This window comes from Eriocheir sinensis, chromosome 1, assembly GCF_024679095.1.
Source record: "Eriocheir sinensis breed Jianghai 21 chromosome 1, ASM2467909v1, whole genome shotgun sequence".
Taxonomy (NCBI): Eukaryota; Metazoa; Arthropoda; class Malacostraca; order Decapoda; family Varunidae; genus Eriocheir; species Eriocheir sinensis.
Window position 1 is genome coordinate 9,422,930 of NC_066509.1, and position 217,500 is coordinate 9,640,429.

General features: G+C 44.6%; 5 protein-coding genes and 2 long non-coding RNA genes across 44 annotated transcripts in view; 4 read left to right on the top strand and 3 right to left on the bottom strand.

Moving 5' to 3' along the window:
- Nucleotides 1–31,207: 31,207 nt before the first annotated feature.
- LOC126989403 (uncharacterized) lies at nt 31,208–35,216 on the bottom strand. The gene is made up of 3 exons (XR_007743266.1): nt 33,989–35,216; nt 33,641–33,774; nt 31,208–33,536 (listed from the first exon to the last, which is right to left on the bottom strand). It is a non-coding gene; the product is annotated as an uncharacterized LOC126989403 (long non-coding RNA).
- Nucleotides 35,217–37,443: 2,227 nt separating this feature from the next.
- On the bottom strand, nt 37,444–81,318 carry LOC126990226 (neuronal migration protein doublecortin-like). 3 transcript variants are annotated; one of them, XM_050848804.1, is made up of 2 exons: nt 81,148–81,318; nt 37,444–38,337 (listed from the first exon to the last, which is right to left on the bottom strand). In XM_050848804.1, the coding sequence occupies exons 1-2, from the start codon at nt 81,301–81,303 to the stop codon at nt 37,459–37,461; spliced, it is 1,035 nt and encodes a 344-aa protein (XP_050704761.1). In that variant the 5' UTR covers nt 81,304–81,318; the 3' UTR covers nt 37,444–37,458. The 3 variants fall into 3 exon arrangements, with proteins under 3 accessions (XP_050704761.1, XP_050704890.1, XP_050704831.1); XM_050848933.1 differs by lacking the exon at nt 81,148–81,318 and adding an exon at nt 80,897–81,040; XM_050848874.1 differs by lacking the exon at nt 81,148–81,318 and adding an exon at nt 72,460–72,609.
- A 146-nt stretch (nt 81,319–81,464) lies between these two features.
- Nucleotides 81,465–91,332, top strand: LOC126989465 (uncharacterized). Of its 11 annotated transcripts, none has more exons than XM_050848109.1 (10): nt 81,465–82,044; nt 84,321–84,490; nt 84,721–84,963; nt 85,113–86,258; nt 86,395–86,538; nt 86,963–87,094; nt 87,266–87,448; nt 87,884–88,093; nt 88,898–89,029; nt 90,074–91,332. In XM_050848109.1, exons 3-10 carry the CDS (start codon nt 84,727–84,729, stop codon nt 91,061–91,063), a joined length of 3,174 nt encoding a protein of 1,057 aa, XP_050704066.1. In that variant the 5' UTR covers nt 81,465–82,044; nt 84,321–84,490; nt 84,721–84,726; the 3' UTR covers nt 91,064–91,332. The 11 variants fall into 11 exon arrangements, with proteins under 11 accessions (XP_050704066.1, XP_050704022.1, XP_050704521.1 ...); XM_050848065.1 differs by having other exon boundaries at nt 84,321–84,425; XM_050848564.1 differs by having other exon boundaries at nt 84,321–84,425; nt 85,128–86,258.
- A 2,453-nt stretch (nt 91,333–93,785) lies between these two features.
- On the top strand, nt 93,786–118,833 carry LOC126990047 (uncharacterized). Of its 3 annotated transcripts, XM_050848727.1 has the most exons (5): nt 93,787–93,934; nt 106,612–106,815; nt 115,932–116,122; nt 116,339–116,520; nt 116,798–118,833. In XM_050848727.1, exons 2-5 carry the CDS (start codon nt 106,809–106,811, stop codon nt 117,912–117,914), a joined length of 1,497 nt encoding a protein of 498 aa, XP_050704684.1. In that variant the 5' UTR covers nt 93,787–93,934; nt 106,612–106,808; the 3' UTR covers nt 117,915–118,833. The 3 variants fall into 3 exon arrangements, with proteins under 3 accessions (XP_050704643.1, XP_050704684.1, XP_050704596.1); XM_050848686.1 differs by lacking the exon at nt 106,612–106,815 and having other exon boundaries at nt 93,786–93,934; XM_050848639.1 differs by lacking the exons at nt 93,787–93,934; nt 106,612–106,815 and adding an exon at nt 105,474–105,698.
- LOC126990374 (uncharacterized) lies at nt 108,232–112,910 on the top strand. The gene is made up of 2 exons (XR_007744321.1): nt 108,232–112,598; nt 112,715–112,910. It is a non-coding gene; the product is annotated as an uncharacterized LOC126990374 (long non-coding RNA).
- A 12,446-nt stretch (nt 118,834–131,279) lies between the features above and the next one.
- On the top strand, nt 131,280–171,689 carry LOC126990431 (uncharacterized). Of its 3 annotated transcripts, none has more exons than XM_050849161.1 (4): nt 131,280–131,511; nt 168,010–168,191; nt 168,448–168,629; nt 168,846–171,689. In XM_050849161.1, exons 1-4 carry the CDS (start codon nt 131,430–131,432, stop codon nt 170,191–170,193), a joined length of 1,794 nt encoding a protein of 597 aa, XP_050705118.1. In that variant the 5' UTR covers nt 131,280–131,429; the 3' UTR covers nt 170,194–171,689. The 3 variants fall into 3 exon arrangements, with proteins under 3 accessions (XP_050705118.1, XP_050705065.1, XP_050705023.1); XM_050849108.1 differs by lacking the exon at nt 131,280–131,511 and adding an exon at nt 157,543–158,127; XM_050849066.1 differs by lacking the exon at nt 131,280–131,511 and adding an exon at nt 158,153–158,319.
- Nucleotides 171,690–177,886: 6,197 nt separating this feature from the next.
- LOC126990591 (prominin-1-like) overlaps nt 177,887–217,500 on the bottom strand; it is a 152,406-nt gene continuing 112,792 nt past the window's right edge. For 4 of the 22 annotated variants that reach the window (XM_050849276.1, XM_050849416.1, XM_050849327.1 and 1 more), the window contains exons 4-24: nt 216,451–216,571; nt 211,623–211,689; nt 208,820–208,984; nt 208,245–208,366; nt 207,252–207,278; nt 205,530–205,695; nt 205,162–205,333; nt 203,862–204,005; nt 203,124–203,330; nt 202,897–203,005; nt 202,175–202,309; nt 201,822–201,950; nt 201,419–201,604; nt 198,509–198,667; nt 197,219–197,340; nt 190,081–190,134; nt 189,027–189,059; nt 188,256–188,390; nt 186,657–186,761; nt 179,296–179,538; nt 177,887–178,259 (exon numbers count right to left, since the gene is read on the bottom strand). In XM_050849276.1, the coding sequence (XP_050705233.1) occupies nt 179,325–179,538; nt 186,657–186,761; nt 188,256–188,390; nt 189,027–189,059; nt 190,081–190,134; nt 197,219–197,340; nt 198,509–198,667; nt 201,419–201,604; nt 201,822–201,950; nt 202,175–202,309; nt 202,897–203,005; nt 203,124–203,330; nt 203,862–204,005; nt 205,162–205,333; nt 205,530–205,695; nt 207,252–207,278; nt 208,245–208,366; nt 208,820–208,984; nt 211,623–211,689; nt 216,451–216,571 (2,572 nt within the window). In that variant the 3' untranslated portion in view covers nt 177,887–178,259; nt 179,296–179,324. Of the gene's footprint in view, nt 178,260–178,821; nt 178,873–179,295; nt 179,539–186,652; nt 186,762–188,255; nt 188,391–189,026; nt 189,060–190,080; nt 190,135–192,545; nt 192,597–197,218; nt 197,341–198,508; nt 198,668–201,418; nt 201,605–201,821; nt 201,951–202,174; nt 202,310–202,896; nt 203,006–203,123; nt 203,331–203,861; nt 204,006–205,161; nt 205,334–205,529; nt 205,696–207,251; nt 207,279–208,244; nt 208,367–208,819; nt 208,985–211,622; nt 211,690–216,450; nt 216,572–217,500 lie in introns of those variants that run through there. The other 18 variants (XM_050849501.1, XM_050849455.1, XM_050850079.1 and 15 more) reach the window with 18 other exon arrangements.

A 217,500-nucleotide genomic window follows, 5' to 3' on the forward strand; every position in this document is an offset into this window, starting at 1 on the left:
CGCCTAAAAATCAGAACAGACCATGAACTCACAGAAAACATGTCCAAGATTCCAGACTACAAAAAAGCCAATTTTAACTTCGCTCGTGAGCTGATAACCCAGACAACTTGGGAACCCATGAACCTCACTCCGGTGGACGGCGCGTGGAACGGCTTTAAGAACAAACTCCTGGAGGTAGAGAGAACGACTGTTCCCATGAAGACAAGGAGAACAAATAATGCCACAAGCACACCGTGGATGACTACCCAAGTTCGACGGGCGATTAATTTGAAGAAGAAAATACAACTTGCTAAAGGAAAACAGCACTGACGAGGCACGCGAACAGTACCATCAAAGCCTCAGAGCTTGCAGAACACTCATTCGCCAGAGTAAACGTGACTATGAAAAGCAAATTGCACGCGAAGCCAAGTCCAACCCGAAAAAGTTCTTCACGTATATAAGAACCAAAAAGAAGACAAAAAGCAATATCGGTCCCCTAAAAGATGAAAGTGACGTACTAACACAGGACAGTAGACAAATGGTCGAAATCCTAAACAGGAACTTCGCGTCTGTGTTCACGGTCGAGAATACCCAGTCCGTACCCGCTCGCCCTTCCCCACCGATGGGAATCACTCCCCTAGAAATTGGTACAATCGACGAACGGGATGTGAAAAAGTACCTAGACAAACTCGAGACAAACAAGTCTACCGGACCCGACGACTTGTCACCCAGGCTGCTCAAGGAACTCAAGCAGCAAATCCTCAAGCCACTCACCGCCATCTACAATCTGTCACTACAACAAAACAAAGTCCCGAAAGACTGGAAACAAGCGAACGTAACACCGATCTACAAAAAGGGAGACAAAAGTGTGGCCCTAAACTACAGACCAATCAGCTTGACCTCAGTGGCCGGAAAAATCCTCGAGAAGATCATCAGAGACAAACTCGTTAGGTTCCTTGAAGACAACAACATCATTTCCGATGCTCAGCACGGTTTCAGGAACAAGCGCTCATGCTTAACCAATTTATTGGACTTCTTCCAAGGTATCTATGAAAACTGGGATAATCATATCCCCAGTGATGTTATATATCTAGACTTTCAGAAAGCCTTTGACAAAGTGCCACATGAAAGACTCCTCAAGAAACTTAAGTCGGCGGGATTAGGCGACGATCTGACAGCGTGGATCAAAGACTGGCTCACTGAAAGAAAACAACGAGTTGTACTCAACGGACAGGCCTCCGAGTGGCTCCCGGTCACAAGTGGAGTGCCACAGGGGTCAGTGCTGGGACCCATACTTTTCATCATATATATCAACGACCTAGAACTAGGATTAAAATCCAATCTTTCAAAATTTGCCGACGACACAAAGGTGGGTGGGAAGGCCCTCACGACAACAGACTGCGAAATTATCCAGAGAGACCTGGACCAGATCACTCGGTGGTCAGAAAAATGGCAGATGTCCTTCAACACTACCAAATGTAAAGTAATGCATATCGGATCCAGAAACAGCAACCACATATACCACATGGGTGGCGAACCACTACATGTTGTGCAAGAGGAAAGAGACCTCGGGGTCACCATCAGCAGTGACTTGAAACAAACAAAACACTGCAAGTCCGCCTGTAAGAAAGCCAATACAATGCTTGGGTTCATATCGAGGAACTTCGAATACAAGACGCCGGGAGTTATGTTATCCTTGTATAATTCGCTGGTAAGGCCCCACCTGGAATACGCCGTGCAATTCTGGTCTCCTAATTACAGGAAAGACATTGAATTACTTGAGAGAGTACAGCGCCGCGCCACGAAGATGATACCATCACTGAGGACGAAACCCTATGAAGAACGACTCGAGCGACTCAACCTCTTCACGTTGGAAAAGAGACGACTGCGGGGAGACATGATACAAGTCTTTAAGTACCTGAACAAGCTCAGCAACGTTGATCACTCCAAACTCTTCACGCTACAAACTAACCTGAGAACAAGAAACAACGGAAAAACAATTCAAGCAAAGCGATGCAATACCGACATCGGCAGGAGTTACTTCTCGAATAGAGTTGTTCGCCACTGGAACAGCCTTCCTGCAGAAGTGGTTAGCGCAGAGACCATCAACTCCTTCAAGAAACGCATTGATCGCCACTTTGCTGCAACAGGAGTGAACTGAACGTTCCCAAGAGTAGGTACACAAGTGCTTTAATCCTTCCCTGCAAGCCACTTCTGTGGCAAACGGATTGATTAAATCACTGAACGCAGGCAGCCTAGTAATGAGCCAACAGGCTTTCTGCTGCCTGCTAGTCCATGTTTCCATGTTTCCTCCTCCCCGCCGCCATCCTCGCCACTCTCCGTTACGAGGCGTGTAAAGTAGGCGTGAATACCCTTCTAAGTGGTATTCATGGTACTTATAAGCGTCGGGACACTCACTCCACGGACATGTCTTCACACCCACATGCCCGCCAGCCACTCCACCTCCACCTCCACCTCCGCCACCACCACCAACGCCACCACCACGAGGATGTGATGTGTTGTTTTGTTTGTCTATTTTGGCTTTGTGTTGTGTTGTTTTTATGTTGTTGTTTTTTGTTGTTGTTGTTTTTGTTGTGTGTGTGTGTGTGTGTGTGTGTGTGTGTGTGTGTGTGTGTAAATAAAAACCCACACTGGCAGATGATAGAGTTATGTGTGTGTGTGTGTGTGTGTGTGTGTGTGTGTGTGTGTGTGTGTGTGTGTGTGTGTGTGTGTGCCTAATTAGATTACTACAAACACACATATCATCAAACAAACACACACCAGACAGACAGACAGACACCCAGACACATATATACCCGGGCTTTGAGGAAGTTAACACTGAATAATTACGACTAATATATAACATAAAACTCGATTCATGACAAACGAAATAAAACATAAACGAAATAATAAAAAAAAAACATCAGTCCTCCACACCAACATGACAAGTAAGCAAAGACGAAAGATAAATAAATAAATAACCAAGAAAAACAAAACAAATTAAAACAAACAATGAGATAACAAGCTCCCTCCCTCCCTCTACCCTTACTATCTATTTATCTTTATCATGATTATTACTATTATTACTATTTTTATCATTATTAGTACTTATCACTTTCAGACCTCCTCCCCTCTTCCTCTTCCTCCTCCTCTTCCTTCCTTCTTCCCCTCTTCCTCTCCCCTTACATTCTCCTTTTCCCCTCACCTCCCCTCATCAAATTCCCTCTTCACTCTCCCCTTCTTCCCCTCTTTCTCCATTTCTCGTAATAGCAGTTTGTATCAAAAGGTATATCAAAGGTAAGAAGAGGATGAGTAGGAAAAATAAAGGGGAAGGATGGGGGAGGGGGAGAAGAAAGACAATATATATGGAGCAAACAAGAAGTAAGAAGGAAGAAACACGACAAAGCATGAAGAGGCAGCTGATTAATAAGGAAGGTACGGTGGCCGGGGGAAGGGGAGGTAGGACGACAAAAGGGGTTTAGAGTCGTATCGTGTAGGTTCATATTTAAAAGAGTCGTACTGTAAGACATTTCGCCGCCCAAGACCAAATATTTGAGTTGTGGGTATTTCCAGGAGTAGTGGTATGACCCTGGTATTAGTTTGACCCTTCTTATGTACCGTGAACCTAAGGAAACACTCATTATAACATATTTGACAAGGCTTTCGTAGTTGTGGGCATTTCCAAGAGTAGTTTTATGACCCTGGTGTTAGTTTGACCCTTCATCTGTACCGTGAACCTAAGGAAACACTCATTATAACATATCTGACAAGGCTTTCGTAGGAGTTGTGGGCATTTCCAGTAGTTTTATGACCCTGGTATTAGTTTGACCTTTCTTCTGTACCGTGAACCTAAGGAAACACTCATTATAACATATTTGACAAGGCTTTCGTAGTTGTGGGCATTTCCAGGAGTAGTTTTATGGCCCTGGTGTTAGTTTGACCCTTCATCTGCACCGTGAACCTAAGGAAACACTCATTATAACATATCTGACAAGGCTTTCGTAGTTGTGGGCATTTCCAGGAGTAGTGGTATGACCCTGGTATTAGTTTGACCTTTCTTCCGTACCGTGAACCTAAGGAAACACTCATTATAACATCTGACAAGGCTTTCGTAGTTGTGGGCATTTCCAGGAGTAGTGGTATGACCCTGGTGTTAGTTTGACCCTTCTTCTGTACAGTGAACCTAAGGAAACACTCATTATAACATATCTGACAAGGCTTTCGTAGTTGTGGGCATTTCCAAGAGTAGTTTTATGACCCTGGTGTTGGTTTGACCTTTCTTCCGTACCGTGAACCTAAGGAAACACTCATTATAACATATTTGACAAGGCTTTCGTAGGAGTTGTGGGCATTTCCAGGAGTAGTTTTATGACCCTGGTGTTAGTCTGACCTTTCTTCTGTACCGTGAACCTAAGGAAACACTCATTATAACATATTTGACAAGGCTTTCGTAGGAGTTGTGGGCATTTCCAGGAGTAGTGGTATGACCCTGGTGTTAGTTTGACCCTTCTTCTGTACCGTGAACCTAAGGAAACACTCATTATAACATATTTGACAAGGCTTTCGTAGGAGTTGTGGGCATTTCCAGGAGTAGTGGTATGACCCTGGTATTAGTTTGACCTTCCGTACCGTGAACCTAAGGAAACACTCATTATAACATATTTGACAAGGCTTTCGTAGGAGTTGTGGGCATTTCCAGGAATAGTGGTATGACCCTGGTATTAGTTTGACCTTTCTTCTGTATCGTGAACCTAAGGAAACACTCATTATAACATATTTGACAAGGCTTTCGTAGTTGTGGGCATTTCCAAGAGTAGTTTTATGACCCTGGTGTTGGTTTGACCCTTCTTCTGTACCGTGAACCTAAGGAAACACTCATTATCACATATTTGACAAGGCTTTCGTAGGAGTTGTGGGCATTTCCAAGAGTAGTTTTATGACCCTGGTGTTGGTTTGACCCTTCTTCTGTGCCGTGAACCTAAGGAAACACTCATTAGAACCCGACTGACCCGCTCTTTAACCTTTAGAAATTGTTAATGTGAGAAGCGAAAGTGTCTTATAATACCAAGTGTTTTAAAATACGAGTTCTCTACAGGGCGCCTATGTGTGGGGTTGGTGCTAGAATACAAAGGTGGTCGAAACGGTTGGCTCTGGTCTTGGATTTGGTTGGGAGTTTTTTGTACAGCGAAGGAGGCAGCTCAAAAAGAAATAGAACACAAAAATATGTCTGCTATGTCGTTGTTCCCCCAAAAGCGAGAGGTAAAAGAGGGAGTACGTGAGGTTGGGTCGTTAGGTCAGGTATGTGCGTCTACAGTACACACATACCTAAGCTAACAACCGAACCATTCTTTGTGAGCCTTCCTTTTCCCTTTCCCCTTCCCTTCCTTTCCCCCCTCCTTCCCTTACATTTTACATCTCCTTCCCCTTCTCCTCCCCTTTCTCTTAAACATCCCCTTCCCCCTTCAACTTCCCATTCTCCTCCCTTTCCCCTCCCTCTTCAACTTCCCCTTTCCCTCTCTTCCCTTCTCCCTCCCCCTTTGCCTTGCCCTTCCCCTCCCCTATGACCTTCCCCTCACCCTCTGCCTTCCCCTTTCCCTCCTCTATCCCCTTCTCCTCCCCTCCCTCTCCCCCTCCCCTTCCCCTTCCCATTCCCTCCCTCCCCTCCCCGCTACGGTTGCCACGCGTCACCCGGCGGGGCAGCAACTAACATCCATGCAATAGGATCGATCTAATTACCAGGTCAAGGCTAAGCGAACCCGCCGACACGGACTGGGCTCGCCTAATACGTCCCCCATGCCTCTTTTTATGGTTGTTTGTGCTCTGCTTCTTTCTTTTTGTTCCTCCGTCCTTTTTTTTCTTATTTTTAGGGGGGTTGCTCTTTCACTTTCTTCTATGTTCCTCCGACTCGTTATTTTTTTGTATCTTTCTTTCCTTCTCTGTTTGTCGTCCTCTTTTTTTGTTTTGTTTTGTTTTGTTTTGTTTCTTTCCGCCCTTTTTGTTTGTCGTCTTTACTGTTTTGTTTTGTTTCTTTCTTTCTTCTCCATTGCTTATACGCCTTTCTTCTAGTCTTCATTTTTTCTCTCCTTTTCCTTCAGTCTTCGTCCCATTCGTCCTCCTTCCCGTTATTTTTTTAACATGATCCTTCTCCTCAAATTCCTGTCTTTTTTATCATAATTATTCTCTTCTTCCTCCCCCGTTTTGGTTCCACTTGTTTCACTTCTCTCTCAACCTTTCCCACTGCTCATCTCCCTCCCTCTCCATCACTATCTTCCCTGTTCCCTTCCCGTAATGACTTATCTTCTCTCTCTCACATCCACCTACACATCATGCTCTCCCTTCTCTCCCTTCTCACTCTCTCTACCCACGCCTTTCCCTCTTCCTTGCGTTACATTCACCGATACACTCTTACTCATTCATTAATCTTATTGCCATTCTCTCATCTACAAAGGGTCAAAAGGAGAGATGGAGGCAGCAGGGGGAAGGGGACTGGTTGGAGGTAGTAGGGGAGAAGGTGGGGTGGCATAGGGGTGATGTGTATATATATAGTTGGGGGTATGGGGGTAAAGGGGGCGTGTGTACCTTGTGGGAGGAGTGTTAGGGAATCGATAGGTGTGGGAGGGGAGGCAATTAGGAAAGGTCGATTGATTGGCAGGTTAGATTATTATGGTTAAGAGGTACACTGAGGTTAGTTTACGAACGCGAGCCGAATAATACAACAGAAAAACTTTTATTATTTTGTAGTGTACGAGATTTATCATTCAGGAAGGAAATTAGTGATGTTTATAATAAGGAGAATGAAACAAAAATAATACAACACAAAACTCGAAGTCAGAATGAAATAAAAGAAAGCGAGTCGAAATATACAGCAAGAAAAGTTAAATCGTTTGTATTGTACGAGATTTATCATTCAGGAAAGAAATTAGAGGTTTTAAATAAGGTCAATGAAACAAAAATAATACAACACAAAATTCAAAGTCAGAATGATATAAAAGAGAAAGCGAGTCGAAATATACAGCAAGAAAAGTTAAATCATTTGTATTGTACGAGATTTATCATTCAGGAAGGAAATTAGTGATGTTTATAATAAAGACAATGAAACAAAAATAATACAACACAAAACTCGAAGTCAGAATGATATGAAAGAAAGCGAGTCGAAATATACAGCAAGAAAAGTTAAATCATTTGTATTGAACGAGATTTATTATTCAGGAACAAAGTTGGTGCTGTGTCAAACAAAGTCACCGAATGAAAAATAATAAGTAAATAATTCGAAGACAATAATATGAAAAAAAAATAAGGTGACAGTCGATTTGATACCAAAAACAAGGGAGGAAAAGTCAACGAAATAAAAATAAAACAGTAAAAAATTTGAAGCCAGAAAAATATGATAAGAAAAACAGACTGACCCTCAAATCCATAACAAGAACAAGAGCGCAAAAGTTAACGAACGAAAGAATAATACAGTAAAAAAATGAAATTCAGAATAATATCGTCATGAAACGGAGGAAAAGTTAACGAAATAAAAATAAACCCGTAAAAAATTTGAAGCCAGAAAAATATGATAAGAAAAAAATACTGGCACTCATTCCATAACAAGAACAAGAGCGCAAAAGTTAACGAACCAAAGAATAATACAGTAAAAAAATGAAATTCAGAATAATATCGTCATGAAACGGAGGAAAAGTTAACGAAATAAAAATAAAACCATAAAAACTTTGAAGCCAAAAAAATATGATAAGAAAAATACTGACACTCAATTCCATAACAAGAACAAGGGCGCAAAAGTTAACGAACGAAAGAATAATACAGTAAAAAAAATTGAAGCCAGAAAAATATGATAAGAAAAAAATACTGACACTCATTCCATAACAAGAACAAGAGCGCAAAAGTCAACGAACGAAAGAATAGTTCAGTAAAAAATTGAAAGTCAAAATAATATCGTCATTAAACAGAGCTGGCAGTCAATTTGATAAGCACGAGTGGAGATGTCATTCACTGGTAACGTTCCTCGGGTCATCAGCTAGGCCACAACGCTCGAGGTTATATTTGGCGCGCCTGCGATAGCCCCAACAGCAGGACAAGTGAAGCTAATGGGGCAACAGGACGGCAAAAGGCTACCTGTGGAGAGCCGCGGGTTAATTCGACAGCCAGGCAGGTGGGCAGATATGGTTAAGAGCAGGTGTGTTAGGCTTACGCGAAGAGCACAACCCACCCACCATCTTGACGCCACGCAACCCCGGCGTAACCCAAACAACCACAACTCCCTTCTCGACCTAACCACAACCCCCCTCATCCCCTCCCTCATCTGATTTTTTTTTGTTTGTTTTTTTGCGGAGGATTAAAGAGAAACTGGATCTCTCTCTCTCTCTCTCTCTCTCTCTCTCTCTCTCTCTCTCTCTCTCTCTCTCTCTCTCTCTCTCTCTCAGTTGATCTCTTACTGGGGTTTAAAAAGAGAAACTGGACCCCTCTCTCTCTCTCTCTCTCTCTCTCTCTCTCTCTCTCTCTCTCTCTCTCTCTCTCTCTCTCTCTCTCTCTCTCTCTCTCTCTCTCTCTCTCTCTCTCTCTCGTCCACAGATCTGAGGCAAGCTTTTCTGAGGGGAAGAAAGGATCAAACAGATAAAGAAAGAACCTTCAGAGGCTTACGGAAAAAGAGAGAGAGAGAGAGAGAGAGAGAGAGAGAGAGAGAAACAAAAAAATATATAACGTGACAGCTGAGTGGCGTCTGCTCCACCCCCTCACTCGAGACAGCAGGCAGGCAGAGGAGAGGGTTGTATGTGGAGGGGAGGATGTGGAGGCGGGCAGGGTGGATGCAGTGTGGGCGGGGTGCAAATTGGCGGATGGAAGGGTGAAAGAGGCGTGGATGGGTGGAGGGGAGGGTGGATGGAGTGTGGATGAATGGTGGGAAAAGTAATAAAGATGTGGATGAGTCGAGGGAAAGGTGTAGATGGGTGGATGAGGGTGGGCAATGGTACAGGTGTGGGGATGTGGATGCATGGGCAGGTATATGCAAAAGACTGGACACATTTGAGAAACGGCAATAACGCGAAGTGGTTCAGTTGGTAGGCTGACCTGACTTCTAATTTCTAACTCGGAAGGCCTAAGTTCGATCCCCGGAGCTCAGTTGTGTAAAAATTCGGGACAAGACTCGATGAAGGATAATGACTGTGGATGAAGATGTGGATAATAAAGTGTAACATAAGAGGTGAGGAAGGGAAAACAAACGACTGTCACAAAGGAAGGGAAGGGAAGGGAAGGGAAAGAAGGAAGGTAAAGGAAAGGAGAGGAAAGCAAAGGGAAGGGACGAGAAGTTAAAGAAAAGAAAAATAACAGAATAGGAAAGGACACTGGCAAGGTTCGTATAATAAGACATTTCGCCGCCCAAGAACACATATTTGACAAGGCTTTCGTAGGAGTGGTGGGCATTTCCAGGACCAGTTTTACGACCCTGGTGGTAGTGTGATCCTTCTTCTGTACCATGAACCTAAAGAAACACTCATTAGAATCTGACTGACCCCCTCTTTGACCTTTAGAAATAGCTGATGTGAGAAGCGAAAGTGTCTTATAATACCAACCTGTGTGTGTGTTGTTGGTGGTGGTGGTGGTGTTGTTGGTGGTGGTGGTGGTAATGGAGTTGTGAGTGAGTGTGTTAGATTGGCAACAAGCTGGATACAGAATAAATAGAGCCAGATGGAGGTGATTCAAGGGGTGTGGAGGTGAGAGGAGGAGAGGGATATGGTTAAGCTAGAGAGGAAACACGCTGGACACAGTATAAATAGAGACAGGTTAATGTAATGATATGGGTGACAGGTGAGGAGGATGCATCAATGAAATAGGTGATTCAAGGGGTGTGGAGGTGAGAGGAGGAGAGGGATATGGGTGTGCTAGAGATAAAACACGCTGGACACAGTATAAATAGAGACAGGTTAATGTAATGATATGGGTGACAGGTGAGGAGGATGCATCAATGAAATAGGTGATTCAAGGGGTGTGGAGGTGAGGGATGTGGGTATGGGGATGTGGAGGGAGATGGGTACAAACAGCGGCGCCATAGGGAACAGGATATGACCCCCTACAGCATCCCACCATGTCCCGCGCCACATATCCTTGCGTGTCCTATCGTGCTGTTACATACCCCGTCGTTTCATGCCCTATTTCCAACCTGTCCTTATCTCGTTTTGCTACCTGAGACATCCTAATGAATCCTATCCTTCCATGGCCAAGTTTACTGTTTTGATATCCTACCCTGTCAAACCCAGCAGTTAGTTGTCCTTATCTGGTTCAGCTCCTTAAGACATCCTAACGAACCCTATCCTCCCATATCCTATCGTGTCAAGGTTTAGTTTAATATCCTACCATGTCATACCCTGCAGTTCCGTGTCCTTATCTGGTTCTGCTCCTTAAGACATCCTAACGAACCCTATCCTTCCATATCCTATCGTGTCCAGGTTAAGTTTAATATCCTACCATGTCATACCCAACAGTTACGTGTCCTGTCTCTCATGTCCTACCGGTCCTTATCTCGTTCTGCTCCTTAAGACATCCTAAAGAATCCTACTCTCCCATGTCCACGTTTACTGTTTAATATGCTAACATGTCATATCCTAGCAGTTACGTGTCCTGTCTCTTATGTCCAAACTGCCCCCCCCCCCCCGCCTCACCTGGGCTCTAATCACCTGCTTCCTTATAATTGAAGCCGTGCAGGTGTAATGAGTCCACCTTAATTAGCAGCCAGGTATACGTGATACAGGTGAGTTCACGGTCCACCTGGCCTGATTATGACCCGTATCAACGGAGGGGTGACGGAGGACGCATGGGGGAGAGTGAGGTGGGAGGAGGTAGAGGAGGAGGAGAGGGGTGAGGAAAGGGGGATATTATGGTGATGGAAGGGTGATAACTGGGGCTGAAAGTGTAGGTGTAAGGGGGTAGGAGGGGGAGGTGAGGGTAGACACAGTGGGGGTTTGGATGAGGGAAGAATATTGGCTGTTGCTTTTTCCTTTCCTTTCCTTTCCTTTATTTTCCTTTCCTTTCCTTTCCCTTCTTTTCGTTTCCTTTCCTTTCCCTTCTTTTCGTTTCCTTTCCTTTCCCTTCTTTTCGTTTCCTTTCCTTTCCCTTCTTTTCGTTTCCTTTCCTTTCCTTTCCATCCCTTCCCTTTCCTTCCCTTGCCTTGCCTTGCCTTGCCTTGCTTTGCCTTTCCTTTCCTATCCTTTCCTTTCTTTTCTTTTCCTTATCTACGTCGTTCTATTATGAAGCTTCCACTATCACCATAACCCTTTCACGACACTATCACTGCCCCTTCTATACCATTACATCACCACGGACACGAATCCATATCAAATTTTCCTTATCCAAAACACAAACTAAAACAAGATAACAAAACCCTAAGAATAAACCTCCAAATATCCTTCCAAATAGTAAAAAAAAATCTACAAGGTCAGGATCGATGCAGAAGAGTCCTCCACCTTTCCCTCCATCCTACTCACTCTCCCTTATTCCCTGCCTCCCACTCCTCCACTTTCCTCCCTCCCTCCCTCCCTCCACAAGGACTGTCTGTCGCCTAAAAACCCTTTCAAAATACTGCAAACCCAACCCAGAGCCTCAGAGGGTTGCTAACTAGCGATCATTGGACCCATACGACGAAGGAAATGGTGTGAATGGCTGGATAAGGGGATGAATTACGTGAATAGAAGATGGGGGATGGGTGGGGGAGGGAGAAAAGACCCCTTCCCCAGCCTCCTTCCCCTCCCCTTCCCCAACAACCTTCACTTCCCCCTTCCCCAGCCTCCTTCCATTCCCTTCCCCAGCAACCTTCACTTCCTCCTTCTCCAGCCTTCTTCCCTTCCCTTCCCCAGCAACCTCCCCCAGCAACCTTCACTTCCCCCTTCCCCAGCCTCCTTCCATTCCCTTCCCCAGCAACCTCCCCCAGCAACCTTCACTTCCCCCTTCCCCAGCCTCCTTCCCCTCCCCTTCCCCAGCAACCTTCACTTCCTCCTTCTCCAGCCTTCTTCCCTTCCCTTCCCCAGCATCCTTCCCCAGACTCCTTCCCCTTCCCTTCCCCAGCCTCCTTTCTCTCCCCTTTCCCAGCAACCTCCCCCAGCAAACTTCACTTCCCCCTTCCCCAGCCTCCCTCCCTTCCCTCCCCCAGCAACCTTCACTTCCCCCTTCCCCAGCCTCCTTCCCTTCCCTCCCCCAGTAACCTTCACTTCCCCTTCCCCAGCCTCCTTCCCCTCCCCTTCCCCAGCCTCCTTCCTCTCCCCTTCCCCAGTCTCCTTCCCCTCCCCTTCCCCAGTCTCCTTCCCCTCCCTTTCCCCAGTCTCCTTCCCCTCCCCTCCCCCAGCAACCTTCACCTCCCCACTCCCTTCAGCCCACACGGGAAGCCCAAGCCGTCATCACAGGGTTAATGCATCTTTTATTGCTTTACTAGGAAGGTGAGACACGCAGTAACGAGATAACAAGACTCCTCCTCTCCTCCTCCGTCGCCTTCTCCTTCCCCTCTTCCTCCTCCGTCTCCTTATCTTAGTTATCTTTATATCTTCTTCCTCCTTCTCACTTTTCTTTATATTATTCTCTTTCTTGTCCATTTCCTCTCACTGCCCTTGTGTTTTTTCATCTTTCATTTCCTCTTCTTTTTTTCCTTTTCCTCTTCCTTTTCGATTCCTCCTTCCCCCTTTAACTTTTCTTATTTAACTTTTTGTCCATTTCCTTACATTGCTCTTGCTTTTTTTCCCTTCATTTGCTTCTCTCTTTTCTTGCCTTTCCTTCCTTCCATCTAGACTCATCATCCTCCCCTTCATCATCTTCCTTCTCCACACACCTTTTTTTTCTAGCTTTTCCTTCTATCTTTTTCAACTTCTCCTCCTCCACCTTTTTTTTTCCTTGCTCTTCTTTTCTTCCCTCCCTTTAGACTCCTCCTCTTCCACACACTTTTTTTTTCTAGCTCTTCCTTCTTTCCTTTTCAACTTCTCCTCCTCCACCTTTTTTTTTCCTTGCTCTTCTCTTCTTCCATCCCCTTACTTCTCCTCTTCCACGCACTTTTTTTCTTGCTTTTCCTTCTTTCTTTTTCAACTTCTCTACCTTTTTCTCCTTGCTCTTCTTCCCTCCCCTTAGACTTCTCCTCCTCCACACATTTTTTTCTTGCCTTCTTCCTTACTTTTAGACTCCTTCTCCTCCTCCTCCACTCCCAAGAAACTCGTTAACTATAATGGCAAAAGTCCACTGGCTTCAGAAAATAAGGGCTATGGGAGGGCCACTCGTTAGGGACACGCGCTCCTTCACTTACTCACTCGCTCAACTTGCATACTTATCTAACATTACTCTCCCAACCCTCTGACTCAGCTTATTACTCACTCCGCTGCTTACTTATTCACTTACACGCTCACCCACTCGAGCATTAAGTCATTCATTCATTCATCCATGCACTCACGTATTTCTTCACGCTACTCTCTACTTTCTCTACTCTATTCAGGAGCAGTAAGTAGCGGGCTTTTTTTTTTTCATTATTGTTTTCTTTTTTTGCGCCCTTGAACTGTCTCCTCTGCTGTTATAAAGAAAACACCCTAAAGTTTCAGACATTTACTAACTTAATCGTTACTCATATCCTGTTACACTCCCTAATATGGGCAATAACCCACCTACTCACTTACTCACCTATTGTCATTCATTCATTCATCCATTAACGTATTTCCCCAACATACCCTATAACCCAAAGTTTCAGCCATTTATCATCTAACAAAAGCATTCATTCTTTACTCACGGTATTCAGTTACACTCCCTGATTAGAGCCTTAAGACCCACTGACTCACCCACGCATCACTCACTGACTCAATCTCTCTCCCTCACCTACACTGACTCAATCTCTCTCCCTCACCTGCACTGACTCACTCCGCCTGACTGATGCTGAGGAAATGGGAGCGCGTGATTTTGATTTTTGTGTCCTCTTTTTTTAAGTGGCATTCATGGCTCAACTATTTCCGGAGTGGCGATGGTCGTGGCGGTGGTGGTGGCGATGGTCGTGATGGTGGTGGCGATGGTCGTGGTGGTGGTGACGGTAGTGGTGGTAATGATGATGATGATGATGATGATGATGATGATGGTAGTAATAAATAATAATAATAATAATAATAATAATAATAATAATAATAATAATAATAATAATAATAATAATAATAATAATAATAATAATAATAATAATAAGAAGAAGAAGAAGAAGAAGAAGAAGAAGAAGAAGAAGAAGAAGAGGAGGAAGAAGAAAAAGAAGAAAAGAAAACGAAAAACAACAAGAAAAAAACATCAAGAACAACAACAAAATGGACAAGAAGGAAAAAAGATGGAGGAGAAGGAGACGACAAAAAAAATGAAGAAGCAAAGAGCAAAAAATAAAATAAATAAAAAATAAAAATCCACAAGGTCAGGATCGAAGCAGAAGATTCCTCCTCCTTTCCTCCCCGTCCCTCCTCTTCACACTCCCTCCTCCTTCTCTTCCTCCCACCCCCCACTTCCCCCATTCCCTCCTTCCCTCCCTCCCTCCACAAGGACTGTCTGTCGCCCCGGCGCCACACGTTCACACGACAGCCGAGTGACAGCCCACCACCACCACCACCACAACCACCACCACCACCACAACCACCACCACTAACACCAACCATCACCACAACCACCACTAACACCAACCATCACCACCACCAACCATTTCCACCTACCACTGCTATAACACCACCCATCACCACCACCACTAACCATCTCCACCCACCACCGCTATAACACCACCCATCACCACAACCACTAACACCACTAACCATCTCCACCCACCACCGCTATAATACCACCCATCACCACCCATCACCACAACCACTGACACCACTAACCACCTCTACCAAATACAACCACCAATATCACAACCGGCCACCACAACCTCTATCCACCACCACTACTGACTATCACCACCACCACCAGTACCTTTTGCCCATCACCTCCACAAAAAAAAAAAAACAGTATAAACTCCATTAGGTCAATTCATCCATCATCTCCACTTCCAGCAAGACCACGAACTCCACCGCTACAACCAGGAATTTCCTCAACGCTGCTGCCCCTCCACTCCAACAACAACAACAACAACATCATTAACTCCAACCGCATGACCCTTCCTTGACAATACCACCCATCACCATCACAACCACTACCACCACCACCATAAAACCACCAACACATACGACTTCCCCCTTCCACCCCAACCTTTTCTCCCCCCCCCCCCTGTCCTCCACCTCCTCCTGCTCCAGACGGATTTATTGCCTCGCCACATCGCCCCCTGATCAATATATCGACAAGGTCCATTCACAGCGCCAAGGTTTTGCGTAGGTGGGTCTTCTCAGGGTCTTTCAGCGGTCTGTGTACGAAGAATGGGGAGGGGAGGGGTGGGGAGGCATGGGGAGGGGTGGGGAGTGGGATGGCGTGGAGGTAGTGGAATACTTGATAGAAGCGAGTGTGGGGGTATTGAGGACGAGGGAAAGGGATTGGATGGGTTGAGGAATAGGAAAGGGAGGGGTGGGGAGGCATGGGGAAGAGTGGGGAGGACTGGGGGAGTGGGGTGACGTGGGTTGATGTGGCGTGAGGGGAGTACTTGATAGGGAAGAGTGAGGGGAGGAAGGGTAAGGGATGACTAGGGCTGAGGAATAGGAAGGGGAGGGGTGGGGAGGAAAGGGGAATAGGTGGAGAGGGGCGTGGAAGGGTGGAGCATTGGGGGGTTAGGGCGAGGTTCGGACAAGCTCAAAATTGATAAATTATTGCAGAAGAAAAACAAAAGTACAGCAAAATATTATTCAAGTTAGATATTTTGCCGTTGATATCAATAATTCAAGGGGAGAATACTTATCATTATCATTATTATTATTATTATTATTATTATTATTATTAATTCGAAAGGACATTGACCTCTCTCTCTCTCTCTCCCTCTTCATGGAATCAGACAGCCCGAGGAGAGAGTGGAGTGTGGGTGTTTGGTGGTGGTGGTGGTGGTGATGGTGGTGGTGGTGGTGGTGGTGATGGTGGTGGTGGTGATGGTGGTGGTGGTGGTGGTGGTGATGGTGGTGGTGGTGGTGGTGGAGGGTGCACCTGATGTGTCACAAAACAGGTGTAGAAAGTGTATAGCTTATCGTGTGTCTGTGTGTGTGTGTGTGTGTGTGTGTGTGTGTGTGTGTGTGTGTGTGTGTGTGTGTGTGTGCGTGCGTGTGTGTGTGTGTGTGTGTACCAGGTGTTTGGGGGCGGCAGGTGTGTTCATATGTGGGGTCAACGACAGGTGTGGGGGGAGACGAGGAAACAGGTGTGGAAAGTATGTCGTTGGGAAAAGGAGGAGGAGGAGGAGGAGGACGGGTCAAGTAAAGGGCAGTGGCGTTAGGTTGGGGTAAAGAGTGGGCAGCTGTTGTGGTGTTGACAGTGATAGTGGTGTTGATAGTGGTGGTGGTGGTGGTGGTGATGGTGGTGGTGGTGGTGGTGGTGATGATGGTAGTCTTACTGGGGCGTTGAAGTGTACTAACGAACATCACACACACACACACACACACACACACACACACACACACACACACACACACACAGTTTACAATCCTTACATTTGGTATTTCCTTTTAAAACGTTTTGTATTATCAAGAGTTCAAGATTGAGGGAAGAGGAGGGAGAGGAGAAAAATAAAAGGGGGGAGGCGAGGAGGAGGAGGAGGAGGAGGAGGAGGAAGAGCAGTACTGGGAAACCACCACATGTCACACACGCACACACACACACACACACACACACACCAACATAAACAACTCGGGAAGAAGTAGTCAACCCCGCGTGCCATCTTTCCTCCTCCTCCTCCTCCTCCTCCTTCTTCTCCTCTTCTTCCTCCTCCTCCTCCTCCATGCCACGTCTGTGTTTATTTTCGTTCTGTAAGACTCGTCATTTACAAGTTGTGTGCCTCATCCTCCTCCTCCTCCTCCTCCCTCGGGTTCATCTCTTACATACCGAGATGCCCGTGACCTCTTCCCTCCTCTCCTCCTCTCCCCCTTCCCTCCGCCCGTCCCTTCGGCATTCCTGTTCCTTACACGCCCCATACTTTCTCCCCCGGCGGCATGGGATGGGAGGGGAGGGGGGGCTACGAAAAAAAAAGAAGGGGGGATGGGGAGGGGGCTACACAGGGAAGAGAAAGAGGGGAGGGTGGGGAGGGGGTTATAGAGAAAGAGAAAGAGGGGAGGGGGAGAGGGGGTTAATGAGGAGCTAGGAGGAAGGGGGAAGAGACAGTATACAGACGAAGGAGAGGAGGAGGAGGAGGAGGAGGAAAAGAAGAGAGTGCAGGAGAATGTTTGAGGGGCACAGATATAGCCCACGTGGGGAGGCTGGGAACGGGGGGGCGGGGGAGCTGTGGAGGGAAAGAGGAGAAGATTGGGAGGGTTGGAGTTAAGGGAGGGGAGGAAGGGAGGTGTTTATGAATATGGTCATAAGTGAGAAAGTCCCCCCCCCCGCGCACACACACACACACACACACACACACACACACACACACACACACACACACACACACACACACACACACACACACACACATCTTTAGGCTTCCCCCGACATGTCATATTCAAACGAGGAAAGATGAACGACCCAAATAAAAAAAATATAAAAAAAGCTACTGACGCCAAGAAAAAAAAAGTAAAAAAAAAGGGGAGTTAAAAAAAAGCCTAAATCAGTCCCTTTAGAAGTAGTTCCTCGCCTTACGTGGGTGAAAAAGGGGTTAATGTGGGCGTAAAGCCGCTCAAAGATCCTCCCACCATGTAAAAAGTGGTCGGCGTGGGTGAGGCAGGTGGAGTCCTCGTAAAGAGTACCTGACGTGGGTGGGCAGTGATGGGGCGACAGGTAGATTTAACGAGGTAACATCCGCGGCCCGCCCGTTACATACACACACACCTGAGCTACCTTCAGTTCTAGTCACCTTACTCCTCCTCCTCCTTTTACGGTAGCATTTCCCTCCTTCTGGTCTCTTAGTATCCTTCATTGAGTTCATTCCCTTCCTCCTTTCTTTTTGTTCTAGTTACCTTCCTCCTCCTCCTCCTCCTCCTTCTCCTCCTCCTTTTAGCATTTTCCTCCTCCTGGTCTCTTTGGGTCGTATTATAAAACATTTCGCCGCCCAAGAACACATATTTGACAAGGCTTTCGTAGGAGTTGTGGGCATTTCCAGAGGCAGTTTTATGACCCTGGTGGTAGTCTGACCCTTCCTCTGTACCGTGAACCTAAAGAAACACTCATTAGAACACGACTGACCCCCTCTTTGGCCTTTTAGAAATAGGTGATGTGAGACGCGAGTGTCTTATAATACCAACCCTAGTATTCTTCATTCCCTTCCTCCTTTCTTTTAGTTCCTTTTAATTAATATTCCCTCCAATTTCTTATTTACTCTGTCTCGTTGATCATTCTAAATTCTTTCCGTTACAAACCAACACACTATTAATGGCAGCCTACCACTTCAAGCGAGGCGATGCAGTAGAGTCTTCCTGCAAAAGTAGTTAGTGCGAACACCATCAACTCCTTTAAAAATAGAATCGACCTTTATTTCGTTGCGTCAGGAGTAAAATTGAAGACGAAGTGCTTTCATCTGCTCTACATCGTAACAGGCCAATACCGTAGGATTTCTGTTGCCTGTATTTCTATGTTTCCATGTTTCTCCCCTTCCTCGTTCAAGTTTAGCTTCCTCCTCCAGCTCCTCCTCCGCACCTCCGACTCCTTCTCTTCTTTCTCCTCCTCCTCCTCCGCACCTCCGCCTGCTCCTCCTCCTTATCCTCCTCCTCCTCCTGCAGGTGGGCGGCTTACAGGACAACGCCTCTGCAATCCAATCAGGTGAACGTTATTTAATTGGCCAGGTGGACGCGGCAGCCTCGGCCAGCCATAAACAGTCACGAGCCGCCTTTATGGGCACGTTAGGGCAGTGCCGGGGTCCAGGTGAGGGCGGTGGCAGTCCAGGTGAGCCGCGCGTCAGTGTCAAGGTGAGCCGGGCACCATTGCTCCTCATACATAATACAGCCACTTGAATTATGCCGCTCACAGCCCTGCGTCACCCCTCCACCTCCTCCACTACCGCACTGCCTCGTCCCTTTTCCCCCCTTCCCCACTCCACCGTTCCCCGTAGTCTCCCCCTCCCCCTCTTCCCACCCCTGTTATTTATACCTCCGCCCTTCCTATCCCTCTCCTTCACCCCTCCACTTCTTCCCATCTTTCCTCCGCACCTCTCCAACCCCGACATCTCTTCCCACCCCCTCTTTCCTTCATTTCTCTCCACCCCCGTCATCCCGTACCCCCCTTTCCTCTAGATCTCCCCAACTTCTCTCTCCGCCATCTACCTGACCCCCTCCCCCCCCTCCCCGTCCGCCGCCGCGCAGCATACACGTGTTAGCTAATTAGACTACCTGTCCGCAGACACATCTGAGCCAAGCTTCATAACCTTAAGTGCTCCTGAGGGGAAGAGGGATGCAGAGGCGACACTGGTGGGAGGTGGAAACATGGAAACATGGAAACATGGAAATGCAGGCAACAGAAAGCCTATTGGCTCATTACGAGGTCGCCCGCTTGGGTGATTTAATCTGCTCGACCGCCACTTGGGGCTTGGTGAGCAGATGAAAGCTTACCTCGATATTGAGCAGATGGAAGCCCTCGTTATTCAGTTTACTCCTGACGCAGCGAAATGACGGTCGATTCTATATTTGAAGGAGTTGATGGTATTCGCATTTACTACTTCTGAGGGAAGATTGTTCCAGTGGCGGATGACTCGGTTTGAAAAGAAACTCCTTCCAATGTCTGTGTTACATCGACTCGACTGAATGGGTAAACCGTTATTTCTAGTTCTTGAGTTGGTTTGCAGTTCAAAGAATTTGGAGTAATCGACGTTATTGAACTTTTTTAGATACTTGAAGACTTGAATCATGTCCCCTCGTAGGCGTCTTTTCTCCAATGTAAAGAGATTGAGTCGCTTGAGTCGTTCCTCGTACGGTTGAGCCCTGAAAGTTGGAATCATCTTTGTGGCGCGTCGTTGAATCCTTTCCAGTAAAGCAATGTCCTTTCTGTAATTGGGAGACCAGAACTGCACTGCATACTCGAGGTGCGGTCTTACCATGGAATTATACAAGGATAGCATCACGTCTGGTGTTTTACACTCGAAGTTCCTCGCTATGAACCCGAGCATAATGTTGGCCTTGTTGTATGCTTTCTTACAGTGATTCGCGTGTTTCAGGTCACTGCTGATAGTGACTCCAAGATCCTTTTCCTCCTGCATCGCTTGCAGAGGTCTCCCATTCATGATGTATGTGTGGTTACTATTTTGGGACCCAATGTGCATGACTTTGCATTTGTCAACATTAAAAGACATTTGCCATTTTTCCGACCATTCGATAATGTGATTGAGGTCTTTCTGAATGATTTCGCAGTCGGTCTTTGTGATCTCCACCCACCTTGGTGTCATCTGCAAATTTCGATATTGTGGATTTCAGTCCTGATTCTAGGTCATTGATATATATGATAAAGAGGATGGGTCCCAGCACTGACCCTTGAGGCACTCCACTAGTGACTGGTAGCCAATCGGAAGGCTGTCCGTTGAGTAGTACTCGTTGTTTTCTGTCGGTGAGCCAATCTCTTATCCACGCGATCAGATTGGCTCCGATGCCCGCAGAGTGCAGTTTCTTAAGGAGTCGCTCGTGCGGTACCTTGTCGAAGGCTTTCTGAAAGTCCAGGTATATAACATCACTGGGGATGTGGGCATCCCAGTTCTTATATATACCTTGGAAGAAGTCTAATAAATTCGTTAGGCAGGAGCGCTTGTTTCTGAAGCCATGCTGGGTGTCGGAGATTACATTATTGTTTTCTAGAAACTTAACAAGTTTATCTCTAATAATCTTTTCGAGTTTTTTCCTGCCACTGACGTCAAACTTATGGGCCTGTAGTTTAATGCAACGCTTTTGTCTCCTTTTTTGAAAATCGGTGTTACGTTCGCCATCTTCCAGTCTTCCGGGACCTTGTTTAGTTGAACTGACCGGTTGAATATGGTAGTGAGTGGTTGAAGTATTTGTTGTTTAAGCTCTTTTAATAACCGCGGGGACAAACTGTCGGGTCCCGTTGACTTGTTCGTGTCGAGTTTGTCCAAGTACTTTTTTACTTCTTGGTCGCATATTGAGTCAATTTCCAGCGGCGTGATCTCACTCGGCGGGGCAGGGCTCTCGGGAATGGTTTCGATGTCCTCGACTGTGAATACGGATGCGAAGTTACTGTTGAGGATTCTGGCCATCTGTTTACTGTCCTGAGTTACAGATCCAGTCTCGTCTGTCAGGGGACCAATATTGGATTTTACTTTCTTTTTCGATCTTATGTACGTGAAGAATTTCTTGGAGTTAGTTTTGATTTCGCGCGCTATTTGCTTTTCATAGTTGCGTTTGCTACTCGAATAAGGCTGCGACAAGCTCTGAGGCTGTTGTGGTACTGTGTGCTGGCTTCGGCCGTAGCATTCTCTTTCATCAAATTATAATTCCTTTTTTTTAGGTTTACTGCCCTTTTTATTTCTCTGGTCATCCACGGTGGATCTACGGCCCCATTTACTCGCCTGGATTTCGTAGGCACTGTAGCCTTCTCTACTTGCAACAGCTTATCTTTGAAGACGTTCCACGCGTTGTCGATTGTATTGTCGGTGATGCCAAGTTGGTCCCAGGTCGTAGGGGAAGCAGTGCACGGGCTAAGTTGAAATTTCCTTTTTTGTAATCTGGTATCACTGATGGATTATCTACGAGTTTGTGACATATGTTGATATTAAAACGGATTAAGTGGTGATCGCACCCATTAAGTTTCTCACCAACTGTACAGTCGCGAATGAGGTCGGGGTCGCTTACTAATACCAGATCCAGCAGATTGTTTTCTCTTGTTGGTTGAGTTACAACTTGAGTGAGGAACGAATCCTCCACCATTTCTAAAAGCCTGTTACCCTCTTGATCTCCAGTCATCAGTCCCCAGTCAATGTTAGGGCAATTAAAGTCCCCAATTATAATTGCTTCCTTGCTTTGTGTTAGAGTGAATCTCTTCGTACAGGCAGTGTCATCGGCTGCCTGTTGTTTCGGAGGCCTGTATACGGTTGCAAGTGTTAGTTTCTTGTTATTTGCGGTTATTTCCACATAGACAGAATCGTATTTCTCTGCGTCCTGTTTGTCTATTTTATGGCAGGAGTGTACTTTTTACGTAGCAAACTACTCCTCCTCCTTTCTTGTGCTTTCGACTTTTGTGGAAGCTTTCGTACCCAGGGAATGACATTTCGGATTCTAGATGGGTAGAGTTGGCTCAAAGTCTCTGTGATGGCTACCACATCTGGTTTCTCTGTTGCAATATACGCCCTAATTTCGTCCTTTTTGGGTATTAAACTACGTGCATTTGTGTACATGATAGAAATGTGGCCGTGACGAGTTGTACCAGTTCGCTTGTCGGAGGCGTGGTTAGTTACACAGTTTCTTGTGAGTCGCACTGACGCTACGGGTTGGTTGATCAAGGGCTGCCTTTGACACGTCCTCGCCCGCCGTTTTTTGAAAGGCTTTTCGAAAAGCTTTTCACTGCCTCGTCCAGAAGCCTCCCGAAACGCGCCGATCCAACCTCATTCAGATGTAGTCCATCGTTCCAAAACAAGTCTGGGCGCTCAAGGAAGTGGTGCCAGGCGTTTGTAAACGCCACGCCTTCGTCGTCACAAATTTCCTTCAGACTAGTATTGATGTTGCTCGCTTTGCTGTTGAAGCCGGCGTAAGCGTTGATTCTGGGTAGAATTCCAGAGACAATGACGTGAGGGGACTTGGTCTTGTAACGCCGAATGACCTGACGGTATTTTGATAGTAGGGCCTGAGTTTGAGTAGACTGAACGTCATTTGTCCCCGCGTGAATCAAATAAACTGTGTCTTCCTTCGCGAGTTCCGTGACAGCATCGACAGCTGAAGTAATGTCGTCCAGTTTGGCTCCCGGAATACAATAACGCCTCCGCGTCTCTGTATTCCTGCCGCAGAATTCCGTTAATTGACCTCTAACCAGCGAGTCCCTCACAAGTCTAACAGATGTTTTCAGCGTGTCTGTGCTGAAACTGTGTCTGATCTACGCAGACCACAGCAGGAAGAATGGTCTTGTGGCGTCTAATGGATGAGTAGTGAGGTGTGGTGGCGACTGGACGTGGAGGCGTTAGGAGGGCTGGTAGAGGAGAGGGACAAGGGGAGCCAAGGGAAGATGAGGAAGAGGCGGAAGGGTTGACTGCAGGGGAGCGGAGGAGGAGGAGGTTGCGGTTGGGGAGGCGGGGGCAGGGGCGGTGGAGGAGGAAGGGGAGGAAGGGGTTGACTGGGGAGGAGTAGAGGAGGAGGATGTTGAGGATGTGGAGGAGGGACAGAGGCGGAGGAGGAGGAAGGGGCAGTAGGGGTTGACTGGGGAGGAGTAGAGGAGGAGGATGTGGAGGAGGGAGAAGAAATGTGAGGAGGCGTCAGAGGCGGAGGAGGAGGAAGAAGGGTTGGCTGGGAGTAGGAGGAGGATGTTGATGATGTGGAGGAGGGGGCAGAGTTGGAGGAGGAGGAAGGGGCGGAAGAGAAGAGTGAGGAAGAGGAAGGGGAGGAGGAAGAGTAGGTGGTGGTGATGGTAGGATGGGTGGGGAGGGGCGGGGGGTGATGGCGGTGCTGGAGGTGAAGAGGGAGAAGAAGAAGACGAAGAAGAAGAAGAAGAAGAAGAAGAAGAAGAAGAAGAAGGGAGTTGAGGGTGTGACGTCACGATGTCCCAGAGTAACGCATTGGAGCGTTGTAGATCCTCGTTGGTTGTTTGTAGTGCCTGAATACGTAAGTCTAAGACACAGTACCTACACATCGCGTCGCTGGCTTGGTAATGAATCGCAGCATATTTCTTTGAACAATTACAGCAATTGAAATAGTTGGACGGCATGATTACTTCTTCTTTTATTTTTATTTTTTATTTTTTTATTTACTGTTGCAAGACGATATATCGGTGAGCTTTATAGTTAAGGGGGAAATGCATACGGGAAATAGATACGAGGGAGGCAGAGGGGTCACTAGGAGGTGCTGGGGACTTAGAATGGAGACTGGAAATGGGGAGAGAAGGATGAAGAGGGGATACTAAGAGGAGGTGGTGGGGAAATAAGGGGGAAATGCAGACGAGAAATGGATATGAGGGGATGCAGACGGGACACTGGGAGGAGGTGGTGGGGGCTTTAGGGGAGGCGGCGTGGGGGGGGGGGGGGGAGGCAGACTTGGAATTGAGATACTATGAGGGGACACAGAGGGGAGATTAGGAGGAGGTGGAGTGATTAGTGGGGGAAATGGAGAATTTGAATGGAGGAGGAGGGGAGGTGAAGGTGGAGGGAAAAGTAAACGTAGGGATCTGAGGGGAAACGGTGACTGGAAAGGGGGGAAATCGGTGACTGGAAATGGGGGGAAATCGGTGACTGGAAATGGGGGGAAATCGGTGACTGGAAATGGGGGAAATCGGTGACTGGAAATGGGGGAAATCGGTGACTGGAAATGGGGGGAAATCGGTGACTGGAAATGGATTAATGAAGGGATGCGAAGGTTAAGGGTGACAGGGGAAGAAAATAATAGGGAGGGAGAAAGGGATAAAAGGGGTAAAGGGTCAAAGGGACAGTCAAGGGAATAGCCTAACCCTCCTCCCCTACTTTTCTTCCTCCTCTCCTACTGCCCTCCCTCCTCCCTACTTTCCTCCCTTACTCCTTCGTCTTTTCCTCTCTGCTTTGTTTCCCTTCATACTCCCTCTTTCCCAACATCCCTCCCTCTTATCCTCCCTATCCTTTTTTTTCCCTATCTACAGAGGGTCAAAACACACACGGGGTTACTTACTCACCTCCCTATAAGCTACCCAAAACCACCCTTCAGACAACTCACTCCCCTCCCTTTAAGCTATCCACTCCCCTCCCTTTCCCTTCAAGCTTCTCCCTCCCCTTCCCTTTTTGCTGTCCTTCATCTTCCACCTTTTATTAGAAAGTTAGTGTAGCTTGTCACAAACAGCCTCGTCAGGACCAGTAGATATGCTGTTGTTTGTTCTTCCTTTGTGTTTCTTTGTGCTACCCTCTCCCCTTCCTTCAAACTTCTCCCTCCCCTTCCTTCAGGCTACTCCTCCTCTTCCCTTCTAAGCGATGATGAAATTTCCACCAAAACAAAACAAAAATTCCCTCCACACAAACTCGTTAGCCTGCCAAAGACAACATCAATTACCTTACCTCCAACACAGGAAGGGGGGGTTGGGGTGGGGAGAGAGAGAGAGAGAGAAGGGGGGTGGGGGGCAAAAAGAGAGGCATCACGCGCCCGGCTCGCCTCCTTACCCTCGTCCCCCGCGGCCACAAAAACACGAAGACTTGCAAAAAGTGGAGGGAAGAGGGTGTGTCTTACTCCTTCCCTCCCTCTTTCCTCCCTCCTTCTTTCCCTACTTTCCTCCCTCCTTACCCTACTTTCCTCCCTCCTTCTTTCCCTACTTTCCTCCCTCCTTCTTTCCCTACTTTCCTCCCTCCTTTCCCTACTTTCCTCCCTCCTTTCCCTACTTTCCTCCCTCCTTTCCCTACTTTCCTCCCTCCTTTCCCTACTTTCCTCCCTCCTTTCCCTACTTTCCTCCCTCTCTCCTCCTTTCCTTCCATCTCTCATTTCCTCGTATATTCCTTTCTCCTTCCCTTTATGGCCACTTTTCCTTCTTTTTCCATATTTTTCCTCCTTTCCTCCGTCTTTTCCTTTCTTTTTCCTCCTTCCCACCCTCTTTTCTTGTTTTCCTCCTTCGCTCCCCGTTTTCCTTCCTTTTTTTCTTTTTTTTCCTTCCTGACTCCCTCATTTCCTTCCCTTTTTCTTCTTGTCCTCCCACTCTCCCTTTTTTCCTTCCATTTTTTCTTTCCCTCTCTCTCTCTCTCTCTCTCTCTCTCTCTCTCTCTCTCTCTCTCTCTCTCTCTCTCTCTCTCTCTCTCTCTCTCTCTCTCTCTCTCTCTCTCTCTCTCTTCCTTCCTTCTTTTTCCTTCCTCCATATTTATCTCTTTTCCTCCTCCTCCTCCATTACTTTCCTCTCCTCAGTTCTCCTACCCTCCCTCTTCCCTCCCTCGGTCCAACCTTACTTCCCTCTTTCCCTTCCTCCCTTCTTCCCTCCTCCTCCTCCTCCTCCTCCTCGCCCGCCTGCACTTTTCGCCCATCAGGAAAGACAAACAATGCAAGCTGGGCAAGGAGGGAGGGGGGAGGAAAGGAGGGAGAGGAAGGGACAGGGGAGGAAGGTAAAACGGGGTGGGAGAGAGAGGGGGAGAAGGAGAGGAGGCAAAAAGAACGGTACTGCACATTTATTTTCCTCTCTCTCTCTCTCTCTCTCTCTCTCTCTCTCTCTCTCTCTCTCTCTCTCTCTCTCTCTCTCTCTCTCTCTCTCTCTCTCTCCCTCCCTCCCTCCCTGTTCTTCTCTCCATCCCTCCTCCTCCTCCTCCTCCTCCTCCTCCCAACAATTAGCTTACCAAACACGGAGCAGGAGCAACACCCCAAATAGACATGTCCTTCAATCAAACGCCCCCTCCCCCCCTTCTCTCTCTCTCTCTCTCTCTCTCTCTCTCTCTCTCTCTCTCTCTCTCTCTCTCTCTCTCTCTCTCTCTCTCTCTCTCTCATTACGGTAAGCACCTCCACCACCACCACAACACCGCTCCTCTCTCACCACCACTTATGAACCCCCCACCCACCCACCCCCCTAAACTCTTCAGACACCCAAGAACCTCCTCCTCCTCCTCCTCCTCTAACTGTTACTATTATCCTCACAAAATGATCCACAGGGTCTTCAGTTATCTGCACCCTTTGCCCTCTCTCCCATCTTTAGCATCCCCTTGTCTGTCCATTAGTCTCGTCTGTATCTCTCTTCCTCTGTAAGTAGCTCATAAATCACACTCTCCTTCCTCTCTCTGATTCTCACCCTGGTATACAGACACGTACACACACACATACACACATACATACATCTCTCCTCCCGAAATTGACTTCTCTTTTGGCAACTCATCTATACTTCATTTTTTTTTATATAGGAGCAGTGATTAGCGGGCTTTTTCTTTCTTTCTCTTTTTTGAACTGCTTCCTTTGGTGTAGAAAAACTCTCTAGATTATATTGCTACATATTCATTCATTACTCGCACCGGTCCATTAGTATTTCCTCCCTTCTCAATATACTTCTTCAATATATTCATTTCCTCTCTTTTAATTTCTCCTCCAGCACTCCGCCGAAGCCCACAACATTCCTTTCCTCGGTTCCTCCTTCCTTCATATCTGATCTTCCTGCCCTACCTTCCTTCCTTCCTCGTTCTTCTTCATCCCCACTGACCTCTTCCTATCTGATATCTCTTTCTCGTCCTCCTCTTCCTTCCCTTCCTCCCTCGTTTTTCTTCATCCCACTGACCTCTTCCTACCTGGTATCTCCTTCTCGTCCTCCTCTTCCTTTCCTTCCTTCCTTCCTCGTTCTTCTTCATCCCACTGACCTCTTCCTACCTGGTATCTCCTTCTCTTCCTTCTCTTCCTTCCCTTCCTTCCTCGTTCTTCTTCATCCCACTGACCTCTTCCTACCTGGTATCTCCTTCTCCTCCTCCTCTTCCTTCCCTTCCTTCCTTCCTCGTTTTTCTTCATCCCACTGACCTCTTCCTACCTGGTATCTCCTTCTCCTCCTCCTCTTCCTTCCCTTCCTTCCTCGTTCTTCTTCATCCCCACTGACCTCTTCCTATCTGGTATCTCTCTCTCGTCCTCCTCTTCCTTCCCTTCCTCCCTCGTTTTTCTTCATCCCACTGACCTCTACCTACCTGGTATCTCCTTCTCCTCCTCCTCTTCCTTCCCTTCCTTCCTCGTTCTTCTTCATCCCACTGACCTCTTCCTACCTGGTATCTCCTTCTCATCCTCTTCCTTCCCTTCCTTCCTCGTTCTTCTTCATCCCCACTGACCTCTTCCTACCTGGTATCTCCTTCTCATCCTCTTCCTTCCCTTCCTTCCTCGTTCTTCTTCATCCCCACTGACCTCTTCCTACCTGGTATCTCCTTCTCATCCTCTTCCTTCCCTTCCTTCCTCGTTCTTCTTCATCCCCACTGACCTCTTCCTACCTGGTATCTCCTTCTCGTCCTCCTCCTCTTCTTCATTTTCATCTGAGCATTCCTTCCCTCACCTCTTTCCACCTGGTATGTCCCCTTCCCTTCCTCCTATTCCTCTTCATTTCCACCTTAGCCTTCCTTCCCTCATTCCTACTTGACCTTCCTGTGACTTTCCTCCTTATTCCTCCTCCTCCTCCTCCTCCTTGATGTGATTTGCCGTCCCTTCCCGCCGGTCTGTCGCACACAATCATCATCAGGTGAAGACCCAACGCCTACCTGCCTGACCACCTGCCTACGTGCTCTGGATTCCGCCGTCACCTTGTCTCACCAACCCTCTCCTCTCTCCTTGCCTTCCCTTCTTTCCTCCTCTCTCTCTTTTCCTTTATTCCTCTTTCCTTTCCTCTCCTCTCTCCTTCTCCTTGCCTTCCCTTCTCTCCTCCTCTCTCTCTTTTCCTTTATTCCTCTTTCCTTTCCTCTCCTCTCCTCTCTCCTTGCCTTCCCTTCTTTCCTCCTCTCTCTTTTTTTTCTTTTATTCCTCTTTCCTTTCCTCTCCTCTCCTCTCCTCTCTCCTTGCCTTCCCTTCCTTCCTCCTCTCTCTTTTTTTCTTTTATTCCTCTTTCCTTTCCTCTCCTCTCCTCTCTCCTTCTCCTTGCCTTCCCTTCTTTCCTCCTCTCTCTTTTTTCCTTTATTCTTCTTTCCCTGTCTTCCTCCCTCTTTTTGCTATATTTTTTCCCATTTTCCCTTCTTGGTTTTCTATTTTCCTCCCCTCCTCCCATTTTTTCCTTCATCTTTCTTTTCTTCCCAGCTTTCCTCTCCTCTTCTCCGTCCTCCTATACCCTCCCTCTTTCCCTTCCTCCTTTCCTTCCTTTTCCTCCACCTCTCTCTCTCTCTCTCTCTCTCTCTCTCTCTCTCTCTCTCTCTCTCTCTCTCTCTCTCTCTCTCTCTCTCTCTCTCTCTCTCTCTCTCTCTCTCTCTCTCTCTCTCTCCTCCCTTACCTTTCCTTCTTGCCTAAAACTGTGTCTCCCTCCGAGGCTGAAAAATGCATTAAGCTATTTCTTTTACGCCTATCTAGTGGTGCCGGTGCCAGTCTCTCTCTCTCTCTCTCTCTCTCTCTCTCTCTCTCTCTCTCTCTCTCTCTCTCTCTCTCTCTCTCTCTCTCATTTGCTCTAAAAATCATGCGCTTCTCTGCCCGTTCTTGTGTTATAAGTGTAAGTGGAGGAGGAGGAGGAGGAGGAGGAGGAGGAGGAGGAGGAAGAGGAGATGGAGGAGGTTGAGAATTAGGTACTGTCCGATTCGAATTTTGACCAGCAACGTCTCTCTCTCTCTCTCTCTCTCTCTCTCTCTCTCTCTCTCTCTCTCTCTCTCTCTCTCTCTCTCTCTCTCTCTCTCTCTCTCTCTCTCTCTCTCTCTCTCTCTCTCTCTCTCTCTCATTTGCTCTAAAAATCATGCGTTTTCTCTGCCCGTTCTTGTGTTATAAGTGTAAGTGGAGGAGGAGGAGGAGCAGGAGGAGGAGGAGGAGGAGGAGGAGATGGAGGAGGTTGAGAATTATGTACTGTCCGATTCGAATTCTGACCAGCAACGTCTCTCTCTCTCTCTCTCTCTCTCTCTCTCTCTCTCTCTCTCTCTCTCTCTCTCTCTCTCTCTCTCTCTCTCTCTCTCTCTCTCTCTCTCTCTCTCTCTCTCTCTCTCTCTCTCTCTCTCATTTGCTCTAAAAATCATGCGTTTTCTCTGCCCGTTCTTGTGTTATAAGTGTAAGTGGAGGAGCAGGCGGAGGCGGAGGAGGAGGAGGAGGAGGAGGAGGAGGAAGACGAGGAGATGGAGGAGGAGAATAAGGTAATGTCCGATTCGAATTCTGACCAGCAACGTTCTCTCTCTCTCTCTCTCTCTCTCTCTCTCTCTCTCTCTCTCTCTCTCTCTCTCTCTCTCTCTCTCTCTCTCTCTCTCTCTGAAAAGGTGACCATTACCGAGTGATATGCGCGCCTCCCCTTCTCGTCACTCACGCAAAGCAAACAGACAAACAAAAAGTCATCCCGCTTGCAATACCTTTCCATTTTATCACCCTTCCACCCCACTCCACTTCGTCACTCCACCACTCCAATAACATCCCACTCCCTCCCCATTTCCTTTCCTATATTGGTCCTCTCTACGTTTACTCATTTCCTTTCCTCTTACGTAACCTTTACACACACACACACACACACACACACACACACACACACACACACACACACACACACACACACATCTATCATACACCCAATACCCACCAACCCACATCCATTTAAGTCCACAAAACTAATGTACACCCCATTTCACACACACACACACACACACACACACACACACACACACACACACACACATGCAGTCTCCCCTTCCCCCTTCCTCCCCAAACACATCCCATTCACCCACTCAGTCAACCCCAATCCACTTCATGCCAAATTGCACGCACCCCATCCCCAAGGACCCCAACCCTTCCCCACATCCCCCCACTCCCCATCCTCCCCCCCCCCAGTAACCCCAATATACTCCAACTAGTGACCAAAATTAATTACTTAGGTCCTAACTCATTCCTTCCTCCTCCTCCTCCTCTTCCTCCTCTGCCACTCAGGGTTATCAGGCCACACACCACCTCTTTCCACTATCAGACCGCCTGCCACCACCCTCATCCCTCACGACCTCCACCTCCACCACCACCACCACCACCACCCATATCCTTATCGGTCACCTCCTCCTCCTCCTCCTTCTATACATCTACAATTACACTTTATATCAATCCAACTAACTTCACCTCTACTTTCATCATCATCAGCAGCAGCAGCCCTTCTTCCCACGCTAGAACTGTAACTATGAATCATGTATACCGTCACTTCTGTCACCTCTAACCTCTAACACCACCTTCACCACTATCAGCATTCATCACCTGCACAACCGCTACCAATACCGTCAGTTCCCTTGCCTTTCAATCCACAACCATCATCACCACTTCCACCACCACCACCACCATCACCATTCAGGAGCAGTGAGTAGCGGGGTTTTTTTTTTATATATATTTTTTTTCTTTACGCCCTTGGACTGTCTCCTTAGCTGTAATAAAATAAAATAAATAAAAATAAAAAAAACACTAAAGGGAAGGATATAGAAGGGGAGGGAAAGGGAGGAGAAGGAAGGGGAGTGAAAGGGAAGGAAAGAGGAAAATAAAAAATAGGTTTAGACATTGTGGAAGGAAGTAGAAGGGAGGGAAACGAGGGAGAAGAAAGAGGAGAGAAACGCAAGGAAAAGGGGAATGAAAAAACAGGGTTAGACAGTATGGAAGGGATGGAGGTAGAAGGGAGGGAAAGGGAGAAGGAAGGGGAGGGAAAGGGAAGGAAAGGGGTGATGAAAAAATACGGTTAGACAGTGTGGAAGGGAAGGAGATAGAAGGGAGGGAAAGGGGGGAGAAGGAAGGGGAGAGGAAGGGAAGGGAAAGGGAAAAAAATAGGGACAGTGTGGAAGGGAAGGAGATAGAAGGGAGGGAAACGGAGGAGAGGGAAGGGAAGACAAGGCAAGGAAAAGGGGAATGAAAAAATAGGAGGTAGAAAGGGAGGGAAAAGGAGGAGAGGGAAGGGAAGACATGGGAAGAAAACAGATGATAACCACAACCACAACCATCGCCACCACCACAGACTCACCTTTAAATCAACCTCACTCTCTTGCTCTTTAACCACGTCACCACCACATGCATCACCCCTCCTCCTCCTCCTCCTCCTCAAGGGCAGAAGTGAAGGCTGGATGCAACACAGGTGGCCGGCAGCGATCTCCTTTATAAATCAGTTCAGTGTTTATGGGGTGGAAAGTAGGCTGCAGGATAAGGGATAAAAATAGTGATGAGAATATTGCGTGACTATTTTTCTCCTTCCTTCCTGTTAGTTAGAGCGAGTCACCAGCACCCAACGTTGCTTCCCACTCTCTCTTTCTTTCTCCATCCTCATTATCTGCTTCACTAATAAAATACTCCCGCCCACACCTCACTCCCTCCTTTCTCCACCATCATTATTGGCTTCACTAACATTTTGCTCCCGACCACACCACATCCTTCTCTTTCTTCAACGTCATAATTATTTTTTTTTTTTTACTAGTTTAATGCTTGTGACCACACCTTATTTTTCACTTTCTCAATTTCGTTTTTCTCTTTCTCTCTTTTATTACAGGCATTTCATTTCCCTTTTTCGTATCTACGTTGGGTTTTCTTTCTCTTTGTAATACTCTTTCTGTTTTGCTTCTTATCCTTTCCTTTCTCTCCCTATTGTTCCTATTTATACTCTTTTCTATTCCTCATCCTTCCCTTTCTCTTCCATTAACAAGCATTTCATCTACGTCTGGTAATTCTCATCTTTTGCCGGGTCTTCCTTTCATCTCTTAATACTCTTTCTTTGTCCCTCATCCTTAACTTTCTCTCCCTATTGTTCCTATTTATACTCGTTTCTATTCCTCATCCTTCCCTTTCTCTTCCATTTAACAAGCATTACATCTACGTCTGGTAATTCTCATCTTTTTTCGGGTCCTCCTTTCATCTCTTAATACTCTTTCTTTGTCTCTCATCGTTAACTTTCTCTCCCTATTGTTCATATTTATACTCTTTTCTATTCCTCATCCTTCCCTTTCTCTTCCATTAAGCAAGCATTTCATCTACGTCTTTTAATTCTCATCTTTTTCCGGGTCTTCCTTTCATCTCTTAATACTCTTTCTTTGTCTCTCATCGTTAACTTTCTCTCCCTATTGTTCCTATTTATACTCGTTTCTATTCCTCATCCTTCCCTTTCTCTTCCATTTAACAAGCATTACATCTACGTCTGGTAATTCTCATCTTTTTCCGGGTCTTCTGCCATCTCTTAATACTCTTTTTTGTCCCTCATCCTTCCCTTTCTCTCCTTTATTACAAGCATTTCATCTACATCTGCCATTTCTCATATTTATGCTGGGTTTTCTTTCTCAGCTAAGACTTTTTCCCACGATGCAGTTCCCACAAAACACTTATCACACCGAGGCCTTCCCCGCTGCTCTGACGCAAGGCTTCTCGTCCTGATAACATTACAGTGACTCATTCAGAAGTACGGAGACGTCTGGTGTTCTGTCACGACCCTACGACCTTACTAATCTCAATGAATGATCTATGTATGAAGTTGAACTCTTTTCCTTGAGTTAAACGGTACAAAGGGCCCACCTCTGCTTCCTACCCTTCCCTCGCCTCCCTTCTAATCACCAGGAACCTCCCTCCATATTAGTCAATCAGTCCCCTATAATGAATGCAATCACTTTAGTCTCCCTTGCTTCCCCCGTTCTCCCCTCCACCTTTCACCATATCCCCTCCCTTCCATTCTACAAAGTCTCTCTCATCTCTGTACTTCGAGTCTCAGAAACTATCAATTTCCCAACAGACTAATTAAGAATAGTGTCACAGGCAGTACACCGCTACCTTCTCTACCTGCTCTCCCGGTCAACCTTCTCTCCCTGCTCTCCCAGTCAACCTTCTCTCCCTGCTCTCCCAGTCAACCTTCTCTCCCTGCTCTCCCAGTCAACCTTCTCTCCCTGCTCTCCCAGTCAACCTACTCTTCCCTGCTCTCCCTGTCAACCTACTCTTCCCTGCTCTCCCTGTCAACCTACTCTTCCCTGCTCTCCCTGTCAACCTACTCTTCCCTGCTCTCCCTGTCAACCTATTCTTCCCTGCTCTCCCTGTCAACCTACTCTTCCCTGCTCTCCTTGTCAACCTTCTCTCCCTGCTCTCCCAGTCAACCTACTCTTCCCTGCTCTCCTTGTCAACCTACTCTTCCCTGCTCTCCTTGTCAACCTTCTCTCCCTGCTCTCCCAGTCAACCTACTCTTCCCTGCTCTCCCTGTCAACCTACTCTTCCCTGCTCTCCTTGTCAACCCACTCTCCCCTGTTCTCCCTCTCAACCTACTCACACTGTTCTCTCTATCACCATTCACTGCCTTCCCTCATCCCAAGCCCTCGACACGTGTAATTGTTCCCTTACATACTCCTTAAGGTAAGTGTCCCGGGCAGTACACAATCACTTACTCTTTCTCGCTTCCCCTGTTCGTCCATTCACCCTTCACTGCCTTTCCTCTCCTCTGCTCCACGTTCCTTCCCTTCTCTACATCTCAGGCTCTCGACTCTCCATACGTGTAATCGTTCCCCAATAGGCTCATTAAGGTGAAGTGACCCGGGCAGGTACACAGTCACTCTACCCTGGTTCCAATCCTCGTCCATCCACCCTTCACTGCCTTTCCTCTCCTCTGCTCTACATGTTCCTTTCTCTATACCGCAGGCTTTCGGCTCTCCATACGTGTAATCGTTCCCCAATAGGCTCATTAAGGTAAGACGACGCGGACAGGTACACAATCACTACCCTGCTTCCAATCCTCGTCCATCCACCCTTCACTGCCTTCCCTCTCCTCTGCTCTACATCTTCCTTCCTTTCTCTACACTTCGGGGTCTCGAGTCACTGTACCTGTCCCAAAATAGCCTCCTTAAGATGGGGTATCGCGGGCAGGTGTCCTCCGCGCCCCTCACCTGCCCGCCAGACACAAGGGCGTGGCGCACCTTATCGGAGCGACGAGGCGATAACAAGCATTCCAGGTAAGATAGCTAGTGCCGAGCAAGACTGTGGCGCCAAGTGTAAGCAAGTCCGAACGCCGAATTGAAGACTTACGGAATTTACCTCTATAAGCAAAACTGTGGCGAAAAATATAAGTACCGTAAGTCTGGGGCGGGAAATATAAAACTCACAAAATTTACCTCTATAACAGAACTGTGACGTAAAATATAAACAAGACTGTGGATTTTACCTCTATAAGCAAAACTGTGGCGAAAAATATAAGTACCGTAAGTCTGGGGCGGGAAATATAAAACTCACAAAATTTACCTCTATAACAGAACTGCGACGTAAAATATAAACAAGACTGTGGAATTTACCTCTATAAGCAAAACTGTGGCGCCAATACAAGCAAGACTGTAGCGCTTAAAATAAAACTCACGGATTTTACCTCTTATGAAGTCCACCTCATTAACCGAATCCACCAAGGGGGTAAGTAATCAACCAAGAACAAGTTCCAATACTCCCTCAACTAAAGCTTCTGGGAATGTCTCCATAATCACAAAACTAACTAGTAGGGAGATATCTTCATTTCCTATGCAGTACTCCTTAATTAAGAGCGGCGCCAGTCGGTCTGTCTGGCTGGCTAGTATGGCGGCGCTGGCTTCGACTCCACGGCGAGGGCTGGAGGTGCTTGAGTACTTCCACGACGCATTTGGCGGGGAAAAGCATCTCTCTCTCTCTCTCTCTCTCTCTCTCTCTCTCTCTCTCTCTCTCTCTCTCTCTCTCTCAATGACCTATATGACCTTTCTTCATTAACCCGATTGGGGGCCACTTTCCCGGCACTTCATTTCTCCCTCTTTTTATTCACCCCCATACCCTGACCATCACCCCCCAGAGAAAGAGAGAGAAAAGGGGGGAGGTCGGAGAATCAAAGAGGAGTGGGGGGTGAGGGGGAGGAGAGGAGGTAAGCAAAGGGAGTAAGGGAAGGAGTAAAGATTTAATTTTACCCTTGCTGTATGTCACTGTCTGGGGTCGGTGATGCTGCAGCTACTCACAACTCACTGACTAATCGCCCCTGAGTCCATCTCCGCCCCTGACCCCCACTACCCCCCAACCCTTCGCCCCCCCTCTCTACTATTCACTCCTTCTCCTCCGTGTCCTCATCCTTCTCTCCTTGTTACATGTCGAGCATCTTCTTTTACTCTTTACTTCTTTCCAAACAGTTTTTTTTTCTTTATTTTTTCATCTTACATATTGCAATTGAATATTCGCCACCCTTACATCTCTCTCTCTCTCTCTCTCTCTCTCTCTCTCTCTCTCTCTCTCTCTCTCTCTCTCTCTCTCTCTCTCTCTCTCTCTCTCTCTCTCTCTCTCTCTCTCATCCGCTTCCACGAACTCTGACAACCCTGACCCACTAATCACCTTGTCTTTGTGATGAGAAATAGCCTGATAAGTCATAACATTACTATTACCATTATCATTACGTATCTATTATTATTACTGTTGTTATTTGTAGTAGTAGTAGTAGTAGTAGTAGCAGTAGGTGGTAGAGGAGCCGTTTTCTGAGTATTAATCTTGCGTCACACCGTTATCAGGGAAGCATAGATTGTTGCATCCTTGCTTGTGTGTGTGCGTGTGTGTGTGTGTGTGTGTGTCAGGAGAAAGAATGCTGGAGGAAGGGGAGTATAAAAAATAGGAGGAAAATAAGGTTGTCAGGGTAAAAGAATTAGAAGAGGAAGGAGATGCATTTGGAGGAGAGTGGAAGGGAGAAATGAGGGAGGAATGAAAGAGGAGGCGGAGTAAGGGAGGGAATAATGGAGAGAGGAGAGAGCGACTTTGATGGGGAGGGGTTTATGCTACGATTCCTGGGAGAGGAGGAGGAGGAGAAGGAGGAGGAGGAGAGAGAGAGAGAGAGAGAAAGTATGCGAGATCGTTATCCCTACTTACCCTACAATAACAACCTTCCCTCCCTCCCCGTCCCACCACCATATAACTTCTTCGCCACCACCACCGCCACCACCATCACCCGCCGCACCAGACGTGTTAATTTTAGTTTCGTCACATTGATCTCATTTTTTGTCCCGTGCACTTAGCTGACGCCATGGCGGGCAGAGTCAGGGCAAAGGGATACAGCAGAGTGACAGACGTCTGTTTGCTGCCCGTGTGTGTGTGTGTGTGTGTGTGTGTGTGGCGGCACCTCAGCTCTTCTGCCTGACAGGGCCGCGGAGGAGGGTGTGTCGTGGGGGAGATGAGGAGGCGAGGGGGGCAGGTCGCGCCCCTAATGACATAACCGGCCGCCGCCAAGCCCGCCACAGTTGGCGCCGATCACGTTGCCGCCGCAGCTGGTGGCCCATTGTTGCCCCGCCCCGTCCCGCCCCACCGGACACAATGGCGTGTCGGCGCGCCTTCCTTCACTGGGTGAAAGATACACCTCGCTTGGTGACACGCCCCCAAGGCCCTGCCAGACACACCCAATCTACTTGGACACACCCAACTTGATGCGTTCACCCCACCACATACAAAACCCCACCGGCCCTCACCCCCACAACCTGAGGTCACACACACACACACACACACACACAGACACTAACCAGTCTTCACCCCTGATCCCAACCCGCACCCACTGCGAGAATATAACACGTCCCTACCGGTCCACGGTTCCCAGACACACACAGCCCCAACAACCCCGCCCCAACACGACCCCGCGGTCCCACACTCCCGGCACACAGCTCACAGGCCCTCGGCCTCACCGGTACAGACAGGCGCGGCGGCAGTCTACACGTGGCACAAAGAAGGGAGGTCAGCTTACCTGTCTGCCGTCCAAGGTGAAAACCTTCCTGACGGCGCCTGTGTCCAGCTTGATGGCCTGCGTGATGTCAGACAGCACCTGCTCCAGGCTGCGTGCAGTGCGGCGGTTCAGCAGGATGCGCACCGCCTTGCGGGGACGCACGCCGTTACGAATCACAGTCACCAGCTTGGGCCGGATGAAGTCCTTCGGGGAATCGGTGGGCGTTGAGCTGCCGAGGATGCTCGGGGGCGCCTCGCTGCCGGGCGTTGACACCGGCGAGGAGAAGGCGGTCGTGCGCGGGGTCACGTGCAGCGCCTCGTTGCGCCGCGCGTGGGCACGCCACTGTGGGAGGCGGGCGCGAGAGTAATCAAGTTTTTTGAACACTTCCGATGAGGATACAATGTACTCGCCGGCCTCGATGATGTGGTCCAGCTGGGTGACGCGCGTGCCGTCCAGGCCGAACACGTGGCGCACACCGGCTGTCAGGTGAATGGAGTGGTCCAGCAACCGCGTCAGGTCCTCCAGCAGCGCCTCCCACGAGCGGTGCTTGTCCCCGCCCACCGCCACCACCATGCCCCCGAACCAGCGGTCACCATTACGATAAAACCGGCACCGCTTGGCACGCTTCTCCTCGCACAGTCTGGTGAGCGGCACGCGCCCCGCGGCACACGTGGGTGACGCCCGGCCCCGCCGGATGCCATTGACGACGCCGCTGCCGCTGCTGCCGCCTATGCTGGAGGTGGTGGCGGTAACCCCGCCCGTGGACGACCCACGGGACACAGGGGGCCGCACCCCCCCGGCCTCGTCCTCCCCACACTCCAGGCTGGAGGAGCCAGACACCCCGGAGTGTTCCTTCTGCTGCTCCGCCGTGCCCATCACGAGCTCACCATCCTGCAACGAAGACAACACACTCATCAGTCCACGAACACCCACAGTCGCCCACATGTGACTTATCTTTAAAGAAATGTTCAAGATAGTGTTCTACTCTCAGGTTAGTGCATGACTAAAACAACTTCCTTTTTCGTAATACACACATTGTAATTCTGTAATGATTCAATATGTTATCGTTAATGACTTCCGATGAGAGCAGGGGCAGGCAGCCTTCAGCAGACCCAACAATACGAGAAGGCTGGCCGGCTGGGTTCACCCGCCGTGCTCTCGTTGTTATGATGGAGTGCGTGGCTCACACTTCACCACCACAATGCTCCCCCCCTCCCATGGTACAAAACGGGCTGATCACGCTGTAATGGGACACTCCTTACTCCCTCCCCTCCCCTTCCCTACTCCTCGCCGAGCCCAGCCCCGCGTATCCTTGCAGCTCCCCCAGTTCAGCCCCCAGCGGCGGCCACCAGCTGCCGCCCTCCGAGGTGTCTGGTTCCTTGCACATGGCCGCGGAGGGTGACGCAAGGCTGTGCGCCGGAGTGTTAGCGGAGCACCGGGAGTCGTGACGAAACGGCACCTTCCTGACCCCCCGCCAATGCCCCGACACCCCAGGCCGAGGCACAGGTGCACCCCCAACATGTGTGTGTGTGTGTGTGTGTGTGAACGAAGTGGTTCCCACACATAGAACCCCAACGGTTTGCTGGGAGTCTGAGGCACAGCTTCCTGTAAACCAAGCTGAGAGGATCTATCAGCACACACACACACACACACACACACACACACACACACACATACACACACACACACACATCCGGGAGAGGAAAGCAGTGTCTGGTCTGGCGACGGCTCAAACGGGGCTGGCGGTACACACACACATTACCCCGCCGAGTCCCTCCCCTCGCCCACCACGCCCCGCAACACTCGCAGCGATCCCGTTTATGCTTCCCCACGCGCTCCGGCCCCCACGCCTTTAACCTACCCATACGGATTCACAGGGATCGGCTACTACCACACCAAGCTTCCTCTCGGGCGACCCTGCACGCACCCAAAGACTTGCAACTCTTCCCTCTTTGCACGCTCATACCTCAACATGCTTCTGAAAAGTCCCGACCAGTCCAGTCCCATCCAACGGTGCCCTAACCTATTCTACTCTACCAAGTCCTTACCTTTCCCACCTCAACTTATCTTGCCGCTTCCATTCCACCTTCAATCAATCCTGCCCGTATGCTATCTTGCCCCTTCTCCATCCCCCTTAAGACTTATATTATCGCGTCTCCTTCCCTTCCCTAACTCATCCTCAAGTCCCTACCTTTCCTTCCTCAACTTATCTTGCCACTTCCAATCCACCTTCAATCCATCCTGCCCGTATGCTATCCTGCCCCTTCTCCAGGACTTATATTATCGCGTCTCCTTCCCCTCCCTAGCTCATCCTCACTCTTCTTCCACACTCCCAACAAGTTCTACCACCATCATCCCCACCTATACCGATACTACCCCCTCTAACTTACGATCCTACCTATAATCCTACCCACTTATGATCGTCCCCTACCTACGCGATCCTCCTTCCTTTTAACCTGCCCACCCTTTTATCCTGTTCCCTCTACCTTCCCCCTGTACTGACCCTCCTTACCCGACTCCTCCCCTGACCACCGCCCCGCAGCAGAACACGCTCCGCCCCCCCCCACCCCCCGCCCTCATGCCCCACCCCGTCAGCAGACAGACCCAAGAACAGCAAGATTAATTAACAACACTGCATGCAAGTACCCCCTCGACGGCGGCCTTGGTGTGAGAGTCCGATGTGGTGTTGTTGTTGTTGTTGGTGGTGGTGGTGGTGGTGGTGTTGGTTCTGGTGGTGGTGGTGTCTCGTAATCCGGGTCACTTTATCCTCTCTCTCTCTCTCTCTCTCTCTCTCTCTCTCTCTCTCTCTCTCTCTCTCTCTCTCTCTCTCTCTCTCTCTCTCTCCCTTTCTCTCTCTCTCTCTCAGGCTAACAGGTATGGGCTGCTGCCTAACCTAACTTTGCAATACTAGCCACGCGGGGTAACCTGAGCACCACCACCACCACTACCACCACTACCACCACTACCACTACCACCACCACCATCATCTCTTCCCTAACTATTACCACCACCATCACCACCTGCCATAATTCCCCCCTTCCCTACCCTCTGAGCATGTATTCCAACGCCCAACACACACACACACACACACAAACACACACACACACACACATGGTGCCGACAAGCGAGTAACCTCAAGTGATACACAACTGCTCTGGATTTTCTCTCTCTCTGATGCGGAGCGAGTCTTGCCTCTCTCTCTCTCTCTCACAAAAAATATATAAATAAATAAATAAATACTACTAATAAAAATAATCCCACCATTCTCACACTTCTGCACGTACACAAAAGGCAACGTGAAATAAACAGATAAATAAATGGATAGATAAATATAAAAATAACGGAATTAATAAAAAAAAACTAGAGGCTTAATATCTCACAGTGTTTTAGGTGTAGCATGCAGGGTAAAAATCTCTCTCTCTCTCTCTCTCTCTCTCTCTCTCTCTCTCTCTCTCTCTCTCTCTCTCTCTCTCTCTCTCTCTCTCCTAAAGGTGTCCTCAGCTTACGTCTGCATACTTTTCCCTCGATGACGAATCCTGCCAGCGAGGGACAAACCAATCTCTCTCTCTCTCTCTCTCTCTCTCTCTCTCTCTCTCTCTCTCTCTCTCTCTCTCTCTCTCTCTCTCTCTCTCTTACCACTAATAAACTGACTTAAGGACTCACTCTCTTCCCCCCCTCTCTCTCTCTCTCTCTCTCTCTCTCTCTCTCTCTCTCACGTGCCACTAGTTCAGGCCCGTGACGCCGCCGCCCGCCCATGCATAACACACACACACACACACACACACACACACACACACACACACACACACACACACACAATCTTCGGAGGAATAGACGCGCGGAGAGAAGAGACTGGGCGGAGGCGGTGGGAAGGGAAGTAAGGGAGGGGAGTGGGATGGGGAGAGGTGGGGAGGTGAGGAGAGACAGGAGGTTGGTGTGAGTCATAACGCTTGAGGGGGAGCAACGACCCTCCTCCCCTGCCTACTCCCCATCTGCCGCCCTAACACCTGGGGAGGAAGAAGCCTATGTCCTCTCTCTCCTTCACCCCTGCATTCTTCCTCCCCACCGATCCCTGTTATCCAGTTTATCTACCTTTAAATCCCCTTGCCACTTATCTCCTCCCCTCCCCTCCCCTCCCCTTGCCCTTTGCTTTCCCCACCTCTCTTTCTCTCCTCCCCCAGTCCCCTTTCTTTCTTCCTTTTTCTCGCTAAACCATCTGCTTCCTTATTTCACTTCCTTCATCATCTTTCTAAATTTCCTTCCTCTTTTCTGTACCTCCTCTTTTTCATCTCATACACTCAATGTCTCTCTCTCTTCTCTCATCCCCTTTCTCTCTTCCTTTTTCTCGCTAAACCATCTGCTTTCTTTATCCACTTCCTTCGTCCTCTTCCTATACTTCCATCCATCCACTACCTTCTTCTCTGCCCCTCCTCTTTTTCATCTCCCACACTTTGTTTCTCTTTTCTCCCATCCCCTTTCTTTCTTCCTTTTTCTCACCAAATCATCTTCCTTAAAATCCACTTCCTTCGTCGTCTTTCGAAACTTACACTACCTTCCTCTCTTCCACCCTTTCTCATCTCACACTTCTCTCTCTTCTCTTCCTCCACTTCTAATCCTCACACTTATCTCCTCTCTCATTTCACACTTCTCCTCTCTCCCACTTTTTTCTTCTTTCTCAATCCTCTTCACCACTTCACTGAATACTCCACTCTCCATCCTCCACTCTTCTCGTCTCTCTTCCCCTTCCCTCCCCCTCCTCCCCCCATCCCCAGCACTGAACAGCTGTGGTCTTACCCGCGGCATGTGACAGTGTTCTAGGAAATAATTAGGTCGGTGTTGCAAGAGGAAAAGAGACGAGAACGAGACAAGGAAAAAACAAGGCGGAGAGAAGACAGTGTGGGAGAAGACAAGTGTAATGAGGGAAAGAGGAATGCCGAAGATGGAGATGAGGAAAAAGAAGGAAACAAGAGAAAAACGGAGAAAGGTAAAGAATATAAGGAGGAAAACACAAGGAAAATAGGAAACGGAAGAAGGAAGTCAGGAGAGAAAGATAACGTTACAAGAAACTAGGGGAATAAAAGGAAAACAAAGATAACAGAGAGAAAACAAGAATTGAAAAAAAAAACAGGCAAAGGGAAAACAAGACAAGGAAGAGAACTGACTAAAAGAAAACAAGAAATAAAGTGAAGGAGAAAATAAAAATGAAAAGGGGGAGATAAAGAAAAAATCAAGAAATGGAACAGAGGAAAAGAGAAAACACGAAAAGAACAAAGAACAAGGAAAGAAACACAGGAATGACAAAAAAGAAAGAAAACAGAAACGACAAAAAAACAAGAATATGAAGACGGGAATAGAAAAAGAAAAACAGAAAAATGGCAGGAAACAAAAAAAGCAAATATTATAAAAAAACATAGAAAAAACAAGAGAAATCATGGAAAACTAAGAACACAAACGCAACAAAGCAAGACGTTAAATAAGGAAGCAGATGGTTTAGCGGGAAAAAGGAAGAAGGAAAGGGGATGAGGGAGGAGAGAAGGAATGTATGAGATGAGAAAGAGGAGTGACAGAGAAGGAAGAAGGGAGTGGAAGGGAGGAAGTATAGGAAGAGGACGAGGGAAACATCAACATCAACACCACACAACACATCCTACCTCTCCCACACCTTTCATCCCCCAAACATCCACATCTCACCTTGTCCCGCTTTCCCCAACACCCACAACAGCATCCATTCCCCCTCTCTCTCTCACCCACGCTACACACTCACTCCCCCATCCTTAATCCACCCAAACACCCACTACACTATCCATCCCCCAGCTCTCTCTCACCCACGCTTCACACTCCCTGATCGCTACTCCAACCCCCCCTCACACACACACACACACACACACACACACACACACACACACACACACTCGCACTGTCAAAATATAGACGTGAGGACTTTGACATATGTTTCCAATGTTTTGATCCGCCATGACAGACTTCAAAAAGGGGAGGAGGTACACAAAGATTAGAGGATCATAGGGGAGCAGGATAAAGAGGGGGATTGTCGAGTTGAATTAAGGGGGAAAGAGGATTAAGGGAATGAATGAATGAGCTGGAAGGGGAGGAAGAGAGCAGTGACGAGGGAAAATGAATAAGAGGAAATATATGAGGATGAGAGGGTAAGGAAAAAGAGGAGCCAGACTGGAGCGATTAAGTACAGATGAAAAAAAAAGGAAAATATGTAGGCCTAGTATTAAAAGAGACCGATGTAATACCCATATACTCCCCTATCACAAAATCTTATCTCTCCCCATTTCTCCACCCCCATACTTTATCTTCTTTTCTCCCCTTTCTATATGCATTTACTCCTCTACTCCCCCACCCCTTATTATCTCCCTTTTTCTTCCCCATCCTACTTTTCTTCTCCCTTCTCCGTCCTCTCCCCCACTTATTCTTCCTCCAATCTCTCTTGCTCTCACCCATGCCACTCCCACACACTCTCACTCCCCCATGCACTCCCCCCCACCCCATCACGCCTCACCCTCACTCCCCCCCCCCTCCTCCCTACTTCGTTGTCAGAATCAAGAGTCAGAATAGCCTACACTTGGAGTCCGATTCTCTGATATGTACATTTCATAGGTTTTGATCGGCCCTGACAGACTGTATAGGAGGAGGATTAACGGACAGAACGAAAGGAAGAGAAGAGGATTAACGGTTGGAGTAGAGGATGGGAGAGGATTAACGGGATTATCTGGAACGAGAAGAAGAAGAAGAAGAAGAAGAAGAACAAGAACACCATACCAATAATGATCAGGGAACAGGACACGAAGAACAAATTAAAATGAAAAGTCAGATAAAGAATAACAGGAACAAGACAAAACCGATGAAGTGGGGAAAGGAGTAAAGGAAAACAAGGAAGAAAAAGACCAAAAGCGACAGATAGATCAGACCAACAAATAACAAATAAAAATAAACCAGAAAACAAAAGAAAGGAAAGGACGAGGAGGAGAAGGCAGCAGGAGAGAAAGCAGTGCCCGCATCCTTCACCTCCTCAACACTCTCAAATTGGTCTTTAATACATAACGACTTTAACAGCCCAAGACAATCACAGGTCCCACTCAGCCCACCAATCACCACCCACCCAGGAACGTTACTCACCGATGGGGGAAGGAGGGAGAGGGAGAGGAAAGGGAGTGATAGCGAAAAGGAGGAAGAGGGAGAGGAAGAGGGGGTGATGGAGAAAAGGAGGAAGAGGGAGGGGCCGGGGGAGAGATCATGGAGGAAGACTAAAGATGATAAAGAAGGGAGATGGGGAAAATATAATGAATGACCAAACAGAGTACAAATTTAAAAAGGGGAGTTAAAAGGATTATACTAAAGAAAGAGATCAAAGGAAAGGATTAAAAGGGAGACAAAAGGAGTGATCGCTCATTTCCACTTAAGCTTAGGGGATAGGAGAGAGGTGGAAGAGGAAGAGAGGTGGAGGAGGAGTCGGATTTAGGTTTCATTATTGAAGTGATGCAGGATTTAGCGACACTGAAGTAAGAGAATGTGAGAGAACGGAATGAAAGAAGGAAACTGTGTGAGAGAGGAAGAGGTAAATGAGAGCAAAGGATGGATTACTGATATTAGGAAGAATGTCAATGATCAAAATATAGGACTTTGACATAACTTTCCAATGTTTTCATCCTCCCAGACAGACTTCAAAAATAATGAGGCGCACAACGATTAGAAGACCAAAGGGGAGCAGGATAAAGAGAGGGACTGTCCAGTTGAATTAAAGGAGAAAGAGGATTAGAGGAATGAAATGAAAGAGCTGGAGAGGGTGGAAGAGAACAATGGCGAGGGGAAATGATTAAAAGGAAATAAATGAGGATGAGAGGATAAGGAAAAAGAGCAAGAGAGGAGCGATTACGTACATATTTTTTTACATCAAAGGATACGGCTCAAGGGCAACAAAAAGAGTACAAAAAAAAAAAGCCCGCTACTCGCCGCTCCCAAAAAAGATAAAAGTAAAGAGTTGCCAAAGGAAAAAGAGGAAAATATATAGTAATAAAAGAGACCAATGTATAAAGAACGAATGGAAAAGGAAGAAGATGGGGTAAAAGACGACTTAGAATTGTGGACGGAAGGAAGATAGGAAAAGAAGAATGTCATAAGTATGGTTGGAGATAGATGGAGGGGAGGGTGGGGATAGAAGGGGGGGGGGGGAGGAGGGAGAGGTGTCAAGATCAGGTATCAGGTGGAGAGTAGGCATGGCAACAGTCCACTCACCTGTCAACCAAACTACTCCACCCTAACCACCTCCACCACCCCTCTCCCCTCCACCCTACAACCACTAACCTTTCCCACCACAACCACCTCCACCACCCAGCTCCCCTTCACCCTAACCACTAACATCTGCCCCACCTCCACCCTCCTCCACACTTACACTCACCTGTCAACCAAACTACTCCACCCTAACCACCTCCACCATCCCTCTCCCCTCCACCCTACCACCACTAACCTTTCCCACCACAACCACTTCCACCACCCCCACTCCTTACCACCCTAACCACTATCATCACCCCGTTCCACCACTCCACTCCTCTACACCCCAACCCCTTCCACACCCACACCCCTTCCACTTCCTTCTCCCAACACCCACACACACACTTCCCACGCTAAACAGGCCCTCCTACTCCTCTTCCACACAAAACCTGACCTTACCTCCCCCCCCCTTACTCTTCCTCGAACTCCCCCCTTAACCCCTCTCTCCCCTTCTCATATACCCCAAACCTCCCACGCCACCGCAACTTCCCCTCCTCTTCTCCTTCTTCTCAAGCTCAAAAAAAGTATCTCCCCTCCTTCTTCAAATGTCTTCTCCCCCTCTTCGTAAATCCTCTCCCCTCTTTCCTCCCTCCCAATCAAGCCTCCTTCGCCCCTCTTCTCTCCCCACGTCACTTCTCCACAAACTCATTTACCTCGGATCTCCCTCCCTCCCTCTCGCTCTTTCTCTTCTCCCTCAAACCGCCCCTCACTTTCCCTCCCTAATCCTTACAATATTCTCTCTCCAGTCTCTCTCTCTCTCTCTCTCACACACACACACACACACACAAACTATTACCATAAGAGGTTTGTTTCCATTGCTCTCAAAACTGTATAAGTGAGTCACCAAGGAGCCACTGCCTGTGTGTGTGTGTGTGTGTGTGTGTGTGTGTGTGTGTGTGTGTGTGTGTGTGTGTGTGTGTGTGTCCCTAGTGTCTCCTAAGTTATCGTTATTAGTCCTTTTACGACCACAATCCTTATTACGAATTCTGCTCCTCCTCCTCCTCCTCCTTCTCTTTCTCCTCCCATTTCATATTTTTTTTGTGCTTCTTAACAAGTCTTCTTTTCAACAGTCCTCTTCTCCTCCCCTTCCATTTAGTAATCCTCTCATCCTCTCCCTCTTCCTCTTACTGTTGCTCCTCCTCTTCCTCTTCCTCCGCTTCTTAACTCCCTCCTGTTCCTCCTCCTCTTCCTCCGCTTCTTAACTTCCTCCTGTTCCTCCTCTACTCTCTCTCTCTTGACGGTTCTCCATCCTCTCGTCTGCCTCTTCTCTCTCCTTCTCGTCCTCTTCGTCCTCTTCTGCGGTTCACTCTCCTTTATTTTACACATCTTTTTCTTATTTTCCTCAATGCTTCTCCTTCATCTCACGTTTCCTGCTTCCTCTTCCTCGCGTCGCTCCTCCACCTGGTCTGCGGTTACCTCCTCCTCTTCCTCTTTCTTAACCCTCTTGATTCTCTCACTAGTTACCTCATCATTTTCATCCGCCATCGTCTCCTCCCCTTCCTCTTCTTTCCCGCCCCCTTATGTTTGCTTTACGCGATCATTCCCTCTTCTCTGATTCCTTTTTTTTTTCTTCTTCTTCTCTCTTTATATGTTTGTCTTTCCGTTCACGTACTCACACTTCCTCTCTCTCTCTCTCTCTCTCTCTCTCTCTCTCTCTCTCTCTCTCTCTCTCTCTCTCTCTTCCTTTCATTTCCTCACTCTCTCCCCTTCCCATTTTCTCCCTTATGGTTTATTTCTATATGGGAGTAAGTTGTTCTTCGTTCTTTTATTATTATCTTCTTAATCCTCTTCTTTCTTTATTTTTTATCCTTATCCTTCCTATTCTTCTTTTCCTGCTTCTGATCCTTATCCTTCCCATCCTTCTTTTTCTGCTTCTGATCCTTATCCTTCCAATCCATTTCCTCTTTTTTTTACTCGTTTTTTTTGTTATTCTCTTCTCGCATTTCTCTATATACGATGATCTCTTTCCTTCCTTCGCCCACGCTCCCCCCTCCATCCTCCTCCTCCCTGCCGAACATTCATCAGGGGGCCACAAATCAGGGTCCTGTCGCCGTGCCAAACTTGTGTACCCTGTCTGCCCCTGTCCCTATCTCTGTCCCAGTCACTAAGGTTCATTCCAAAGGGCTGCTGAATGAGTGCTGAGGTGATGGGTGACGCTGGGTGGGGATAGGTGAAGGTAAACGGGTGAAGGGAAGGCTGGATGAAGACGTGGATGATGAGTGAGTGCATGAGAAAGATAGGTGTGAGGGAGGAAACTGGATAGAGAGTGATGGGTGATGTGTGCGGGAGGGCTGGATATTTTGAGTGGGTGAGTAATGGGTGGGGGGAGAGGGAGGGGGGGTAAGTGGGAAGGGAATGAGTGGGATGGATAAAAAAGGGAGGGGGGGATCGGCTGGTGGTTAAGATGGTGTGTGGTGGTGAGATGAGATGGAAGGGGGATATAAGGGGGGAAGGGGGGGAAGAGGGGGGAAGGGGTGAGTGGGTGGAGCGTGACCCAGACGTGATACCGAAGACCGAGGATTAGTCTCTCTCTCTCTCTCTCTCTCTCTCTCTCTCTCTCTCTCTCTCTCTCTCTCTCTCTCTCTCTCTTAGGTTGCACAAAGAGAAAAATCGTACAACTTGTAGTAAGAGACAAGCTGAACTAGACTTGACAAACAGCCTCTTCTTAACACTGAGAGGAGGAGGAGGAGGAGGAGGAGGAGGGGGAGGAGGGAGGAAGGAAGTGAATGGTACAAAGAAAAGCGAATGAATGTGTGTGGAGGAGGCTGACAGGATACAAGAGAGATAAAGGAAGTGAAGAAGCTAAACAAAGAAAGTTAGAGAGAGAGAGAGAGAGAGAGAGAGAGAGAGAGAGAGAGAGAGAGAGAGAGAGAGAGAGAGAGAGAGAGAGAGACTACAGGAGGGAACAAAGAAAGTAAGATACGACGGAGGGTGTTGGATAAAGAAGGAAGTGAATGGAACAAAGAAAGGGAGCGAATGTGTGTAGCAGAGAATGACAGGATATAAGGAAACAAAAGAAAGGGAAGATAGAAGACAAAGAAACAAGAGAAAAGGAGAAAGGAAAATATGACAAAAGGTACACAAGGAAAGGAAGAGAGGGAAGATACAGGACAAAGACATTTAGAGACAGGGAGAGAGGGTGAAAGAAAGAAAGGAATGGCAGGATGTAAATAAGGAAAGTAAAGATAAAACGGAGAAAGAAAACAAAGGCACACACAAGCAAAAAAGAGAGAAAATCGAAAACTCCCAAGACAACCTTTATCCATCCGGCCAATGCGAGCAGAGGGACAGGAGGTCGAGGGGGCACTTCGCTAGATCGATGCTCCTTGCCCTCGACTCCCAGGGGGGTTGGGGGGTGGGGGGGGGGTAGAAGTAGAGAGAAGGAGAAAGCGAAGGTACTGAGTGGCGGAGGATCTAACATGAGGGAATGAGGGGAAGAAAGGAGGGACATGAGAGGCGGAGGAACTAACAAAAGAAGGGAATGAGGGGACGAAAGAAGGGAATGTTGGAGGAAAGGAAGACCAGAGATAAGGAGGAGCTAACAGGAGTGGAAGAAAGAAGGAAGTGAATGGAACAAAGAAAAGCGAGTGAATGTGTGTGGTAGAGACTGACAGGATACAAGATGAATAAAGGAAAGGAAAGGAAAGGAAATAAAGGAATGAGGGGAGGAAAGGAGGGAATGAGGGGAGTAAAAGAAGGAAAGAGTGGAGCCCGTACTCTCATTAAACGCATCAACACCCCAGTACGATTATTTGAAAAGTCTCTCCTAGAAGTTGCTCGGAATTTAAAGGGCTGTTTTATGATGCTAGTGATTAGGGGGGGAGGGGGGAGCTAAGAGACTGGAGCCCAAATTCTTATTAAACGCATCAACACCCTGGTACGATTATTTGAAAAGTCTCTCGTAGAAGTTGCTTGAATTTTAATGGACTGTTTTGTGATCCAAGAGGTAGTTTTACACGATTTCTGCACCATGGACGGGAAAAATCATCCAAGAAAACCGGGTTAATCTTTAATGTGGCCTTGGAGAATAATCTTAATGGGAGACTGATACGTTTGAGAATATGGACCTGTTTTTTTTTTTTTCTTTTTTTTTTTTTTACAGCAAAGGAGACAGTTCAAGGGCAAAGAAAAAATAAAAATAAGGAAGCACTAACATATCCTCAAACATTTCGAGACTTAACACACACACACACATGATAAGGGTTTCGCATAGAGGTTGTGTTAGTATTTCCATGGGTAGTTTTATGAGCCTAGCGATAGCAAAGGAGATAGTTCAAGGGCAAAGAAAAAAGAAAAATAAGGAAACACTCGCATATCCTCAAACATTTCGAGACTTAACACACACACACACACACATGATAAGGGTTTCGTATAGAGGTAGTGTTAGTATTTCCATGGGTAATTTTATGAGCCTAGCGATAGTGTGAGCTCTGCACTATAATATGAAGAAGAAAAAAAGACACTCATAAAAATCCGACTATACTCTCCTCTGTGACCTTTGAAAATATTTATTGTGAGTGCCGAGAGAGTCTGAGATTACGAGTTTGAGGTACTGAGGCGAAATGGTGTGTGAGGAGGGGCGGGGTGGGGGGGGGGCGCTACGATGAGGTACGAAGTGATGAAGAAGGCTTGAAGTGAAGGAACAGGAGGAAGAAAAGCGGAAGGATTGAGTGGCGGAGGATCAAGCAGGAGAGAATGAGAGTAGGTGAGGAAGAGGCGGAGGAGGGAATGAAAGAAGGAAAGAAAGGAATGAGGGGAGGAAAGGAGAGACAAAATAGAGGAAATAACAGGAGGGAATGAAAGAAGAAAAGGAAGGAATGAGGGGAAGAAAGACAGGAATGAGGGGAGGAAAGGAGAGACAAAATAGAGGAACTAACAGGAGGGAATGAAAGACGGAAAGGAAGGAATGAGAGGAGGAAAGACGAAGAGGAAAGGAGAGACAAAACAGAGGAACAAACAGAAGGAGGGAATAAGGAGAAGCAAGGAGGGGATGAGGGGAAGCAAGGAGGGAGTGAGAGGAGGAAACGACGTAATGAGGGAAGGAAAGGAGGGAAGGAAATGAAGGACTCAGGAGCTTAGGAGACTGAGGGGCTGAAGGAGAGCGAAAGGAGGTGGAGGGATTGAGAGGCGCAGGAGGAAAAGGATGGGGGGAACGAAAAACCAAGGAGGAACGAAGGAGGGCAAGGGAGAAGGCGAAGGAAGGAAGGAGTAGAGAAATCTGATACTGAAGAGCAAAGGAGAAACAGGGTGGAGGGGCTGAGGGACGAAGGAGAAAAAGGGTGGAAAGACTCGAGGATAAAGAAGGGGAAGGATGGAAGGACTTAGGGACGAAGGAAGGAAAAGGATGGAACTCGGGGTGAAGATGGAAGAGGGTGGAGGAATTGAGGGACGAAGGAATCAAAGGATGGAGGAACTTGGGGACGAAGGGGGAAAAGGGCGGAAGGATTTGAGGGCGAGGGAGGAAAAGGATGGAGGAAATTGAGGAAGAAGGAAAATGATGGTGGAACTTGAGGCCGAAGGAGGAAAAAGGCGGAAGGATTTGAGGGGGAGGAAGGAAAAGGATGGAGGAAATTGAGGAAGAAGGAAAAGGATGGAGGAACTTGAGGGCGAAGGTGGAAAAGGGTGGAAGGATTTGAGGGCGAGGAAGGAAAAGCATGGAGGAAATTGAGGAGGGAGGAAAAGGGTAAAGGAATTTGAGGACGAAGAAGGGAAGTGTGGAAGAACAAGACGACGAAGAGAGAAAGGTGGAAAAATTTGAGGAGGATGAAAGATAAGGGATGGGAGCCGAGAAGGAATAGGTTAAGGGGGACTGGGGAACGTAGGAAGGAATAGGGTGATAGAAAATGGGAGCGAAGTAGGAATAGGTTGAAAGGACTGAGGGACGAAATAGCGGGGGGACGAAATAGCATAAGAAGGACTAACGGCGGAGGATCGGAGGAAGGAAAAGGAGGTTATGTATAATAGACTCGGTTCTTTCTGCTGGAGAGGGAACGTGGGAAAGGACTCCACGGACAGCAAAGGATTAGTGAGGACGCCATGGAGGGGAAGGATCGCGGCGGAGGACGGAAAAAGGATGAGTAGGAGGAGGATGAAAAATGTAAGAGAAATAAAAAAAGGATGAGGATGAAAGAAGGATGAGTAGGAGGGAAAGTATACAGGAAATAGAGAAAGAATGAAGATGAAGAAAAGAAGATTAGAGAAAATAGAGGAAATAAAGAGAGCATGAGGATGAAAGAAGGATGAGTAAGAGGGAAAATATAGAGGAAATAAGAAAGGATGAAGATGAAGAAAAGATGATTAGAGAAAATAGAGGAAATAAAGAGGATGAGGATGAACGAAGGATGAGTAGGAGGGAAAAAATACAGGAAACAGAGAAAGAGAGGAGGACGGAAAAGCGAAGATAAAGCAACGAAAAACGGAAGGAAAGAATGATAAGATAGGAAAAGTGTGAAGTGGAAGCAACAGAAAGAAAAAAAGGGAAATGCTGAAAAAAATAAAGAAAAAAGGGAAACGGGAAAAAAAGGAGGAAGAAAACTGGAAAGAAATTAATGAAAGAAATTAAAAAAAGGAAGAAGGGGAATGCTGATAAAACAAAGCATACAAAATTGAATTAATGACCGACTTAAAGAAAACGAAGGAAGGAAGAAGTAAAAACATAATAAGGTACAAGTAGCTGACTGAAGAAATTGCTGAAAGAATATAAAACAAAATTTTAAAAAATCGATCACTGGAGAACGGAAACGATGGAGTAACAAAGAGAGGAGAAGGATTAAACAAGGGAAATAAGAAGGGAGAGAAAATCAAGGAGAAATATGACGAGCAAGAAAAAATAACCCAGCTGGATGAATGGCGAAAGGAGGAAAGGAAGAATTGATAACATGGAAGAGAAGCAATATGAAGGAGAGGAATAAGGAGAAGGATTAAACAAGGGAAATAAGAAGGGAGGGAAAATCAAGAGAAATATGGCGAGCAAGAAAAAAAACAAAACAGCTGGATGAATGACGAAAGGAGGAAAGGAAGAATTGATAACATTGAAGAGAAGCAATATGAAGGAGAGGAATAAGGAGAAGGATTAAACAAAGAGGGTCAGAAGAGAGAGAATCGAAGAGGAATAGGAAGATAGTAAAAAACATCAGAATAAAAAAACAATAGGAAGAAAGGAAGCATGGAAAAGAAGCAAAATGAAATACAGTAATAAGGAGAAGGATTCAACAAAGAGGATCAAAGGAGAGAGAATCGAAGAGGAATAGGAAGTAAAAAAAAAAAAAAAAAAAAAAAAAACAGCAGAATAAAAACAAATAGAAAGAAAGGAAGGACTGACAGCATGGAAAAGAAGCAAAATGAAGGACAGTAATAAGGAGAAGAATTAAACAAAGAGGATCAAAAGAGAGAGAATCGAAGAGGAATAAGAAAAGACTAAAGACCAGGAGAATGAAAGAACCAAATGTGAGCAAAAACGGAGTGAAGGCACAAAAAGAGAGCGAGATTAAAAACGGAGAGGATGAATAAGTTGGAAGAAAGAAGGCAGAAGATGACAGGTGGCAGAGGAGGGGAAAGAAAAAGAAAAAAGAAAAAGGAGGGGAGCGAACAGGAAACGAGGGACCTCAATCTCGTAATGAGGGGAAGGAAGAGGAAGAGGAGGAGGAGGAGGAGGAGGACGAGGAGGACACCAAAAATGAAAAAAAAAAAGGCGAGTCAGGATTAAAAGGAAAGAGGAAAAGAAGCAAAGAAATGGAAGATCACATAAGGGAAAGACATGACAGAGGGCAGAGGAGGAGGAGGAGGAGGAGGAGGACACTGGCACCCCTCAAGACACCAGCCAATTAAGAAACGTCGCCCCCTCTCCCCCTACCCCCCCATCCATCCCCTATTCCAGACGTCGCGGCTGTTGTGTTAATGGCAATGACGAAAATGAAACAAACCACCACAGGGAGGAGGAGGAGGAGGAGGAGGAGGAGAAGCACGTGTCCCCCTCCTAAAACGCTTCCCTCTTTCCCTTCTTTCTCTTAATCCGTTGTTCTTCTCTTTCTTTCTTCAACTCCATTTTCTTCAATTTCCCCTTCCCATCTTTCTTTACCTCATCCCCAATCCTACACATCCACCCCATCATCCGCCAATCTTCCTCCCCTTCCCATCAAAATCCCTTCCTTCCCCATTCCCATCCCTTTAGTTCCTTCAGTCTCCCCTTCCCCTTTCCATCCTTCCCTTCACACCCACTCTATATGTTTGTCTTCATCTCCTTCCCCTCCCAATGTCTTTCTTCCCCTTTCTCCTCTCCCTTTAGTTCCTTCAGCTTACCCTTCCCCTTTCCATCCTTCACTTCACATCCATTCCGTGTGTTTATCTTCATCCCCTTCCCTACCCTTCACCAGTCCACTCCTTTAACCTTCACCCCTAGTTCTGTCCCTTCCCCCTTCCTCTCCCTTAACCGTCCAACATCGTTTATATTCAGCCCACATCCCCGCCCAACGCCCATATAGAACACACACACACACACACACACACACACACAGTAGCAGCCCTGGTATGTATATTCATCCTATTCCCTTTCCCCTCACACCCCTATACACGTCAAGACCCATTCCCTATACCACCATCCTCACCATTTTCACCATCCCTCACCACCACCACCACCACCACCACTACCACAACTTCTACACCTCTTCGGATTCTTAACAGGAGCAGCAAATACCGGGCTTTTTTTTTTAATTAGTGTTTCCTTTTTTTGTTCCTTGTGCTGTCTCCTTTGCTGTTAAAAAAAAAAAAAAACTTTACTAGGCACATACAAATCTTACGGTTCAGTTAATAATAAGCATCTCTTCTCCAAGTCAAAAAGGATCAAATGACTTATCTATCTATTCTTGAGCCTTAACGAACACCACGATCAAACATGTTACATAAATACCTCACACAGATCACACAAAAATTTAAAACCAGTCAAAATGAAGCAGTGTTTTTTTAATAGGTTCAAAGAGGATCAAATTACTTGTCTGTACCACTAACGATTACCACGATCGAGCATGTTACATAAATACCTCACACAGATCACACAAAAAAATCATAAACCAGCCAAAATGAAGCAGCTTTTTCCTAGGTCAAAGAGGGTCAAATTACTTTACCTATACCACTTAAATAAGTATGTAAGTGTAACGAATACCAAGGTCAAATAGATGGTACACTTAATAACATACTTTCGTGATTCCAAGTCTTTATTCTCCTCATTTCACTCCGCCATTATTCACATCCTTATTAAACTTTTTTTCCTCAGTGCTAAAGGAAGGGAAAAATGAGAGAAACGTCACGAGGAATTAATGAGATCAGGGAAGGGGGAAAGATTGTTAAGAAAAGACAGACTGACAGACATATTAAAACTGTCAAATTCCTTCCTCACCCTCATGATATCAATGTTAGGAATGCTTTATTTTCATTCTATGCAAAACTAATCACATGATCATCTGAAATAAAGAGCGGGGAGGGAAAGATGATGAAAATGAGAGGTATAAAAAGCAGTAAATATGAAAGGGGGGGAGAAGAATTTGGATGGAGAGAGAAGGGTTGAGAAAAATTATAAAGGATGAAAAGGGGAAGAATAAGAGAAAGGGAGATCAAGAAGAGATGAGATATAAAGAGGAAAAAAGACAAAAAATATGAAAGAGGGGGAAAGAGAAAGCAGGATGGAGAGTGAAGGGCTGAGAAAAATTATAAATGATGAAAAAGGGAAGAATAAAAGAAAGGGAGATCAAGAAGAGATGAGATATAAAGAGGAAAAAAAATATGAAAGAGGGAGGAAGAGAAAGGTGGGAGAGAGGAGGGTTGAGAAAAATGATAAAGGAAGAAAAGGGAAAATAAGAGAAAGGGAAGTAAAGAAAGAACGATAAGACTTAAAGAGGAGTAAAGAATAAAAAATATGAAAGAGGGGGAAAGAGGAAGCAAGATGGAGAGAGAAGAGCTGGGAAAACTGATAAAGGAGGAAAAGGGGGAGAATAAGAGAATGGAAGGTAAAGAAAGAAAGATGAGAGGCATAAGGAGGAGTAAAGACTGGAAATATGAAAGAAGGGGGAAAAGGAATTTAGATGGAGAGAGAAGGGCTGGGAGAAATGATAAAGAAGGAAGGGGAAGACTAAGAGAAAGGGAGGTAAAGAAAGAAAGATGAGACAAAAAGAGAAATAAAGACTAAGAAATATGAAAGAAGGGGGAGAAAAAGCTAGATGAAGATAGAAGGGCTGGGAAAAATGATAAAGATGGAGAGGGGAGAATAAGAGAAAGAGAGATAAAGAATGAAAGATGAGAGGCATAAAGAGAAGTAAAGACTGGGAAATATGAAAGAAGGGGGAGAAAAAGCTAGATGAAGATAGAAGGGCTGGGAAAAATAATAAAGATGGAACGGGAAATACAAGAGAAAGGGAGATAGAGAATAAAAGATAAGACATAAATCCTTAGCCGTAAAGAAAAAAAGAGAGAAGTAAAGACTGGGAAATATGAAAGAAGGGGGAGAAAAGGCTAGATGGTGACAGAAGGGCGGGGAGAAATGATAAAGAATGGAGAGGGGAGAATAAGAGAAAGGGAGGTAAAGAAGGAAAGACGAGACTTGAGCCAGAAAAAGGAGAACAGCAAGAGGAATAAAAGAAAGAAAATATGATAAAAGCAAAGAGCAATTACGGAATCAGAATGAAGACTCAGAGATGATAATAAAGGAGAGGGGGAAGACAAAAGAAATAACTAAAGAATATGTTAAAAAAAAGATAAAAGGAGGGGGGGGCACTTCCTCACAGACAAAAAAGAAAATTACAAGAAAGACAAAGGAAAAGAGGAAGAAGTAAAGTTTAGGGAAGAGTAAAAATAGGAGATGCAGGTCCGCAGGAAGTGAAAATATAGCAAAATATGACAAGGGAAAAAAATTAACAGAAGTAAAGGGAGACGATTGAAGGTGAAACAAAACTATATACCAAGAGTTTACAGAAATACATAAGAAAACAATGACGACGAAAGAGAAGAAACGTAAATGACAACAGCGAAAATATATGAAAAAAAGAAAGAATATGAAACTAGAAAATACAAGAGAAAGTACAACAAAAATAATTAGGCGGAGAAAAGAAAATAATCACAAAGAATCGATAAAATATACAACTGAGGAAAAAGATTGAGAAAAACGAATAGGAGACGAAGAGTAATAAGGAAACATAAAAGAGGACTGAGAAAAAATAGAAGAAAAAGACGAGGAAAGACGAAAGGAAAGAAAAAATACAGACGACGAAGTATATATAAAAAAAAAAAAGTTAGACAAGAAAACAAAAACAAAGGAAAGCCGAAACGAAAGAAAATAACGAAAGACGAAGAATAAAAGAAAAAAAACATTGAAGTGAGACAAGAAATAAAAAAACGAGGTGAGGAAAGAGAAACGAAGAATATAAAGAAATAAAAAAAAGGAAAGACGAAACGAAAGAAAATAACGAAAGACGAATAAAAAAAAATGGAAGTGAGACAAGAAATAAAAAAAAAAATGAAGTAAGAAAAAAAAGAGAAACGAATGTAAAAAAAAAAAATAAATAAAGACGAGACAGGCGCGAGGAGGAGGATCAGGGGGACAGACAGACAAGTAACCCGATCCCTCTCTATATACAGTGCCACACCCTTAACCCCCCCCTCACCCCCCCTAGCAGTGCCGGACACATCCTTATTATGGCACTGACGACCTGAAGCATCCACCCTGGCACCCTCTTCACCCTGCCTCCCTTCACCCTGCCTCCCTTCACCCTAGCTCCCTTCACCCTGGCTCACTTCACCCTGGCTCACTTCACCCTGCCTCCCTTCACCCTGGCTCACTTCACCCTACTCATGACCTCTACTACTACTTTTTTCTCGTTTCGTGCTGCTGTTATATACCTCCCGTCACCCTAGTTTTCGGCTTAACCTCGCACCCTAATTTAATCTTTTGTCACGCTAACATAACCTAAATCACGCTAATCAACATCACCCTAGCTTTAAGCATCCCTCTAACTTTACCCCTTTCTCCTTAACTTACCCCCAAATCACCTAAACTTTTTCTCGTCACCCATATCACCCTAATAAGATCCTCCAGCCCAACAAACCACATCACCTTAACCTGCTAATCCTTACATAATTATCTTTTTAATCTCCCTTACTCTGTTATTTTCACTTTCCCATTCCTTCAGTTCCCTTGTGTGTGTGTGTGTGTGTGTGTGTGTGTGTGTGTGTGTTTAGTACTGTACTTAGTCCCTGTCTTAGCCAACGTCACGCCCTCTCTCTCTCTCTCTCTCTCTCTCTCTCTCTCTCTCTCTCTCTCTCTCTCTCACTCACACTCTCACACACACACACACACAGGGACAACAACACCCGGCTTCTCACCACTTCCTGATATTAGAGAGAGAGAGAGAGAGAGAGAGAGAGAGAGAGAGAGAGAGAGAGAGAGAGTGTTCTCGCTATATATAACTCCCTGAAGGCAACTCGACGCTACTGCTTCTTCTGCTGTTCCGTTACTGCCGCCACTTGACTCTCGATGGCTGGTGGAGGTAGGCAGCAATCTCTCTCTCTCTCTCTCTCTCTCTCTCTCTCTCTCTCTCTCTCTCTCTCTCTCTCTCTCTGATGGGGGGTGAGGGGAGTAGAGGGAAGAAAGGAAAGGTATAGTTATGAAATAAGAAAAAAAAAAAAAGGAAGATGGACCGAAGAAACAATAGAGGAAAAGGAATAAGATGGAGAAGGAGAAGAAGTAGTAAAGAAGAAGAAAACGATAATTAAAAAGAAAAAGAACAACAGCAACAACAACAATAACAACAACAACAAAGGTAAGAAGGCAGGAGATGAGGAGGAGGAACAGGGTGAGAAAGGTCGAGGGAAAGGAGGAGGAGGAGGAGGAGGAGGAGGAGGAAAGGGAAGAGAAAGAGGGAAAAGGAGAGGACGGATATTGTGAGGAAGCACATAAATGAAAAGTAGAATGCTGGAGGGTTAGAATATAAAAATGGAAGAAGGGGAAGAGGAAGAAAAAAGAATATAAAAGAAAGGAAGATGAGGAGAGGAAAGATGACAAGGAACAGGGAGAGGCAATGTGAAGGAGGGAAGGAAAAAAGGAAAAGGAGGAGGAGGAATGTGAGAGGGGAAAAAAAGCAAGGATAGAAAAAAAAAGGGCTGAGTAAGGAGGGATGGAGAGGAGAGGAAAGGCAAGTAAGGTAAGTAAGAAGGCAAACACCTCCTCCCTTTCCTCCCTCTCTCCTCACCTCCCTTCCTCCCTAACAACCTAACCCTCACGTAACACCTTTCCTCCCTTCCCCCTCCCTCCATCCTTCCCTCCCTCCCCTTCCCTAACGTATATCTTTTAACATAAACGCGTCTCGGCTATTTCAAGGATTTAATAAGAAGAAAAAAAGGGGGTCGGGAGCGCTAGCGAGGGGAGCACTTACGGTTTAATCAAGTAATAGGCACCATCAGCGTATGGCACCTGAGACAGAGAGAGAGTGGAACACGTTCACGGCAGCAGGGCCAACAGTGAGGGAAATGTCCACCCAGCAGGTAAAGGTGGCTGCTCACAGGAGGCGAAGAACATGCCCCACACCACTATAGTCTGTTCACTTCAGCTAGATTGCTAGATTCTTGGCGCCTAGGTAGGTTCGTAAGCTTGCAGCTGATTGGCTGCTCCGCTCTCCCGCTAACACTCATGTCGGACCACGTCTTGCATGCTCGAGTGAGACATGTTTCTTTATTATATGCCATAGCTCACCTCATATACGAGCTAGCCACTTTTGGTTGACACCATCAGACTCAGCAGTGACTGGAGAATCAAGATGTATTGTAAAAACTCGACAAAACAAATAAGAAAATGGTATTACGATGAGTTGAACCGTGAAGATGTTAAAAAAATGTTTATAACATGTTTTACTTATGCTCACTGTTTTCAACAGTTGTTCATTGACTGCAAAAATATATTATTACGTTACGTAGGAAAATCTCTACTACAAATTGTCAGTTTAAATAAAAGAGAGAGAGAGAGAGAGAGAAGGAAGGAAAGAAGGAAGGAAGGAAGGAAAAGAAGGAAAGAAAGATAAAGACAAAGAAAATAAGAGAAAAAGAAAGAAAAAGAGAATAAGAGAAAAGAAAGAAAAAAGAAAAGAAGAAAGAAAAAGAAAGAAAAAGACAAAGAAAGAAGGCAGAAAAAAATAAAGAGAGAGAGAGAGAGAGAGAGAGAGAGAGAGACTGATTAAAAGACGAAAAAATATAAGCTTAGCGGGGATTCCGAGAGGAAATTGCAAGCTGGGACAAGGGAGAACGGAGAGCAAGATGATGAAAAAGATGGAGAATGATAAAGATGGAAAGCGTAAGAGGTTAATGAAAAAGATGAAAGAGAGGGCAAAAGGGAGACTAGGAGGAACAAGAGGAAAAGTGGAGAAGTGAAGAGGGGAATTAAGGGAGAAAACAGAGGAAAGAGGGGAGAAGAGAAAGAATCGAGATGAGTATACGAGGAAGGTGAAGAGCAGGGGAAGAGTGAAGAGAAGATGATGACGGAATGAGGTAGAGAGGAAAAGTAAGAAAAAGAGGAGAGATACACTTTAGGAGTAATAAAACTAAGAAGAATGAGAGAGGATGGAAGAGAATGGAGAGGAAGAGGAAGAGATAAGAGAAGGAATATGACCGAAAAGATGAGGAAAAAACAGAAAGAAATGTAGAGGGAAGTGAAGAGACGAATGGGGATGGAAAGAAAAGGAGAAACAGAAGGAGGAATAACTGAGATGACGAGTAGAAAAACAGTTAGGAGGAGGTTGAAAGCGGCTAAGAGGAAGAAGGCAAGAAAAGATGAAAGGGGAGGAGAAGTATCGCGAGAAATAGAGGGAAGAAATAAGACTGAGGATAATAGTAGATGGAAGAGAAGGGAGAGAAGACGAAGGGAGGAAGGAAAGGAAGGGAGAATAAAACAGGGAGAGGGATAGAAAACTGCGAAGATGAGAAGAGTAGTTAGAAGGGTGAAAACGAGTAAAGAGAAGGGAGAGAAGACGAAGGGAGGAAGGAAAGGGAGAATAAAACAGGGAGAGGAATAGAAAACTGCGAAGATGAGAGTAGTTAGGAGGGTGAAAGCGAGTAAGAGAAGGGAGAGAAGACGAAGGGAGGAATGAAGGGAGAGGGAGAGGAAGGGAAAGAAGGGAGGCACGAGAGCTGGCAAGGGTGAGGGCTAAGTCTGGCCACGACGTCGATATAGACCAACAAGACACGGATGACGGCCAGACACACACACACACACACACACACACACACACACACACACACACACACACACACACACACACCGTCTAGCCAACACAGGTACATACACTCCCTTCTCCCTCCATTCCCTCCTCTTCTTGGTCTATCTCCCTTCTTCAGGTATCTATCTATCCTCCCTTTTCCTCTCACTCTCACTCTCCTTCCCTTTACCTCTCTCTCTCTCTCTCTCTCTCCCTTCCTTCTTACTTTCACGCCCTTCAACACGCACTCCCTTGTCAATCTCCCTTCCTCCCTCGCCCAAACTACTCTCCTTTCTGCCCCTCACTCCCTTCTTCCCTTCACTTAACTACCCTACCTTCTCCTCCACACTCCCTTGCCAATCTCCCTTTCTCCCTTTACTTAACTACCCTCCCTTCCCATTCTCCTCCCTCCCTAGCCAGTCTCCCTTCCTCCCTTCCCTTGACTACCCTCTCTTCTCTTGCCCCTCACTCAGTCACTCACCCTTCTTCCCTCGCCCTGAACTACCCTCCCTTCGTCTGCCTCTCTCTCCCTTCCTCCCTTCTCTTAACTACCCACCCTTCCCCTGCCCCCTCACTCCCTTGCCAATCTCTCTTCCTCCCTTCTCACTACTACCCTCCCCCTCCCTTCTCCTGCCCCTCACTCCCTTGGTAATCTCCCTTCCTCCCTTCTCTCAACTACCCTCCCCCTCCCTTCTCCTGCCCTTCACTCCCTCACTCTTCACTTCTTTTATCTTAACTTCCTCAACGCTTTAACCCTTCATCACCTACTCCCATCATCTCTTAACACCCCAGCTTCCCTCCTAAGCCTCCTCCTCCTATTTTTTTCTTTATTTTTTCTTCTAAGCCTCCTCCTCCACCTCCTTTTTTTCTGTCTTCCCTTCCCTCTCAGCCTCCACCATACGTTTTTTTCTTCCTAACTTACCTCATCCCCCCTAATCCCCAGCATCACCGTAAATATCCAGCGCTACTTTCCTTCCCCTCTTTCCCCTATTGAGGTCTTAGTGAAAAGGTATTGCAGGGGAAGAGGAAGGGGAAGAAGGAAATTGGGAAGGGGAGAGGAAAGGGGAAGAGAAAGAAGGAAATTGGGAAGGGGAGGGGTAATGGGAGAGGAAAGGGGAAGGGTATTGCAGGGGTAAAGAAAAGGGGAAAGTAAGGGAAAGGGGAAGGGTATTGCAGAGATAGGGGAAGGGAAAGGGAAAGGAAAGGGAAGTGAATGGGGAGGGACATTGAATAGGCTGGGGAAGGGAAAGGAAAAGGCTATTGTAGGGGAAGGGAAGGGAATGCGGAAGGGTTTTGCAGGGGAAGTGGGAGGGGAAGGGTGAGGAAGGGGAGGACTCGCTACATATTGTCCCCGTCACTATTTTTAAGGGGTGATTGATGAATGGGGAGTTTGTTTGTTATTCTTGGTCCCTATTCGCCCTTACTTTACCTCCCCCTCCATTTCCCCATCACCCCCTTCCCCTTCACCCCTTCACCCCATCCCTGTTACTCTTGCCCACTTACACCTTTCCATCACTTCTCTTGACATCATATTAAGCTCTCCTCTCTCTCTCTCTCTCTCTCTCTCTCTCTCTCTCTCTCTCTCTCTCTCTCTCTCTCTCTCTCTCTCTCTCTCTCTCTCTCAGCCCAAACAGCCATAGAGCCTTCATCATCACAACTCCTCTTCCACACCTCCCTCCATGTCTTCTCCTCCTCCTCCTCCTCCTCCTCCTCCTCCTCCTCTTCCTCCTCCTCTTCCTCAGTGGGTGTCTCGGGCCTTCAATTTCTTAAGTGTGTTTTGTGATACTGAAAAAGAGAGAGAGAGAGAGAGAGAGAGAGAGAGAGAGAGAGAGAGAGAGAGAGAGAGAGAGAGAGAGAGAGAGAGAGAGAGTAAACATGCATATAAACGAACAAAACCATGCATACAAAACGAAAACACACACACACACACACACACACACACACACACACACACACAATTAGAGAACAAATATACTTTAAGAAAACGGACAAATAAACACACACACGCAAACACACAAACTCAATATACACACATAGTAAGAAAGTGTGTGTGTGTGTGTGTGTGTGTGTGTGTGTGTGTGTGTGTGTGTGTGTACGCGACTATTCTGCAGCTGTAATTCACTTCTCGAAATCTTTAGCTTCCGGCGGAACTAAGTGTGAGTCCTCTAAGTGTTATGTCTGTGAGGAAACGGAAGAGGAGGAGGAGGAGGAGGAGGAAGAGCAGAAGAAAGGAAGCAAGAGTGAGGGTGAGAGAATAAGAAGACAGACAGAGACAAGGGAGAGAAAGGGGGAGAGTTGATGAGACAAAAAGTTTAATGACGGATAGAAGAGAGAAGGAGAATGATGAGGTGGTGTAAGAGAAAGGGGAAGGGGGAGTAGAGAGCAAGGAAGGAAGAAATAAATAAATAAAGAAAGAAAGAAAGAAAGAAAAAAGAAGGAAGGATGGAAGGAAGGAAGAAAAGAAAGTAAGAAAGGAAGGAAGGAAGAGCAGAGATAGTGGTGGTAGTAGACAAGGGATGAATGAGGATAAGGGACAATGAAGAAGAGCGAGAGGATTAGATAAGGGATTGGAGAAAAGGAAAAATAAGTGAAAAAAAGGGTGATGAGAAGACGAGGGAAAAGACTAAGAAGAGTAAATAAACAGAGGATGGGAAAATGAGGAAGGGGTAAGAAAAGGGGGGAAAATAAAGATGGAAAAAGGAAAAAGGGGCAAGAAAAGGGGGAAATAAAGATGGAAAAAGGAAAAAGGGACAAGAAAAAGGGAAAAATAAAGATGGGAAAAAGGAAAAAGGGGAAAAAAAAGATGGGAAAAAGGGGGAAAATAAAGATGGGGAAAAAGGAAAAAGGGGGAAAATAAAGATGGGAAAAAGGAAAAAGGGGGAAAATAAAGATGGGAAAAAGGAAAAAGGGGGAAAATAAAGATGGGAAAAAGGAAAAAGGGGGAAAATAAAGATGGGAAAAAGGAAAAAGGGTCAAGAAAAGGGAAAAGACGAAGAAAAAATAAAGGGATTGGGAAATAAAGAGAGGTGAGAAAAGGGAGATAAGAGAGGATAAAGGTACAAGAAAAGGAGATGACGAGAAGACGATAGGAAGCATAAGGAAAAGAAAGGAAGAAAACAGGGACGGACTAAACAAGATAAAGGGATTGATGGTGATGGAGGGAGAGGAAACCAAAGGAGCAACATCCTCTCTCTCTCTCTCTCTCTCTCTCTCTCTCTCTCTCTCTCTCTCTCTCGCAGGTTGAGTCTGATTTCGCTTGATGAACATCCTCGCTCTTGCTACATCCGCTGCTTTCCTCCTCCTCCTCCTCCTCCTCTCCTCTTCCTCCTCCTTCGCCGTCTCAATCACCACCACCTCCATCCACTTCATCACCATTCTCCTCGTCTTCCCTGCCACCTCAATCACTATACGAATACACCACCTCTCCCTCCCCTTCATCATTCCCCTTCTTCTCTAATGTAACTTCTCTACCTTCACCGCCTCAATCACCGCCACCACTATCTCTGCTCTCCCTTCCTTCCTTCCTTCTTTCCTTCCTCTCTATTTATCTTACTGTTCACTTTCACCGCCTCCTCTTGATCATTCTCCTCCTCTAATCTAATTTCTCTAACTTCTTCTCTACCGCCACAATCTCCACCACTTCCATCTCTTCTCCTTCTCCCTTCCTTCCTTCCTTCTTTCCTTCCTCTCTATTCCTCTTTCTGTTCACTTTCACCGCCTCCTCTTGTTCATTCTCTTCCTCTAATCTAACCTCTCTAACTTCTCTACCGCCACAATCTCCACCACCTCCATATCTTATCCCTCTCCCTTCCTTTCTTCCTTTCTCTATTCCCCTCTTCATCATTCTCCTCCTCCTCCTCCTCTAATCTAACCTCTCTAACTTCTCTACCGCCACAGTCTCCACCACCTCCATATCTTATCCCTCTCCCTTCCCTCCATCATTTCTTCCTCTCTATTCCCCTCTTCATCATTCTCCTCCTCCTCCTTTAATCTCTCTAACTTCTCTACCGCCACAATCACCACCACCTTCATCTTCTATCCCTCTCCCTTCCTTTCTTCCTCTCTATTCCCCTCTTCATCATTCTCCTCCTCCTCCTCTTTTAATCTCCCTAACTTCTCTATCGTCTCAATCACCACCACCATCATCTCTCCCTTCTTCCCTTCCTTTCGATTCTCCCTCGTGCTCCTTCTCTTCGTTTTTTTCTCTCCTCTTTTTTTCCTCCGTCAACACGCAAACACACAGTCAGCACGCCACCTCATCAGGCCGACACACACGAACATAAAAGGAAAATAAATAAATACAGAGAGAAAAAAGTACACACAATAAAGGAATCAACTATCACTAAGACTGGGTTGACCTCACGCACCAAGAGGAGGAGGAGGAGGAGGAGGACACTATACCCTTACCAACACACCATCATCACCACATCCACCAGAGTCACCCACAAGAAGTCACCAAATAAATCTCAACCACTTTCTATTTATGAACTAATACGAGTCTCATTTGCTTTCTCTATTAAACCTTACTGAAGTGATTACAAGACATTCATTCCTCAATATATTCGTAAACACAAGTAGCACTACGCCAAACCGTACTGTCATTATTTAGCATAGTTTCCCCCTTTAATATAAACTACCACCGTCATTACTTTGCTCTTTTCTCCTCTAATCTGCAACTTGTGTGTCTGTCTCTTTTCTTTACTCAACGCACCTTCGTCTTGGCCCTGGTTCCGCATCCCCGCACCAGCCTCGACGCAACGTATCAACCGCGAATAATCTCTCTCTCTCTCTCTCTCTCTCTCTCTCTCTCTCTCTCTCTCTCTCTCTCTCTCTCTCTCTCTCTCTTTCCACCTGGGTTGCGGGGGAATGGATTAGCGCGCCTGTAATTGGAGACACGGAGGCTGCCGGAGTAACAGGACCGCACCGATGCCAGCCACTGCACACTGACTGACTGACTGACTGACTAAGAGGAAGCTGGCTATGCACGCACTGACACCCTTCACTGCTATTCAGACGCTCATGACTGACTGACTGAGAGGAAGCTGTCTATGAACGCTCTGACACCCTTCACTGCTACTCAGGACGCTCACAACTGACTGACTGAGAGGGTGCTTGGATTTATAACAACACGCACCAACACACTCCACTGCCACTCGGATGCTCACAACTGACTGACTGATTGACTGACAGAGTGGTGTCTGTACACCCACTAATACCCTTCGCTGCTACTCAAGACGCTCACAACTGACTGACTGACTGAAGAATGTTGACTCTCTTCAAGCACACACTCACTGCCACTCACTAACAGACAGACTGGCTGCGAGGAGAGGTGTCTATCTGCACACACTTACTGATTATATTCGGAAACTTTACCGCCCTCCTTCCTCCCCTCGGCACTCTACAAATTGAATCGACTGAGTGGCGAGGAAATGATATATAGTCTGGCACACACACACACACACACACACACACACACACACACACACACACACACACACACACACACACTGGTCCTGCCAAATACGACTCCCAGGCCTAAGAGTTTGGTGGGGAGCCTCTGACATTTATTACTGGCGTAGGATAAAAAAACGTCTCATATTTTCTTCTTAACCCCTTGGGAAACATCCGAGGCGTAAGTTGGAGGCTTAAGACGAAAACACACTCCAGGGGGCTGAGAAAACGGTCTAGACATGCAAGTCCAACGTTAACCATAATACTTTACCTTTAAAATCCCTCTGAATACACTTGAAACACTGCTTGTGGACTCGAGGTATAATTCTATGTTTGAGGTTGCTGGAGAGCCGAGGGACCGCTTGCAACATTACTATTTACAACTCCAGACGTGACTCAATCATGCAGTTGCCGCCTAAGCTTTCTGGGAACACTTGAAAATTATACGTTGCGGTCAAGACAAGGCTTTCCTCATGCACTTATTCCCGAGGACAAACATATTACAACTTACGTGACTCTCATGGCAAACATTTACTCATACACTCACTCCCAGGTAAAGAAGATCACGTCTCAATCCTTTACCTGTTGAAACTAGACACAAGACATCATATAGTTTTCCTACGTTTCCTGAATCATCTTTACTTGGGGAGGGGAAGCTTCATACACACATTTACTCCTACACTCACTCCCAGGTAAAGCAGATCACGTCTCAATCCTTTACCTGTTGAAATTAGAACCAAGACGTCATATAATTTTCCTGCATATCCTAATCACCTGTGCTCGGGAGGGGAAGATTCATACACAGATTACACGTGACTTTCAAGACGAACATTTACTCCTACACTCACTCCTAGGTAAAGATCACGTCTCAATCCTTTACCTGTTGAAACTAGAGCCACGACCTCGTGTAATTATCCTACATTTCCTGCATCGTCTTTACTTGGGGAGGGGAAGCTTCGTAGACATTACACGAGGATTTTTTGGGGGTGGGGAGGAGGAGGAGGGGATCTGTACCTACAAGAATAACTTCAGACGATTTAAGAACGTAAGAGCCATCATACAATCTTCCTCGGTACATTTCCTGCATCACCTGTACTTGGGGATAGGAAGTTTCGTACACATATATCACGTGGATTTTTTCTTTTTTTCTTCTTCTCCACCACCGTTGCAAGATTGTCGTACTCAGAGCATAGTATTTACCGGTTTCTGACGCCTAACTATTGCCAAGAAGCATCAGGAATTAACTATTTTAACGATAATTATAAGTGAATTTCCTTATTGGGGTCCATGAGACAGTTTTGGGTCGGAAGTCGGTAAATATAAGAGGCTGAGTAAGACAATCTGGCAACGTTCTTCTCCACCTCCAAGGAAAACTTCAGGCAATCTTTTTAGCACCGTAAGACTATGTACAGTATTTCCTCCTGGGCTTTTTACTTCCTGGTGAGCGCTTGGAATCCTTCACGCACGCCTTACACGCTTACATCTAAAACAGGACCACTTTATCTACGCCCTCCAGACACTACAAACACTGGCTTGGATTCACAACAACACGTCCACTCCCTACATTTTACACTGCCCTGCACGCCACCACTTGAGACCAGGAAGCAGGTGAACACGTAGAACACGGAGGCAATAAAAAAACTGTTTACCTTACGAGGCGAGAATTTTCAAACACCATAAAATAAGAGATAAAATAAATAACACATACGAAACACGACTCTCCACGCCTCTACGCATGACTCGAAGAACAGAACCTTACTATCTTTGCGAGACGAGAACTTACAAGCAACAGAAGATAAGGAAAAGAGAAATGACACCTCCGGAACACGACCTCCACGCATGACACGAAGAACAGAACCTTACTATATATTTTTTTTTTTTTTTTTTACGTCGCGGCCTATTGTGCCGGTAGGCTTCTTCCCGGTTGGGCCTGATGGTTGGCCCAGCCCGTTCTGGTGCAGGCGAGTGTTTATAGTGGCGCCATCTTGCACTGGCTCATGCTGCCCTCCCGGAGCTCATCTTTAATCCTAGAATCTAGAGTCCGGGTTGATAGGTGGTCTTCTGGACAGCATGTGGGTAGTTTTAAACCACTCGGCGGCGGCTGAAAAATCCCAGCTTGGTGGCACCGGGCGGGGATTGAACTCGCGTCCTCCTGAACGCGGCGCCGTCACTCTGTCGACTCAGCCACCGCCTCTTATAAGCAATAGTACCTCAGGAAAACAGAAATGTCACCCCTTGGAACACTTACACACAATAAGAAGAAACAGAAAAACAACAAGTCAACAACACAAAACATGGAGAAAATCTTGCACTACCTTACTTACTGGAGACGAGAGAACCTCCATGCAACACACGCTAACAACAACACCTCCCACGCAACACCATCTCTCACTACCCCTTCCCCGTGAGCGCCCGAGACCTGGCAGACAGCACACCGCCGTCCAGGCGCGCGAGTGTCCCCGGGGCGTGAGTGAGTCAACGGCGCCCCCACTGACATCAGCAACACCCCCACAAGACCCCCCAGACGAGGTGACTCACCGCAACGACCGTGTAATGACTGGCCGCTCTCGTCCCTTGCCTCCCTCCTCCCTCCCATCCACCCACCCGGCCTCCCCTTCCACCCTCTCCTCCTCCTCCTTCTCCTCCAGTTCCTTGCCTCACTTCCCTTCCCTCCTCCTATCGCTGGTCATTCTCCTGTGGCGCCATCCTTCACTATTTCCTACCTACTCTTCTTCGTTTTTCTCCTCCTCCTCCTCCTCTTCTCTCGTCTACTTCCTTGCCTCCTTTCCCTTTCCTCCTCCTGCTCTTCTTCTTCTTCCTCTTGCGTCACCCTCCACTACTACTGCTACTCATCTTCCTTCTTCTTCTTCCTCCTCCTCCTCCTTTTTCGTGTAGTTCCTTGCCTCCCTTCCTTGCTTTCCTTCCTCCTGCTCCTCAACTTCCTCCTCTGGCGTCACCCTCCTGCTACCCATCTTCCTCTTCCTCTTCCTCCTCTTCTTTCGTGTAGTTCCTTGCCTCCCTTCCTCCTACTCCTCAACTTCCTCCTAGGCGCCACCCTTCACTGTTTGCTTCTCCTCTCCTCCTCCTCCTCCATTTTCCTTCCTTCCTTCCGTCCTTCCATCCTCCTCCTCCTCCTCCTCCTCGCTGAGACGCTACATGCGGTGTTCGTGAGGTTGAGTACAATGGCGTGCCCCAAGAAGTAATGAACCAGCACTTAAATGAGGATAATTGTGGTCTTCATGCCTTTCAAGGTCAGAGGTGCCATGCATTTCCCTTTTAACCCCCAGTCTCTCTCTCTCTCTCTCTCTCTCTCTCTCTCTCTCTCTCTCTCTCTCTGTGTGTGTGTGTGTGTGTTTATATAAAGTGAAACAATAAAGAGGCGCTAACCCGTCTCTCTCTCTCTCACACACACACACACACACACACACACAAAGCACTCCACACAACGTTTATTAATGACGATTCACAACCACGCATGTCTGGCTGTCTCTGTCTTTAGTATGCGCTATGTGTGTGTGTGTGTGTGTGTTGCTAATACCCACGCTCATTGATTGCTCTTGCCACCCACACATACAACACCCAAACACAACCACACCACAACCTGCATCTCATAGTGGCACACCCTCATCCCATCCACCCACACCCATAAGCCCACACATCACATCCACCAGCTCCCTCAATAAGCACCAACTGTCACAACTTAGGCCACAGTCACACCCACCTTTTCTACCTCTCTTCTCTCCTCATTATGGCCCACCCGAAATTGACCTCTCTTTTGGCTACTCTTTACTTTTATCTTTTATGGGAGCGGCGAGTAGCGGGCTTTTTTTTTTTTGTACCCTTTTTGTTGCCCTTGAGCCGTGTCCTCTGATGTGGGTAAAAAAAAAAAAAAAAAAAAAAAACTAACAATCACGTTCTTCATCATAATCAATAACAGATACATAACTTACATAACTAATCCCCACAGACGTCACCTTACTATAAACTAACACTCACACACTACAGATATAATACATAATACATACATAAGTTTAACCTCAACCGCCGCAACCCCTTACCTCTCTCTCAGACCCACACCTAAATATACTGTCTTCAGCCCCCTATATTTACCTTGTCCCACTCATCCACATCCATATCAAGCTTTCAACCCTCTAACCCACTCCACAATCTCGACTCCCACTCACCCCACACCAATAACTACAATCTCCAACCCTCCAAGTGACACCAACACACTCCATGATCTCGACTCCCACTCACCACTCACCCACAACTACAATCTCCAACCCTCCAAGTGACACCAACACACTCCATGATCTCGACTCCCACTCACCACTCACCCACAACTACAATCTCCAACCCTCCAAGTGACCAACCCACTCCACAATCTCGACTCTTCACTCCCCACTCACCCACAACTACAATCTCCAACCCTCCAAGTGACTCCAACCCACTCCACAATCTCGACTCCCACTCACCCCACACCCACAACTACAATCTCCAACCCTCCAAGTGACTCCAACCCACTCCACAATCTCGACTCCCACTCCCCACTCACCCACAACTACAATCTCCAACCCACTCCACAATCTCGACTCCCACTCAACCCACTCACCCACAACTACAATCTCCAACCCTCCAAGTGACTCCAACCCACTCCGCAATCTCGACTCTCACTCCCCACTCACCCACAACTACAATCTCCAACCCACTCCACAACCTCGACTCTCACTCACCACCCACCCACACTCAAGCCTCTAACCCACTCCATAAGCTCATCTACTCCCACTCACCCTCATCCTCACCCACACCCTCCCTCCACGCGCCCACAATACAAGTCGTCGGTGCCTGGGAGGAGGACATGAGTGCCAAGTCATTCACGTCACGCTGCAAGTCACTCGCTTCATGGTGCCAATTCTCACTCGATTCATGGGCGCCACCTCAGCCCGCGGCGAACACAGAGACACGATGCAGGGGATAAATTCGGTGCCGGTGTCATATGCTTCACCTGTGCCTGTCCCTCTACCCCCCCCCCCTCTACTCCTCCTCTTCCTTCCCCTCCCCCAGTACCGTACCTCCTGTTGCCCTTTATAGCTTGCCTCTTCCCCCAGATTGTTCAGTCCTTTGCACCCCTGAGCCTCCACTCCAAAAAGTAATATGGTGCAGTGTCATTTGTTTCACCTGTAACCCCCTTTCCCCCTCCCCCTCCCCCTCCTCCTCTCCCAGTAACATGCCTCCTGCTGCCCCTTATTGCTCGCCCTTCCCCCCAGATTGTTCACTCTTTCCTTGCCTCCCCCAATAACGACCCTTCCTTTCCCGCCATACACGTTGCTTAAACTTGTACTTATGGTTATGCTCGTAGATCGCCCTGGCCAGACTTTCCCCCTGTGCCATCTGCCTCCTCTCCCCAGTGACTTTTCTCTAACCCGCCAAACAAGTTCCCGCAGATGTCTCCTGTACAATGCCCCTCCCCAGACTGCTTCCTCCTTCTGTGTCTCCTGCCTCCACTCCTTCAGTAACGTCCCTCTATGACCCGCCTAAGACCCTCCCTAGCTGAGCCTTGTGAATGACCTTCCCTAAACTACTTACTCCTGTCCCTCTCTCCCCTGCAGCCTCCTCTTCTCAGTTATGTCCCTCCCCTGCCTTTCCATTGAGGTAGGTCTTACTAGTCCCTCGTAGGCTGCTTTCCTCTTAGTTGCTCGCTATGAATGAATGACCTAACCCTAAACTACTAACTCCTTCTGTCCCCAGCCGCCTCTCCCTCAGTAATGTGACGTCCCTCCCCTACCCTTCCATGCAGACAGGTCCCGCTAGTCTCTTGTTGGCTGCTCTCCTCAAACTCGCTTACTCCTTCCTCCTCCCAGACACAAGACACAGCGGGGGATTGACTCTCACGCTGTTCACGCTGTCTGCCTCTCCCCATCTTCACAGCCGCTCACACGTTGTATTACGAGCCCAGAACTTCCCATTAAACTCCTCCACACACGTGACGGAGACGCTATTCCCTCGTGATGGTGGGAATCTGAAGGCGGAGGGTGCTTACCGTGAGGGGCGGAGGTACGAGGGACGTGATCGTGCGACTCCACACAACTCCACGCGAGGAACACAAAGCTTGCCGACACGCCGCGACACACCCTCACCTTGCCACTGCCTGAGTCACACTGCCTGGCTGAGTAGTGGCTCCCTCCCTGCCTGGCTGGCGCTGGCTGGCTCCCTTGACTCACCACCCCACCCCCCTGGCCCCATCACTCCCCAGCCCGTCCCGTCGCCTCCTCCACCACCACGATAGACACCCAGCGCCGCAAATCACACCGGTATAACACAATTTGGCAACTGCCCGGCATTTTTACCCATAGTGACTATAAGGAGGGTAGGAGGGCGCCGGGTGAGATGGTTCGTGAGGGCAAAAAATCTTCCAAGCACAGAGACCCCGCCCGTCACTAATAGGTCCATATTATTAAACTCTTCGGAGTCTTACTAAATCTAGTTAAAAAGGCTCACGTATAAAGGCTCATGTGGAAGTTGTCGGGGTTTCCATCGGTGGTTCCATGACCCCGGTGGCGATAGTTTTGCAATCCTTCCGTGCTATGAGCGGGAAAGAGTTATGACAACCTGATGTAGCTCCCCTCTGGCCTTAGAAATTATATAGTCGTAACAAGAACCCTAAGCGTTTAATAATACCAGTCAAAGATCCTTCCCAGTAAAGAGGTTCTCCCGTCTTATTATTCCTAGGAGCAAGAAATCATTTGATACGCATCGTGGTGAGGCGTCCATCCCTCCTTCCTTGGTTACTCCTTGTGGCTAAGAATCTTCATCACCTGACACACACACACACACACACACTAAGACTTTAATATTCCTTGGCAGTGAAAATCTCATATTCGACACCCCCGTGGCGTCCAGCAAAAGTTTATGCAAATTAATTCTCTCTCTCTCTCTCTCTCTCTCTCTCTCTCTCTCTCTCTCTCTCTCTCTCTCTCTCTGTAAGCATCTTAAATTCCTTCAACCGTCTCCGCAAACCTTATCCCCGACACTCTGACACGTTTAGTCACTCGAACACACGCGCCCCTCAACTCTTCACCTGCCACTGTCCACCGGTAACTCAGGTAGAAAGAAAAAGGGAGGGAAGAAAGGCGGGAGAAAATATGAGATGAATAATGTAAGGTGAGTAAAAAAAGATAAAGATCCAATGACGAAGTATAGGCGCAGTGTTGAAGTAGGAAAGAACTGAAGAAGGAAGGAAGATAGTGAGGAAAACCGAGTCGGGAATGCAAAGTGTGTTTAAACAAGTCATTAGCATCTGTGACCAGGCAACACTTACGACACTGTACACATGTTACTGTTTGGCAAGTTACTTATCGCTAGGCACCGTACACACCGATGTTACCCAACTCTGAACCCTTCACCACCTGACAACAACAGGTACTAAAGTTACTGCCTATTATTGAATACTTCAGACGTCATTATTTACTTATAGATTCTTAATTGCAACCCAGATTTTGTAGAAGTCAGGGCAGACAGATAACTATGAGCAAGATGGGGTGTGTTTATGTCAGGTAGGTGGGAGACGTTGGGGTAAGCCTTTGTCCTGCAGTAGACTATTAATAGCTGATGATGGTGATAACGATGATAACTGAACCCATATAATACCGGGCACTGAACATACTGAACATATCAATACTGAAACTGAACACATAACGACTAGATTCAAACACGATAAGCAAACTGATACCGTGAATATTGCCCAATAGTTTTTTTTTTTTGTAGTTGTTTGCGATTTGTTGTTGTTGTTGTTGTTGTTGTTGTTGTTGTTGTTGTTGCGGGCTTTTTTTGTTTTATTGCCCTTGAGCTGCCTTCCTTACTGTGAAAAGAAGTTACCTAGGCCAGTGCATGCGTCCCTAAACCCTGGCACTCAAAGGAAGGCAAGTGTCAGTGCCAGCCAGCCAGCCAGCCAGCACTTAACCCAGTACAACGTGGCTTTGAACACTTTACTTTCAAACAGCATAAACAACCCAACGTTCTGACTATAACCAGGCACAACACGCGTTACTCAGACCAGTGAACACGTCAAAAAAAAATGGCACTTGAAAGAAAAAGCCAAGTGCCGGCCAGTCTACACCAAATTCAATACTAGGAGGCTTGAACACTCAACCACCTTCAAGCAACATAAACAACCCAACGTTCTGACTATAACCCGGCACAACACGCGTTACTCAGACCAGTGAACACGTCTAAAAAAATGGCACTTGAAAGAAAAAGTCAAGTGCTGGCCAGTCTACACCAAATTCAATACTAGGAGGCTTGAACACTCAACTACCTTCAAGCAACATAAACAACCCGGCATTCTGACTATAACCCGGCACAACACGCGTTACTCAGACCAGTGAGCACGTCTAAAAAAATGGCACTTGAAAGAAAAAGCCAAGTGCCGGCCAGTCTACACCAAATTCAATACTAGGAGGCTAGAACACTCAACTACCTTCAAGCAACATAAACAACCCGGCATTCTGACTATAACCCGGCACAACACGCGTTACTCAGACCAGTGAGCACGTCTAAAAATCACCAGCAACAAACAAAAAACCATTCTTCTGACTATAACCCGGCACAACACGCGTTACTCAGACCAGTGAGCACGTCTAAAAAAAACTGGCAATTGAAAAAACAAGTCAAGTGCTGGCCAGTCGACACTAAACTCAATACTAGTAAACTTGAACACTTAACTACCTTCAAGCAGCATAAACAACCCGGCGTTCTGACTATAACCCAACTCAATACACTTAACTCAAACCAGCAAAAACGTCTCAAAAACCTGGCACTTGAAAAAAAAGGTAAGTGCCGGCCAGTCTAACCAAACTCAATACTAGGAGGCTTGAACACTCAACTACCTTCAAGCTGCAAAAACAACCCGACGTTCTGATTATAACCCAACACAACATACGTAATTCAAGCCAGCAAAAACGTCTCAAAAACCTGGCACTTGAAAAAAAAAAAGTGCCAGCCAGTCAGCTCGCCCTCGCCAACCAGCCAGCCAGCGAGGGCCACCTTCACCTCCACGGCAACCATTCCTCACAGGGAACTAACGAGACGATAAATTCCCTTCCGAGATCAAAAGCAGGCAAACAGAAACACAGAAGTAAACTAGAATTAAGCCACGGTCAATGCACGAGGGTTCTATATCTCCTGGATAGATGAGGTGAAAGACAGGAGGATAAGAGGGGTGGGTGGGAGGTCGTGTTCTCTCTCTCTCTCTCTCTCTCTCTCTCTCTCTCTCTCTCTCTCTCTCTCTCTGACGTCAGCATCAATACCCTGCAGATGCCGCGAAGCAGATTTGTTTATGGTTTGTTAACACATCCCAGTCAACGACACACACACACACACACACACCTGGAGGAGGACACAGTAGGGGCGAGGGAGGGAGGTGTGACGGGATGCCAAGGCCGCCGCAGCCTCCATTTACAGCACTTAGGAACCAACGAATGAATAAAACACGACGTAACTGGCTTGTAAAAGGAAGGGATGAGTGGACCTGTCGGGGACACACACACACACACACACACACACACACACACACACACACACACACATAATCACCTGCAGGTTTCTAATAGCCGTAAAGCAAGAATTTAATCCCTCACAAACAAAAGTATCAAGTATAGAGCATCTCCACAAGCAAGCGGATGTTTAAACGAAGTACCAGTTCTGATTACTATGTTCTGTTTTCCGTAGCACAGGAAACAGCGTCATCAATGACGTCACTTTGTATCCGTACAGTGTGAATCGTGGCGGCCGATGTGGGCTGTGGACATGTAGTCATCACACGAGAAAAGATCCAAGAATTTTCCCAAGGTTTGGGTGTATGGTGGTCCCTACATGTACAAAATCATCAGTAAATTCACCATTATCCTGCTTTAAAGTTTTCCTGTAAAATATATTTGAATATTCATACCGACGTTTGAGGAGGGAGTGATGATTATGTTTATAGTTTATACCAACGTATAAGAGATTTGGCGAGCAGGAACGGCGAAGACTAGTGGACGGCTAATCATTACCTATCTGCGGTAAATAAGCTATTATCTAATGTAGTTGTGTGTAACTTTGTTAAGTAAGTGACACACCCCACGCGTGTATGGCACCGTGTATTCCGAGGAACGCGGCCTGAGTAATCCATCTCCTCAAAAGCTGCGGCTCAATCAAGAACTGCCGAGACCAAACTCATCTCCGATGGGCGAAAACCATGGATCGATGATCAGAACGTACTATTCGTCTTTGAAGGGTTTGGAGAAAGGAAGTCCTCAATGTTTTGGACTATGGATGGTGGTCAAGGCCTCAAGGGTGTCCGCACGAATTCTGCCGCCTCCTCGTTTCTGACTTTATTGGTGACGGTGCCAAAGACAGCAAAACCGAGTAATCTGAATCGCGCCTAAGATAAAATACAGCCCTTCACTATAACATGCGGACCTACAAGACACGCGTCTAGCTTACCAGCCCAAAACAGAAGTGAGCACCGCACACTACGTTCGTTCATGAAGCATGTAACAACCTTGATAGCTGAGCACGCGGTGACTGATAAGTGGGCGTGGTCACTGTGGTCGTGTGTGCCTGGCGCCGCCGAACAATATCGGCTAGGAACATTGGCAAAACAAGACTAATGAGGGGTGTTGGTAGGTATGTGTGAATGTAGGTTACATAGCCAGAGTTCTCAAGCACAGGAAACACATGGAGATTAATAATGTCAACAAGAATTCGTAAGTATACAACTAATTTGACGTTTGCATTTGCGTAATAATACTGTAAGTGACAAATTTTGTATTGCAATAATGATACGTTTGTCTCTTCTCTCAATTTTTCAAATATATGGACATTGCATAGTTTATACGCGACTAAAGTGTAGCCTACCATACAACACTTTTGACTTGTAACATCTGGAACGACAACTACCAGGGAGATCTTGACCTTAAATACCTCCTTCCAAGACAGGTTTTTAAGAACGTTAGTATGTTAATGGTAAAAAGTACCTTCCCGCGTCATGACTTGCACCATCTGGAAGGCCGGAAACCCCCCCCCCCCACCTCTCGATCTGCCACTCCTGCACCTCCAGCGCTGCCTTAACTGGACCCGCTACCTGTGCTAACGTTGATGCTACTACCGCTGCTGCTCCGCCTATACAAGCAAAACCTACCTTCAGCCTGTGTGTGTGTGTGTGACTTTCACCACACCACCTGGACACCGGGAATAGGACACCTGTCTGATTCATTACTCGAATCTTATTACTGCAACACCTGGCGCACAAATGGCTACCAAGAGATGGCAAAAGTATACTTGAAGAAACACTTTAACTCAAATCTGCTACGAATGGATAAGAATGTTGCGGAAAGAAAGTAAATAAAGTAAATCACTCGTAAAATTTGACGTTAACACATGGGTAACACGACCTCAAGACTTGGGAACGAAAACACACATTTGGCCCAAGGTCTCCCCGCAACATGAAAGGAGCCCCGCCTAATTTCGGAATCAGCTGCAATGCCTGATGACACATCTGGTGACACATAGCCGCTGGCGAGGGACGGGAGAGGGTGAGAAAAAGACAGGAGATGGAGAGCAGTGCAGTGGGGAAGATGTCATACTCATAGATGGACATCATCACAGAGGAACGGTACCGAGTCTGACCCTTCCTTCCCTCCTTCTATACGAACTCCACCACCTCGTCCTCCTCCTCCTTATCCCAGTCCTCCCCCCTCCCTCCTAACTGGCCACACATCACGCACGCACACCAACACGTGACACGCAAACCCCGCACGCTGCATGATACCTTTACTAATTCAACTCCATAATTTGAAACTGTCTGTTAAGGAAGTCGTTTCCTACTGACGGTGTGATAAACAACGAGAAAACGACACGACAGTTCATGAGCATGTGCTGGAGTCGTGCGTCCGCCAGCCCTGCGCGACGCTGTTACTCACAAGGCAAGAATGTGCGGGTTGCCCCCTCACCAACGGAATGAAGGCTGCCTCATGCCCGTAACATTGGATGCCAGTGCTTTCAGGTAAAGGAAAATTTCCCTGATTCGGGGATATTAAAGTGGATGCAGGGAAGTGAAACATTCAAAATACACCTATATCTAGGGAGACTGCGAAGAAATTGAGAATGTGTTTCTTAATTAACACCGTTCCACTTAAGATCTCATGACATATGACATCCATAAAACTGGCGATTTTCAAAAAGGGATGCAATGAACAGTAAAAAAAATAAAAAATAAATAAACTTACCCAGTATAATAATGTATGTCATGTGCACGTAAAGGAGACGGAAGTGCTATGGGGCTAAACAGAAATGTGGTTTAATCTAAGTTCTAAGTAATTCCTGACAGCTCGATCAGGCAGAACTGTTGCAGGTTTTAGGATTCCATGTAAAGCAATTTTCTGTTTACTATATAATTATTTAAGTTTTGTCACTAACTTTAAAAAAAAAGTTAAATAAAAATGCAGGTAAAAGAACGAATATAATAAACACGCTTAAAATAAACATAAAAACAATTTAAAACTGAAACCTTATTGATGAAACTATTACTAATACTAATAATAACAGTGGTCACTCGCAACAACACTGCCGCGGTGGTGGGGTTTTTTTTTTTTTTTTTGTCATATTTTTGGCCATTTGCATATAACTATATGATGCTGATTAAATTGAGTGTAAATTATATTATTAATAAAATCTCGTCTTTTTTCACCCACTGTCCATTATAACAAGGCAATCAGGTGGATATAAACGCTGTCATGTTGAATCAAATATGTAGCTTTTAAACAATGTAAGTACGTATTACACTGACACCACACTGCATGTTTGCCTGTAGTGGTGTGTTTGTTATTGGAGTCTCATGAGGATAAGGGTTACATTTCTGTCTCATGCACACTGCATTCAGAGGGACTTAAGAGGTTGAGGCATAATTTTCTTAAGAACAACATTAATAAATCTTGACCATTTTCACGGCCTGCTTGCAATAACAATCTAGCTTGTCAGTATTACTGTTATATACATGCATAATAATGCATGGCAATTTCTGGATGGCAGTTTTCCCCATGACAATTTGTCCAGCACTTACTTAAATATACTCCATGTCTGTACAGGGAAACATTTTTAATTATTTTCCTCTATACAGACAAGGTATAATATGGCTTCTTTTTTAAAGTAAATAATATATAACAGCCAATGAAATAAGATATAATTTTATGAAAAGAAATACTATTATTCCTTGTAATAAAACTATAAGTAATTTCTTTGGTTAATATATATTCTTTACTTGAAAAAGAACCAGAGATGGAAAGCAAGCAAAGGTCCATCATGTGTCTGCTACATGATGCTATCAGTCTGACTACTGGGAAATTAACTCAACATATACCCTCAAAGGCACTGTTCTTAAATTTCTCATTTATTTTTCCAAGATAATATGGAGTTTAACATTATACTGAATAAATGTGCCATTGACAATTCAGCAGACTTCCACCCAAATAATACATACTATCATGCTTCAGAGGCATATCTGAGGCAGACTGACTTATTGAAAATTAATTCGTTAGTAAGCTGTTCTATGCCACTCATGATGACAATATAATTTTTTTTTTTTTTTAAGCACAGTAAGAAGTTACATATATTCAGTTGTGCACTTAATTATTCCATAGTGTAAAGCATAATGAGCTGCAAGTATGTCTCCTTCCAGAACCACACTGTAAGAATGTGCCAGTGTAACTTGATTTAGTTAAACTTTAGTGGCTCTACTTTAATGCTATTTTTTTTACCAAACTTTTTAGCCCCATTAAGTATATAAAAAATTTACTGTATTTATTCCTACTTAATAAATATAATCATTATCATAAATATGTAGCACTGTGCATATTCACTTATTTTTCAGTTATATATGCAACCATCTGAGGTAATATTTGTATCAATTTTGAAAACACAGTTCATTTCACCGGAACTCCCATGCCAAATAACAACAGACCTTTCAAAGTGGTTTACTGTGTTCAGCAAATTACGGTAGTGAAACTAATTCCATCCAGCAGAAGTAAGTCATAATGCCCACTGTTATTAGTGTTTGTGTCAGGCAGGGCAGGGCATGGAAGGAGATGGCACGGGCATCTGATGAACATGTATGTATCATGCCAGGCATAGACCACCCTTTACACCTAAATTTACACTTATGATAGGTGCATAAGACCAACTAGGTTGAAAAATATGAAAAATAGTTCCTGTAATTCAAACCTGAGTTCACTAGGGCATCCTAGGAGTGGTGGAATGGCTCAGTAGCTTTACAATTGACTTCAGTATATTATTAGTATTAAACACAGCGCAAAAGGTAGCACCAGAACAATATACTATATATGTCACGATGTACTCCTAACACACCTAAGACAGAGAATCAGGGGTAAGAGGAATAAAGTATAGAAGATAAACAATCAAAATAAGGACTAAACTTTACACACCTTTCCAATCACAGTACACGGCACGCTGCAGGCTACAACACCCCCCAGAGTCACAGCAACACCCACAACACAGCCACCGTCACAGCAACACCCACAACACAGCCACCGTCACAGCAACACCCGCAGCACAGCCACCGTCACAGCAACACCCACAGCAGTGACACAAGGCCTGCCCCTCGCAGCCCGCCGCCCCGCCCCACACTCCTCCCCCGGGCGTGTGCTGCAGGGGCTGCCACGCGTGATCCACTCACCTCCACCGCCGTCTCCTCGGCAGGAAGGGGAAAAGGCCGAACAGAACCGCGGTCCGCCGAGCCTGGCCCTGGCGTCGTCTGCTGCCTGGCCGCTGCCTCGCCGAGCACGCCAACTGTCCATTTAAATTTGAAGTCTTGTTTTCTTTTTTCGCACATTCATGGTGCATCCCTTGTATCATCTTTTATATTTAATTTACCCTCGAATAGTAAAGCCCAATATGTCAAAACAAGTCTACTATTACACTCACAAAATATTAGTTTGATATCAAAGCCCTATTTATTTTAAGAGTGTCACAGCCATGAACGCGATGGGTGCCTTTCTTACACATGTTTTCAGTGCATGTGGATTAATTTTAAGGGCGTGTTTGTATCAGTCAGATGGTCATTACATGTGGCCGTTGATCTGTCATATCACTCAATGACAATGGCCCGACTGTTACGAAAAAATGCATGGTACTTCAGGTCGCATCTAGCTTATGCCATTAGCAGGAACTGAAACCAAGCAGCATTCATCTACAGTTTCTTAGGCGATTTCCTGCCATGGGTTTAGTAATACCGTGTTTCTTATTTTGTGTGTACAATAACAAACAAGTGAACGTCGTGTTCCACATCTTCGCAACATGTCAACAAACACTGGCCGCCGCACGGGGGACTCAAGCAAAGCTCGAGGCTTGGCTCAAGAGAAAGATGCCTGGCCCCTAAAACACCAAGGAGAAAGAAAAAGAGGTAAACCTAAGTAATCTTCACCAGTTCTCATCAAATGTAAACCCTTCAGCCTCTTGAGGAGGAACAACCCAGGGGTCGACACCCTCTACCACCGCCACGAGAGGCCTCACACCACTGATCAGGCCACCAATCACGCATAACTTACCTGTGCCCTTAAAACAAAACCAGCAGGTAATGTACTGAAGCAGGGTATTCTGTTATGGGGATTAAAATAGCTCATATTGTTTTGCAATGAAATAAGGTTCCCTGATCTTCAGTTTCATAATGTTAGGTGTTAAATGCATGGAGATTTTATGATGATAATCACTATTCATACAATGAACCACAGTTTATTTGCAAGATAATAGTTTATAGAATTCATTGCAGCCATCTCAGGCAAGGTTAATACATTATTCCTTAGATCTTGTCACTTTAAATCTTTGGAATCATAGGCTATATGGTATTATTGCCATATGGGACAATACAAAGTACATAAATATAGCCACTGTCATGTAGAAGATCTAATAATTTCCAGTATTTTGAACCCCTACATCACCCATAGGAAATTAATAATAATGCCGGTAATGAATTCTTAAGCTTTAACGTGTGACATGCTTCACGCTGAACCATTGTTGTCACACTTATTGGTTGAAATGGCGACTCAATTCTGATGATGGCAGAGTCCACCTTCCTCATGGTCTTGTGTATTATGGAGATGAAACTTTTACCTAACCTATCCTGACCAATCTTAACAATCGGAATTAACCTAACCTACCCTGACCTATGCCCCACTGCCAAAATGCAATACAAGGAAATAAATTCCTAACTTAGTTACTATCAATTTGTAATGGTTCAGAGGTTGGCATCCCTAACTATGAATCTGTGGGCCTAGGTTTAAATCCCAGCCTGGGCAGTCAGCATGCATCCCACCCAGCTTTCATTTTTCCTTTCAGGATGATCGATAAATGGGTACCAGGGGAGGGTAAACTGTGATAACCCGGATGTTACATTGGCCCTTTATCGGGTAAAGGGTTCTCTCCCACCACAGCACAACAGGCCAACAGGATGGCGATGAGCCCCGTGCCCACATGCAGCTATAGCATTTGCTCCCAGCTCTACCTTTATTTATACATATATCGGGTTCAAAAGATTCAGAATGACAAGATCTAGGGGACAACGTATTAACATCATGCAAGATGGCTACAATATATTTAGTATTACCCAGTTTATTTTATTCTAAAGTACAATGCTTGAGAGGACTGTAAATGTTATTATTATATTAGATTATTGATTCTTATTCTTACAATATCCTGCTCAATGAATTTTGGTTGTACCACTAAATTCAGATAATGATTTAATTTGCCTGAGTATGAATAAGTTGATGAGGAACACACATACTGCTCTATTCCCTATAATCGGTTCACCCAAGTCTGAGTTGTGCATTATCATGTGCTGGCAACCTGGTTTTACACGGTGTGTCTGATTTCGTGGGTAATGTAAGATAGCCGACGCATAGGAAACAGTCATCGTTATCGATAATATGCAGGCAACAATAACAAATACCATGAGTTATAGTCGACTTTGAGTTAAATATTATTAGTACTGTCACAAACAGCTGTTTTCTTAATTTACAAAATTGCTGATTATAATTATTAAATAGCCTTGGCACTGTCTGCCACTGAGAAAATTAGCAGGCTTTTTAATAGCAAGACAGCTGTTTGCGACCGTAAAAATAATTTTTAACTCAAAATCGACTATAATTGACAGTATTTGTTATTGTTACTTGCACTTATTGAAATTGACAACTGTTACATATGTGTAGGCTATCATTTATTATCCATGCAATCAGACATGCCGTGTGACAACAGATTGCTAGCGCATGATAATGCACACCTCAGACTCATGTGAATCAACAATAATTAACTACCCCCACAACCCAAACCATCATGACTGGTGGGGCTGTTACAAATTTAGTGGAGCTAAGTTAAATATTTAATAGATCTAGATTAATACTAATTTGGTTGGTAAGTAAAAGTACAGTAATACCTCAGTTTACAAGTGTTTTGATTTATAAGCAAAAAAAAATCACTAAGAACGCCTTGGTATATGAACAGTGACTTCGTGTATGAGCATCCTGTTTGTACAAGTCAAAGACGTGAGCCTGGGTTCCTTTTGTTTGCTGTAAGACGAGAGTGCCCAGAGTGGAAAACAATGGGAATGGGGTCTCATTCCGTGTTGTACACTCACAGAGGTAGCACCCACGCTCTCATGTCCTCTTAAGTTTGTGGTCTAGTGTGCTATCTTTGTGTTTTAAGCACTACAGTGTGCGCTCAATTTGGTTTACGAGTTTTTTGATCCGTGAGCAAAATTCCGTAAAGAATTAAGCTTGTAAACTGAGATGTGACTGTAGTGTTCGGCTTGTTGGCCACATACAGCTCAGCATATGCTCCCAACTATACCTTACCCAGGTACCCATTTACTGACCAGCCTCAATGGGAGGATGAACACCTGGATGGGCTGAGTGCTGACTGCCCAGGTTAGGATCGAAGCCTGGCCCGTGGATTTTAAGCTAGGTGTGAGAATCACTACACCAAGGAGTGGTGCTGTGCATATTTATACATACAACTTTTGAATCACTGTAAGAATAATCTGAAAGTATACTTCACTTTATCCTTAGAATGGATACTATACTGCTATTTATTTTAATATGGAATACATTTCATATAATTATATGTTCAAAATATTTGTATACCAACTATCCAACTTTAGATTTTTTTTTCTTTTTAAACTCAGTTTCATATACTAAATGTTGTGCTACAAATGTGTTTATCCAAATGATTTCAATGTTGTAATTCTACAATGTTTCAGGACAGCATGCAACATTTTATTTGGAGTAGCCAGGGTAGTGCCATTTGGGAGGTGGCAAGTAAGCTCCAGGAGGATGCCATTCAAGTGGATGTGTACCTGCACACTGCTGCTGGAGGAGCTGAGGTGGTCAGCACCAGCACTACACACAGAGCTCTCACCAAGAAGAAAAAAGTTCACGAAGACTCTATAACTTTCCCAGCTCACAAACTGATACTGGCAGCTGCTTCTCCATTCCTTAAGAAGGTACAGTCATAGGCATTTCTTATTTGGGGGTACAGAAGACCTTGATTTATTGTACAAAAATTGTTGCCTCATACATGTTATCTGTCAAAGTAGATTTAAAACAACTAGTACAATGTTAGGCAGATACAGCTATTTGTAGCCTATAACAGTGTTTTGTAATTCAGATTCTGAGTGAACACTACCTTGACCATCATGATGCTTGTGTTGATATCACCATCCCCCACGTGCTGCCTGAAGCCATGCGCTGCATCCTTGACTTCTTGTACTGTGGCACCATTGGCATCCCTCCGGCCATCAGGGAGAGTGTCCTGGAGGCTGCTAACCTGCTGCAAATCAAAAACTTTACTGATTACTATCCTTCCTGTGTGAAACTGGAAGGACCTTATGAAACAGAAAGCACATCAGAGAAAAGTGAATTTAAGATAATAGAAATTCCCATCCACAAACAAGGGAGAGGAGGAAAGAGACTGAGTGAAGAAAAATATGTCCATTCTAGCGTATCCAAAGCTGCTGTTCAGGTTAAAGAAGAATGTGAGGCAGACCAAGGAGGCTGTGGTCATGCTGGGACTGTAGAGGCAAGGCAGAAGCGAAGGAAGATCAAGAGCAAGTATAGTACTGACATATATGAAGTGAATCTACCAAGAATAAGAAAATGGAAAAAGAGAAAAATGCAAAGTTTCTTTAAGACTGAGAAGGAAGCAAATGTGCAAAATCCTGGCGGGGCCCAACAAAATGAAGAGTTTGAAGAACCAGACAAACACATAGTGTCTAATTTGTTCTCCAGTATCATGGATATGGATCAGAAAATTAAGCAAAGCAAATTTGAGAAGACTAGTGCAATGGAAAAAGCTCCAGAAGACTTTAATACTGATCCCCCTCCTTCGATATGTGATCTACCTCCTCTTCCCTCCACTGTTGCCTTAGCGATCACTGACAAGAAGCACAAAACCTTTACATCCCAGCTCCCACTCACATTAGCCTCAACTTCATCATCCTCAGTTGTAATGCAAAATATATTTGTAGCTGACCAACCTTACCTCCCAGACTCGACCACAAAACACAACTCAATGACCTTGAAAGCGAGGTCACTGGAGCCTCCTAGTGTGGCCATTGCTTCCCTTCCATCAACATCTCTGTTGTCAGGAATAAAGGAGCTGCCCTTCATGACACCACCTTCCTCCATAGCAAATTTCCCTCAGACCCAATTGACTTCACCCACTCACCGCAAGATCTCGGAGACACTTCAGGAGGATAAGAACGAAGAGGAACAAGAAGATGGACTCTTCAAATTTCAGGTCTGGTATTATCCATAGAAATGTCTAGCTTTGGTAAACCAGTGAGAATGAGACTATTATTAACCATATTTTTGTTAGCAAAAGAAGTTTTTATTTTAAGTCAAGATTGATTCTCACAAATTTATTCCTTTCACAGGTATTACTGAAGGAGTGTGAGGACTTCCCTGATGAGGTCTGTCCAATCCCTCCGTCTTCACAAGGAGGCAGCCAGCCAGGCAAAGGCAGCGTTGATATCAACCAGTGGATATCAGAAGAAATTCAGGGCTGTGTAATACCAACAGTAAGAAGATATTTTGTTATCATCTCTCATAGATTAAATCATTCGAACAGAAAATATTGTCTTAAAAAGTAACTGATAAATCAGTCATCATCAGCAGCAGCATGTATCATTTATTTGCAGGACATGGATCTCTCCCAAACCTCATTTATGTCCTGCCAGTCCTAACATACAGTCCAGAAACTTAAGACTTCACTAAATATTTAGAGAAAAAGCTAAGAATTACGCAACAAGAGATGGAGAGAAAAATGCTTCTGATAGTATGGACAGACAAGGAGTGAGCATTAGGGATGAGAGAACAGACAAGTGTTGAAGATGTTTTACTGATGATAAAGAATAAATATAATAGACTAGGGCAGATTATATCATGCACAGAAATGATAACAGATGGACAGCCAAAGTATAATGTGTCTGGTGGTCCCTACAGACTAGTGATTGTGACAAGGAGAGCAACCCAGAAGAGGCTGCAGCTGAAGACCATAAAAAGGACATCTTACAGGAGCACCTCACAATAGAGGAGGAGACAAACACTTCAAAAGAAACTGTAAATAATAGCAAGGCAAGTCGTTCTTCAACTGTACCTGTATTTTGAGACTTTTTCCATTTTATTTCCATACTTATTGAGTTACTCTCCTATTTTCTTTTGTTTGTTTTTACTACTGTATTAGGTAATTCTCACAGAGCAGATGATTCATGGTCCTCTTGCTCATTCCTATTTCCCTGATTCTAGGATGATGTTGAGTGTGAAATGTGTGGGAAGATATTCTCTGACTACCGCAGCTGCCAATCACACAAACGTGGTGTCCATGATGAGGCAAAGCAGATGTGTCGATACTGTGGCAAACTGTTCAGGAGGCGCTGTGACCTGTACCAGCACGAGAGACGGCACAGAACAGCCAATCTGCCCTGTAAAGTAGGCTTCTTAATACTTTTGTTTAACACCAAACTATATACTGCTTAGCACTACATATCTAACAAATTATGTCAGTGAAGCATCTTCACCAACCCCTTCATTGTGTGACAGGATTAAGATTGCACTGAACTTCAGCTGTTGGCTATAGGACTGGCAGCTACCTTCATAGCTTGATTATGAGTCAATGTTTGATATGACTATAAATATAAATACATATTTATACTGAATATATATATATATATATATATATATATATATATATATATATATATATATATATATATATATATATATATATATATATATATATATATAGCTAGATAGATAGATATAGATAGATATAGATATAGATATAGATATAGATAGATATAGATATAGATATATATAGATATATATATAGATATATATATAAATGTTTTCATATGAAACTTGCAGTATTGTGGGAAGATATTCAAGGTGGCAAAGGATTTGCAAGCCCATTTAGCAACTCACATTGGAGGCAAACGGTTCCAATGTATTCACTGTGATAAGGAACTCACCTCCTACAGAAACCTGAAGAATCATATTGCAAGTATTCATCAGCACCATAGGCCATACACATGCCAGGTGTGCAAGAAGACATACTCAAAGGCTTCTTCATTACAGGTAAGAACAGGACTTTGTTACCAATCATACACCATATAAAACAGCCACAGTAATTACTGTTGCAGTTTATTATTGATTTACCTCAACTTCCAGAGGTCTAGATAACAGTGGTGCTCAGTTTTCTGGGTAATCCATCCTTCATTGGCAGAAATATTTTTTCTCCTCCCTGCATGAAGTTTTTTCCCTGCTTTAGCTTATGATGGAGGCTGTTATGACCTCCTAGCAGCAGGAAATGGAGTAGTTTCATGATGATGATGATAGCAATAGTAATAATGATGATAATAATGAAAATGTTCTCTCTTGTAAATGAGGTGATATCTAAGAAAGCAAGAAACAAAAACATAACAAAGGACTAATATAAGGGACAGTGAATCCTAAGAGAAAACAAAACAGAAAAAAAAAGAAAAAAAAAAAAGAAACTACCAGAGTTATTTTTTGTTTAAAATCACAGGCTGCATATTTGTTTTTAATTTAAAACTAAATTAATAAAACATCTCAGTAAGTTAAGGAAAGGAAATGTCTACCCACTACTTATCACTGTCATCTACTGATGACAGTGATAAGTATTGGGTGGACATTTGTGGAAGAGACTTTTTGAATTAGAAACTCCATCGTTATCTTGCTATACTTTGTAGGCTGGTGACTTTTTTTCTCCATTACTCAGTCATGAGTGGTACTGTCAGAGGTGCTTAATCTCAGTAAATAATTCACATATAAATCAATCAAAATTCAAGGGTCATATTTTAATCACATTATATCAGTCAGTAAGTTCTTTTATACTTATGTCATCTTATCACTTTCAAGGTACACGTACGCTCTGTCCACACTGGCGAGCGCCCTTTTAAGTGCAGCGTGTGTGGCAAGACCTTCTGTGACGCTGCCTTGCTGAAGAGCCATCAGGTGGTGCACACCGGGGAAAGGAGGTACTCATGCAGAGTGAGTATGCCAACATTCTCTGGAATCATTTTTGCAGTGGTATTAATCCTTTTCCTCCTAGGACTTACTATGTATGTACATACATGTCCTGGGTTACTGAGAGAATATTTCAGAATGTACTATGTCACATCCTGGGTTCCCAGATAATTATCCCAAGACACACTAATATTTTTTTATTAAAAATCTTACATGAGTGTAATTAATGCCTGCATTGATGCAGCAAAGGCCCCAAAACTCTCTGGACCAATGAAAATTATACATGAACACTGCCTGTGGCACATTGGTAAGGTGTTGGCTTTCCCTCCCCTCTGGTGGGAAGCATAATCCCTCCTCCTCTCCATTGAAGGTTGTTGCTGTTACACTTATAACATTATGTCAACCCCTTGTGGCTTCTCCCAAGAAGACTAATTTCTAATATGTTTTGAAAAGCAACAAATACTCCCAGTACAGTGGCAGCAGGGATGGGATGCTGCAGTTCTGTAATTAAATAGTTCAGAATAATGTGGGATGGGAAGGGGCCTGCATGATAACTTGATCAGAGACATCCCTGTGGTTGGCATTGTTTGGTCGGTGAGGCAGTGCCCCCTCCCCCCCTGGTGTATGCCCCTATTGGTTGATTGAGGGATAGCCCAAGTCCGTTTTGAAGTATATGCTACCAAAAAGTAGACAAATTTTTAATTTGTTTAATACTCCAGTACACAATTAATATGAAATGGCACATGTGGGAGCCTTGGGTAGAGGCTGTGTGCCCTGATAGCCTTGTGGGGAGGAAGGGTTTGAGATTGAAGTAGTGTTTAATACTGGCTGAAGACTGTCCATTAACATTAGATCATAAACAGATAATATAGTTCAAAGGAAAGAAGGAGACTGAAATTGATGTGCCAATCCTGAGGCTTGCCTTTCACACTATGTTCCCTAATGACATTCATTAAAAATAGTCACTCATACATATTACATCATCACAATTATCTAAAAAGTAGTCACTTCATCTTAAAAGGTTAGATAGAAGATGACACCACTTTACATTCATGCTCTCTGCTCCAGGTGTGTGGTCGCCCCTTCAGTCAGTACAGCAATATGATCAGCCACCAGCGCATCCACACCAACACCCGGCCCTTCCTCTGCCTCATATGCCGGGAGGACTTCAAGACTAAAGATGGGCTCCTGAAGCACAAATGGGTCCACACGGGGCTGAAGCCCCTCCGGTGCCGCCACTGTGGCCGGGAGTTTCGCATAAAGGAGCGCTTTGAAAGGCACATGCTCAAGTTCCACAATGAGGTGATCAGCCTTCCTGAGATTTTCTTTGAAGTGCCAGATGAGATGGTGCAAGGTGAGAAAAGCAACACCTCAACCCCATGTGATATTGAGGTGATTAGAGCCAGGGTGAAAAAGGAGCCCCCTGAAGACACCCAACAGGACCAGATGCTGGATGGTGGCCTGCTAGATGGAGGTTCTACAGATGATCTCAGTCCTGTGGTTCATTTAGTGAGCAGCATTGGTGAGCAGGAGGTCAGCAGAGAGCCTAGTCATGTACAGTTAAGCTACCCTCTGCTGACTACTACTGCAGGACTGGATGAAGGAGACAACATCACTCTTGGGAACATTACTGGCCATATTTCCTGCAGTGGACATGTTGCGCCACTCGATGTCGAGTCTCTTCTGAACAGCGAAGACACAGCCACTGGTAGTGCCTTAATCATAGCAGGCGAGGAGAGGGCAGAGGTGCTGCCAGCAACCATCGCTGAGTCTGCCGTGAGGGACTGTGAGGAAGTTGTCATCCTCACAAAGGTCTCTGAGGAAGCAGAGCAAATAAGTCAGGAGCTGCATCCCCAGCCCACCATCAAGCTCTGGATACCAAGTAAAAGATCAGAGTTAGAGCAGCAAGGGATTGAGAGTAATGGTGAAGGTGACATCCTGATTGTCTCCAGTGGTGCTTTCACTGAGACAAGCCCAGCAGGGCAGGTACTAGGCACAGAGATAGGCCCTCAAGTGGTCCATACCATGATCCTTGATGGGTCAGGTACTAGCATGTAAGAGTGGTGGTGACTGGGCATGTTGTGTTCCTGCATCTCAGGGGATGCACCCTGAACAGCTGCAGAAAGTGAAAGGAAACAGGTGCTTCCATAAATACCAAAAGAAGTTTACACAAACACAAACACCTACATGCTTGGGTCATTGTATCAGGAAAAAAAATCCTCAATAAAAGTATAAAAATGACAGAATAATTAATAATTTAAATGCAATCAGTTTAAAAATAAAATTATGTATCTTTACAATTATAAAGAATAAAGCAGAAAATAACACTTATTTATATTAACCACTACCATATGTGACAACTTGAAAGGTGTTAGAGCGGTATTACGATGATAAATGCAATATTATGCAAGGTTGGAATTTCCGCATCAGTCTGATTAATATCACGGTCAGGTGAACAGAAAAAAATTGAACGACGCCACACCAAGTCCTTGAGGGAGCCAGGGAAGTGACGGCCAGAATTCCACATCAACACTCATCTTGCTGATAAGTCCGAACCTTCTGCTCCAAGCACGTGACATGCCCTCCCTTGTCATCAACTGCGTGAGGCCACAGTAAAGAATAGGATACATGGCTGATATTCAGACAATCACCAAATTAAATAACTGACAGAATTACATAATTTACTCAAGATGCTATTTATCTTCCATCACCAGAAACTAAAATACATTAACAAAAGAATGCTCAAAGTTGAGAATGTTGGTTGACGAATATGAAAAGGAGTTAATGCTTGGCGAGTGTTTCAGGGAGGGAGGGGCGGAAATTACGAGTCAATGCACGTATACACGAACACTGATTTCTCCCTTGCTAGTGGTTCCTGGGTGAAGGGGGCGGAACTTACCCGTAGAGTTAAAATAAAGAACTTCAAAAAACTTGATTGTGAAAGGTTGCCGATGACTGGAGGGGGCGAGGCTCACACGGTCACACGCCAGGTTAAAGTGAATGGCCCTCGTCTGTATTTGATTGGCCGTTGCTGCGAGGGGAGCGGAGACGGGGGGTCGAGTTCGAAAAAAAAAGGAGTGCGTGTTATTGCGCCGCCACTGAGATCTCGCCGCCGCCCCCCGCGAGGCAACCTTCACGCCGCGGGGAGACGACGAATTTTCATACACAACGATAGCGTATCTGTGAAGTGTTGCTGCGTGTGTGTGTGTGTGTGTGTGTGTGTGTGTGCGTGAGAGAGAGAGAGAGAGAGAGAGAGAGAGAGAGAGAGAGAGAGAGAGAGATAATGCTAACCCTTCTCACCTCACTTCATCTGACCCCCCACCCCCCCAGTGGCACACCTGTAAGGCCAATCCTCCTCCTTCTCCATCTCCTCCTCACGTGATATATTCCTCACCTTCTTCTTCTTCTTCATCATCATCCTAACGTTTCATATTCCTCACCTTATCCCTGTTCTCTTTAACCCCCCCACCACCATTACCATTGTCTATCGCTTCTATCTACTAACCACGACCGTCTCTATTCCTCCCCCTCCCCCCCCCCCCCACAACCAGTCCCTCCAACCGCCACTGTCACCTCTCCAATAAGCAAAACCTTCCCCCTACTGTAACACGCATCAACCACTAACTCTCAGACCTCTCCACCACCACCACCACCACCATCGCCTAACCAGTCTCGAACCGAATAGTTATATAAAGGTCACGCACGAGGGAGGAACCAACCAGCCTCTCTCACCTTTTCACCCGCGCCTTAGAGTCATGCAGTAGGATCTGGATGATTCAAGAAGTGGGTGATCCTCCATATCGTACCGGCAGCCTTTTTTTTTTTTTTTCGAGGCTAAGGCACAATTCTCGTTACCAGCCCTGTAATAAAGAAAAATAAATGTAGTGGTGGTAGAGGAAGTGATGAAAAAATAGAGTACACACAGACGCATACACACAAATTTTACTGTATAAATAAACAGACCAAGGACAAAAAAAAATACAATATGCTCCACATGTATCTTAGTTGTATAATCACACTCTGTACTGCCTGAGGGTTGGGATGGCATGCTCCTCCCTTCTCCTTTGTTGTTTACTTGCAACAATAAACTATCAATCAATCATCAATCAATATGCTTCTACAGAAAAACCCGGAGTGGAAAAAAAAGTTGCAATTGGGTCTAAATCTGTTTTATTACTTATCTCTTGAAAGAGTAAATGGATATTCCAGAGTTACCCAACCAATGTGATGAAAGTGAAGATGCTGGGTAATTATAAACTCTTGCATCATCAAGGGGTGTGTGTGTGTGTGTGTGTGTGTGTGTATGTGTGTGTGTGTGTGTGTGTAAAGGAATGCTAAAATAATGACTGTATAAATCTGTGGAGGAGCGGCATTAAGTGAACATGACCAGATAGTAAGGAGATGAGGGGGTGAAGAAGAGGGTGGGCCCAGCTGGGACTAATGCAGGAGGAGGGGGTAAGGGGAGGGTGGGGAGCAGTGATAAAGAGCAGCAACGCACACCAGCGACATGCAGCCCACATATTATCAGTTCACACTCCCGCTAGCCATCAGTGTCCATCCAGCCGCCATTGCATATACACCACTTCCGCGCCACGCTCGCCACTGAACACATACACACCCGGGAGAGCCGCGCTGTGACCAAGGTGACGGTGGCCGCTCAGTGCCTCGCGCCTTCCCTCCTCCCTAAAGTGTGAAGTGTCAGTCTCACGCTTGGTACCCGGCATCTCATGTGCCGGAAGCCTGTGGGGTCTGACGTGTGCAGTGATTGGGGCGGGGACGGACAGGACTGGCGGCGTGGTCTGTAGGCTGCCCCCTCAGCCGCCCGAGTGGCCAGAGGCATGTCCGAGGATGGGTCGATGGTGTACCTGCCCCAGGAGGACAGGACCTGCGGCATCTTCCCCCGTAATACCTTCAGCCTCCTTAAGCCAAGTGAGTACCTGCGGGAGAGGATGTTTGTATACCTGGTGGCGCCAACAGTTCTGTGCAGTGACTGTAATTAGAAGCGCAAGGCAGTCATTACGCACAGCTGCTCCACCACGTGTGTATCTGTAGCAGGAACGCTAATCATACAATTAATGACACCAACATCACGGAGCACTGACTTCAAGTGGTAGAGTTATGAAGCAGCTAAGGTAGTAGCCAACGTCAAGATGTATATTACCTGTGAGATGAAGAATACTCATATAAATTTTTTGGTCAAAATTATATACCGCTCTACCTGTATATGACAATGAAAAGAGGTAAGACTTTTTTTTTTAAGTTATGCCAATCAGCAATGATAATCGGAAGAAAGGATTGTCGTTGAAATGACCTACGTGGAGGTGAGGTAAACAGACAGAGGAGTTCAGTTTTGAGAAGAGTGAAATTGTGTAGGATACATTACCCCTTAACGCAAAAAAAAAGAAAGAAAAAATCCAGTACAACATAAACGGATAAAGGGATGGAGGGACGGTAGGCATTCGTAAAGTCGCACGAACGTGGCCTGCAGGTGGGACGTGTCTGTACATCATTATGTGATCCAAATGGCACTTAACATGCTGCTGCCATGCCCTGATGACCACGTGTCCAGCAACAGAGGGAACAATCAATGACTTAGATACAGGAATTAGTAGTGATGTCAGTAAGTTTGCAGATGATACCAAGATCGGTAGAGTAATTGAGTCGGATTAGGACGCTAGTTTTCTCCAAGATGAACTAAACAGATTGTATGACTGGGCGGATAAATCGCAGATGGAGTTCAATGTAAGGAAGTGCAGTACTCTGAGTGTAGGTAGGAACAACCCCTCACATAACTATTGCTTAAATGACACTCTCATAAGCAGGTCTGGGTGCGAGAGGGAATTAGTCTTAGTGAGCTCTGATCTCCGTCCAAGGGCACAATGCATTCAAGCTAGAAATCGAGCAAACAAGGTGCTGGGATTTATTTCAAGGAGCGTCAGCAACAGAAGCCCCAAAGTCTTCCTCAAACCTCAAACTATATTTAACATTAGTTATACCTCATCTTGATTATGCGGTTCAGTTCTGGTCACCTTACTATAGAATGGATATCAAAATGTTAGAATCGGTGCAGAGGAGGATGACTAAGATGATTCAGGGGTTGAGAAACTTGAAATACGAGGAAAGACTCGAACAGTTAAACTTGCATTCTCTAGAAAGGAGAAGGGTGCGTGGAGACATGATCGAGGTTTATAAATGGATGAAGGGCTTTAATAAGGGGGATATTCATATAGTTTTGTTGGTAAGAGAACCGGATAGGACACGTAGTAATGGGTTTAAACTGGATAAATTCAGATTCAACAGGGACATAGGCAAAAATTGATTTACTAACAGAGTGGTGGATGAGTGGAATAGGCTCAGAAGCCATGTGGTGAGTGCCAATACATTTGTCACATTCAAAAATAGATCAGATAAATTCATGGACAGTGATATTAGGTGGGATTAGATTCACGGGAGCTTAGGTTCAAAGGAGCTGCCTTGTACAGGCCTACCGGCCCCTTGCAGACTCCTACGTTCTTATGTTCTTAATAGAGGGATGAATACTTTCTTTAACATTTTGATTATCATCGGCGTCGACCAACATTTTAGGGGAACATAACAAGATGGGAGGCTCTTGAGTTATGAATGGAAAAAAAAGTTCCGTCTCTTAGGCTTATTTTTTTTTTTTTTTTTTTTTTTTACAGCAAAGGAGACAGCTCAAGGGCACAAAAAAGTAAACATTAATAAAAAAAAAAGCCCGCTACTCGCTGCTCCTAAAAAGATATTTATTAATAGACTCAGGAATGCATCTTGTCAACCTCCACAGAAGAGGCGAGCAGGGAAACACCGCCTATTGTGTAACACGGTAGGTCAGTCCGTGGTGGAGGCGGGCGGGTCTTGGCACCAACCAGGCCTAGGGATAGCAACAAACACTCGATACTGGAAACTATTCTGTTCTTAGGTGCCAACATCCTTCACTGTATCGATGCTTTAATACCTCAATCACTCTTGCCTTTTTACCCCTTTGGACGAGTCTAATTCAGTTCTGGTCTTAAGTTAAGCAGCATGAAGCGAACTTTTCCTTTACTATTATCATTTTCTACTTAAGCCTCTGCTCTGTCTAGAAAAAAAAGGATAAACAAAATCTACACAAACAACTACGTGCACGACGCCACCAGGAAGCCAATGGTTCATGTTGTGCCGTCACTCATGGAAAGGCCTGAGTGACGGCATCGGGTTGGGAGTCCGTGACGCCCTCCGCCGCAGGACACGCGTTGCCGGGGCGGGGCGGACATTGCTTCATTCCATTAAAAAAAGATACTGGTCACCTCCTCCTCGGCACCCCGACCTAACCCCTCCCCCACCGTGCCTCTGTAGCCCCATCCTCCGCCACTCCTTATCAGAAAGGTGAGGGACAATTCCCCCTCTCCCCTCTTCCCTCTCCTCCCTCTCTCCAGTTTGAGAAATACGTTGCGAGAACCGCTCCTTGAAGTACAACACTTTTCTCATCAGTGTATTAAGAGGAAAAAAATCTATGTATGACTGAGCAATAACTTCACTGTCTTGGTAACGTTTTCCAGAATAGTGTTGCAAGCTAGACGATGCACGAAGTCTTGACCCTCTCCGCGCCTCCTGTCCTCACTCTTCCTTCCCACTCCCTCTCTTACTGTCCCCTTGATGTAAAGAAAAAAAAAATACTGTCCCTAACACACCAACTTCTTCCTCTGCACGGACACGGTCTCACTAAGCAACGTACCACGAGTCTATCTCAACACCTTCCTTCAACTACACTACACGGCTTTATTTTTCTCTTCCGTTCCGAAATTAAAAAAAGAGGAAAGGCAAGGGAAAAGTTCACAGCTCGATAGCGGAGATAGAGCTGATAAGTCGAGGTGATAACGGAGACTAAGAGGTACACACATACCCACACCTTGTTACGAGATTAGGTGCTGATTAGCGTCTGGTCACCTGCCTCTGAGACGCTTCAGAGCCACGGCCAAGGGCGCGACACAACGCCAGTGAGCCAAACAGGTCTGACGGTATTTGGATCAGTTAATCATAATAAAGAGAAGGTTCATCTAGTAACAAATTCTAGTTAGTTTATCATTATTATCATTATTATTATAAGAGACGAATCAGGTATCGACCAATATATTCTGACATTATATTTAAGCCAATGCAACTTATTATGTTACTAAAGAAAATACCAGATGACCCAAAACTATACAAGTCCTCCCAGATATGCCACGTCCTCGTTCCACCTTGAATAATCGCGCCAAGGCCAACAGTTCAATGCTCAGGTATGTAGAAGCAATCTGAAACTACTTATTTATATCTAGATGTGAGGTTCTAATACATAAATTCCTTAAAAACACCAAAAACATCTTCCAAAAGGCTGCTGTTAAAGAGTCACGCACACCCTTTGTCTTGTGTTCGTACTCCTTTGTTCAGTGTCTCATTCACCATCGCCTTCATAACACTCTCGACCTTCTCCTTCGTCTGTTCTACTTCTTCTACTGCTCCTCTACTTCTTCTACTGCTCCTCTACTTCTTCTACTGCTCCTCTACTTCTTCTACTGCTCTTCTACTTCTTCTACTGCTCTTCTACTTCTTCTACTGCTCCTCTACTTCTTCTACTGCTCTTCTACTTCGTCTACTGCTCTTCTACTTCGTCTACTGCTCTTCTACTTCGTCTACTGCTCTTCTACTTCGTCTACTGCTCTTCTACTTCTTCTACTGCTCCTCTACTTCTTCTACTGCTCCTTTACTTCTTCTACTGCTCCTCTACTTTTTCTACTGCTCTTCTACTTCGTCTACTGCTCTTCTATTTCTTCTACTGCTCCTCTACTTCTTCTACTGCTCTTCTACTTCTTCTACTGCTCCTCTACTTCTTCTACTGCTCGTCTACTTGTTCTATTGCTCCTCTACTTCTTATACTACTCTTCTACTTCTTCTACTACTCCTCTACTTCTTCTACTGCTCTTCTACTCTCTCTCACTGTCTTCCACTTCTCTTCCACTGCCCTCTACTTCTTCACTGTCTCCTCACTACTTCTTCTACTCCTCCTCCACTTCTTTTACTGCTCTTCACTCCTTCCCCACTGCTCCACTTCTTCCACTGCTCCTCCACTTCTTCACTGTCTCTCTACTTCTTCTACTGCTCCTCCACTTCTTCACTGTCTCCACTTCTTCTACTGCTCCTCTACTTCTTCTACTGCTCCTCTACTTCTTCTACTGCTCCTCTACTTCTTCTACTGCTCCTCTACTTCTTCTACTGCTCCTCTACTTCTTCTACTGCTCTTCTACTTCTTCTACTGCTCCTCTACTTCTTCTACTGCTCCTCTACTTCTTCTACTGCTCCTCTACTTCTTCTACTGCTCCTCTACTTCTTCTACTGCTCCTCTACTTCTTCTACTGCTCCTCTACTTCTTCTACTGCTCCTCTACTTCTTATACTACTCTTCTACTTCTTCTACTGCTCCTCTACTTCTTATACTACTCTTCTACTTCTTCTTCTGCTCCTCTACTTCTTATACTACTCTTCTACTTCTTCTACTGCTCCTCTACTTCTTATACTGCTCCTCTACTTCTTCTACTGCTCCTCTACTTCTTATACTACTCTTCTACTTCTTCTACTGCTTATGTCTACTGTCACTATTCACTTACTGTTTCCTCTTTCTATTTCTGTCCCTTTCCTCCTCCTTTTCCGCCGCGCCTCTTCCTGTTTCACGCCAGTTCTATACAATTAGGAGCAGTAAGTAGCGGGCTTTTTTTTCATATTGTTTTCTTATTTTTTTACGCCCTTGCACTGTCTCCTCTGCTGTAAAAAAAAAATCCTTCACAGCAATCCATGTAGCCTCTGATGCAACGCTTTCAGGTCAACGCCCTTAGTAATTGAACGTCGAAAATGCCGCCACTGACAAACAAACTCTTTAAGTTCTTTAATATAAGCTCGGCGCCAATGTAAGTCGATCAAGAAATACCTCCCTGAAAAAAAGCGGATAAAGCACAAATATACATAAAAAACAAAAGCTGAGACGATCAACTTCTTCACGCCGCCCGCAGCCTTATCACAGAATGTCCTTGAATGAATCACAACACACACACACAAAAAAAAAAAAAAACACCAGACAGACAATCGATGTACAACTCCCGCGGACTGAATAAAAAAAAAAAAAAGAAGAGTAAGAGACGGAGCTACAAAAAGTGAGACGCACCGACAAGCGACGCACCACCACCACCGCCTCTACAGCCAGGGGGCGTACGGGCGTAGGAGAAAGCAATATGTCACGGTAGCAGCTTATCATGACCCCCCCTCTCCTCCCTCCCTCCCACACCCACACATGTCACTGATCCCTCGAAGCTAATAATGACAATGATGGCCTGTCTATCTGTACCTGGGAGGGACGAGGGCTGGGTGGGTTCCGAGGTAGCACTACATTTCTGGTTGAGTTAGTCAGACAGGGACGTTACGGTAAGGCATTAGGTAAAGAGAGAAAGACAGTGATGTATATATAGAGGAAGGTTATATAATGTTCCCAGGTGTTCCCAGGTAGTACTCCATTTCTGGTTGAGGTAGTCAGGGAGGGACGTTAAGTAAGGCATTAGGTAAGGAGAGAAAGACAGTGATAATAATGTTCCCAGGTGTTCCCAGGTAGTACTCCATATCTGGTTATCATACGTGCAGCGAGGAATAAGGAGGAAGGTTAATCAGCGAAGGACGTTAGGTAAAGGGATAAATAAGATGCTGGTGGTGTATATGGTGCAGGGATATATATAAGGATGGAGTGGAACGGAGTGAGTTTCTAAGTAGTACCCTATTTTTTGTTATCATACAAATAACGAAGAGAGTTTACCAGCAAGGAACATCAAGTAAGAAGGGATGAGACCGTGAAGGGATATAAGGGAGGAGACAGTGGGAGGGTATAGCAGTGTTAGGTCAATTTTTGGTTATTACAGATATATCAAGAGGAAAGGAAGAGTTTGCCAGTAAGGTACAGCAAGTATGGGGTGAGACAGTGGGAGGGTATAGCAGTGTTAGGTCAATTTTTGGTTATTACAGATATATCAAGAGGAAAGGAAGAGTTTGCCAGTAAGGTACAGCAAGCATGGGGTGAGACAGAGGGGGTGTATAGCAATGTTAAAACGATCATTGGTTACTACAGATACAGAAAGATGGAAGGAAAAGAGTTTGTTAGCAAGGGACAGTCGGTAAGGGGCCAGTAAGAAGGAAAGGGTGTATATGTAAAAGGTATAGAGTTAGGAAGATGCACTATAGTTGCGTGTTGCGTCGAGTTCACCTCCGTAACTTTAACCTTTGAACCTGAGCTGAGTAACATCCAATTATCTCAGGACACATATTTTCATAGCAAGGCTTGTTAACCACTACACCACGGAGGCGCTTGTATAAGAGAGTTGTGTAAATCTTGGGCGTTGTTCATGTGATCGAAATGTTTAATATAAGAACTGACCCGATGGAGAAGGAGAAAAGGACAAGGTGACGAGGGAGTGACGGATAGGGAGGGAGGGATAGTAACGGAAGGGGTGGGGGTGGGGGGGGTATGATATGTGTACCCATGGCGAACTGAATATTCTTTTTTCATGTATATTATTTTCTAACATTTACTATTTACTTGTTTATCTCTCCCTTAACAGCAAAACAGATCGAAGGATAACGAACAGAATACCGTTATAGGCTCTGCAATTTGTGTCATAGAAGGCTAAGCTGCGCGTGTCACCAGGAGCAAAATTAGGTTACAGATTTCACCTTGAGTAGTGGTGGACTGGCCTGACTCACACAACCACCACCTCACCTCCCCCCCCCCCCACCCGCCATTACTCCAACACTGCCTTTAACCCCTTCCGGACGCTTCACAGACTTCCTCCTTTCCGGCCTTTCCTACACTTCTTTCCCGTTTACCCCACGCTCGTTACCTCCCCTCTTCCTGCCTCGTGTTATCCATGCATCAACACCCGGACGCTTCACAGACCTCCTCCTTTCCTGGCTTTCCTTCACTTCTTTCCCGTTTTCCCGTTTACCCCACGCTCGTTACTTCCTCTCTTCCTGTCTCTAGTTATCCATGCATGGAGGTTAATACGTGCACTGTTTGATACTTGATTCCTCTTTCTCTATAATTGTGTTCATGCACGCACGCAATTTGATTTTCATTTCCCATGCTTCTATAATAAGAGGCGCTCTGCCCCCCCGAAATTGCCAGTGATCGCTAGCTACTTTAACTAAAACTGAGTCAAATCCTGTAGAAGCTATGAGGATTGGCACACTTTAAAATCTCTCACGTGATAAATCATGATGCACTGTGCCTATTGTCTACAAGACATTGATATCAAGTATTTATGCTAACATTTTTCAGGTGAAGTGGTGAGAAACACTCAACCATTCAGTTATTACAGGCTAAATACTCGCACCTAAGCTTACACTATTCTCGCATTTTTGTTTCTAATCTCCTGCCGCATGTATAGCTTGAACCATTTTTCTAATAGATTCCACGAAGACTAATGTTTAATATGGAAAATACCGAACATAATCTAATCAGTAGAACTCATGGTAAAAAGATATTTAAGAGGCCGAAACCCGCAGAGCACCGAAAGGAGCCCTTGAGGGGCCGAACTCACTCTCACCAAGACTTACCAACACAAAGGGCTGCAGCTGTCTAGGACACTGGGGATAAAGAAACAGTGGAACACCTAATTGTAGAATGTAGCAACTACGAGAGGCAGAGAGGGGAGTTAGTAACAGAAGAAGTGATGGTGATGAGCCGATGAAAAGCGATACAGGTCAAAAGAAGAAGAAGGTTTGTTTTGATTTGGAATGCCAAGTCGTATAAATCTTCCTCCAAGGTATAAATACATAATGAACAAGTAAAGTCTGTGTTCGTGATTTATTAATTGCTTTAGTGTATCAGGTGCCTAAAACTGATAGTACAGAAGTTTTTGTAGACCAAAAAACAACGAACAACATGTAGATTCAGGCTGCTGTGCAACCAAAGTTTCATAATTTCATTTATCATAATACCGCATCTGTGTCAAAGATTATTGAAGAATAATGTTCTCAATATTCATAACTTTGTTTTGAATTACACTGGGATAACCAAAAATTTTTTTTTTAAGTAGACCCACTTTTCTGTACCAAATTATGCTTTCCAGATAATCTGGCATTCTTTTTCAAGGGCCAGAACGCCTCCAATTGATGCGGTTTGGAGTACATAGGTTGTGTTGTTGTAGAGGGAAAACTATTAATTGTTTTTTGCAGGTTTCTGATGGCAAAAAGGATGACATTTGCACCAGTTTCTTTACATTTATGAGAGAGAGAGAGAGAGAGAGAGAGAGAGAGAGAGAGAGAGAGAGAGAGAGAGAGTTAAAAAAAGAACAGCTGCTAAGGTCAGTTAAATCGTTCAAGGGTAACTGCCTGCAGAGACTCGTTAAATCACTCGTTATCCCGCTGACCTACATAGTAATTAACGAGCCTCACCTTACTTGCGCTCACCTCACCCATCACTCACAGAGTCTAGTGGTAATTGATAACTGAATGTGTAAAGGGAATGAGGAGGAAGTAGGACAAGAGAAAAATTACGAAATGCCGTGAAAATTATTTGAGGTAGACGCGAAGTAGCGGAGACCAAAAAAAAAAAAAAAAAAAACGGGGACACATGAATTGAATGAAAGTGGGAGAAAATAAAATTGATGGTGGGAAGAAAATGATGTGAGGTAAATACGAAGTAGCGGAGGGACGAAAAAACGAAGTTACACGAATGAAATAAAAGTGGAGTAAATGGAAAACGAATTAGTGCTGGAAAGATGGCATATACGGCGAGTGTTAAAGAGGAAGTAAATTATGGCAAAAAAGTAACCAAGGAAAAGTAGGAAGATCAGATAACGGAATGAGTAGGAAGTGAAAGAGAAAGTAAAAACGAGGTGGAGATGAACGAACTTTTAACAATCGCCAGAAAACGATGATTCAAGGCCACTTACTTGTGTCAAGAGAACTCGTTTAACGTTTTTTTATTATTCACTTATTCAGTTGCACATTTAATACTGACTGCCTGATTATCTTACTGACTTATTTACTTAGCGACTATATAAAATTCACTGATTTCTCAACTCTTTAACAATACCCTAAGCCCCTGTCCACCCAGCAGTGAATGGGTACCAGGTATTAATCGGGGGTTGTGTCCCGTCTCCTGATATCTGTTCCCTTCTCCTATAATTCCTTCCCCCTCCTGTCTCCCTCCGGCATATGACCGCAGATGTTGCGCCGACTAAATGAAACTTTCCAACTTTTTCTCGACTCTTTATCACTATTTATATTTATGAAGGATGGCATGAGGAAGCGGCTACAACTTTCCCTGCATAATGGTTGCTCTTTAAGTCTGCAAAGATTAAATCCCGACGCTGGAGGATGCGGCGTGTCAGGGTTGGCAGACATTACGTAGCTCGTGAAGGAGGAGGAGGAGGAGGAGGAGGAGGAGGAGGAGGAGGAGGAGGAGGAGGAGGAGGGGGAGGAGGAGGTGAAAATAACAAGAAAACACGGAAATAATTTAAAATGGAGGAAAAAATAAGTAACAAAAACTGAATGAAGAGACAAACTTGATTAAATAAAAACTATCGAGAGTCCGCCTCGCATAATAGTTGCCTAGGTGAGCTGCTAGGCCATGGAGGTAGAATTGGTGGAGTCGACATCAGCCCAATTACGTGAATCCGCCCGAGCTGTCATTTTTACGGTCAGGTGTCAGGTGTTTGTGTGCTCGGCCAGGCTCCCCCACCCCCATCTTTTGGCCGTAAATTTGAAAGTTCGTCGGCTTCACCTCAAAGAATGGGATTAGCGGGCCGTGTCGACTCCACCAATTCTACCTCCATGTGCTAGGCCGAGGTTACCTGTGGCGCCATCCCGTTAGCGGCAACCTCGTCAAGCAGGATCAAGCGTTTGCGTTGGCGGGTAGTAATTACACACACACATACACACACACACACACATACAAACATACATACAAACGAGCATACTCTTCAAGGCAAAACATAATTAGGTGTTGTAATTCCAGTTATTAACGCAGATCAGGTGTGTGTGTGTGTGTGTGTGTGTGTGTGTGTGTGTTTGATGCCCTGAAAAACAAGGAAAACCGCACGACATAACATTCTAGTGATTTTAATTTTCACTCTCGGTGTTGTTGTTATTGATGTTGTTCTTGTATCAGGAAAAAAAAGATCGTACAAAAAAAAATCTGGGAAACCCCTGAAACCAATTAAACAAAGTAAAAAGAACAAAAAACGAAGGCACAAAAACCAGGATGCAGAGCGAAGAAAGGAAGGGAAGTTTGAACAAAAAAAAATAACACGCAAGTCACTGCTAATGAGAGAAAATGGGAGGAAAATGGCGCTGTTATGCATTCAGACTTATCATTACCCTGCGAATGACGTCACATCTGCATCCCGCCGCAGCTTCCCCGTTAGTCCCGCTTCCCTTCACGGCGCCCAAGGTCACGGAGGCGAGAGGCGAGACGGAAGACAATGCTACGTCGGCGGAAGAGTGTGTGCATGTGTGTGTGTGTGTCAACCTTGCCAGATTGTCGTACTCAGTCGCTTATATTTCCCGACTTCCTACCCCAAAACTGTCTTCTGGGCTCCAATAACGAAACTCATTTATAGTTATCGTTAAAAAGAGTTAGATCCTGATGTTTCTTGGTAATAGTTAGGCGTCAGAAACCGGTAAATACTATGCTCTGAGTACGATAATCTGGCAACGGTGGTGTGTGTGCATGCGTGCGTGTGCGTGTGTGTGTGTGTGTGTGTGTAGGAGAGGGAAGAGAGAGCACGTGTTTCCAGGGCCTGTCGGAGGGGCGCGATCCTTGCTCTTTAGTGTCGCGCGAAGCCTCACACGAAGGAGACCACACGCCTTGCAGCTCTTCTCGTTTATTCACGCCATCCACTCGTGTCTTCACCTCATTCTTGTGCTCCTCCAATCCATCCTTCTCTCTCTTCCTCTTCTTCCCGCTCCTTCAACGCATCCTCTCCTTCACTCAACTCATCCTACTCTTCTTCCCACCCGATCACCTCATCCTCTCGTGTCTTCACCTCATTCATCTGCTCCTCCAATCCATCCTTTTCTCTCTTCCTCTTCTTCCCGCTCCTTCAACGCATCCTCTCCTTCACTCAACTCATCCTACTCTTCTTCCCACCCGATCACCTCATCCTCTCGTGTCTTCACCTCATTCTTGTGCTCCTCCAATCCATCCTTTTCTCTCTTCCTCTTCTTCCCGCTCCTTCAACGCATCCTCTCGTTCACTCAACTCATCCTACTCTTCTTCCCATCCGATCACCTCATCTTCCTCTTCTTCTCATCCATTAATCCCCATCCTCCTCATTTCCCCTCACATACACCCCATCCTCCTCCTCTTAAGCCTCCTTCACCCCATCCTTCTATTTTTCATCCACTCCATCCTCCTCATCTTCCCAACCCTTTACCTCTTCCTCCTTATCTTCCCACTCCGTCACCCAATCCTCTTCAACTTCTCGCTCCTTCATCCAATCCATCCTCCACATCTTTCCACACCTTCACCCCATCCACGTGCTCCTCCCGCCCCTCGTCAGCCCCGTGGTACACACTCGGTCAGGATGTGAGTGCCTTCAGTATGATGCGCAGTGCCTCCCCGCCTGTGCCCCCCGTGCAAACCGCCCGCGCCGCCGTCCCCGCCACCCCCTACAGTGGTAAGTGATGGAAACCCACGTGTTCTGTATGTAGGATACACGCCACTGCTAGGACACATACATGCTAGGACAATACACATGACACACCAGGACACACATACTATAGGACACGCACTGATGCTAACAAACACTGTGTATGGATGTTTAAATTAGGATACGTGCACTTCATAATATACATCTCAACACTAAAAGATACACACACACACACACACACACACACACACACACACACACACACACACACACACTTGCCACACGAAATACCCACAGGAACTCCAGCAGACATACACCAGGACACACACACACACACACACACACACACACACACACACACACACACACACAGACGCCAGGACACACGCATCGTTGGGTTAAGCATTGAAATCACGGCACACACAAACGACGCAACACACACATACGAAAACACACGCAGGTACTACACACCACTTCAAGGGCGAACTTTGGCAAATGTCTTGGCCCCTTTACACACACACACGCACGCACGAACACACCCACGCACACTCCAGTACTTGTCTGCCTCCAGGGAAACACAGTGCATGACGAACGCCCTTCATAACAGGCACGAACCAGTTTAATTTCATTCCAAGTATATGAGCGTACACATACCTGAACACACACACACACACACACACACACACACATTGAGGTGGTGGATAAGAGCTCACTGTCACATCACGTATTACCATCATCGCAACTCATCACCACTCATCACCACCATCACCATCAGTATCACCAACCTCATCACCATCCCTACCCCCGCCATTAACATCACCACGACCCTCTCACCACTATACTAGCCTAACGTTGCCTCAGATTATTTTAAGAAACATCTGCGCACGCAACGCTAAACGGAAATTCCATCACTATGCCTTCTACTCTGCCTTCCAATTAGTCGTGCGTGACATCCTCGCTGACAGACCCGGAAGGATGACAGACAGTTAAAGCGGTTAAAACAAACGAGAGCGGGAGAAACACCACACTCGCCCCATCTCATCTCTCTCGTGCGTGTACTGAACTGCTCCCTGCCCTTGAGTCTTCGTGTCTTACAAATCTACTCTATAACCTACAAGACAAGCAGGCTGTTCCGTTATGAAAGGTTGGTCCTGACTTCCCCTGCCTTAGAAATTAGTGTTCGTATATTGGAAGTGAGTGAATGAATACCCTTTCAGCACTAACAACGAAGAAATTATGGTGTTAAGTTGGAGTTGGAGAGAATTGAATGGAGACACGAGGAAAGTTTAGAGGAGCGTTTTGATGTGTGAAAATGTCAGCATGAGGAAATTACTTCTGTACTTAAACGAAGGCTACAGATAATAAATGTTGCTGTTAAAAGTAAGAATCCTTCACTTTCTCAGAGGGTGATTAGCGTACCCTTTAATTAAAACGTTCAGCCGCCTTCGACTGCATGTTCTTGTTAGTCACCGGTAAACAAATAATTCACAACATGCTCAAGGTAGAAGAGAGTGTCGGTATTGTTACGCTTTCGGCTCTCACATCAGCTATTTCCCAAGACCAAAAAAAGAGATCAGTCGGGCTGTCATGAGTATTCTTTTAGGTTCACGGTACAGAGGAAGAGTCAGACTACCGCCAGGGCCATAAAACTACCCCAAGAAATGCCCCAAACTCCTCCTTTTTAGGTTCACGGTACAAAGGAAGCGTCAAAATACCACTAGGGCCATAGAACTACCCGTGGAAATGCCCCAAACTCCTCCTTTTTAGGTTCACGGTACAAAGGAAGCGTCAAAATACCACTAGGGCCATAGAACTACCCGTGGAAATGCCCCAAACTCCTACGAAAGCCTTGTCAAATATATGTTCTTAGGCGCTGCAATCTTAACTCCCTTTCTCTCCCATTTTATCTCCCCTTTTTTCTCCCTCCTTCATTTCTTCTTCTCTCCTTCCTTCCTTCCTCCCTTCCTTGCACTTAAGTAATACGACCCTCAGTGAGTCTTCCGGAGGGTACGCGATTCCTTCACCTATAGATAACGCCCGCCACTTCAGCGCTGTCACGTTGGCGCGGCTTATCGGCGACACCTGATTAATCCCCGCCGTAACCCAATCTCTTATCGTTATGTAGTTTAGTGTACCGATTAGTTTACTTTTCGTGACAAACATCATCAAGGGGAGAGTATCAGGACACCTCTCCTCCCGAAATTGACCTATCTTTCGGCCACTCCTCTTGACTCTTTCGTAGGAACAGTGAGTAGCGTTGTTTTTTCTTTTTCATTGTTGTTTTCTTTCTATTTTTTTGCCCTTGAACTGTTTCCTCTTCTGTAAAAAAAAAATCATCATATTCTCTCTCTCTCTCTCTCTCTCTCTCTCTCTCTCTCTCTCTCTCTCTCTCTCTCTCTCTCTCTCTCTCAACAATTTATGTATGTATTTTAGCTCCACGACCGCAACAAAAATATGGTCCATTATTTGTGCGAAACCCATAAAAATGCTGAGAGAGAGAGAGAGAGAGAGAGAGAGAGAGAGAGAGAGAGAGAGAGAGAGAGAGAGAGAGAGAGAGAGAGAGAGAGAGAGAGAGAGAGAGAGAGAGAGAGAGAATCACGTATTACAATAAGAAACAAAAAATAAAATGCTCCGGTGACGAGTATAGGGCGACACACCACTAAAAAAAAAGATTGAAAAAAAGGTGAAAGCTGTTCGGTGATATGAATGGCAGATAGAATTCGTGGAGGAGTAATTACCACGATGAATGGAAGTTAGGACATTATCACAGAAATACCACCACTGCCACAACTGACTTAAAAACAAAAAAAACATGTATAGCTATATGATGTCAAAGAAAAGTAGAAAAAAAAATATAAGGTGTGAATTGGGGTTTTGAAGGTGTCTGTATAATATTTCCACTCCCTTTCGTTGTCCCACCTTACCCCCTCGTACAACCCAATTCACTTAAACATCCTTTCTCTATCTTGTATCTCCTATATAAGCCAGATTATTTGAACGTCGTATTAGTATTTATTAACAATTATGTGGCTAGTTTGCTTTTAAATTCCAGTTTTGGGACGGAGTTCGCTAGAAGTGTACGATTTTCACAGAGTTAAGTCGACATATTACAAACTCAGTCGTAAAAAGCGATGTACACAAATCAACAAAACCAACTAAGTACACCTTGAAAAGCTACTCAACAAAGACAAATCAGCCACATTATTAGTAACAAAGACTAATAAGACGCTTCAAAATCACGTGATAGTCTTTCGTCACACGGCAAACCATCCTCTTTCCCCCTCCATATCGCTTCCCTTCGTCCTCCTTCACAGTGAAAAGCAAAAACAGCTGAAGTGAACAAAAAAGTTGAAGTATTGATAACGTAAAAAAGGAAAAAAAGAACATGATTATCGGTGACGCAGGGATGAATAATGGACATGACGCAAAGGAACGCAGTGCAACACGGAAAGGTGCGATGATTAATTAAAGTGACACGGTAGGAAAAGACTTAGAAAAAAAAAAAGAGTGAATAATGTTATGATACTGAAAAAAACAGGATGAATTATGAGTCGGGAGAAATAATGAGTGGCCGAAAATATAAACTTCACCTGCAGTTCTACGTAATACGGTTCAAGGTAAAAATAAATAAATCCACGTGGTGTTACAATACGGTTCAAGATAAAAAAAAAAAAAATCCACGTGGTGTTCTAATAGGGTTTCAGATGAAAAAAAAAAGAGAGAAAACTCCACGGGATGTTCTACTACGATTCCAAAAATAAAATAAAATTAACATGGTGTTCATATACGGTTCCAAATTATATAGATAGATAGATAGATAGATAGATAAAAGACAGCGTGGAGCTCTAATACACTTCAAGATAAATATAATAATACTTGCGTGACGTTCTAATACGATTCTAGATAAAAAAAAAAAACTCTGAGTAGTTTTAATACATTTCCAGATGAAGAAAAACAGGTCGTGCATAATACAGTTCCAGATAAAATAAAATAAAAATTCCACGGTGTGTTCTAATACGGCTCTAACATGACGCATTAACCTTAGGGCTCCCTCAGGTGCCTCTTTATCGACCAAGCGCATGATAAATGAAATGAGATAGAAAGTTGGAAAGTTTCGCTTAGTCGGCGCAACATCTGTGGTTATATGCCGGAGAGAGACAGAAGGGGGAAGGCATTAAAGGAGAAGGATGAAATGAGATAAAACAGGCGGATTGTCAAACACTAATTCAACTATGATGTAAATACAGTCTCTGGAATTTCTAACTAAGCCACATAGAGTCGTATTACAAAATATTTCGTCGCCTAAGAACACATATTTCACAAGGCTTTCATAGGAGTTGTGGGCATTTCCAGGAGTAGTTTTATGACCCTGGTGGTAGTTTGACCCTTCTTCTGTACCATGAACCTGCAGAAACACACATTACAACCCGACTGACCCCCTCTTTGACCTTTAGAAATAGCTGATGTGAGAAGCGAAGGTGTCTTATCATACCGACCTTTCGGGGATTACACATATACATTCTACAAGGCTTTCTTTGATCCTGTGTATGTTTCTCTGGGTAGTTTATGAGTCTAGTGATAGTTTGGCAATGCTTCTGTATCATGAATGTGAAAAGCACTACCTATGAGAACGCGACTAACCTCCTTTGTGGCCTTCGGGAATGTTTGTTGTGAGCCGAAAGCGTTTATTGATACGGGCCCAGCATGATACGACAGACACAAGGAGAAGACACTGGCGGGAATGTACGGATGAAATGTGAAGCAATGAGGTCAATAGTTGGTTCTCACGGAAGGAAAATGAAAACTGAATGTATAATAAATATAACACAACCTTCACGGCACATAATGGACAATGGGATGAAGGCGATATAAACTCTTTTGTTAAGTATACATGGCCATATAACATTCTCTCTCTCTCTCTCTCTCTCTCTCTCTCTCTCTCTCTCTCTCTCTCTCTCTCTCTCTCTCTCTCTCTCTCTCTCTCTCTCTCTCTCTCTCTCTCTCTCTCTCTCTCTCATACACACACACACACACACACACACACACACACACACCACCACCACCACCACCACAACCACCACCATCACCATTTTTAGAAGGTTTAAGCGGAGCAGTAGAGCGCAAAAGACATCCTACAGGCTATTATTATATCCACGGGCGAGGAGTGCACGAGACGGAAAAAAGAATGTCTGTAGACGGAGTGACATTCAAAGGATAGCCAAAAAAAGAAAGTCTGAAGGGCACTACTGAAGGCAGGCACACACACACACACATACACACACACACACACACCAACGCACGCAACACAGCCAATGATGAATAGGATAAATACACGGATGAGCAAGTTAATAACACAGTAGCAAATGACGGACAGCTTAATGAAGTTATTAATCATACAGAAGGTGTAATCAGATATTGACGTGTTGGTAAAATAGTTTAGAGAAGAAATTTACTCTGATAACATGATAGGTAATAATTATAATAGCAATACTAATAATAACAACAATAATAATGATAAACTCAAAATCCGTGAACCAATAGAGAAGATGAAGTAGACGTAACATAGTGAAGAAAAATAAATAACAACCTTACAACTAAAACAACCACAAATAACCACTAGACAAAGACGCTGATTAAAGATAAACGAAAGAAACAGTAAACTCAGGTGAAAACTAATAGAGTGCCCGAGACACCTGAAGTTACCTGTATCAGAACGAGGAAGAAAAAAGTGTTATAATCAGCCTTGTCTTAACCATCGCTATCAGGGGTGCTTGTGTTTGCGGGGGCAGGGGGCTATATGGAGGGGCAGGGGTGAAAGCAGAAGCAAGGTTAAGGGGCGATGACTGGAGTGATTGAAGCAGGGGTAAGGTTGGAAGGGCAGATGGGTAAAAACGAAAGGGCGAGGGAGGGAAATAGAGGTAAAGTTATGGGGCTGTTCTGAAGGGTATGTTAAGGCAGCTAGGGGATGAAAGCAGAGGCAAGGATAGAAGGTTAACAGGAATAGAAGGGTAAGAATAGAAGGTTAAGAATAGAGAGAGGTTAAGACAGGAATAACAGAATAAGGAATAAGAATAGACGAACAAGACTGATAAGAATAAAGATACAGAGGAATGAAAAGAAGAAGAAGAGGAGAAGAATAGGTTAGGAGTATAATGTTAAGAAGAATAGAAGGTAAGGGGTTGTTGCTAGGAGAATGGAGGGCAGGGAATGAAAACGGAGGCAAAGATAGAATGAAGTGTTAGGGGAATGGAGTTAAGGAGATAAGGCCACAGTGAGGGGGTTGAGGAACGGAATAGAGGGGAGAGGGGTAGGAGGGACAGAGGGAAAGGAAGGGTGGGGTGGGGTGAACGAGGTGAACTGGGAGTGGGGGGGCACTGAGGGGGCGGAGAATGGGTTTAAAAGGACGACTGTGAGCTCTTGAAGATGGCTTAATGGGTGAAGGGAAATACGGAGTTGCTTTCTATCATTGTCTGATGTGAATGCGAATTTAACTGCAGAATGATTGAAATGGAATAGATGGGAGAGGAAAGCCTTACCGTAGATGGTTGAATGGGTGACGGGAAATATGGAGTTGTTTTCTATCATTGTCTTATGTGAATACGAATTTAACTACAGAATGATTGAAATGGAATAGATGGGAGTAGAAAGCCTTGCCCTAGACGTCATTGATAGGAGAAATAGGTAAAACTGGGTAAATATAGTACGAATTTAACTAAAGAATGATTGAAATAGAATAGATGGGAGTAGAAAGCCTTGCCATATGTAGACGTCAGTGGTGGGAGAAATAGGTAAAACTGGGTAAGTAAAGTACGAATTTAACTAAAGAATGATTGAAATAGAATAGATGGGAGTAGAAAGCCTTGCCGTAGACGTCAGTGGTAGGAGAAATCGGTAAATCTGGGTAAATATGGTAAGCAGAGAGTAAAGGTTGATGACTGAAGGAAGATTGGAATGGAACAGAAGAAAGTAGAAAGCCTTGCCATAGACGTCAGTGGTAGAAGAAAAAGGAAAAACAGAGTAAAGATAGCAAGCAGAGAGTAAAGGTTGATGACTGAAGGAAGATTGGAATGGAATAGAAGACAGTAGAAAGCCTTGCCATAGACGTCAGTGGTAGAAGAAAAAGGTAAAACAGAGTAAAGATAGCAAGCAGAGAGTAAAGGTTGATGACTGAAGGAAGATTGGAATGGAATAGTAGAAAGTAGAAAGCTTAACCGCAGATGTCAATGGTAGGTGAAAAAGTAGAGATAATAAGCAGAGTAAAGATAATAAGTAGAGAGGCTGATAATGAGGCGCCGTTGAAGTGAAGGTGATCATGTCAATTTCACTTTTTGTTTGTTTGTTTGTCTTTAGTTTGAAAGTCAAGGTGGTGAAAAAAAGTTAGTTGGTTTATGATTTTCAGAACCTAGATTTTTTTACAGAAGTATTTTATGGTATAGTTCTCTCTCTCTCTCTCTCTCTCTCTCTCTCTCTCTCTCTCTCTCTCTCTCTCACACACACACACACACACACACACACACACACACATAACCCTCATATAAGACTTTGTTCTCCCTTCACCACATCGAAGCTCAGGAACAAAAACAAAGGAAGCGAAGCAACAGACGCACTATTAAGGGAACATTTTTACGCCGCGACGAATATGGCGCGGCGGTCGTGTAGTGGTGGAGGACCCGAGAAAAAAATGGTGAAAATAACTCCCATGAACTCCGTCTCTGGAGTTATCTGAAGAATTTTATTGTTTTTTTTTATTGTTTTATTGAGGCAGCTCGAGGCGCCATGGCTTGGTTATTGTTTTAGCGGTTTATATTCTTCTACTGAGCCACTTTTCTGTTTATGGCGCGCAATGTTTGTATTGATATGATTATCTTTACTTGTTTCATTGAGTTAATTTGAGGGCCATGACGTTTAATATATAAATATAATTTTTTTTTACTGGAAAGGAAGTAGCTCAAGGGCAACACAAAAAGGTGTAAAAAAAAAAAAGCCCGCTAATCGCTGCTCCTTAAAAAGATAAAAGTAAGGAGTGGCCGAAAGAGAGATTAATTACGGGTGGAGAGGTGTCTTGATCCTCTCCTTTTGAAAGAGGTCAAGTCATAGGCAGGAGGAAATACAGACGAAGGAAGGCTGTTCCAGAGTTTACCAGAAGGGGATGAAAGAATGAAGATGATGGTTAACTCTTCCATAAGGGGTTTGAACAGTATAGGGATGAACTAGAGTAGATAGTCGAGTGCAGCGGGCCCGCGGGAGATGGCGGAGGCATGCAGTTAGCAAGTTCAGAAGAGCAGTCGGCATGATAATATCGATAGAAGCTAGAAAGAGAGGCAAAACTGCGGCGGCATTTAAGAGGTAGAGAACTGCTAGTAAGAGGAGGAGAGCTGATGAGACGAAGAGCCTTTGACTCCACTCTGTCTGGCAAGGCTGTGTGTGTTGAGCCCCCCACACGTGAGATGCATACTCCATATGAGGACGGACAAGGCCCCTGTAAATGGAAAGCATCTGTGCGGGGGAGAAGAACTGGCGGAGACGATACAGAACGCCCAACCTCGAGGAAGGTGATTTAGCGATATACCGAACCTTAGTTTTATCAACTCTGTCAACTCAACTTTTTTTACCATCAAGGTCATTCTGTTCTGTTCCTAATTCTAATATGTATTGTCATCTTGTTATCTGTCTCCTAATGCAAAACTGGATTGCCGCAGCGCCATTAATGTCTTGCTGACCATTTTACGCCATTCATTGTAATTTTCTGCGTCCATTTAGAAGTTGGCGAAGAACACGATATTTCTTTCACACCTTTATGCTGCCTTACTACTTGCTCCTCTGCCTGTCCGCTCTTCTCTTTCTCAATACTATGCCTGGAACGATATTTCTTGCTAAACAGGAAAATCTTCAGATATGTCCTTGCTTATAACCAGTATTAACCCGTTCAATACCGCATTACATTTACTTTTATTCCTTGAAGGCGGATTTACATGGGATTCTTTTTTTCGCGTCCTCTCCTCCATCCTGACATGTACTCCTTAATACAGACGTTATTTATTTTTATATTATTTTTATTCGTTCTTCAAAAGGCACATAATAATCTCCTTCAGTTGGACAAGAGGCAAAAATCAGAGTAACAAACAGAAAATATACAGCCTCGAATAGATTTTTTACATCTTTTATAACCAACTATCACTCCTGCGGTTACCTGCCTTCCCCGCACCTGAGGAGGATTTCCAGTCACCTTCAGTGTCTCCAGGCAGCGGGAAGTGCACCTGGCAAACCCCTTATTTTATTGTCTCCACCTGAGTATTGTTCCGCCTCCTCTGTCCTGCTCCCTTCCCACCACGTCACTCCATTAGCTACAACAATCGTTATAATGTATATTGATTTGAGTTTACTTGGGATTTTTTTCTTGATGTGATTGTTGAGTGTGTGAATTACTGATATGTACACCCCCCCCAGCCTACTCGACACTCACACACACTTCAACTTGTCGCCTGGGATCCGTTGTATACATTTGATTGAGAAACCAAGGAAGATTTTTTTTATCACCTTCAGATGTTCCTTAAATGCCCTACCCCCAACATGACTAACACCAAACAGCACTTCCTCTCCCCCACCGCGAACCGGATACGTTTTCCTGTCTCGGTCTCACAGTCACCCTCCATTACGAACATCAACCTCAACCAAGGCGGCGGAGAGATAGTATTTTCCCTCCCTCCTCGACGGATAGTTTTCTCCCTCACTCTCCTTCCATCCTTCCATCCCAAAAGTTGTAAGGCAGCTCCGATTGATCTACTTTTCCTCAGAATGTTCTCTCACAGTCTCTCTTCAGGGCCTGCTGGTAAGTGTTTTTGGGGAGATGATTTATTAAGAAAGTGAAAGACTAAAAATAAATAACTCGTAATACTGAATAAATATATAAGCAGATGGATTAGACGTGTGTCCTTTGACGTGGCTGTCGTTTGGGAGTTGTTATAGGAAGTCTGGTGGTGTAAAGGTTTGGGAATTGTTACAGGAAGTCTGGAAGTGTAAAGATGATTAGCTTTGTTGCCCATCACAACGCAGTGACATCACCTGCAGTGCATCTCGCTACATCACTAACGAGGAGGTGAATCATACAATGCCAACACACAACACAAGCCTTCAGTTCCGTCCTCAACATTCCTTCTGTGTTCGGAGCTGCGGCCTCCACCCCCCCATCCCCCACCACCACAGCAATCATCACTATTGTCACCACCAAAGTGTTCACGGGTGTGTTCTGGTGCATTCCAGATGGCCAACAGCAGCTGCTGCGCGGGCCGCGGCGCGTGGTGCGACTGTGCGTGTTCGCGCTGCTGCTGCCTGCCACCCTCATCACCATACCGCTGTACGTGCGCCTGATGCTGTACCCGCCCGCCCACTACCCCATGATGCCCACCGACCAGCGGCTCCTCGCCCATCACGCCTCCTCCTTCTGGTGCCAGGTTAGTACCCTCCTCCCTCCTACAGACACAATGAGGGCGGCCGAAGTGAAGGCGGCGGGTGCCTCGTGGGGGTATATCTCTTGCTGGTCACTCAGTACAGTAAATGATGGCATGCTGGTCACGTGACTCAGTACAACGGGTATAGTCGTGGGTTACCTCGTATATCAGTAGGTTAGTCTTAACTCGGAAGCTCATGCTTCCCCATCCTTTCCCCAGGCCCAGTGGACCCACATGAACGGCACCTACAACGCCTACGTGAGCAGCGAGACGCCGCCAGCCTCACCCACGCGCTCCGTGCACCACATGCTCCACTCCACCACGCTGCAGGACGACATCAAGGAGTACTGGGGCTTCCACCTGCTCAAGGGATCCACCGTCACCATCTCCACTTGCGCCAGGTAAGGGTCGAGGTAGCCAGTGGATGATAATGGCGATAGTTTGCTGATGCTGTATGGTTGCCCCTCCCCCCTTCCGCACTGTTTGACATGACAGGACAGATAAAAGTTGCAACAAGCAGGTTTCATGGAGTGAGGAGGCAGGTGCCCGAGGGATGAGACTGTGGTAACCTTCCCTCTCCATTCCAACACCGCCCCCTCTCCTGCTCCCCGCCATTTTCTTTCCCCCTTAAAACTGACGCCACTCCTTCCCACTTCATTGGAACATTTCTCTCCCCAGCACGGACGGCGCTCAGCTGATGATCTTGCGCGGCGTGAACAATCTCCACCGATGTGCCTGGATCGGCGAAGAGGACTCTGCTGAGGACAGGGAGGTGGAGGAAAACCCCAAGAAGGGCGTCTCGGAGCCTTTACCTCTGTCAACAGAAACGGACGGTGGCCTGAAACCGCCGCAGCCAAAGGAAATTAGTAATGACACTACCGAGGCGAGCTATGAAGCGCGCGATCCCGGCATCATGACCTCGGAGGAGCGACAGAATGAACTGGAGCTGCTGCTGAGGAAGGCCATCAGGATGAGCAAAAACAACAAAGAGATCCTTCGGCTGCTCCACCTGTTGCAGCGCTCCGACGACCGCACTCTGCCCCGGCACCTGCAGGAACGACTGGGCATCATCCCAGAGGAAGGCGAGAACGTCTCGGCGCCCCATTCTGCGCAAGACCCTCCAAACAGGAAGCGTCGCGAGATCCGGGAAGATGCCCCCGCTGAAGAATATGGTGGCTCTGAGGTCTTTGACGAAGATAACCCCAAGGCGGGGAGCCGCCCCAACGCAACGGGGGCCGAGTCCAACCCCGTGGAAAGCCTCATCGGTGGTCAAGTATTCTTCCCGGAGGGTTTGAGGTTCGAGCGGGGAAAGTTCAACCAGACCAACAAGAATGACGGATCCCATGAGGAGCACGTGTCGTCGTACTCCAGCAGCGAGGAGGCGCTGGCCAGCTGTGAGGGCGTCATCATGACACTGCCCCTCGCCACTTACCGCGGCTGCAGCTTCCGATGGACCGATCGGAACAGAGTTGTCTACGACATTCCAGTCACCGGCACATATTACTTCGTGTTCTCAAGCGACAACGAGATCGCCGACAACAATTTGTTCTTCAACTTGACGCTACAGCGCGTCACCTACGACACGAAGTCCGCCGAGCACCTGTGCACCAACACCAGCGAGTGCTCCTTGCCGCTGTCCTTCTGGTCCCGCCAACAAACGCTGGTGGAGGTGCCGGAGGAGAAGTCTTGGAACAGGGCCTACGTGCTGGACACCGCGTGCCAGCCCCGCGTGCCCGTCTTCTTTGCCTTCATCCTCGCGGCGCCGCTGCTCATCCTCCTCTGCGCCTTCCAATAGCACAGGCCTTGCCCTCTGCCCCTGTCCCTCCCGTACCCTCGCACAAGTGCGCGATCAGGCACGCGCACATTCATCCCCCCCCTCCGCCCCACAACGCTACAAAGTGGCAGAACAAAGCAAGAGCGAAGATTTTGTTGTATCACGAAATTTCATGTTAATTACATATTGACCATTTTTTACAACCATAAAACATTTACCCATCATGTTCATCTTCATCGTCACTATCAGGGAGGCCATCAGCTGAGCACTCAGACACTCATCTCCTCTCCTCTGTAACCCACCTCAACTAAAACCCCTGACCTCTCTTTATTACCCAGCCCCCTCCTCTCCCCTCCCCCCGGATAGCCTGCCGTCTCCTTACACTCCTAAATCCTGATCATTTTTACTTGTGCCTGTGTACTACCTCTTACCTCCTTCCTTCCCATGCTTCCTCTTCTACCTATCACTAATCTCGCTTGTATTTCGTTGTTGCTTCCTCCTCCTGTTCCACTACGCATTACTCTTCACGAACAACACCCTCCTCTCTCTCCCTCCCTCCCTTCTGCTTCAGCTTCCCTCCCCTCTCCCCCTCCCTTCCTTTTTCATCCCCCCCCCCCCTCCGTCCACTCCCTCTTCGTCTCCTCTCCCTCCTTGTTATTATCGCTCCTGGATAACACGTCCTTGTAAGTATTTTTCTCCCCTCAGACAACAAGGTTATGACATGGCTCCTCACGTTCTCTTCACCCTATCACTCACTCACTCACTCACTCACTCATCCATCCCCCTCATTCACTCACTCCCGCCATCACCCTTCATTCCCTCACTCGCCCATCACTCACTCATCCCTTCGTTTATATACTCGTTTTATCTGTACATGTGAAGAAATAAAAGTATATATTTCTTCCTGTTTTAAGGGAGTATTGTAAAGTGGAGAGTTTTATCTTTTTATTTTTATCCTTGCCGTCTGTGGTGATTGTCATGGCGATGTTGATGACGATTATAATGATGATGATGACGATGATGATGATATGATTGACAGTAAACGATAACCAAAACATTGGCAACAGGAATAACAATAACAATGACAAAAACAACGGCATCAACAACAACAACAATAATAATAATAATAACAATAATAATAATAATAATAATAATAATAATAATAATAATAATAATAATAATAATAATAATAATAATAATAATAATAATAATAATAATAATAATAATAATAATAACAATGATAGTAATAATAATAATAATAATAATAATAATAATAATAATAATAATAATAATAATAATAATAATAATAATAATAATAATAATAATAATAATAATAATAATAATAATGATAATAATAATAATAATAATAATAATAATAATAATAATAATAATAATAATAATAATAATAATAATAATAATAATAATAATAATATTAATAATAATAATAATAATAATAATAATAATAATAATAATAATAATAATAATAATAATAATAATAATAATAACAATAATAATAATAATAATAATAATAATAATAATAATAATAATAATAATAATAACAATAATAATAATAATAATAATAATAATAATAATAATAATAATAATAATAATAATAATAATAATAATAATAATAATAATAATAATAATTAATAAATAATGATGATAATAATAGTTATAATTATATATGACTATTATTATTATTATTATTATTATTATTATTATTATAAACACTATTATATTAATATTTATAATACTGCCCTTGCTCTAGATCTTATTTACTGGAATCATCGTAGTAAAGCCTCTTTCGCGGTGTGTGTGTGTGTGTGTGTGTGTGTGTGTGTGTGTGTGTGTGTTTTGTCCGTTTTTTCAATATCACCGCCTTAGGTACGAGTATACGATCAGGATGAGGATGAGCAATTTCAGAAGAAGAATCTTGGAATTACTGATAAATAATTACCAGAAGAAGAAGAAGAAAAACAAGAAGAAGAAGAAGAACAACAACAACAACAACAACAACAACAACAACAACAACAACAACAACAACAACAAAATCACCCCCACCCCCCACCACCACCATCAACAACAACAACACCACCACCAACAACAACAAGAATAAGAAAATATGATTAGCCTAATAATGGTGTCGATGGAGGTGTGGGGGGCACGGATAGTTCTCTCTCTCTCTCTCTCTCTCTCTCTCTCTCTCTCTCTCTCTCTCTCTGGACCTACTTTCTGATCTGAAGAGGCGGGGAACGTCCTCTTTCAGGCGGGAGTAGAGGCTGACTGGGCGTGAAGGGCGAAAGACAGACAAACAAAAAGACAGGTGGTGATCACATGATGTCTGTCTGTACACCTTCGTTTATGCACGTGATGGCGGGAAGGGCTTGCACGTGGGTTGTGTGTACCTGTGTGTGTGTGTGTGTGTGTGTGTGTGTGTGTTTGAGCGATAAATACTGTGCTAATCAGAAATACATCCCGCTGCTGACATAACGAAAGTAAAAGGGTCGAGATGAGAGGAGATAAACGTGTTGGAGAGAGAGAGAGAGAGAGAGAGAGAGAGAGAGAGAGAGAGAGAGAGAGAGAGGAGGGAAAGAAGCAGGAGGGCAGGGGAGACACACAGAGTTTATGGAGTAATGTGCAGGCATCCCCATCATATCTCCTGCCAGCTCCTTCAGCGCTGAAAAAGGTATATCAGCGATAGTGGTGGTGGCAGAGGTGGTGGTGGGGGTAGAGGTGGTGTTGAGGAGGGGGGGATCTTGCTCACCTCCAACTTACGTCAGAATGTTTTGCTATGCGTGGAATCTTTCCATGCATTAATTGCTTAATTATCCTCCTGCACGTGCACCATCCTCATACATGTAATTAAAACAGACCTCCAGTTTTTAACCCTTTCGGTGATGCAGGGACAGAGAACCAATTTGCGCCCCCCACCCCCCCTTGGCACCCTTCCTCACACAAAAACCATCTTTACCTCAGGTCAACAAAACAAGTTGACCAGACAAAAACAAGCCGAGACTTAGAATCTTCCGGACAGCCTGACAGTTGCCGGACAAGTGTGGCTCAGGATGTTAGCCCGAGGACGCTGCGAGGTGCTCATCAGCGCATGCACAGTCCAAGCGAAGGTTCTGGAAAGGCCTTCTAGAATCAAAAGGCCTTAGTTCTGGCCTCTTCGCACTCCTCCATTAGGGTCATCTAGGGCCAAGGCTATATACAAATAACTTTTCCTAGACACTGGAAAAAGGTCTTCTTGATCTTGATCTTAATCATTAATGCGCAGGGCACCTATACAGGTGCATGACACGCATATTTGTGTGGGTTGTTAGGGGGACGGGGGAGCCCAGTGTGCAGGGGAGGGAAGTGAATCAAGTGTAATTGTTACTGTTGTGGTGACAAGTGACTGTGTATTTGTTTTCTGAATGAGTCTATTGTACCGCAGTCTAAAATTTGTTGAGGAATGATGTTCCAGTCACGTATGGTTCGTGGAAAATATGAGTGCTTGTATGCGTCAGTGTTTGTGTGATATGTTTGGTATTTTGGTTGTGTGTGTCACGAGCATACGTTGACTGTTTGCGTTATGTAAGTATGCATGTGGATCAATGTCAATGTGAGTGTTTGTGATCTTGTACACAAGCGTAAGTCTGTGTGCTTGTCTGCAGCAGCAGTTCAGCAGGTAGTACCCTCGTTATAGACCAGCAGGCCTCCTGGTATCTGTTTTTATGTATTTCTATTCATTCCCTAAAGAAGTTTCACACAACAGCAGGACCACCCAATTTTCACTATACAGAATGCTGCTGCCGTTACAAGACTTGTTCGTTTATTTCTACAAGCCAAGAGTATAATAGTTTACTGTAACACGCGACCCTCAGACGTTCATGGTTTAATGTTTTTAGACTAAGTTGAGAAAGAAAATTAAAATGGTTTCCGTTGCTTTTGAAGGTCAATACCAAGTAATCACCATTCATACAAAAAATAAATGTATTCTTCCATTTCACTTAAATCGTCCATGGATCTGAAGGCTCTTCACAATTTTACGTCAGCCCGGTTCGGCGCAATACCGAACACAGCGACTCTACCCAAGCTAATGTTGTAACACCTGTGACCTGTATCCCGTCACCCTTGACCAAGAAGGCGTCATCTACGGGTATTATGTAGCTTGAGTAAAGGAAGACAAGGCCACAAGGGGAGGCGCCGGAGTTGTCTTCATTACGTGAAGAGAACCGGCGCTGCGGACATTTAAAAAGAAGCAGAGGGGCAGAAAAAGCAAAAACGAGTCAGGGTGACGAGGATGAAACGACGCGAACTGAGTCTTGTGACGGCCTCTGAATACTCGTTAAGGGGCTTTCAGAAGACTCCTCCTCCTCCTCCTCTACTTTATTATTATCATCATCATCATCACTACTATAACCTTTCATCGTTACCATCTCCTGCTGTGGCACCATCACCGCCACCACAACAACCAACGATACGCTACATCCACCACAACGCACAACTACCACTACCTCCTCGGCCACCTCCACACACGTGCCAGGCAGATGGGTATAGGTCAAGGATACCTGGATGCATAGACACAAGCCACCTCACCTGCGTTCTGAGCCACCCCTTTTCTCTCCTAGTTAACAGATAGACCATAAGAAGTTACATACGTAGTGACTTCTTATAGTAGCTACGTTCTCCTGGGCCTCCCCACACACACTCCTCCAATCGTGCTCCATTCCTCTCTACACCACATTCCCACTCTCTCCTCAGTCATGCGCACCCCTCCTCTATAGCCATCACGCCACTCTCCCTCCTGAAACCATCCCCCCAACATACCTCTTTACTATATAGCGTAACCATCCTCTTCAGTCCCTCCCCTTTCCCATTCATGTTCCCCCCCCTTCGGACCTCCCTCTCAGTCTCGCGTTACCACACCCCTGACCCCCCTCCCCTCCACCCCTTCCTTCTTCATCTCGACGTCTTCTTCTCCTCCCTCTCTTATCTTGCCTCACAAACTACCCCTCGACCCCATGTTATCTACTCCCCCCTCCCCCCTTCCTCCCTTCTTGATCTTCCTAAACCTTGAGTCGTGCCTTCATGCGCGATTCTCACCTGGTTTTCCTTGTTGATGCAAAGGGCTCGTGACGATTCATCCACAACGCTAGAGAACAATGATATCATTTTCATTACTTTTACTATTATTATTATTATTATTATTATTATTATTATTATTATTATTATTATAAACATCATTACTCCCCATCATCATCCTTGTCGGTTAATTTTGTCATAATCATATCCTGTAATCATGTAGAATATAACTACACATCGAAACCACTTTCTCCTCCTTCTCTTCCTCCCCTTCCTCTTCCTCCTCCTCCTCCTCCTCCTCATCATCATCATCATCCAATTTGATTTGTATTTATTCAAACAACATACAAACGCCACAAACATTACTTTAGTCCAGCATTAAACATACGAGTAACATTTCCCGTTTTCTTTAAGCCATGTCACTATCAGGGGGAGAGGGAGGGAGGCAGCGGGGGAGTCTAGGGTGCTCTGAGGGGGAGGAGTAGTGGCCCCGTGAAGGCGGCAACCCTCCCATCAACAAGGTGTGGTGCTTGCTGTGGTGCATAAGCGGTGCCATGAACTCTGGCATTCACGATAGGCCGTAATGTGTGTGTGTTTGTGTGTGTGTGTGTGTGTGTGTGTGTGTTGTATTCTCCAATATCCGCATCCTAAAAATGTATGGAAAAAAGAAAATTCTGATACATGGGAAGAGAGAAAAAGGAGCTGCGAGAGAGCGGAGGAAAAGGAAATGAGGGATGAAAAGAGAACAAAACAGTAATGGGAGGGACATGAAGGTAAATGGTGGAAGGGAAGGAGGAGGTGAGGGGATGTGCGAGTGTGTGGGTGAGGGGGCGTGGGCCAGGAGGACGGGAGGAGGAGTGGGGAAGTGTGAGAGTGAGGCAGTGGCGACAGAGGGACATCCCCGCTCCCTTCACCCCACAACTAATAGCGTCAATACTGCACACCTTCACACACTCACCCCCGCCGCCGCCCAAACGAGCTGCCCTTCCACTGATGGACGCGGCGCGGAGGATAACGACAGCAAGGAGCAAGCCATTAAAACGAAACAGACGAGCAGGAAGCACAATGAAGGAACACTATGAAGAAAGGAATAAAAAAATGTAAAAAAAAAAGGAAGAAAAAGGTTTGTAAGAGTAAAATAATTAAAAATCTACAAAGCTAAAAAGAAAAAAAGATTGCAGTTGCTGAATAGATAAATAAACAAAGAATTGAAGGACGAGACAAAAGACAAAAAATGCGTACACACACACACACACACACACGTACTCATAAATCAGTTTAATGACCTCAAGAATAATCTTCCTGGGCGGGTACTGGCTGGCGATCTTAAGTCTAGCACGTAATCAACCCGTGGGTGAACGACACACACCTACAGACACAACCGGTTCGTGCAGGGCCGGCAGTGTAGGCTTAGTGGCAGGCCTCCGCTGGGTCATCTCACTGTGAACCAGTACACCTGCCCCCGCGTACCTGCTGAATCACTGCTCCTACTCGTAATGAAGAGAGAAGATAACGCACCTGTATCGAAAGATGAAGTTTAATTTGAAGTAAGAATTCCATGACAACTTCTGACCGTTAAGAAGAAATAATAAGCCATTTCGCAATTCTTAGTTAACTGCGGTACAGTAATAGGGCAAAATATAAATCAACAAAATAAATAAATAAATATAAATAGATGTAATAAGACTTCCTTTCCTATATAACCTTTCTACGAACCATTTTCACGGGCCTATGACATTATCCCACGTGTTAAATTTCTGTTAGCAATACAATGGCGGAAACAGGCGAATAAAGAAAGAAACTGGAGGTGAAGTATGTGGAACTCAACGAAGGCGAAAATCAACTCAGGAGCTTTCGTTCGCTTTTCTGAATAGGTAATAATGGAGACCACGTAGCAAGGGAGGCTTTAGAATACGACTATTAGACCAAATATTCTGGGTATTTTCAGATAACCTCCAACTGAATATTATTAAAGTATTCTCTCTCTCTCTCTCTCTCTCTCTCTGTCCTTCTCATTTATATTGTTTTATTTTATTCCATCTTTCTTTTTTCTCTCCTTTTTCTTAATACTTCACATTTTGTTAACTCGTTTGTTTTATCCTTTTAGTCTCTCTCTCTCTCTCTCTCTCAACACTACAGTTACGGCTCTCCTAAATAAAGAGTGAAATAAGCGAACACTTCCTGGGTCTCCTCGGCGGGTCACCTTCGCGGAGATTATTCAATTGTTTCCTTGTTAGAGAGACCGTCGGGAGGTGAAAAGCGGTGAGGTAATGTTTTAAAGCGTCTTGTAGCCTTGTGAGATGCTGCGTGTGAGAGAGAGAGAGAGAGAGAGAGAGAGAGAGAGAGAGAGAGAGAGAGAGAGAGAGAGAGAGAGAGAGAGAGAGAGAGAGAGAGAGAGAGAGAGAGAGAGAGAGAGAGAGAGAGAGAGAGAGAGAGAACTAAAAGGATAAAACAAAGGAGTTAACAAAATGTGAACTATTAAGAAAAAGGAGAAAAAAAGAAATAAAGTAAAACAATAAAAATGAGAAGGCACGAAAATGGAAAAGAAACAAACAAACAAGCAAACAAACAGTAAAATTAATAAAAGCGAGGAAGTAAAACGAGAAAAAAAAGGATAGAAAAAAAATAAACAGAAAGAGAAAGAGAAAACGTAACTGTGGCTTTAGATAAAACTTAAACGACGCAAATTCTTGGAGGACTCACTTTGTGAAATACGATTAATGTTTGTATTTTCTGGGTAGCAGTGACTCATACTTGTTTGTTTGTTTGGTCGTGTGTGTGTGTGTGTGTGTGTGTGTGTGAAGCCGGCTCTCTCGAATCTTCCTTTCTTCCTTTCCTCCCGCGCGAAGTTACGTGCAGTGGAGAGACGATGAGAAAACGAATATAAGGACAAGAAACGATGAGATAAAAGTATAAAAAAAAAACAAATGAAAAGGCTGAAAAAACAGAGGTGACGTTAAGATGTGACGAGGAAAGATTAATAAGATAAGAGATAAGAGAAGATGGCGCCACTATAAACACTTGCCTGCGCCATGACGGGCTGGGGCCGAGTACCATCCAAGCCCCTCAAGCAAGCATACCGGTGCAATAGGCAGAGACGTAAAAAAAAAAAAAAAAAGAGAGAGAGAGAGAAAGAGAATCGGTGAACAGTGAAAATGCTATGTTGACTCAGGTGAACGAGTAAAGGAGGTTCAACAGGTAAGGGTTGCATAAGGAGTCTGAAAGCGTGCTCGAGATTACAATTTCTAGTCGACCTAAATAAGACAGCTCCCAAAAACCTGACACACCTCTTACCGCTCACCCTCACTATCTACGAGTTTATCTAACCTTTCCTTGGAGGTGTTTATCGTACCGGCACTCACCACACGACTACCAAACCTGCTCCACTCAGCAACCATTCTATTAGTAAACCCATTTCTCCCAATCTGCGTTGAATCTGAATGGATCTAACTTACTATGTGTCCTGCCCTGCTTTCTTACAACCAGAATCTTATTGACATCACCCATATTAAAACGCGTAATCCATTCATAAACCTACATTAACAAATCTCCTTGCACCCTTCAACTGACCTATTCCATTCATAAACTTATACAAACAAATCTCCTAGCACCCTTCAACTGACCTATTCCATTATTAAACTTATACAAACAAATCTCCTTGCACCCTTCAACTGACCTATTCCATTCAAAAACTTATACAAACAAATCTCCTTGCACCCTTCACCTGACCTATTCCATTCATAAACTTATATAAACAAATCCCCTTGCACCCTTCACCTGACCTATTCCATTCATACACTTATATAAACAAGTCTCCTTGCACCCTTCAACTGACCTATTCCATTCATAAACTTATATAAACAAATCTCCTAGCACCCTTCAACTGACCAATTCCATTCATAAACTTATATAAACAAATCTCCTAGCACCCTTCAACTGACCTATTCAATTCATAAACTTTCATAAGCAAGTCTCCTGACACCCTTTAACTTTAAAGACAATGAAGTTCAAAAGTGTAGGCCTCTCCTTAAATGGCAAGCTACTCAATCCATGAGAAATTTTTGTCACCTTCCTCTATTCAGATCTAACATGTTGATGACCATTTTATATCAGAGAGACCAGAAGTGTGTCGCAAAACTGTGTGAATAAAGACGTGAGAAGATGACGAGGAGATGAAAACGAAGTCGAGGAAACGAAAACGAGGTAAAGGAGAGTGAAGACGAGGAAACGAAGACGAGGTAAAGAAGAATGACGCACGTTAAAGAGAGGCAGGTGATATAAGGTAAAGAAAAACGTACCTGAATAGGGAACAGATTCAGGGGGGTGAGGAGGGTAAGCTGTAGCAGGAAGAGAAGGGGGTCATGCTGGGTGAGGAATGAGGAGCTATTGCACGGTGAGGAGGAAAAGATGAACCAGGAAAAGATGAGATGATGGTGAGTTAAGGAATGGGAAGATGGTGTAGGGTGAGGAGGAGAAGGTGAAGCAGGAAGAGGTGGGGTGATGTTGGGGTAAGGAATGTGGAGGTGATTCAGGGAGAGGGGAAAAAGAGTGAAGCTGGAAGAGGAAGGAGGACGTTAGGGCGAGGCATAAAAAGCTGAGGCAGGTAGAAAGGAAGGGACCGAGGCTGGAAAAAAGGGTTGACGTTAAGTTGACGAGGAAAGATTAAGAGGAAAAACAATGAAATATGAAAATGCGAAGACGAAGCAGGTGAACAAAAAGAGGATGTTGTTTCGCAGGTAAATTTGAACCCCTTTTTTTGTGTGACTAGTTAGCAGAAAATAAGGGGTGACAAAGAAAGACTAATAAGAAAAACAATAAAAAAATGAAAATGCGAACCCAAAGCAGGTGAACGAGGAAGGGAGGTAGTTCAACAGGTAAGAATTTAACCCTTTTTTTTTGTTGTTGTCTGGTCAGCAGGGGAGCCACTGAACGGGTGCTTTATTACTAAGAACAAACAAAAAAGAAGATATATCGCCACTCGTTCCTCTCCATCCAAAGCGTAAAGGATAAGGGAACGGAATATTGAGATTATTTAACGTCTACTGGGTGAAAGTGAACAGACTGCATAATATATCGACGAAAAAGTATTTGACTGAACATAACAACGAGAGAAAATAACCCACGATGCAAACTACTGTAAAAGAAATAAATAGGAAAACCAGTTATGTAAAGAAAAGTGGGAAAAACAGGAGAATAAAACACATCGAAAAACATGGAGTGAAAAAAAAAAGAGGAAGACGCAAAAAATTGTCTATGCACTTGAACCCAATGAAAAAAAAAAAAAAAAAACGTATTCCACATTAGACAACCCTCCAGTCTAATCCCTTCATGCCATTCACACACAAAAAAAAAATGAATAAGGAAATGATGAAGAAAGAAAGAAAAGAGAAATAATGAAAAAGAAAACAAGCTGCTTCATCTTGAGTATCACAGAAAACGGGAAGCTACTTTAAAATTAAGTGCCTTCTGCCTCGCCTTGTCGGGGTGGGTTTTTGTGAGAGAGAGAGAGAGAGAGAGAGAGAGAGAGAGAGAGAGAGAGAGAGAGAGAGAGAGAGAGAGCGGCCTTGAAGGTGGTGTTGTTGTTGTGCTCCTCGGCGCCAACCCAAACAAACGACTGATTAAGAGGAAGACTCAGATAAATATTCGGGGAGGGATAATTTGTTCTCTTCAACAACAGAAAATTCCGTAGTTATTTTCTCTCTCTCTCTCTCTCTCTCTCGTGGGTGAAGGTGAAAGCAGATTAAAAGAGGGGAGGGGACAGACGAGAGGCATGCGAAGGTTGGGGGTGAGGGGAGAAGGGATGCAAATAATGATGGAAGGGTTATTTTTATTATTATTATTATTATTATTATTATTATTATTATTATTATTACTATAAGAGACGAAACAGGTAGAGAGGGCAGGTTGTTGAGAATGAAATGGGACCGGCGTCTCTCTCTCTCTCTCTCTCTCTCTCTCTCTCTCTCTCTCTCTCTCTCTCTCGGTCAAAGGTAAGCCACGGACAGGAAGAGAAGATAGAGGGAGGAGACGGGACGTAGACCAAGGCACAAAGCGTGGGTCGAAGTCGGGACTGGTAAGAGAAAACCACGTCTCTTACAATCGCTTTCTATATTCTCTTGGGCATGTGTCGTACCACGTGCCCGGCGGGGTGAACGCCCCTTCGAGGCGGCGCCGCGTCCGACGGTAAATGAGGAAGTGTCCCGAACGAATTTGTGCCACGGGTGGGGAAAGGGAGAGGGCGAGGCGGGGGGAGCAGGACGGGAGTGCTGGGGAAAGATAAAGATGTCAATAATGGGGTCAGAGACAAGAAATGGTATGCTTGACCTGAGGGGATGCTGCTGCTGATAATGATGATTTGCTGAGCTTGTTCCCCGCGCGGGCAGTTTGTGCAGTGCCAGTAGATTGGAATGTTTATTGGAGAGAGGGAATGCCCAAGAAAGGTGTGGAGTGTCCGTGGAGTATATCATCTATTTCACAGTACGGATGAAGGCAGAGCTGGCGGTGTACGCTATAGCTGCGCGTGGCCTCGGTGCTAGTCTTCGTCTCACTGGCGCTTAAGCCTGAGGTGGTTAAGAGTCCATTACTCCGGGATACAGGGCAGGGCCTTCCCCAGGTTCTCCAAGGTAACTTTATTTACCAACCCGAAAGGGAGGATGAGCAGATGAGTTTGTGCGCCGACTGCCCAGACCGAGTCTTGAACCTAGGCCCCCGGATTCGTAGCTAAGCGTAGGAGTAGGTGTAGGATGCGGATATTGACGTACGCATTGATTGTTGTAAAATAAAATAACAGTAACACAATAGAGCAGGTCGGTGCCTGCCGGCTATTACCCACCAGTGAAGGTGCGTTGTCTGGGAGGGAAGGATTGAAGTGTCTATGAGGGGGCAATTACCTGACGAAGGATGAGCCAAGGACAGGGAGGGAGGAGTAAAGTGTTTGGGAGGCAAGAATAAAAAGCGAAAAAAAAAGTGTAATAATCGTGGGATGAAGAGAGAAAGAGGGGAGGGGAGTATATAAGCTACCAGGGGCAAGAGGAGCGGTAGTCAAGTAACGAGTGAATGTCTGAGGAGCAAAGTGATGAATGAACGTCAGTCAATTATCCTCCGCCCTGGCGATGAGTGGCGCAGACAGGCAGCTGATAGGACAGAGTAACACCAGACGGACACCGGCCATTAGCCAACCTTACCTCACACACAGGACGGGATGGAGAGGGCGGGGCGGGGGAGGGCTGATTGATAGAGGTTGAGAGGGGAGAGGAGGGGAGGGAAGGAGAGGGACGCGGCCAGTCTCGGGTAGAGCACCATAGAATACCGGCAGTGTTCCTTCAGCAAGTGACCAGTGACCAGCGACAGTAGCACTTCTTTAAACGCTTCTCACCTCACACCTCGGGCACCTGAGAACCATAATCATTAATAACTTACATATTCTCAACCTAGCCTGTTACCCTCACCTCTGTCAGCACCTGAGAACTACAACCATCACCACTACTAAAACACATCCTCAACCCCACCTGTTACTTTCCCCGCCTGTACCTGAGAACCCAATCCATTGCATCAAACACACAGGCAGCCTCTCAAGCCACCATTACCTCCGCCAGCACCTGAGAACTACAACCATCACCACTACTAAAACACATCCTCAACCCCACCTGTTACTCTCCCCGCCTGTACCTGAGAACTCTATCCATTGCATTAAACACACAGTCAGCCTCTCAAGCCACCATTACCTCCGCCAGCACCTGAGAACTACAACCATCACTACGGTCAACAAGGTCAACCCCACGTGTCACCACCGCCGCCAGCGCCAAGGAGGAGCAACCACCATCATCACTATCAGTCACCATCACCGAATGACCTCATCTTCGTCACCTTCATCGCAGTCTTTGCCAACACTGTATACTTTTGGACATCCTCTTCCTTGACGTAGCCGTGGAATGTGCAACTAACAACCACTAAAAAGAATTCTCAGGAAAGGAAAGGAAGGAAAAACAGGAACGCAAAACCGCCTCACTCTTGTTCTCGCCACCGCAGAAGTGTCACACAATGGCCAAGACGTGCTGAGTGCCAGGGAGTGAGTACATACACACCACACACACAAGCCTCTTCCCGTCACGCCAAGAGGAAGGAAGATGTAAGCAGATCGAGAGGCTGACAACACACCAACATTACATTGTCAGGGAGTTCGTGTGCTCCCCTTCAAGTTGAAAATAATGACGTGCTGAGTGCTAGGGAGTGAGTACACACACACCACACACACAAGCTTCTTCCCGTCACGCCAAGAGGAAGGAAGATATAAGCAGCAGATCGAGAGGTTGACAACACATCAACATTACGCTGTGTCGAAAAAAAAAATCTCTACGGAGGCCGAGAAGCCGGAGCCACACCAGAGAAGTTGAAGTTCCGAACACCCTCGAGAAGTCCACCAACATTAAAAGAAGATACTAGGCGCCCTTCGAGTCTCCTGAGGGCGTGATGGCCGTGCGTGCGCCCTCCCCCGGCAGCATGTGTTCCCTGTACCAGCACCAGAGTCTGCCCTCCGTCGGCCCCCCACAAGGTCAGTGACTCTCCTGCCCCGCCGCGTCTTCTCCCCGGCGCCAGAAACAAGCGTCTATCGGTCACTCCACTCAGCGGGCGAGGGGCATCAAGGGGGCGATAGCTGCGAGGTGCCTATGCGGTAGTTGTAGCGCCATGTAAGGGTCAAGTGTGGTAGGTACTGTAACGGGGGACGGGAGATTCGCCAACAGAGGGGAGGGAGTGGGTCAGGATCGGGGTGAATTCGTGTGTGTCAAGGGGTGAGTGCAAATAGTACGAGGCGAAAGTAAAGAGATTCTTCTTACGTGACACCTGTTGATATGACCTTGATCCATATGGAGGAGGAAGGAGGAGGTGGAGAAGGAGGTGGGGGAGGTGGGAAAGAGAAAAAAAGGATGAGGTGGGGAAAGAGAAAAAAGGAGGAGGAGGAGGTGGGGAAAGAGGGAAAAAGGAGGAGGAGGAGGTGGGGAGAAAAAGGAGGAGGAGGAGGGGAAAGAGAAAAGGAGGAGGAGGAGGGGAAAGAGAAAAAGGAGGAGGAGGAGGTGGGAAAGAGGGAAAAGGAGGAGGAGGAGGTGGGGAAAGAGAAAAAAGGAGGAGGAGGTGGGGAAAGAGGGAAAAAAGAGGAGGAGGAGGGGAAAGAGAAAAAAAAAGGAGGAGGAGGGGGAAGAGAAAAAGGATGAGGAGGAGGTGGGGAAAGAGGGAAAAAAGAGGAGGAGGAGGTGGGGAAAGAGAAAAAAAGGAGGAGGAGGTGGGGAAAGAGAAAAAAAGGAGGAGGAGGAGGTGGGGAAAGAGAAAAAAAGGACGAGGAGGAGGTGGGGAAAGAGAAAAAAAAAGGAGGCGGAGGAGGTGGGGAAAGAGGGAAAAAGAGGAGGAGGAGGTGGGGAAAGAGAAAAAAGGAGGAGGAGGAGGTGGGGAAAGAGGGAAAAAGGAGGAGGAGGAGGTGGGGAAAGAGGGAAAAAAGAGGAGGAGGAGGTGGGGAAAGAGGGAAAAAAAGGAGGAGGAGGTGGGGAAAGAGGGAAAAAAGAGGAGGAGGAGGTGGGGAAAGAGAAAAAAAAGGAAGAGGAGGAGGTGGGGAGAGAGAAAAAAAGGAGTAGGAGGAGGAGGGGGGAAAGAGGGAAAAAAGGAGGAGGAGGAGGGGAAAGAGAAAAGGAGGAGGAGGAGGTGGGGAGAGAGAAAAAAAGGAGGAGGAGGAGGTGGGGAAAGAGGGAAAAAAAGGAGGAGGAGGAGGTGGGGAAAGAGAAAAAAAGGAGGAGGAGGAGGCGGGGAAAGAGAAAAAAAGGAGGAGGAGGAGGTGGTGAAATAGAAAAATAGGAGGAGGAGGTGGGGAAAGAGAAAAAAGGAGGAGGAGGAGGTGGGAAAGAGAAAAAGGAGGAGGAGGAGGTGGGGAAAGAGAAAAGGAGGAGGAGGTGGGGAAAAAAAAGGAGGAGGAGGAGGTGGGGAAAGAGAAAAAAAGGAGGAGGAGGAGGTGGGGAAAGAGAAAAAAAGGAGGAGGAGGTGGTGGGGAAAGAGAAAAAAAGGAGGAGGAGGTGGGGAAGGAGGGAAAAAGGAGGAGGAGGTGGGAAGGAGGAAAAAAGGAGGAGGAGGAGGTGGGGAAATAGAAAAAAAGGAGGAGGAGGAGGTGGGGGAAAGAGAAAAAAGGAGGAGGAGGAGGGGAAAGAAAAAAAAGGAGGAGGAGGTGGTGGGGAAAGAGGAAAAAAAAGAGGAGGAGGAGGCGGGGAAAGAGGGAAAAAAAGGAGGAGGAGGTGGGGAAGGAGGGAAAAAAAGGAGGAGGAGGAGGTGGGGAAATAGAAAAAAAGGAGGAGGAGGAGGTGGGGAAATAGAAAAAAAGGAGGAGGAGGAGGTGGGGAAAGAGAAAAAAAGGAGGAGGAGGAGGTGGGGAAAGAGGGAAAAAAAGAGGAGGAGGAGGTGGGGAAAGAGAAAAAAAGGAGGAGGAGGAGGTGGGGAGAGAGAAAAAAAGGAGGAGGAGGAGGTGGGGAAAGAGGGAAAAAAAGAGGAGGAGGAGGTGGGGAAAGAGAAAAAAAGGAGGAGGAGGAGGTGGAAACAAAAAAAAAGATAAGATATACAAGAGGAAGAGGAGAAGACAGAGATTAAAAATAGGAGATTAGGAAGGGGAGAGGGGAAAGAGAAGGACAAGAAGGGTAAGGAAAATAAATCAAGTACAAAACACACAAGACACACGATGAAGGGAAAGGATGGGAAGAGAGTGGAAGGGAAATAAAGGGAAGAGATTGTACGGGAAGGAAAGAGAAGGGAAGGGAAGAGAAGGGATATATGAAAACCCTGGTCTAACTGTATTCTTTGTCTGTACCTTCTCACATGAAATAATTAATAGCTGTAAAAAGATAAACCTCGAACTTAAAGACCACGATAAAAAAAGACACTTGAAAGAGATGAAGGGAAAGGGAGACGAAGGGTGAAGAAAGGGAGAGTGAAGGAGAGAGAAAGAACATTTAAGGAGAGAAAAATAAGCAAGCGTACAGGTGACCTCGGCAAGCTTAGCAACAGATGCGCCGCGGTGACCTTCCTGTTGTCTTTATCTGCAGGTAGACGAGACACCAGCCACGTAATCCTTTATCGCCGTGACGAGTGACGGGACAGCGCTGAAGGGGGAGCTGAGGGTGGAGGGGTGGAATGGGGAAAGTGACGAAGATAACATGTATAGGGATAGGGTATACGTGAAGATAGGGTGGGGGGTTAGCGAGAAAGGGGGAGAGGAAAGTGAAGATAATGAGAATGGTCTGAGGGACAGTGAAAAGATGGAATATTGGGAAGGGTAAAGGGGAGGAGTAGGATGTAGGAGGTATAGGAAGCGGGGGAAGGGGACAGGAAAAGAGAAAGATATGTGGGGTGGAGATATGGAGGAGGGAAGAGGAGGTGGAGGAGAAAGTGAGGAAAGAGAAAAAAAAGGAGGAGGAGGAATTGGAAATAATAAAAAAGAAGATATAAAAGAGGAATAGGAAAAGACGGAGATTAAAAAATGGGAGAGGAGGAAGGGGAGAGGGGAAAGGTGTAGGAAGCTGAGTGGTGTGAAAGTCTTTAGAGAAAGGAAAACATAGGGAGGAATGGATATAAGGGAAAAGGGAGACCAAGAGTATAGGAGAAGGGGAAAGCAAGGGCGGAGATGGAGGGTAAAATTGAAAGGTTATTTAAAGGGAAAGGAGCAAGATGACGTAAAGATATGGGGGAAGGAGATGGCAGAAGGAGGGGAGTGAGAGACAGGAGTGAGGGGAAGAGTGGGAGGAGAAAGTGTGATGAAGAGAAACTGGAGAGAGGGTGGAATAACGAGAAGAGGAAATTGTACAAGAAGTGGGAAGGGAATGAGGGGAGTGAGGTGGGTTGCAGGGAAGAGGAGTGAGGGGAGGAAGGAATGAGGGGAGTGAGATGGGTTGCAGGGAAGAGGAGTGAGGTGGGTTGCAGGGAAGAGGAGTGAGGGGAGGAAGGAATGAGGTGCGTGAAATAGATTGAAGGAAAGAAATGAAGGCAGAAAGCGTGAGGAACCACCGCCCCAGACATATTGATTGTTGTCTTAGTCATTTTTACCAAGATTTTCAAGTTAACTCTTTCATCGTTATCCTTAGAAAGCTCCACGACCCTTCATGAGTGACTGACGTGAAGGACAAGCGGAAGGAGGTGCGGGAGGAAGGGCGGGAGGAGGAGCGGGGGGAAGGAGGGAGATACTAGTTTTGACAGCTGAAGAGGAGGAAAGGGGGACAGGCTGAGGGCATTGCGGGTGGTTTGATGTCTGAAAATATGTGAATTGAGAAAATAAAATAAAAAATGTTGAATTCAAATAAAATGAAGAGTCCATGCGCAGGTTTCCCTTTCAGCTGTGTCCTTCGCCCTCTTTCCCTTCAACCTCCCTTCCGAAATTGACGTCGCTCTTTTGGCAACTCCTCTATACTTTTTTTTATATACAGGAGCAGTGATTAGATGTTTTTTTTTGTCTGCACTTTTTTTACCTTCAACTGCTTCCTTTGTTGTAAAAAAAAAAAAACTTCCCCTCTTTATATTTTTCATTCCCTCTTACATCTCTCCCTCCCTCCCTGTTTCCTTGACCTCAAACTCAACATTTCCCTGAGCAACATATGATGGTAGTCACTACGGCCCCAAAGAGATATTTTTTTCCAGTTTCAGTCACCAGTGAGTTGGAAAAAACGGTGAAAGCAATAAATAAAACAGGAAAAGGCAAAGAAATAAAGATACCTCCTTTAAAATATTCAAATTGGTACCGGTTTCCATTTCGATAAGCGGGATAGTGGAGCTGCGGGAGTGTAAGTCATTGAAGCTTTCCATAATACGAGGAGGAGTTTGAAGGCCAAGGGTTCTCACCGCCAAGGGAAGCTGTTGGTCTTAGAAGAAAAAGAGATCACTGTTACTGTCTGAAGGTCATAAATATACAGTTCTCAGCTCCCCATTACCTCTTCTACCCCATGTCTTGTGTATATCCCGTTCACACCTGCACATTACACCTACCGCCCACACCTGTAACTTTAACTTGAAGCATTTGTCTTTACATTTTTTTCCTCCTATACAAGAGGAGTCAAGTGCCTCGCCAAAAGATGGAGGATGGAAAATGAATGAATACCGAATTGCAAAAAAACGGGGAAAAAGAAAAATAGAAAAGTGCTAAATATATACTTTTGCAAGAAATGAAAAAAAGACAAAATGGCTCAATACCGATACAAAAAATGCAAAAAAAAAGGGGGAAATAGAAATAAGTCGAAATAAATACGGTTGCAAACAAAATAGATAGATAGATAGATAGATAGATAGATAAATAGAGATAAAATACCATTGCCAAAAAAAAACAAAGAAAAAAAGTTAAAATACCGTTACAAAAAAGAAAAAAAGAAAAAAATGAAAAAAAAAGAAATATCGTTGCAAGAAATGAAAAAAAAAAGAAACGGAAAATGAATAAAAATACTCTAGCAAGAAATGAAAGAGAAAAATAGAAAAAAAAACTAAAATAGCGTTGCAAGAAATGAAAAAAAAGCAGAAAATAAATTAAAGTATCGTTGCGTAAAATGAAAAAAAAAAGATTGATAAAAAAATAATAGAATACACGTTGCAGAAAATGGAAAATTATAAAGAAGAAAATGCCGCTGCACACGATGCCGATGTAGCTCAGGCGCGGCACGTGGCGGGAGGAGATTCAACTGCTCTGGTCATCGCCCCCCGCCGATCAAAGAGACGCTTTTTCATGCGGTGGAAATTGAATACGATGAAAATGAGACCAAAAAATCAAAGCGGAACGTATGTTGAAAGGAGGAAACGGAGGGTCAGGGGAGGGAAGGGAGGAGGAGGGAGGGATAGAAAGTACAGAATGAGAAAAAACTAACGAAAGGAAAAAGGGAAGAAGATAAATTGGGGGACATTTTAGGATGACGGTGAAAGGAAAGAAGGAAGAAGAAATTATAACTATGAAAAAGTTTATCTGAGAGTAACGGAAGAAAGGAAGGAGTGAAGAAGGAAAGAGAAGGGAAGGAAAATATCAGGGAAAGAAAGAAAAGAGACAGAAAATAAGAAAATAGAGGGGTACATTAGAGGATAGTGAAAATGAAGGAGTGAAAGTTATTAAAGAACTGAAGATGGGGGGAGTGAGATGGGTTGCAGGGAAGAGGGGAGGGGAGGAAGGAATGAGGGGAGTGAGATGGGTTGCAGGGAAGCGGAGTGAGGGGAGGAAGGAATGAGGGGAGTGAGATGGGTTGCAGGGAAGCGGAGTGAGGGGAGGAAGGAATGAGGGGAGTGAGATGGGTTGCAGGGAAGAGGGAAAGGGAGGAAGGAATGAGGGGAGTGAGATGGGTTGCAGGGAAGCGGAGTGAGGGGAGGAAGGAACGAGGGGAGTGAGATGGGTTGCAGGGTAAAAGAGGAGGAATGGTATGGTTGAAGGAAGGAAAGAAAAAGATGGGAAGGAAAAACAGAACTAAAACAAAAGGAAAAAGAAAAGGAGTCGTAAAGGAAGAAAATAAAAAGGCAGACATTCCAGGATGATGAGAGGACAAAACGAAAGAGAAGGATGAGAGGGAATGAAAAAGATAATAGAAAGAAAGAGTGAGGGAGGAAGGAAGGAAATGAATGAGGCTGAAGAGGAACTATGGATGATTCTCTCTCTCTCCACCTTGAGGTTTAAGGAAATAGTTATAGTTGTTGGAGCAGCGAGTAGCGGGCTTTTTTATTTTACATTTGTTACCTTTCTTAATGCCCCTGAACTGACGCCTTTGCTGTAAAAAAAAAAAAGGGGAGTAGGTAACGTTTAAGAATATATGGACCCTGGTCTTTTCGCCTTCCTCAGTTTCTTCTCATCCTTCCTCCCCTCTACGTCCCTCTTCATCTCGTCCGTTTCCAAACCCATATCCTTCTTCCTTTACCACCGCCCTCTCTCACACGTCTTCCCCTTCCAGCCAGACGTCTTGAAAGGGGAAAAAGAGATCTACAAACCCAGTTACTCTTCTCTTAGGTTTAAGGAAATAGTTGTGGTGTTGGAGCAGTGAGTAGCGGGCTTTTTTATTTTACATTTGTTACCTTTTTTATGCCCCTGAACTGACGCCTTTGCTGTAAAAAAAAAAAAAATGTGAGTACGTAGCGTTTAAGAATATATGGACCCTGGTCTTTTTCGCCTTCCTCAGTTTCTTCTCATCCTTCCTCCCCTCTATGTCCCTCTTCATCTCGTCCGTTTCCAAACCCATATCCTTCTTTCCTTAGCCTCGCCTCCACCAACACGTCTTCCCCATCCAGCCAGTCAGCCAAACAGACTTCCCACTTCTCTCTCCCCTCGACCCAAAACTTGTAGGTACGTGCACAAACTACAAAACACCGATCAAGCTACTCCCACGCCCTACTCCGTATCTCTCACTACCCCTTCTCTCCCCCCAGCATCCCTTAGACAATGCCCTTTCATCTCCCCACTACGATCACATTGGACATAGTGGGCAAAATAGATATCGTTCAATCCAGTGATACCTTTGGCTAATGTGATCGCCGCTTAACTCACTCCCATATCCCTCCCATCTTTTTGTAATAAAGGGTATATCAATAAGAGGAGGTGGGTTAATGGAAAAGGTATACAGCAGAGGAAATAGGAAAGCCAGTAGGAGTGTACAGTTGTATGGTGTAGGTTTGTTAATTGTTTTGATGTAGGAATATTAATTTTTATCTTCCCCCGCCCCCTCCATCCTCGCTACCCTTCCTCCCTCCGCCCTCGCAATCACCTCCTCTTCACCAACCCCTCGCCCTTTACCACTTCAACAGACCTTGTCCCGAAACACTTCTAAGACTCTTTTCGGCTTCCATTTAAAAAGTACGATGCTACTACTACTACTACTACTACTACTACTACTACTACTACTACTACTACTATTACTACTACTACTACTACTACTACTACTACTACTACAGCAACAACAAATACTACTACTACTACTACTACTACTACTACTACTACTACTACTACCACTAATAATAATAATAATAATAATAATAATAATAATAATAATAATAATAATAATAATAATAATAATAATAATAATAATAATAATAATAATAATAATAATAATAATAATAATAATAATAATAATAATTAATGATAACAACCCTGAATGAACATACGTAAGGAGACAGATAAAGTTCAAGTACAAAAGTTACAAAAAAATATTTAAAAAAAATGCCACAAGCTTGATTTTTTTTTTACTTATCAGATTAGAGAACCGCTTATAACATACACACACACACACACACACACACACACACACACATATAAGGAGTTATATGAGAGAGAGAGAGAGAGAGAGAGAGAGAGAGAGAGAGAGAGAGAGAGAGAGAGAGAGAGAGAGAGAGAGAGAGAGAGAGAGAGAGAGAGATAACACACCTAACCTCGCTCATAGACTCCCTGATCACTGATACGCTATCGCTCAAGTCTTGTTGTGGCTGACTTCTTCCTCACGCCCTCCCTCACCCCCTCCCTCACCCTTTCGACTCCCCCTCACTTCCTTCTCTTCACCCCTCACCCCTGCCTCCTTCCGTACCACCCTCTACCCATTCTCTCCTTCCCCTCACTTCCCCTTTCCCTTCATTCTTCTCACACTTAACTCCTTCCTCACTTTCTCCATTACCCTCACTCTCCCTCCCTTCACCCCTCACCTTTGTCTCCTTTTCACCCTACCATCACGCCCTCTCTTTTTCCTTTTCCCTCCCCACTAACTTCCTTCCCCCACCCTCTGTACTTCCTTACTCTCTCCCCCTTTACCCCTTTATTTCCTCATTCCCTTCACCCCTCACTCTTTTTAATCCTCACTCGTGTCTCCTTCCTCTTCTCCTCCCTTTTCCTTTCCCTTTTCTCCCTCCATTCCTCATTCCTTCTCCTTCCTCAACATATCCTCACCCTCTCCCTCCCTTCACCCTTCACAACTATCTCCTTCCTCATCCTATCTTTTCCCTTCTCCATTCCCCAATCACTACCTCCCCTTACCACTTCACTTCCTTTCTCCCTTCACCTCTCACCCTTGTCTCCTTCCTCACCCCACCCTCACCCTCTCCTCTCTTACTTAACTCCCCCTTACGTCATCAGACTCTCCCTTACCCGTATCGTCCTCCCATTCGAACGAGACTCCAGCTCACTCCAGATCTTCTTCCTCCTTTATCTTTTCATCTCTTTCTCTTTTTTCTCCTTCAATTCACACCCACACACCCACCCACCCACCCACCCACACACACACACACACACACACACACACAAACACACACACTTTCGTCACTCTTTCCAAATGATTTTTCCACATTTTTTTTTACCAATTTTCTTTCTTTAGTTATTTATTACTGTATTTATTTATGTTTATCTAAATTTGCTCATATGCCGCTGTTTAACCTTGATCTAGGGCAGAGAGAGAGAGAGAGAGAGAGAGAGAGAGAGAGAGAGAGAGAGAGAGAGAGAGAGAGAGAGAGAGAGAGAGAGAGAGAGAGAGAGAGATAGAGAGAGAGAGAGAGAGAGAGAGAGAGAGAGAGAGAGAGAGAGAGAGAGAGAGAGAGAGAGAGAGAGAGAGAGAGAGAGAGAGAGAGAGAGAGAGAGAGAGAGAGAGAGAGAGAGAGAGAGAGAGAGAGAGAGAGAGAGAGAGAGAGAGAGAGAGAGAGAGAGAGAGAGAGAGAGAGAGAGAGAGAGAGAGAGAGAGAGAGAGAGAGAGAGAGAGAGAGAGAGAGAGAGAGAGAGAGAGAGAGAGAGAGAGAGAGAGAGAGAGAGAGAGAGAGAGAGAGAGAGAGAGAGAGAGAGAGAGAGAGAGAGAGAGAGAGAGAGAGAGAGAGAGAGAGAGAGAGAGAGAGAGAGAGAGAGAGAGAGAGAGAGAGAGAGAGAGAGAGAGAGAGAGAGAGAGAGAGAGAGAGAGAGAGAGAGAGAGAGAGAGAGAGAGAGAGAGAGAGAGAGAGAGAGAGAGAGAGAGAGAGAGAGAGAGAGAGAGAGAGAGAGAGAGAGAGAGAGAGAGAGAGAGAGAGAGAGTGAAGAAAGATTACAGGGAGCGAGAGAAAGGGGAAGAAAATTAGAGGAGACATGGGGAGGCGGTGGGGGGTTGGGGAGAGTAGAAATGAAGAGAGTACGAAGGAGATAAGAAGAGGAGAGAGAGAGAGAGAGAGAGAGAGAGAGAGAGAGAGAGAGAGAGAGAGAGAGAGAGAGAGAGAGAGAGAGAGAGAGAGAGAGAGAGAGAGAGAGAGAGAGAAAGGTGGATAACCCCGGACAGTCACCGCCACATCTGGAACATCAGTGCGAGGAGACTGTCACGAAGGTGGAGGTGACACAGGTGCTGGTCGAGCGCCTGCTGCGAGGGCTGGATACCCAGAAGGCGACCGGCCCCGATGACCTCAGCCCGCACCTGCTGAAGCAGTGTGCCCACGAGCTGGCTGCCCCTCTCACCACAGTCTTCTCTGCCTGCCTCCGTGAAAACACCTGGCCATCGGCGTGGAAAGAGGCTCGGGTGGTTCCCGTCCATAAGAGGAGGTCCAGGTCTGACCCCAAAAACTACCGGCCCATCTCCCTGCTGTCTGTGGTGAGGAAAGTGTTCGAGAGGGTCGTGGCAGACGTAGTCTGTCGCCACCTCAAGGACAACTACCTCCTCTCGGACCAATAGTATGGGTTCAGACCTGGCCGGTCCATCTCCGATCTGCTGATGCTCCTCACCAAGAGCTGGCAGAACGCCCTTGACGACGGCCTGGACACTGTCGTGGTAGCCCTGGACATAGCGGGTGCCTTTGACAGGGTGTGGCACGGAGGTCTCCTTGAGAAACTCCGTGCTAAGGGCAGTCAAAGCGACCTCCTTCAGCTCCTGGGAGATTACCTTCAAGGAAGGATCCTCCAGGTTGTCGTCAACGGGCAGACGTCCGACTCCTTGCCAGTGGAGGCATCAGTGCCCCAGGGCTCAGTGCTAGGGCCAGTTCTGTGGAACATATATGTGGACGACCTTCTCCGGCAGCTGCCAGCAGTCTCAGATTACGCTGATGACTGCACTCTCTCCTGCACCTACCCCCGACAAGACAGTGGCGAGCTGCTGACTAGATCAATCAACAGCTGAGGGTGCTACAGCAGTGGGGTGCCCGCTTGCAGGTGACCTCTGCCCCAGAGAAGACCCAGGCAATGGTGGTCTCTCGATTCCCCACTGCCGGGCCAGCAGTGGAGGGGAAACTAAGCTTCGGTGGCGTCCCCCTCCCACTCCAGGAATCCGTCAAGATTCTAGGAGTGGAAGTGGATCGAGGGCTACGGCTTGACAGCCACATCAAATACATTGCCCAAAAGGCCTCTCACAGAGTCTCCTGCCTGCGAAGGGTGGCCAGCTTCCTCGACAGAAAAGGGAGGGTGTTGCTGCCTCGCACAGCGGGAGACTCGACGCCATCCAGAGACGGGCACTGCGACTGGTGGATGCGGCAGACCCCCCCCCCACCGGCCAGGAAACTCTCAGCTCCGTCGACTCTTTGGAACACCACAGGGACGTAGTCTTGTGATGTTTCACAAGGCACAAGTGCAAGGACTGCCACATCTGGCAGTCACAGTTTCTCCACCTATCTACTCGACACAATCTTCCAAACAACTATCCACTATTCTTTGACAACACTCAGCTATCACCTTCCTCAACACTAAACATCCTCGGTCTATCCTTAACTCAAAATCTCAACTGGAAACTTCATATCTCATCTCTTACTAAATCAGCTTCCTCGAGGCTGGGCGTTCTGTACCGTCTCCGCCAGTTCTTCTCCCTCGCACAGTTGCTATCCATTTACAGGGGCCTTGTCCGCCCTCGTATGGAGTATGCATCTCATGTGTGGGGGGGGTCCACTCACACAGCTCTCCTTGACAGAGTGGAGTCAAAGGCTCTTCGTCTCATCAGCTCTCCTCCTCATACTGATAGTCTTTTACCTCTCAAATTCCGCTGCCATGTTGCCTCTCTTTCTATCTTCTATCGATATTTTCATGCTGACTGCTCTTCTGAACTTGCTAACTGCATGCCTACCCTCCTCCCGCGGCCCCGCTGCACACGATTTTCTACTCACGCTCATCCCTACACTGTCCAAACCCCTTATGCAAGAGTCAACCAGCATCTTCACTCCTTCATCCCTCACGCTGGTAAACTCTGGAACAATCTTCCTTCATCTGTATTTCCTCCTGCCTACGACTTGAACTCTTTCAAGAGGAGGATATCAGGACACCTCTCCTCCCGAAATTGACCTCGCGTTTTGGACACTCCTTTGACCTCTGTTCGGGAGCAGTGAGTAGCGGGCTTTTTTTTTTTTTTTTTTTTACACCCTTGAACTGTCTCCTTAGCTGTAAGAAAAAAATAAATAAATAAAAAAAATATATATATATATATATATATATATATATATATATATATATATATATATATATATATATATATATATATATATATATATATATATATATATATATATATATATATATATATATATATATATATATATATATATATATATATATATATATATATATATATATATATATATATATATATATATATATAATGAGCAGAATTAAGGAAAAAGAAACAAACAAGGCTAGAAAAGGATGAAAGTGAAATAAAGAAAAAGAACGAGACCACGAAGGCATGCACGAAAGAAAGAGACCAGTTGATTCTGGACTAAGCCGCTGAACAGACATCACTGATACCTGGAATTCCAAACACAAGACGATCGATGGCTGAAACATGTGTGTGTGTGGGGGGAGGGGGAGGGGGGGAGGGGGGGGAGTTGCTAACCATCTGATCAGGATTCAAATCGAGACCCTTGAATCTGTAAAATTAGGCGTGAAAACCAACACACTATTAAAAACAACAGGTCATGATAATTGTTTCATGCGTTGTAGAAGCTGTTGCTCACGGCATTTAAAAGTTCAAGAATTCGCTGTTTTATCTGGATCCAGGAAACAAACGTCGTCTCACTACCACGTGGTTTGAAAGATAGTGCGTATTTGGTCCAATCGATCCTGCTCAACACAAGGAAAGGTGACGGCGAGGGGAGAGTGGGGTGACGTCTGGGGGGTGAAGAGTGAGGGAGATAGGAATGAGGGGAGAGGGGAAGGTGTTGGGGAGACAACTGTTTGGGAGGAGGAGGCGGAATGCTGGATAAGTAGGTGGTGTGGACTAGTTATTGGGGGAAGACTAGGAAGTAAAGAGGAGAGGAAAATCATGTTGGGAGACAAGTGAGGAAGATGGGAAGGAGTGGATAGGGGAAGGCGTGTCTTGCATGCGGGTGACATTATGCGTGTGGGAAAGATGCATAGCTGTGAAGGAGAGGATATGGGTGAGTGATATGGATAGGGAAGTTGGTGTAGGAGAGGAGAGCGTGAGGGGAAAGTTTGTGTGGAAGGCAGACAAGTGTGTGTGGAGGTGCAGTGGATATGGGAAGGGAGATGTGTAGGATAAGGGAGCGTGGATGTGGAGCTAAGGAACGCGTTTAGGGGTGTGTGTGTTGGGTCGAGTAGGGAGGTAAGTGATTGAAGGATGAGTGGGGGTGACGGGAGTAAACTTGACAGAGAGGCATATGAAGAGTTGAGGGACAGGTGGAGATGAGAGGGCATGAGGAAGAGGCAGGTGTGTGGGTGAGGGGAAGAGGCAGGTGTGTGGGTGAGGGGAAGAGGCAGGTGTGTGGGTGAGGGGAAGAGGCAGGTGTGTGGGTGAGGGGAAGAGACAGGTGTGTGGGTGAGGGGAAGAGACAGGTGTGTGGGTGAGGGGAAGAGGCAGGTGTGTGGGTGAGGGGAAGAGGCAGGTGTGTGGGTGAGGGGAAGAGACAGGTGTGTGGGTGAGGGGAAGAGGCAGGTGTGTGGGTGAGGGGAAGAGGCAGGTATGTGGGTGAGGGGAAGAGGCAGGTGTGTGGGTGAGGGGAAGAGACAGGTGTGTGGGTGAGGGGAAGAGGCAGGTGTGTGGGTGAGGGGAAGAGGCAGGTGTGTGGGTGAGGGGAAGAGACAGGTGTGTGGGTGAGGTGAAGAGGCAGGTATGTGGGTGAGGGGAAGAGGCAGGTGTGTGGGTGAGGTGAAGAGGCAGGTATGTGGGTGAGGGGAAGAGTCAGGTGTGTGGGTGAGGTGAAGAGGCAGGTGTGTGGGTGAGGGGAAGAGACAGGTGTGTGGGTGAGGGGAAGAGGCAGGTGTGTGGGTGAGGGGAAGAGGCAGGTGTGTGGGTGAGGTGAAGAGGCAGGTATGTGGGTGAGGGGAAGAGGCAGGTGTGTGGGTGAGGGGAAGAGGCATGTGTGTGGGTGGGGAAGAGGCAGGTGTGTGGGTGAGGGAAGAGACAGGTGTGTGGGTGAGGGAAGAGACAGGTGTGTGGGTGAGGTGAAGAGTCAGGTTTGTGGGTGAGGGGAAGAGGCAGGTGTGTGGGTGAGGTGAACAGGCAGGTATGTGGGTGAGGGGAAGAGGCAGGTGTGTGGGTGAGGGGAAGAGGCAGGTGTGTGGGTGAGGGGAAGAGACAGGTGTGTGGGTGACGGGAATAGCCAGGTGTGGGTGAGGGGAAGAGACAGGTGTGTGGGTGAGGGGAAGAGGCAGGTGTGTGGGTGAGGGGAAGAGGCAGGTGTGTGGGTGAGGGGAAGAGACAGGTGTGTGGGTGAGGGGAAGAGGCAGGTGTGTGGGTGAGGGGAAGAGTCAGGTGTGTGGGTGAGGGGAAGAGGCAGGTGTGTGGGTGAGGGGAAGAGACAGGTGTGGGTGGGGGGGAAGAGGCAGGTGTGGGTGAGGGGAAGAGGCAGGTGTGTGGGTGAGGGGAAGAGGCAGGTGTGTGGGTGAGGGGAAGAGGCAGGTGTGTGGGTGAGGGGAAGAGGCAGGTGTGTGGGTGAGGGGAAGAGGCAGGTGTGTGGGTGAGGGGAAGAGACAGGTGTGTGGGTGAGGGGAAGAGACAGGTGTGTGGGTGAGGGGAAGCGGAAGATTGTGCAAAACGAAATACCCAGATCACGCTCAAAACATTCTTTAGTCTCCCTTGGGTTAAATTGGATCGCTTTAATAATAAACTACGGGATTAGAAAACAACGTGCAACTTTTGATAGGTATACATATAGATAGATAGACATATTCTCTCTCTCTCTCTCTCTCTCTGTGTGTGTGTGTGTGTGTGTGTGTGTGTGGAGACCGATGGGGCCACACTCCCTCAGACAGACGCAACCACTCTTCCACGGTGACCGCCCCCCCAGAGACGCCGGAGACACACTTATAGTATTGCGTTCGCTGGAAAACTTTCTCCGAACTCAGTCTCTGAATTCTGATTTACTGAAATTTAGTACCGTAACAATTTTAGAAATGCCTAAAAAGTTCAACTAGGGTACAACATTAACTGTAACTCTTTTTAAGTCAGCATTAATGAATCCTAGCGTAAGTCACTGAGATATCACCATCGTAACATTGTTTTCATACAGCACACCGTTGTTATAATAACGGAAAGATGGAATCTGAAGGGTCGAATATCTGATGGCCATACTTCAGTCGGTTTGGCAGAGTGCAAATGCTTTAATGAAACCCGGTCTTTATTCTTTTACACATGCAACGATTACTTAAAACCAATTCGCCTATTGGTAGGGATAACTTTTAATTCTTGTATCCCATTGAATATGACTTCTTTCCCAAGGCCGCAAGGGGCATGCATAAATCTCATCTTTACTTTTTCTCAGAAGTCTTCTATTAACTAGTTCTGCATCACGTCTATGTGGCAACACTGCCACACGTCCAGACATTATTTATTCATTGATAACACTCCTGCCTTTGTTCCACTTCAGGCACAGTAACATCTTTGTATACCTTTGTATTACGCTGAGTATTACGCCGTTGATTGTGCACAAAATATATAGACTTAAACTTTTCTTTACCCAATGTACAAACGCACGCAATGACAAATAAATTAATGAATACATAAAAAATGGAATAAATAAACAATGAAGCAGTAAATAAAGAATCTGTGACAAATAGAAAACACGCGGATTCGAGCAAAATAAATAACCACCTGGATATATATGAATAGCATTAATACACAAATAAATAAATAGGTAAAATGACAATAACCCCCCCCCCCCCCCTAAAGGAATGCGCCGCGTCAGACTTGCTGTGAAACCCCGCTCTTTGTACCCGGCAGCGCATACCCATCCACCCACCGCGACCCTTGATGTTGCTTGGTAGAGTCGTCTGTCCTCTTCCGCTTTGTCTCGTGGAGCAACCTCGCAAGCTCGTAATGGACCGTCGTTAAGACAAGGCTCGTGTTCCCTTCAAAGAGAGGATAAATTCATAAGAAAGAAAGGAGGTTGCCAGTTGGTATTCTTCATTACAAAATAAGACTAAGTTTGATAATATTTATAAGAAATCAGTTTATATTGTATCACCAAAGGTTTGGCACTGGAGCTTATTTGTCTTTTCTATATGATGAATTCGTAAGCCTCTATTGCCTGAAAATACACAACATACTGCTAATTCTCGATTAAGTCATTTATTCCCACTTTTGCGAGTATCAAACATTAGCGAAGAATAAATAAATAAGTAAAAAAAATCATCTAAAAAATTGGCAATAGAAACTTGGGATTTTGATGAGCCTCTGTTCACATCTGGCAACACTGACCATGATACTGGCGAAACACGACTAGATGCTACAGAAGAGAGACATTAACGTACAAACAAGAAGGAACGATAATAAAACAAAGGGCAGAAACATTAATCAATAAATACCACAAAATGTCCTGACACTCTCGCCTGTTAGTTTCGCTTTTGTTGTCGTCCCTGTTCCTGACTTCTCCGTGTGGCTACCATTATTATTGTTGTCGTTGTTGTTGTTGTTGTTGTTGTTGTTGTTGTTGTTGTTGTTGTATCCCAAGAGGTCATTCACCTCCGTAGTATCTTGGAGCACTATCCTGAACCCACTCCCTATCGTTAGCATTGGCCCGTAATAGCGACCAGCGAAGGAGGAGGAGGAGGAGGAGGAAGAGGAGGAGGAAGAGAAGGAGGAAGAGGAGGAGGAAGAGGAGGAGGAGGAGGAGGAGGAGGAGGAGGAGGAGGAGGAGGAGGAGGAGGAGGAGGAGGAGGAGGAGGAGGAGGAGGAGGAGGGGCATACCTTACAGTACTTACACATGGGAGCAAGAGCATTGCGTCGCATCTGGTGTGTGTGTGTGTGTGTGTGTGTGTGTGTGAGAGAGAGAGAGAGAGAGAGAGAGAGAGAGAGAGAGAGAGAGAGAGAGAGAGAGAGAGAGATTTATTGTGCGTACCTGAGTGTTTTTGCTTGCAAGCCATGCCTTCCTTAACCCGTTCTCTCTCTCTCTCTCTCACTCTAAGAAGGGCCTTAATAAGGATGATGTAATAAGGTCCTGACGTTTACGTAAAAGAGCCGGGTAGGACACGTAGTAACGGGATTAAGTTGGATAAATTCATATTCAACAAGGACACTGGCAGGAATTGGTTTATCATCAGAATGGTGGATGAATGGAACAGACTTCTCAGTTATGTGGTGAGTGCCAATACGATAGACACATTAAAAACAATAAGATAAATTCATGGATGGTGCATGATGTTAGTTGGGGGTAAGGTTCACAGGAGCTGCCTTGCATAGGCCTACCGTCCTCTTACATACTCCTTATGTTCTAATGTTCTTATAGCTGTGTTGCACCTGCCTATCCTGGCCCTTCTAAAGAACTACATCATGTAAGCTTGTTCATCACGTCAAAGTGTTCTTCATGAACAGGACGAGATAACACGCAGCAGTCATATCAATATGTAAAGCAACAGAGAGGCGCCACCGAGCAACCCCTAGCAAGCATCAGTAGACTAGCAGAACAGGACCAAGGCGCCAAGAGGTGAGCCGAGCAACTATCTCCCGGAGAACGCGTGAGGCGAGGACAACAATTACGTCAGGTGGGCCGCGGGCAGCGAACAACACACAGATTGGTTATCACACTTGCTGCTCCAACGTGAAGGACCAATGAACAAACGAACACACACACACACACACACACACACACACACACACACACACACACACACAATAGGTGAATGACACACAAGACACACACGTACACACATTTCTGCTTCATCCACTCACCTATCCAAACTGACGGCCGCCACTTACGAAGCAAAACACAAAGTAAAACGAAAATAAAATGATGTGCGAGGAAAAATAAAACGTTGTATCAGAAAGCCAGGAACCTTGAGTCTTGCATTATACAAACAAGTTATATAAGCAATCGTACACAACAAAAAAAGTTTCTCCAACGGGCAGCAAATACAAAAGGGTTTACAGTGATACAAATATTCAACGATGTGTATTATTATTTTTTTTGGATCAACCTCAACCCGCGCATCACTAGAAACAGAAAACCACAGTGAATAAAGCATAAAAAAATACGATGACGATTTAAGAAGAATATCAGGAAAACGATCATATTCTTATCAATTCAGGAACATCAAAATCTATGTATGCGATTAAATAAAAAAAAAAAAAAAAGATAAACAAAGAGAGTTCCAACAATAAATAAAATTGATCACAGGGACGACTGGATTCTTTTGGAGGGAAGGACAGCAGGGGGGGGGGGGGGAGAGAGAGAGAGAGAGAGAGAGAGAGAGAGAGAGAGAGAGAGAGAGAGAGAGAGAGAGAGAGAGAGAGAGAGAGAGAGAAGGGCAACAGAAGAGGGTAAGAGAGGGGTAGAGAGAGAGGGCCAGAATGAAGAGAGGGAAGGAGGGGAAGAGGGAGGACAACATTAGAGAGTGAGGGAGGAGTAGAGGGAGAGGGACAACAGAAGAGAGAGGGGGAGGGGAAGAAGGAGGACAACATAAGAAAGTGAGGGAGAAAGAGAGGGAGAAAGGCAACAGAAGAGAGGGAGGGACAACAAGAGAAAGGGAGGGAGGGATAGACGGAGAGGGAAAACAGAGGAGAGTGAGGGAGGGATAGAGGGAAAGGGAAAACAGAAGAGTGAGGGAGGGGATGAGGGGAAGGGAAAACAGAAGAGTGAGGGAGGGGAAGAGGGAAAGGGAAAACAGAGGAGTGAGGGAGGGGAAGAGGGAAAGGGAAAACAGAAGAGTAAGGGAGGGGAAGAGGGGAAGGGAAAACAGAAGAGTGAGGGAGGGGAAGAGGGAAAGGGAAAACAGAAGAGTGAGGGAGGGGAAGAGGGAAAGGGAAAACAGAAGAGTGAGGGAGAGGTAGAGGAAGTGAGAGAGAGGAAGGTAAGGTGAGGTAGGAGCGAGAGCAAGACACTGGGCGAGGCTGCGGAGTGATGGATGGAGGAAACTGAGAGGGATATTTATTTGGTTGGTATTGTCAGATGCTCCCGCCCCTCACACCAACTATTTCCAAAGGTCAAAAAGGAAGTTAATCGAGTTCTAATGCGTGTTTCTTTAGGTTCACGGTACAGAAGAAGGCTCAGACTACCACCAGGGTCATAAAAGTACCCCTGAAAATGCCCTAAACTCTCACGAAAGACTAGTAAATTACGTGTTCTTGGGGCCAGAAATGTTTAAAAATATGGCCCAAAGGCTAGGGCGAGGCAGGAGCGGGATGGTGACGCACACGCACCAGTTTCTGTGACGCAGCGGGACAGGTTTGGTAGGCAACAACAATACCAACAACAAAAACAACAATACCTCACACGTGTCGCTCCACCACCACCACCAGTGGAACGCCAGCACTCGTCGAGCGAGCAACTCTCCTGGCCTCTGAGCCAGCTTATAGAGTTGAGTTGCTCGCTCGGCTCCGGCTACGGGTGCAAGATGCACCCGTGCCCCCCGACCAGCTGGGCAGGGCCTCATGGCCTGACGCCCAGCAACTCTGCCGGGCTCCTCCATAGCCCATCATGTCAACGAACATGAGAACATACAACAACAACAACAACAACAACCACCACCACCACCACCCTTAACAAAAACAACAATAATTTAGTGGAACCGACAAAAAATGAAATCTTCCAAGAGTTGCAGTTTGTTTTGAGCCCTAATGATTCCTTGTGGGTGGTGGTGGCGAGGAAGGAGGCGATTGTGGTGGTGGTGGTGGCGGCGGCGATGGTGGTGGTGGAGGTGGTGTTGCCAGGGATGCTAATGGTTTGCTCATGGCTGTTTTTGCTCAAGTGACCCAGATAATTATTAAAGGAATTTGGTTTTGCTATTGGCAGAGGTTGTGTCCTGTTGTTGTTGTTGCTGTTGTTGTTGTTGTTGTTGTTGTCGTTGTTGTTGTTGTTGTTGTTGTTGTTGTTGTTGTTGAAGTTGTTGTTGTTATTGTTTGTTGTTGTTGTTATTGTTTGTTGTTGTTGTTGTTGTTGTTGCTTCTGTAGTTGTTAGTGTAAATATCATCATCATCATTACTCTTGCCTCAGCTGTTGGTGATACGGTGTCAGTGTTAACGTAACTAATTCTGACTGGGAGACACTGGCCAAACCTGCTTTGTGGCTCCGATACAATGAGGTCATTTTTTTGTGTGTGTGTGTGTGTGTGTGTGGCATGACTTTCCTATCTACCTACCTTTTAATTATTCTACCAACTTATCTACCATTTATGTATTTACCTATCTATCTCTCTACCTTTCTACTCTATACGATTCTTTATCTTTTTTTACTCACTTTGCATCCTAAACACACACCTGCCACTGACATTATAAACTAGAGGTAAACTGAACTTCTTAATGCCCCACTTCCTTTGACACTCATTGCCTGACACTGACCATTGTATCTTTTTAGTTTCCTGGTGCTACCTCCACATGTATCCTTAGTTGTACAATCACACTCTGTACTGCCTGGGGGTTGGGATGGCATGCTCCTCCCTTCTCCTTTGTTGTTTACTTGCAACAATAAACTATCAATCAATAATCAATCAATAAACACAATGAAGCTACTAGGTAATGACAGCTTTTTTGACACTTGATTAATACACCAGCAACCTAATAACGACAGCCAACGATCTAACAAGAACATCGTCGTTACAATTACTCTCTTTGGAACCCGCCTGGGAAGGGAACATTTTAATTTTCCTATAACGACCTTTTCTTCATCTCTCTCTCTCTCTCTCTCTCTCTCTCTCTCTCTCTCTCTCTCTCTCTCTCTCTCTCTCTCTCTCTCTCTCTCTCTCTCTCTCTCTCTCTCTCTCTCTCTCTCTCTCTCACGTTATTAATCTGCAGTCATGTTCTGCATCGCGTTGGCCGCCTTTAATTGCCTCTCAAGCCCCCTGAGGCAGAAAGGAGTGGTGTCAGCTAGTTCAGGGCTGGCACTCACTCCTTGGCACTCCCTTGTTACTTGTGAGAAAAGCAGTGAAGGGCTTTGGCACGCGTGAAGGGGCGGGAGAAACAAGGAGGGGCAGGATGAAGCATGTTTGGAGGATTGAAGAGGCAAAAACCAGAACGGAAGGATGTATACGGGAGGCTGGAGGGGGATGAGCAAGTGATGAGAGAATAACGATTAAAATGGTGTGAAAGAGGTTGCAAGGGACGTGAGGGTGTGAAGGACAGGAACACAGCAAATAAACGTGAGGGTAAAATTGGGAAGGCTGGGAACGGAACCTTCCCGCCTGGATGTATATTTTCGCCGCCAGAAAAAAGTCACTATCAGGAAGCTCTGACACAACCCTCAGCTGCGAGGTGCAGTGATAGCAGCGTTAAGAGCCACTAAGCTTTCGCCGATCTCTGACAAGACGCATGACATTAGTTGCTTGTGATAAGAACGATTTTTTGTTCATCCCTTTTATCAAGAGAAACAAGACCGCATGACGTCACTCAAATAAAAGTAAAATCAGTTCGTTTAAAACAGAAAAAAAGATGGTTTAAGACAACAACCACACGACGAAAACACAAACACCAAGCTCAGAAAAAAGAGCAAAATAAGGTAATTCATTATCCTTCAGGACCGCCGGGCGCAGCATCCACCAGGGACAACAACACTGTTCCTGAACCACAACGATAAATTTGCACGCAGCTTTAATAGACTTTTCAAGCGTCCTCGTGTCTTTGTTTTCTTCATCAGGTGGCCCTGGGAGTGTCATTGGTGGCGGGGGAGGGGGGGGGGGCGGTGCCCCATCCCTGACCTCCCACAGCCTCCCGCAGCATTATCACGACCACATGCAGCTCAACAGCAACAACTGTAATAGGAGGAGGAGGAGGAGGAGGAAACATGGAAACATGGACGAGCAGGCAGCAGAAAGTCTATTGGCTCATTGCGAGAATGCCTGCTTTTAGAGATTTAATCAATCCGTCAGCCACATGAATGGCTCGCGGGAAGGATCAAAGCACCACCGAACGCACTCGCGGACTCTTTTAGATCACTTCCGACGTAGCAAAGTGACGGTCATTGCGATTTTTAAAGGAATTAATTGTTTTCGCACTAACCACTTCTGCAGGAAGGCTTTTCCAATGGCGGCCGATTCTGTTCGAAAAGTAACTCCTGCCGATATCCCTAAAGCATCGCTGGCTTGAATTGTTTTACCGTTGTTTCTTGTTCGCGGGTTAGATTGTAGCGTGAAGAGTTCGGAGTGGTCAACGTTGCTGAACTTGTTCAGGTACTTGAAGACTTGTACCATGTCTCCTCGCAGTCGTCTTTTTTTCCAATGTGAAAAGGTTGAGTCGCTTGAGTCGTTCTTCGTAAGGTTGCGTTCTCAATGATGGTATCATTTTCGTAGCGCGTCGCTGTACTCTCTCGAGTAATTCAATGTCTTTCTTGTAGTTAGGAGACCAGAACTGCACGGCGTATTCCAGGTGGGGCCTTACCAGAGAATTGTACAAGGTTAACACACAACCCCCGGCGTCTTGTATTCGAAGTTCCTCGCCATTAACCCAAGCATAGTATTGGCTTTCTTGCTGGCGGACTTGTAGTGTTTTATGTGTTTCAGGTCACTGGTGATAGTGACCCCGAGGTTTTTTTCCTCCTGCACTGCCTGAAGTGGTTCGTCACCCATGTAGTAAGTGTGGTTGCTATTTCTTGACCCGATGTGCATTACTTTACATTTGGTAGTGTTGAAGGACATCTGCCACTTTTCCAACCACTGAGTGATCTGGTCCAAGTCTCTCTGGATGATTTCGCAGTCTGCTGTCGTGAGGGCCTTCCCTCCCACCTTGATGTCGTCAGCAAATTTAGAAAGTGTGGATTTTAATCCTAGTTCTAGGTCGTTGATATATATAATAAAGAGTATGGGGCCCAGCACTGACCCCAATGGCGTTCCACTTGTCACCGGGAGCCACCCGGAGGCCTGTCCGTTGAGTAGAACTCGTTGTTTTCTTCCAGTGAGCCAATCTTTGACCCACTCTATCAGATTGTCTCCCAGTCCCGCCGATTTCAGTTTCTTGAGAAGTCGCTCGTGTGGAACCTTGTCAAAGGCCTTCTGAAAGTCTAGATAGATAACATTGCTGGGGACGTTATTGTCCCAGTTTTCATATATACCCCTGAGAAAATCCAGTAAGTTGGTTAAGCATGAGCGCTTGTTCCTGAAACCGTGCTGAACATCGGAAATGATATTGTTGTTTTCAAGAAACTTGACGAGTTTGTCCCTGATGATCTTCTCAAGAACTTTTCCAGCCACTGAAGTCAAGCTAATTGGCCTGTAGTTCAGGGCCACCCTCTGGAGGAGGAGGAGAAAAAGAAGAAGAAGAAGAAGAAGAAGAAGAAGAAGAAGAAGAAGAAGAAGAAGAAGAAAAAGAAGAAGGAACATCAAACTGACGGAAAACTCGATTCAGTCTTTTTAAGTTGTTGTTGTTGTTGTTGTTGTTGTTGTTGTTGTCGATGGAGGTGGTGACAGTGCCGGCGGCGTCATCACTATACGCCGCACTCTTCAAGGCAACGTGCACTTAAGACGAAGCAGACACTGATAAAGATAAGGAAAGATGAACTAAACCTTGCCACTGCTCTTCATCCCGACCGTGTGTGTGTGTGTGTGTGTGTGTGTGTGTGTGTGTGTGTGTGTGTGTGTGTGCAGGGGCAGGAACACCAGTCGTCCACTCACCGTCGAGGGTTGACACGTGAATGCGATAAGCTCAGGGTCCCGATGAGCGCGTGGCCAGAGTGTTGTGCCCCGCGAAAGCTCTGCACGACCCGCCTCGCCCCTACACACATTCAACCTGCCTTATTCCGTCACCTTCCACTCTCCCCCACTCTCTACTATACACACTTATTTTCCAGTTAAGGAGGCAGCTCAAAGACAAAGTATAGATCAAATTTAAAGCTCCAATGACGCTGCTTCTGCAAATAGTTGACAGAATAGCCGAAAGAGGGTTAAAAGCGGATGGAGAAGTGTCTTGATACGGTACTCTCCCCTTGAAAGCCTTTGTGCCCGTCCCATACACACTGCCATCCACCTCGTTAGCCATTTACACTCCCCCCCTCCACCGACATCCATTCTTTGTGTCACTCTATGTTCTTGCCATGTGTAGTGACGAAAGAAGTATTTAGATTAATCATTCCGTATTCATTCGTTTCCCTCGTCTAACTATCTCAGGGCCCCTTTCTGTATCATAATTTATCATCATCTCTCTCTCTCTCTCTCTCTCTCTCTCTCTCTCTCTCTCTCTCTCTCTCTCTCTCTCTCTCTCTCTCTCTCTCTCTCTCTCTCTCTCTCTCTCTCTCTCATAGTGTACTCTATGGTCCTTGAAATGTCACTCAGACCACCCTACAACATATTTTTATACACACTGAAGGACTACACGTGTTTTCTTGGACACACACACACACACACACACACGCACATAACTTTACACTCTAATCAGAAGGGGTAGTCCTGCCGCATTCCAGCACGGGTCGAATACTAACCACTGAGACACAGCAATGCTCTTCAGTAAACAGAAAATACACTCTCTCTCTCTCTCTCTCTCTCTCTCTCTCTCTCTCTCTCTCTCTCTCTCTCTCTCTCTCTCTCTCTCTCTCTCTCTCTCTCTCTCTCTCTCTCTCTCACGTGCAACCCTCCGTGTCTCCCGGGGTCAGGGTGTCCCCCCGCACCACGCCCAGGGTCACTCCACGACCTTGACCCGCTGGCTGTGTGGTGGGTGGGTGGGTGTTGAAAGACATGCCTCACTTGTGTTTGTTGTCCTGTTAGCATCTCCCCTCGCGACCCTGACACACTCCCGGCTGCTTAACTGTTCATCAGCTCAAGGGAACACCCCCCCCCCCCACTCTCCCCCTCCCCCCTCCCCACACACACACACACACACACGAACCAAACAACAAATGAATGAAATACTCTATCCAAAGAAATCATGTATGCCAAAAGGTAAGTATACATGAGTTTAAGAACATAACGAGCAGCAATATAGATCAGGAAGGAGAAATACTAGTTATGAAACCGAGTTCGATGTGTTCAGCGTCAGTAAGTGTCGTTAGGAGATGAGAATCGTGCCTTATCTGCCTCTGTCTCTATTCTTCTGTCTCCTTGGTGAGCGCCGTCCAGCCTCCCGCCTCTCCACGCCTCTCCTCGCCGCTGGAAGGTCGCGGGGCAAGGCACACGAGGCAGGCAAGATCTACGCCACTCGATTCGCTGTTGCCGGGACGAGAACACTTCCTTGTGCGTTTTTTATTGATATTTGTTTTGCCGCAGCTGATTATTTACGCTGATGTGCAGTTTACTGTTTGGCGTGATCATCGAGAATTTAGTAGCGGCCGTGCTGGTCCTTATTTAGGCGAGTTGTTCACTTCCGAGAAATCGTTAAGAGGTTTATGTTTGTTGCGAATTGCGATGTGAGTTGCTCATTTAAGTTGGCGAACTTTTCACTGTTTAGCGCTTCCACGAAGAGCAAAAGAGAGAACCAAGTAAAGGCCAAACCAATCCCTGTTTAAGCGGGTTCCCCCCTCTTGAGTTGTTACGGATGTGTGCAGCGTGTGGCGGCGTGCAGAGCTGAGCGTCAAGATTCCTTTGTCTAAATCAAGGTGGTGTGTGTCGCTGGAGGGCCGCCAGAACACAGGCCCCCCGCATGCACGGCACACCCACGCGCTGACACGTGGACGCGCCTACGCAGTGAGGGAGGAGGAAGGTTGGGGAAGGTGGAGGCGGGGATGGAGGAAACTTATTTGTAGTACTAACTCTCCACTTCAAGAACCCCCCAGGTGAGGAGCATCCTCTCTCTACACACACACACACACACACACACACACACACACTGGTAGGCGGTGGCTGAGTGGTTAGCGTGCGGGCCCCGCATTCACCGCGCCATGGACAACGTCGGTTCGAATTCCCACGCTACCACCTGGGATTTTTCAGTCACCGCCGAGTGGCCTGAGACTACCCACATGCTGTCCAGAAGACCACCCATCAACCCGGAATCTAAAAGAAACCGTCCAAGTGAATCAAGAATGAGTTCCGGGGGGCCAGCATGAGCCAAGCATAACTGGCGCCACTGTAAAAAATTGCCCGCGCCATGACGGGCTTGGGCCGACCACCTGGCCCCTGAAGAAAGCCTACCGGCGTTACGGGCGGAGATGTAAATTGGTTGGGTAGAGGCGTCACACTTTTCGTCTATTATCGCGCTATAGCTGCGGCGACTTGCCCAATTATGTAAACTCTCGTTACCCATTAGAAAATGTGTCGCCGAGGCCCAGAGGAGAGAATCGGGACGGATGGGAGAGGGGCAGGTCTGGATGCGGGTGCCTAGTCGTGTTGACGGTGTTGCCAGGGTGTCAGTCAACGGTGATGCCAAGCCACGGCCGAGTCCCTCGCCGCCGCCCACCGACCTTGTAGAAAACGAGGCAGGCTGACGGCTGAGCAGAGGCGGGGGCCAGTGGGGAGCGGCGGGCCAGGGTGCGGCGGGTGTCATGTCTCGAGCTGCCAGTATTGAAGCTGACGCCACACGTGTTGGTTGTTCCCGCCGCTCGGCGCTCCCGCCACAACGCCACGAGTTTCCCCGCGACCTGAGAGTGCCACAAGTAGCCCCCAGCTGGAGGGGTGACCATGAAAACTGCCCACCTACGCCAGGCAACAACGGGAGACTATCTGCGAGGAGTTGTTTATCGCAGACTCGCGCCAGCGTTAGGCGAGGCACCAGTGCCCGCCATCGTGCCCGGAGACAGTGCCGCGGAAGTGACAGTGACAGTCCTCGACGGAGCGGGGCAGCGGACGCTCACGTAACTTGAGAAGCAGGTGACAGGTGGCGGGTCACCATGTCCGTCATCTACCTGCCCTCGGAGCTGAAGGAGTCTCGGGCCCCCTCCTTCGCCTCCCTCCAACAGGACTTCATTCCCCTGAAGCCCGGAAAGCCAGGTGGGTGGCGCAGGATGCAAGGCTTTGCCCATCTGCCAGGAAGAGTCTTGTTAAACCAGTTGGTGGTGCCCCAGGCTGCCCCCTTTACCATCAACACACCAACACTTCCCACAGCTTCATCAACGCTCCTCAAACACTGCTTCATGCCGCCGCCAAGCAATCCGTCATCTCATCAGCCTGTCACAACACAAGGTTGAGCCTCTGGGGGGCAATCACTAACATAACTGTTCTTTAACGACTTTAAGGTGGAGACGCATGGTCACAATTTAAATTCATAAACAAATGCCAGTCAAAACTCTTCATTTCGTAAGTTTCCCGAGATGTAGGCAGGAATCAAATCCTTGTAACGCTGTGAAAGCACGGAGACGCAAGGAAGACGCAGAAGGGAGTGAAGGAAGAAAACGCAGCGGCAAAGGTTGTTGGACGGAGTATTCTCGCGGGAGGCGGCGGCCACGAAAAAACGACGTAGAAACTGATGCTGCGAAGGCCGAGAAAGAGGGGAGAACAGGAGGAGGAAGAGGAGGAGGTGCCTATGTTCTTATGTTCTTATGAGAGGCGATGTGTGAAACGGCAAAAGAGGAAGATAAATGCAGTATGAGAGAGAGAGAGAGAGAGAGAGAGAGAGAGAGAGAGAGATGGGAATCGGACAAAAATCAATAAAACGAGATTGTATACATTTTCCAACTCGTGGTCATATACGCATCTCCTTAAACCCGCCACTCCCATCCGTTCACTTCATTACACTCAACCTTCGTACTGACCGCCTGGCAATAGCAACCACAACAACCTAAAATCCTTGCGGTGACACATCCCAGGGTGGTGTTTTTCCATCACGCAGGGCCCATGCTGTCCACCTCGCACCTGCATTCCCCCCTCACCCGTACCCCTTTCACCGCTACACCCGCCCCACTTTTGGCATGGGTCACAAGGAGAGCCACGATGCTATTGGACAAAGTGGTTGGGTGACTATGATGTCTTTGTTACCTCTATATGGCAAGGTTCTTTCAAGGTACAGGTCGCGACGGTGCTGGGTTATGACAAGGTAGAGTTTGGTTCGCTACTTTTCCTAAACAGGTTACCAAAGACTAGACAGAGCAGAAACTTAACTCTTTTAATACTGTCAAGATGCTATGTTGGTAAGAGATCCGTGTGGGTTCTTCAAGGTACGGGTCGCGACAGTGCTGGGTCTTGGTAGGGTACACTTTGCATCTCCGCTCTTCCTAAACAGGTTACCAAAGACCAGATGAAGGAATAACTCTTAGTACTGTCAAGATACTATGTTGGTAAGAGGTTCGTGTGGGTTATTCAAGGTAGGGGTCGCGACAGTGCTGGGTCATAATAGAGTACGGTTTGGTTCGCTACTCGTCTGAAACAGGTTACCAAAGACCAGATGGAGGAATAACTCTCAGTACTGTCAAGATACTATGTTGGTAAGAGGTTCGTGTGGGTTCTTCAAGGTAGGGGTCGCGACAGTGCTGGGTCATAATAGAGTACGGTTTGGCTCGCTACTCGTCCGAAACAGGTTATTAAATGTCAGATGGAGGAAACACTCATCTATTAGTACTGACAAGATGCTGGTGAGAGGTTCGTGTGGCTCCTTCAAGGTAGGGGTCGCGACAGTGCTGGGTCATAATAGGGTACAATTTGGTTCGCTACTCGTCCGAAACAGGTTATTAAATGCCAGATGGAGGGAAGACTCATCTATTAGTACTGACAAGATCCTGGTGAGAGGTTCGTGAGAGCTCTTCAATGTTCTTCAAGGTACGGGTCGCGACAGTCCTGGGTCATAATAGGGTACAATTTGGTTCGCTACTCGTCCGAAACAGGTTCCTAAATGCCAGATGGAGGGAACACTCATCTATTAGTACTGACAAGATGCTGGTGAGAGGTTCGTAAACACAAAAGACATAATAAAAAAGTGAAAAGATTAGTCAACATAAAAAAAGATGAAGCATTACTCAACACTATAAGAAAAACTTAAATAAAAACACGCATGAAAATAAAAGTAAAAGCAATGGACGAATTAGTGATTTTCCTCAAGCACAAAGTAACTATTCTAGGTAGGAAACGATGACGCACGCAAGAAAAATTCAAATCCGATTCCGATTGTTATAAATTTGACGAGCAAGAGTTGGTTAAATAATTCACCCGCACCCAATCCGTCGATGAGACTTGGGATACCGAACCTGATCCCTTGCACACACACACACACACACACACACACACACACACACACACACACACACACACACACACACACACACACACACACACACACGGATAAACAAACATATAAAAACAAAGAGGAGGTAGACGAATAGAGAGAGAGAAAAGAGACACGCGAACAGACAGAGGGAGAGAGAGGCACGGAAGCAGAGAAAGAAGGGATGGTGATGAAGGGGAGGGAGGGAGACTGAGACGGGTGGGTACATACTGAAGGAGCAATGACCTAATGGGGTAATAGGGAACAGTGGGCGATCTTCCTCAACACCTGCCCACGTGCCCTCTGCTCGACTGCGTGTCACCTGGAGCGATTAGAGCCCGGACCACCTGTAACCTATCAACGCCAGCGATTACGGTCACACAGTCCTCCATGGTGTAACCCTTTCTCGTTTACAAAATATTCTTCCTCATTTTCTTTGCAGCTTTTCCTTCTTTCTTTATATCTCTATATCTATCTATCTATCTATCTATCTATCTAATCTTCTTTCCTTTCTTTCTCTTTCTACCTCTTTTTACTTTTTGTTACTTTTCTTATTTTTAATCTTTCGTTATTTTTTCTATCCCTCTTTTCTCTTGAACGTTATTTTTCTTTCCCTTGACCGTTATTTTTCTTTCCCTTGAACGTTATTTTTCTTTCCCTCTTTTCTCTTTAACGAAACCATGCCAGTTCATCATGCGAAAACCTGAGCACCTACACCCACACTCCCTACCACCAACTAACGATACTCAGACGCTCTCCTCTCCTCTCCTTTTCTCCCATTCCCGTGATTTTTACCTTTCACTGGTCGACATCATTAGCGTATATAATAACAGGCTTAGTTACCTCTCAGTCTTCGTAACGTTAGATTCCTGTTAATTGTCCATCCCGTGTGTGTGTGTGTGTGTGTGTGTGTGTGTGTGTGTACGCGCGCTCACTAGAACACCTATATTTGACCATAGGAAATAGTGGGATATGGTGATAAGAAACGCACCACCAACGTTACAACGCGTATTATGTACCTTTACGCTCATGTTGTACGGACGCTTTACTAACCACAGGGAACAATAAAGTACGTATAGTGACAGGCAGCGATGATCCGCCAGTGTGTGGGGAGAGGTGTCGGAGGGAGAGAGAGAGAGAGAGTAGTGGTGTCGGGGTGAAGGAGAGATAGGTGTCGGAGTGGGGGAGAGAGAGGTTTTGGGGTGGGGGAGAGAGATGTGTGGGGTGGGGGAGAAAGGTGAGGGAGAGGGGAGAGAGAGAGGGGGGAGAGAGGGAGGTGAGGAGAGAGGGAGAGAGGGGGGGAGAAAGAGGTGTGGGGTGAGGGAGAGAGAGGTGTCGGGGTGGGGGGAGAAAAGAGGCGTCGGGGTTGAGGAGCAAAGAGGTGGCGGGGTTGAGGAGAAAGAGGTGTATAGGAATGGGGTAGGGAGATGTCGGGGGGGAGGGAGAGGTGTTGGGGTGGGGAGGAGAAAGGTGTCGGGGTGGGGGAGAAAAGAGGTGTCGCGGGGTTGAGGAGAAAGAGGTGTATAGGAATAGGGTAGAGAGGTGTCGGAGGGGAGGGAGAGGATCTAGGTTCATGTGGCTCTGAAAGATAACACTAGTCCCTCTGGCCTTGGAGTCTTTATGCTGCAGTATCAATAAAATCCGGGCCCAGAATATGAGTCCTTGGGTTGATGTCACGGCGCTGGCGGGTATTCCCAACGGGCGTGTAGTCTGACTGATAGCTTTAAAAAATGACACCGAAACTTTGACAACACGAAACAAAGCAGAATGAACAACACGCCAGAGTATAAAAGTTATGTCCATAGTAATAAGACACGACATGCAACACCACGATACAACGTAAGGTAACATCAAACTCAACACATTTCCAAAACCACATATAAAAACATAACGCAACACAAAACGACTCAATAGAAATGACCAAAACAACACACCCTGCAAAACAACAAAAAATACAGGAAGACAACACTAACACAATACAACCTAAAATACCATCATGCAACACAAAACACCGAAGTACAAAATCATATCAGCAAAATAAAACACATAGAATACAGCAATGCAACACAAAAAAAAAACTCAATAATTATAACGCAACGAAAACCCCTCCAGACATCAACACAACAAACAACAACACAGCACACAACACGACAGCAGTGCAGGTGACTCCCCCCCTCTCCCCCCCCCATCCCCCCGGCAAGTGTTGTCATAATGATTCTCGTCGTCACGCCTCCCCCTCCTACCCCCCAAACCCCACCCGAATCAAAGGTGGAATGTTGTGGTTGTTGTTATGGGCCCCGACGCTTCGATGTTTTGCCCGAGATTGTGTAATGGCGGGCGTCGCGCTGGTCAGAAAAAGAAGTAGAAGAAAAAGAAGAAGAAGAAGAAGAAGAAGAAGAAGAAGAAGAAGAAGAAGAAGATGAAAAAGAAGAAACGTAACAAGATACAAGATAAAGAAAAAAGAAGATAGATTAAAAAGGAGAGAATAAAATGTAGATGATGATTACGATGATGAACAAATAAGGCGAAGAAACGTAACAATAATAATAATAATAATAATAATAATAATAATAATAATAATAATAATAATAATAATAATAATAATAATAATAATAATAATAATAATGTGGGAGGAGGAAGGAAACATGGATGCGTTTGAGATGAGTTTATTCCCGACTAGTTTCGCTTTCGCTTCTTCAGGGGAACTCAGGTGGCTCAGCAGGTGTGATCCCGCTATATGCAGGACAGGTCACATGAGGCGCACGCTCAGAGGCAAGGTCGGAGGTTAGGTTCCCCTGAAGAAGCGAAAGCGAAACTAGTCGGAAATAAGCTCGTCTAAACACACCCGCGTTTCCTTCCTTCACCTTCACTCAACTTGTCAAAAATGCAATAATAATAATGAAAATAATCAAAGTGGTATCCAGCTTTACTCTTTTTTTACGTATTTAAGGAACAAAACTACTGAGAGACAAAAACGTGGTGGCGTAGCTCTGTTAGCATCTCTATTAAAACACCACAACGTGTCTTTTCCACACTTATAATTGTGTTTCCTCCTCTTTCCATTTTTTACAATTTCACCGATCATAATTATCAACCCAGGTCTAAGCAGAAAAATAAACACTGCAGCTGTGTGTGATCTTCCTTTGCTTGCTCATAATGTTTGTGTTGGTGCGAGTATTTTTGTCGTCGTCGTTGGTGTGCGGAAGTGACAGATCAGGGAAGGGAGGGAAGCTGTTTACGCCCTTATCGTCACCTTATGCAACGGTGTGAGGACGAGGAGAGATTTACGTAACATCAGACTGCGAGCACGATATAAGGCTGGCCCGTGTGTGTGTGTGTGTGTGTGTGTGTGTGTGTGTGTGTGTGTGTGTGTGTGTTGTTTGTTTGGCACAGGGGCACAGTAACGGCCTTGAGGTTGGGTACGTACACCTCCTCCCACACCTCCACCACCACCACCACATCTACCACACCTCACAACACCTGCCACACCACACCACCTCCAACACCACTATCACTACCACACCTCACAACACCTACCACACCACACCACCTCCAACACCACCATCACTACCACACCTCACAACACCTGCCACACCACACCACCTCCAACACCACCATCACTACCACACCTCACAACACCTGCCACACCACACCAACACCAACACCACTACCGCTACCAAGCCATACACCACCCCCTACACTATTACCCCTACCACACTCACCACCACCTCCCCATATCACTACCGCGCCCCACACCACTCCCCACAATACCACTTAGCCATCCCAAACCACCGTCACAGCCACCACCACCAACCACACAGCCTAAAACCAACACTTGTATCACCACCTCAACACCTCGCTCCACCACCATCACCACGACTCACGACCCTCTCCTCTCACTATACCAAGACTCTTCACCACCTCCACCACATGGTCATACTTAGTTTTTATTACCACTACTATTAATACCTCATCGCCTTATCACCGGTAACATCACATTCTGTCTTCCGCCACCCCCTTCGCCCTTATCGCCACCAAGCTAACCTGATATAACAAAAACTAAACTGGTCTTATAAGAGAGTGGTTCGCCAGTTCTCCTTCACCCATTGCCTGAGGGATAGAATTATATGGTAAAAAAGGTAATAATGTTGAAGGCTGACATTTCAGTTTGCATATAACCTTAATTCCAATCTAACTTATTTTTTTTCTGACATGAGTAATAAAAGGGATGGTGCGTACGTACTGGTGAACATAATTAACTACCTACCCTAACAGTCTCATGTATACGTGTAGTTCAAAATCTTCACTTAATACATCGCTTCTTTATTTTGTTCAGTTTTCGGTTCAAGGTTGTTGTTGTGTGATATCTTTCTTTTTTTGTTTATATCTTTGTATCGCATTTTCTTTGTCTATTATTACCTGCTCAACCTAAAAATACAATCAAATGGTCTCTATCGCGTTCCTTATCCGCCTTCTCATCGTCTATCGTAGTTCCCTTCAGATAATAATACCGCAATTTCGTTTCTGTACCACGGGTTTAATTCACCTGTTGTTCGTTTATCATCGTCCTAGTAACGTTATCTTAATTTCGACTTTTTATTTCGTTTTGTCTTCGCTTCAAGTTCGTTTATCATAGTTCGTTTTCTATCAATGGAGGCTATATATAGTCTCCTTGGTTTTATCTAATTCTCTCCTGATCTAACCTCTTCTGTATCTCGTTTTCTATTCACCTTTGGCTGTGCGGGCGCCATCAAGGACGCAGCCGTGGCTAGTTATTTTTGTGTGTAAATATGTGTGTGTCTCAGGTGGTGCTTTACTGAACTAGCGAGGCAAGAACACACACACACACACACACACACACACACACACACACACACACACACACACACACACACACACACACACTAAAAAGACTTCCACTCAAAAAAGCTGGGATCTTAAACATTTGGTGAGAAGAAGTAGGCTGTTAAAGAGGGATGCGAGTTGGTGATGAGGAAGAGAGAGACAAAATGAGGTAATTAAGGATGCTAGTGAGGGGGAGTGAAAGATAGGGAGGTTAGAAGGGGCGTAAGCAATGGGTGATGTCGTATAAATAAAGAAAAGATAGTAGTTGGCAGAATAAAGAGTACGTATGGGAAGGACCGGGTGGGTTGCAATGGGATGAGGAGTGCAGCTAAGGGAAGGGAAATGAGGGGATTGGATAAAGAGAGGATGCGGGTAGTTGGGATGAATAAGGATGATGAGGAGGGCGGGGTGGCACGAAAATATAGAGGAAGTAGACAAGGGCTGTAGCAGGTGGAATGCGGATGGTTAGAATAAGGATGATGATGGCGATTGACGGAAGGGAGACGGAGGGAGACGGAAGGGGGATAGGAATGGAAGGAAGACTAGAGGGGGGGAGGACAGGCACAGGAGGGGATAAGGGAAATAAGTGGGGAGGAGGAAGTGGAGATGGACAAGCATTGGAGGGGATGAAAGGGGAAGGTAGGAGAAGAGGCAGTGTGGGGCATGGGAGAGGGTAGGAATGATGGACATGGGAGGGGGAATAGGAATGGGAGAAGGTCAGACAGCGGTGGGAGATGGAAGGGAGAAGAGGAAGATGGAGAAGAGGAAGATGGGAGGAGGCATAGGAATGGAAGGAGGTGAAGCAGTAGAAGAGATGGGAGGGAGTATAAGGTTGAAGATGGGTGGGTAGGAGGAAGTGGAGGTGGACAGGCGTTGAAGGGTATGGGAGGGGGAAGGGTTAAGGGAGATGGGAGGGGAGTGAGGAAGGGAACGGACAGGCTGTGAAGGGAATGGGAGGGGGCAAGATTGATGGAGGTGGGAGGGGGGATAGAAATGGAAGGGGGGCAGCGAGTGGGGGGAGATGGGAGGGAGAAGAGGAAAGGGAAGCGGACAGACAGTGGAGGGAATGGGAGGGGATATAAGGGTGAGGGAGACTTAAAGCTGGCCACTGAAGGCGTATTAACATAGTTTATCGACAAGACATAGGAAGACAAGGAGCTTAGAGGCGATGCTATGATGGAGAAAGGAACTAAAGACGAAGAGAAGACAGGAAGAGAAATCAGAAGAGAGAGGTGGAAGGAGACCAGAGTAAAAGCAGAGAAATGTATGACGGAGGGGGAGAAGAGAAAATGTCATACGGGAAAAGTGAATTGACAGATAGGGAGAAGAGAGAGGGGATGGATGGGAAGAGAGAGGGGATGGATGGGAAGAGAGAGGGGATGGATGGGAAGAGAGAGGGGACGGATGGGGCGAAGAGAAGGAAGAGAAGGAAGAGAAGGAAGGAGAAAAAAGAGGAAAGACGAGAGAAAAAATTATCTGATGATGGTGAAAACACATGAAAACACTGACTTTATTACGCGGAGAACTTCACATGACATTGCACCTTTAAAATAAATATAACATGGAAGAAAACAGATTATATAAGCGTACGAAAACGTAAATAGCATTGAGTAACCGCCCATACAACAAAAGAGGGAACATTACACCTTAGTAGACGATAAGAAAACGTTTAGTAAAGCCATAGGACCCTGATGGACGTTATGAAGCGGCTCTTACAGTTAAATCATCTTATTACGAAACAGGGAGTAACGGACAGACAGACAAACGGGGTGAGGGAGAAAGGTGAAGGTCGAGTGGTGAGGAGGAAGAAGTGGAAGCCGCGAGTGGGGTGAAGAGGAAGGTGAGGAAGTGGAGAAGCGGTAAGATGAGCAGGACGAGAAAGCGGAAGAGTAGTAGGGGAGGGGCTGGAGAGTGGGGGGGGGGTCGAAAAATAAATGTGTAAAATATATAAATCACACCCAGTAAATTAGTGTAACGAACTCAGTAATATCAGGGGAGAGCATGTTTATATCAGCAGCTTCTTATCGTTGATTGTGCGTGCTGTGTTAGAGGTGGAGGAGGAGGAGGAGGAGAAGGAGAAAAAAGAGAGGCCAAGGACCTTTGCCACAGGTTAACAAACTTGGCTTCTTTCATCAAGGCTTCTCTCTCTCTCTCTCTCTCTCTCTCTCTCTCTCTCTCTCTCTCTCTCTCTCTCTCTCTCTCTCTCTCTCTCTCTCTCTCTCTCTCTCTCCTATTTTCTTCCGCCTCCTCTTTGTTGTTCTTATTCTTATTCCTCCTCCTCCTCCTCCTTATTCTTATTTCTCCTCAACCTTCTTTCCTTTTTCTCCCTCATTCTTTCACGCGAGAGTTTGCATGAGGAAGAAATTCGCGTTTTATTTTTTTCTCTAATCTCGTTAAAATTGAAAACAATAATAGACAATTAAATAAAATCAAAATATAATTCAGAGCGTCCACATCTCTCACTCTACAAATAGGAAGAAAAGTGCAAAGAATGGTCGGTCTTGTATAGATATCCATTTTTTTCCTGTCTGGGTTGCGGGGCAGAGATGATCTGATCTAAGTACAAGTTAAGTGTAAGGACGCGAGTTTGTTATACATTGTGATCATTTTAAAACTACTATTATATGTCAACATGTGTTCACTGTCTACCTGCGAACTCAATTACTTAATAATATTCAATCATAGACAAATCATTGAGGGAATTTTCCTGGCATCGGGGAAGCAACAAGTGGCCCTGAGTCAGTGAAACGTGGCAGTCGACCATAGCAGAGTTTACGGTGCGGAGGCGGAGTGGCCAGCTGGGTCATCCTCTCAAGGTGTCTGTCCTTCCACAGGGCAGCTGCTGCGCGGTCCGCGGCGCGTGGTCCGGCTGTGCGTGTTCGCGCTGCTGCTGCCCGCCACCCTCATCACCATACCGCTGTACGTGCGCCTGGTGCTGTACCCGCCCGCCCACTACCCCATGATGCCCACCGACCAGCGCCTCCTCGCCCGCCACGCCTCTTCCTTCTGGTGCCAGGTCAGTGGTCAATGCTGTGCATACACTTCCAAAAGTTAACACTGAAAGGAGCGAGACATCATTTTGGCCAGCAATGTTATAACCATAATGAGTATTTGACTCGGGCAACTGGTAAACATGACCTTTTATTTATCCTTACAACAGATTCGCAGTTTTCTATTCAGTGACGCCATGAATGGTAGCTTATGCCCAGACATTCAGGCTTATATACTGCACTAGCCCCTCTGACAAGCCCCTTTCATCCTTCTCCCCACAGGCGCAGTCGACGCACATGAACGGCTCCTTCACCAGTTACCTGACGAAGGGCAAGCCGGAGGTGGGGCCTGAGCGACGCACCTACGCAATGCTCAATCACCTCAAGGCGCAGGACGACGTCAAGGAATACTGGGGCTTCTACTTCCTGCGCGGCTCCACCGTCACCATCTCAACCTGCGCCAGGTGAGGGACGGCTGGCACGAGACGCAACAATAACAACAAAATATTGACTTCATCATCTTTCTTTTTAAAACTTAACTCAAGATACAGACTAAACAAAAGGCAATGTCATAATTTAAGACAATTTTCGTTGGCAATCTTTTTTTTTAATCTCCCCCGTATAAACTCGCTTGTTTTTTTGTTTTTTTTTAATGATAACAAACTCAATGTGCCCAACAGGTGGGACGGCGGCCAACTGATGATCCTACGAGGCGTGGAAAACTTGCATCGCTGTGCGTGGATCGGTGAGGAAGACTCCTCCGAGGACATGGCTGAGGATGACGACGATATCAGTAACGAGCGGCACAGACTGGAGGCGCTGGGAAGGGCACATGAACCCAGCGTCTTCCAGGCCGCTGATAACAGTCCTGACCCTGAGGAAAGTCTTGGCGCTGAGGGCGCCACGCCCTCCGCTCTGCCAATGCACTCCGAGGAGCGGCGGCAGGGCATCACCAAGCTGCTGCGAAAGGCCTTGAAAATGAGCAAAAGCAATAAGGAGATCTTGAGAATACTTCACTCTGAAGGCAGAAAAAGGAATTCCTTCGGGGAAAAACTCAAAGTAGACTCAGTTTTGGAAAACAGTACAGAGTCTTCGGAAAATCATATGTTAGACGAAATGACGAAACGCGACGGCAACAGCGGCATGGCGACGGCGTCGGCACAGGAGACCCAGGGCGAGCAGGCGGTCCTCACTACTACCCCTGGCACGCCGGGGCGGCTGAGGAAGGCGAGTAAGAAACTGAAGGACGATATTTCGCGACGGGAGTGGCGGCGACTCAACAAGGGGAGGAAGAAGAAAAAAGGAAACAACAGAGACAAGAACCTTACCGAGGAAGAGCCGCCGGCCAGAACAAGACTCCGGCGGGAGGCGGCAGTTGCGGCGGCTGAAGAGGACACAAACGGAGCGTTTGAAGTGCTGGACACGGACGGCGTCCTTGACATGTTAAGGCAGGATGAGTCCAAGCCCAGCAAGCCACCCGCAGAGGAGATAGCGGTGGGGGCGCAGGTCTTCTTCCCCGAAGGACTGAAATTTGAGAGAGGAAAATTCAATCAGACGACAGCCAATGACCACTCACGAGAAGAACACGTATCGTCTTACTCCAGTAGCGAGGAGGCCCTGGCGAGCTGCGAGGGCGTCATTCTGTCCCTGCCGCTGGTGCCTTACAGGAGCTGCAGCTACCAGAGTTTGGGCCTGAATAAAATCTCCTACGACATCCCCATCACCGGCACCTACTACTTCGTCTTCTCCAGTGACAACGAAATCTATGTCAACGACCTCTACTTCAACATCACCATGGAGAGGGTCGTGTACAACGTCACCAAGTCAGAGGAGATGTGCCACAACACCACGGACTGCATCATGCCCCTCAGCTTCTGGTCCAACGATCAGACGGTAGTGGAGGTGCCTCCTGAGGCCACCTGGGACCACTCCTACGTGATGGATATCAAGTGTGAGCCGCGTGTGTACGTGTACTTGACCCTGCTCTTGCTGGTGCCGCTCTTTATCTTATGCTGTGCCTTTAACTGACCGCATCCTCCACCCACCTCAATACTGACGCCAAGACTTTACATGTCACCTGTGAGCCAAAGGATACTTATGTTTCACTATTCGTAAACTTGCATTGGTGGTTACTGATTTTTCTGAGGCTCAGAAAACCTTTGGAATCTTTCCTTTCATTTGGTCGTGTAGCTCAGGCGAGTCTCTATCCAACTCCCTGTCGAAGGGGTTGGGGTACTGATGACATTCAGCACCTGGAAAGGCGGACGAGTCTGTACTACCATACATGTAACCTCAACACATGGTGCTTTAAGGTAATATTAAGAGTTGAAGTGTCAGGACAGTGCCTAGAGCTCCCCTACCCATGAGGTAATGGCGGGTCACTCACCACTGTTTTATTCACAATGCTCATTATATGTATAACAATACCTAACGTTTAACCCTCCCTCTTCACTTTTAGTCTTATCCATTTACTGTCACTCTTACTTATAACGTGTCTTGTTGACCCTGGACACTGTAGGGCCCCGGCAGGTGTTGGGGCCGCGGCGTCCCTAAACTCTGGGCAACGCTGCTGTACGTTTTCTTCCCTTTTACTGGGTTGCGGGTGCTGGGCGGCGGCCGTGATGCCTGAGACCAGAGGAGCCTCCTGATTTTGAGGAGCGCCACACTAAGTCCCGGATATCAGCACACCGCTGCGTAGAAACAACACAGCGTCACGTGCATTCCAAGAGAACCAAATGATCAGTACAAAGGTTTACAAAAGTGAACAACAATCAGTAATATTTATCCTCAAAACCCTAAACACTTCGTCTTGACACTACACAACATAACACTGCCGGCTCATTCGATTCAGACGGTGATGAAATTCGCTGCCAATTACTCAGAAAAGCAATTCATGAAAGGGAGCGACGAGATGCCCACGCCCCTCACAGGAAAAATGACCAATCAAGTTTCACTCTTTATTCCTTGAACCGTCTCATCAATGCACCGCAGACCGAAAACTGAAAACACACACACTTAAAATAATCACAATGTCACTCACTACTAATTTTGACTGTGTGTGTGTGTGTGTGTGTGTGTGTGTGTGTGTGTGTGTGTGTGTGCGTTGCGACCAAGGTGAGGCAGTGGGGGGGTAGGAGTGGGGGGTGACTGTGCATGGACGTGACGCCGTGCAGCACACTGTCACAAGGAATGCAAGATGCTGTACAAGACTGCATTTCATTCACTAGGTTTAATGTGCGAATGTGTTTACTGTGTTCAGATATTTACGCGTATAGACTTGGCCGGGGTGGGGCGGGGCGGGTGGGATTGGATGAGATGCGCTTACTATTATAAACGCCACTAGTATGCCCGCCCCGCCCCGCCTCAGGTATAAACTATATAATACTGTGATCAGTCCTGCGTCACTCGTTGTTATCGTTGTTGTGCGTGTCTCAGGACCATAGGAAAGCACTGCGTCATCCTCTGTGGAACGACGCAAAATTGTTAAGACAATGTGTATATATACAATAAACTTTGTTACGTCACATGAGTTTTATTATTCTTCTGGAAGACAGGTTTCATACGCGGCGGTGCACTATTTTAGTACTTGTAGTTTCCCAAGTAGGCGCCTTAGCGCTTTAACCAGATGAACACGAGGGGAGAGGGCTGCTTGACGGGTGGGGGGAGGGGGGGAAGCGTGGAAGGATAGTGGAGGACCAAGGAAGGAAACAAGAACACTACCATACATGGACTCATATTTCTCTTACGACCCTCCACTACCGCACAACATCCACACCGGGGCTTACCTACATACTCCCCGGGTCACCAAAAACATTACAAAATACCAATTGGAGGAAGACATGTACAGCTCTGCCCTATCAAGAGGATTCACAATGCTTCGTGTGGGAAATCATTTAGAAAAAAGTCGTGGTGGGAATTATTTCAAAACATTATTCTATACAATCAACACCTCCCCAACATCCTCACCGTCGTTCTGTGTTGCTGATAATAATACCACACACACACACACACACACAAACTTGGCACCTACAGAGCTTGGAGGAATAATACATGGAGTGGCCCTCAACGGGTCGCTCTTCAATGTGAGGTGAAGCAAGGGGGGTTGGGGTGGGCGGAGCTTAGCCGGTGGGCGGAGCCAGCAATTCCACCCAAAACATTGGATATCTCGTTCCCAGATAGTCAGCGTAAATGAACTTGTCTGCCTTATTTCATCCACATATCATATGTTTTTGGTTATTCAACTGCTGTAGTAGCTATATGCACTAAGGATGTATGTTCAAGTTTTAATGGAAAAACAGCAGCATTTCCTTGTCCTTATTCCGTAGAAGCTGAGAAGAAATGTTTCACACCCGCCTTGATCCCTCACACTTCCTCAGTATAATGTTCATTATATATTGACCATGGTCTTACTTATAATGTAGAAGCATGTACAGCCTTCTATGTAGAGCGTCTCAGATTTGATCAAAACTCACTACGAGTAAACAGAAGAAAGTATTGGGGGCACGATGGAGAAAAACTTACCCATACGCAAATAAAATAGTCTACAGTTGACTCGGCGGAGCCAAGCTGGCTTCACTTTTGTGACGTCATGCCCTCTCCTTGTATTCTTCCTCCAAGCTACAGACACGCGGGAGCCGCCAGTTATAACAAGTCCTTCGTCTTTTTCACGAGTCAAGACCAAGTTGTTAACGTTTAAAGCATTAGACGTCTGCGGCAGTCTGAAAAGGCGGTTAACGCTCCCAACTTTGTGGACTCTGCGACGGATGGCAATGTTCCTAATACTGAGTGGGTCGAGGTCAAAGCCAAGTTGGCAGGAAAGAAAAGCCTGCACACCCAACGTCGTCCTATAAAGTAACCTACCGTCCCTAAAACTGCAACTTAACGCCGCTAAAGTGAATAGAAACGTGTAATGTTAACTTGAGGCGAGGGGCCGAGAAGAAAGCCGCAGGAAGCATGCAAAAGTGCAAGTGGCGAGCGGCGACGTCGATTCGGAGATCCTTGCGCTATTTTTTAAGTTTATTTGACTCTTACATTCCACATTTATCTAAAAAAGCACAGGTCCAAATGGTTCGAGTGTATGCTCATTTGATTTCTGCTTTTAAAAATTGTGGAAAATTACCTTCTATCGAAAACTTAGGACTAGTAAGAAAACTGAGCCCACCACACTGTGTATGTGTTACCACAGACACTGAGTTCAGGGTTAGTATTCTCTGTGCAGTCACCCACAACGTTACTGTATAGTACTTACAGTTTTACGGCATGCTGGGCCGAGCTTCCATAGACTGTTTGGCAGGTTGTGGAGGTGCCGACACTTGCCCGCCCTCGCAAGGCTGGCAGGCGGCGGGAGGGGCCGCCGCCCTCCACGAGTGCCTCCAGCAGGGGTGCCTCCACAGGGGCCCTACAGCTTCTGCAGGTCTACAAGTAGTGTGTCACCCCAGACGTCGCGTATCTGAGAGATTGCATCCACCACTCGCCCGCCCTCCTTCTGGCATGTCAACACTGACAGTCAGCTGTTCTATTGTTGCCAGAACAAAATGGTAATCCCGTAATGAACACCACGAGTGCCAGGGGATCGAACCCGATCCTTCTGATTTTTTTTCTTCTGGTTTTTCACTGTTATTAGTCTCTAAGATAAAAATAAAAATAAAATGGTACCTAATCCTTTTAAATGTTGCCAATATTTACCAAAAATAAAATGTTTTAACTTTACCCAAAGTAATTTGACTACTAGCCAAACTATAATTGTGCTAACAGAAGATAGTTAAATTATATAAAATAACATACGCTGTCTAAGACATATACGTACTCAAATATAATCCTCATTCCAAGGAAGTGCCGCCTACCGGTCCGGTTTTAAAAAACGTTAGACATGACTGATTCAGATTTTTAATATAAACGGAGGAGCAGCTTTTAAAACAATCATCAGGAAATTCTTAATCATCTGTCAAAGTATGGGTTCTCCAAGGCCATTCCGCTGGTGGTCTTGCTCTGTAGTCTTTACTTAATTACTACTGGTCATTTTAAAAAGTGTTCTAACTTACAGTGGAAAAGGATATTGTTGAGAACTTGAATGCAACAACTGTGGATACCTACAGTGGAAATAAAAAGAGTACATTTTACAAAATGACGAGGTGGGAGACCGTGAAGCAAGTTGCAGGGTAAGGAATGGTGTTGGTGTGATGGAGAAGTGAGCGAAGTATAACAGTATTGAGATAATTTAGACATGTGACATACGATAAACACAGAAACCATAAAAAATACCTGGAAAGATTAATTAAGTTTGAAGGGAGAACTTTACCTTGCTTTTCAAGATGATGCTCATTCGATTCACCAATGATATTAGTAAACTTGTTACAAATTTGCTTCTTTTTTTATAATGATAAATGTATATTTTTTTAATTATTTCCTAAAATAAATATATATTAATAGTATTTTTTTTAATTAATATATGTAGGCCTATAGGTAAAATGTTTTATTTACGCCATATTAAATAAATGTAACATGTAGATCCCTTACCAAAGTAGAATTTGACTCTTATAGATCACATGGCTATGTAGATCGCATACCATAGAAGCACCCAAAAAAGCTACCCTAATAAGGGGAGTTTCTAAAGGGAAATGCATCAGAGCTAAAGATGGATTACCTAACCTAACAAATTGAATGAGTTATCTAATTGCTCTTGCATCATGAAATAAAAATCAGTGTTAATCTTCATTGTTATAAGAGAGTAACCCTGTTTTCCAGAGGCAGGATTTAGTCAACAAAGTATATTTAAAATGTATAATGAAAACAAAGACTATGAACATAAGTGTGAGATGCTGCACTGAGCTTATAAGTCATTCAGTTCAAGTAAGTTGGTGAACAATTAGTGAGAGGGCTGCAAAGGAATATGTGCAGCAGAAAGGCATAGACTGCCATAGGTTTATGGTTTAATTTCCTGGAAAGGATATTCATACAACCAAAAGTACAAAATGGTTCATGTATTATTAGACCTGACAAGGAAAACTGCAGAATAATATAAAAATCACATGGGACATAGGTACTTCTTACAGTGTATGAGACCAACACTCATCCTCACACTTGATCTATATGTATATTTATATATAATATGTACACATTCATAAACACTTGAAAACAACAATGAATAGGTGTTGTGTTAAATACTGTAAATTATTTTGGTATGAAACTACAAGTAACTTATGACACAAAATCACTTCATCTATTGCTCATGATGACGGAAAGAACCCTTGCCTTGGACACTACAAAGTTCACTTTAGAGGTCTACAGGTTCCTGTAATGACCCATAACTCCTATCTCTTGAGAATTGGTTTCCATAGAAAATCTAAAAACAATATGAAACACTAGATATCTACATAAATAGTTAACATAATGAGCAATTATATTCATATGGCATTTAGAGAATGACAAATCCAGAACTGACAGTGAATGATGGGTGTCCTGCCATGGAGTGAGAAAGTCTGGCAGGGGCACTGACCCCAGTGCAACCCAAACACCTCCATCTCAGGAAACTAACTCCCTAACCTTTTGAAATAAAAATATTTTGGCAATAAATGTATGAACACATTCCTACCTAAATATCTCTCATATCGTTATTGAAAAATAATAGTCACATTTCTGCCAAAACTATTATCAGGCAAACCAAGATTCCTTTAAGAATATAGTCACCAAATGAATATTTAAGTTCTTAATTCAAAAATACATTAAGGTTTACACAAAGACTTCAAAGTTATATATCCACATCGGTAAGTATTGGAATCTGTATTATCACAAAATTCCAGCTTATTTATATCAAATGTCTTTGCTAGTCTATGTGCCATCTTCTGGCTCCAAACACTGACACCTCGCAAAATGATGAAAACTGCAGGCCAGGTAACATCCTTACACTGGTCTGCACTTTCTCCAGGGGGAAAGGGAGCCTGGTAACTCTCTCTGGGTGACACTCCATACAATAAAGCAAAACACATACAAGAGTATTTCCAGGATCCCACAAGGACCAAAAAAATAGTAAAACTGCAAGGAAAAACAAAGAAAACAACTAGAGAAGGATGTCAGATGAATAAAATGACAAATTCCAAATCATATTAATACCAAGGTTAAGTTTCTTTGCACAAAACTTCTTAGAGTCTGGAACATATACAGATATCTAGAGTCAAGACCTTTATACAGGTGAAGACTGTTTGACTGAGCAAAATATTTCCTGCTGGCAGAGTCACACTTCAAAGATTAATCATAATCTTTCATAAGGTATTACTGTTATTATGTGTTTTCAAAACCTACCTAGAGGGTGTACTGTTCCTAATATACAAAGATTATCAAACATTACTTACTGAACTCAGTATATAACATTTAGTTGGTACCAAACAGTATTTGACACTTATGATCATGATAATGAGAGTGCAGAATATGGACTCTAAAAGCAATTATGACAAGACCATCAGTGGTAACACAACAGGACAAGATGTAGGTCAATCTACTCTTACAACAAGCTGAGCTCTCCAGGGCAACTACTAAACAGTTGTGAATTTCTTCACATGCATCAACCAGAACTGTTGAATAAGCAAACTTGTATTCACACATGACAACCACTGTAGAAAGCATCTTGAAGATGAATTACTTCACCATCACAGTTAAACTGCTATTTGCTTCTCTTAAACAATTACATTAACTGATTCATGTGAGAGCCTGAAAAAGTTTGATTACATAAATGTAAAGCTGATTGTAAAGATCAGCCAAGTTCTGACATGGCTGTGGAGCCTTAACTCCTATTTCGTATGAACACCCGGGACAGCCCAGCTCAAACCTACACGAGATGAGTTATGAAGAAAAGGCTGAAGACCACATAATATAGAGCCAGTTATTGGCCAACTAACATCAAGCAGCTTTTCCTTCCATTGAACATGAAATTAAAGCATTATCAGGTTCAAACATGGCAGAATCACAAATTCTATTATACCTTTTCTCATATAGTCCTATTGCTTAGTAGCAGTATTCTATCACTGTGCTGGATGTTTACCAGACCCAATTATGTATCTACTGTCTAAAATCAGCTATTTTCGGAAATACATCTCTATGTGCAACTGCAGATTAAGCCTTGAAAATCTACAAACATTCAACAAATAGACAGATATTGGCAGTCTGAATACAGTTATTCACAGCATGTCAACAGGTATGAAATGACATAAGTCAATATACTTTCTATGATATATATATATATATATATATATATATATATATATATATATATATATATATATATATATATATATATATATATATATATATATATATATATATATATATATATATATATATATATATATATATATATATATATATATATATATATATATATATATATATATATATATATATATATATATATATATATATATATATATATATATATATATATATATATATATATATATATATATATATATATATATATATATATATATATATATATATATATATATATATATATATATATATATATATATATATATATATATATATATATATATATATATATATATATATATATATATATATATATATATATATATATATATATATATATATATATATATATATATATATATATATATATATATATATATATATATATATATATATATATATATATATATATATATATATATATATATATATATATATATATATATATATATATATATATATATATATATATTTAACCAATCTCCCTAAAAAGTGTAGTACTGTGTTGCAATAAAAACTTCCAAACACTCTATCCCTTTATAAGGTTACAGAAATCCTGATTTTTGGTGTTGAGAAATGGAATGCTCTGTGAAACACTCAGAACACTGGACTGAGGATACATGTCAGCCTAACTTAAAAAGGAAACTCTGGCCTAATATATATGTATATATATATTTATAAAAGCTATAAAGGAGATTCTCCAAAGTATTTGTGTGTTGCCTTCAGGAGGAGGGTTGCTGGGTCTGGGGGGAACACAAGGTTTCGTGTCATGGCCACCCATCAGAGCACTCTGGGGGCTCCGCAGACTCTGTCCTGAGATCCTCTATGCCTCACTGTAAAACAAGATAGGAGTTTATGCTCATTAGATGTTGCAATACACAAAGATGAGATTACTATACTCTTCACTTTTATTATTTACTTTTTGGAACCTAATTCCTCTTTGACAAAAAATAAACTCAAAAAGAAGTCCTGATGATTTTGGGAAGATATTATGTCAAAAAATTTTACTTTAAAAGATTATCTAGTGAGAAAGTCCTACAGCATACAGTAAATTAGATGAACATGTTCATAATCCAAGGCTATCTCTCCCAATAAACACTACTTCAGATGACTAAACAGAGTTGCCTCAAGTACATACTGATCTAACTAGGTGACTACAGTACATACTTATTGATAAACAGCTTAATCTATTACTAAGCCTTGGTTCATGACTCCTCAAAAATATTCCACCATTACAAGCTGCAGGCAGATCAACACACTAACAGATGGGATCAAGAGGCACTAAGGTTGCCACATCAGTTCCTCTCACTAGAGTGTCAGACCTGCTCACAGAAAACTACAGGACTAGCAGCAGATGACTCAGGGAAACTCTTGGCACAACAACAAGTGAGTTACCTGTCACGGTTCAGTCGGTTTGTGCAGTTGATAAGTGGGGTCGGTCTTGCTCTGATGGTCACAAACAAGTCATAAGTCAGTCCAAACCAAGGTGGGTTAGAAAATATATCAGCATAATCAAATTTTGTTGAGGTCAGAGGTCAATTAAGGGTAAATATGCTTCCCACTTGACTAGTTACATACATTCAGGAAAAGTATAAAGTATAATTAATGTATTAGTAAGCAGTCTATACTATGGAAACATGCAATGATTACAAGCAGGCCAAACTTATTATTATAAGCAGAATTCAAGTACTTGTGTGTTCTCATCACTTTACAATAAAGAAGCCATCATACACTTTACAGAGGTCAGTGATTAACATAACCTTGACTGGATCATAATATCATTACAAGACATCTACACAGCAGCCATGAGCCAAACTCTGGGAGAGCTACAGAGTGTGAGAAAGTGAGAGCACAGGAAGAGTGTCGTACGGTGCAGACAGCTGGCCAACACCTGGCCACTATGCATCATATTCATCCCGTGAGTAGGCCTGCGAGATCTTCCAGCCGCCAATATTGATGGTGCGCTGTTGTGGGTTCCAAGGGGCAGGGCCATGGATGAAGTTTGTAGGACCTTGTGGCCCTGGTGGGGGGTTGCCTGGAGGGGGGGGGTGAACCTGCATCCCCCCGGCAGCGGGCCCAGCCCCCGGGGGAGGTCCCCCATAGTAGTGCGGCCTGCAACATCCAACACATCCAGCCCACCTCAACAACTTGCCAGCCATGAAGGAACCCAGACTTTGACCTTCAACCCCAATATCTACCAGTGAATTGAAGCTACACAGGAATCAGCTCATACATAAGCACATAATATGTATTTCACATTTGTTATCCCATTTCCAATGGTGCTATTAGTACTTAATTTTGTGACTTGACAACTACACCTTAAGATGTCAAACTTTCAATCTGGTCATTTTTTGATTCATAATTGCAGCAAAAAATGCTGAGACACCTTTAGACTCCACAGCCTCAACATTAAATGACCTTATTTTATAAACAGCATTAAAACATTTCTAGAGAAGCTGATTCCTGTGGGAAAGCAGTGTTGAGCCAAGCAAAATATTTCATTAGTAATTTAAGTTAATGTGCACATAAACCTAAGGAGCTTTCCTTAAGGCTGTTAGTCTATTCCTCTAAATGTTAAATAAGCACTTATGTTTTGAAGATAAAAATCCCATGATTATATATAAAGAAGCAGTAATGGTTAGTATTATACAGTCTACTACAAGATTTGCAAGAATCAGAAAAAAACACAGAATAGATTTCAAGTGGAGGAAAAAAATAAGACAGGTGTGAGTAAAACTGATCAGCACAGTCAACAGTAAAACAAATAAGATGTGCATAAAATAATGTCAGCACAAACCTCATTGAATCACAATCACCACAACAGGTCACTGACACAGATGTCAAATTGTCAAGTCGAATTGGGATCAAGAACACTGACACAGTAGGAGGGAACCAGCCAGACACACACTAGAGGACCACCACCCTTATGTCACACCAAATGGGTTACCTCCATACTCTAACATAAGGGAATTTTACAATAATAAGAAACATGCAGATTCCAATTACCCTGGAGACACCAAAGGTACCATGAACAGATTTAAAATGGTTAACAATGAACAGCTATAATTTAAACAATCTGTGAGTTGAAAATTTTATATAATCTAAACCTGTAGTGAAACTAAGAATCTTAGTGGCAAAGTATTTTCCCAATGTTCATTTTGCCTCCTAGCTGTTCTCTTATAGTTCATCTATCCTATGAATACTAACTACCGCGACAAGACATCTCACACACACACCCACACACACACACGCAGCAAAAGTGGTGTCCTTTATCATAAAAGTAATGTTTTGTTCAATCAATCAATCAATAGGGCAGGGGCATACGCCAGGGGGTGCTTTGCCTCACTCACCCTATGACATCATACAAAGGGACTTCTCTAAGCAAGTCTCCATGCTGTTGCCTTTCCCATACCAAGTACTTCCCAGCATAGCCTATAGACCTGCTCTAGCCACAAGATTTGTGGAAGTCCCATTGGCCTTCTACATGTATATTCAGGGTTGTCACTTACAGAGACGACCCAGTCAACAGGGCCAACTTCTGGGTAATGTGCCGCATGCATGTAGAGTTGGAGTTAGCATTTACTGACTGAGCAGGTAATAAGTCTTGATTCAGTATCAGAGAATAACTGCTGATATAACAATCATTTCAGTGATATCCCATGATTCTATAGAGACACTCATGATCAATGGTGTCCATTTGCCTCTTCAATATACTGTTTAGTGTCCATGTCTCACAGCCATAAAGTAGGACAGAGTACAAGGTACTTGAAGATCTAAATCTTTGTTCTGCACAGATATTGACATCTCCATATAGGTACTCTTGCTGAGTGAGTTCATAACACTGAGACAAGCCGATCCAACGTGAGATTTCTTGACATGACCTGCAGTTGATCCGCATGTCATTACCAAGGCATGTGAAATTTTCCAAGAATACACAAGGATATAGGGAGACTACAAGAGATGCATAAACAAACTGTACTTTTTCATCCAGTAAGTTTGCAAAACACCTATACCTTGGTCTTGGCCAAGGAGACCTGGTCTCAGCAACTAAGGATAACTGTATCATCAGCAAAAACAAGATCATTGGCTTACAAATGTTCCACAATGATTTTAGTCAATAACTTGACCCAATATCCAATCTATATAAGTTGAAACGTGATGGGTCAAGGATGAAGCCCTGCCTCCCTCCAATGCTCATAGGAAGGATGCTGGATATGCCCCCAAAACACTTCATACTCAGTCCCAGTTAATTGACAACTAATTCTTGTGAGAATCACAGGGAGTTGCAGGAGCTTGCAGAGAACCTCACAGTGCATTAAATTAAATGTCTTCTTGCCACAGCCTTTCTAACCTCATCAAGGGAGATTGGGTGAATTTGCATCCACTTTTTGTAATACAGTAATTGGGAGCTGCCTGCTTTGGAGGGTCAGCTGTGTATGACTACTCAAAGTACTCAGCCCAATGTGCCCTCTGTCCATCCATGTCTGACTTGAGGCAAACATCTGCTGTTCAGATAGTGCTCACCTGAGAGGGAGGTTCAAAGCATAGTTCCTTCAGGGCTTGGTATGTAAGTCGAAGGTCATTTACATTGAAATGATCATTTACATTAAAATGACCCTCAATATCCCCAGCAAACCCCTGACATTCTTCTCTTCATCTCTCCTCAGGCAAGCTGTAGTCTTACATGACAAGAGCTCTATACTGCAAAACCACTCCTTGACCTAGGATACTTTTCAATGCACTCCTCTGTAGCTCTACATTTGCAGTTTCATGCTTAAAGATGTCCCACAGTTCTATAAGGTCCTCAAGAGTGCTGGGCACAATGAACTGACCTGAGGCTGTCATTGCATACTCATGATTTTCAGTTTCTCATGATGAAACACTGAATGGTTATATCTTAAGATTCTTCTTAATCTGACATGAAGCTTGAGTGTAGCAACTATGGTCTTATGATTAGTTGCAAAGAACTCTGCGACCTCAAAAAACCCTCAGTTGGGAAGGATCCTCTAAAAAGTACTTATGGGGATTTGCTCAATCTCCTTAGTTACCCTTCCACCATTGCTGCACCATATCCAACAGTACAGCATGTCTCTGATACCAAGAGATTACAATCTCAACCATCTGCATCAGGAGCAACTGTTGTTGCTCCTGGTGCCTGAGCCATAGGGACCAACACATAACTCCTAGACAACTCTGCCAGTGCCAGTAGTAGTGGTAGTAAAGTCACCCAAGACAAAGAGTATCCCGAGGGGGGCAATAGTATAACAGTTGAGCTTGGTACAGAACACCTCCTTCTCTTCAGTTTCATACAACTCAGAAGGAGTGTGCACTGCAACAAGAGACTTCAGCCTAACTCCCATTATACGCTCATCAACTGGAGTAACCTCAACAACGAATGGCTGTACATACCTATTGCAACCCCCCTAAGATGGGTACCCTTGCTTATGCCAAACCAGTAGTAGATGTATGCCCCCCTACTGATCTTGCCACTACCTGGCCCCCTTGTCTCAGAGTTCCACAATATCCATCTTTATAATTCTGAGCCCATTCAGCAAGCAAGAATATTGGTAATCTTCCTAAAGGCTCAAGATGTTCCAGAAGCCCACACACAGAGCCCTACAAAGGTTTACCCTATGCCTGATTCTACACGTGGGTGCCAAAACTGACTAATATATAATAGGAAACAGCACATTCAGAATCCTGCATTCACTGTAAGAAAACAGAACACTCAACTGTGCATACTGTGTATGTAGTTCTTATAAGTTACTAATATTTGAGTACAAGTACATCAGATGAATGAATATACTTACTACAATTAATATGGATTTAATACTTTAAAAATAATTAAATTTTCCTATTATTCATACATAATATCCAGTTATTTACAACTGTAAGATATTAAACTATGACTTGAGATACACATCAACAAGCAGCCACCACCATTAATACCTTAAAGCCTGGACTGAACTATAACACAATGATCTGCTGGTGACAAATTTACCAACTTTAGGTTCAGTATATAATTTTTTTAACCAATAATAATCAGATATTTTCTTGTTATTGCCAGTAAGTAGCAAAGCATTGAGTATGTACACTTGATGCTTCTTTATTTTCTTATTCAGTTGACTGATTGCAGGAGAGATCAACAATGGGGATAACCTTCACACTAAATATTTGTTATTGTCATATACCATAAGTCTGTCCTACTGTGTGCCTGGGTCCCTTATTAGTGCTGAGCATTTACACAATAAAGTGAAGATGTTGAGGTACATGATTATATGTAATTGTCTTTGAAACAGGGAAGTTTATAGATCAACATATGCTTAAAAGACTCCCCCTTAGTTAACCTAGATAAGACTTTACCTTGTCTGGATGATGTCCAATAGGTAGAAAACTCACCTGCATTTTATGTTGTTTATGTACATTGTTATCTTATTTACCTTATAATGTTAATGCATATGCTGACTTCACAAACACATTTATTATCACATTTATGCTTTATTTCCTCTGACACACATGCTTAGGGGCATTGTCTCTTCTGTGCATGAATCCACACACACACACACACACACACACACACACACACACACACACACACACACATTTTATAAAAGTGGAGATAAAACTGAACCACTAAATTATAGACCAGTCTCTTTGACAAGTGTAATGTGCAAGATTTGTGAAAGTATAATAAAAAACAATGGGTCGAACATTCAGAAAAGGAAAACATGATAAATAAGGGACAGTTTGGATTTAGAAAAGGGAAATCGTGTGTCACCAACTTACTATTTTTCTACTCAAGAGCACTAGACGTGGTACAAGAGAGAGAAGAACAGGCTGATTCTGTATATCTCAATTCAAAAAGCACTTTTGACAAGGATCCTCACAAAAGGATAATCTGGAAACTGCAACAGTGGGGAGGATGGGGTGGAAAGGTTATTGAGTGGATGAAGGATTACTTAACAGGAAGAGAAATGAGGATGGTGATTAGGGAAGAGAAATCAAATTGGAGGAGAGTAGAGAGTGGAGTTCCTCAAGGCTGAGATGATACCAGTTTTTCATAATATATATAAATGATAGGGGCTGAAAGAAACTGAATAAAAGAACCTGTTATATGAGCCTTTTTCCAGACATACAAAGTTAATAAGAAAAGTTGTGGGAAGATGGTGGAAGACTGTGCAGTGTCCAACAAATGCAAAAGACCTGGATGAATGTATAGATGGAGCTAGTTATGGGAGATGGAATTTAATGCAAACAAATGCCATGTTATGGAAATAGGTAACTACACACACTCACACACACACACACTCTCACACGCACGTATACCAGCACGCACACATACATGCACACACACGCATATGCACACACACACACACACACACACACACACACAAACACACACACACACACACACATGTATATAAACACAAATGTATATAAACTAACTTCTCCCTAACACACAAATGCATGCAAATCAATTAATCCACCCATCAATATACCCCCCCAACACACACAGGCACGCATACACACACAAACACAGGCATACACACACACACGCAAGCTCACACACACACACACACACACACACACACACACACTCACAAATTAGTGTTTGCAGATGAAAATATACACACCCTGATGCAATGTCAATGTTGAAAGCAACTATGTATAACAGTAATGCCTGAGGAATTATTCATAATTATATTGTCATGATGGTTAATCAGACCCAGATTCAAAACAGCTGCAGCAGCACAAACATTAGATGGAGACTAGGATGAGGGTGCCCATTGTTGCACCATTGTCCTGCTACTGATCACCATTATGATGTCCACTTAACACTGTTGTCAGGGACACTGTTTTCAACTGACTTTAATTGTGGATCTCTCCAAATCATTCAACTTACATCAACTGGTCTGCTACTTACATGAAATAATTTCTGAGACAATCCAATTTTTCAAACTGTAATAACTGACAATTTTGGTCTCACTTCTTGCACATTACTACAACCTTAAAACTCTGAGGCGTTAGAAGACTAAACATTTAATGAATAAAGTTAATGAGGCATGAAACAATGTCTTCCATTCTCTGGCAAACCATGACTTCTGTTTTGTTTCATCACTGAGGGAGCATCAGATGAATCTCATATAATTTTTACAACACTTCTTTACATTTCTAATTTATCAATTAAATGCTTACAGGTGATCATTCATGTTTCTTAAGCCTGACCTACAGAAGCCAACACCCTCAAATTGAGACAGAAATATTCTAATGTCACCTTGTAAAGTAAAAACTGGCAACAATAGCAATTAAGTTTTTTTCTTTTTCTATTTTATAATTTTGTGTTAAACCAATTTTCACAGGTGGGTAAAACCTGACTTAATTAACTGTACATAGGATGAAAAAAACTTTCTTAGTTTAGTGCCTTTAACAAGTAATCACTTAAATACTTTTGGTTGAATACATCAGCATGAAATATCTATGTTCAGTAAATAGGTCCCATAAAGATACCCTTCAACCACCCAGCAACTTGTATCACTGTCATCACCCCATCCTGCATTGACAGGTGTGTGTGGGAGGGACATGGGAAGTTGACTTAAAAAAAAATAATAATCAAAAGAGAAATCCTAGCCCAGTGAAATGGAACACACTACCCTTTTCATGCATGTATGAATTTCAGTGACTCAGGACATTACTGCATTTCTTAATTCCCTTGTGAAACACACAGTCTGGATTTTTAAGGTTGTTAGGTACATTCCAAAGTTGTAAAAAAGAAATTTACATCAGTGCCTGCATATGGAAGCATCAGACAGATAATATACAAACTTTACACACAAAAATAAAAAAATAAAATCAAAGAAAATTCATGAATTCTACTATTATTAATATATTCCCAATTAAGAAGGGATCCATCCTGCCTGTCTGATGCTCCCACCACCACCACCACCAGTGTGTTACACTTAGTACCAGGAGGAAAGAAAAGTTATTGGTAAAACTAAGGACAGCTGCCCGAAGAGGGAATGGTTTGTTTAGTGGAAGAGCATCAAAACTATAAAAAAATTATAAGCAGCCAAAAAATAATTAACAAATAACCTTGCAATTCCATTACCAAGTCCAGTTAGACATTCTAAAAGACAAACACCAACTACCAGAGACAGCCAGACAGACAGACACAGACAGACAAACAGACAGACCAACAGCCACACAAGTTGAGCAGTGCAACATCTACTTACCCAGGCCCGGGGTAATAATATGGAGGCGGTCTCTCGTACTCTGGGGAGAGGCTGGGCTGACTGGTGTAGCGTGGGGGCCCGCCACTGGGAGGGTAGTCTGCCCAGCTGTGTGCACACACGGATAGGCAAACTGACACAACCATACTACACTCAACTACTACTACTGCTGCTGCTGCTGCTGCTGCTGCTTTAGTTACACCTTGTTCTTTGCTCTTCCTGCACTAAACTGCCTTGAGAATACCAATTAATAAAAACCATTATATTACAATTTCTTAATCTATCAAAAAATGCTGCTTCTATGTATCATGGAGAGGAATGTGCTCTAAAGTTAAAATTACTACTTGGAATTTATCTCAGACTTTGACTGGGCAAACTAAGTGGACTTTTGTCTCAACCTTGATACATCAAGTAAGAGGTACTGTGCTTGAGTATAGTAAACAGTTCATAAAGAAAAACATTCCTTCCATAACAGTGTTGCTTCATCAAACTAGTGTCTTGTATCAATGATTCATTTATCAAATATAAAAAGCATACCATAGCATGTATCAACAATAGTTTGTAGTATTACAATATCTTTAGAGGATTCATTTTCAATAAAATATGTAAGTGAAAATGATGGTAAAAAATACTTACTACTGTATTTTCCAACCTCCAAAGATATTCACAGTTTTCTACATACTATTGCTATTCATACCTGTGCCAGTGAAGTGTTTTTCATAATGTATGCTAGAACAAGGTGTAACTGTGCTAGTCAACTTAGATCCCACAGTCATCAATTCTGTGTTCTCCCAGGTACAGTTAGTGGTAAGTTAGTGAGCTATTCATCATCATGTTCCTCATCATTCAACACCAGCTTGCTTGTCAAAATAAAAATAAAGTAACTTAAATCCATATTCAAGAGACATACTCAAGCCCAGTAACACTTCTAAGAGTCTTGCTACCAAACATTCCAAGAGAAATGTTTACGGCTACATGCTCATGCTAAAATTTTGTTCTTATTGCATCAAGTGAGTATGTGGATGTACTTTTTGTTTCATATTAAAATTGAGGAAACTATGTGGTTCAATACATCTGGTGAATATGGGTTTGAAGTGTAGATTACAAACTTTTTTTCAGGTGTCTCCTTTGCTGAGTCACTTACAGTGTTATCAAGAACACTTCACCACCACCTACATAAGGTCTTGAAGCAACATTTACATCCATACACTGAAGAACTTAAAGTTAGGCTTCATCTTCATAATGTCCCATCACAATCAATGCTCAGTACTAAAAATGTAGCCTTATGGAGAAACTGTAGCCAAAATAAGTGCAAAGCCTGAGCCATAATTTGAAAAATAAAAGAGTATGGTATGCCTGGGTGGGATCAAATGAAGACAGGCACTTCTCACCTTCAGCCAACAATCATTGGCACATCTTAGAAAATGCATGGCAGGGAAAAGGTGTTGCAAAGTCATACCCTTTACCACAACCTGCAGCTTCCACCAGAATTGCATTTTTGAAACATTAAACTAATTTCCAACTCAGGCACTTGTGTTGATGAAGGCCACTGATGGCAACACAACTCATTTTAAGAGGTGAGAAAAGGATGGGTGCACTTACTCAGTTGTGTTGATATATTCAGTGCGAGGTGGCGAGGCACGTGATCCACTGTACGGCTGATCAGCAGTGTAGCTGCTGCTCACGTAGCCTTCGTGTTCTCGGGAACGTCTCCGCTGCTTCTTGTCATACGCACTGCTTTAGAGTGAAGGGTTAATTAGCATCACACACATCATCTATACATATCAGGGTATTCTCTAAAAAGGAGCATTTTTTTTCAATGATATTATTAATTTTATACATCACTCTTAATCATACAATGTTATCTTTAATAAGACTAGTTTTCAACACTGTGAAACTATCTACAAATGACTAGTAGTATATTTCAAAAGGTATACATATGCATCACTGACTACAACAGTGAGTAGGACAAAGTGAGACAGGAACTTTGGGTGTATCTCTGCTACATTGATTCATTTCCTTACACCAATGTGTGCCAAACATGTGGTCCAGCAGAAAGCAACCAGGATACAATGAAGCTTCTAGGTCAAAGTTTCTATAACTAAGCTGAAACTGAAATATGGAGCATTAAGAATATAAATACACACCATAATACAAGCACAGTTTAGTAATGTAGCTAGTTATGTTAGTGTGTTTTGTCCTCAAGCAGCAGATGCAATATTTGAGGGATGCCACTGCCAGGTAGGAGTGCAAAGGGGAGTGCCAGGAGGAGTGAGAAAGGGTGCCAGGAGGGGGAAGACAGACAGCTACTTGGGGCAGTGAGACCCACTACAGCAACATAAGCACCAACAAACACCAGGAGCCAGTAATCACCTGACCAGTACGACACGCCTTTCCATCGCCTTACTTTATATCAAAGAGAAAAAAAGTCCATTACAAATTACAAGCACATTCACCTTGTACAATATAAATGATCAAAAGCATAAAATAGTCAGCTACAAAACTTACAATGTAGTGATTCTAGATACTTCAAAGTGCAAAGTTTTAATGATAGTGTATGTTATTTCATGTGTATAATAATTTCATGGTATTTTAATCTTTGTAATATGACAGACACTCAGCCAAACCATCCACACATGTTGTTGGTATTGCACTGAAGCACAAGCTAACCCATATGGTGCTGCTCTCCAACTAAACAAAATTCTCAAGGATGTGTCAGTATGCCTCGAGGATGCTTCAGCAGATGGGAGTGATAAGAAAACAGCAACTATGAGGACCAGCAAAATATATGACCAGGTAACGAGAAAATAGTAAGTTATCTTGTTCTCGTAGCCGTTGTCATCAAACAATGAGCATCAACAGAAATATTGTGACTTCCTGTAAACACTTAGTGAAAAATGTTAAGAGTATTACGATGACACTCATATGTAATAAAAGTGGGGGTGGCAGAAGAGGTGCTATTCCTGCAGCAGCAGAATCTCTTGCAATCATCTTTATTGGCAGGATGATTCGTCATACATACTCAAGACAATCATAATGAAATATGGATCACTTAACTTTGGGTCTGGCTGACTCAAGCTGTACCATTACTGCAGAGAGCAGCCACTTATGGGTTAGTGAAAGCAAGTGTGTATTTACAGATGTGTGCCATAAGGCAGATCTTACAACATAACACCCAAAACACACAAAAATGAAACCTTTCGGACCTAAACACTGAAATCAAAGTGTTGTATGTCTATTTCTCAGCAGCCCTCTGGATGGGATAATTTTGTCCTCCTGGTATCAGAGTCGAGAGGATATGAACACTTAATTTAGTGGCTCTTAAATAGCCAGCCTGGGGAGGGGAAGCACTGGGCTGGATTGAGCGATAAGGGTCGTCAGCACAGTCATTTGTGGCAGCATGCATCACACACACCACATTACTTACGTGGTGAGGGGTATGTTGTCCCTTTCAGCATATGCGTCATACATGGACTCTTGGCTGGTGAGAAAGTTTACACCCAATTAAAAAATGCTTCACCGATTGCCAATGGGAAGAAGGTAGTAAATTTGCCTAAATTTCCAGTTTGTGATGATGGCCAGAACCTTAGACAACCAACAACACTGCTGCTGCCACTACTGCTGCTGCTGCTGTTGTCACTACCACCACCACCACCACCATCACCACAACCACCACCACCACCATCACCACAACCACCACCACCACTATCACCACAACCACCAGTACCACCACCCACCACAACCATCACCACAACCACCACCAGCGCCCTTCCCATTATGTTAATCAAAATGCCATGTGATGGGTAAGCACCTCCCTTCTTCAGTACAAACAATTATGCCTTGAAAAGATTTATATTTTCATGATGGTTGGAAGCTTTGGACATTTGCTTGTGTAATCAATACAACACAGCATTTTCATGCTAAGTCCTATGCTTTTCCAATACTTTTCAAATTATGAATCAATCAAGGTTTTAAAAAAAAATAATAAAAGTATACAATACTTTGCAGCCTTTAAGTTGTGTGACAAATCAATCTGACAGGGTTTAATGTCAATTGCTATACTATACAATTTCCTTTCACTACAATTTTTATTTATATCCAACTCCATAAACAACATTCAGAAAGGGGAACACCACAAGCCAGTGCCCCTGTTACACTTAGGGAAGGCAGACACATACAAACATTTAACACAGCCTTGGAGACTGAGCACTCCTCTTCCCAGCTTAGCAAAGAGAATACTTAACCACACAAGGAATATATACATTTATCCAGGATGCAGAGCTGGGCCCAGTATGGACAAGGAAAAATAACTTTAAAATTTTCACTTTCTGGCTGAAAAGCATTGATCTTCCATCTACTTCTGTCATTCGGGTGAACTCAGCAATGTGATAACTTTTTATGTAACCAATTACTGTAAGAAAAATCAAATAGTATGTACTTGATGTGAATTAAGTGATGTTTTAAAAAAGTGGTTCCTGAAAACAATCAGCAAGTATCTGGATCTGGATGCTAATGCACAGGGCACCTATCAGGTGCATAACACACATATTTGAAAGTATAGTAATGACAGGTCCATTTAGACTGTAAAAGAGTATGCAAAGAGCACCTGTGACTCTTAAAACTACAAAACAATCAATCTATGAAATTTCTGAGATAATGCAGATGAGTAAGAATATCAAACTGACAATCTCATCCAACAGGCTCGCCCTTGATCGTGAACAGCACATATAGCTGCCAGTTCCTAATATAAGTCACTGTAATAATGTAAATTTTATTTAATTCAGGGAAGCTTTACAATAAAAAGCCCAGCTCTACCAAAATAGAACTTCATTTGAACATTGCATGCTTTATTGAAATGAATATGAAGAGTATATTGGACTTAGCCGTGAAGGTTCCCTTCATGACCAGCATGACAACAAAACACACCAGTTTCCCAACAACAGAATCAATACTAACTACGAGCCACGGCTTACAGGTTCGGAGTGGGAGTCAAAGCTCTGAGTGAAATTCTCTAGTCTTAAAAATTCAGAAACATTTAGTTTTGTTGAAGTCATGTATTCTTTTGCTGGTTAATATTTTTTTTTCGCTACTTATGCTTGTAACATTAAAAAATACACAATCACTTTAGCATGAGTAATTCCATACTATTTCAAAAAACATATTCCTATAGCATGGAAACAGCTGCATGTGGAGAGATAAAATCTGTATATCCATATAAGTATTCCATTTCATTCTATGAAAAGTTACCAAATGAAGACCAAGATTAAGAAAATGGCAGCCCATCTGAGGACATGTTACCACTGCAGCCCCTCCAGGAGCAGACTGGGGTGTTTTTGGTCATAGCTTTCTTACATCGAAAAACATGTACGTGTCTGGTGTGTACATGTCAATTATTGACAGATATGTTATTCAGTATATTATATGGTATTTGCAGTACAATGAAGAACAGGAAGTTCTGATATGGAGTGGCCTACAACTTTTGTGCTGCAAAGTATTGGATAATAATATAATTTGACTATTTACAATAATGGCAGAAGTTTATCTTTTGAAGAGCATAAACAATGCACACTCAGATATCACATAACTGAAGTAAAGGGAGAGTAACATTCTCATAGCTGATGAGGTAACCAGTCAGGAGAAACGCAGACATTCTTGTATGTGGTAGTATGCTGTATGATGCGCATATCAGTGAACTGTTGTGTGCCTGAGGAAGTCACTACTGCTACAAAAAAAGTTAGGAGTAAACCAGGTCACCCACAAGACTCATGGACAGGTCATATGCAGTTGAGGCCACAGACTACAAGCTTTACCTACATTCTCATCAGACAGACACAAATACATCAACCAACAACACAAATTAGATCCTATCAGTACTTGACATAAAGTACTCACTTGGACATAGGAAAGCTGTTCCTCTCATCATATGCATCATACAAGTATTCGCTGTCAAATAAATATCTGGATATTAATTTGCTATTAACATACTAAACTACTACTGCAAAATATAAAAACTAGTGACTCAAAAACACTGACACCTGTTACTAGTATTGCACAGAAGCTGCTACCATCAAGAGGACACAGGGTAAGCTGAGGGGTAAGGGGAATCTGAGAAGCAGGGACAATGATGCCTCGCCCTCCCAACGAAGGACAGGACTGACACTGCAGTACCCTGGGTGCTCGTGTTGGGGGTCAGGGAACACTAGGGACAGCAGCAGGACAATGATGTGGGGGAGAGTATGATGTAGCTAAGTCCCTTTGAAAGAAAAAAAACTATTCTACAATGGAACTCTCGGTGTAAAATATAATAATGATCATATATATATATATATATATATATATATATATATATATATATATATATATATATATATATATATATATATATATATATATATATATATATATTTTTTTTACAACAAAGAAAAAAAAAGGAAACAATAATAGAAAAAAAAGCCCGCTACTCGCTGCTCCTAAAAAGGAATCATAAGAGGTGGCCGAAAGTGAGGTCAATTTTGGGAGGAGAGGTGTCCTGACACCCTTCTCTTGAAAGAGTTCAAGTCGTAGGCAGGAGGGAATACAGATGAAGGAAGATTGTTCCAGAGTTTACCAGTGTGAGGGATGAAAGAGTGAAGATGCTGGTTAACTCTTACATAAGGGGTTTTGGACAGTATAGGGATGAACATGAGTAGAAAGTCGTGTGCAGCGGGGCCGTGGGAGGGGGGGAGGCATGCAGTTAGCAAGTTCAGAAGAGCAGTCAGCGTGGAAATATCGATAGAAGATAGAAAGAGAGGCAACATCGCGACGGAATTTAAGAGGTAGAAGACTATCAGTAGGAGGAGGAGAGCTGATGAGACGAAGAGCCTTAGACTCCACTCTATCCAGAAGAGCTGTGTGAGTGGAGCCCCCCCACACGTGAGATGCATACTCCATATGAGGGCGGACAAGGCCCCTGTATATGGATAGCAACTGTGAGGGGGGAGAAGAACTGGCGGAGACGATACAGAACGCCCAACCTCGAGGAAGCTGATTTAGCGAGAGAGGAGATGTGAAGTTTCCAGTTGAGATTTTGAGTAAAGGATAGACCGAGGATGTTTAGTGTTGAAGATGGTGATAGATGAGTGTTGTCGTAGAATAGGGGATAGGTGTTTGGAAGATTGTGTCGAGTTGATAGGTGGAGAAATTGAGTTTTTGAGGCATTGAAGGACACAAGGTTCCTTCTGCCCCAATCAGAAATGATAGCAAGGTCTGAGGTTAAGCGTTCTGCAGCCTCCAGTCTGGAGTCGTGTACTTCCTGTTGAGAGGGTCTTCTATTGAAAGAAGTTGAATAATGCAGAGTGGAGTCGTCGGCGTATGAGTGGACAGGACAGTTTGTTATGGAAAGAAGATCATTGATGAATAACAGGAAGAGAGTGGGTGATAGGACAGAGCCCTGTGGAACACCACTGTTGATAGGTTTAGGGGAAAAACAATGACCTTCTATCACCGCAGAGATACAACGGCCAGAAAGGAAACTGGAGATAAAGGAACAGAGAGAGGGATAGAATCCGAAAGAGGGCAGTTTAGAAAGCAAAGACTTGTGCCAGACTCTATCGAAGGCTTTGGATATGTCTAGCGCAACAGAGAAAGTTTCACTGAAATGGCTAAGAGAGGATGACCAAGAGTCAGTTAAGAGAGCAAGAAGATCGCCAGTAGAACGCCCCTTGCGGAACCCATACTGGCGATCAGATAGAAGGTTAGAAGTGGAAAGGTGCTTTTGAATCTTCTGGTTAAAAATTGATTCAAAAGCTTTAGATAGACAGGAAAGTAAAGCTAAAGGGCGGTTGTTTGAGGGATTGGAACGGTCACCCTTCTTAGGCACAGGCTGTACAAATGCATACTTCCAGCAGGAAGGAAAGGTAGATGTTGATAGGCAGAGACGAAAGAATTTGACCAGGCAGGGTGTCAGCATGGAAGCACAGTTTTTAAGGACAATAGGAGGCACTCCGTCAGGTCCATAAGCCTTCTGAGAGTTGAGGCCAGAGAAGGCATAGAAAACATCATTTGGAAGAATCTTAATAACAGGCATAAAGGAGTCAGAGGGGGGATGAGTAGGAGGAATATGCCCAGAATCGTCCAAGGTGGAGTTCTTACAAAAAGTTTGAGCGAAGAGTTCAGCCTTAGAGACAGATGAGACGGCAGTGCTGCTGTCAGGGTTAAGGAGAGGAGGGAAAGAGGAAGAAGTAAAATTGGAGGAGATATTTTTGGCTAGATGCCAGAAGTCACAGGAAGAATTAGAGGCAGCAAGGTGTTGACATTTTCTATTGATAAAAGAAGTTTTGGTAAGTCGGAGAATAGATTTGGCATGATACTGGGCTGAAATGTAAAGGTCATAGTTAGCCGGAGTTCGAAGGCTCTGGAACCTTTTGTGAGCTGCCTCTCTATCTTTAATAGCACGAGAACAAGCATGATTAAACCAAGGCTTTTTAGCATGAGGAGTAGAGAAAGAACGTGGAATGTATGCCTCCATTCCAGAGACAATCACCTCTGAGATGCGCTGGGCACACACAGAGGGGTCTCTCTCCTGAAAGCAATAATCATTCCACGGGAAATCGGAAAAGTACATCCTCAGGTCGTCCCACCGAGCTGAAGCAAAATGCCAGAAGCATCGCCTCTTCGGTGGGTCCAGAGGATGTACAGGAGCGATAGGACAGGAAACAGAAATAAGGTTATGATCAGAGGAGCCCAACGGAGAGAACAGTTTGACAGAGTAAGCAGAAGGATTAGAGGTAAGGAAGAGGTCTAGAATGTTGGGCCTGTCTCCAAGAAGGTCGGGAATACGTGTAGGGTGCTGAACCAACTGCTCTAGGTCATTGAGGAGAGCAAAGTTGTAGGCTTGTTCACCAGGCTGGTCAGTGAAAGAGGATGAAAGCCAAAGCTGGTGGTGAACATTGAAATCTCCCAAGATGGAGATTTCAGAGAAGGGAGAGTGAGACAAGATGTGCTCCACTTTAGAATTCAAATAGTCAAAGAATTTTACATAGTTAGTAGAGTTAGGTGAGAGATAAACAGCACAGATGTATTTAGTAATAGAATGACAATGAAGTCTTAGCCAGATGGTGGAAAATTCAGAAGAGTCAAGGTCGTGGGCATGAGAGCAAGTGATGTTGTTGTGCACGTAGGCGCAACATCCAGCTTTGGATTGAAATTTAGGATAGAGATAGTAGGAGGGAACAGAGTAGAGGTTGCTGTCAGTAGCCTCAGAAACCTGTGTTTTGGTGAGGAAGAGAAGATGAGGTTTAGAGGAGGAGAGATGGTGTTCCACAGAATGAAAATTAGAACGAAGACCACGAATGTTGCAGAAATTGATAAGGAGGAGGTTCGAGGAGTTATCAGGACACCTCTCAAGTCAGCAGCCAGAAGGGGAGTCCTCCCTGGGGGAATTTGTGGAATATATATATATATATATATATATATATATATATATATATATATATATATATATATATATATATATATATATATATATATATATATATATATATATATATATATATATATATATATATATATATATATATATATATATATATATATATATATATATATATATATATATATATATATATATATATATATATATATATATATATATATATATACATATTCCTTACTGTTGATTTCAGTTTCTTTTTCAACTACTCCGTGTTATATTGGCTCAATATGCCCTTTTCCTCACACTTAGTACTGTTCAGTCAAAGAGATATGTGCAAGCCTGACATCCTCTCTCAATGCCTAAAAACCTTAATATTAAATTCAAAAGATGACTCATGTCTAGAAGAATAAGCACTATATAAACTAACTAATCCAATGTTATTTTTAAGGTTGACTAACAACCTCTGTACATTGTGCTGAACAAGTCTCCAAAGCCATGGCAGCTTAAATAAGACAGTGTAAAGTATGTCAGACATTTGTTCTGTCTATGAGGATACCGGTAATATTCCTGAAACCACAACTTCTTTATTAAGTTTCACTGCCACCAATGGTTGGTTCTTTGCTTATTTCTATGCTAGTGCTTTTTGTGCTTCCTTCACCCAAAGCTGTACAGTGTTAGGTGCTTCTCTCAGCCTTTACTACTTTAAGCCAGTAAGGCTTTCACAGCTTCCTCCTTCACCCAATATTTACCTAAGCATTCATAAGTCATGAGATAAGAAGCCATCCTTTGTGTCTTGCTGTGCAGTGCTCAGCAATGTGTACATAATTACACAAACAAAATTGATAAACCCTGTTTCACATTGGATGCTAAACCAGAAAAATTACTTTTGGAGATGCTTTCAATTTGTCTTTCCTAGTAAAAACTTAGGTAAAATTAATATCATATGAAGGATTTTATGAAGTACATAAATCAGGGTTAGTATGTGTTACTTTTAACAAAACACTAAAACAGCAGTTACTGCAGAAGTAGCATGATCATCAATCATTAATTTTTTGGATGCTGCCAAGTCTAGACCTGCCACAAGCTTGGATGCATACATACGCACACACGCACATATACACACACACGCAATCCAAAGCACACTAATACTTACGACTCATTGAGGGGGCCAGGGTAGGGCTCCGTCTTTCGGTACAGTGAGGCAAGATGCACAGCAAGGATCATTGCCGGGAGGAAGAAAAAGAACACCCACCCAACACTGGCCCAATACCCGTTCTGTGGAAGAAAACGGAAATTAGAGGTTAAGCATAAGTTGAGTTTACACTTGTGACTATTACAATACTTATTGTATTTCTCAATATATGTCTGTATATATTACTCATTGTAACTCTTTAATGTCTTGTTATGGTTTCAGGTACAATATGACTGCCAGCTGTCATTTGGTGAGGCAGGCATCTTGAATAAGGCATTACATGTGTAGACTTCCCTCTCTCTATTGAAATGTACTGTGCTGCCATATATAGCTGCACTGATTCTATAGGGATGCATTCCATAACCCTGCACCAAATGTTGATTAGCACATCCTATCATGGCAGAACTACATTTACAGTAAATAGTATATTGAACAATAAAAACAACATAATCCATTCTGTTGGTTGCCTATAAAGTACTGCTCTCTCTCACTGCACAGCCAAACTACATGCCTGGTCAGGTGAGTACAAGAAAAATGGCAGCCTCCTGTGGTTTCCTCACAGCTACTCCGCTGATCATGGTAGAAGATTTGCAGACAATACTGGATTCACCTGGGGGCATCCTAAGTCCCTTTTTCTTTAACCTTCTGATCAGCCTGCCCATTCAAAAGGGCACAGCCCTTCTCAGTCATGCAGAGAGGGCTCTTGTTCAGCCCAAATGGAAGATACAGTTTTTAGGTGGAATCTTAAATCAGTTATCCCTCTTGCCTGTTCCTTGCACTGAGTCTGTATCTCTCTAGCAAGTGCCTATACCTTCTGCAATTCCTGGTTATTTCTCTTCTGCCATTTTCTCTACACTTGCCACTTTACATAAACTAAGTCCAAAAGATTGGTCATTACTGGTAAAACTTTAGAAATCATCTGGGATATATTCAGGAATTTCCACTGTCACTGCAGCATGCCATCACAAAGTTAAAGCTACAAGAGCAACAATGGTATTTTGAACATCTTATCACATGACTTTTTTTTTTACTATTCTCCACAACTTCAGGTGATCTTTCCTATTGTGGCTTTAATTGTTGTTTTGTTTTTCAAGTCTGGTGAAATAAATACGGTGACAATGATTAGAATTTGGATGACTGCTCCCATGACTTAGTTCAATCTTCATAAAGTGTCATGTTGGCATGAAATAATTATTGGGTCTGTTATATTAATATGCTGAAACTTAAACTGAAAGAAAAAAAAAGACTCACAAATGGGTACATAATATCCTTGCAGACAGCAGAGGTGGTAGCATTGTAGATGGTGGACACAGGGCCACAGCGGCCAACATCATTCTCCACGGCTGTCTGCACATGAAGCACGTACTCATCCACATCAGCCAGGAAATCCTTAGAAAACCTCTCCACCAGCTGAAAGTCATAGTGGTAAATATACAAATTTTTATCAGTTTACCTCTCACAATAAAGTGGAAGCCACAGCATATAGTATAATCTTAACTTTAAGAGAAAGCTAGTACACTCATACCGGCATATTTTTTTTTATTTTTTTTTTTTTTTCTTTCAAATTTTTCTTCTAAAAAAAAAAAAAAAAAAATGTTGTCATCCCAAAACTAGCTTATTGTGTACCCCCTTCATCCACTCACCGCAGCCCCCTTCCCCCGCCCAGCCAGCCCGGGCCAGCATACCCGCCAGGCATCTGCCTCTTCATGCGTTTTTTGTTTTTCCACAGTTTTTCCCACTTTTTAATATCACAATTATTTTACATGGATATTTTGAATTTTGAAAATTGAAATGTTATGAACGGGTAAAATTATCGCCAACAGGGACATTGAAATTTTTTTTTTGTTTTGCAGGTAAGCTGTCCTGAACTCCTTTTTTTTTTTTTTGTTCCTTTATAGGATTATCTCATAGAAGTAAGAGAAATCTAGCTCTCCTGGCTTAGCTATCTACTGATCGATACCCGGACTTCGGGAACAAAAACTTTTCGCAGAAAAAAGACCGAGGTAGTAAGACTCAGTGAACGATGCGTCACCCGGTATCGCGGTAACATCCAGTGGTGACGATACCGTATCGTCATCGGTACTCAGAGGGTTAATGATTCATTAATTATCCACTAACTAACAACAAGAGAAGGTAAATCTGGCTATTCCTCAATCAGTGCAGCTGACCCTCAACCCAAAGATTAAAAGGGGAGCCTTATCAAGACTTGCCAAAAATCACCAATTTCCAATGGATGTCTAATAATTTAAAAATAGAGTGAAGCAACAATAAAATTGAGTACTATATGCAACATAATATCATGTATTATACATAATGAACATACAGTAAATGAGTATAAAATAAGAAAATAAGTAGAACTGCAGATATGTAGTGCAGCTGACTCGCCTGACGGGCGAGCCTCCCATAACTCACTCTGCGAGTGGGGTAACTCTTTCACTGACTGGTTAAGGAGTGGCTCTCCCATCTTGCTGGTCGCGGGTTCGATCCCCAGCTCTGGCAAAACCTCCCCTTGTCTGGATTAATTTCTCGTGTGTTTTGTTACAGGCAGAGGTAGTGTGTGAGTATAGCAAAGAGGAAATTCTGGCATTTCACTGGTGGCAAGGTGGTGGGCATTCTCTCCTGTGATTCTGTTGTGTCTCCCCAAAGGGGTAATAGGTAGAATGATGGCCAAGGCTCTCCGAAGAGTTCAAAGAAAATGGAAAATCTCAACACACAGAAATTAATCTAAATAGGAATGGGGAGTCGTGCTGTGCAGCTGACTCGCCTGATGGGCGAGCCTCCCATAACTCACTCTGCGAGTGGGGTACCTCTTTGGCCGACTGGTTAAGGAGTGGCTCTCCCATCTCGCTGGTCGTGGGTTCAATACCCGGCGCCGGCAAAACCTTTCCTTGTCTGGATTAATTTCTTGTGTGTTTCGTTACACGCAGAGGTCATGTTGGAGTATAGAAAAGAGTAAATTCTGGCGTTTCACATAAGTGGTGAATAATGTTGAGGCAAGGCTGCACTGAGGCTGTAAATGGCAGGCATAAACACAGGTATGACAGCACACTTTTCATACTGGAGTGAATGTGACAGAAGAGGCAACATGAATAATGACAGTTTGTTGCCACAGCAGTTAGGTGATTTAGTATTCATTTCATCATCATCATTTCGTTTAACATCCGTTTTCACTCTTCCTGAGCAGTAGGACCCTTTATGGCTCTCCTCCATTCTACTCTGTCTTCTGCCCAATGCTCATCCAATCCCATCACTGATGCCAAGTCTTCCTGTATACACCTTCTCCACATTTTCCTAGGTCTCCCAACTGGTCTCCTTCATTCTACCTCCAACATCTCCAAAACTCCCAGCACTGTATCCTCCCCTGCTCTCTTTACATGTCCTAACCACCGGAGTCTTTCCCTTCTGAGCACTGTTTCCAGGTCCTCTACTCCACATCTGTTAGCTACATCTGCACTGGACACCCTGTCTTGCCACCAGATCTCCGCCATATACCATATACCATATTTAGTATTCATTTCTAATATAGAAATACCTTTTAGTTGAGATACATGATTAAAGTGAATCAAGACACTACCAAATTAGATAATGGTGGTTGTAGCTTTCGTTATGGCAAGTTAGTGTTTGGTTGTTGTATTAGGTAATTTTGGTTAACATCTGCACACAAACAATGAGGATGGTGGCCAGTACAAGGATGAGGACACACTGTTTTCATCATAGGAAGGGCACCACAGCTTATGCAGAGCAACAGTTGACCATGTTTTCATAGTCACATAGACCAATCATACATTTCAACTAAGCTAACTGAATGCTAATGCTGAAGCAAAAATGTAAGTTGAATAAGTGTGGAAGAGGACCTCACTGCATAAGGATACACAAAAACAAACAAAGCATGTGTGTAGCTGACTAAAAACTCATAATCCATCTTCATCTGTTGCTAGTCACAAGGCCATTCCCTCACCAAATTAAAATCAAGGCTGTTATAGGTTTCATCACTAAGTGTACCAAAAGCTCTCCAATATATTACTTCAAACTGTTTGATGCCTTTCATTAAATGAAAATTTTGTTAGTACTCATTACTTTACTGATAACAAAATAGGGTCAGTGATGTTTGAGCTGAATATGCACCAGACTCCAAAAGGTATGCTTGAAGGAAAAACTTACCTCAGTTACTTCCTGGGAGCCATTGACCTGCAGGTAGTCCTGGGCAAACTCTGCCTGACTAATGAGATCAACAATAGCCTCGCGCAAGCTGGTCTTGTTGAACTTGAGGTGTTCATTAAGTCTGGCTGTGGTCTTCTTGAGGTTCCTTGTGAGGGAGCCGATGGATGTGACCCACCGCTGCAGCCCCTGGAGGGTGATAAATTGGTGAGTTTATTTAAATCCTCTACAAAAAAATAAAAAATCAGAAAAACATCCTTACTAGCTATTGGCATCCCGTGTTTGTTTGAAGGCTTATTTGTTTGACACATTATCACTGCCATTACAACACTTCCTTGTATAAGCAGGAAACTTTTATGATCATTAATTAGCAAATCTAAGGTGTGAGACTTATTTCTTGTCTTACTTCCAAAAAGAGTGCATCATTCTTGAGCTTGAAGGAGACTTGGTGGTGGCCATGAGGGAGTTGGTCAGCAGTCTGGTTGAGAAGGGCTGCCAGCTCCATCAAATCTATAGTCAACACTTTCTTTTCCAGCTGAAACAACAAACAAAACGATTTACCTGTGCATACACTCTTTTTGATACCAATATAAATGCACATTCTAATATTGGTAGAAAAATAAGAAAATGACTAAGAGGTTAATATCACATATAATTTTGGGGACAAACAAATGAAAACTCACTAAAGCAATGAATTCTGTGGATGAAGGTCTTAAACAAAATGTTGGACTACAAAAATGGAGATGTTCAGAGACTTACGATGTCAGTATAATAGTTCCATGTGTCTTTATCTGCCACCGAGGAGTTGGCCAGCTCCCACAGCTGTTCCTTGGCTTTCTTGGACAAGATCTCCACGTTGGTGTTGACTCGAATGTCACTTTTCAGCTGAGCAATCTGAAAACATGGCACTTCGCTGTTCTTGCATCCTTTTTTACATGCAACTAGCCTTCATATAATTCATTTGTGCAGTTCCTTGTCGTAGTTTAAAGTATATTACAAGCAACACTAGTCCAAAGCAGCATATTTTCAGTGATATGGTGCTAATTTACTATGAATATAAAATGTACAAAAATGCCACTTATAGCTTGCATATTAAAGTAAAACCTCTTTAAGTTGGCACAAATGGGCAGAGGCCTTTGCTGACTAGATTGAATTGGCAACTTATGGGAAAAATATTTTAATAAGTATATACTGCCCCTGGAATGTACAACATCACGCCATCCACAGCAGATGGCAAGGAGTCAATGTGTCTGATAGGGAGCTTTGGGTCTTTCATTGATGACACATTGCCAACTTAGAGTAATCATTCTGAATTTTTTTTGGGGGGGCAGTTTGAAAAAATGTTTTTTCTAATCATTATCTGTTGTAATACAGACATGCATAATACTGACTTAAAGGGGTCTTACTGTATACTTATTAGTTATATGTATAATATGTGTGATTGTGTATACATGTGGGAAGGCAATTCTCTTTAGGTATACCTTTTCATGGAGGTTGAGTCTGTTCTTGTAGTCTTGAAGTTCAGCCAGATTATTGTCAACCTTGTCCAGACTAAGCACTGTGTACATGCTTAGGTTTTTGTGGCACATGCTGAAAAAAATTAAGCAGTTATCAACACAAGCCTGTATACAGGAAGAAAGAATGTCAGTCTCATAACCATAGGTCTAAAAAGAAAGAGGAAAGGTGAAAAGACAATAAGTAGACATACCTAATAATTTCGGTGATCTTGGGAGCCTCGCCAGGTGGGTACAAGTGCTCTAGATTATAGAAGTCAGCAGTAACAGAGAACAACTCTGAGTGCATGGGGTCACTGAGAGGGTTACACACCATGATCTCAGAGACACTGCCCACCACAAAGAGGATGGTTGTACAGGCCATGATCACTGCTGAGAACAGGAATGTCAGCCCAACACCACTGAGGAAGAACAAAAAATTGTACAGCTACACACTCTTGGCTCCACAACAACTGAAACAGCTTTGCTAAAAGTTATGAGCTTAAGCTAGTATGTGACTGCAGGCCTATTCTCTAACATGCTAGATCTCATGAATAGATAAACACTTGATAGATGGAGCAGCAAAGTTCTGAGGGTAATTCATAAAACTATAATGGGATGGATTGAAAACAATGAATATTGTCATAGATTAGTCCCAGAGATTCCTATATTAAAGTGGCAGTAAGATTTAAAGACTCAAACTGATATAAATAGAAAACTTATATAACAGAAAACTAATATATTTTTCTATTTATAAATAGCTGGACATGACCAGGAATTAAATTATTATGTAGTAATAGCATTTTTTCATGATTCATGTCATCAAAAGTCAGCAATATATCACAACCAACACAAGATATAACCAGTGAATGTTCAGTGCTCCATACTTTATTGTGAAGAGCAAAACTTAACTCCTTCAACGATCAACGCTGCCATGCATCCCCCCCACTCACCACATAAGCCATGATGCTCCTGTTGACTTGTGGCAGGAGGACGCCTCATCAGGTCGGCGCCCACAGCAGCCAAACACCACACCGAGGGTGAAGCACAGAGTGATCACCAGCAGCAGGATGCACAGACCCATGGCACCCCAGTACCTGACATACACACACACACAAACACACACACACACTTCATGAGCCAGCATTACTAATTTTTATTTTGTCAGATTCAGGTAATGAAGACTGTATGAATGTGTAATGTAAATTATGTCCTCTTGTGGAAACCATTTGGAAGGTAGAAGGCATTAATAAGCACTGCATCTTATATTTTGTATTTTAAATCCAGTTTCTGGCCTTAACCCTTTCATTGCTAAGTGCTCGCAGCAAGACTATCCCCCCAGATGCACTCGGGCAGCCCAGCGGGGTGAGGGGGGTCTTTTTTAACTGTTGTATCTCAAAAACTATTCATCACAGCTAAAAAACAAAAACACCATTGGAAAGAGGAGCCCAAGATCTGTAAGATTCAGTTATATATGTGAGCCTCTCCTGCGAATGTACAGGCACGTTCCGGGGGTGTTGCCTGTGAGTGTGACTGGCGTTCGCACCGAGCTTTTAGCACCACCAGCAAGTGACGCTAATGCTCGCTCTTTTAACCTCTGTATCTCAAAAACTATTCATCACAGCTAAAAAACAAAACACCATTGGAAAGAGGAGGCCAAGATCTATAAGATTCGGTAATGTAAGCCTCTCCTGTGAATGTACAGGCGTGTTCAGGGGGTGTTGCCTGTGAAGACGTACATTTGTGCATCCGCGACGGTCAGCCATATTGAGGCAACTACTGAGTAGATCTCTTGAAGGGGTGCTGGCAGGGTAGTATTGCCAACTGCAAAATTTACAACTATTTGGTCAAAAAATCAGTCAGGTGATAGGTGAAGCTATGCAAAAATGCCACCATATTGGACAACAACATCCACCAGTTACTTGTCCGTAGATTTTCCGCGCCTTTCCACGCTAGGCCGATATGATTTTCTACCAAATTTAGTGGAAAACCCACTGAATTGACAATGCTGTGGGGTGAGAAATAGTGTTGGAACACTCTCATATGCGGGAAATTTGAGTGCGACTGGCACTCACAGCGAGCATTTAGCACCACCGGCAAGTTACACTAGTCCTTGCTGCAAGTATTTAGCAATGAAAGGGTTAAATGGGATGTGAGACAAGAGAGCAAGTATGATGATAGAAAGATCCTTGACAATTGCTAGTTAACTGAAGGCTAAATAGCATGAAAATTCAATATTAACCATACACACACCTGTACATGGCATATTCATTTATCCCATCCTGCATCACCCTCAGGTAGGAGTTGATCTGCCGCAGGTATGTGTTGGACTCTTGTGGGATGGAGTGGGGCTCCTGAGGCTCACTCAGGTCGACGGGCTGAAGGAAGTGATGAATCTTCTCGGCTCTGTCTTCTAGCTGGCCCCCTGAAGTAGTGGTGAAGAGTTAGAGCTTTTGTCTCCTACCATCAATAATGTTAACTGAATGTTTATTTTGTGTCAAGTTTGTAAGATGCAGCTGGATATGTTAAAAAAAAACTTTCCTCTTGCACTGAAAATATTATACAGTAAATAAGAAAACAAGGAAAAGTAAACAAGCAAACAATTAAATAAGAAAACTCACCCACATCCAGGATTTTAGCCTTGATCTCGGGTATAGAGCTTTGCACTTTGTTTTGGATTTCTGTGGCTATAGAGTCAAAGGATCTCTTTCCTCTCTTCACCACAATCTCTATGTCATTCTCTATTAAGTTGGTCACCTCATCTATCTTTGACTCAACATTTGGAAGCTGAAATAGAAGTAAATATTTGGGAAAAGTGCATTAACTTGTTGGGGAGATGCCTTCACTCTAACCTGACTCACTGCTTAACAATATATTGCGTAGAAGCAGCCTGACGGGTAAAATAACTGCTTGGCCTGATCAACACTTACATATATGAGTAAACTTTTACGGTATTTAATATGAAGTATCAAAATCTGACACACAATGCTGTCTTGAATCTGACTAACAAATGGCAAATGTACAGCAGACTCTCATCTGTGGTTTAATTTTTCTCCACACAATTATGTATGACATGAAATGCAAGTTTGTGAATTGCATGAAGAAAATTTTTCACTACACAATAGTAAGGTAAGGAAATATTAAAAATGAACAATAAAGTATCATATTTCAGATATATTTCAGATGATGAACGACACTACACCACATGGAATTCCAGCATATTTGCTTCTTTACAACCAACATGGCACAGCATGTTGCCAATAGTATGCCTCAGATGATGCACTACTTTCATTGAAAAGCCAACAGGATGACATGGACTCAGCTCCAAAGATGACACTTTAAGCTGTTCATGTATTTAATGATGGAAGTGCTGTATGGTATTGGATGTGGTTACTGTCAGACATGTGCACCAATTTAAGACAGTGTACGGAGAGAACAAAATTTCAACAAAATAATGATGAGAGTCGACCGCACAATTTAACTAAAAGTCCTTAGTGGAGTGATCCACCTAAATGCCTTAGTCAAACTGATGCCCATGAAAATATAAGCAGCACTGAGAGGGATCATGACTCTGACAGCTCCTCCTACTTGTCTTTTATTTATTAAAATGGTGTCTTTCTTGAAATTAAACTTTGCAAATTTATTTTTAGGGCCTATTCTAATTAGAAAACACATAAATCATGATATTAAACCTTACTTACTTATTCCTAGGGCCTAATTAATTTACAAAACAATGAACTGACACAACATGTCAATATACAATGTCCTAATCTACTCACAAAATAAATAATTCCAAAACTACTTAGATAATTCACGTTCCAACATCATTACTCAGTGGCTAGGACACGGCACACATTGCACGCTCAGAGAGGAGAGGAGCCGGGCAACACTGTGGAGATCCTACAGCATGAAGTATTTTTAAGTATAATACAGAAATATAGATGAAATAACTGAGAAAACAAAAATACCTAAATTAAAAAACTTACATGCTTTATATTTTGAAGAAGATTTCAGGTGGCAATACTAAAAAATGGGACAGCAATAGGTAATGACATAATGCTTTTCCGAGCCAATTGAGTTTGTCAATAAAATTTCTGTAAAGATTAGTACATACTACAGGCCATGCCATGCATCTTATTGCTTAGGCAAGATCAATATTAATCATCATGCAGAAATGAGAATGAATGATTACTTGTTTAATTCACAATTCATGCTTTGGACTCTTGCCTTGAAGAGGAAATATCTTGAAAATAAGTAAATAAACTGGGTAGCAAAGGGGGAAAGCAACTGCCAGGACAAAGTGTAAACGTTCAGACTGTTACATTACATGCTGGCCAGATTACCTGAGGCAAAACATCGGTCTCCAGATACTGTGAGGAAGGAACCACATGTTAGTGCCATAACCCTGGTCTACCACGGTGTTGCTGAGCTTCCGCCTCACAGTGGTTCTGTCCACTAATATCTCCATACAAATTACCCAAGAATAAATTCTATAAACTAGTCCATTAGGATTACTAGTTGACAAATATAAACTAAGCTAACACTATGACTTCAACAACTAAGCTTACAGAAGTTCAGCTCACACTTTCAATGCCATTATTCATATCTTAACTTGTAATGTCCAACTGGTCCCAGAACCAAAGCAATGTAACCTCATCAACATGACCCAGATTAAACATAATTTGGGTACAGCAGATAGTGGGCAGAAATCTCTTTACTATATATTAGTTTAGCTCTAATATACTACAGACACACCCCTACAGCAGGTATCACTCTGTCCTGAAACACCTGTTAGTCTCCACACTGGAGTCTGTTAGTGGTGCTAAGTTAGGGGGGATGATCCAATTAAGCTAACATGAAATTTACATATATGATGCCAATTTTAGGCTGAGGCTCAGATGATGAACTGTGAGTACAAACTACAAACACATAAAAAGCAAGTCAAAAGGCCATAAGTGCAGTTAAAAATGAATGCCAAGGTCTGACTTGTTTCCTGTTAGTCTCCAAAGTCACGCAATGCATAGAAGATGCGACATTGATCTGAGGCTTGTGAAAATATTCCATCCATGCCTTTACTTAGAAGAAAGTTCGTATTATCATCAAGTCAAGGTTTTTGCCAATTTTCTCTCCACACTAATTTAATAATAGTTGAGCAAATTCTGCTCCAATATTTTGATAAATTTATTTTTGTTAATATTATGGATTTATAATCATAATTCTTTAGAAATTTATACCATTGCAAGCTCTGTGACAATACAATCTTGTAATTTTATTTTGTTAGAATTATAGAAGTCAGATGTGTATGTAGTCCCATGCAAACAGTGTTCAGTACATACCCGGTCAAAGTCATTGTTGATGGTGAGTTTGTCAGCATATTTGTTGATGAGCGTCCGGCACTCCGGCAGACTCTCACAGGCCTGCTGCAGCTCCAGCAGCCGCCGCGCAACATCCTCCAGCCCTGTTCATGCCAAGAGACACACTAGGTACTACCCACTACATTTATACTTACAGTCATCAATGATAATCAGAAAAGTATGCTCAGTATCCCAAAGGATGAAACAAAGCTCTTCACACACATCCACAACAATTATTTCAATTACCAAAACAATGTACAGAGAATAACGCATGACCAAAAATTCCCAAAATGAATGAAATTATGAATCCTGACTTTTTTTTTCCCAAGTCATCATGCTGATAGTTACTTAATTTCACATAATATATGTTCATCAACTCCCAAAATATTCAGTCAATCCATTGTGACAGGTACTGTATTTGTTTCAAGGATATCACATTTCTTTACATTATAACTTTTTTTAACAAAATACATTGTGTAATTAAAATGCCTGTATGAACAGAAAGTATAACAAGCAGGACACTGAGGCAGAACAGTGTGGCAGGCACTGAGACTAACCACTCTGCAAGTTGGACGTCTGCTCCTGCAGCTGAAGTGTGGTGTTCTTGATCTCCCACAGGTCCTTCTTGATCACGGAGAGGCTGGAGGCAATGGCTGTCAGGTTGTCAATAGCCACTGCCTTGGTGACCCGGGCCAACTCACTCTTCACAAGCTCTCCACTACCTGTGGACGCCAGACACCATGACCCACCACACTCAATGAGGCACAACACCTATACCTGCACACACACACACACACACATACACACACAGGACTAAGAGACTGAACATACGAAGAGAGATTGAGCAGCTGAACCTACCGACACTAAAACAGAGAAGAGAGAGATCTGATTGCGATATATAGGGTGCTGAATGGGATGTAAAAAGTGGACAAAGAAAATCTAATAATGTGGGATACAAAAGAATCAAAAGGTCATGGAAGGGAAATGAAAAAGGAAGCCTGTAAAAGAGACAAAAAGAAGAATAGCTTTTCACAAAAAGTGGTGGAGGCCTGGAACGGCCTGGAAAAAGATGTGGTTCATACAAAGACGATTATTATGGTTAATAATAGATATAGAGACAGGACAGTACGAGCGTAGCTCCTTTCCCATATACCACAACTAGGTAGTATACACACACACAAAAAAAAAAAAAAAAAAAAAATCACAGGCCACTTAACAGGCCTGGATATATATATATATATATATATATATATATATATATATATATATATATATATATATATATATATATATATATATATATATATATATACCCCTCACCCACCCCACGGAAGACAAAAGAAAGAAGTCTTGGGTTAATACTCTGATAGTTTCAATGCCGGCGCTGGACAGACAGACAAGCAGAGACAGGCAGGTGTGAAAAAATATTCAAAATGATGAAATTCTTGCTCCTCATGAGATAAAACAATGCTAAGAATGCTTACTTTTCCTTACGTGCAAAAAAACAGTCACACACTCATCTGCAAGCAATACCATCTCGCAAACGCGGCTGGTGAACACGTACAAATATCTCATTGACAATACATCAATGTGATAAGAAATGAACTGCTGTACCCAATGATCGTGAGTATATAAATTATGTAAACAGAGAACATACACCGAAATATATACGGTTTTAAAATATTGCTCATCCACTCAATTGTACTGATGAAAATTCAATTGTGTGTTGTTGATTGTTGGAAAAATAATTATTACCAAAATTTAAAAAAAAAGGGAAAATATATGCATGCGAGGTAAAGGCAAAATCTTGAGAAAATTAAGATTATGAGTGTTGTTCATGAGCCTTAAAAGTGTGATGCTTATAGGGAAGAACGGAGAAAAAAATTATATAATGTTGCAACGACCCTTTAACGAAGACGAAGAAAATATAATTGGAAGACTCCTTTTTGATGAGCAAGTGACTGAACAAAGTAAAAGAACGATTTATAAATTCTGGGAAATACGAGAGAAAAAGATAAAATCAATATAGTGAAGCTAAATCAGATATAAGACCCAGACCCAGACCACAAGACCACAATATCAAGACCACATCAGGAAGTCCCGATTCAAAGGCAAGACTTCCGCAATCTACCTGAGGCCGGATTCATCAAACCACTTACGAGACCTGTTGTTGGTAAGTCTTCTGGTAACTCCATCATCTAGGAACGCTCTTGATCTTAAGGTGACTCCAATGGCAATGAAAGAAGTGTCGACCAGGCCAGTACTTCATTCACTGTCATCGGAGCGGCCTAAACACAAGGATCATTCGTAGAGGACAGATTTACTCAAAGACTTATACCAACGACCGGTCTTGTAGTGGCTTGATGAATCCGGACCCTCAACCTGAACCTGACCATGGATGTTCCGGCCACACCCTTCCACAAATGACACTGACAGAGGGCCAGTTTTATACTATAGTCCAGTACAGCAAGTTTGTAAGCTCCCCAACCAAACACAAAACACTACGAAAATTCCTTGTAAAGTGTTTGGCGTTGATATAAGGAGGAGGAAATTTAATGAAAACACACAGGGAATCTCTTTAGTATTTGGCATTGAGTAGAATTAACGGATCATTGTGGAGAATATAGTTTGGTTTGGACGCTTACAATGGGCCGCTTTCACAGTCATTTTGTTTGTTTTGATCGTTACCAATGGCGGCGATTGACGCTATAATATTTCCATGTAAAACTGGCCGATGGGGTAGTGGCGGCTGCGGGGTTAGCCTAGCCCCGCACCTTACCACACACTCTCAACACCTCTCGCTTCCTCTGCAGCCGCCACTACCCCTATAGCGTCAATCGCCGCCATTGGTAACGATCAAAACAAACAAAGTGACTGTGAAAGCGGCCCATTAATGACTGTGCGTTGGACCGTCGACCTGGCCACAAAGAGAACACAGCGTCAGGGGCACCGTTGCCAGATTATCGTACTCAGAGCCGCGTATTTACTGGTTTCTGGCCCATAACTGTTGCCAAGAAGCACCAATAATTAGCCATTTAAACGATAACCATATATGAAGGCAGTTATTTGGGTGATGAAAGCAGCTTTGGGGTCGGAAATCGGCAAATATAAGAGGCAGAGTACGACAATCTGGCATCATTGGTCTCAGGGGTGCAGACAACACAGAGACCGTATCGGCACCTCAGTTCGTCTGTTTGAAAAGCCTCTCTTGGAAGTGTCTGGGCTTTTCATGGGCTGTTTTATGATCCTGGTGATAGTTTGACACGCCCTCTGCACCTTGAGCGGGAAAAAAGCGGCCCTAAGAATATGGCCCACAGAGAGAACATAGCGACGATGGTGCCGACTGCCGAAGAGACTTACTGTCCAGCTTGTTGTACAGGACACTCTGCAGCTCGCGGTAGTTCCTCACGAGTAGGTTCTGCACCTCCTACAACACAAAGACACTGCATTAGCTTTTTAAGAAGAATATTATCACTGAAAAATATAAACTACTGAAAAGGAAAATCATCATTGCTCAAGTTTTTTTTAATAATTGAGTGCAGAAATATCCATCGAAGTACCTCTCTCACTGTATCCTATGTTCCTAAGTCTCAATGGTTAGTGGATATTAAAATTACTATCCCTATCTTCTTTAGTCTCAAAAGTTAGTGGATATTAAAACTGCTTAGAGAAAATTTCATGGACAAAGTAATATTAGGCAGTCATGTGACATTCAGTATAAACATGTTTTGGGATTTCATATGCGATGCCAGTGGTCCCAAGTTTAATATCCGTATAATATAAAAGATGAAACTTTTTGCCAGTCCGAGGGGAGACAAAGGAGGAAGAGATAGGGGAAGGGAAGGCAAGGAGGGGGAGGGCGGTGCTCACAAGGGAAGGGACGTGGAAGGCAAAAGGAGAGGGATAATATGAACCAGGGGCGGTATTCTCAGACGCTTCCACCTTGCACATCAACTATTTACAAAGGTCAAAATGGAAATTAATTGGGCTTTCATGATTTTTTTTCACATTCATGGTACAGAAGAAGAGTTAAACAACCACCAGGGCCATTAAACTACCCCTGAAAAATGCCCGAAACGCCAGCGAAAGCATTGTCAAATATGTGTAATTGGGCGCCGAAAGGTTTGAGAATACGGGTCCAGGCAATAGTAGGATATTAAGTTTGTCCCCCAACCATTTTATTAGGCTCTTGCGCCCATGATTTCTGCTGACCTGCTGGGGGGCTCTTCAAACACACACTAACATTCTGAAATAAAATCTAATGAATCCTTATTTTCCAAGTGGATTTATACTTTCGTTAACCAGAGCACAATCAATAATCCTAAATTCTGCAAACAAGGATGATGTCAAAGAAACAACTGTCATTTCAAGTCATCGCGGGCCGTCCACTGCGCAATGGATGTAACGTGACATTCATTACTTTTTGAAACCTCGCACACAGCTTCAAATGTTCTTAACCTTCACACCATCACCTCACAGCCCCCAAAAAATAAATAAAAATAAAGGCCAGGTTTAACACATAAGACTCCGGTTAGAAAGTAAGAAGAAAGAAGAGGAGAGCAGAAAGACGAGTGGAGCAGAACCATAAAGGAGATGAAAAATATGGAAACAGAAAAAGGAAAAAAAGAAAAGGAGCAAAAGGAGCTGGACCATAAAGGAGCCGATAACAAAAAGCTTGATGGGTAATAACGAGACTGTCAGCTTTAGTGCCTCCTGCGTCTCCTCTGTAGCTACTTACGACTAGCATAAGGTAAGGAGGGGGAGGAGGAGGAGGAGGAGAAGAGAATGGTTGACACAGGGAGAAAGAGAACAAAAGAAGGTGACAGTCCTCCTAGCGAGCTCAGGGATTACTAATGCAACAAAGGATATAATGACATAAAAAAAAGGAAAAAATAAAATCTCTTCCGCGTCATTCCCCTTCATTAAACTTTCACTCTTTTCACCTTATTTCTCGTACTTTTTTTTTCTTGTCTTAAACACGTTTCCACGATAATTTGATAAACTGTATTAACCTTTATGCACCAACCTTCAAAGTTAATGATTTTTCTCTCTTATAGCGAGATCTAATCAAAACTTTTGGCTGGTCTTCGTATTTTTCTGTTTCACTTTACATTCTATTTCCTTTCCTTTGTTTGAGTTTCCCAATCTTCACTCATTTCTGCCCCCACCCCCTTCTCTCTCTCTCTCTCTCTCTCTCTCTCTCTCTCTCTCTCTCTCTCTCTCTCTCTCGTGTGTGTGTGTGTGTGTGTGTGTGTGTGTTTATTTGCTCTATGTCAATACGCTAATATCCCAAACACCTGTGACAAGTAATGATCTCTCTCTCTCTCTCTCTCTCTCTCTCTCTCTCTCTCTCTCTCTCAGCTTCTCTGTCTCAGGAGAGAGAGAGAGAGAGAGAGAGAGAGAGAGCATCCTGGGAGGTGGGAGAAGGGAGAAAGGGAGAGGAAGGCGAGGGGGGGGAGGGAGGGGGAGGGTACATTGCCATAATCAATACTGTCCTGCCTCTCTTGCCCCTCCTCCAGCGTCACCCTCCCCCCCCCTCCCCCCTCTCTCTCTCTCTCTCTCTCTCTCTCTCTCTCAATACGTAAATGATCGAATTTTTCAGTTCTTCACTTCCTCCTCTTTATTTTTTTCATATTTTCTTCTTTTACCTCCTCCTCCTCCTCCTCCTCCTCCTCATCATCATCATCATCATCATCATCATCATCCTCCTCCTCATCATCATCATCATCGTCATCATCATTCTCATCCGATTCAGGTAATGAGAAAGCGATCAAGTCCTTCAGGAATCATATATTAACCGTTGCTCTTATTACCAGGTGAAGTGAACGGCCCCGCACGTATGGAGAGCAAGTGCAAAGCCTTGTTATTAGTGTACAGGATTTAGGTTGCCGGCACTTCAGTATTTCCTCACCCTCTTCTTCCTCCTGTATAGGGTTAGGTTGGCGGCACTTCAATATTTCCTCATCCTTGTCTTCCTTCTGTATATGGTCACATCATCATTCATTCAGTTTTTTTTTTTTATTTATTTTTTTTTTTTATTTCCTCGCCATCATTCACTGTTTTTGTCGGTGTGTTCCCAAAGATTATTCTCTCTGGGATGGTCACTTAAGAATGTTCTCAGGTGTATTTGGTGATTCTATGTCCATCCTTTTTTTTTTATATATATATATTTTGGTAACAGACGGACGGACGGACAGACAAAAATGAAACAGACGGGCAGCGACGGAAACTTGATTAGCCTCCTCGCTACGTCAGTCAGCCAGAGGATAACAATAATAAAAATAATAAAACTGCCCATTACAAAAAATAGGTATGGCCCACAGTATCAAATCAACGTGTTTTTTTATCACATTTTATCGGAAAAGGGACGAACCACCCCTGCAGGAAGGGAGACCAGAAGACACTCTTGGTCTGGGCCGGCCACTTCGCAGCCCCTCCGGTACCCACAGCGCCATCCATGGTCAGGGCAGGGCCGGCCACCTCTCGGGGAGCGGAAAAAAGAGAGAGGAAAGGGCGGAGAGTGAGAGGGGAAAGTTACCGAGACGTGGGTCATGCGCGTTATCCTCTCTCTCTCTCTCTCTCTCTCTCTCTCTCTCTCTCTCTCTCTCTCTCTCTCCTCTTCCTCTTTCTCTCTTCTTCCTCTTTCTCTCTCTCTCTCTCTCTCTCTCTCTCTCTCTCTCTCTCTCTCTCTCTCTCTCTCTCTCTCTCTCTCTCTCTCTCTCTCTCTCTCTCTCTCTCTCTCCATGGACAGAAAGAAGCCTCTTTTCTCCCTGCCCAGCATAATGACCTAGTTTCCTTCAGGCCTAAGACGTAGATAGGGAGGAGGAGGAGGAGGAAGAGGAGGAAAAAAAAGTTAAGGGATAATTATTATGTCCGCCACCTTCTTCTTCTTCTTTTCCCTTCTTCTAAGAGAGAGAGAGAGAGAGAGAGAGAGAGAGAGAGAGAGAGAGAGAGAGAGAGAGAGAGAGAGAGAGAGAGACTGCATCGACCTGAGCCATCGAGTGAGAGTAACCGATGAATAAAATAAAATCAGCTGCCATCAGGTGTGCGGGACAGGTGGCAGGTGAGGCGACGCGGTACAGGTGTTGCAAGGACTGAGGGGCGACGCAAATTACACGCAAAAGAGACGAAGAAGGAAGCAAAGAGTAACGTACGACTCCACGCTGATACGAAAAAGAGATTATACACACAAAAATATAGAAAGATGAAGAAGGAAGCAGAAATTAAACCTAAAATTCCACACATACGAAAAAGAAAGATTATACACACAAAAAAATAGAAAGGTGAAGGAAGCAGAAATTAAACCTAAAATTCCACACATACCTATACGAAAAAGAAAGAATATACACCCACAAAAAAAAGATGAGGAAGGAAGCAGAAATTAAACCTAAGATTCCAGAGATACAAAAAAAGAAGGATTATACGCAAAAATAGGAAGGAAGCACAAACTATACCTACGATTCCACACAGTCAAAAAAAATAATAATAAATAAATAAAAAAAAAAAAATACTCAAAACCTAAGACTCCACACAAACAAAGACAGAGGTAACGGGCCTCATAAGACAACAGGTGGAGCAGAAAACACAAGTGGAGGAAACAATAGCAGTGACCCAGACAACACAGGTGAAGGAAACAACACGGGACAGACAACACAGGCGAGACAAAACAACACAGGTGGGGGAAAGGTAGACGGGTAAAGGACTAAGACGGACAGCAAAGGTAGGAAAGAGATGCAGGTAACAGACAAGACAGGTGAAGGAAAGAACACAGGTAGAGGGAATAACAGGTTGGGAAGAAGTAGACAGGTTAGGAGGAGGTAGACAGGTAAAACAGACAAAATAGGTGGAGGAAAAACACAGGTGGAGAAGAAATAGACAGATGGAAAGGTAGACAGGTAAAACAAACAAGAGGTGGAGGAAAAACACAGGTAGGAAAGAAGTAAACAGGTAAGGAAGAGGTAGACAGGTAAGACAGACAAAAAACAGGTGAAGGAAAGAACACAGGTAGAGGGAATAACAGGTTGGGAAGAAGTAGACATGTGAGGAAGAGGTAGACAGGTAAAACAGACAAAATAATTGGAGAAAAACACAGGTGGAGAAGTAAACAGGTAAGGAAGAGGTAGACAGGTAAGACAGACAAAAACAGGTGAAGGAAACAGCACAGGTGAGGGGGTTGGGGGTGACTTACATTGTCGGTGTTGTTGAGGAAGAGCTTGGTGTCGTGCACGCTGAGGGACCACTTCTTGGGGAGGCTCTGCACGCCCTCCTCCATGCGCGCGTTGGTCACGAAGGAGCACACCAGACCCAACCTGCACGCGAAGACAACACGCACGTTAATTACACGCCACTACTTCAACACCTGGGACTTCAGCACCCTCAACACCTTCGCTTTTGCACGCTCAACGCTACTAGTCTCTTCAACACTTCACTGCAACACTAAAGCCTCCATCACCTCAAAACCTTTTCCTCTATACTTTGAACGCCATTACTTCAACACCTAGACTTCTGCAGCCTCAACACCTTCGCTTTTGCACGCTCAACTCAAAACCTTTTCCTCTATACTACAAACGCCATTACTTCAACACTAGACTTCTGCAGCCTCAACACCTTCGCTTCTGCACGCTCAACACTGCTACTCTCTTCAACACTTCGCTGCAACACTAAAGACTTCATTACCTCAAAACCTTTTCCTCTATACTACCAACGCTATTACTTCAACACCTAGACTTCAGCACCCTCAACGTCATTACTGCAACACCTTCACCTCTGCACGATCAACACTACTTCAACACTTCGCTGCAACACTACAGACTTCATTACGTCAAAACCATTTATTTTATACCACAACCACCATAAATTTTACGCCATTACTGCAACACCTTCTGCACGATCAACACTTTTACTCCAACACTTTTCCTTTAAAACTATCCACAATATATATCCATTAATCTAGCACCATTATTTTTTATTCCACAACTCCCCCATTACTGCAATACAATTGACACCATTACCTCCTCCACAACTCCCTATTACTTCCATTACTTTTGTCTTTGTGGGAACAGCGATTAGCGGGTTTTTTTTTACACCTTTTTTATTGCCCTTGAGCTGTTTCTTTAGCTGTAAAAAAAAGAAGAAAAAAACAGACTCCATTATTTCAAAACCATTTCTTCTACATCCCAATTACCATTACCTCAAGACCATTAATACCGGTGCTTATACATGACATTCACCATTACTT

Coding starts and splice junctions, on each gene's coding strand:
- LOC126989465 (XM_050848109.1), top strand. CDS start 84,727: ATGCAACATTTTATTTGGAGTAGCCAGGGTAGTGCCATTTGGGAGGTG. Junction 87,449..87,883: donor CAGCCAATCTGCCCTGTAAA/GTAGGCTTCTTA, acceptor TGAAACTTGCAG/TATTGTGGGAAGATATTCAA. Junction 89,030..90,073: donor AAAGGAGGTACTCATGCAGA/GTGAGTATGCCA, acceptor TCTCTGCTCCAG/GTGTGTGGTCGCCCCTTCAG.
- LOC126990226 (XM_050848804.1), bottom strand. CDS start 81,303: ATGTGCGAAAAAAGAAAACAAGACTTCAAATTTAAATGGACAGTTGGC. Junction 38,338..81,147: donor CCGAGGAGACGGCGGTGGAG/GTGAGTGGATCA, acceptor TCTTCGTTGCAG/GATGGTGAGCTCGTGATGGG.
- LOC126990431 (XM_050849108.1), top strand. CDS start 158,028: ATGTCCGTCATCTACCTGCCCTCGGAGCTGAAGGAGTCTCGGGCCCCC. Junction 158,128..168,009: donor CCTGAAGCCCGGAAAGCCAG/GTGGGTGGCGCA, acceptor GTCCTTCCACAG/GGCAGCTGCTGCGCGGTCCG. Junction 168,192..168,447: donor CCTCTTCCTTCTGGTGCCAG/GTCAGTGGTCAA, acceptor TTCTCCCCACAG/GCGCAGTCGACGCACATGAA.
- LOC126990047 (XM_050848686.1), top strand. CDS start 93,844: ATGTCCGAGGATGGGTCGATGGTGTACCTGCCCCAGGAGGACAGGACC. Junction 116,123..116,338: donor CCTCCTCCTTCTGGTGCCAG/GTTAGTACCCTC, acceptor TCCTTTCCCCAG/GCCCAGTGGACCCACATGAA. Junction 116,521..116,797: donor ACCATCTCCACTTGCGCCAG/GTAAGGGTCGAG, acceptor TTCTCTCCCCAG/CACGGACGGCGCTCAGCTGA.